This window comes from Antedon mediterranea, chromosome 6, assembly GCF_964355755.1.
Source record: "Antedon mediterranea chromosome 6, ecAntMedi1.1, whole genome shotgun sequence".
NCBI lineage: Eukaryota > Metazoa > Echinodermata > Crinoidea > Comatulida > Antedonidae > Antedon > Antedon mediterranea.
In genome coordinates, this window is record NC_092675.1 from 24,172,650 (window position 1) to 24,391,540 (window position 218,891).

General features: G+C 31.9%; 7 protein-coding genes and 3 long non-coding RNA genes across 11 annotated transcripts; all 10 read right to left on the bottom strand.

The window, feature by feature from the left end:
* Nucleotides 1-25,073: 25,073 nt before the first annotated feature.
* Nucleotides 25,074-26,351, bottom strand: LOC140052061 (uncharacterized). Its single transcript, XR_011845574.1, has 4 exons — nt 26,262-26,351; nt 25,537-25,878; nt 25,269-25,391; nt 25,074-25,100 (listed from the first exon to the last, which is right to left on the bottom strand). It is a non-coding gene; the product is annotated as an uncharacterized lncRNA (long non-coding RNA).
* A 3,376-nt stretch (nt 26,352-29,727) lies between these two features.
* On the bottom strand, nt 29,728-63,178 carry LOC140052515 (uncharacterized). Its single transcript, XM_072098124.1, has 49 exons — nt 63,097-63,178; nt 62,757-62,928; nt 62,298-62,665; nt 59,546-59,685; nt 59,065-59,230; nt 58,487-58,528; nt 58,240-58,290; nt 57,736-57,843; nt 57,011-57,352; nt 56,744-56,866; nt 56,404-56,575; nt 56,041-56,312; nt 55,661-55,800; nt 55,153-55,318; nt 51,699-52,040; nt 51,431-51,553; nt 51,092-51,263; nt 50,730-51,001; nt 50,356-50,495; nt 49,852-50,017; nt 47,894-47,935; nt 47,612-47,662; nt 46,049-46,156; nt 45,324-45,665; nt 45,056-45,178; nt 44,716-44,887; nt 44,353-44,624; nt 43,972-44,111; nt 43,493-43,658; nt 41,572-41,613; nt 41,325-41,375; nt 40,818-40,925; nt 40,093-40,434; nt 39,825-39,947; nt 39,485-39,656; nt 39,122-39,393; nt 38,741-38,880; nt 38,260-38,425; nt 36,339-36,380; nt 36,092-36,142; nt 35,585-35,692; nt 34,860-35,201; nt 34,592-34,714; nt 34,252-34,423; nt 33,889-34,160; nt 31,038-31,177; nt 30,558-30,723; nt 29,980-30,021; nt 29,728-29,783 (listed from the first exon to the last, which is right to left on the bottom strand). The coding sequence occupies exons 2-49, from the start codon at nt 62,840-62,842 to the stop codon at nt 29,728-29,730; spliced, it is 7,737 nt and encodes a 2,578-aa protein (XP_071954225.1). The 5' UTR covers nt 62,843-62,928; nt 63,097-63,178.
* Nucleotides 52,433-53,217, bottom strand: LOC140052063 (uncharacterized). Its single transcript, XR_011845576.1, has 3 exons — nt 53,175-53,217; nt 52,928-52,978; nt 52,433-52,531 (listed from the first exon to the last, which is right to left on the bottom strand). It is a non-coding gene; the product is annotated as an uncharacterized lncRNA (long non-coding RNA).
* A 307-nt stretch (nt 63,179-63,485) lies between the features above and the next one.
* LOC140052062 (uncharacterized) lies at nt 63,486-64,660 on the bottom strand. Its single transcript, XR_011845575.1, has 3 exons — nt 64,611-64,660; nt 64,106-64,213; nt 63,486-63,705 (listed from the first exon to the last, which is right to left on the bottom strand). It is a non-coding gene; the product is annotated as an uncharacterized lncRNA (long non-coding RNA).
* A 102-nt stretch (nt 64,661-64,762) lies between these two features.
* Nucleotides 64,763-73,126, bottom strand: LOC140052516 (serine protease 27-like). The gene is made up of 8 exons (XM_072098125.1): nt 73,048-73,126; nt 67,268-67,609; nt 67,026-67,151; nt 66,659-66,830; nt 66,296-66,567; nt 65,919-66,058; nt 65,415-65,580; nt 64,763-64,884 (listed from the first exon to the last, which is right to left on the bottom strand). The coding sequence occupies exons 1-8, from the start codon at nt 73,124-73,126 to the stop codon at nt 64,763-64,765; spliced, it is 1,419 nt and encodes a 472-aa protein (XP_071954226.1).
* Nucleotides 73,127-86,515: 13,389 nt separating this feature from the next.
* Nucleotides 86,516-144,727, bottom strand: LOC140052058 (uncharacterized). Of its 2 annotated transcripts, none has more exons than XM_072097443.1 (89): nt 144,601-144,727; nt 143,789-143,932; nt 142,536-142,868; nt 141,990-142,100; nt 141,476-141,653; nt 140,724-140,980; nt 140,053-140,195; nt 138,870-139,023; nt 138,664-138,768; nt 137,928-138,254; nt 136,661-137,002; nt 135,330-135,671; nt 134,469-134,810; nt 133,795-133,938; nt 132,816-133,145; nt 132,520-132,624; nt 131,722-132,063; nt 131,207-131,350; nt 130,101-130,427; nt 129,597-129,701; nt 128,512-128,850; nt 127,382-127,525; nt 126,357-126,689; nt 125,506-125,601; nt 125,297-125,410; nt 124,734-124,917; nt 124,175-124,431; nt 122,209-122,348; nt 121,705-121,852; nt 121,411-121,509; nt 121,025-121,138; nt 120,602-120,779; nt 120,023-120,279; nt 119,361-119,503; nt 119,021-119,183; nt 118,352-118,699; nt 118,023-118,127; nt 117,712-117,819; nt 116,810-117,142; nt 115,893-116,249; nt 115,259-115,366; nt 114,910-115,074; nt 114,086-114,269; nt 113,323-113,718; nt 112,073-113,133; nt 111,624-111,749; nt 110,982-111,155; nt 110,588-110,761; nt 110,351-110,479; nt 110,144-110,266; nt 109,498-109,658; nt 109,130-109,297; nt 108,529-108,720; nt 107,808-108,306; nt 107,273-107,458; nt 106,877-106,996; nt 106,496-106,692; nt 106,149-106,236; nt 105,441-105,650; nt 105,045-105,158; nt 104,263-104,523; nt 103,769-103,954; nt 103,241-103,425; nt 102,739-102,919; nt 102,391-102,531; nt 101,966-102,088; nt 101,676-101,798; nt 100,948-101,190; nt 100,744-100,866; nt 100,476-100,598; nt 99,310-99,432; nt 98,304-98,432; nt 97,614-97,736; nt 97,392-97,511; nt 96,661-96,816; nt 96,261-96,377; nt 95,267-95,515; nt 94,684-94,824; nt 94,216-94,338; nt 93,771-93,896; nt 93,362-93,474; nt 92,768-93,008; nt 91,668-92,621; nt 91,408-91,532; nt 90,965-91,187; nt 90,486-90,602; nt 89,527-89,774; nt 89,312-89,386; nt 86,516-88,676 (listed from the first exon to the last, which is right to left on the bottom strand). In XM_072097443.1, the coding sequence occupies exons 1-89, from the start codon at nt 144,677-144,679 to the stop codon at nt 88,596-88,598; spliced, it is 18,162 nt and encodes a 6,053-aa protein (XP_071953544.1). In that variant the 5' UTR covers nt 144,680-144,727; the 3' UTR covers nt 86,516-88,595. The 2 variants fall into 2 exon arrangements, with proteins under 2 accessions (XP_071953544.1, XP_071953543.1); XM_072097442.1 differs by having other exon boundaries at nt 112,031-113,133.
* Nucleotides 144,728-144,748: 21 nt separating this feature from the next.
* Nucleotides 144,749-173,034, bottom strand: LOC140052059 (MAM and LDL-receptor class A domain-containing protein 2-like; the record flags this gene model as incomplete). Its single annotated transcript, XM_072097444.1, has 23 exons — nt 172,895-173,034; nt 160,889-161,005; nt 159,995-160,138; nt 159,157-159,483; nt 158,580-158,693; nt 158,236-158,373; nt 153,952-154,290; nt 153,329-153,433; nt 152,747-153,091; nt 152,471-152,614; nt 151,966-152,295; nt 151,038-151,175; nt 150,656-150,796; nt 149,984-150,322; nt 149,271-149,375; nt 148,690-149,031; nt 147,661-147,804; nt 147,146-147,481; nt 146,840-146,977; nt 146,462-146,602; nt 145,823-146,161; nt 145,124-145,228; nt 144,749-144,948 (listed from the first exon to the last, which is right to left on the bottom strand). Coding segments are annotated over exons 1-23 (4,644 nt in total), but the record flags the coding sequence as incomplete, so codon positions are not given.
* A 2,851-nt stretch (nt 173,035-175,885) lies between these two features.
* Nucleotides 175,886-184,780, bottom strand: LOC140052060 (uncharacterized). The gene is made up of 7 exons (XM_072097445.1): nt 181,773-184,780; nt 181,242-181,369; nt 180,451-180,664; nt 179,628-179,744; nt 178,042-178,280; nt 177,700-177,774; nt 175,886-177,019 (listed from the first exon to the last, which is right to left on the bottom strand). Exons 1-7 carry the CDS (start codon nt 184,747-184,749, stop codon nt 176,951-176,953), a joined length of 3,819 nt encoding a protein of 1,272 aa, XP_071953546.1. The 5' UTR covers nt 184,750-184,780; the 3' UTR covers nt 175,886-176,950.
* A 46-nt stretch (nt 184,781-184,826) lies between these two features.
* On the bottom strand, nt 184,827-211,497 carry LOC140052517 (uncharacterized). Its single transcript, XM_072098126.1, has 44 exons — nt 211,205-211,497; nt 209,696-209,931; nt 209,204-209,434; nt 207,913-208,164; nt 207,278-207,394; nt 207,034-207,156; nt 206,605-206,781; nt 206,311-206,484; nt 205,774-205,896; nt 205,410-205,532; nt 204,395-204,549; nt 203,954-204,118; nt 203,433-203,624; nt 202,433-202,907; nt 201,904-202,080; nt 201,456-201,575; nt 200,716-200,903; nt 200,048-200,135; nt 199,519-199,704; nt 199,233-199,346; nt 198,545-198,805; nt 196,850-197,035; nt 195,661-195,845; nt 195,155-195,335; nt 194,681-194,821; nt 194,155-194,277; nt 193,834-193,956; nt 193,387-193,626; nt 192,156-192,278; nt 191,936-192,055; nt 191,529-191,651; nt 190,915-191,043; nt 190,473-190,595; nt 190,045-190,164; nt 189,245-189,400; nt 188,726-188,842; nt 188,112-188,357; nt 187,638-187,778; nt 187,179-187,301; nt 186,610-186,735; nt 185,996-186,108; nt 185,637-185,877; nt 184,870-185,261; nt 184,827-184,835 (listed from the first exon to the last, which is right to left on the bottom strand). The coding sequence occupies exons 1-44, from the start codon at nt 211,495-211,497 to the stop codon at nt 184,827-184,829; spliced, it is 7,551 nt and encodes a 2,516-aa protein (XP_071954227.1).
* Nucleotides 211,498-212,577: 1,080 nt separating this feature from the next.
* LOC140052518 (uncharacterized) lies at nt 212,578-213,498 on the bottom strand. Its single transcript, XM_072098127.1, has 3 exons — nt 213,491-213,498; nt 213,048-213,371; nt 212,578-212,905 (listed from the first exon to the last, which is right to left on the bottom strand). The coding sequence occupies exons 1-3, from the start codon at nt 213,496-213,498 to the stop codon at nt 212,578-212,580; spliced, it is 660 nt and encodes a 219-aa protein (XP_071954228.1).
* Nucleotides 213,499-218,891: the final 5,393 nt, after the last annotated feature.

Here is a 218,891-nt window from a genome sequence, read left to right on the forward strand (position 1 = left end):
AACTTAATGGGCAACGGTATTCATCAAGAGAACATGTACCTGCAACGACAAGAGCAGTGTGTACTTTAACACGAGTAATATTGTTTGAATGTTCAGTAAAGATAGAAAAAACATATTTTTAGTGACAGAAAAATTGTTTATGAACTGTATTTGTACCTTTTTCCCAAACACATAGGGAATTGTAGAACAAAATTACAAATAAACAATGATCCCCAACACAATATTATGCTATTATATTTATTTATATAAATGTTTGACACTACTACGATAGTAAAAGTATAAATAGAAATACTACAATTTGGAGGCTGTCGAGTGTAACGGAAGATAATTGTTACATTTTAAAATGTGTGTTTGTATTTTGCGGATAGTCCCACACCCCCCGTGACTTTCCGAAAGTGCATCATCAATAAATGTTTATGTCAATTTAAAAGCATTTAAAGTGTTTAGGTAATCCCTCATAAATAATTGCATGCCAAGGTAGTTAAACTTTAGCTTTTTATGATGCTATAATAATTATTGATTTATAAGATATCGGATCACTAATTCTAGTATGTATCTTATAGTATTTCATTGTGCGTATACAGTTAAATAATTTACTAACCGCAGATTTCCTCTGACTCATCAAATGCGTTCTCGCAGTCTTGGTAATGATCACAGACATAGCGCTCATCTAAACATTTATCTGGACACTGTCTATAACCAGGATTACACTCAGGGCCTAAATGCAAAACAAATTTGTTATAGAACAATATCGGAATATTTCATAGTTTAGCATATTAAATTGACTTGACTGAAAACCAAGAATCACAGTCAAAATCAGAGCCCAGCATGTATGTATGCTTTAATCGTTATGCATATAGTATGCGATTTTAGGAGTTTGTGTAGATGAACAAAACTTATGTTTTGATAATTGAATAGTATAAATTTTACTAAACATAAGCAGCACTTATAGATCTTTAAATAGTGTAATTAAACATTTTCACTATAATAATAATAATTTTAGATTACAATTAAAACTTACCATTGACGGTTATATAAAATGAACACACAGAAACAAGCCCATTACTGTCTGTGGCTGAATATGTTATGGTGTATGAACCTTCAGAAAAGGTATCACCTGACGTGTATGCAGTATCAGGAAGCTGTTCAATAGTAACTTCCCCGGCATTATCAACAGCTGTTGCATCGCTCCATGTTATAACTATTCCATCAACATTAATGTCCAGCATTTCTGTTACATCACTTGGGCAAGATATTTGAGGTGGTTCATCATCTGAAAAAAAAGCAACGAATTAATTGAGTACATATTAATGAATCCAGGCTAAAAGAAAATAGACATCGTTAGAAAGTGTTTCAAGAAATTGGATGCATTCTTGGGTAAAAAATGTACGTTACCGGCAGGCAAATGGTCATGTGTTTTGTTGCTAGAAGTGATGTGGTACTGAGTTGTGTTTACAAATCAGCTTTTCGATAATAGTAGTCATAGCGATCTTTAGATTGGATATTGTCAAATTGGAAAACAGTTCCATTAGCAAGAAAAAGTGTATACTGACTTGGGATTGTTTTAGAGGCTTTAGATTTCTCCACAAATGTTTTTAAAGATTTGAAATTATTTTAGAAAAAGTGGTAAAAAACGAAATAAATTAAAAAATGAAACGATAGAAAACGTGAATAAAAAATAAAATGATGAGCTGTTTAAGCACTAGTAAAATGTTAAATGTAGTTAGGAAAGCTTCCTTTGGAAGAAAGTTGGAATATGATTTTAAGACGAATAACATTTTAGTCTGAATCAGTGAAGACATTGATATATAAAAAGGTAATAAAAGAATGATCGGAATGGTCTCTTCTTCTCCACTATTGTTAGTTTAAACGCTTTGATCAGTGAGGTAATGAATAAGCCTATAATATAATAATAATATAAAGGGTACATTTAGCAGTTGAAAAAGTAAAAAAGTACAACATTTTCTCACCGTAAACTTGTACATAAAAACTGCACGTTGCTGTTTGTCCAATTTCATCTATAGCTGTTAATCCAACTACCTCAGTGCCGATGTAAAATTTGTCTCCGGAACTAAAATTTCCAGTAATCGATATCATGCCACTACCTCCAATAACCTCAGCATTCCATTCAACTATTGCATAATTGAATCCAGTTCCAGTAGGAATGTTGATATCATCAGGACAGTTGATAGAGTCAATTGGTGCTTTACAGTAAACAAAACAAATAAAAAATAAAACTATTAAAGAGGTAAACCAGACGCATATTATATTAACGCTCTGTACAATTCAGAAATCAAAAATCAAGAATTGGGTTGGAAACACAATTCTATTTTGAGATCGGAGAGGGCGGGTTTTCGACCTCTTTGATGGCAATAGGGCTATTTTTCTCTGAGCATCCCTGTTGTGCTTACTTAGAATTGGAAAATTATTGCTATATAACTTATATTTGCTTATGACTTTTATGTGCAGTTTTACATGGGTGAATGTTCATTTAGTAATTAAACTATTTAAGCCAGAACTTATGTTGTATGCGTCTTTATTTATTATTCTATGAGTTTGTTAATTGCCGCAGTCTCCGAGTAGCAAAATATACGATTGTTGTTATGTTTTAACATGATCTGAGCATGGAATCCGAAGTCAATGATTCACATCTAGTTAACTTGGGGTTACACCACATTCCTGGGGTTAGTCTTCCAACGAAAGCAGCAATGTGTTTATTAAACATTGTTATTATAGATAACCTAATTCGATTAGGATTATAATTTAAAATAAATTTAACAGTAACGATACGAATATAGTTTATTTTACTTACCATTGACAGTTATATCAAATGAACACGAAGCAACTAGTCCAGCACTGTCTGTGGCTATATAAACTATAGTAAATGAACCTTCAGAAAATGTATCACCTGAAGAGTACGGGTTATCAGGAAGCGGTTCAACATTTACTTCCCCAGCATTGTCGACAGCTGTTGCATCGTCCCATGTTATAACTATTTCAGTATAATTATTGCCCAGCATTTCTGTTATATCATTTGGGCAAGATATTTGAGGTGATTCATCATCTAAAAGTAAAAGAAGCGCATTCATTTTGTATATAAAGATAACGATAATAAGTGAACTAGATAAATAATGAGGTGAGGTAGTCCGTATAACTATTATACCACAGGCGGATTATATAAATATTTATATCGGTCTACTCGCAGGTGTACTAGAAATACATAATTATGAATCTTACCGTAAACTTGTACATGAAAACTACACGTTGCTGTTTGTCCAATTTCATCTATAGCTGTTAATCCAACTACCTCGGTGCCAATATAAAATCTGTCTCCGGAACTAAAATTTCCAGTAACCGATATCATGCCACTACCTCCAATAACCTCAGCATTCCATTCAACTGTTGCATAATTTAATCCAGTTCCAGTAGGAATGTTGATATCATCAGGACAGTTGATAAATTCAATTGGTGCTATAGAAAAACGATAATGCTAAGTAATCCTAGACGTTTAACTATCCAAGAAAAAATATTTCATTCTTTACAATGTTTATCTTGGATTAAGATCATGTTGCAAGGCACCTTTCAAATACAGAATGGTCTTTCATAAACTATACTGTAGTATGCTATACTTACATGGTGTTGTTATTGGTATTGTTGTCAATTCAAGGCATTCCAATACTAAACCAACTTCAAAACAACTATCATCGGGGCAACTGCCACCAATTTCTGGAAGTACAGTTTGTGTTACAATGGCACCTTTAGAACAAACAGCTGATACAACAACTTGTTCCCCAGATACCGCTGGTACACATATCCTACCGTTTATGTCTGTTCGTACTTCATTGACTCCAACCCTGTTACAAAGTAAATCAACATAAAGAGAATTGTAATGTTAATCGTATCATGTTTCTTGAACTTATTCCAATAATTACCATTATTGCAGTAATAAATAATAAATATCTTAAACAGAGCAACAGTAATGGCATAATATGTGGTTTAGTACACAGGTGTGAAATGTGTTGTTAGCAGAAGGTAAAAACAGGTATAATACAGTCAAGCGCCTAGTTCATTTAAGAAATTACATATTCACTTATACAAATATATGTTCTATTAAATAAAAACATTAAAGTTACATGTGAAAAAACAATTTCTAATCAAATAGAATAAATTTCAGGTAATTGTAAGTATTTCAAAAAGTTTTTAACTTTAAAATTGCACATGTTTGCGAATGACCATTTCAAAGCCAATTGGGTAAACACTTCTATTATATCTAATCAGCTTTAAAGATAACAACTATCACCAGCAACTCACGTTACATCTATGTTTGGAATTAATTCTGTACAATCATCATTAGCACAAGTAATAATCTGGATACATGCGTTAAACATAGGTGTGGTAATAGCTTCATCCGTTGTCGTTCCTACTGGAGGTGGACAGTTTAATACGAAACCAACTTCAACACAATTGCCGTCAGAGCAACTACCGGTAATTTCTGGTAGTATGGTTTGAGTTACAATATTACCACCAGAACAAACAACTGATAAAACAACTGGTACATCATATAAGGCTGGTATGCATACACTACCAGTGGAGTCGGTTACTGCTGTATTTTCTTCGTTACCGTCAATCCTGTAAAGATCACATAATAACATTATAAGGGTATAGTTTTATTATAACTTTAAACCTTTAAAATCAATACACAGTGATGAAATCTCAAGCATTTAAAATAGAATCAATAGTAGTAATAATAAATTACATCTTTCTTAAACGGCTTGACCAATTTAAAATTTAATACAAATTGATACAGACAATTATTTATTCTTGACGTTGCCATTATGTACGTTTTATATATAATGCAAACTTGTATTCAACGAACATCAACTTGCTATCTGGAGTTTTTCAAAATTGTTACTCACGTTATAACTTGGTTTGCAATTAATTCTGTACAATCATCATCGGCACAAGTAATAATCTGGAGACATGCGTTAAACATAGGTGTGGTAATAGCTGCATCCGTTGGTATTATTGTCGTTCCGACTGGAGGTGGACAGTTTAATACGAAACCAAATTCAACACAATTGCCGTCAGAACAACTACCAGTAATGTCTGGTAGTATGGTTTGAGTTAAAATATTACCATCAGAACAAACAACTGATAAATCAACTGGTACATCATATAAGACCGGTAGGCATACACTACCAGTGGAGTCAGTTACTTCTGTATTTTCTTCATTACCGTCAATCCTGTAAAGATCACATAATAACATTGTAATGGTATTGATGTAGTTCAATTATAACTTTAAAATATGAAAAGCAATACACAGTGATGAAATCTCAAGCATCTGAAATAGAATCAATAGTAGTAATGATAAATTACATTTCTTTCTTAAACGGCTTGACCTATTTAAAATTTAATACAAATTGATTCAGACAATTATTTCTTCTTGACGTTGCCATTATACACGTTTTATATATAATGCAAACTTTGTATTCAACGAACATCAACTTGCTATCTGAAGTTTTCCAACACTGTTACTCACGTTATAACTTGGTTTGAAATTAATTCTGTACAATCATCATTAGCACAAGTAATAATCTGGATACATGCGTTAAACATAGGTGTGGTAATAGTTTCATCCGTTGGTATTATTGTCGTTCCTACTGGAGGTATTATTGTCGTTCCTACTGGAGGTGGACAGTTTAATACGAAACCAACTTCAACACAATTGCCGTCAGAGCAACTACCAGTAATGTCTGGTAGTATGGTTTGAGTTACAATATTACCATCAGAACAAACAACTGATAAATCCACTGGTACATCATATAAGGCTGGTATGCATACACTACCAGTGGAGTCGGTTACTGCTGTATTTTCTTCGTTACCGTCAATCCTGTAAAGATCACATAATAACATTGTAATGGTATTGATGTAGTTCAATTATAACTTTAAAATATGAAAAGCAATACACAGTGATGAAATCTCAAGCATTGGAAATAGAATCAATAGTAGTAATGATAAATTACATTTCTTTCTTAAAACGGCTTGACCTATTTAAAATTTAATACAAATTGATTCAGACAATTATTTCGTCTTGACGTTGCCATTATACACGTTTTATATATAATGCAAACTTTGTATTCAACTAACATCAACTTGCTATCTGAAGTTTTCCAACACTGTTACTCACGTTATAACTTGGTTTGAAATTAATTCTGTACAATCATCATTAGCACAAGTAATAATCTTGATACATGCGTTAAACATAGGTGTGGTAATAGCTTCATCCGTTGGTGTTATTGTCGTTCCTACTGGAGGTGGACAGTTTAACATGAAACCAACTTCAACGCAATTGCCGTCAGAGCAACTACCGGTAATGTCCGGTAGTATGGTTTGAGTTAAAATATTACCATCAGAACAAACAACTGATAAATCAACTGGTACATCATATAAGACTGGTAGGCATACACTACCAGTGGAGTCAGTTACTTCTGTATTTTCTTCGTTACCGTCAATCCTGTAAAGATCACATAATAACATTGTAATGGTATTGATGTAGTTCAATTATAACTTTAAAATATGAAAAGCAATACACAGTGATGAAATCTCAAGCATTGGAAATAGAATCAATAGTAGTAATGATAAATTACATTTCTTTCTTAAAACGGCTTGACCTATTTAAAATTTAATACAAATTGATTCAGACAATTATTTCGTCTTGACGTTGCCATTATACACGTTTTATATATAATGCAAACTTTGTATTCAACTAACATCAACTTGCTATCTGAAGTTTTCCAACACTGTTACTCACGTTATAACTTGGTTTGAAATTAATTCTGTACAATCATCATTAGCACAAGTAATAATCTTGATACATGCGTTAAACATAGGTGTGGTAATAGCTTCATCCGTTGGTGTTATTGTCGTTCCTACTGGAGGTGGACAGTTTAACATGAAACCAACTTCAACGCAATTGCCGTCAGAGCAACTACCGGTAATGTCCGGTAGTATGGTTTGAGTTACAATATTACCACCAGAACAAACAACTGATAAAACAACTGGTACTTCATATAGGGCTGGTATGCATACACTACCAGAGGAGTCGGTTACTGCTGTATTTTCTTCGTTACCGTCAATCCTGTAAAGATCACATAATAACATTATAAGGGTATAGTTTTATTATAACTTTAAACATTGAAAATCAATACACAGTGATGAAATCTCAAGCATTTAAAATAGAATCAATAGTAGTAATAATAAATTACATCTTTCTTAAACGGCTTGACCAATTTGAAATTTAATACAAATTGATACAGACAATTATTTATTCTTGACGTTGCCATTATGTACGTTTTATATATAATGCAAACTTGTATTCAACGAACATCAACTTGCTATCTGGAGTTTTTCAAAATTGTTACTCACGTTATAACTTGGTTTGCAATTAATTCTGTACAATCATCATCGGCACAAGTAATAATCTGGAGACATGCGTTAAACATAGGTGTGGTAATAGCTGCATCCGTTGGTATTATTGTCGTTCCTACTGGAGGTGGACAGTTTAATACGAAACCGACTTCAACACAATTATTATCCAGACAACTTCCGTTATTAACCACTGTCACTGGTATTGATATAATATTACCATTTGCACACATTGCAAATATTTCTACTGATATTCCAATAGGTACCACCATACATGCATATCCCGTGTTATTTGTAATTTCTGATTGAACATTTCCTTCATAAGTTATTCTGAAATTGATTATTAAATTATATCAAATATGTACCTGTGCATGATCATGTTTGTACATATATTTGATCATTGGTTACGGTATAATGATTTACGTACTTTGGATACATCATGTGCATATATCTAATAAAGCAATATCTGTATCTCCTAAAATCTATACTTTTTAGCATCTATCTACTTTTTTCAAAGTATAGTAATTAGATTTACTTATCTATTTAAAAATTGTATTTTTGTTTCTTTATTTGATTTTTATTTCTCGAAATGTTGAAATAATATTTTTTTTATTATTATTTTTCCTATATCGAAATTTCGACATATTATTTGTGTTAATTTTTGCGAAAGTACCTATATTTCTATTCATGTGGCAGGATTAGGATTTGTACAGATTATTTAATTAACAACTTTAAGCTAGACAAATGAATATTAATATGAATTGTTAATAAATGCTATGTTGATATATATTGTAGGTTATTATAATCCACAAATAACATTTTGGAGTAAGGGTATGTGTACCTACGTTATGTTATAATTCGGCCATGCATTATTACAATCTTCATCTTTACATGTAAGCACGCTAAGACATCCATAATTTGTTTCACATGCTAACTCATCGGTGCTATCAACACAATCGACTTGTTTATCACATAGAGAAGTGTAGGGGATACATTCTCCACTTCCGCATAAGAAACCGTCGCAAGACTGGCATTCCGTAACAAAGCGCACCTGTGAACAGCTGTCTGAAGAGCATAATGCTGACTCATCTGACGTCTGTACCAATTGTGTTGATAGTAAACCATTTGAAGAACATTCCGTCGACACTATGATTTCTGACTCCGTTTTAGTTTGTAAACACACTTTTCCTAATGCGTCAGTTCTCTGTTCTATGTTATATAAATGTTCAGTTGCCACAGCACTAGAATAAAAAAACAACACTTCTGATTATTCACATGAAAATCAAAGAAATTGGTACAAAACTTGGCTCATTACAAAAATGACAAACTAAAACTTAATCATACCTCACAGAATGCAAAGGGGCAGGCTGTAAGCAGGATGGGTCAAGACACACCTGTATATCTATACAAGCTGACGAATCAATATCAACAGGCAAAGCACCTGACCAAAATGACAGGTGTGGGAGTACACCAACCCAGTATAGATCTCCATCTATGATTTCAATTAAACCATAATCAAACAGTTGCCATGAACCTTTCAAGAGAAAATACATAAATATCAGCATAAAACAACATAGAATACGGTTAGGATTAAAATTAATTAAATTAATTCCTAAAAGAATAACACGTGATTAAGAATTCTTCCAAGTACTAAAATGAGTCTTCAGAAAAATTTCATATATAATAAGTAAGTACAAGAAATATTGGCTTTTTGTTTGAAAAATACTTATATATTATATAGGAGCTGCAATTGAAAATATGAAATACGCAAAGTTTTGATTAAAAGAAAAAAAAAGATGTGTTTAAAGCAACTAAATATTTATTTTACCCAATATTCTCTCAAAATAGTAAGATGGAATTTCGTCGCCAACGGCTGCTGTATTTGGACCAATAGGTACAGATACTTCTATTGGTAGGGTTATGTCTATAATGTTGTTGGTGTCTCCATCAAATAATGTTATGTCAAACATTGTAATCAAATAAACAGGAATACCTAAATGAGTTTAATTAAAAACATAATGAATAACATATCAATTCATATGTCTACATATAATTCCAGTTGTTGCATGATCGCTTTACTTTATTGAACATAAACATCACACGTTTTCATATGACCAATCATTTAAACATTTTATTTAAACTGCTCGCAGTTATGCCGTAAAATAAGTATGTTTGGTGTAACAACGGTTGTTCATTTGTTATAATTCTAAAATGTTCATCAAATCAATTTAGCTAGTAGGCCTAGGCCTAATATATTTACATGGATCAATCAATTAATTAGATAGATTAATTACTTTAAAAGGAACAAACCTCTGGCATCTATTAATGCTGGTGCTGTTTCAAGTTTAAATGAATCTGTAAGATTTGGTAGATTTACTGCTATATCAACCGTAGAGCCGCTGAGACTACTCAAGCTGCCTGTAAGTCAAATGTAGGGTATGACATACAACATCATTATTTTGTAAAGTTCTATTGTAGAATTCGTTATTTACAACAGACATACATTTGATGGGTTAAAAACTTTGTAAAACATGTCAGTCAACATATAAAAAGGAAATTCAAATATCTTATGACAGGAGGTACTCTCTCTTCTTCTGAATTTGTTTACAAACCAGGAATATTGAGTTCTAAATATAATTATTTATACATTACAAGAGAATATTTATTGCATGGCACATTTATGATAACGCAAATGGACATCTAGTTTAACATGTTTAATATATAAATTACATTGAATTGTGTCATAGTACATACCCGGTGGAAATGAAATAAAAACGGTTTGTCCAGATGGAACAGTAATCGTGATCGTCTGTTCTGTATTCTGATCAACTTCAACTGTATCTAATATTGAAATTGCTACTAATTTGAATTCAATAAATATTATTGGATATGAGCAGTTAAGAGTTTTCCAAGACTTGCTTGTTTCCAAATAACCAGGTACTTGAAGAGAAATAACACCATCAGAATTCCCAGGTAGTAGAATGATATCGCTTGATCCTTCATCAATGATTCTAGTTACATTACCAGTGCGTTTAGTCACAGTAACAAATGGAGCAAGCTCAAACCAAGTCATGTTAAAAACATTCAAAATGGCTTGTGATGCTAAACAGAAAAAAAAAACCCCAAAAAATATGCATTATTTGCATGGCGAGATAAAGACAAAAATATTACTATAACATAATAATATAACATAATAATATAACATAATAGTCGTGGTGTACCGTGAAAATAAATGGGCTTTAAGAATAATGTAGTTCACAATATAATAATAATTATGAATAAAGTAGATACGTACACTAGATCGAATACATACTAAAAACTAGAGTGGTAGATCCAGCAACATCTGATCAGTTGGAGGTATCAACAAATTACAAAAACTAGAGGGTACTCCGAGAGTACAAACCTCCGCCTACTGTAAAATTCCCCTACATAAAAATGTCCCCGGAATACATATATATAATATGTAATGTAAATAGGCTAACTGCACACTACAAAGTTGTGGATGAGAGTTTGGTGTAATGGTTATGTATCCAGCCTCTCACAGTTGAGATCGCTGGTTCAAGTCCCGCTGAGGTTTTTTTTTTCTTAATTATTTTTTTTGTGGACCTTGATCTTTGACCCTGACTCTTCAACATTTAACTACAATTATATGATGAGTCATTGATCATTGTGGCTAAGTTTGGTGAGAATCGAATAAAAACTGTGGTCTCTAGGCAGTAAAATAGTTTTTTGTTAGTTGTGACCTATGTCCTTTCCCCTCAAATTCGAACTCGTCCAAGGTTTTGGGGAATAGATCATTGTGGCCAAAGTTGGTGAGAATCGAATAAAAACTGTTGCCTCCAGGCGGTTCACAGACACCCACACGGCCACCCACAAATACAGGGGTGAAAATATAACCTCCTTGGCGGAGGTAATAAGATAGCTTTAGTACAAAACTCTAATTATATAATACTAATAATAAAATAACATTATATTATATAACATACTTCCTTCCAATTTAAATGAACATGAAACAGGATGAGCTGAAATGGTTTGACAAACTATCTGCATATCAAATTCACTGTTATTCCGACAAAAGACAGGAGCTATATCTCCATTTATGCCATATGCTACAGGGCGTTCAAAACCATTGGCATTGTCACACTGAACATATACCGTAGCTGGACAGTAAGGAAATGTTGCATTGAAAGTACATTGTCTTTCATCTTCAGACAGACTGCAATGATCAATTCCATCGCAAAGATTTGAGAGTGGTATACATTCTCCATCTGAACAAGGAAATTCTCCATCAGGACAATCTAAAATGAAAAATAGTTATAAAGAGAAGATAAGAATTTTTATTATGAAAGCAAATACAGGCATCCTACTTCATAAGATTTTAATTTATATTATTTGCAGCACTATGAGTTGATGTGTTATTGATCGAATTCTAACGTTTCTGTAAAAATACATTCATAAGTTCTGAACTCATTATCATACATGTATTAGATGTTTTAAAAAGGTAGTATTAAAACACTAATGTTATTTAAAAAAAACTTGTCCAAAGAGTCTCGTAGCACTTAATTGCCAACAAAAAGTTGGTGGCGTTTTAGAAATCCAATCCATCTATATTTAAACGATTATAGTTTAATATCTTCCTATAAAACAAAAGTTGTGAATTAATGTTTCAACGTACTCAACAAACTATCTGTTTTTTAATAAATATCTTAACGATTTACTTACAGCAGTTAAATTCATCACTATTGTCAAAACAGTTTTGAACACCGTCACATCTCTGATCGTATATAATACATTCACCGCTTGCACATGTATACTGATCGGGTTGGCAAAAAAAACCTACAAAGCATTTAACTCAACATTTATTTATTTTATTCAACGGCATTCAACGAAATTGTATCATGAAATATAAAAAAAAATTCATTCCATTTCATTTCTCTATTGAAAGGAGTTGGGAAGGTAAATAGTAATAGCCGTAAAAAAAAAATAATTTACTGATTTATTTACTTAATTATGTTTTGCTTATAACTTCTTTTTCTTTCTTTATTTTTTTTATTTCCAAAAAATTCAAATAAATAAATAGAAATGAATGACTCAATATAATGTGTTTGTTGTTTAATGGCTGCTTCAATTGTTCAGGTGACGCTTATTCCAATAATTGTATTCATTTAATATTTTAACAAAAGCTCTTATTACATTTTAATTTGTAAATTAATTTACAAGAGACGGGTAGCAACTAAACAAACCTTACAAGAGTGGAGATAATTAACAAAATAAAAGTAGGTTGAACTATACTTAATTATGTTGTATTTTTATGCAACAATGTTACTTATGTAAATTGATTTTAAAAGACACAGTACTAATAGCAATAATAACGCTTTACAGAAGTTGAAATAAGAAATGATAACAAAATAAATAGCAAACTAACCCGATGAATAATCAGACGAGGATGAATAATCAGACGAGGATGAATCATCAGACGAGGATGAATAATCAGACGAGGATGAATAATCAGGCGAGGATGAATAATCAGACGACGATGAATAATCAGACGAGGATGAATCATCAGACGAGGATGAATCATCAGACGAGGATGAATCATCAGACGAGGATGAATAATCAGACGAGGATGAATAATCAGACGAGGATGAATAATCAGACGAGGATGAATAATCATACGAAGATGAATCATCAGACGAGGATGAATAATCAGACGAGGATGAATAATCAGACGAGGATGAATAATCAGACGCGGATGAATCATCAGACGCGGATGAATCATCAGACGAGGATGAATAATCAGAGGAGGATGAATAATCAGACGAGGATGAATCATCAGACGAGGATAAATAATAAGATGAGGATGAATAATCAGACGAGGATGAATCATCAGACGAGGATGAATCATCAGACGAGGATGAATCATCAGACGAGGATGAATAATCAGACGAGGATGAATCATCAGACGAGGATGAATAATCAGACGAGGATGAATAATCAGACGAGGATGAATAATCAGACGAGGATGAATAATCAGACGAGGATGAATAATCAGACGAGGATGAATAATCAGACGAGGATGAATAATCAGACGAGGATGAATAATCAGACGAAGATGAATCATCAGACGAGGATGAATAATCAGACGAGGATGAATAATCAGACGAGGATGAATCATCAGACGAGGATGAATCATCAGACGCGGATGAATCATCAGACGAGGATGAATAATCAGACGAGGATGAATCATCAGACGAGGATAAATAATCAGATGAGGATAAATAATCAGATGAGGATAAATAATCAGACGAGGATGAATCAGCAGACGAGGATGAATCAGCAGACGAGGATGAATCATCAGACGAGGATGAATAATCAGACGAGGATGAATAATCAGACGAGGATGAATAATCAGACGAGGATGAATAATCAGACGAGGATGAATCATCAGACGAGGATGAATCATCAGAGGAGGATGAATCATCAGACGAGGATGAATCATCAGACGAGGATGAATCATCAGACGAGGATGAATAATCAGACGAGGATGAATAATCAGACGAGGATGAATCATTAGACGAGGATGAATCATCAGACGAGGATGAATCATCAGACGAGGATGAATCATCAGACGAGGATGAATCATCAGACGAGGATGAATCATCAGACGAGGATGAATCATCAGACGAGGATGAATCATCAGACGAGAATGAATAATCAGACGAGGATGAATAATCAGACGAGGATGAATAATCAGACGAGGATGAATAATCAGACGAGGATGAATCATCAGACGAGGATGAATCATCAGACGAGGATGAATCATCAGACGAGGAGGAATCATCAGACGAGGATGAATAATCAGACGAAGATGAATCATCAGACGAGAATGAATCATCAGACGAGGATGAATAATCAGACGAGAATGAATCATCAGACGAGGATGAATAATCAGACGAGGATGAATCATCAGACGAGGATGAATCATCAGACGAGGATGAATAAACAGACGAGGATGAATCATCAGACGAGGATGAATAATCAGACGAGGATGAATAGTACTCTGAAGAAAAAAAAACATGAATTACGTATTGTAGTGCCTAGTCATTGGTCATTGCATAGGTTTTCTACACCACAGCCAATCACCTGGTCTATTCAAACTCGGTTGCTGTGTGCTGAGATAGTCAGCTTTACAGCGCATGAGAGTAGTAGAAAAATATTTGTTTGACAAGATACATCGTACATTTGATATCAGATTGTTACAAATCCGTATCTCTCATTTATCCACGAGCAAATATAAAAAAAGAATGTGGTTGTTTCAGAGAAATGCATTTATAAAGCAATTTTAAATAGTTATAAAAATTCATCACTATTGTCAAAACAGTTTTGAACACCGTCACATCTCTGATCGTATATGATACATTCACCGCTTGCACATGTATACTGATCGGGTCGGCAAAAAAAACCTACAAAGCATTTAACCCAACATTTATTTATGTTATTCATCGGCATTCAACGAAATTGTATCATGAAATATAAAAAAAAAATCATTCCATTTTATTTCTCTATTGAAAGGAGTTGGGAAGGTAAATAGTAATAGCCGTAAAAAAAAAACAATTTACTGTTTTATTTACTTAATTATGTTTTGCTTATAACTTCTTTTTCTTTCTTTATTTTCTTTATCTCCAAAAAATCAAATGAATAAATAGAAATGAATGACTCAATATAATGTGTTTGTTGTTTAATGGCTGCTTCAATTGTTCAGGTGACGCTTATTCCAGTAATTGTATTCATTGAATATTTTAACAAAAGCTCTTATTACATTTTAATTTGTAAATTAATTTACAAGAGACGGGTAGCAACTAAACAAACCTTACAAGAGTGGAGATAATTAACAAAATAAAAGTAGGTTGAACTATTACTTAATTATGTTGTATTTTTATGCAAAAATTATGAAACATTTTAGGTAATCCAAAATAATGTAATTAATTGATTTATACTTATATTTAAACGTTGTTTCAAAAGGTAAATAAAGAATAACTATAGTATATTTATCGTCTGTATTACCATTTTCTTAGGCTTGACTACAGTATGTCATCCAGTATGGAATAAAGAAAAAACTAAATAATGTCTCACCACATCCTTCTTCATCTGAATGGTTTTCGCAATCCGCATTACCATCACAGACCAGGCAGTTGGAAATGGCTTCATAATTTTCACTCAAACAGTTAAATATTTCTTAATGATTAAAAAAGTTACATTAGAATGCATATAACATAATCGTGATTAGGCTAAAATTGATTGACAGAACATTTAAAGAGACTTTGTAATTGATTGTTTGCAGTTCCATCTCATTAAAAATGCCGATTATAAAACAATAATAATAATAATAATTATCATAACATTTTTTTTTATAATACTACATACATACCTTCTCTATTTACCGCCCATATCCGAGCTGAAAATGAAGAACTTGATTGCGAACTGTATGTAATATAATGTAAGCCTAATTTATGTTGAGAAGATGCCACGCTTCGAGGAATAGAATTCGGATAATAAGTAACATTGTTATTATTTTGGTCTGGTGAAATATAAAGTGTGATGCTGCCAAAACTCAGTTGAAATTCAGTGAAGTATATAAATAAAATTTGGTCCTCGTTTGTAATTATTTCCCAATTACACTGTGCATAATCTGAGGACGTTGGATATCCGGGACTTTGTAACTCCATTACTCCATTTTCTTCTAAATAATACACACTTTCTGCACAATCTGGAATAAGAAATACTAAAATAAAACTAGGCGTAAATGAACATTTCAACATTATTCACAAGATGTAAAGTACTTTTTATCATGCGATAATAGAAGTGCACAACCTTGATAAACTGGGTAAATGTAAAACTTATAAATCGAAAAAGTCGTTAGAAATGGGATCCTCCGCTGGGTCGTGTGTAAATGTTACTTATGTAAATTGATTTTAAAAGACACAGTACTAATAACTCTAATAACGCTTTACACAAGTTGAAATAAGAAATGATAACAAAATAAATAGCAAACTAACCCGATGAATAATCAGACGACGATGAATAATCAGACGAGGATGAATAATCAGACGAGGATGAATAATCAGACGAGGATGAATAATCAGACGAGGATGAATAATCAGACGAGGATGAATAATCAGACGAGGATGAATAATCAGGCGAGGATGAATAATCAGACGACGATGAATAATCAGACGGGGATGAATAATCAGACGAGGATGAATAATCAGACGAGGATGAATATTCAGACGAGGATGAATCATCAGACGAGGATGAATCATCAGACGACGATGAAAAATCAGACGACGATGAATAATCAGACGAGGATGAATAATCAGACGAGGATGAATAATCAGACGAGGATGAATAATCAGACGAGGATGAATAATCAGACGATGATGAATAATCATACGAGGATGAATAGTACTCTAAAGGAAAACAAAAACATGAATTACGTATTGTAGTGCCTAGTCTTTGGCCCCTGCATAGGTTTTCTACACCACAGCCAATCACCTGGTCTATTCGAACTAAAACCGCGGTTACTGTTTGCCGAGATAGTCAGCTTTACAGCGCATGAGCAGTTAAGAACAACATTGTTTTGACAAGATACATTGTACATTTGATATCAGATTAATACAAATCCGTATCTCTCTATCTTTATCTACGATCAAATATATTTACTGAAAAATAATGTCGTTTTTTCAGAGAAATGTATTTATAAAGCAATTGATAGTTATAATAATTCATTTGTTTAACATTTATTCGTTTCTATCAATGGTAAAACAATACAATGAAAAAAGTAGTAGGCCTCATATAATAATAAAACAATACAACAATACCATTGATAGAGGATCTTGTAAGAATAGACAATTGAAAAAAAAATTAAAAAGAGAATACGTAACTAACCTGAATCAGATGTGTAAGGCCAATTGTCTTCATCTGTAAACAATACAATTATAGTTAGTTTTGGTGTTTGTTTACTTATTAACAATGGTAAATTTAGCCTACACATAAGATTCTCAAAGCAATAGAGGTCCAATGTTTCACATTTAAGAAATGTAAGTAAACAATGTAGGATATAAAAAATAGTGGTGTGAGTGGCCGTTATATGCCCAAAGAAAAGCAGTGATGGCTGCTGATTGTTACGTTCGTTCATATAGTTAATAGTAGAAAATGTAGTAAACATATATTATTTTCTGGCAATTCTGAAGAAGAAAACATTAAAATAATATTATACTTTATTGCAGGAGGCCTAAAAATAGAACAGAAAATGTTTAACTAAACAAAATGTCATGAAAACCTTTTGCTGACTGAATGACGAAATGTAGAAGATAATGAATCAACATTAGTATACAATCACAAGTGATATTTCATGACTAGGCATGCGATACATTCGACCCTGTCATATTATTTTTTATTGAACATCATTACAACGTGGAAAGAAATAACAAAAATTATGTTGTAAATGGATTGTATCCTTTTGTGAGAGTCATGAGTTGTATGGCACGGGCAATCTTTCAATTTGTTTACATAAATAAATGAGAAGGTGATTGTTCTGTTCTGTTCTACAAGTTTACCATTATTATTCTAAAGTAGCCTAGCTAGTAGTAATGAATAAAAGTACTGAAGGCTGCAGTTCTTATACAGTATTGTTATTATTTTATCAAACTATATCAACTCATCTCACCAACTACTGTATATGGTACTAACAAAAAGACAAAGACGTAGATAAAACATTCAACGTAACCGCTCCATACAAGGAAAAGGGAATACATTCTTAGAATATATATCAACAATAGATTTATATTACAGGAAAACGTTTTTAATATGAAATATATCATATAACAGTCTACTGTGTTTGTGACGTTATCCATATAAAATGACTTACCATCTATTTCAAATGTCAGAATAAAATTGATAAAATCAACAAACTGAGAAACTCTGGTGTATACACCTGGAAAGTTTGGTTCCGCACAACCATATCCCCAACTCGTGATTCCAACAAGATGCCATGTACTGCCATTTACGCACATCAAGGGACCACCACTATCACCCTGTACAAAATATGTATATATAATAATTATTTCCACACATTTTCGCACAGATACTGTATTTTCAATTTACAAGTATTATACGGTATTGCAATACATTCTATTTGTTAGTTAACGAACGTGTGTGTGAATATAATGCTTCGATTTTCGTATTTTTTTCAATTTGAATTCACTTATAAAGCATTTCCGATGTTGTAGATGAAAACGTAAATATGTATCTTACAAAAGATTATTGAGGATTGAGGAATGTCATTAACTGTTATTCATTGTTCACAGAGGTAAGAATTTATTTTGAAAAACGTTTATGAAAAACTGTGAATAAAACAAAAGCAAACATTTACTTGACAAGCGTCTTTGCCGCCCTCTGGATGACCAGCGCAGATCATGTTATCAGTGACCGTAGATCCACTTAGGTTTCTTCGACACTCTTCTATGTCTACCAATGGGACATTTGTATATTGTAGTATACTTGGTAGGGAACCTTTAAATTGCAATATTAAATAATATCAAATTTACACTAAGGCACAATAATATATTATTTGTTGTTTAAATACAGCAATATCAACATTGTTAGAATTAATAGACTTTAACAAAAGGCAAAAAGAATGTAGCGATAAATGCAACACTGATTGCAAATACTATTATCTAGTCTTTTAAAGTGTATTAAACTGTGATAACTAATCAAATTTAACTTATTTAAATAAATTACACAATTGTTACCATCGCCTGAAACGCCCCATCCTGCAACATAACACTGTGTTCCTGGTTCGAATTTTGTGTCGCTATAGCAAATCGGCTGTATGTTGTCATTGAATGTCAGTGGAGTAGCGAGTAAAATCAATGCAATATCACTGTCACTTGTATAGTCATTGTAATATGGATAGATAATTATCTCCTCAACATCTATACGTTCACCATCATTTAAGTCACGTTCACCATCATTTATGTCTCTTTCACCAGCAACAATACTGTATGCGTCAATGTTACGATTTCTAGAAATATAACAAAAGATACATATTTTAGTTTCTAAACACAAGTTTTTATTTTACTTTTTGTTAATTTATGATTCTGTAAATAACTTACATGCAGTGGGCAGCTGTTACAGCCCACTTTTCATTGATCAACGATGCACCACAAATATGTTGATTATTGTACTGCAAAGAAAGCATCCATGGCCATTCTCCTTGATCGGAATCCTCACCACCAATAATCCGTGGTGTATCTAAGTGACGCTCTCCACAAACAATATTTGGAGCTAAAATACAATACATTTATATTATTTGGAATAATTTAAATGTTCCTCCCAATTATGTTACGTTGTTGAATCTATGATGTAAAATATGTAATGAGGTAACCAAGCCATTTTTGTATTAATGTATTTTAAGGTATAGTTTTTATTTTTTAATATTTGTTTTTTACTCACGTTCCTGACATTTATGCCATTCATCAGTCCAATCACCACAATTATCAGATCCATCACAAACTGAAGAATTATCTAAGCATACACCGATGTGATTACCAGACAAACACAAATGTCCAGGACAATCTTCAAAGATACAATATATTTGTAATTAGTTATTAATTAAGATAATAATAATAATTGCTGGAACATAAAGTTATTCAACATGTTTATGAAAAGAATGCCTTTTAATCTGACTAATAATTGTTAGTTACTTATAATGTAAACATACCTATGTCAATAACATTTAGTAGTAATTCAAATCCTCTGTTAACCACTGAATAGTCAGTTTGAAATGTTATATTTATGTTGGTTTTAGCAAGGACACGGTTGTTATTATCTTGTCCAGTAAAATATTCAGTCACTGTATTGCCAATGAAGTCAACATAGGTGATTATTAAAAAGTCGCAACAGCTTTCCAGATCCAAGTCGGAAAAGGTTAGCAGAATTCCTGTATTCTGCGGACTTCTCACAATCCATTCGCAGTTGTGGTGATTATGATGGTCATCAGGGTAATTCGGAGAACTAATGTATACAACATCACTTGTGTTTAAATACACATTTCCACCACAATCTAGTAAATTAAATGATTCATAAAGTTATTATAAATTAAACATAATCATCTTAATAATTTTTCGTAGGACATTTCAAAATACCTTATTTTAGAATTATAACGTACTTTAAAAAAATACAAAATAACACAATGTATACTTATAGAAAATTAGAACGACGTAAAGTCTTTTGAATCATAACCCCTTTTTAGGTCTTATTAAAGGATGAGTGTACGTAAGTTTAATTTTTTATCTATAGACTATCATGGTTGTGGTCTCTCATAGAATAATTTAAAAGACAATTTTATCGTCATGTACACATTACAAATTAACAAAATGTATGTTAACAGACAAGTAAGGTAGAACAACATATCTGACTGTTACATCAGAACAGTTCATTTTAGTCCATTTTTTAGATTTTACCTGTACAGTTATTCTCATCTTCTCCTAAAAGACAATCTTCTTCTCCGTTACAAAATAATTCATAACTTATGCAATTACCATCGATTTCACAAACATGATCACATTGTACTTATAATAAAAAAAAATGTATGAACAGTTATAAATCATATGTAAATAATTAAAATGATTAAACTTATAAATATTATAATAAAATGGACTATATTCAAAAGAATAAATGAAAGTTGAGGAATATGGAATTTAAGCGATTGTATAATATCTTTGACATGGAATAAGGACGAAGGAAAGTAAAACATCCTAACTACGTGGACAAAGAAACATACCGAATAGAATTATTGAATGGAAGCCAAAGGACGGAAACTGAATGTACTCATACATACATCATGTAGGAGATCAGTTTGCTGCACATTCAAAGGGATAATTATTAAAGAACTAATTGTTTCCAAAATACCAGCAATTGCATTGGAATAAAACATTTCTGATAATAAACAATATAAATATTACTAACCTGATGAAAAGTACGAAGAAGAAGAAGAGTAGTACGAAGAAGAAAAGTAGTCTGAAAAAAGAACAGTTTGTAATTGTTATAAGAAATTAACCTGTGTATGAATTCTTATAAGTGGTGAAAGTGTTTAAAGTATATATTCTAGAATGTGCCAATTATAGGACAACAGGCTTACTATAAATCAATTGTTGAAATATACTACTATATAAATGTTTACATGGTCGATGTATAATGTAAATAGGGAACTTACCCGATGAGTAAGAATAAGATGTGTAAGGCCAATTATCTTCATCTGTAAAGAGTGCAATATAGTTAGTTTTATTTTAACATATTATAGTAAAGACCATCTCACTTTGTTTACTTACTTTGAATCCAATTTAGGCTACACATAAGATTATTTGGATAAACTCTGAAAGTTTTATAGTTGTGTCAAAAATGTAAATCATAGTTGCTTTTATTACTGTTCAATTATATTCATTAAAGTCGAATATCGGATTTCTAAAAATAATGATAGTTCAGTACGGTTTTGTTATTATTCATTACAATACACCCACTCGTATTCTCACTAACTATCCACGCAGAACTATAAAAAATTAGAAATATAAAACAGGACTTAGGTATAATGTTCTAATGAATCGCTCCATACAAGAAAAGCAATAATAAATCAATGGTGGCTGAAACATCTCCTGAAATAACTGTATCTTTATTTTTTACATTATACGGATTTAATATGGAAAATGGATATTATTTTATATTAAGGAGGTGTAATTATCAATTGTAATTATGAAGTTGTGAAATTACACACACACACTACTTTATCCTCACTAGAGGGTGAGCTCGCTTCGCTCGCTCCCCCTCTAGGAAGTGTAGACGATGGTTTTCGGAATGATAATGTTCTCCTTATACGTTTTCTGTCGGTTACCATTATTGAAAATGCTTGACATTCGTAAAACTAAACTACTTTGTTTCACAGTGTTTTAGATGATTAATAACATTTTAAAGTACAGTTTTTATTGTTTGGTAGGGCCCTTTGGGGAGGCGGAGGTCATTTGAGGGAGGTGCTTATTCGAGGGATATATGTTAAATTTTGTAGTTTTAATAATATGGTAACATATATAATCAAATGAAATCCTCTAATAGATATGAAAAGTGCTAAAAGAATAACAAATGCTTGGTAAATAGTAGATAACAGTGCGGCGAATTCTACTACAAATAGTACCGTATAATTGTGTTGTTATAAGTATGTGGTTGGACGTTTATTAGATAGTTGGGTTGGGTTGGGGGATTTTATTGGAGAGGCGTTTATTCAAATGAATACCATCCTATAAATTATTAATACATTATTTAATTTAATCATCTTTTGAAACTAACTTCCGTGACAGAGTGGGCCCAAGAAAGAAGACATTATGGTACGGCTTGCAACATGGGCAGACATCTCGGTCCTAACGGGACACAGGAAGATAGCCTACAGTTATTCCTGCAAGCTTACTCAATAAAACTCAGCTATCGGGATTTCACTCGAAAAATGTCTTATCATCAAATCTCCCTATGTACGGTAATTTTATAATACTATTCCGCACAATATATTCTGATTCTTTATGGCGTATATTTAATTTGATCTTTATTAATTTGCAGTATAATTCCTATTATTTAACTACTGTACCTTCACACACGCGCCGCGGTATGTTTTAAAATAAACAAAAAACTGAAATGGCTATGATTAATGGCCTATATCTGATTTTTTTTTCGTCTTCCAAAAAACTGAAATGGCTATGATTAATGGCCAAATATTCTGGTTTTTTTTTCGTCTTCCAAAGGAACACTGTATTGATTGATGGAAAGTGCCTGTTTCCAGTAACCTTTAGGGTCAAATCTATTATTTTAACTGCACCCTTGTGTATAAAAGAGAGAAAATATTTGAAAACAGGTTGTTGCAAGGTGAACTTATCTTAAACCCGGAATTACTTTGACCGGGAAGAATTGAAATTGAGATGAAAATCTAATGTTGAAATCATAAATTGTGTTAAAAAACTCTTTATAATATCTTCCTAAGATAGAAATATAGAACAATAGCGTCGCCGTGAACACTAATGTTATCAAGTCTACGTTTCGCGGTACATCTCAGATAGATAAGGTAGGTATCCAAGGCGGAGATTTGTACCGAAGTTTTTGCATTGTGCTCGCCTATGTCAGAATTAACCATAATTTATATATAGATGAAAATGACTTACCATCTATTTCAAATGTCAGAATAAAATTGATAAAATCAACAAACTGAGAAACTCTTGTGTATACACCTGGAAAGTTTGGTTCCGCACAACCATATCCCCAACTCGTGATTCCAACAAGATGCCATGTACTGCCATTTACGCACATCAAGGGACCACCACTATCACCCTGTACAAAATATGTATATATAATAATTATTTCCACACATTTTCGCACAGATACTGTATTTTCAATTTACAAGTATTATACGGTATTGCAATACATTCTATTTGTTAGTTAACGAACGTGTGTGTGAATATAATGCTTCGATTTTCGTATTTTTTTCAATTTGAATTCACTTATAAAGCATTTCCGATGTTGTAGATGAAAACGTAAATATGTATCTTACAAAAGATTATTGAAGATTGAGGAATGTCATTAACTGTTATTCATTGTTCACAGAGGTAAGAATTTATTTTGAAAAACGTTTATGAAAAACTGTGAATAAAACAAAAGCAAACATTTACTTGACAAGAGTCTTTGCCGCCCTCTGGATGACCAGCGCAGATCATGTTATCAGTGACCGTAGATCCACTTAGGTTTCTTCGACACTCTTCTATGTCTACCAATGGGACATTTGTATATTGTAGTATACTTGGTAGGGAACCTTTAAATTGCAATATTAAATAATATCAAATTTACACTAAGACACAATAATATATTATTTGTTGTTTAAATACAGCAATATCAACATTGTTAGAATTAATAAACTTTAACAAAAGGCAAAAAGAATGTAGCGATAAATGCAACACTGATTGCAAATACTATTATCTAGTCTTTTAAAGTGTATTAAACTGTGATAACTAATCAAAATTTAACTTATTTAAATAAATTACACAATTGTTACCATCGTCCGAAACGCCCCATCCTGCAACATAACACTGTGTTCCTGGTTCGAATTTTGTGTCGCTATAGCAAATCGGCTGTATGTTGTCATTGAATGTCAGCGGAGTAGCGAGTAAAATCAATGCAATATCACTGTCACTTGTATAGTCATTGTAATATGGATAGATAATTATCTCCTCAACATCTATACGTTCACCATCATTTAAGTCACGTTCACCATCATTTATGTCTCTTTCACCAGCAACAATACTGTATGCGTCAATGTTACGATTTCTAGAAATATAACAAAAGATACATATTTTAGTTTCTAAACACAAGTTTTTATTTTACTTTTTGTTAATTTATGATTCTGTAAATAACTTACATGCAGTGGGCAGCTGTTACAGCCCACTTTTCATTGATCAACGATGCACCACAAATATGTTGATTATTGTACTGCAAAGAAAGCATCCATGGCCATTTTCCTTGATCGGAATCCTCACCACCAATAATCCGTGGTGTATCTAAGTGACGCTCTCCACAAACAATATTTGGAGCTAAAATACAATACATTTATATTATTTGTAATAATTTAAATGTTCCTCCCAATTATGTTACGTTGTTGAATCTATGATGTAAAATATTTAATGAGGTAACCAAGCCATTTTTGTATTAATGTATTTGAAGGTATAGTTTTTATGTTTTAATATTTGTTTTTTACTCACGTTCCTGACATTTATGCCATTCATCAGTCCAATCACCACAATTATCAGATCCATCACAAACTGAAGAATTATCTAAGCATACACCGATGTGATTACCAGACAAACACAAATGTCCAGGACAATCTTCAAAGATGCAATATATTTGTAATTAGTTATTAATTAAGATAATAATAATAATTGCTGGAACATAAAGTTATTCAACATGTTTATGAAAAAAATGCTCTTTAATCTGACTAATAATTGTTAGTTACTTATAATGTAAACATACCTATGTCAATAACATTTAGTAGTAATTCAAATCCTCTGTTAACCACTGAATAGTCAGTTTGAAATGTTATATTTATGTTGGTTTTAGCAAGGACACGGTTGTTATTATCTTGTCCAGTAAAATATTCAGTCACTGTATTGCCAATGAAGTCAACATAGGTGATTATTAAAAAGTCGCAACAGCTTTCCAGATCCAAGTCGGAAAAGGTTAGCAGAATTCCTGTATTCTGCGGACTTCTCACAATCCATTCGCAGTTGTGGTGATTATGATGGTCATCAGGGTAATTCGGAGAACTAATGTATACAACATCACTTGTGTTTAAATACACATTTCCACCACAATCTAGCAAATTAAATGATTCATAAAGTTATTATAAATTAAACATAATCATCTTAATAATTTTTGGTAGGACATTTCAAAATACCTTATTTTAGAATTATAACGTACTTTATAAAAATACACAATAACACAATTAGAACGACGTAAAGTCTTTTGAATCATAACCCTTTGTTAGGTCTTATGAAAGGATGAGTGTACGTAAGTTTAATTTTGTATCTATAGACTGTCATGGTTGTCGTCTCCCATAGAATAATTTAAAAGACAATTATATCGTCATGTACACATTACAGATTAAAATAATGTATGTTAACAGACAAGTAAGGTAGAACAACATATCTGACTGTTACATCAGAACAGTTCATTTTAGTCCATTATTTAGATTTTACCTGTACAGTTATTCTCATCTTCTCCTAAAAGACAATCTTCTTCTCCGTTACAAAATAATTCATAACTTATGCAATTACCATCGATTTCACAAACATGATCACATTGTACTTATAATAAAAAAAATGTATGAACAGTTATAAATCATATGTAAATAATTACAATGATTAAACTTATAAATATTATAATAAAATGGACTATATTCAAAAGAATAAATGAAAGTTGAGTAATATGGAATTTAAGCGATTGTATAATATCTTTGACATGGAATATAGTCCAGTCCCTAAGGGGAGAAAAAGGGGTGGGATGTTACCAGACTGGATACAAATTTTTCAGTATAGCAGTTTGGTAGAGTATAGTGTGGAGATGCCAAAACAAAGTTACTGGAAATCTGATTTGACCTCTGTGACCTCTGACCTCAATTTTTATATTTTTCTATTATATAACTAAAAATCGCCATATCTTGACAACGCATGGACATTTTACATTTATTTTTTTTCCAAAATGCTTGGAAGATATATAATTATATTCGCTATAATTAAAAAAATTGTACAAAAATGGCCGCAAAGGCTTTATTTTTCAGTTTGACCTTTGACCTTGATTGCCTAATATCTCAATAACACGCAATCTCAGAGATTTGAGAATGGGCTCAAAATATTAAGAAAATAAATCTAATATTTAGTCTAATAGAAACTTTTTTCAAAAAATTACCATAAATTAAGCTTTTTTGACCCTTGACCTCTAATGTTTGAATATGTCAATATCTCGGTAACTATTTGTCCTAAAAAGTTCAGTTTGGTGTCAAATTGTTTAGAATATACACATTTATATTTGCTCTAACAAAATATTTTGTCAGAATTCAATTGGAAATGTCATTTTGAGCTATGACCCATCGTTTTTCATATATTTAGCAATTAATAATCTATAAAAAGAGATCGAGAGAGGGGATGGGGTTGGGGTGGATGGAGAGACACATATTTTTGTTACATGTTACACAAATGTTAAACTCTGTCTACACTATAACATTTTTATGCGACAAAAAAATGTGATGTGCCCATATATGGACACGATGAATGACATATCACTACCATATTTGGGCACATCACACCTTTTTTGTTAAACTAGTTTATAGTGTAGACAAACATGTAAAAAATATGTGTCTCTCCATCACCCCAACCACCTCCCCCTCTCTCGCTTTTCCAATGCTACTGCATGCATCTATACACATCAAAATGGCCGGAATTGTACTGGAAAGTGTTTAGCTACATTTGAAAATAAGTCCCAGAGGATGGGTGTATTGTAATGTTATCAGAATTATGGCAATTGTTTGTAATGGGAAAGTTTTAAAACTACATTTGAAATATTTGCTAATAATATCACATGCTATTAAAGATATACTTATTTTCCCCCTGACAAAAGTAATTTTGACAAATATTTTTGTTGAATATGCAATTTTAATGTCACACATAATAGTTTCACAAAAAATTGGATTGAAAAAAAATGATATAGTGCATACCCAAAAAAACTGTAATTCAAAGCAAAAAATAGGCTGGAAGTCAATGTGATTTTGGTTAAATTAACTGTTTATTTTGTCTTTAAAGTGATATTTACTCTATTTTTTAGATTAGCTCTTTGATTAAACACCTCTTCCAATGCAGTGAAGATCTTAAGTGTTGCCTTGTCTTACTAATCTTTCTTAACTTCTCTTTGAACGATCGTAATCAATATTTGTTGAGGTATAATATTTCCCTCTAATATGGTAATGCCTGTTTTATTGAGCCAAATGCTTTCTGATAATCTCTAAATCAAAGATTTGGTGATATTCATTTCTTTTTTATTTTAGTTGATTGACAAACTGTATAAGATGGTCCTACTGTATAAAGCCTTATATATTGGTTTATTTACTTCTAGTCGGTCTCTGATTTTGTTTTTTGATTACTTTTGTAAATTATTTGTGTACATGTGATAATGTTCGTTTGGTCGGTAATGGTTGATGTCAGTTTGTCATGTTTTTGTGGATTAAAGTATAATTATCATTGCTACTCTTAATTTCTTCTGGTTTCAAAGATTTTGTTGTATAGTGTTATGAGCTGGATGTGTTATTGCCTCATCAATCCAAGATGGTAATTTTGACTGCTCACTGGTTTGTTTTCCTTTTATATTCCACTACAGTATGTTCTTGAAAAGAAATCAGCTTTGTAATTAATTTGTCTTTGATCCTTTTCAGATTTCTAATATTTTAAACATATGTTTTTCTTTTCTTCGCTTTTTCCTCACTGTTTCAAACATTTTATTTTTTCAGCATACTTCAAGCAATTAATTGATACTTAGGTCATATGCTTTATGAGTATCAAATCGCATTGGTTAATTCTTCTTTTCTTTCTTTAAGATCCTGATTTTCTTTGTTTTTTTTAAATGTTATTTAACTTTTAAGTTTATCTAATTTTTTGTTGATATTAAGTGTTGCTCTTACGGTGTAGGCCTACCATGCGATGGAATTATATATTGAAATTAAATATTAAGTTTTAAGAAAATTGTAAAAGGCTAAATAGGATATTGAATGTAGTTCTGGTCCATTAAATCTATATTTTAGGTATATTATTATAAGTATGACACACGCACGCTTAACAGTATATCCTGGTCATACCTCAAACTGGCATTTCCAGTAAAAATATGATAACATCTTCTATTAGAGCTAATATAAATGTTTACATTTTGAACATTTTGACATCAAGTTGAACTTTTTATGACATTTGGTTACAGAGATACAGACATATTTAAACATTAAAGGTCAAAGGTCAGTAAATGACATTTCCTGTGGATTTGGAAGAACATGTTTAATTAGAGTATATATAAATATGTATGCTCTTAACAATTTGAAACAAATTTCAAGAAATTTTGATCAGTAGTTATTGAGATATAGTAAGCCGAGGTCAAAGGTCAAAACATTGAGAAATTACATTTCCGGTCGTTTTTTTGCAAAAAGTTCTATTAGAGCGAATATAAATATGTACCCTCTGATCTATTTGACACCAATATCATTTCAAATGTCAAATCCGTTGCGGAGTAATGGCTGTTTAAGATAGAAATATACAAATTGAGGTCAGAGGTCACAGAGGTCAAATCAGATTTCCAGTAACTTTGTTTTGGTATCTCCATATCATGTTCTATCAACATGCCAAAGGGCACACTTGTATCCACTATGGTAACATCATTTCCCCTTAGGGACTGGACTAATAAGGACGAAGGAAAGTAAAACATCCTAACTACGTGGACAAAGAAACATACCGAATAGAATTATTGAATGGAAGCCAAATGACGGAAACTGAATGTACTCATACATACATCATGTAGGAGATCAGTTTGCTGCACATTCAAAGGGATAATTATTAAAGAACTAATTGTTTCCAAAATACCAGCAATTGCATTGGAATAAAACATTTCTGATAATAAACGATATAAATATTACTAACCTGATGAAAAGTACGAAGAAGAAGAAGAGTAGTACGAAGAAGAAAAGTAGTCTGAAAAAAGAACAGTTTGTAATTGTTATAAGAAATTAACCTGTGTATGAATTCTTATAAGTGGTGAAAGTGTTTAAAGGATATATTCTAGAATGTGCCAATTATAGGACAACAGGCTTACTATAAATCAATTGTTGAAATATACTACTATATAAATGTTTACATGGTCGATGTATAATGTAAATAGGAAACTTACCAGATGAGTAAGAATAAGATGTGTAAGGCCAATTATCTTCATCTGTAAAGAGTGCAATGTAGTTAGTTTTATTTTAACATATTATAGTAAAGACCATCTCACTTTGTTTACTTACTTGAATCCAATTTAGGCTACACATAAGATTATTTGGATAAACTCTGAAAGTTTTATAGTTGTGTCAAAAATGTAAATCATAGTTGCTTTTATTACTGTTCAATTATATTCATTAAAGTCGAATATCGGATTTCTAAAAATAATGATAGTTCAGTACGGTTTTGTTATTATTCATTACAATAAACCCACTCGTATTCTCACTAACTATCCACGCAGAACTATAAAAAATTAGAAATATAAAACAGGACTTGGGTATAATGTTCTAATGAATCGCTCCATACAAGAAAAGCAATAATAAATCAATGGTGGCTGAAACATCTCCTGAAATAACTGTATCTTTATTTTTTACATTATACGGATTTAATATGGATATTATTTTATATTAAGGAGGTGTAATTATCAATTGTAATTATGAAGTTGTGAAATTACACACACACTACTTTATCCTCATGAAAATGACTTACCATCTATTTCAAATGTCAGAATGAAATTGATAAAATCAACAAACTGAGAAACTCTGGTGTATACACCGGGAAGGTTTGGTTCCGCACAACCATATCCCCAACTCGTGATTCCAACAAGATGCCATGTACTGCCATTTACGCACATCAAGGGACCACCACTATCACCCTGTACAAAATATATTTATAACATTTAATCTTATATTTCTATTTGCGAACATATATTGTAATATCCATTTGCAATTTTTATATATTGCATGTATGCGATGTGTTAACATATGTGAAAATAATTCTTCGAATTCGGATTTTTTTTTATTGGAATTCACTAAAATATCCCATTATTGGATTTTTGTAGCGGTAAAGGTAGATAGGCCTACTATATATTGTACAAGAAATTTACGAATGTGATCAGATATGACTTATTGTTTATAGATATTAGAAACTTTATGAAAAACTGTGAATTAAAAAACTGCAAACATTCACTTGACAAGAGTCTTTGCCGCCCTCTGGATGACCAGCGCAGATCATGTTATCAGTGACCGTAGATCCACTTAGGTTTCTTCGACACTCTTCTATGTCTACCAATGGGACATTTGTATATTGTAGTATACTTGGTAGGGAACCTTTAAAATGCAATATTAAATAATATCAAATTTACACTAAGGCACAATAATATATTATTTGTTGTTTAAATACAGCAATATCAACATTGTTATCAAATTCTTGCACATGTATTAAGTAACAGACTTAAAATGGTTATTAAATCAATAGTAAGTTCAGACCAAAAAGGTTATATAAAAGGCCGTTTCGCTGGTGAAAACATTCGGTTAATAGAAGACCTGCTTTATTATACAGAGTGTAATGATATCGAAGGGGCAATAATTACCGTAGATTTTAAGAAGGCTTTTGACTCTATTAGTAGAGATTTTATGTTCAATGTTCTAGAAAAGTTTAACTTTGGAATGTTCTTTTGTAACTGGGTAAAAGTATTATACAATAACGTTGAATGTGTCACAGTTAACAATGGTTGGGTTTCAAACAATTTTAAAATGGAAAGAGGTATTATACAAGGTTGTCCTCTATCTGCTCTGTTATTCATTTTAGTGGTTGAAGTAATGGCATCTAGAATAAGAAACAAAGATGACTATAAGGGTATTAAACTTCCAAATAATGAAATAGAAGCTAGAATAAGCCAATTAGCCGATGATACTGTTTTGTATGTTGGTAATGACAAAAGTATTAAGTCAGCAGTCAGTGTAATTGAACGTTTTTGTGAAGTATCTGGAATGACACTAAATAAAAAAAAAACCAATGCTTTTTGGATTGGTAAATGGAAGAACAGAATAGATAGACCTTTAGAATTAAATTGGGTAAAACACCCGATCAAAATTTTAGGCATATATGTAGGGTATAATACAGAAGAATGTACCAGAAAAAACTGGGATGTTAAATTAATAGAGCTAGAAAAGACTTTAAAACAATGGAATACTAGAAATCTCTCAATTTTTGGTAGAATAATAATCCTGAAAAGTCTTGCACTATCTAAATTAACATATGCTGCAAATATCACTGATGTTCCAAAATATGTATATACACAAGTTACAAATCTAATATATAATTTTATTTGGAACAATAAAAGGGAAAAGATAAAAAGAAAAACTCTAATTGGTGATGTTGAGATGGGAGGCATTAAAATGCCTGATTTTACTCTTCATGTTAACGCACTCATGTGTGGCTGGTTAAAAAGAATTATGAATGATGATGGTGCTAAATGGAAAAATATTCCAATGTATTATATTAAAAAAATATGTGATGTTAATGTTTTACTTAATATGTCATGTTATAACATTATTGATGTTAATTCTGATAAAATTCCACTGTTTTACAAAAATATGATAAAAGCCTACATAAATTATAACAGAATCTCTAAAAAAAAACCTGAAACTTATAACGATATAATGAATGAGCAACTGTGGGGAAACCACTACGTTAAACTTAAAAAAAACCCGCTTTTCTACAAGCATTGGATTGACAGTGGCATTATCAGTATTAAAGACATTGTTAATAAGAACACTTTTTTAACATCGAACGAAATACTGGTGAAACTACAATGTAAAACAAACTGGTTAAATGAGTATTTGTGCATTATTAAGGCAATACCAATTCAATGGAAACGTATTATTAAGGAGGTAGATATTTTCAATTGTGATGATAATGATGAAGTAGTTGGGACTAAGTATGAGATTAATACTACCAAACTAATATACTCATGGTTTGTGAAAGAATATTTCATTATTCCAATGTCACAACTAAAATGGGAAGAGTACTTCAATGATAACAACATTGATTGGAAAACTTCTTGGTTACGGAAAGTATGTAAAATGAAAGATAAGAAACTAGCACAATTCAATTATAAGATGTTACATAGAATACTGCCTACCAACAAACGGCTGTATCAGTGGAAAGTTAAGGAAACACAAACGTGTGACAAATGTGGAGAAATTGAAAATGAAAATCATTTGTTTTTTAGTTGTAGATTTATTCAGAAATATTGGAGGAAAATGCTTAGTATCTTTGTAAGTTTAAATCACAATAATATATCATTTAAACAATTAATACTAGGAACGGGAGATAAGCTAATAGATTATATTTACACTTTTGCAGCATTTACTATTTATAGAATAAAAATGTTATCTGCACTAAATAAGCCAGTGGGTAAATCTTTATGGAATTCATTTAAAAGCAATATGTTATATAACATTGAATGTGAAACATATAACAATAAAGAAACAAGTATAGAAAAATGGGTAGCTTTAAGAAATAAGATTATGATAATATAAATTCTAACTTGATACGATTAACCGAAAAGGAATTACAGTAATACGGGTTACTGGTGGTACTGAGCTATTATTGTTTTTTTTTATCATGTATATAAATATATTGTATAATCCGGGTTGTAAAATGAAAACAAACAAATGAAAATGTGTGAACTATTTTAAAACGGGATAGATGATAATGATGATCCTGTCAAGTGTATAACAAAATATAAGAAAATTAATGAAAAAAGGAGTAATACAGAATTCATATATGTAAAAATGTTACTTATGAACTGTAACGACATTTACAAGTTAAATAATACGATTTTATGTAATATGAGATAATATGAATGTGAATAAAAGTGGTGTTTGCGCCACAAAAGAGAAAAAAAAAAAAAAAGGAATGTAGTGATAAATGCAACCCTGATTGCAAATACTATTATCTAGTCTTTGAAAGTGTATTAAACTGTGATAACTAACCACATTTAACTTATTTAAATAAATTACACAATTGTTACCATCGCCTGAAACGCCCCATCCTGCAACATAACACTGTGTTCCTGGTTCGAATTTTGTGTCGCTATAGCAAATCGGCTGTATGTTGTCATTGAATGTCAGTGGAGTAGCGAGTAAAATCAATGCAATATCACTGTCACTTGTATAGTCATTGTAATATGGATAGATAATTATCTCCTCAACATCTATACGTTCACCATCATTTAAGTCACGTTCACCATCATTTATGTCTCTTTCACCAGCAACAATACTGTATGCGTCAATGTTACGATTTCTAGAAATATAACAAAAGATACATATTTTAGTTTCTAAACACAAGTTTTTATTTTACTTTTTGTTAATTTATGATTCTGTAAATAACTTACATGCAGTGGGCAGCTGTTACAGCCCACTTTTCATTGATCAACGATGCACCACAAATATGTTGATTATTGTACTGCAAAGAAACCATCCATGGCCATTCTCCTTGATCGGAATCCTCACCACCAATAATCCGTGGTGTATCTAAGTGACGCTCTCCACAAACAATATTTGGAGCTAAAATACAATACATTTATATTATTTGTAATAATTTAAATGTTCCTCCCAATTATGTTACGTTGTTGAATCTATGATGTAAAATATTTAATGAGGTAACCAAGCCATTTTTGTATTAATGTATTTTAAGGTATAGTTTTTATGTTTTAATATTTGTTTTTTACTCACGTTCCTGACATTTATGCCATTCATCAGTCCAATCACCACAATTATCAGATCCATCACAAACTGAAGAATTATCTAAGCATACACCGATGTGATTACCAGACAAACACAAATGTCCAGGACAATCTTCAAAGATACAATAAATTTGTAATTAGTTATTAATTAAGATAATAATAATAATTGCTGGAACATAAAGTTATTCAACATGTTTATGAAAAAAATGCTCTTTAATCTGACTAATAATTGTTAGTTACTTATAATGTAAACATACCTATGTCAATAACATTTAGTAGTAATTCAAATCCTCTGTTAACCACTGAATAGTCAGTTTGAAATGTTATATTTATGTTGGTTTTAGCAAGGACACGGTTGTTATTATCTTGTCCAGTAAAATATTCAGTCACTGTATTGCCAATGAAGTCAACATAGGTGATTATTAAAAAGTCGCAACAGCTTTCCAGATCCAAGTCGGAAAAGGTTAGCAGAATTCCTGTATTCTGCGGACTTCTCACAATCCATTCGCAGTTGTGGTGATTATGATGGTCATCAGGGTAATTTGGAGAACTAATGTATACAACATCACTTGTGTTTAAATACACATTTCCACCACAATCTAGTAAATTAAATGATTCATAAAGTTATTATAAATTAAACATAATCATCTTAATAATTTTTCGTAGGACATTTCAAAATACCTTATTCTAGAATTATAACGTACTTTATAAAAATACAAAATAACACAATTAGAACGACGGAAAGTCTTTTGAATCATAACCCTTTGTTAGGTCTTATGAAAGGATGAGTGTACGTAAGTTTAATCTTGTATCTATAGACTGTCATGGTTGTCGTCTCTCATAGAATAATTTAAAAGACAATTATATCGTCATGTACACATTACAGATTAAAATAATGTATGTTAACAGACAAGTAAGGTAGAACAACATATCTGACTGTTACATCAGAACAGTTCATTTTAGTCCATTATTTAGATTTTACCTGTACAGTTATTCTCATCTTCTCCTAAAAGACAATCTTCTTCTCCGTTACAAAATAATTCATAACTTATGCAATTACCATCGATTTCACAAACATGATCACATTGTACTTATAATAAAAAAAATGTATGAACAGTTATAAATTATATTTAAATAATTACAATGATTAAACTTATAAATATTATAATAAAATGACTATATTCAAAAGAATAAATGAAAGTAGAGGAATATGGAATTTAAGCGATTGTATAATATCTTTGACATGGAAACTATAAGGACGAAGGAAAGTAAAACATCCTAACTACGTGGACAAAGAAACATACCGAATAGAATTATTGAATGGAAGTCAAATGACGGAAACTGAATGTACTCATACATACATCATGTAGGAGATCAGTTTGCTGCACATTCAAAGGGATAATTATTAAAGAACTAATTGTTTCCAAAATACCAGCAATTGCATTGGAATTTAACATTTCTGATAATAAACGATATAAATATTACTAACCTGATGAAAAGTACGAAGAAGAAGAAGAGTAGTACGAAGAAGAAAAGTAGTCTGAAAAAAGAACAGTTTGTAATTGTTATAAGAAATTAACCTGTGTATGAATTCTTATAAGTGGTGAAAGTGTTTAAAGTATATATTCTAGAATGTGCCAATTATAGGACAACAGGCTTACTATAAATCAATTGTTGAAATACACTACTATATAAATGTTTACATGGTCGATGTATAATGTAAATAGGGAACTTACCCGATGAGTAAGAATAAGATGTGTAAGGCCAATTATCTTCATCTGTAAAGAGTGCAATGTAGTTAGTTTTATTTTAACATATTATAGTAAAGACCATCTCACTTTGTTTACTTACTTTGAATCCAATTTAGGCTACACATAAGATTATTTGGATAAACTCTGAAAATTTTATAGTTGTGTCAAAAATGTAAATCATAGTTGCTTTCATTACTGTTCAATTATATTCATTAAAGTCGAATATCGGATTTCTAAAAATAATGATAGTTCAGTACGGTTTTGTTATTATCCATTACAATACACCCACTCGTATTCTCACTAACTATCCACGCAGAACTATAAAAAATTAGAAATATAAAACAGGACTTAGGTATAATGTTCTAATGAATCGCTCAATACAAGAAAAACAATAATAAATGAATGGTGGCTGAAACATCTCCTGAAATAACTGTATCTTTATTTTTTACATTATACGGATTTAATATGGAAAATGGATATTATTTTATATTAAGGAGGTGTAATTATCAATTGTAATTATGAAGTTGTGAAATTACACACACACTACTTTATCCTCACTAGAGGGTGAGCTCGCTTCGCTCGCTCCCCCTCTAGGAAGTGTAGACGATGGTTTTCGGAATGATAATGTTCTCCTTATACGTTTTCTGTCGGTTACCATTATTGAAAATGCTTGACATTCGTAAAACTAAACTACTTTGTTTCACAGTGTTTTAGATGATTAATAACATTTTAAAGTACAGTTTTTATTGTTTGGTAGGGCCTTTTGGGGAGGCGGAGGTCATTTGAGGGAGGTGCTTATTCGAGGGATATATGTTAAATTTTGTAGTTTTAATAATATGGTAACATATATAATCAAATGAAATTCTCTAATAGATATGAAAAGTGCTAAAAGAATAACAAATGCTTGGTAAATAGTAGATAACAGTGCGGTGAATTCTACTACAAATAGTACCGTATAATTGTGTTGTTATAAGTATGTGGTTGGACGTTTATTAGATAGTTGGGTTGGGTTGGGGGATTTTGTTGGGGGATTTTATTGGAGAGGCGTTTATTCAAATGAATACCATCCTAATAATTATTAATACATTATTTAATTTAATCATCTTTTGAAACTAACTTCCGTGACAGAGTGGGCCCAAGAAAGAAGACATTATGGTACGGCTTGCAACATGGGCAGACATCTCGGTCCTAACGGGACACAGGAAGATAGCCTACAGTTATTCCTGCAAGCTTACTCAATAAAACTCACCTATCGGGATTTCACTCGAAAAATGTCTTATCATCAAATCTCCCTATGTAATTTTATAATACTATTCCGCACAATATATTCTGATTCTTTATGGCGTATATTTAATTTGATCTTTATTAATTTGCAGTATAATTCCTATTATTTAACTACTGTACCTTCACACACGCGCCGCGGTATGTTTTAAAATAAACAAAAAACTGAAATGGCTATGATTAATGGCCTATATCTGACGTCTTCCAAAGGGACACTGTATTGATTGATGGAAAGTGCCTGTTTCCAGTAACCTTTAGGGTCAAATCTATTATTTTAACTGCACCCTTGTGTATAAAAGAGAGAAAATATTTGAAAACAGGTTGTTGCAAGGTGAACTTATCTTAAACCCGGAAATTACTTTGACCGGGAAGAATTGAAATTGAGATGAAAATCTAATGTTGAAATCGTAAATTGTGTTAAAAAACTCTTTATAATATCTTCCTAAGATAGAAATATAGAACAATAGCGTCGCCGTGAACACTAATGTTATCAAATCTACGTTTCGCGGTACATCTCAGATAGATAAGGTAGGTATCCAAGGCGGAGATTTGTACCGAAGTTTTTGCATTGTGCTCGCCTATGTCAGAATTAACCATAATTTATATATAGATGAAAATGACTTACCATCTATTTCAAATGTCAGAATAAAATTGATAAAATCAACAAACTGAGAAACTCTGGTGTATACACCTGGAAAGTTTGGTTCCGCACAACCATATCCCCAACTCGTGATTCCAACAAGATGCCATGTACTGCCATTTACGCACATCAAGGGACCACCACTATCACCCTGTACAAAATATATTTATAAAATTTAATCTTATATTTATATTTGCGAACATATATTGTAATATCTATTTGCAATTTTTATATATTGCATGTATGCGATGTGTTAACATATGTGAAAATAATTCTTCGAATTCGGTTTTTTTTGTTATTGGAATTCATTAATATATCCGATTATTGGATTTTTGTAGAGGTAAAGGTAGATAGGCCTACTATATAATGTACAAGAAATTTATGAATGTGATCAGATGTGACTTATTGTTTATAGATATTAGAAACTTTATGAAAAACTGTGAATTAAAAAACTGCAAACATTCACTTGACAAGAGTCTTTGCCGCCCTCTGGATGACCAGCGCAGATCATGTTATCAGTGACCGTAGATCCACTTAGGTTTCTTCGACACTCTTCTATGTCTACCAATGGGACATTTGTATATTGTAGTATACTTGGTAGGGAACCTTTAAAATGCAATATTAAATAATATCAAATTTACACTAAGGCACAATAATATATTATTTTTGTTGTTTAAATACAGCAATATCAACATTGTTAGAATTAATAGACTTTAACAAAAGGTAAAAGGAATGTAGTGATAAATGCAACCCTGATTGCAAATACTATTATCTAGTCTTTGAAAGTGTATTAAACTGTGATAACTAACCAAATTTAACTTATTTAAATAAATTACACAATTGTTACCATCGCCTGAAACGCCCCATCCTGCAACATAACACTGTGTTCCTGGTTCGAATTTTGTGTCGCTATAGCAAATCGGCTGTATGTTGTCATTGAATGTCAGTGGAGTAGCGAGTAAAATCAATGCAATATCACTGTCACTTGTATAGTCATTGTAATATGGATAGATAATTATCTCCTCAACATCTATACGTTCACCATCATTTAAGTCACGTTCACCATCATTTATGTCTCTTTCACCAGCAACAATACTGTATGCGTCAATGTTACGATTTCTAGAAATATAACAAAAGATACATATTTTAGTTTCTAAACACAAGTTTTTATTTTACTTTTTGTTAATTTATGATTCTGTAAATAACTTACATGCAGTGGGCAGCTGTTACAGCCCACTTTTCATTGATCAACGATGCACCACAAATATGTTGATTATTGTACTGCAAAGAAACCATCCATGGCCATTCTCCTTGATCGGAATCCTCACCACCAATAATCCGTGGTGTATCTAAGTGACGCTCTCCACAAACAATATTTGGAGCTAAAATACAATACATTTATATTATTTGTAATAATTTAAATGTTCCTCCCAATTATGTTACGTTGTTGAATCTATGATGTAAAATATTTAATGAGGTAACCAAGCCATTTTTGTATTAATGTATTTTAAGGTATAGTTTTTATGTTTTAATATTTGTTTTTTACTCACGTTCCTGACATTTATGCCATTCATCAGTCCAATCACCACAATTATCAGATCCATCACAAACTGAAGAATTATCTAAGCATACACCGATGTGATTACCAGACAAACACAAATGTCCAGGACAATCTTCAAAGATACAATAAATTTGTAATTAGTTATTAATTAAGATAATAATAATAATTGCTGGAACATAAAGTTATTCAACATGTTTATGAAAAAAATGCTCTTTAATCTGACTAATAATTGTTAGTTACTTATAATGTAAACATACCTATGTCAATAACATTTAGTAGTAATTCAAATCCTCTGTTAACCACTGAATAGTCAGTTTGAAATGTTATATTTATGTTGGTTTTAGCAAGGACACGGTTGTTATTATCTTGTCCAGTAAAATATTCAGTCACTGTATTGCCAATGAAGTCAACATAGGTGATTATTAAAAAGTCGCAACAGCTTTCCAGATCCAAGTCGGAAAAGGTTAGCAGAATTCCTGTATTCTGCGGACTTCTCACAATCCATTCGCAGTTGTGGTGATTATGATGGTCATCAGGGTAATTTGGAGAACTAATGTATACAACATCACTTGTGTTTAAATACACATTTCCACCACAATCTAGTAAATTAAATGATTCATAAAGTTATTATAAATTAAACATAATCATCTTAATAATTTTTCGTAGGACATTTCAAAATACCTTATTCTAGAATTATAACGTACTTTATAAAAATACAAAATAACACAATTAGAACGACGGAAAGTCTTTTGAATCATAACCCTTTGTTAGGTCTTATGAAAGGATGAGTGTACGTAAGTTTAATCTTGTATCTATAGACTGTCATGGTTGTCGTCTCTCATAGAATAATTTAAAAGACAATTATATCGTCATGTACACATTACAGATTAAAATAATGTATGTTAACAGACAAGTAAGGTAGAACAACATATCTGACTGTTACATCAGAACAGTTCATTTTAGTCCATTATTTAGATTTTACCTGTACAGTTATTCTCATCTTCTCCTAAAAGACAATCTTCTTCTCCGTTACAAAATAATTCATAACTTATGCAATTACCATCGATTTCACAAACATGATCACATTGTACTTATAATAAAAAAAATGTATGAACAGTTATAAATTATATTTAAATAATTACAATGATTAAACTTATAAATATTATAATAAAATGACTATATTCAAAAGAATAAATGAAAGTAGAGGAATATGGAATTTAAGCGATTGTATAATATCTTTGACATGGAAACTATAAGGACGAAGGAAAGTAAAACATCCTAACTACGTGGACAAAGAAACATACCGAATAGAATTATTGAATGGAAGTCAAATGATGGAAACTGAATGTACTCATACATACATCATGTAGGAGATCAGTTTGCTGCACATTCAAAGGGATAATTATTAAAGAACTAATTGTTTCCAAAATACCAGCAATTGCATTGGAATTTAACATTTCTGATAATAAACGATATAAATATTACTAACCTGATGAAAAGTACGAAGAAGAAGAAGAGTAGTACGAAGAAGAAAAGTAGTCTGAAAAAAGAACAGTTTGTAATTGTTATAAGAAATTAACCTGTGTATGAATTCTTATAAGTGGTGAAAGTGTTTAAAGTATATATTCTAGAATGTGCCAATTATAGGACAACAGGCTTACTATAAATCAATTGTTGAAATACACTACTATATAAATGTTTACATGGTCGATGTATAATGTAAATAGGGAACTTACCCGATGAGTAAGAATAAGATGTGTAAGGCCAATTATCTTCATCTGTAAAGAGTGCAATGTAGTTAGTTTTATTTTAACATATTATAGTAAAGACCATCTCACTTTGTTTACTTACTTTGAATCCAATTTAGGCTACACATAAGATTATTTGGATAAACTCTGAAAATTTTATAGTTGTGTCAAAAATGTAAATCATAGTTGCTTTCATTACTGTTCAATTATATTCATTAAAGTCGAATATCGGATTTCTAAAAATAATGATAGTTCAGTACGGTTTTGTTATTATCCATTACAATACACCCACTCGTATTCTCACTAACTATCCACGCAGAACTATAAAAAATTAGAAATATAAAACAGGACTTAGGTATAATGTTCTAATGAATCGCTCCATACAAGAAAAACAATAATAAATGAATGGTGGCTGAAACATCTCCTGAAATAACTGTATCTTTATTTTTTACATTATACGGATTTAATATGGAAAATGGATATTATTTTATATTAAGGAGGTGTAATTATCAATTGTAATTATGAAGTTGTGAAATTACACACACACTACTTTATCCTCACTAGAGGGTGAGCTCGCTTCGCTCGCTCCCCCTCTAGGAAGTGTAGACGATGGTTTTCGGAATGATAATGTTCTCCTTATACGTTTTCTGTCGGTTACCATTATTGAAAATGCTTGACATTCGTAAAACTAAACTACTTTGTTTCACAGTGTTTTAGATGATTAATAACATTTTAAAGTACAGTTTTTATTGTTTGGTAGGGCCTTTTGGGGAGGCGGAGGTCATTTGAGGGAGGTGCTTATTCGAGGGATATATGTTAAATTTTGTAGTTTTAATAATATGGTAACATATATAATCAAATGAAATTCTCTAATAGATATGAAAAGTGCTAAAAGAATAACAAATGCTTGGTAAATAGTAGATAACAGTGCGGTGAATTCTACTACAAATAGTACCGTATAATTGTGTTGTTATAAGTATGTGGTTGGACGTTTATTAGATAGTTGGGTTGGGTTGGGGGATTTTGTTGGGGGATTTTATTGGAGAGGCGTTTATTCAAATGAATACCATCCTAATAATTATTAATACATTATTTAATTTAATCATCTTTTGAAACTAACTTCCGTGACAGAGTGGGCCCAAGAAAGAAGACATTATGGTACGGCTTGCAACATGGGCAGACATCTCGGTCCTAACGGGACACAGGAAGATAGCCTACAGTTATTCCTGCAAGCTTACTCAATAAAACTCACCTATCGGGATTTCACTCGAAAAATGTCTTATCATCAAATCTCCCTATGTAATTTTATAATACTATTCCGCACAATATATTCTGATTCTTTATGGCGTATATTTAATTTGATCTTTATTAATTTGCAGTATAATTCCTATTATTTAACTACTGTACCTTCACACACGCGCCGCGGTATGTTTTAAAATAAACAAAAAACTGAAATGGCTATGATTAATGGCCTATATCTGACGTCTTCCAAAGGGACACTGTATTGATTGATGGAAAGTGCCTGTTTCCAGTAACCTTTAGGGTCAAATCTATTATTTTAACTGCACCCTTGTGTATAAAAGAGAGAAAATATTTGAAAACAGGTTGTTGCAAGGTGAACTTATCTTAAACCCGGAAATTACTTTGACCGGGAAGAATTGAAATTGAGATGAAAATCTAATGTTGAAATCGTAAATTGTGTTAAAAAACTCTTTATAATATCTTCCTAAGATAGAAATATAGAACAATAGCGTCGCCGTGAACACTAATGTTATCAAATCTACGTTTCGCGGTACATCTCAGATAGATAAGGTAGGTATCCAAGGCGGAGATTTGTACCAAAGTTTTTGCATTGTGCTCGCCTATGTCAGAATTAACCATAATTTATATATAGATGAAAATGACTTACCATCTATTTCAAATGTCAGAATAAAATTGATAAAATCAACAAACTGAGAAACTCTGGTGTATACACCTGGAAAGTTCGGTTCCGCACAACCATATCCCCAACTCGTGATTCCAACAAGATGCCATGTACTGCCATTTACGCACATCAAGGGACCACCACTATCACCCTGTACAAAATATATTTATAAAATTTAATCTTATATTTATATTTGCGAACATATATTGTAATATCTATTTGCAATTTTTATATATTGCATGTATGCGATGTGTTAACATATGTGAAAATAATTCTTCGAATTCGGTTTTTTTTGTTATTGGAATTCATTAATATATCCGATTATTGGATTTTTGTAGAGGTAAAGGTAGATAGGCCTACTATATAATGTACAAGAAATTTACGAATGTGATCAGATGTGACTTATTGTTTATAGATTAGAAACTTTATGAAAAACTGTGAATTAAAAAACTGCAAACATTCACTTGACAAGAGTCTTTGCCGCCCTCTGGATGACCAGCGCAGATCATGTTATCAGTGACCGTAGATCCACTTAGGTTTCTTCGACACTCTTCTATGTCTACCAATGGGACATTTGTATATTGTAGTATACTTGGTAGGGAACCTTTAAAATGCAATATTAAATAATATCAAATTTACACTAAGGCACAATAATATATTATTTTTGTTGTTTAAATACAGCAATATCAACATTGTTAGAATTAATAGACTTTAACAAAAGGTAAAAGGAATGTAGTGATAAATGCAACCCTGATTGCAAATACTATTATCTAGTCTTTGAAAGTGTATTAAACTGTGATAACTAACCAAATTTAACTTATTTAAATAAATTACACAATTGTTACCATCGCCTGAAACGCCCCATCCTGCAACATAACACTGTGTTCCTGGTTCGAATTTTGTGTCGCTATAGCAAATCGGCTGTATGTTGTCATTGAATGTCAGTGGAGTAGCGAGTAAAATCAATGCAATATCACTGTCACTTGTATAGTCATTGTAATATGGATAGATAATTATCTCCTCAACATCTATACGTTCACCATCATTTAAGTCACGTTCACCATCATTTATGTCTCTTTCACCAGCAACAATACTGTATGCGTCAATGTTACGATTTCTAGAAATATAACAAAAGATACATATTTTAGTTTCTAAACACAAGTTTTTATTTTACTTTTTGTTAATTTATGATTCTGTAAATAACTTACATGCAGTGGGCAGCTGTTACAGCCCACTTTTCATTGATCAACGATGCACCACAAATATGTTGATTATTGTACTGCAAAGAAACCATCCATGGCCATTCTCCTTGATCGGAATCCTCACCACCAATAATCCGTGGTGTATCTAAGTGACGCTCTCCACAAACAATATTTGGAGCTAAAATACAATACATTTATATTATTTGTAATAATTTAAATGTTCCTCCCAATTATGTTACGTTGTTGAATCTATGATGTAAAATATTTAATGAGGTAACCAAGCCATTTTTGTATTAATGTATTTTAAGGTATAGTTTTTATGTTTTAATATTTGTTTTTTACTCACGTTCCTGACATTTATGCCATTCATCAGTCCAATCACCACAATTATCAGATCCATCACAAACTGAAGAATTATCTAAGCATACACCGATGTGATTACCAGACAAACACAAATGTCCAGGACAATCTTCAAAGATACAATATATTTGTAATTAGTTATTAATTAAGATAATAATAATAATTGCTGGAACATAAAGTTATTCAACATGTTTATGAAAAAAATGCTCTTTAATCTGACTAATAATTGTTAGTTACTTATAATGTAAACATACCTATGTCAATAACATTTAGTAGTAATTCAAATCCTCTGTTAACCACTGAATAGTCAGTTTGAAATGTTATATTTATGTTGGTTTTAGCAAGGACACGGTTGTTATTATCTTGTCCAGTAAAATATTCAGTCACTGTATTGCCAATGAAGTCAACATAGGTGATTATTAAAAAGTCGCAACAGCTTTCCAGATCCAAGTCGGAAAAGGTTAGCAGAATTCCTGTATTCTGCGGACTTCTCACAATCCATTCGCAGTTGTGGTGATTATGATGGTCATCAGGGTAATTCGGAGAACTAATGTATACAACATCACTTGTGTTTAAATACACATTTCCACCACAATCTAGCAAATTAAATGATTCATAAAGTTATTATAAATTAAACATAATCATCTTAATAATTTTTGGTAGGACATTTCAAAATACCTTATTTTCGAATTATAACGTACTTTATAAAAATACCCAATAACACAATTAGAACGACGTAAAGTCTTTTGAATCATATCCCTTTGTTAGGTCTTATGAAAGGATGAGTGTACGTAAGTTTAATTTTGTATCTATAGACTGTCATGGCTGTCGTCTCTCATAGAATAATTTAAAAGACAATTATATCGTCATGTACACATTACAGATTAAAATAATGTATGTTAACAGACAAGTAAGGTAGAACAACATATCTGACTGTTACATCAGAACAGTTCATTTTAGTCCATTATTTAGATTTTACCTGTACAGTTATTCTCATCTTCTCCTAAAAGACAATCTTCTTCTCCGTTACAAAATAATTCATAACTTATGCAATTACCATCGATTTCACAAACATGATCACATTGTACTTATAATAAAAAAAATGTATGAACAGTTATAAATCATATGTAAATAATTACAATGATTAAACTTATAAATATCTATATATAAATTTACGTAAGGGCAAAATTCGGTAAATCGCGCCTTACTTTTAGAATTTTTACTCGATGTTATATAAAGTTGGTTCGTACTTTCGGTACTGATTTTAACCACCTGATGTAACCCTGTTTACTAATTAAATTAAGTTAGATAATTAGTTATTGATGATTAAAACGAATTTAGGTTCAACGATTTGCCCCAAATAGGGGTGTTTTCCGATCGTTGTATACACTGTCTAATGGATGTCCATCTTGAAAAATACCCGCCACAAAAATGCGAGGAGGCTTCGCATTTTCCTATCTCCTCCTACGATAATTGTTTTTAATAGCTGAAAACTGGTTGAACGGCTCGAGTACAGTATCATAATGTTGAAGACAGGCCGATTTTCTTTAAAAAAATACTATTTTGATAGATTTAATATACGTTTATACAAATGTATTGATTTGCGATGAATGGAACATTCCAATCTCTGTGTCGTTCCACAAGTGTCTATTCCCTCAGGCGTCGTAAAGGAAAGTACTGTATACTCAACAGAAATTCGATCCATTTTTTTTTCAATCTGTGCTGCAGAGGTTGGATATAATTTTTTTTAAACGGATAATGAGCTATACTGAGTGATACTGATAGTTTCAACAAAGTACTACATCGCAATGTTTTACTGTGTTTAGTGGTATATTATTTGTAAAACATGAAAACAATTAATATTTTGTTACTAAATGGATAAATAATATATTTAAAAATTGTTCCTCTTTGCACCCATCCTCTTCCCCATCCCTCAACCCTAATGTTACATACAAAACACAAATTAAGTTTGTTTAAATTTGACTTAAACAATTGGTCTCATTTTGTGACAAGTTTCTCTTTCGGAAGTAATTCCCAGGGTGCTAATTTTAGTTGAGTACATAAATCAGTGTCTATTTATTTGTTCCTGTAAACGACATGTATTATTGTACGTACATTTGAAATCGTCAGTTTTTTAACGCGGAAATTATTATGTATTTGAGAACCATCTGTGGGCACGACCTAGATGGTACGCGAGCGAAGCGAGCGTACCATCTAGTTATAAGAAAATGGACTATATTCAAAAGAATAAATGAAAGTTGAGTAATATGGAATTTAAGCGATTGTATAATATCTTTGACATGGAATAAGGATGAAGGAAAGTAAAACATCCTAACTACGTGGACAAAGAAACATAACGAATAGAATTATTGAATGGAAGCCAAATGACGGAAACTGAATGTACTCATACATACATCATGTAGGAGATCAGTTTGCTGCACATTCAAAAAGATAATTATTAAAGAACTAATTGTTTCCAAAATACCAGCAATTGCATTGGAATAAAACATTTCTGATAATAAACGATATAAATATTACTAACCTGATGAAAAGTACGAAGAAGAAGAAGAGTAGTACGAAGAAGAAAAGTAGTCTGAAAAAAGAACAGTTTGTAATTGTTATAAGAAATTAACCTGTGTATGAATTCTTATAAGTGGTGAAAGTGTTTTTAAACACTTTCACCACTTATAAGAATTCCTTTAAAAAGTATATATTCTAGAATGTGCCAATTATAGGACAACAGGCTTACTATAAATCAATTGTTGAAGTATACTACTATATAAATGTTTACATGGTCGATGTATAATGTAAATAGGGAACTTACCCGATGAGTAAGAATAAGATGTGTAAGGCCAATTATCTTCATCTGTAAAGAGTGCAATGTAGTTAGTTTTATTTTAACATATCATAGTAAAGACCATCTCACTTTGTTTACTTACTTTGAATCCAATTTAGGCTACACATAAGATTATTTGGATAAACTCTGAAAGTTTTATAGTTGTGTCAAAAATGTAAATCATAGTTGCTTTTATTACTGTTCAATTATATTCATTAAAGTCGAATATCGGATTTCTAAAAATAATGATAGTTAAGTACGGTTTTGTTATTATTCATTACAATACACCCACTCGTATTCTCACTAACTATCCACGCAGAACTATAAAAAATTAGAAATATAAAACAGGACTTAGGTATAATGTTCTAATGAATCGCTCCATACAAGAAAAGCAATAATAAATTAATGGTGGCTGAAACATCTCCTGAAATAACTGTATCTTTATTTTTTACATTATACGGATTTAATATGGAAAATGGATATTATTTTATATTAAGGAGGTTTAATTATCAATTGTAATTATGAAGTTGTGAAATTACACACACACTACTTTATCCTCACTAGAGGGTGAGCTCGCTTCGCTCGCTCCCCCCTCTAGGAAGTGTAGACGATGGTTTTCGGAATGATAATGTTCTCCTTATACGTTTTCTGTCGGCTACCATTATTGAAAATGCTTGAAATTCGTAAAACTAAACTACTTTGTTTCAGTGTTTTAGATGATTAATAACATTTTAAAGTACAGTTTTTATTGTTTGGTAGGGCCCTTTGGGGAGGCGGAGGTCATTTGAGGGAGGTGCTTATTCGAGGGATATATGTTAAATTTTGTAGTTTTAATAATATGGTAACATTTATAATCAATAATAGATATGAAAAGTGCTAAAAGAATAACAAATGCTTGGTAAATAGTAGATAACAGTGCGGTGAATTCTACTACAAATAGTACCGTATAATTGTGTTGTTATAAGTATGTGGTTGGACGTTTATTAGATAGTTGGGTTGGGGGATTTTATTGGAGAGGCGTTTATTCAAATGAATACCATCCTAATAATTATTAATACATTATTTAATTTAATCATCTTTTGAAACTAACTTCCGTGACAGAGTGGGCCCAAGAAAGAAGACATTATGGTACGGCTTGCAACATGGGCAGACATCTCGGTCCTAACGGGACACAGGAAGATAGCCTACAGTTATTCCTGCAAGCTTACTCAATAAAACTCACCTATCGGGATTTCACTCGAAAAATGTCTTATCATCAAATCTCCCTATGTAATTTTATAATACTATTCCGCACAATATATTCTGATTCTTTATGGCGTTTATTTAATTTGATCTTTATTAATTTGCAGTATAATTCCTATTATTTAACTACTGTACCTTCACACACGCGCCGCGGTATGTTTTAAAATAAACAAAAAACTGAAATGGCTATGATTAATGGCCTATATCTGATTTTTTTTTCGTCTTCCAAAAAACTGAAATGGCTATGATTAATGGCCAAATATTCTGGTTTTTTTTTCGTCTTCCAAAGGAACACTGTATTGATTGATGGAGAGTGCCTGTTTCCAGTAACCTTTAGGGTCAAATCTATTATTTTAACTGCACCCTTGTGTATAAAAGAGAGAAAATATTTGAAAACAGGTTGTTGCAAGGTGAACTTATCTTAAACCCGGAAATTACTTTGACCGGGAAGAATTGAAATTGAGATGAAAATCTAATGTTGAAATCATAAATTGTGTTAAAAAACTCTTTATAATATCTTCCTAAGATAGAAATATAGAACAATAGCGTCGCCGTGAACACTAATGTTATCAAATCTACGTTTCGCGTTACATCTCAGATAGATAAGGTAGGTATCCAAGGCGGAGATTTGTATCGAAGTTTTTGCATTGTGCTCGCCTATGTCAGAATTAACCATAATTTATATATAGATGAAAATGACTTACCATCTATTTCAAATGTCAGAATAAAATTGATAAAATCAACAAACTGAGAAACTCTGGTGTATACACCTGGAAAGTTTGGTTCCGCACAACCATATCCCCAACTCGTGATTCCAACAAGATGCCATGTACTGCCATTTACGCACATCAAGGGACCACCACTATCACCCTGTACAAAATATGTATATATAATAATTATTTCCACACATTTTCGCACAGATACTGTATTTTCAATTTACAAGTATTATACGGTATTGCAATAAATTCTATTTGTTAGTTAACGAACGTGTGTGTGAATATAATGCTTCGATTTTTGTATTTTTTTCAATTTGAATTCACTTATAAAGCATTTCCGATGTTGTAGATGAAAACGTAAATATGTATCTTACAAAAGATTATTGAGGATTGAGGAATGTCATTAACTGTTATTCATTGTTCACAGAGGTAAGAATTTATTTTGAAAAACGTTTATGAAAAACTGTGAATAAAACAAAAGCAAACATTTACTTGACAAGCGTCTTTGCCGCCCTCTGGATGACCAGCGCAGATCATGTTATCAGTGACCGTAGATCCACTTAGGTTTCTTCGACACTCTTCTATGTCTACCAATGGGACATTTGTATATTGTAGTATACTTGGAAGGGAACCTTTAAAATGCAATATTAAATAATATTAAATTTACACTAAGACACAATAATATATTCTTTGTTGTTTAAATACAGCAATATCAACATTGTTAGAATTAATAGACTTTAACAAAAGGCAAAAAGAATGTAGCGATAAATGCAACACTGATTGCAAATACTATTATCTTTTAAAGTGTATTAAACTGTGATAACTAATCAAATTTAACTTATTTAAATAAATTACACAATTGTTACCATCGCCTGAAACGCCCCATCCTGCAACATAACACTGTGTTCCTGGTTCGAATTTTGTGTCGCTATAGCAAATCGGCTGTATGTTGTCATTGAATGTCAGTGGAGTAGCGAGTAAAATCAATGCAATATCACTGTCACTTGTATAGTCATTGTAATATGGATAGATAATTATCTCCTCAACATCTATACGTTCACCATCATTTAAGTCACGTTCACCATCATTTATGTCTCTTTCACCAGCAACAATACTGTATGCGTCAATGTTACGATTTCTAGAAATATAACAAAAGATACATATTTTAGTTTCTAAACACAAGTTTTTATTTTACTTTTGTTAATTTATGATTCTGTAAATAACTTACATGCAGTGGGCAGCTGTTACAGCCCACTTTTCATTGATCAACGATGCACCACAAATATGTTGATTATTGTACTGCAAAGAAAGCATCCATGGCCATTCTCCTTGATCGGAATCCTCACCACCAATAATCCGTGGTGTATCTAAGTGACGCTCTCCACAAACAATATTTGGAGCTAAAATACAATACATGTATATTATTTGTAATAATTTAAATGTTCCTCCCAATTATGTTACGTTGTTGAATTTATGATGTAAAATATTTAATGAGGTAACCAAGCCATTTTTGTATTAATGTATTTGAAGGTATAGTTTTTATGTTTTAATATTTGATTTTACTCACGTTCCTGACATTTATGCCATTCATCAGTCCAATCACCACAATTATCAGATCCATCACAAACTGAAGAATTATCTAAGCATACACCGATGTGATTACCAGACAAACACAAATGTCCAGGACAATCTTCAAAGATACAATATATTTGTAATTAGTTATTAATTAAGATAATAATAATAATTGCTGGAACAAAAAGTTATTCAACATGTTTATGAAAAGAATGCTCTTTAATCTGACTAATAATTGTTAGTTACTTATAATGTAAACATACCTATGTCAATAACATTTAGTAGTAATTCAAATCCTCTGTTAACCACTGAATAGTCAGTTTGAAATGTTATATTTATGTTGGTTTTAGCAAGGACACGGTTGTTATTATCTTGTCCAGTAAAATATTCAGTCACTGTATTGCCAATGAAGTCAACATAGGTGATTATTAAAAAGTCGCAACAGCTTTCAAGATCCAAGTCGGAAAAGGTTAGCAGAATTCCTGTATTCTGCGGACTTCTCACAATCCATTCGCAGTTGTGGTGATTATGATGATCATCAGGGTAATTCGGAGAACTAATGTATACAACATCACTTGTGTTTAAATACACATTTCCACCACAATCTAGCAAATTAAATGATTCATAAAGTTATTATAAATTAAACATAATCATCTTAATAATTTTTGGTAGGACATTTCAAAATACCTTATTTTAGAATTATAACGTACTTTATTAAAATACACAATAACACAATTAGAACGACGTAAAGTCTTTTGAATCATAACCCTTTGTTAGGTCTTATGAAAGGATGAGTGTACGTAAGTTTAATTTTGTATCTATAGACTGTCATGGTTGTCGTCTCTCATAGAATAATTTAAAAGACAATTATATCGTCATGTACACATTACAGATTAAAATAATGTATGTTAACAGACAAGTAAGGTAGAACAACATATCTGACTGTTACATCAGAACAGTTCATTTTAGTCCATTATTTAGATTTTACCTGTACAGTTATTCTCATCTTCTCCTAAAAGACAATCTTCTTCTCCGTTACAAAATAATTCATAACTTATGCAATTACCATCGATTTCACAAACATGATCACATTGTACTTATAATAAAAAAAATGTATGAACAGTTATAAATCATATGTAAATAATTACAATGATTAAACTTATAAATATTATAATAAAATGGACTATATTCAAAAGAATAAATGAAAGTTGAGTAATATGGAATTTAAGCGATTGTATAATATCTTTGACATGGAATAGGGACGAAGGAAAGTAAAACATCCTAACTACGTGGACAAAGAAACATACCGAATAGAATTATTGAATGGAAGCCAAATGACGGAAACTGAATGTACTCATACATACATCATGTAGGAGATCAGTTTGCTGCACATTCAAAGGGATAATTATTAAAGAACTAATTGTTTCCAAAATACCAGCAATTGCATTGGAATAAAACATTTCTGATAATAAACAATATAAATATTACTAACCTGATGAAAAGTACGAAGAAGAAGAAGAGTAGTACGAAGAAGAAAAGTAGTCTGAAAAAAGAACAGTTTGTAATTGTTATAAGAAATTAACCTGTGTATGAATTCTTATAAGTGGTGAAAGTGTTTAAAGTATATATTCTAGAATGTGCCAATTATAGGACAACAGGCTTACTATAAATCAATTGTTGAAATATACTACTATATAAATGTTTACATGGTCGATGTATAATGTAAATAGGGAACTTACCCGATGAGTAAGAATAAGATGTGTAAGGCCAATTATCTTCATCTGTAAAGAGTGCAATATAGTTAGTTTTATTTTAACATATTATAGTAAAGACCATCTCACTTTGTTTACTTACTTTGAATCCAATTTAGGCTACACATAAGATTATTTGGATAAACTCTGAAAGTTTTATAGTTGTGTCAAAAATGTAAATCATAGTTGCTTTTATTACTGTTCAATTATATTCATTAAAGTCGAATATCGGATTTCTAAAAATAATGATAGTTCAGTACGGTTTTGTTATTATTCATTACAATACACCCACTCGTATTCTCACTAACTATCCACGCAGAACTATAAAAAATTAGAAATATAAAACAGGACTTAGGTATAATGTTCTAATGAATCGCTCCATACAAGAAAAGCTATAATAAATCAATGGTGGCTGAAACATCTCCTGAAATAACTGTATCTTTATTTTTTACATTATACGGATTTAATATGGAAAATGGATATTATTTTATATTAAGGAGGTGTAATTATCAATTGTAATTATGAAGTTGTGAAATTACACACACACTACTTTATCCTCACTAGAGGGTGAGCTCGCTTCGCTCGCTCCCCCTCTAGGAAGTGTAGACGATGGTTTTCGGAATGATAATGTTCTCCTTATACGTTTTCTGTCGGTTACCATTATTGAAAATGCTTGACATTCGTAAAACTAAACTACTTTGTTTCACAGTGTTTTAGATGATTAATAACATTTTAAAGTACAGTTTTTATTGTTTGGTAGGGCCCTTTGGGGAGGCGGAGGTCATTTGAGGGAGGTGCTTATTCGAGGGATATATGTTAAATTTTGTAGTTTTAATAATATGGTAACATATATAATCAAATGAAATCCTCTAATAGATATGAAAAGTGCTAAAAGAATAACAAATGCTTGGTAAATAGTAGATAACAGTGCGGCGAATTCTACTACAAATAGTACCGTATAATTGTGTTGTTATAAGTATGTGGTTGGACGTTATTAGATAGTTGGGTTGGGTTGGGGGATTTTATTGGAGAGGCGTTTATTCAAATGAATACCATCCTATAAATTATTAATACATTATTTAATTTAATCATCTTTTGAAACTAACTTCCGTGACAGAGTGGGCCCAAGAAAGAAGACATTATGGTACGGCTTGCAACATGGGCAGACATCTCGGTCCTAACGGGACACAGGAAGATAGCCTACAGTTATTCCTGCAAGCTTACTCAATAAAACTCAGCTATCGGGATTTCACTCGAAAAATGTCTTATCATCAAATCTCCCTATGTACGGTAATTTTATAATACTATTCCGCACAATATATTCTGATTCTTTATGGCGTATATTTAATTTGATCTTTATTAATTTGCAGTATAATTCCTATTATTTAACTACTGTACCTTCACACACGCGCCGCGGTATGTTTTAAAATAAACAAAAAACTGAAATGGCTATGATTAATGGCCTATATCTGATTTTTTTTTCGTCTTCCAAAAAACTGAAATGGCTATGATTAATGGCCAAATATTCTGGTTTTTTTTTCGTCTTCCAAAGGAACACTGTATTGATTGATGGAAAGTGCCTGTTTCCAGTAACCTTTAGGGTCAAATCTATTATTTTAACTGCACCCTTGTGTATAAAAGAGAGAAAATATTTGAAAACAGGTTGTTGCAAGGTGAACTTATCTTAAACCCGGAATTACTTTGACCGGGAAGAATTGAAATTGAGATGAAAATCTAATGTTGAAATCATAAATTGTGTTAAAAAACTCTTTATAATATCTTCCTAAGATAGAAATATAGAACAATAGCGTCGCCGTGAACACTAATGTTATCAAGTCTACGTTTCGCGGTACATCTCAGATAGATAAGGTAGGTATCCAAGGCGGAGATTTGTACCGAAGTTTTTGCATTGTGCTCGCCTATGTCAGAATTAACCATAATTTATATATAGATGAAAATGACTTACCATCTATTTCAAATGTCAGAATAAAATTGATAAAATCAACAAACTGAGAAACTCTTGTGTATACACCTGGAAAGTTTGGTTCCGCACAACCATATCCCCAACTCGTGATTCCAACAAGATGCCATGTACTGCCATTTACGCACATCAAGGGACCACCACTATCACCCTGTACAAAATATGTATATATAATAATTATTTCCACACATTTTCGCACGCACAGATACTGTATTTTCAATTTACAAGTATTATACGGTATTGCAATACATTCTATTTGTTAGTTAACGAACGTGTGTGTGAATATAATGCTTCGATTTTCGTATTTTTTTCAATTTGAATTCACTTATAAAGCATTTCCGATGTTGTAGATGAAAACGTAAATATGTATCTTACAAAAGATTATTGAAGATTGAGGAATGTCATTAACTGTTATTCATTGTTCACAGAGGTAAGAATTTATTTTGAAAAACGTTTATGAAAAACTGTGAATAAAACAAAAGCAAACATTTACTTGACAAGAGTCTTTGCCGCCCTCTGGATGACCAGCGCAGATCATGTTATCAGTGACCGTAGATCCACTTAGGTTTCTTCGACACTCTTCTATGTCTACCAATGGGACATTTGTATATTGTAGTATACTTGGTAGGGAACCTTTAAATTGCAATATTAAATAATATCAAATTTACACTAAGACACAATAATATATTATTTGTTGTTTAAATACAGCAATATCAACATTGTTAGAATTAATAGACTTTAACAAAAGGCAAAAAGAATGTAGCGATAAATGCAACACTGATTGCAAATACTATTATCTAGTCTTTTAAAGTGTATTAAACTGTGATAACTAATCAAAATTTAACTTATTTAAATAAATTACACAATTGTTACCATCGTCCGAAACGCCCCATCCTGCAACATAACACTGTGTTCCTGGTTCGAATTTTGTGTCGCTATAGCAAATCGGCTGTATGTTGTCATTGAATGTCAGTGGAGTAGCGAGTAAAATCAATGCAATATCACTGTCACTTGTATAGTCATTGTAATATGGATAGATAATTATCTCCTCAACATCTATACGTTCACCATCATTTAAGTCACGTTCACCATCATTTATGTCTCTTTCACCAGCAACAATACTGTATGCGTCAATGTTACGATTTCTAGAAATATAACAAAAGATACATATTTTAGTTTCTAAACACAAGTTTTTATTTTACTTTTTGTTAATTTATGATTCTGTAAATAACTTACATGCAGTGGGCAGCTGTTACAGCCCACTTTTCATTGATCACCGATGCACCACAAATATGTTGATTATTGTACTGCAAAGAAACCATCCATGGCCATTCTCCTTGATCGGAATCCTCACCACCAATAATCCGTGGTGTATCTAAGTGACGCTCTCCACAAACAATATTTGGAGCTAAAATACAATACATTTATATTATTTGTAATAATTTAAATGTTCCTCCCAATTATGTTACGTTGTTGAATCTATGATGTAAAATATTTAATGAGGTAACCAAGCCATTTTTGTATTAATGTATTTTAAGGTATAGTTTTTATGTTTTAATATTTGTTTTTTACTCACGTTCCTGACATTTATGCCATTCATCAGTCCAATCACCACAATTATCAGATCCATCACAAACTGAAGAATTATCTAAGCATACACCGATGTGATTACCAGACAAACACAAATGTCCAGGACAATCTTCAAAGATACAATATATTTGTAATTAGTTATTATTAAGATAATAATAATAATTGCTGGAACATAAAGTTATTCAACATGTTTATGAAAAAAATGCTCTTTAATCTGACTAATAATTGTTAGTTACTTATAATGTAAACATACCTATGTCAATAACATTTAGTAGTAATTCAAATCCTCTGTTAACCACTGAATAGTCAGTTTGAAATGTTATATTTATGTTGGTTTTAGCTAGAACACGGTTGTTATTATCTTGTCCAGTAAAATATTCAGTCACTGTATTGCCAATGAAGTCAACATAGGTGATTATTAAAAAGTCGCAACAGCTTTCCAGATCCAAGTCGGAAAAGGTTAGCAGAATTCCTGTATTCTGCGGACTTCTCACAATCCATTCGCAGTTGTGGTGATTATGATGGTCATCAGGGTAATTCGGAGAACTAATGTATACAACATCACTTGTGTTTAAATACACATTTCCACCACAATCTAGCAAATTAAATGATTCATAAAGTTATTATAAATTAAACATAATCATCTTAATAATTTTTGGTAGGACATTTCAAAATACCTTATTTTAGAATTATAACGTACTTTATAAAAATACACAATAACACAATTAGAACGACGTAAAGTCTTTTGAATCATAACCCTTTGTTAGGTCTTATGAAAGGATGAGTGTACGTAAGTTTAATTTTGTATCTATAGACTGTCATGGTTGTCGTCTCTCATAGAATAATTTAAAAGACAATTATATCGTCATGTACACATTACAGATTAAAATAATGTATGTTAACAGACAAGTAAGGTAGAACAACATATCTGACTGTTACATCAGAACAGTTCATTTTAGTCCATTATTTAGATTTTACCTGTACAGTTATTCTCATCTTCTCCTAAAAGACAATCTTCTTCTCCGTTACAAAATAATTCATAACTTATGCAATTACCATCGATTTCACAAACATGATCACATTGTACTTATAATAAAAAAAATGTATGAACAGTTATAAATCATATGTAAATAATTACAATGATTAAACTTATAAATATTATAATAAAATGGACTATATTCAAAAGAATAAATGAAAGTTGAGTAATATGGAATTTAAGCGATTGTATAATATCTTTGACATGGAATAAGGACGAAGGAAAGTAAAACATCCTAACTACGTGGACAAAGAAACATACCGAATAGAATTATTGAATGGAAGCCAAATGACGGAAACTGAATGTACTCATACATACATCATGTAGGAGATCAGTTTGCTGCACATTCAAAGGGATAATTATTAAAGAACTAATTGTTTCCAAAATACCAGCAATTGCATTGGAATAAAACATTTCTGATAATAAACGATATAAATATTACTAACCTGATGAAAAGTACGAAGAAGAAGAAGAGTAGTACGAAGAAGAAAAGTAGTCTGAAAAAAGAACAGTTTGTAATTGTTATAAGAAATTAACCTGTGTATGAATTCTTATAAGTGGTGAAAGTGTTTAAAGGATATATTCTAGAATGTGCCAATTATAGGACAACAGGCTTACTATAAATCAATTGTTGAAATATACTACTATATAAATGTTTACATGGTCGATGTATAATGTAAATAGGGAACTTACCAGATGAGTAAGAATAAGATGTGTAAGGCCAATTATCTTCATCTGTAAAGAGTGCAATGTAGTTAGTTTTATTTTAACATATTATAGTAAAGACCATCTCACTTTGTTTACTTACTTGAATCCAATTTAGGCTACACATAAGATTATTTGGATAAACTCTGAAAGTTTTATAGTTGTGTCAAAAATGTAAATCATAGTTGCTTTTATTACTGTTCAATTATATTCATTAAAGTCGAATATCGGATTTCTAAAAATAATGATAGTTCAGTACGGTTTTGTTATTATTCATTACAATACACCCACTCGTATTCTCACTAACTATCCACGCAGAACTATAAAAAATTAGAAATATAAAACAGGACTTGGGTATAATGTTCTAATGAATCGCTCCATACAAGAAAAGCAATAATAAATCAATGGTGGCTGAAACATCTCCTGAAATAACTGTATCTTTATTTTTTACATTATACGGATTTAATATGGATATTATTTTATATTAAGGAGGTGTAATTATCAATTGTAATTATGAAGTTGTGAAATTACACACACACTACTTTATCCTCATGAAAATGACTTACCATCTATTTCAAATGTCAGAATGAAATTGATAAAATCAACAAACTGAGAAACTCTGGTGTATACACCGGGAAGGTTTGGTTCCGCACAACCATATCCCCAACTCGTGATTCCAACAAGATGCCATGTACTGCCATTTACGCACATCAAGGGACCACCACTATCACCCTGTACAAAATATATTTATAACATTTAATCTTATATTTCTATTTGCGAACATATATTGTAATATCCATTTGCAATTTTTATATATTGCATGTATGCGATGTGTTAACATATGTGAAAATAATTCTTCGAATTCGGATTTTTTTTTTATTGGAATTCATTAAAATATCCCATTATTGGATTTTTGTAGCGGTAAAGGTAGATAGGCCTACTATATAATGTACAAGAAATTTACGAATGTGATCAGATATGACTTATTGTTTATAGATATTAGAAACTTTATGAAAAACTGTGAATTAAAAAACTGCAAACATTCACTTGACAAGAGTCTTTGCCGCCCTCTGGATGACCAGCGCAGATCATGTTATCAGTGACCGTAGATCCACTTAGGTTTCTTCGACACTCTTCTATGTCTACCAATGGGACATTTGTATATTGTAGTATACTTGGTAGGGAACCTTTAAAATGCAATATTAAATAATATCAAATTTACACTAAGGCACAATAATATATTATTTGTTGTTTAAATACAGCAATATCAACATTGTTATCAAATTCTTGCACATGTATTAAGTAACAGACTTAAAATGGTTATTAAATCAATAGTAAGTTCAGACCAAAAAGGTTATATAAAAGGCCGTTTCGCTGGTGAAAACATTCGGTTAATAGAAGACCTGCTTTATTATACAGAGTGTAATGATATCGAAGGGGCAATAATTACCGTAGATTTTAAGAAGGCTTTTGACTCTATTAGTAGAGATTTTATGTTCAATGTTCTAGAAAAGTTTAACTTTGGAATGTTCTTTTGTAACTGGGTAAAAGTATTATACAATAACGTTGAATGTGTCACAGTTAACAATGGTTGGGTTTCAAACAATTTTAAAATGGAAAGAGGTATTAGACAAGGTTGTCCTCTATCTGCTCTGTTATTCATTTTAGTGGTTGAAGTAATGGCATCTAGAATAAGAAACAAAGATGACTATAAGGGTATTAAACTTCCAAATAATGAAATAGAAGCTAGAATAAGCCAATTAGCCGATGATACTGTTTTGTATGTTGGTAATGACAAAAGTATTAAGTCAGCAGTCAGTGTAATTGAACGTTTTTATGAAGTATCTGGAATGACACTAAATAAAAAAAAAAACCAATGCTTTTTGGATTGGTAAATGGAAGAACAGAATAGATAGACCTTTAGAATTAAATTGGGTAAAACACCCGATCAAAATTTTAGGCATATATGTAGGGTATAATACAGAAGAATGTACCAGAAAAAACTGGGATGTTAAATTAATAGAGCTAGAAAAGACTTTAAAACAATGGAATACTAGAAATCTCTCAATTTTTGGTAGAATAATAATCCTGAAAAGTCTTGCACTATCTAAATTAACATATGCTGCAAATATCACTGATGTTCCAAAATATGTATATACACAAGTTACAAATCTAATATATAATTTTATTTGGAACAATAAAAGGGAAAAGATAAAAAGAAAAACTCTAATTGGTGATGTTGAGATGGGAGGCATTAAAATGCCTGATTTTACTCTTCATGTTAACGCACTCATGTGTGGCTGGTTAAAAAGAATTATGAATGATGATGGTACTAAATGGAAAAATATTCCAATGTATTATATTAAAAAAATATGTGATGTTAATGTTTTACTTAATATGTCATGTTATAACATTGTTGATGTTAATTCTGATAAAATTCCACTGTTTTACAAAAATATGATAAAAGCCTACATAAATTATAACAGAATCTCTAAAAAAAAACCTGAAACTTATAACGATATAATGAATGAGCAACTGTGGGGAAACCACTACGTTAAACTTAAAAAAAAACCGCTTTTCTACAAGCATTGGATTGACAGTGGCATTATCAGTATTAAAGACATTGTTAATAAGAACACTTTTTTAACATCGAACGAAATACTGGTGAAACTACAATGTAAAACAAACTGGTTAAATGAGTATTTGTGCATTATTAAGGCAATACCAATTCAATGGAAACGTATTATTAAGGAGGTAGATATTTTCAATTGTGATGATAATGATGAAGTAGTTGGGACTAAGTATGAGATTAATACTACCAAACTAATATACTCATGGTTTGTGAAAGAATATTTCATTATTCCAATGTCACAACTAAAATGGGAAGAGTACTTCAATGATAACAACATTGATTGGAAAACTTCTTGGTTACGGAAAGTATGTAAAATGAAAGATAAGAAACTAGCACAATTCAATTATAAGATGTTACATAGAATACTGCCTACCAACAAACGGCTGTATCAGTGGAAAGTTAAGGAAACACAAACGTGTGACAAATGTGGAGAAATTGAAAATGAAAATCATTTGTTTTTTAGTTGTAGATTTATTCAGAAATATTGGAGGAAAATGCTTAGTATCTTTGTAAGTTTAAATCACAATAATATATCATTTAAACAATTAATACTAGGAACGGGAGATAAGCTAATAGATTATATTTACACTTTTGCAGCATTTACTATTTATAGAATAAAAATGTTATCTGCACTAAATAAGCCAGTGGGTAAATCTTTATGGAATTCATTTAAAAGCAATATGTTATATAACATTGAATGTGAAACATATAACAATAAAGAAACAAGTATAGAAAAATGGGTAGCTTTAAGAAATAAGATTATGATAATATAAATTCTAACTTGATACGATTAACCGAAAAGGAATTACAGTAATACGGGTTACTGGTGGTACTGAGCTATTATTGTTTTTTTTTTATCATGTATATAAATATATTGTATAATCCGGGTTGTAAAATGAAAACAAACAAATGAAAATGTGTGAACTATTTTAAAACGGGATAGATGATAATGATGATCCTGTCAAGTGTATAACAAAATATAAGAAAATTAATGAAAAAAGGAGTAATACAGAATTCATATATGTAAAAATGTTACTTATGAACTGTAACGACATTTACAAGTTAAATAATACGATTTTATGTAATATGAGATAATATGAATGTGAATAAAAGTGGTGTTTGCGACACAAAAGAGAAAAAAAAAAGGAATGTAGTGATAAATGCAACCCTGATTGCAAATACTATTATCTAGTCTTTGAAAGTGTATTAAACTGTGATAACTAACCAAATTTAACTTATTTAAATAAATTACACAATTGTTACCATCGCCTGAAACGCCCCATCCTGCAACATAACACTGTGTTCCTGGTTCGAATTTTGTGTCGCTATAGCAAATCGGCTGTATGTTGTCATTGAATGTCAGTGGAGTAGCGAGTAAAATCAATGCAATATCACTGTCACTTGTATAGTCATTGTAATATGGATAGATAATTATCTCCTCAACATCTATACGTTCACCATCATTTAAGTCACGTTCACCATCATTTATGTCTCTTTCACCAGCAACAATACTGTATGCGTCAATGTTACGATTTCTAGAAATATAACAAAAGATACATATTTTAGTTTCTAAACACAAGTTTTTATTTTACTTTTTGTTAATTTCTGATTCTGTAAATAACTTACATGCAGTGGGCAGCTGTTACAGCCCACTTTTCATTGATCAACGATGCACCACAAATATGTTGATTATTGTACTGCAAAGAAACCATCCATGGCCATTCTCCTTGATCGGAATCCTCACCACCAATAATCCGTGGTGTATCTAAGTGACGCTCTCCACAAACAATATTTGGAGCTAAAATACAATACATTTATATTATTTGTAATAATTTAAATGTTCCTCCCAATTATGTTACGTTGTTGAATCTATGATGTAAAATATTTAATGAGGTAACCAAGCCATTTTTGTATTAATGTATTTTAAGGTATAGTTTTTATGTTTTAATATTTGTTTTTTACTCACGTTCCTGACATTTATGCCATTCATCAGTCCAATCACCACAATTATCAGATCCATCACAAACTGAAGAATTATCTAAGCATACACCGATGTGATTACCAGACAAACACAAATGTCCAGGACAATCTTCAAAGATACAATATATTTGTAATTAGTTATTATTAAGATAATAATAATAATTGCTGGAACATAAAGTTATTCAACATGTTTATGAAAAAAATGCTCTTTAATCTGACTAATAATTGTTAGTTACTTATAATGTAAACATACCTATGTCAATAACATTTAGTAGTAATTCAAATCCTCTGTTAACCACTGAATAGTCAGTTTGAAATGTTATATTTATGTTTGTTTTAGCAAGGACACGGTTGTTATTATCTTGTCCAGTAAAATATTCAGTCACTGTATTGCCAATGAAGTCAACATAGGTGATTATTAAAAAGTCGCAACAGCTTTCCAGATCCAAGTCGGAAAAGGTTAGCAGAATTCCTGTATTCTGCGGACTTCTCACAATCCATTCGCAGTTGTGGTGATTATGATGGTCATCAGGGTAATTCGGAGAACTAATGTATACAACATCACTTGTGTTTAAATACACATTTCCACCACAATCTAGTAAATTAAATGATTCATAAAGTTATTATAAATTAAACATAATCATCTTAATAATTTTTGGTAGGACATTTCAAAATACCTTATTTTAGAATTATAACGTACTTTATAAAAATACAAAATAACACAATGTATACTTATAGAAAATTAGAACGACGTAAAGTCTTTTGAATCATAACCTCTTTTTAGGTCTTATTAAAGGATGAGTGTACGTAAGTTTAATTTTTTATCTATAGACTATCATGGTTGTGGTCTCTCATAGAATAATTTAAAAGACAATTTTATCGTCATGTACAAATTACAAATTAACAAAATGTATGTTAACAGACAAGTAAGGTAGAACAACATATCTGACTGTTACATCAGAACAGTTCATTTTAGTCCATTATTTAGATTTTACCTGTACAGTTATTCTCATCTTCTCCTAAAAGACAATCTTCTTCTCCGTTACAAAATAATTCATAACTTATGCAATTACCATCGATTTCACAAACATGATCACATTGTACTTATAATAAAAAAAAATGTATGAACAGTTATAAATCATATGTAAATAATTACAATGATTAAACTTATAAATATTATAATAAAATGGACTATATTCAAAAGAATAAATGAAAGTTGAGTAATATGGAATTTAAGCGATTGTATAATATCTTTGACATGGAATAAGGACGAAGGAAAGTAAAACATCCTAACTACGTGGACAAAGAAACATACCGAATAGAATTATTGAATGGAAGCCAAATGACGGAAACTGAATGTACTCATACATACATCATGTAGGAGATCAGTTTGCTGCACATTCAAACGGATAATTATTAAAGAACTAATTGTTTCCAAAATACCAGCAATTGCATTGGAATAAAACATTTCTGATAATAAACGATATAAATATTACTAACCTGATGAAAAGTACGAAGAAGAAGAAGAGTAGTACGAAGAAGAAAAGTAGTCTGAAAAAAGAACAGTTTGTAATTGTTATAAGAAATTAACCCGTGTATGAATTCTTATAAGTGGTGAAAGTGTTTAGAGTATATATTCTAGAATGTGCCAATTATAGGACAACAGGCTTACTATACATCAATTGTTGAAATATACTATTATATAAATGTTTAAATGGTCGATGTATATTGTAAATAGGGAACTTACCCGATGTGTAAGGCCAATTATCTTCATCTGTAAAGAGTGCAATATAGTTAGTTTTATTTTAACATATTATAGTAAAGACCATCTCACTTTGTCCAATTTAGGCTACACATAAGAATATTTGGATAAACTCTGAAAGTTTTATAGTTGTGTCAAAAATGTAAATCATAGTTGCTTTTATTACTGTTCAATTATATTCATTAAAGTCGAATATCGGATTTCTAAAAATAATGATAATTCAGTACGGTTTTGTTATTATTCATTACAATACACCCACTCGTATTCTCACTAACTATCCACGCAGAACTATAAAAAATTTGAAATATAAAACAGGACTTGGGTATAATGTTCTAATGAATCGCTCCATACAAGAAAAACAATAATAAATCAATGGTGGCTGAAACATCTCCTGAAATAACTGTATCTTTATTTTTTACATTATACGGATTTAATATGGAAAAATGGATATTATTTTATATTAAGGAGGTGTAATTATCAATTGTAATTATGAAGTTGTGAAATTACACACACACTAATTTATCCTCATTAAAATGACTTACCATCTATTTCAAATGTCAGAATAAAATTGATAAAATCAACAAACTGAGAAACTCTGGTGTATACACCTGGAAAGTTTGGTTCCGCACAACCATATCCCCAACTCGTGATTCCAACAAGATGCCATGTACTGCCATTTACGCACATCAAGGGACCACCACTATCACCCTGTACAAAATATGTATATATAATAATTCTTTCCACATATTTTCGCACAGATACTGTATTTTCCATTTACAAGTATTATACGGTATTGCAATAAATTCTATTTGTTAGTTAACGAACGTGTGTGTGAATATAATGCTTCGATTTTCGTATTTTTTTCAATTTGAATTCACTTATAAAGCATTTCCGATGTTGTAGATGAAAACGTAAATATGTATCTTACAAAAGATTATTGAGGATTGAGGAATGTCATTAACTGTTATTCATTGTTCATAGAGGTAAGAATTTATTTTTAAAAACGTTTATGAAAAACTGTGAATATAACAAAAGCAAACATTTACTTGACAAGAGTCTTTGCCGCCCTCTGGATGACCAGCGCAGATCATGTTATCAGTGACAGTAGATCCACTTAGGTTTCTTCGACACTCTTCTATGTCTACCAATGGGACATTTGTATATTGTAGTATACTTGGAAGGGAACCTTTAAAATTCAATATTAAATAATATCAAATTTACACTAAGACAATAATATATTATTTGTTGTTTAAATACAGCAATATCAACATTGTTAGAATTAATAGACTTTAACAAAAGGCAAAAGGAATGTAGTGATAAATGCAACACTGATTGCAAATACTATTATCTAGTCTTTTAAAGTGTATTAAACTGTGATAACTAATCAAATTTAACTTATATAAATAAATTACACAATTGTTACCATCGCCTGAAACGCCCCATCCTGCAACATAACACTGTGTTCCTGGTTCGAATTTTGTGTCGCTATAGCAAATCGGCTGTATGTTGTCATTGAATGTCAGTGGAGTAGCGAGTAAAATCAATGCAATATCACTGTCACTTGTATAGTCATTGTAATATGGATAGATAATTATCTCCTCAACATCTATACGTTCACCATCATTTAAGTCACGTTCACCATCATTTATGTCTCTTTCACCAGCAACAATACTGTATGCGTCAATGTTACGATTTCTAGAAATATAACAAAAGATACATAGTTTAGTTTCTAAACACAAGTTTTGTATTTACTTTTTGTTAATTTAAGATTCTGTAGATAACTTACATGCAGTGGGCAGCTGTTACAGCCCACTTTTCATTGATCACCGATGCACCACAAATATGTTGATTATTGTACTGCAAAGAAACCATCCATGGCCATTCTCCTTGATCGGAATCCTCACCACCAATAATCCGTGGTGTATCTAAGTGACGCTCTCCACATGTAATATTTGGTGCTGAAAAATACAATAAATTTAAATGTTTGTTTGCATTTAATTTTTAAAGTTAATTAATGGTATTACGCCCCACATTGTTATTCATTAAATCAAATAATACCAATAAGAATAAGTGATATATCATTAACATTTTAGACCTGCATTTTAGAGTTTTAGGTAAAACGTTTTATGTTTAATAAAGTTGTTTTAACTCACTTTCCAGACAGTCGGCGTGCCATTCATCAGTCCAATCACCACAATTGTCATATCCGTCACAAACTAAAGAACTATCTAAGCATACACCGATGTGATTACCAGACAAACACAAATGTCCAGGACAATCTTCAAAGTTAAAACATATTTTGTAATTACATTATAAATCAGAAAACAACCTGTTTAATAAAAGAATGCTCTTTAATCCGAATAATATTATTTAATTACTTATAATGTAAACATACCTATGTCAATAACATTTAGTTGTAATTCAAATCCTCTGTTAACCACTGAATAGTCAGTTTGAAATGTTATATTTATGTTGGTTTTAGCAAGGACACGGTTGTTATTATCTTGTCCAGTAAAATATTCAGTCACTGTATTGCCAATGAAGTCAACATAGGTGATTATTAAAAAGTCGCAACAGCTTTCCAGATCCAAGTCGGAAAAGGTTAGCAGAATTCCTGTATTCTGCGGACTTCTCACAATCCATTCGCAGTTGTGGTGATTATGATGGTCATCAGGGTAATTCGGAGAACTAATGTATACAACATCACTTGTGTTTAAATACACATTTCCACCACAACCTAGTAAATCAAAGAATTATAAAGTTATTATTATATATTTATAATGACATTTACATTTTAAATAATTATTTAAAAATATTTTAAGTGTCTCTTTAAAATTCGTATCGTAAAATGCAACATAAAATATGTATAATAAAAAAAAAACGTCATAGAACTATTGAAAAATCCTTTATGTCTTGTTCATTAAGAAAGGTTGTGTACGTAACTTTACGTATAATGCTTTATCGTCTGTAAATGGCATTATTACAGAATAAATTCCTAAGCACCTCAATTTACAATCAATTACACTGTAGATAATACATCATAACAATAATATAGGCTATTGTATTGTTAGGTCTAAATTTAAGAGTCAACTTTAATACTTCCTCCACCCTCTATTCACCAGTCTGTGTCTCCTTTGTTTTTATTTATTTTATTCCAGTCCACTCAGTCATCGCTTGTCTGCTTAATACTATCCGGGAAGACTCTGACTGTCTACTTTCTCCTAGTACTCTCACTTGCACTGATGGAGGGCTAGTGTTGCCTGAACGCTCTGCTATTTTGTTCTGGCTGTTTTACTTTATCGTTTTGATTTAGCATTTTGCTTATTTTATTTTGTATCTCCATTGAGACCCAGCCACTGATACCCAGCATTGTCATTTTTCAATAATTTGCCTACGGATTTATATATATATATATATTATTGTATTGCGTATCACTGTGTAAATTATATATTACTAGATGGTACGCTCGCTTCGCTCGCGCACCATCTAGGTCGTGCCCACAGATGGTTCTCGAATACATAATAATTTCAGCGTTAAAAAACTGGCGATTTCAAATGTACAATAATGCAGGACAATAATACATGTCGTTTACAGGAACGAATAAATAGACACTGTGATTCAACTCAAATTAGCACCCTGGGAATTACTTCCGAAAGAGAAACTTGTCACAAAATAAGACCAATTGTTTAAGTCAAATTTAAAAAAACTTAATTTGTGTTTTGTATGTAACCTTATGGTTGAGGGATGGGGAAGAGGATGGGTGCAAACAGAAACAATTTTTAAATATATTCTTTATCCATTTAGTAACGAAATATTAATTGTTTTCATGTTTTACAAATAATATACCACTAAACACAATAAAACATTACGATGTAATTACTATTATAATGTTAAACAATTTGTGAAAACCACCTCTATTCGGGGCAAATCATAAATTCGATTTAATCGTTAATAAATATTAAATTTTCTAACTCAACTTAATTAGTAGGCCTAATGGTTTTCAATTGTTTCTAGAGCCAATTCATTCTTAAGTTGGTTCCTACCCTACCCACCAAAGTTGTTGTTGATCCTTCGTACCACCGTAGGCCTATCCTCTACTGGCTTTACAACGCTACTCATGCCAGTGAGGGAAGGGTGATGATGTGGTGGTTCCCGGGGTGGTTTAACTGCAATAATAAAGATTTGTACATAATATACGGCGACTGAAAACGCTAGCTCATTATACGTTTAAAAAAATCTATATCCAACCTCTGCAGCACAGATTGAAAAAAAATGGATCGAATTTCTGTTATATTATAGTATACAGTACTTGCCTTTACGACGCCTGAGGGAATAGACTCTTGTGGAACAGAGATTGGAATGTTCCATTCATCGCAAATCAATACATTTGTATAAACCTATATTAAATGTATCAAAATAGCATTTTTTAAGGAAAATCGGCCTGTCTTCAACATTATGACGCTGTACTCTAGCTGTTCAACCGGTTTTCAGCTATTAAAAACAATTATCGTAGGAGGAGATAGGAAAATGCGAAGTGTCCTCGTATTATTGTATGCGGGTATTTTTAAAATTGACATCCATTAGACAGTGTATACCACGATCAGAAAACACCCCTATTTGGGGCAAATCGTTGAACCAAAATTCGTTTTAATCGTCAATAACTAATTACCGAACTCAATTTAATTAGTAAACAGGGTTACATCAGGTGGTTAAAATCAGTACCAAAAGTACGAACCAACTTTATATACCATCGAGTAAACATTCTAGAAATAACGCGTGATTTACCGAATTTTGCCCTTACGTAAATAGATATATAAATAATACTGTCAAATTATTGAAACAGTGCTCGTATTCGGAACATAATCTCATAACCTATATATAATTTACACAGTGCTACGAAGGACAATTGATTTATCGTTTCAAAAAATTAATTAAATAATTTTCAGTGTATCACCGGGCGGTTTGGAATTTATTTCTATGCCTGTTGTGTTTATATATATATAAAAGTATCTCTCGAGATCCCGCTTAGTGAATAAATATACTGAATTATAGATGAGGGCGTATCAATTTGATCTCTGGTGCGCGCGCGTACAACTGAGGACTAGTTGTGTTCCAACCGTCGTTATCCGATCGAGTTAAAGAACAATACCATGAAAGCCCCAGTGGTCTAATGGTTAGGGCAACTGCATATCAAGCAGACGGTCCGAGTTCGAGTCTCGGTTGGGGTGACTTTTTCTCATTCTCCCAGATTTCCTCATCTTTATCGTTTCAAAAATTAATTAAATAATTTTCAGTGTATCACCGGGCGGTTTGGAATTTATTTCTATGCCTGTTGTATATATATATATATATATATATATATATATATATATATATATATATTCAGGTTGAAATTTTCAGACCGTTTGGATAGAGTGCTCAATACCAAGGTAGAGCATAAATAAATAAAATAACAGCAGAAAACTTGGTTACTTCATTGTGTTAATCACTACAAATTTGTTTCGTACGACCAGCATGTAGCTGGCCGCACTCTTCATAGTCCAGTCAATCTAGTGATATTTAGAGGTAAACCCACCACAAATTGCAATAGTAACGAAACATTAATTTTTTCTCAATCTCAACAACTATATAGTGATTTTATTCCATAAATATTTTGGGGTAGGGGGTAACATTTATGCCCATAACTTGTGGTTTTATAATCCAATCTCAATAATCTTGATATCAATGTGTAGAATATATATTTTTTTCTATTATGCAATTTAAAAAAACAAAATACAACATTTATTTATATAACTAGAGGTCAAAAGGTTATTGAGCTTTTACAAAAACTCATTTTTTTCCTTAAAAAATTGATTAACTGTAATATTGTGCCATAATTGTATATGCATTTAATCAAAATATCTAAATAGCTTTAATTAGTACCAATGTGTAGAGTATATATATCCTACTAATAATATACATTAAAAAAATAATTAATACAACAGTTATACGTAACTAGAGGTCAAAAGGTCATTGACCTTTTACAAAAACTCAAATTTTCTTAAAATAGCGTAAAACTAAATTATGTTTATATACCGGTATATTATATTTTTATTTTGGAAGTATTTGGTGCAAATAATGTTTTTCTTGTACCTATTGTATCCTCATGAAATAGGAAAAATTATGCTAGCTAGAAGAAAATTGAAATTATATACACGGATGACTGTCGGAGCAAACAGGACAATAGTCATCTTTTCACATTTGTTGACGACACTGTCTTGCTGTCTCTCCTTCAAAATTCACAGTACGGTCATGGTTCCGCATTAGATGGTTTTATCCAATTTTGTGGAAACTCCTACTTGGAACTCAATGTGACCAAAACCAAGGAGATTATTGTAGATTTTAGGAAGGAGAAAGGACGCAGCCTTCTGGTATCCCCCACAAATGACGAACCAGCGATATTGTCCATTCCTTTAAATACCTAGGTACTATATTTGAGGACAATCTCCACTGGGAATTAAATACAGAGGCAATAGTAAAGAAAGGACACCAGAGACTTTATCTGTTAAGGAAGCTGAACCATTTTAATGTCGATAAAGTAATTCTCATGGTTTTTTATAATTCCTTTATTGAGAACGTTTTAACTTTTTTCCTTTATATGCTGGTTTTTTAGTCTTAGGGTCAAAGAGAGAAACTCACTACAAAGAATTGTTAACTTAAGTTCTAAATTAATAGGTTGTCAACTTTGTAGCTTATCTTCCTTCTGTGACATGCAAACTCTAGAAAAAAGTCGCGTGCTACAATGGATAGTGATACCGGACCGACAGACAGACAGACAGACAGACCGACCGACCGACATAGTGAACTATACTGACCGAAATTACTGAACATGTTTAAAAATGTTGAAATGTTTAAAAACATTTATATTTTTTTAATTTACACGTGCGTAGCCTGTCACTTTTGACGTGCTCGTATAACGTAATTTCGAGTTGAAAAGTAAGTCAAGAAAACATAAATCGGGCAAAAAGAGTGCGGAATAACATTTAACGCGCAGTGCGCGCGCAAAAATATGCGCACTCATGGCAATTTTGTAAACGCTTAAAATTGCCAGAAACGTACTCATATTTCATAGAAAATAAATTTTGAAAATTTTAAGCGCGCGTACGCATGCGTTACATGCGCTACGCACGTAATTGTATTGCCATATGATGATTTATGCCCTGAAATTTATGAGTACCAAATTTTATTTAATTGTGATTCATGGTTGTGAAGATATGATTACAAACGTTATTTCGTTAAATCGTGCGTAGACCGCGTAATTTTTTATTGCGCACCGTGAAAACATAACCACATCGATTCCTGGCCATAAGGAATATACTGTGAAAAATTGACCTAGCTAGATTAAACTGATATCAAGATAAGGTCAGAATGCGATAAAACGCATAGTGATACCAGACCGACAGACCGACCGACCGACCGACATAGTGAACTATAGAGTCGCTTCCACGCGACTAAAAATGTTAACCATGCCTTCTTCAGTGATTTCGAGCTCATGCCTCATGGGCGTCGCTTTCAATGCCCGGCATGTAGAACAAACTGGAAAAGAAATTCGTTTTTGCCAGTTGCCATCCGACTCTTAAATTCTTGAACTTTGACTCTTGTTATATTGTACTGTATATTGTGATATTTTGTAAGATCATTTTAATCCAGACCTTTTTATTTGAATTGCTCCGTGTGGGATGATATTGTTTTTTTTTTTCTCTTTTGTGGCGTTAACCACTATTTTATTCATTTCATTCTCAAATGATCAATACAATGATTTTACACTTCATCCAAATATATATTCCCTTGTTATTCTGTTCTGTTATTTTCTTGTACTTTCTTTTATCTTTAGTACGATTTGATCGAAACAATTCGGTCAAATATATATATATATATATATACTTTATACTTTTATATGTATTATCCACTTTTTTCATTATTTTCTTTTATTTTAACTATTCCTTTCTACAATAGGTCTATGTCTCTGTACAAAACACACAAGTGCATATATTCGAGTACATGATTGCACACATGCATACATACATACCCATGATATTGTTTAATCCTTCAAATAGAAAAGGACTCACAACTTATATGTCATCAGTATCACTTTCTTGTTCGGGTATTAGTACAGTGCAATGCCATTGCATTCACCACATGTAGTTCTAGTTACCTTGAATGCTTCAAGGAGATACTCAGGTTCTGGCTTTAAGTCTGTGTGTAGAGGAACCATGTTTCCATCATCTGATCTTCCATCCCCAATCCTCGGTACACATATCAACCCCACTCCATTGCTAAAAGATAACTTGAACTTGAACATGATGTTAAGTACCTTGGTTGTGGTACGATTATGAAATTGGCGATATGCGAGGTTGTACTTGTAGATGGGATGGAGTCAAAGGCATTCCACGTTGTCCAGGTAGTCCATTGTACAGACGCACTAAACCATTTTCTCTAGCAACCACAATATCATCCTTTGTAGCTTGTTTGCATCTGAAGACTAAAGCATAATGTCAGAAATAAGTGCAATGACCAGCTTTTTTTAGAGTCACTTGTTTTCCAATTTCGAAAACTCTGGATGTTGTGTCACCAGTATCGCATGAGCAAACAGAAGGTTATCACAGATGTCTCTCAAAAGTACTGTTTGAACCAGTTTGATCCAGCATCTCAGCTCCAGTCTAAAGAATATCACAAGATGTTTTAAATGCTTGACTGCAGAGGAGCACTAGTAGATCCGTGTCATCGGATAATGACAGATGTTTTCCTGTTTGCTGATTCAATGGTTTTTTGTACTATCCGAAAGAACATCTGCATCAGCAGCTGCATTCACTCATTGCCATGTTGTTCAAATACTAGTTACGAAGATTTATAAATTGTTGTTTGTTACAGAAAGTGATCCTATTTTGTGGAACATGTCACTGGTAAAATGTACAGGGACACTACCACCTGACCCGCCTTACCATGTGCGCCGTATTTGGTGGATGAGCCGCTTTCATAATTATCAAAGACTATGCAGAGCAATATTTTTTACAGATCTCTACACTATTCCATGGAATGCTGTGCAGTAGAGCACTACCATCTAAAATGTAGGCCTACTAGACATCATTCAGTGAGTTGGATGTATTAGACTATTCAGAAGAAGTTGTTTCCACATGGCATCATGTTGGTTTATTAGCTGAAAGTATTGTAAGTTGGTAGTTTAAAAAAGTGGTGGTGGATAACAAAGTCACCTCGAGTCTCCTCTGGAACTGTAGGATTGATGCACACATATGACTTTATTGCCAGGATCTTGAATACATTGCAAGACTTTCTGGCCAAAATATTCAATGCTTAATACCACATTGCTAATATTCCAAGTCACCTGCAGTAACTCCCGTGTCAATGGTATGAAGTCTCTGAGTCGTAACCAAATGTATTTTTCAATTGCCATTGTGTTCCTGACGTGTGGCCATAAGGTCTTATGTTGGCCGCTGCTGGAGTAACGCCCTGATACTATTACAAGGCATTACATACATTTCAGCGCAGATTTGGTCTGAATGTACGCATTCCTATATTCGCTTGTCAAACCTCTGGTTTTCTTTGAGGCTTCTCATAGAAACTTTCTCAATCACCAGGTCTGTTGACAATCCAGCCCAGATGGTCCGAACGTCATACAACATGGAGGTCATTGTCAAACTGCTGTTGAACATCTTTGTATTTCTACTGGTTAAAAAATACTTATACATCCCAATATAAATACTGTAACCATGGCAACACAAATGCCATATGGAAAAAATGGAATGTAGATCATCCAGAAGCAACAGGAACGGAGATGTCACTCGTCTGCATCTTGAACTGGTCATGTGTATCGCGTTGGACTGAAATGTTCACCCCAGGGTATCCCTGTGTGTATACCATTGTTGTTTACAGCGAAAACAACATTTTTAGCCAAAATTGACACATTATGTTGTGTTTTTCCGCAAAAATGACATTCTAAATAAAATGTTATGACTATAAGTTTGATATCACTGAATAGGAAATTTAATAAGCTTTCGGATGACATAAATCCCACTTGTATATAATGTATTTTAAATGGTTAAATATGTATATGTAATTAATGGGGCATATTAATTTTGACTTAAAATGACCTTTATTGACCTCTGACCCCTTGACCCAATGCTTGGATTTTCGGTGACTTTTAGTATGTCGTTCTACACATTATATAGAATTAAAAAATACTAGCTTTGTTACTATTGCAATTTGTGGTGGGTATATCATTAGATTGACTGGACTATCAGGTGAAATATAAAACATAAGTCTTATGTTTTATATTTCACCTGAAGAGTGCGGCCAGCTACATGCTGGTCGTACGAAACAAATTTGTAGTGATTAAAACAATGAAGTAACCAAGTTTTCTGCTGTTATTTTATTTATATATATATATATATATATATATATATATATATATATATATATATATATATATATATATATATATATAAAAATCAAGATCAAATAAGTTAAAACTGCCTCAATATAGATTTATTTTAACGACATGTTTCGGGCATAGCCCATCATCAGGTGAAAAGAATTGTAACAAAGGATAACATATATAAGTCACAAAATTACATAATAAAACAAATCAACCAATCAAAGATGTTAACAAACAAAAGGCATAGTTATAAAGGCACGCCTCCAAAAGCTATGGTGTACAAAGCAGGAATGGTTGCTTATAAAGCAGGAAATTTAAAACAAAGACAAAAGCTTCAAGTGTAAATAATTGTTAATATGTGAATGTCTCTGGCAAAATTAATGTTTAAAGGATCTAAATTGTACATTTATGCCGGTAGGGGCAAGAGTGCCAAGCTTTACAATTATTCTTTCTTCTATAATTCTACGAGATGTCTCAGAACCATTACATACTTTAACACCAGAAATAGTAATATCCGAAAGGGAATGCTCATTATTGTTGTTCAGTATGGTGCTCTTTAAGTAGAATAGATATAGATAAACTAGAGCGTCTCCAGCTCCAAATGGCACGTTATATCTTAAAAGCACCTCGAAATACACCTTGTGCCGCCTTATATGGAGAGCTTGGTTGGTCTCCAATTAACGAGATTCATAACGCTCTTCGTATGAAATACTTCCATAGAATTATAAAGATGGAAAATTATCGATGGCCAAAAATTATGTTTATTGGAATGCTACAACTTAATTGTGAATTTAAAGACTTAAGGTATAAGTTTCTATCTTGTATAAACGATATTCTCTTGAAGTGTAATTGTGAATCCAAAAATATTTTCACCACTCTCTCAAATTATAAAGAAGTCTACTTTCCAATTTCTGAAATCTTAAGAAAACTTAACTATATAATGATAGATGAATGGAGAATTGAATTACAAAATAAATCAAGTCTCCACATCTATGAAACATTAAAATCAAAACCTGGACTTGAAAATTACTTAATTGATAAAACTAATTTTGAAGGTGCTGCATTAAAATTTAAAGCTCGTTCAAATACTCTACCTTTGAATGATAGAACTGCAAATTGGAATATTGATAATAATAAAAAATGTAAATTGTGCGGTACAAATTCGGACGAAGACATCCATCATTTCATCCTTAATTGTCCAGCTTTAAATAATATACGTAACCAGGAATTATTTAATTTATATGTGGATATGTATAGAAATGGCAGCAAAGATATGTTTGATACTTTTTATACTTCTCCTGAAAATGACAAACTTAAATATATTTTGGGATACTCAGATAATTTAATTGATGAAGAGTGTGAAAATATTTTGGATAGTTTTTGTAAAAGATACCTAAAACAAGCATGGCAATTTCGAAATGATTCACTGAATTCCATGACTCAATAACTATGTTATCTACATTGCTACATTAAGTAAATTGAAAAAAAAGTGGGGGGGGGGGGGGAGGAGTTGGAGGTTTTTCGTAATAAGCTGTGTTTATCAGCTGATTTTATTTTATACACTTTTACTATATCTTGTTTTGTATTCATTGTGTAAAGTAATGATCTACTGTATGTATCGATGTAAATTGGGGGGGGGGGGGGTAGGATAGGGGTTGATAGTTGCTTTTGCCTTTTTTTACTTTTCTGTTAATTGTTATATTTTATATTGTGAAGGATGCACCTTTGTGCTAAGTGTGCCACCGATCTAAAGGTGTAATTCCAAATAAATAAATAAAATAAATAAATACAAAAATGGGTGGCTACAGGTAATCCGGGAGTCTTTAGTTTAATAGACCTTAAATGGTTGCTTTATAAGCAACCATTCCTGCTTTGTACACCATAGCTTTTGGAGGCGTGCCTTTATAACTATGCCTTTTGTTTGTTAACATCTTTGATTGGTTGATTTGTTTTATTATGTAATTTTGTGACTTATATATGTTATCCTTTGTTACAATTCTTTTCACCTGATGATGGGCTATGCCCGAAACATGTCGTTAAAATAAATCTATATTGAGGCAGTTTTAACTTATTTGATCTTGATTTTTTTCTATATCCTGCCTATGCAGCTCTTTGATTTATATATATATATATATATATATATATATATATATATATATATATATATATATATATATATATATTGCTAAACAGATACGATACTGCAGTATTAAAAATAGGAACTGGAGGCATGGAATAAATAAAAGAACTTGTATAAACAACGTCATGTGGATTTTGAATAATAGATTGATATTTGGCGAGAATTCCTCTCTTCCACTGACATTTCAAAGTGGTATAATATTACACCATAGAAGCATAAAATAAATAAAAACGCCCTGGAAACCAACAATAGGCCGACGATGCTTCAACTGCACTGTATAATAGTTCAAGCTGAAACGGATTACCTGGTCATACGCAACGCCAGATTTGGAACAATAAATTGCTAGTTTGTGCTAATACCTATTCAATCTTTAGGTAACCAGAGGATATAAATAGCATCACTGTTATCGTGAAAACGTAGGGTGACGTCAAGTAGGCCTACATTTTCACTTAATTCTTATTATTATTATTTAAACAAATAACCCAATATACAATGCATATGAGTGGCAATTCACTCATTATTTTAGAAACAATAATAATAATATTGTATATGTGTTTCATTATAACAAAGTAGAGCTCAGAACCAAAACCAAAACCAAGATGCTGCTGCTATGTTTTTTCTACCAACGTATATTAACAATTATACCATGTACTTTATGCAAATGATATAATTTGAATTGAGGCTGTTGTGTAGCATAGGTTAAATAACAATAGTCATAGACATAATAAATAATAAAATGTAATACAAAAATCAACAATCTTTTTAGCGGTAATATGATGTTTCCCCAACACACATACTTCCCTTTCGATCCGTGTATTAAATTATATAAGATATGATCGCTGAAGGTCAACCCTTTGTTCGTTTATACTTGGTATAACTTTGATAGGTCATTGTGGTTATTTAAGTAAACACAAATCAGAATAGAACAATTTTTTCACACTAAATTAAGAACAACCTAAAGGTTGTTCACGCACTATTTAGTATTACTGGTACAGCTTATGTAATGCCACTGTCATAGAATGTCACACCAGCACGTAATTCGATTAACCATAGATAAATAACAATAATAATTGCTTATATAGCGCTTTTCCAAGTTGATCAAAGCGCTAAATTACAATTTTTTATATAAGAATAGATATTTCAATGAATTAAAATGACATATAAGATGAAAATATGGAAGTCTCCGAAATTTAACTACTTGGGAAATAAATGATTGAATGTTTAGCCTCGATTCTATTATAATAATAATATAGATATTGATGTATTGTCTGTATGTAAATGTAAATTGAGCAATATATGTGATTTTTTTGGGGGGGGGGGGGATCTGAAAATATAAAAAATAAACTAACGCTTTTCTGTAACTTCACCATTGTTTATTTGTTTATCTGTCTGTTTGTTTGTTTGTCTGTTTGTTAGCAGGATTACTCAAAAAGTAGTTACAATAATTACCAAAATAAATGTGCAGACTAGATAGATATGTGGTCAAGGACCATTCCATTAAATTTTGGGACCATGGTCCCAATTCTGGACCACTTTTTAGTATACTTTTCAGACCTGCTAGTGTTAAAAGGTAGGACAGAATTTTTCACAAGCCGGCGAGCAGTCTTAAAGTAACAAATAAACTGAAATTGCATTTTCTCGAGAACTACTTGTCCAAAAAACTTCATTTTTGTACAAGAGGCAAGAATTTGTGATTTGTAATTTTAAAACATAATTTTATTTAATGTGCAACTTTTTTTATGCGAGTAGTTTAAAAAACCTATTTTCAAATTCGTTTGATTTTCGCGTTGCTGTGATTGTTAGTCAACTGAAGCTATTCAAACTCACATACACATGCTTGTAGTGAAATTAGCCTAAATCACAAACATCATTAAGACACACACAAATGTGTGTATATATATATATATATATATATATATATATATATATATATATATATATATATATATATATATATATATATATATATATATATATATATATATATAAACAAATCAAGCACAGAACATTAATTCTAAACCGCCCGGTGATATACTGAAATTTAATTAATTAATTTGAAACGATAAAGATGAGGAAATCTGAGTCGTTATCCAATCGAGTTCGAACAATACCATGAAAGCCCCAGTGGTCTAATGGTTAGGACATCTGCATATCAATCAGGCGGTCCGAGTTCGAGTCTAGGTTGGGGCGACTTTTTCTCATTCTCACAGATTTCCTCATCTTTATCGTTTCAAATTAATTAATTAAATTTCAGTATATCACCGGGCGGTTTAGAATTAATGTTTTTTGCCTATTGTGTTTATATATATAAAAGTATCTCTTCGGAGATCCCGTCTCGTGAATAAAAATACTGAAAGATGAGGGCGTATCAATTTGATCTCTGTTGCGCGTGCGTACAACTGAGGACTAGTGCTGTTCCGCCGTACCACGCCGAGAATGTTAAAGAGTCGTTATCCAATCGAGTTCGAACAATACCATGAAAGCCCCAGTGGTCTAATGGTTAGGACATCTGCATATCAATCAGGCGGTCCGGGTTCGAGTCTAGGTTGGGGCGACTTTTTCTCATTCTCACAGATTTCCTCATCTTTATCGTTTCAAATTAATTAATTAGATTTCAGTATATCACCGGGCGGTTTAGAATTAATGTTCTTTGCCTATTGTGTTTATATATATATATATATATATATATATATATAATTATTATCGCCCACTGAATTTGAGTTATGTCAGTATTCAGCTTATTAGACTTATAGCGATTTTGAGTAGAGAATATGACTATATGACTAATGGGTCAGATTTTTTGCACTACTCTGACGTAATTTCTACTTCATACTAATTACATTCGAATATATATATATATAAACACATCAACGATATATATATATATATATATCCAAAGGCAAATTACTGAAAAAAATGACAATGCTGTGGGTATCAGTGGCTGGATCTCAATGGAGATAAAAAAATAAAAAGCGAATAGCTAAATCAAAATGATAAAGTAAACAGCCAGAAAAGTTAGCAGAGCTTTCGGGCAACACTAGCCCTTCATCAGTGCAAGTGACATATATATATATATAGGCCTATATTTCCCGGAAAAATCTTATGTTGGAGAATTTTACAGTAGGCGGAGGTATGCACTCTTTGAGTGGCTTTCTAGTTAATTAATATGCTTCGTAATATAATTATTATCGCCCACTGAATTTGAGTTATGTCAGTATTCAGCTTATTAGACTTATAGCGATTTTGAGTAGAGAATATGACTATATGACTAATGGGTCAGATTTTTTGCACTACTCTGACGTAATTTCTACTTCATACTAATTACATTCGAAAAAAAATCGCAAGTCATTCTCGGGTGAGACTCGAACCCACGACCTCCAGATCACTAGCCTGGCGTTCATACTTCTAGACAACCGAGCTTGCGCTGGTGGCTAGTGGTTAGATTCGAGCCCAAGTAAGCAGTGGGTACTGCACCAACAGGGAATAAGACAGATAACATTTGCCATTAAAATAACGTAGGCACACATATTGCATTTAAAAGTCAGTCTAGTAGACGTACAAAGAGATTTTGTAACTCAAAAGTTGACTCCCATCCACTGTAAATTAGCCATAAGACCTGGTTGAAAAATACTAGGAAGGATGGCAATAAGACTGCGTGGAAAAAAACAGGTCATCCTACCACATAATATCGAAGCTTAGAACAGTTGGGCTCTAAAAAGAAGTTTGGAAACCTTACCGTTGCAATTGTCTTCGTCGCTGCAGTCAGTACAATCCCGTATTCCATCACAATGCCAACTGTACGGGATACATCTTCCATTCTCACATCGAAATTGATCATTTGAACATTCTGTAGAATCATCAATTTAAAATAAATTCAGCTCAGTATGTAGTACCACATTTTGTTTATTTTCCCAGGGGCACGTGAACAAAATACATGCACAAGAGCATGGAGCAGGTTAATAACAACGATAATTATTCATTGTAGGCTAATATTAAAGATCCAGGATTGTACAACATGTCTACAATTTTTTTCATAAAAAAGTTATCTATCAAAAGAAAAAAAAAATGTTTCTCAACGATACAAGCCTAACACGTTATTGTATTAACTTACATCTTACATGCTACACATCCAATCCTCTGTTTTGACCTCAAAAAGCAAACTTACAGAAAAGCGTTGACATAGAGAGATAATGACTTTCAAAAGGCATAAAGGGTACATGTAATGTTGAGATAAATGAAACAGTTATATTGGTAAAATTTACAGTATAGTCTAGAAGTTGCGCCTTGAGCACTCTTGAGTGGTATGTGCGCTATAAAAATCCTATTATTATTTATTAAGTTCACATATCCAAGGTACAGCTTATACTACACAACGTATTTTAATACGTTAAAACAACCTTACGTTTAAAGATGGTGTTCATGTAATATATAACAAAATACATCATGTGAGTAAAAACTAACAACTCAACCACAATTTGTCTATGTATACTATGTATTCATTTTATTGTGGTAGAAGAAATATTGAGAACAACTCATGATTATAAGTAATAGGAGTAATCATAAAGTAGTAATAAAACATTTTAAAAAACATATCGGTAAATTATACTGTACATTTTTAATTTCTAAAAGTACGGTAAGTCCTATTACGAATTGGAGAAAGATGTATGTTGATGATGGGCTTTGGTTGGGCCGCAACGGGGGATAGGTGTGGAAGATTTAAACTGAACAGCGGTGTAGATGGATGTAAGAACCGATATCGGTCCCAAATTGCAATATACATAATCACTCACCTTCAATCGCAGATTGTCCTTTAATATCCACCCAAAGGCAGGTGAAGATTAATCCAAGTAACAGATTGTTCATGATGTTATATAAAAATATATTTAATCATTGCTTTCATATAAAATAATGTATATATTAAGACGACTAAGACCAGGTATTTGCCTTGCTCTCAACACACTGTTCCTTCCCAACGAATTGCCCGGCTTAAGCATATATTGACGTTATGCCTAAATTCACATATACAATCATTTCTCAATTAGTACACAGTGATAACACATTTTCTATTAGGCATTCAATAATCCCAAAAATATACCATGCATTTGCATAAACCGTTCTAAATTTAAAAACAGGGTTACATTATCGTAAATTATATAATTATAAAGGGGTAATTGCCTATTGTTAAATTCTTGAATCAAAGGACAAGTGTAAATAAAATTGTATTGTCATAAAAATCATAGATTTTTCATTTGAGCTTTTTAGCTACGTCACATCAATGTCAAATTAAATTATTGCAGCACGGTACACTAATATTACGGGCAAAGACTGTTAAGAAGTTAGGATATTAGTATCGGGTATAATTATGCATTCAATAGTGTTTGGATACAACAGTGTGTCAAATAATAATAGAACACCACGGCTAATAAACTGTCAAAATAAATGGTGTACAAATCTTGTAATCGATCATTTTGACCACCGATATGCATTGGCACCTCTACAATAAGAATGTTTATAAGATACTATAAAACAGAATCATTTCAAATGAAAGTCGTTGTTGCATTTTCTGTTTTCGATTATCCTTATATACTTATATTCTGAGCGTGGTAGCTGGACCAAATAAATATTATTTCTTCATGCCGTTTGAATGCCGAGAATTGTCAATTTGACGACACAATTATTGTCATTACCTGTACATAGGCCTACACCTGATCAATATAGGCCTAGGCTATGTTCTAGCATTGCATAGTCATGTTGTCTTATAGGGATAATGATGCAAAATTAAAACCAAATTAAACATTATCTGTTAGAATTTTGTATTAATATTACAATAAAGAAAGAATTACGAAAATCTGAATTGTAGTTTTCGAAATATAGAGTCTAAAACATCGCCGAAAATGATCATTTTTAGCCACAAAAGAAGTAAAACAATTTGCGGCCTCAGTCGACAATTCTATTAACTACGTCATTTCTGGTTAAAATAATTTCATTACGCTTTTAAGTAATTTATTTTATATATCACCATTTGAAAAACAATAAAACATGTTATTAAATGTTTATATTAATATACAAAGTTGTTTACTTAAAAATGCATTGTACGCCAAAAACATGAAAAATTAAGTTATTAAATCAGACTTTGAATATGTTATTTTGTAGTTTTAATAAAGTTAATCACTTCCATAGAAAAAAAAATGAAAAAGAAATAATAATATTATTATTATAATAAATGGTTAAATTCAATCAAAAACACACTGGCTGGCAGTAAATTTGGCCACTTTTTTTGCTTTAAATTACAGTTTTTTCATATAAATACATTTTTTTTCGATCCAATTTTTGTTCAAAGTGGATAACTATTATGTTACATTAAAATGGCATATACAACACAAATTTAGTTAAGAATGATTTTTTCAGGGGGACAATACATCTTTAACGGAATTTAGACAAATTCATTGCTCTAAATTTTTGTAGTAACGATCAGAGAGCCCATGTGACTTCATTGTACACGTCACGCGCGATAGAAAACATTCCGCGCTGCGGGTGATTCGCATCCACCAATCACATCAAATCAGCCAGAATCCAAAATCATTCAACCGTGAGCCATGCCGATCAAGCTCAAATTTGATTGACTTACAATGAAATCATATCACAAAATTCTGTTTAAAAAATGAATGAATAAATACCTGGATATTTTTTATGGTATGTGTGCTTTTTCTTTAAAAAATTTGAATAATAAAGGCCTCATATCGAGAAAAACAGTTTTTTGCACTTATAATAAATATATCTTAGAGAAAACAAGGCCACCAGCCATTAAGTCGCGTGCTACAATGCATAGTGATACCGGACCGACAGACAGACCGACAGACAGACCACCGACAGACCGACAGACAGACAGACAGAGAGACCGACCGACCGACATAGTGAACTATACTGACCGAAATTACTGAACATGTTTAAAAATGTTGAAATGTTTAAAAACATTTATTTTTTTAAAATTTACACGTGCGTAGCCTGTCACTTTCGACGTGCTCGTATAACGTAATTTCGAGTTGAAAAGTAAGTCAAGAAAACAGAAATCGGGCAAAAAGAGTGCGCAATAACATTTAACGCGCAGTGCGCGCGCAAAAATATGCGCACTCATGGCAATTTTGTAAACGCTTAAAATTGCCTGAAATGTACTCTTATTTCATCGAAAATAAATTTTGAAAATGTTAAGCGCGCGTACGCATGCGTTACATGCGCTACGCACGTAATTGTATTGCCATATGATGATTTATGCCCTGAAATTTATGAGTACCAAATTTTATTTAATTGTGATTCATGGTTGTGAAGATATGATTACAAACGTGATTTCGTTAAATCGTGCGTAGACCGCGTAATTTTTTATTGCGCACCGTGAAAACATAACCACATTGATTCCTGGCCATAAGGAATATACTGTGAAAAATTGACCTAGCTAGATTAAACTGATATCAAGATAAGGTCAGAAAGCGATAAAACGCATAGTGATACCGGACCGACAGACAGACAGACAGACAGACCGACAGACAGACCGACAGACCGACAGACCGACAGACAGACAGACAGACCGACCGACATAGTGAACTATAGAGTCGCTTCCACGCGACTAAAAAGCATGCATAGCATGTGGAACTACATTATCTTGGCCTAGGAAGACAAACAAATCCCAGGTCATGAGAGGCTCAATTACTAAAACAAGGTTGAATAGGGTCGGGTCACCGGCGGACGTTCAAAGACGTTTGAGTAAACAATCTAGCGCGTACGGCGTACTATATTTTAACCACATTTGTTACGTGTTTGGTCAGAGAAACAATGCACTACCAAAATAGATCGCGTTGAGTCTTTAGGCAGCCTAGCTAGGCTTAGCAAATTTGTAGGCTTAGCTGGTAAATATCGGGAGCGTACGAACATCGTACGCTGCTTGACACTGTATAGTTATTTAATTAATTTTCTTTCTGATTTTGGCAGAATCCGTTCATACAGATTTGGGACAACCAGGTACTTCCGCTTAAAATTTAAATCTTCCATTTGTTGTGGCTTCAGGTAAAAAAGTCGGTGAATTACCGAAGAAAGACGAAAATATCAATCCGCACGCAATACTTGTTGGAATTTATAGCGGGCCGTTTAAATTAGAATCGACTTATTTTTTACATTTTTTACCATTTAAAGACGAAACAAGTTTTCTCAATAGGATCATATAGTATTTATTTTTATATTAAATGTAGTTTGTAACCTTAAATTATCTAACACATATAACAGATCTAAAAACGTAGGGAATTGGACTTACCGTAAATGCGGGTGGAATGTCATCCAGGTGCTTGTCGATATAAACAATGGCAAATGTCGAAAAACCGATTGAAAAAAATCACACACAGCGAAGCACATCAAAAGAAAAACTTGTTAAAAACACCAAACTATGTATACAAATTCAATTAAAAGGTCAAAAAATAGTATCTATACAGTCTCCCAACTAGACTTTCTCCGAGTCTGTGTTTCTTTTTCATGTTAGTCCATGGTCCAACAATCGGCGTTTACATTTTTATTAAACGTATGAAACGCCAAACGTACCAAATTCGAAACACAGCCTACGACTATATGCAGCAGACTGTTTCAAGAATAGATAATTTTCGCTAAAAATGAATTGAAAGAGAGACGATAAAGAAAATAATAAATTCAAGTAAAAACGCCTTTAAAACATCTCAATGAAATATGTCGTATTTCAGTACATAGTTATCAAGAACATGCATTTTGATTACAACATCCTATACATTTCCTATACTCATACATATCTCTCTCTCACACATAATTGTCACGATAATGGATGTGATACATAGATAACAGTTTAAAATAGTAGGAAAAGTGAACTACCACAGCAATCAATAATATTGTGAGCATGTATATGGAATTCAGTGTTATCAATACAGACAATGATAGTTAAATGTTGAAATGAAGAGAACATTGTATTAGAACATGATAACGGATTAATGGACATTGCGTGTGTTTTAATTTAAAACAAACATCGACACAAACATTCATTAACTCATGAAATGCAAGTGTTTCAGTAACATGGTTTTAATAAGTTCTGTTAGTATACAACATAATTATGAAAACGCGGCTGTGGGTATTAGTGACTGTTCTCAATGTGGTTACAAAATAAAATAAGCAAAAAGCTAAATCAAAACGATAATGAAATAGAGCTTTCTGGCAACACTAGCATACATATTAGTTATATTATATAGCGTATTTTAATTCGAGAATGACCCTTGTTCGAAACGGTATCATGAGATTGCCGTTTCGATGATCGTAATTGAATTCCTATTATAAAGACTGAGTAATCGTGTCCCCGTCATTTAGAAATGTAAACTCTATTGAAATCCCGAGGACTGTAATAATGACTGAATACATTTTCGTGAAGCAACTTTCCTTTTGTGATCGGTCAAACTCTTTCTTAAGCTGTACATATTTTCAACATCTTCGAAATTGAAGAGGTTTAAATCTCTCGACGAAGACTAGGCCTACTTAGTAATTATTATTAGGCTACTTTAAACTGTGGACTTATTTATTTAATTCTTCGTGTAAGTACTAATTATTAAGTACTAGACCTAATGCCTAGGTGACTATTTTATTGCCAAGGAAACATAAATGAGTATTTATTTGGTAAGGTAGGTTGATAAATCTATTTATAAATAATGTTATTTATGCACATGCAAGCAAAATCAGACATAAGTCGTATACATATATATATTTGTATAGACAGCCAAAAACAATAAAAAACTGAAAAATTACAATTTTTTTTACAGAAAACGATAGTTGAAACAATATGTATTTAAATTATCTTGGTGTTTTTCTATTTTGTGACACATAAATCCATACATTTTAACCTTTTGTGTCGGTGTAAATTATGTAAAATTTTCATAAAACCTATCTAATCATGTTTTATGCTTAAATTGAAAGTTTTTGCATAATAGAACAATAGTTAATGAACAAAGGTGTGAAGTTTCATTGAAATAAAACAATTATAATACCACTTTGCTAAGACGTAAACTTAAACGCCCTGTTTATTTTTACTTGGCATTTCCTGTTATGCCCATTTACTTTCCTTTACCAACATCTTTCTCAAAACACTGGCCAAAAACCAAAACTTTAGACTCTGTGATATCTCTAGGAGAAGACATGGTATCAAGATATTTTGTCAGTATATTAAATCTTGGATTATGCAGTTCAGCATTTTGTGAAATTTCAATTTTGAAAATTCAAAATTATGTCTGATTTCGCTTGTATGTGCCACAATATAAGAGGTAATGTCTTATGCTTTTCTGCATATGGTTTTTCATTTTTTATTTATTGTTACAATTTCTACCACATACAAAGCATACTGTACAGCCTACAAAATAACCTAAACATTATTTAACAATTAGTATCACATGGTCTACAGTCATATCTGAGTTTGAATATCTTGAATAATATAATTAATTTGTAGATAATTTTCCCGCATAAAATATAGAGTAAAAAAAGCTACTAATTTTACTGTAAACTATAGACTATAATGTATGGCACCCACTTAATTATATGCCAATTGATCATCTATGGTTAAAGTAGGCCTATTCTAACTGATCCACTGAATACGGACTTTCTGAAGGCATTTCATGTTGTGCCAGGGACATCCCTTGCTGAGATTATAGTGTATTGCACAAAAGCAATACAATTATAAGACTAAACAATACGCCATCAAATGTGATCAGACGTGTTCTTTTAGATCGGTTTAGGCATAGAGATATTATAGTGAAATACAATAATATATCTATGGTGATCCGAAATGAAAGGATGGAAACATTTTCGCACCCCCACTGATTATGGAGCTATATATAGCATGGTGTGATATTTGGAGTATTCTCTAGTGCGTTTGATATATTTTTGTAGTTGGTGAACAGTTTTGGTCGATATACAAACATGTACAACTTTCTTAACTATGCACATTTTTTATCGTGTTGTCTATGTATATTTATTTATGTACAAAACAAAATAAACTACAGACCAAGAGTGTTTAAACATTACCGAGTAACTATTTGAAATTACAGCAGTTAAAGTAAATCACCCACGGTAGTAGGCCTAAAAGCAAGTTAATCAGTTACTAGTCTATTTGTAGTTAATCCTATGGCGGCGGTCAATCCATCTTTCATCCTCTATATCCCGTGTATGTCGATTGTCGTATACATGCTGGTGAAAATAAAGAAATAAATCAAATTATTTTTTGTCATTAACTTGTATTTAAAGATGTATTGTCCCTTTGACTAATTCCAAAAAAATAAAAAATAAAAGATTTCGAAAAAAGGTGGGTCATTTTGAAGTATCATAATAGTTATTAACTATCACCAAAAAATTTTTCGAAAAAAAAAAATTTAACTGAAATACAGACGTTTTTTTGTTAAAAAAATTACTTTGACTTCCAGTCAAAGTTTTCAATCAAAACATATCCCATAATGAAACGCACTTGTTTGGCTACTCTGTATGCATAATCATAAAACTTCCTCATGATCTGTGTGAAAATACCTTCTTAACCGTGACGAGTTGTAAACAATCCTAATTTAGCATATGCAAAATGCGTACTCATGGTTTGAAATCTTTGTTTACTTTCGCTCATGACGATTTTCCAGATGAAATGTAATTAAACTAATTTACCTGTTAATTACGTAAACTTGTTGTTTTTGGCTCGAATTTTCGACTTAAAGTGAATAACTTTAATATTACTTTGATATGGCCACTTTAAATTTAGAATATTTTGACTTTAATTTTTTTGTGTTTCAAGGGACAATACATCTTTAAAAGATGTTTGGGATGTTTACAGTACTCACCATGTGTTCTTTTCCGCTGGCGACGTATGGCCGACGGAATTCAGTATGCGGGAGCGTTCTGTTATATCCAAATAACTGTGAAGAATGTGAATAAAGAAATAATACTATTTTATTAGAATGAAAACAGTACAATAGTGTATGTATAAAGTTCTGCTTTAAATATAATTTGAAAATAATAATAAAAATGCATATATCAATCCCATAAACAAACTTACATCGGATGGGGAGTTTAGCATATGTTGGCGTATATTTCGGGGGACGTCTGAGTTAGATGAAGTAGTAAGACTGTCACTATCCAGGTGTCCAAAATGATAAGGCATTGCATTACCATACATCATTGACTTCTTCAGATTTTGAATTCTTCTGTTGTACATAAACAATAGACCACCGACAATGCAGCATATTAATATTATAAAAACAAGGATTCCAACAGTCAACCCAATCACAAACACAGTTATGTCATCTGTAATTAATGAATATAGCTTACATTATCTTCAAAAGAGCAACAAGAAATATTATTTGATTAAAAATTAATTGTGGAATCAAATTTTCATCTAAGAACTACTAATTGTATACTGGTAATGTATAATATATTAGCACAGTCATGTTATAACGAAAACGATATAATGTCTCACAGTAAACACATACTACGTTTTATATTTGTATTATGGTTTGGAAAGCATGTCATTTAACCATTTCATTTCATTTATTTATTTCACTTTACAAATATATAAATATAAAGTGGAGGAGCCTAAAAGAAAACAAAGCTTGTGGTGAATAGGCTCCTCAAAACAAAACAAATAAAATATAAATAATATAACAACGATATTCACTTTAATATAGGCCTATCATTGGACCTACTCATAAATAGGCCTACTTAAAGATGTATTTTCCCTCAAAATGAGGAAAATTAAAGTTTAATTTTAAAAGAATTTAAATAGGCCATTTTGTAGTTTTAATTATGTTAATCACGTCCGTAGAAAAAAAAATTCACTTACAAAATAAACGGTTAAATTCAAAAGCCCGTCGACTTTCAGTCAATTTGACTATTTTTGCGTTAATTTACATTTTTCCAGAATATAATTGTTTCTTTAACCAATTTTTGATCAAAGTGCATAAATATTATGTGACATTAAATGGCATATTCAAATAAGCCTGAAATAGTATAACGTACCACTTTCATTTTGACATTTATCACCTTTGTAACCAGACGGACATTTGCAAATAGGAGGCTGTAAACTATCCGAACATGTCCCTCCATTAGAACAGTAATCGGAAGTACATAGTAACACTAAAAAAAAACACATTATTCTTAATTGACTCAACTTAATAACAATAATTACTAATTAATTACATTTACAAAAGTGGATAAAGCATCGTTTATCATTTTATCAGTTAAATTCACGTAACTATTTATATACTTATCCGTTTTAACATGTTTTATTAAATGAAACTTGTCCACGAATGTATCGTTATAGTAGGCCATATATTATTTATTCAATTATTATTGGATGAAAATTTAAAGTCAACCGAATTCAAAATTCAATAGTAAATCAGTTTAATAGAAAAAAAACATATAAAAAAAAAACAGATGAATACACATTATTATTAAAGAATTACTGTAATACTGTATGTTAAACTACTTTAACTTACTTTCTGTGACAGTTATAGATTCAGTATCAATACCAAATTCAGTACCCGGCAACTGATTATTATCAATTCCATTTATAAGAACATTTTGTATTTCTTCAGAAGATGTGGTGTCTTCTTGGTATACCAGGTCGGTATTGGCAATAATGCTGCCAGGCTCGAAACTTGAAACCGAGCATGTGCGACTGTTACGGGATATTGTACTTTGATCAACTATATTTGTTACCTATGAACAAGAAAATAAGAATTAGAATACTTCCGTGAATTAAGAGAGTACAATTTGACAATAATTTAGAACTTGAACAACACATTAAAAGAACTAATGAAAAGGACTGAAACGAAAAACTGATTCAGTTTATGAAATATCTAAAATAAATTGGATACTATAAAAACCAAATTCATACTTTAATAGATTACAAACTTTGTTTTAAAATGGTTACACTTACCGAATTACAAATTTGTTGTTCATACAACATGTAAAGTGCAGAATTTGGGTCACCTAAATCATCAACATATTCTGCATCTGAACTTCCGATACTGATAATGCGTATGGAAATAGAATATGTTGTACCTAAAAGAAATCAAAGATTTAAATATACAAAGTTATTTCTCAGGTAGCGAGAGTGATTTGTGTAGGATGTTATAATATGGTTGGTGGAGGTAAAATAAAACCTCATTGACGGAGGTAATACATATACACACAAACCTTCTGTGGCTGTAGTAGTTTCAATGTTTGCCGTAGTTTGCTGTCCTGGTGCTGTAGTTTCCACATTGGGTGCCGTAGTCTTGACTTCATCGGGTGCCGTAGTCTTGACTTCATCTGGTGCTGTAGTTTGCTGTCCTGGTGCTGTAGTTTCCACATCGGGTGCCGTAGTCTTGACTTCATCGGGTGCCGTAGTCTTGACTTCATCGGGTGCCGTAGTCTTGACTTCATCGGGTGCCGTAGTCTTGACTTCATCGGGTGCCGTAGTCTTGACTTCATCGGGTGCCGTAGTCTTGACTTCATCGGGTGCCGTAGTCTTGACTTCATCGGGTGCCGTAGTCTTGACTTCATCGGGTGCCGTAGTCTTGACTTCATCGGGTGCCGTAGTCTTGACTTCATCGGGTGCCGTAGTCTTGACTTCATCGGGTGCCGTAGTCTTCACTTCATCGGGTGCCGTAGTCTTCACTTCATCGGGTGCCGTAGTCTTGACTTCATCGGGTGCCGTAGTCTTGACTTCATCGGGTGCCGTAGTCTTCACTTCATCGGGTGCCGTAGTCTTCACTTCATCGGGTGCCGTAGTTTTCACTTCATCGGGTGGCGTAGTCTTCACTTCATCGGGTGCCGTAGTCTTCACTTCATCGGGTGCCGTAGTCTTCACTTCATCAGATGCAGTAGTCTTAACCTCATCAGATGCAGTAGTCTTAACCTCATCAGGTGCGGTAGTCTTCACTTCATCCGGTGCTGTAGTCTTCACTTCATCAGGTGCTGTAGTCTTTACTTCATCAGGTGCTGTAGTTGTTACTTCATCAGGTGCTGTAGTCTGTACTAGCGGTGCTGTAGTCTGTACTTCTGGAGGTGTGGTTTTTGCATCTGCTGTTGTAGTTGACTCTCCTGTCATGGTAGCATCTTGTGTTGTAGTCAATGTGGATTCAGTTGAAGGTTGAATTGTGGATACAACTGAAACGGAAAACAATATGATTGACATACAAATTAAATATAATATTATTAACTTGCATTATTTTTGTGTATATACACTAAATTAAATATTTTGTTTTCTGGAATTGAGGTCACTGCTAAGAACTACAACCTATTGGTAGACTTACAAGGCAACATTGCAATCAAAGATGCTGTATCTATAGAACTGTCAGGTGGTACTTGGCTATTATCCGCACCAGACAAACCTCCGTAGAATGCTGCAGCAATGTCGTAAGAGTCAAGGTCAGTTGATGCAGGAAGATCAAGTCTGAAAGTAACTTCTTGGAACAAAGATACTGCTCTGTACATATGTATGCTTACTTGCAATATTGAACTACTGATGTTTGACATCTCAAAAATAGCAAACACCTAGTAAAGATATAAAGTTGTCAAAGTTGTACAAAAAACTACATACAGATACAAAATTTGTAATACTATACGCATTCATTGAATTCAAACACACATATTTGATAAAAAATACGTATGGTCATCTGAGTTCCCGTGGACAAAAGGGCGCCGATCAGTTTTGAAAAAAAAATGTGTACACAAAAACAGTGTAGGCAGCATATATCCTATATCAACACAGTAGTGCAACAATTACAATCATTTGCTTAGTTGTTTTCAATAAGTATTTATTATACATAAATCAAATATATGAATTTTAAGGTTGTATGGTAATAAGCCATTTATTGAAGATTTTTAAAATAATACAAATCACTTACGTCAGCTGTGAGCTGGGTTTGTGTATCAATAGAATTCAGAATATTTGGCATTGCACTGACAATGACTCCTTTTATGTCCGTGAAATTGATTCCCAAATACAACGTTAATGATTCTTGAAAAATTAAATAATTTTACAGTTATGTACAATACATTTTAGACTACCAAAACCTACAATTTATAGTATTTGACCGTGCACATAGTTAAGCCATTGACCGTGTGCATAGATATGTGAAATCCCGTGCCGAACATAGATAGGCATGATTAATTACACAGTTCTTTAACAATTAATTTCTTTTTCAATCTGTTAAACTGTGAACACCCTGATGTTCCATATAAATATACATTATCATTCATAAATTTTAATAGTGAAACTATGTTTCTGTTATGCCTACAGATCAAGTAATTTACCTATACAGATCTCTTGCACTTCTACTAAATTTTCTTGGCAAACACATGTATAGTTCCCATCATAATTAACACACATTCTGTTTTCTTCAATGTCACATCGGTTAGAAGAAAGACATTCATTAACATCTGTCAATTGCAATAATTCGAGAAAAATGTTATTTAAAATATCAATAATGTGCATATAGATAGCGATTGTACCTGACTCAACACCGGATTAACTGTATTGTCATATTATGTCCAAACATATAAACATTAACGGCTCGAAGAACAATATTATTATTAATAAGAAACTATAGCACATTAACACTTTTATGGATACAAATTACGCCGCAATGGCGGACAAAGAGATGAAATTTTTGGTCTTGTATGGGATGTGCATGGAGCCTCATAGTCACAAACAAAATGACAGATGAAAAAAAAATCACAAAGTTGACATATTTAATACCTGAACATTGATTTCCATTGCCTTGATATCCGTCTATACAGGAACACTCAAATATTCCCGGAATATTCTGACATGTTGCCATGTTAGAGCAATTGTGAGTATTCAGCTCACACTCGTTAACATCTAGAATGAAAACAAAGTATAACACGATTTCAAAGAACAAAATATGTACTGGAAGACGACGTAATAATTTAGTGGTGATAATTATCTTTTTTTTAAGAATACAGTGCTAGATTTCTGAACAGGTTTCTAGTGACGACGTGACTTATGTTAAAAAGTATCAATAACCTGATCCTATGTGGAGATAATAACAGAACGTGTGTATGATTATACATCTAAGCGCATTGTTTGATTTACCGCAAACTGACTAAAATGGAAAAGAATATCAATTATAAGACGCTGGAGCGTTCTACCGCCTGAGGATGGAAGGATGCAACATCTCTTATTGCACTTGTAATTTGTACCTACCGTTACAATTTCCATCTGTTGCAATATCTCCACTACTAGCATATCCATCATTACACATGCACAAGAAAGATCCTTCCAAGTCCATGCACGATGCATTTTCATCACAGTTGTTAAGATCATCAGATACGCACTCATTAATATCTATTGTATTAACAAAAAGTAGTATCTTTTACGTTGTTTCTTTTTATACAGAGAAGCTTACTAGAGATTTTGTGCTGATGGCACTAGTTGCAATCTTTTATGCGTGCGTAATTATTGAATATTTAACAGTAAATAATTTCTGGTAATGTTGATAACATACAAAAACAGAACAAGAATATATTCTCAAAACGTAATATGCGTCATTACTCCTCTGAACTCTCAACACTGACCTATAAACCTTCCCAGTAGTACTTCCGGTAACGTTGATACCCCATGTTTGAATGCGTGTACAGTAATAAAAATAACTGCGTGATAACATCCAAAGTGGGGAATTTATCATTTTGTGTGCTAAATTAGATCCAAAATGTCAAATATAATCTTAAGAACATCATGCGGTCATTTTGATACCCTATCGTTTGTATTGTGTTAAAAATTAACTTACTATCACAAACAGTTCCGGTCCCATTGAATCCAGAATTACATACGCATGTAAATGATCCAGGTGTATCGGTACAGGTGGCTTTTGTGTGACAATCATTTGTGTTTTCTTCACATTCATTTATGTTGGTACAGTATGTTGATCCGTCTCCTCGGTATCCATCCTGGCAGGTACATGTGTATGCGCCAACTAAATCTGCGCAATCAGCGTTTTCAACACATGTATTGTTGTTCATATCACATTCATTAATATCTAATTGAACCAAAATAAAAAATCACTAAATATAGATAATTTAATTAGTAATTTAAATTTTATATGAACAGTTACGACGAGGGTTTAGACTATCATTATACGTGTGCTTTCTAAACGGGACTTTATTTTTCCCCACTCGGTGTTACAGTAGGTCTAAGGAAATGCCTTTTTGTTGCTTCGTTAAAATACAAATTCAAGTGAAGTTCAATCAAACCATCCAAAATTTATAACTTAGCCTTGGATCACAACAGTAATTAACATGATGTTGATAGGACTAGAGTTAAATACTTGGGTAGGTAATTATAAGTTTCGCCCCTTTTCCGTAAGACAGTATATTAAATTCTGAATTCATGAAGCCTGTTTTCCCATTAGCGAATATATTCTAGAGAATCAAACATTGCTGAATCATGTTTGGTTGCGCATTTTTCCACGTCACAAAAAGTAGATGAACATTAAACATTAACATTAATGCGCACTTACATTTTCGATTTGTGGCAAATGTAATAGTTGAAAGGTATGAACTGATAAATAATTTTTAAAATTTCTTTAGTGGACTTGGTTTAAGCTTCAATAATTAGTGGAGTGTTTATTTATTTCGTTGTTTTATGTCTGTATTTTGTCTGTGTAGATACAATTACATATGTATCAACTATGTCAGTCATACGCACGCAATCAAGCCTCGTTCTACCGATAATAAAAACAACTCTTATTTTATTTTATGTGTCATTTAAAATGTACATCTTACTTTGACAAGTTGCACCATCGCCAGAAAATCCAGAGTTGCAGGAACATGAATAATTACCAGGTGTATTGGTACAGGTGGCCATTGAATCACATGGCATAGCTGAACATTCATTATTATCTGCAGATACAATAATGAAACAAACATCCAAATAATAGTAGTAGTACTAATACGAAGAAGTGGTGCCAAAAACGGAAAAAAAGACAAACAAAAATATAAATAAGAAAGAGAAAAAACAAGAGAAAATGGAAAAAGAATAGAAAAAAAAAAATAAAAAGATAAAAAGAAGAAAAAAGAAAAAGACAAAGGAAAAAACAAATAAAAAAAAGAAAAAAGAAAAAGAAAAAATAGACAGACAGAAAAAAAACTGGGTAATTTTACAATTTCGCACAAATTGACTTACCAAAGCACATCATACCATTGCCTGTATATCCATCATTACAATGGCACATGTATGATCCATTATTATTGCTGCAGTACGCTGCATCATCACATCGGTCATACTCGCATGTTTCATTTCCAGAACAGTAAACACGAATATGTTCACATTCATTGATATCTATAAATAAACAAAATCATAATAGGTTATAGTTTTGCGGTACACTACGTATATACTGAAAAGAAGTGTTGAGTTTTTCGACGTTTCGATCAATATGCTTTGATCGACCTCAGGAGTTAGAATGCACTCTGTGCCGCAAATTTTATATCAAACATTTGATATCGCTATGCAAACCTTCAAACAATGTATTAGGCTTTAAATTCAAAAGTCATCAAACAGGTCTATATTTATAGTATAAATAATAATGTATTCGGTAATCTTTAATTAAATTCATTGATATTTTATAATACACATTAGTGTAATTGCCAATTCCGTTCTATTCAGAGTTATAAATTTACAAATGTATATATCATGCATAAATTTATATTAAAGTTAAGTGGAGCACAGTAATTTAGGTTTTTCATATTATTAAAGGATCTTGATTGCTGATTCTGCAACTTTTGCTGTTGCAACACATATAATAAAATTAAAGTATTGTTGTATCTAAGATGTTGTATCAGAATCAATACTTTGTAAAAGAATAACATTCTTACATGAATGATATATGAGAAAAACCATTTGATTTTATACTTTACCGGTACATTGTTCACCATTGCCGTTATATCCAGAGTTACAGGAACACATATGCGTACCAGGTATATTTAAACACATTGCATTGTCACTGCATGTACCAGGAATCTCACATTCATTTATATCTATAGAATATCAAAACATAAACATATAACAAAATTATTATTATAATTATGATCAAGTTGTGTTACGTGAATAATTAAACTCAATTGTTAAAATATGTGTACCTTCACAACTTCTTTTGTCGTCTGCCAGCTGATATCCAGAAATACAGGAACAATTGTAAGACCCTTCAGTGTCAGAGCAAGAACCAGAACACATGTGGTCTCCAGTCATACATTCATCAATATCTAAAAATACGATTAAACACAAAATATGCTGAAAGGTGATGGGGACACGGCAAGAAGTTATATGTCCTGAACAATAGGTATAAATACATCGGTTATGTCAGTAGATTCTTTTTAAAAAATGAAACATTATATTTATGACAATTATAATAATGTTTATTTTTTGTATTGGAGAATTATATATTGCATCAGTATTATGATGAATGCAGTGGAAGGTTCATCGCACGTTTTCTCTATTTAAAATTATTGTTGTACAATCAAACATTGGTAGAAATTCAATTCTGAATGTTAGATGGTAAAATTATATATTATATTATATAGTCTGGATCCACCACGAAGACATGTGCACACATTTTATTAATCCTTTATCGATAGTTAATCAGTCCAGTAGTTCATTTATTGTTTTTAGTTATGCAAACTTTGGTGGATAACTCCTTGTGTTCATTTTGTATTGAGAAGAATAAATATAATGTCTGCAATTACATCTATTATTAGTAAAAGTATCCAGAAAGTTAGATCATTAGGCTGTTCATAGAATTTACACTTATTCTTTTAAAAAAACAAACATACTTTGACAATGCGTTGTATTTCCTTCAGTTGCGTCATAACCTTGTTTACACAAACATTCAACATCATTTCCGTTCATTGAACAAAATGCATTCACACATGGGTCAGTATCACATTCGGCTCCTTGTTTAGCTGAAAATAATGATAATATAATAATTATGTGTAGGCTACTCATCGTTCCGATTAAAAATAATGATTGATACAATGAAATGTAACCAATGATTAGAAAAACTATATCAAGTAAAAAAAAAAATATATATATATATAAACACATTAGGCAATGAACTTTAATTCAAAACTGCCCGGTGATATACTGAAATTTAATTAATTAATTTGAAACGATAAAGATGAGGAAATCTGTGAGAATGAGACCCAACCGAGACTCGAACTCGGACCGCCTGCTTGATATGCAGATGTCCTAACCATTAGACCACTGGGGCTTTCATGGTATTGTTCAAACTCAATTGGATAGCGACTCTTTAACATTCTCGGCGTGCTACGGCGGAACAGCACTAGTCCTCAGTTGTACGCACACGCACCAGAGATCAAATTGATACGCCCTCATCTTTCAGTATTTGTATTCACGAGGCGGGATCTCCGAAGAGATACTTTTATATATATAAACACATTAGGCAATGAACTTTAATTCGAAACCGCCCGGTGATATACTGAAATTTAATTAATTAATTTGAAACGATAAAGATATATATATATATATATATATATATATATATATATATATATAATATGCATCATGGCAGGTAAATGTTGTTGGTAAATGTTACCTAAAGCGTTGTTCCCACTAGCGACGCAACACAAGGACGTAACGCAATGCAAGTGAATTGACCAATCACAAGCGATGGCTTATTCGCTTGTGATTGCTAACTGTCTATAACTTCGCTTGTAACTAATGCAAAATATATCGATTCCAAATAGGTTAGGTGAACTCAAATAGGATGTATCTACAGTAATTCTAGTATTTTACAAAAAATTAACTGGCGATACTTACGTTGACAAGATACACTATCGTTTGTTAATTCATAATTATCAGTGCAGTAACAAGAATATCCTCCTTCTGTATTATTACACATCTGTTGACATTCATGAATATCAAGTTCACATTCATTCAAATCTGAATATTAAACACAGTTAAGGCAACATTTAACAAGAGCAATTGATTACACTAGATGGTTCACGAATATATTTCGTCGCAAACAAACTGGAAATGTTCAAATTTACGCAAGGCTATGTGTACCGACATACATCTCAATGTTGGTGATGAAAGTGGTGGTGGATGTGGTTGCGCTGGCGGCACTGGTGCAGCTGTTGGTGGCGTTGGCGGTGACGGTGAAGATGGTGGTGATGATGGTGGTAGCGGCCTTGATGGCGTTAGTGGAAAAGATGATAGTAATGGCGGGTGCAAAGAGGTACATTTTTCAAATATATTATTTATTCACTCAGTAAAAACATTTATTTATTTTTATGTTTTATAATAATGTACAACTAAACACTGTAACACATTTGCGCTTTGATACTTTGTTGAAACTTTCACAGTCGATAAAAATAATGTGATGATGCACAAACGATGATGTACCCACACTCAAAGTAAAATCTGCACTTTAAATGGCGACCTAAAATGCTTTCTAGAACGTTTATACATTACTTTTAACTTTACGGAGCAATTCGTTGAACATGTTTTGTACTTGTCAATTACTAATTATCTAATGTAATATATCTTGCCTAGTGTTGTATCAAAATGTATGTGAACAGAAAAGTGGCCCCTTGATCCGCGTTCAAAATGTAAATATAAGTCTTTTGTGACAATTATCAATATACGTTGTTTTAATTTAGTAAAGATCTGGTTTTAAGTTTTTACTTTATCCTTTTAACAAACACACAAACAATATAACTATTGCAAAAAAAAAAAACACTACTTGGTAATAATGGAAGTGATAAAGTGTTTGCAGTCAATGTTTCCAGACAAAAGTTGAACAAATGTACATTATGTAAGGAAGTTTGCTTAGCTTTTCTAAATACCGACATTCTACTTTAGGCCTGACTGTTTTTAATGTACAATTCATAACATAGTCACATTAAGTTTCATCATTCACCGTATTATTAAACATTTTCACAATTCCAATCACTTTTAAGTATATTCAATTATAAATGATTTACCTTGACAGATCAGTCCATTCAGCATGTATCCAGAGTTGCATGTACACACATAGCTTCCTAGTGTATTTCCACAGTCTGCATTTGTGTCACATGGGCTAGTTTCTGCTAAACATTCGTTTACATCTAAAATAAAATGTTTTTTTTGAATTATTTTCACAAAACAAAAGTGCATTGTACTTTATAATAACCAGTAGTCCTATATTTAGTATGCTACGAAGTATTATACGAAGTATAAGCAAACACGTAGTGACATTTGTAATTTACATACCTTGGCATATACCATCTGTCAGTATGTAACCTTCTTTACATGGACATTCAAATCCGCCAATAGTATTAAAACACATAGCAGGGTTCGTGCAGTTGTGACTACCAGAAGTGCACTCATTAACGTCTAATTATAAAGAAAATGCATCGTATTTAATAAAATGAAATAATGATAAATGTAATCAAAACTATAAAAAAAAGTGCGTACCAATGCAAGTTGTGTCATCTCCTACATATCCAAGGGGACAGCTGCAGTCAAAGCTACCTGGTATATTTTGACAAACAAACCTAGTTGTCGGACAAGGATTGTTAGGACATTCGTCTATGTCTACGCAGAATGTTCCATTACCGGTCCAGCCCGAAGAGCAAGAGCACATATAAGACCCTTGGATGTTGGTGCAATCAGCTTGCATGTCACACGAATGAAGTGCACGAGCACATTCATCAATGTCTAAAGAAATGAATAATACAACAACTAATTATTATGATATTATCGCTTTGTCTGACTCGGTATTTGGAAGTGGAATTGAAATACCTTTTATTCATAATGTCTAAAATGTTCTTTAAAAAAGATTGCACACTAAAATAAAGTTGTGTTTATCAAAACATTCAAGTCAGTTATTCCTTTAAACAATATTTATTGTTTATTTTTCATAATTTGGCCCTTTTGGTTGCCGGTTTCTTTGTAATACTATTCATTTACTAACTTAATAGTGCATTCAAGATACTAACAAGTTTTATTGTCTTCTTGTTCAAAGTTTCACTGTCTTATGACATATAAATCTGTACCTTTACCAGTGTTACCTTGTTGCTGAAGCTGTACATTGTGAAGAGCCTCTGTAACAATATTATTTAAATAACAAAATATTTGGAAAGAGTGTGAGGAAAATTAGGTGACACCCTTTTTGCTATGTCCGAATTGTATATAACATGTACCTTGACAGGTTTTTCCATCTCCTTCGTAGCCATCAGCACATTGGCATATGTATGAACCTTCTGTATCCATACAGTCGGCCTCTTCGTCACAGGGGTAGTCAGTGTAACCGCATTCATTCTTGTCTTAATAATAATAAATTACATAAAAACAGTAATAATCGACATAGTCGGTAATAATATGCAAAGTAAAATATATTAGTAGATGATGATACAAATATCTGCTTCGAGACAACATTAATAACATTATTTTACATATTAGCACAATAATTTATCATAAATTAAAACCCTACTAGTGCATGTCTTTCCATCACCACTGTAACCTTCTGAGCATGTGCAGTTGAATGATCCTTCTGTATTTTCACAGGTTGCATAATCACTACAATCATCAATCATCATCGTACATTCGTCAATATCTGAAAAGAAATATATGTTTTCCTATAAATTATTCCAATAAAGTCAAACCCAATCAAAATTGTTAATATTAATTTAAAGATCTCTTTTTAAGAAACCATTAGGAAACGTTTCCATTTAAGTTTTTAATCAAATTGGTTTTATAAAAAGAAACGTATGAATTCATTTAGTAGGCCTATTATCAGATACACACACTTTGTCACTATAATAGTAATAATATACTAGTTATAAAACGCTATTGAAAAAGCAGCAAACACAATATTGCTTGTTTTATTTATATATTGAAACAAGCATATCAAATTACCACTGCAATTTTTTAGATCAGCATTCAATTCATATCCTTCTCTGCAGCTACACGTGTACGAGCCCAAAGTATTTGTACATTCCTGTTGGCAGAACGCTACACCGTCATCCCTGTCACGACCTTCAACGCATTCGTTGTAATCTAAAAGAAAACACATATTTGCAATAGTTTTACGTGAATCTGTTTCTGTTGCGTTTATAAGGTTTCTCTGTTTTAGTCATCACCATAGCGGCCCGCCGTCCTCGACTATTAGTAATTTACTATAATAATCAGTTCCTCCCATTTGACTATAGTAATATTAACCAGTTTGTTCAAACACGTTTGGTTATAAACATTGAAAACATTCACCATAACACTTGAATCCATTTCCAACTAAACCATTTGGACAAACTCCACATGAAACATTTGCTAACGGAGCTTCCTGATCAATGCATGAGACTCCTGGATAACAAGGCTCATCTAAACATCCATTGAAATCTTCACTACAATCGGTGCCCGTCCAAGCAGGTGGACAATCACATTCGGACACCTAAAACAAAATCAAAAGTGTAAGTGGCACAATAAAGTTGTGCAAAATATGTTATAGTGTTTACCATATACATAGATATATCCTTAATTAAATTACACCATTTGTTTTTTTTTCAATATCCTACTTTTACATGGGTGCAAATTAAACTTCATTTAGGAATAATAGAAATTTCTAAATATAAAATGTGTTTTGTGAAGCCGTCTAGGTTTACACACCAATTTTTTTTTTTATCAAAAACACTATGAGGTTGGTTTCACTTTTGGGAATCATCAACGAAATTATCAAAAATTACATTACTTGTTGTACATAAAATTTACTTACTGCGAAATGGTTGTTAACAAGATCAGATCCATCAACAAGAGCGTTGAAATTACAAACCCCACCATTAACACATTCACAAATAATAACTTCGAGTGGGAATGCAGTTGCCGCTCCTTTACTGTCTGTGGCAACCAATGTAACTTGAACTTGGTCAGTTGAACCAGGAGTCCATTTAAATAAACCATCTTTAAGATATATAAAATCATAAATTATATTTTTAAAAGATGTTAGTGATTGTATAATCTAATACCATCAGTGGTGAAAAAAAGATTATCTACTGATATCAGTTTTGGTAGATAACTACTTATTATAACACTGATGATATGAGACTACTTATTATCAGTGAAGGTAGAGACTTTCTAGCCATCATCAACCATATCATCATTGTGATTTTCATGCATGAACTGGTCTAAAAATATGTCATTAGAAAGGCTCTCTCGATTTGTTACATCCTGATCATTATGCCAACGTATTATACCAGACCCCACTAGTATATTCTTTTTCAAAGTGAAAATACGTTTTACTTACCAGCATCAATACCCGCACCTGGCACCGCATCTTGAAGTGAATAAGTTATCGTGTCATTCTCTGGGTCAGATGTAATAACCCTTAGAATATATTGACTTCCAACCATAACCAAAAAGCGGTTGGCTCCCGTAATTGAATCAACCGGAGAAATTGCAAGAACGCTTGTAATATTTGGTGGAAAGTTTGCTATATTGTGAACAAATGTAAACATGAGAAAAGAATCAACATATTGGAAACTATTTCGTTGATAAAAAAGTGCAACGTATCCTACTATTAATGATTTATGATTATTAAGCTAAATGAATGAACATTTTTCGTTTTAACGTTTATGTTTTTTAGCTATATGTAGTTGTGTGTCTTTACCAAGTTCTTCTGAGTTTTCATATTTTGTCGGTAAAAATATGCAACGCATCCGACTAATATTTATTTATAATAATTAATCAAAACGAATGAGACTATTGCATTTTAACGTTTATGATTGTGTGTGATCTTACCAAGTTCTTCTGCGTTTTCATTGTTGTTTGTATTTGTTTCTTTTGTATTCATACCAAATAAAATATCCTTTGTTGCTAGTACATCAAAAAGACACATACGATCATTACCACATGCAGCAATCGACTCATTGTAAAATTCTGTACCAGAATATTGTTCTACAAGATCTTCTAAGAACAATGGTACAAATGTTAGATTATTCAATGCTTCCCATGATTGACCATCAGTGTAACTGAAAAGTGAAGACTCCTCTGTAGTTCTCCCTGAAAAAAATGAGAGGAAACATAGGTTGAAATTATGTAATGAGTATAAAACTATACTTTAAATAATTGCTAATGATAATACTTCAATTCAATTTTCCAATTCATTTCACATTTATTCAATTAATGAAAACTTAAACAATGTAAACAATATAAACAAATAATGATTTCATTAATTTGGATCAGACTTAGAGGCCAAGGCCTGTCTCAGAAAAACATTATGAGGTTGGTTTCACTTTTGGGAATCATCAACGAAATTATCAAAAATTACATTACTTGTTGTACCTAAAATTTACTTACTGCGAAACGGTTGTTAACAAGATCAGATCCATCAACAAGAGCGTTGAAATTACAAACCCCACCATTAACACATTCACAAATTGATTAATGCATCAGTTATGATCGGCCAATGTATCACATTAGTGATGACGTATTTATACTGTATAGGAAAATTAATCTCTCATCCTATATCGCCACTGATTACCTTACATAGATTTAGCAAATATAATTAATACTGGCCTTACATGTATTTCCAAAATGAAAACCGTCACTATCTGTAACCAGTCCATCTTCTGGCACTGTCATCATACTATTATTTGGAAATGTAAGATCATCTGTTATATCATCATTCCAAACACCTGAGAAATAATGCAATAATAGATAATAAAGTTGAACATTTGTATTCCGACACGTTTCATCATAATATTTAGGCTTATTTAAAGCACGTTTTCTGTAATACTATTAACACACGCATCATTGTTAAAGACAAATATCGACACACAGAGTGGAAAAGGCTAAATTATCACAGTACATCTGAATTTCTATGAAATGATTAGTTGACACGATTATGGAAACAAAAAGATTACCAAAGCATGCAAGACATTACTTTCGATAAGAGGACATAGATTACATGCACCTACCATACAATCCCTTTGTTGCTCCTTTGTATTTTTCTGGAATAGAAAATACAGCCTCCAATACAGTACCAGTCAATGAAACGGAAATAGAAATGCCAGATAACCAAGATGCAATTATTCGATTTTCAGTTGAATTTCCAGTTGAATTTGCAGTTGAATTTCCAGAAGGAAGACTTATTATAAACCCAGTGTCAGATGGCGGTGTGTACGGACCTAAACATAATAATGTTACTTTAATAATTATCTTTTTTTTTTTATCTATTCACTGCCGTACATGAAAAACAAATAAAATAAAACCCAAAAAGTAACAGTATTACAAACGATGTGAAACTTGGAATGTAAATGTGGATTCACTTGAAATAACTGACGCTTACTTGACTGCTGCGGAAATTCATTTTGGGTTTGATGTGATTTCAGTTTAAGAAGCTATTGTTAGAAATTGTTAGGAATGCTTTAATATTATTTGTTTTGTTCTTGTTATTTGGGAAGATAAACTTCTTGAATAGTTCATTGCAGTACTATGCTTACGCTTACTAAATATATATCTGGTCTAGCACTAACTTTGTTTATTGATATTATTGTAAGTTTATACTAAAAGTTAAGAATGTAATATGTACACATACCAGTGTCTCTGTAAGATATGTATTATACGAAATCTTGGCTTCTCAATACATTATGCAACAAAAAATATAATGGGAAAATAGGTAATACCTTCATTGAGACTAGATTTATTTACTGCAATGCTTCCATTAACCAAAATATCAAAGTCAGTTGCATTGTCATTCAACGTCATTTGTACCTGTGTGTAAACGTATAGAAGATAAAGCAGCGCAATAGTAAATTTTTATTGAGTTCAGATATTGCAATAAATACACTACACTACAAACAAGTCTAGGTAAAATCAATCAGAAAGTAAAATATTATTCTTATTATTTCAATGGATAACTAACATTTTTATTATTATCTTTCACAAAAAAAAAGTGGTCCATAAACGTTATTGTGTATTGTAAACTATAAAATGAATCAGCTTAAAAGTAAAAAACGTAATGTTAACCTACCGTTGTTGGGCCTCCATTAGCTACAAATGCTGAAAATATTGTCGCCTGTACATCCTCCTCACTCTTAGGCTTTTGCATTCTACCTTGGAATATAAATTCACCATCGTTGACGGTGGCAAGAACAAATTCTCCAATACCGTTACAAGTATACTCAAGGCCATCAAGTGTACGGATGTGAGGATCACCAAACATCCAACCTATAACAAATAAATGAAATTATAACAATTTTTGTTTGTTTTTTTTTTCAAAATTATATTAGGTCATCGCATTATTAATCTAATCTATATTAGATAATTTAACTCTCAGTGGGATTTTATAATAACATTTTACTTTTATTACTTTCACCTTTTGTTGATAGTAATATACGATAATTGTAATTACCTGTGTTAGGAGGAAGATATCCACCACATGTTCCTTTAGGTCTAACTTCAGAATACAGGTTACAGTAGTACGGGTCATTAGACTTTTCACAACATACATAACGAGGAATCAAATCAAAATCTAAAAATAAAAGTTTTTAATAATAAATATTTAAGATGCTGAATGGACCTGAATCAATATGTAATCGTTTTGTGACATACATACTAATATACATTTTCTTTTAATTGGAATTATATACCACGTGCATTATACCCCTAAAATAATAACAATAACGAGAGTAATAGGATTAACAATGCGAGTTTATTTTCAATTGTTCATGTCTAAACTTGAGAACATGATCATCAGTAAATTTAATTTTCAATTAATGTTTGTTAATAAATTAAATAAAGTACTTACAAAACCAATAGATATAAGCCAAAAAATCAAAGAATGGCCCTTCAACAAATTGATACCTCTGAACAAAGCTGCTAGTGAATACGTTGTTTTCATATCCTTCAACAAGTGATCCATCTGCCCTATAACAACACATCATACCTGCTCCATACACTGACGACACCTGGGTTTGTAGGCAGAATGGAGTACCTAATGTGTAACAAATCATGCAATTGTAATCTAATTAATACCTAACAATTCCAATGGTCAGGTTTATAATATAGCGATAATATTTTTTAAATGTATAATATGATGTACGATTCGTTAGGCTGACGTAAGAACTCAAGTTGATAGTTGAAGATGCAGCTTTTAAATTCTGTCCTTGACTAGAAATTCTAACTCTGGTTTTTCGTCCTGATTATTTTTATATATCTATGTATGAATAATTTTACTGTATTGATATCTATTGAGAAATAAATAAACAAATTATTTGTGATTTCAATACAAATTGTTTTAAGGCGTTTTTAAATTTCCAAAAACGAATTTTAAATGTCCTTACCTGCAATGTCATTAATGTCATAAAGTAGTTCAGGAGAAAGTTCATTATTTCCATTATTGTTTGCATCTTCATTTCTGTTCCCATTTCCTCGTTGACCATTGCCAAACCCAAGATCATTTGACCCTTGGCCAAACGCACAAGGGCATGTTCCAAGACCTTCTGCCCAAAACAAGTTATCATATTCAAACTGCCTCCAATCCATGCAATATTGTCTATAATTGATAGTATATTCGTTGTTATCTTCAAGTCGAAAGAACCACTGCCCATTAAATTCCGTATTACTTGTTGATTCAGGCGTGTATCTTGAGTCCTCAGTTGGAAACATGCTGGCATTTAACTGAGCATTGTAATACTCTCCATATGCACCAACTCCGTATCCAATCACAACATTCTTCTGTGCAAGGACAGTGGGGTCCCATAGCATTCCACCTATCTTATAGTTGAAGATAGCAAAACTATAAACACCATCTGTGAGAAGAGCTGCTTGAAATGTCGCGGTCTGAAAAACACGATTATTCCAACTAGTATATATATATTTTATTTCATTATTTCATAACTTCGAGTAATGGCATTATTATAACATTATTTCATAATTACTTTTCAACATTACAAATGTAATTTAACTGAAACTATTACACACTAGACATTCTTTAATTACTTCAGTGTATCGATAATAAATATATTGAAAGTTATTGAATTACAGTGCATGTAGTTTACTTACATTTTCAGCATTGTTTACCACCGGATACTGTGGTACTCTGTCCCATGTGACTACAAGCATCCAAGTAGCATTAAATGAATAATCATTAGGAAGTGTATTTGTACCAAGAAATGTGTTGACACGAGATGATCCTTCAGACAACATTTCTTCCTCACGATCTGTTGCTGCAGAGCTAAAGCTTCGGCTATATACCTGTTAAAATACAAGTTATTATTACATTTGTATCTCTAATTTAAATTTTGAAAATAGAATAAAATAATTAAATACATTATTTGGTTTTTAAAAAATCATTAAAAATTAGACTAAAATCAGCTGTGACATAAATAAATAATATCAATGGAAAATCAATAAACTCCAAAAATTAACTAGAACATTAGATATTTTTTCCAACTCAAATTTATGTTGATACTCAATATATTTTGCTTAAAGAAATGTTATCCATCAATTACAAACTCTGATTATTGGAGTTAAGCATTTCCAATAAAAACTGTTACATTATGGTAGCCATACTGATTGGTGATGGTTTCATATCATGTTGTAGATATGATACCTAATATGTATCCGTAACATTTCTATTGATAAACACATTTAAATCACTTACACTGTAGAATACGTTTCCAATTCCACTGTTTGATAAATCAGAATCAGCCCAGAATGGTGCAATTACTTTATGTGTAAAGGTACTTCCAAGACCACCATCAGGAGGATTAGCGAATCCATATTTTTGTTCGTTTTCTCTAGACAGAGATATCACGCCATTTTCCGTAAACTATAACAGCAACAAAATGAAAAGTATTAAATAATTTATGTTAGTAAACTAGATGTAATACAACCACAAACATGTTGCCATATTTTGAACTTTACCTACTCCAAGGAAATTTTATAATATGGCAGGCCTATTGCAAAATGTAACATTGATAAAAGGTACAGATTTAAGTTTAATAAAAATATAGAGTGAATAACACTTACATACATACTGTAAAAGAAATCACCATAGAATGGAAAACCATTTGTAGGTCTAAAAGTTGGTGATATCTTTTCTGGCAATTCATCATCTCCTGATGGTAATACGTATTCGGCAGTAAGATTATAATCACCTTGGTCTAATCCCCACAAGAAGAAATAATCAGCTGAAATAAAAATATAAGTATTGACATAGTATAAATAAGTAGTATAAATAAGTACGGTAGTTTAAAGATATTGTTCCACTGTATTATTCAACTCCAAATCTATCGACTATGATATTATTGTAACAAGTGTTGTGTTGTTTCCATATTTTTAACACGACAATTTTAATGTACTTTTCATTTTTTTGTACGATAATAAAATATTCCCACGTACGTTAAAAAAAAACAATTAAAAGACCAACCTTAACATCGCCACCTATTTTTTGTTTTGCATTAGGCCTACAGCCAATACAACGAACTTTAATTTGTTTCAGATCATTTGTATGTATTATACAAGTAGAATCGTTGATAAAGAATATAATTAAGCTAGATCAGTTTCAGTTGCCTGATGATTTTTCTTATCGATAATCTGCCTCTAAACTATAATTTAGGCTTAGCTACATTAAGAATAAGCATATGAATGTGTTATATACAACAACGTATTATACCTTCACATGTAAATCCGTCACCAATGTAACCTTCCGTACATTCACATGTATAGCTTCCAGCAGTATTGACACAGCTACTTCCAACTTCTGCACAGTTGTTGTCTTGAAAACATTCATCCACGTCTTAGAAACAAGAATAAAAGTTCTTAAGAATATTTCATGACTTTAAATTAGGTAATAAATATATACAAAATATGATATATTTACCATCACATTGTAATCCATCGACATTTAGGGTATACCCACCAGGGCATTCACATTGGTAACTACCGTCTTCATTTATACAAGTTCCTATTGGATCACAGCTATGACTGCCTTGTGTACATTCATCAATATCTTAAAATAATTAGGAAAATGTTTTATAATTATCAAAATATTGAAACTCTAAGCTAGAAAGCCGTAACGATTATTCTAATAGTATAGCATTGAAATCATAAAACTTACCTCTACATCTACGAGGTAGGGGCCGACTGTACCTGCCGTCATCGCATGTTGACATTGTTGCACGACTTGGCAATAACTCATAACCAGTACGTTCACATGAAAACTCCACTACTTCACCATGCTCTGTAGATCCTGTTATATTAACTCCCTCAATATAAAGTGGGTCACAGTTAGCTGAAAGAAAATTATGTACGTTCAATTTGTATTGGTTGAAATTTGTATACACAAACCACTGTAGCATGGAATCCATTATATAGTAAACAAATATAATATTAGTAGAAATAAAGCAATTTATTTATCAACAATAACAAATCAGTGTAAATATTATCAAAGAAACACAGTGAACTAAAGCTACAAATGTCATTTTTTGTAAGAAACATATCATACCACTAACCAAAGCATTCTGGAAATTGAAATTCTCCATCGAGGCACTCACTAACTGATTCACCAACCAAAAAATATCCTTGTTGACAGGAATATGTCACGTTCTCTCCAGATGCAAAGTTATACTGATAACCGCCTACTATGACATTGTCTGGGATTATATTGTAAGACCATGTGCACAAACCTAAGATAAAGATTAATGCCAGTACATAATTGCACAATAACAATACAACAAATATTTGTACTTATTATTCTTATACTGTTTTTTTCCATAGAAAAGGAATAATACAAGAGATAATGTGAAAGAGGGAACTACTTAAATCATACAAGTTAACATAATTTGAACTTGGAATCACAGATTTTAATGTAAAATTTGTAGCAGGATATCATTTCCCTATTAATCTTAACATCAAACGGTATAAGGTTTATTTCCACGTTCATAAATCTAGGTTAATACCTTAAATATGCTAGTGATAAAAGAATGCTCCCTAAACCTTATTTCGATTTTTATTAAATGAATTGGCAATTACAATGTTGATTAGGAAAGGGTTGTTCAAAGTTCAAACATTAGTTTAATTGTGATCATATCATAATCTTGTATACATATTGTGTTGAGATGAATAGTTTATGAAGGTATAACTTAAAAACATACTTGAACAAAGTTCTGGATCTTCATCAAGATTGCCTGGGCAGTCGTTATAATAGTTATCACAAACGTAATTCTCTGGAATACATATTGAACTGGATGGGCAACGATATTCATCGGGACCACACGTAACTGCAACAACCAAGATTAGTTCATTATTTGCATTAACTAAAAGTGAATGTTTACTAACAACATATAATTTACATTTTAACTGCATTTGACCTTTTGGAGTGTGTTTACAAAACCGAAGAATTTGTACAAAACAATAAGTACAATAAATAATTATCCTAAACACGTAGGTTTTAATTTTACTTTTAACAATTACTAATACCAATAAACAAAAATGTTTATAAAATGTATCTTCTATACAATTTTGTTGACAATTATATTATATTAATATATAATAATATTACCTGGTTCAGTTGTTTCAAAAGTAGTTGACTCAGTTGTAGTACCTGGTTTAGTTGTTTCAAAAGTAGTTGACTCAGTTGTAGTAGCTGGTTTAGTTGTTTCAACAGTAGTTTGCTCAACAGCAGTAGTTGGTTCAGCGGTAGTAGTTGGTTTAGTTGTTTCAAAAGTAGTTGACTCAGCAGTAGTAGCTGGTTCAGTTGTTTCAACAGTAGTTGGCTCAACAGCAGTAGTTGGTTCAGCGGTAGTAGTTGGTTCAGTTGTTTCAACAGTAGTTGACTCATTTGTAGTAGCTGGTTTAGTTGTTTCAACAGTAGTTTGCTCAACAGCAGTAGTTGGTTCAGCGGTAGTAGTTGGTTTAGTTGTTTCAAAAGTAGTTGGCTCAGCAGTAGTAGTTGGTTTAGTTGTTTCAACAGTAGTTGGCTCAACAGCAGTAGTTGGTTCAGCGGTAGTAGTTGGTTTAGTTGTTTCAAAAGTAGTTGACTCAGTTGTAGTAGCTGGTTTAGTTGTTTCAACAGTAGTTGGCTCAACAGCAGTAGTTGGTTCAGCGGTAGTAGTTGGTTTAGTTGTTTCAAAAGTAGTTGACTCAGTTGTAGTAGCTGGTTTAGTTGTTTCAACAGTAGTTGGCTCAACAGCAGTAGTTGGTTCAGCAGTAGTAGTTGGTTCAGCAGTAGTAGTTGGTTCAGTTGTTTCAAAAGTAGTTGACTCAGCAGTAGTAGCTGGTTTAGTTGTTTCAACAGTAGTTGGCTCAACAGCAGTAGTTGGTTCAGCAGTAGTAGTTGGTTTAGTTGTTTCCACAGTAGTTGACTCAGCGGTAGAAGTTAGTTTAGTTGTGTTTGCTGTGGTAGTTTGTGTTTCTACAGTAGTTATACCAGTATTTGGTTGAGTTTCAATGGTAGTTGGTTTTACTGTACAGTTAATTACAATACGCATCTCATCGCAATTATTTTCCAAGCACGTGCCATATGTGGATGATGTCAGGTTGGTTGTAAAAAGGCTGTCCGAACAAATTGTTGAAACAGACACCGTTTCATTGACATATGCAGGTACACATACACTCCCATTACTGTTTGTATATACTGTAGATAATCCGGAATTATCATAAACTCTGTATAAAACAAAAATACTGCATAGTTAACTAAATAAAACAATAAATGAATATAATTTATAAACATACACTATAATCTAAAAATAAATCATATCTATCATATTGTTTGTTAGTATTGATTGGTGATGGTTCGAATTGTGTGTGTTGCTTTTATTGTATATATTACTGATTACAATATATTGTACTTACGTTATTTGATAGTTAGGTAATGTTGTAAGACACTCTTTGTCCATGCAGGCCTCAATAATTAAACAACCTCTGTCTAACATGCATTCTAATTCATCGCTACCATCACTACAATCAGCGTTACCGTCACACTGTGCATCCTCATCTATGCATTCACCATTTTCACATAAAAATCCTGTGCAAGTCTGACATCCTATGACAAATATGATATCTGTACAGTCATTTGACGAGCATTCTGCAGTCGTATTTGATGTTTGTATGGTATAAGATGCATTGTAATTTAGATATGAACATTCAGTTGAAACTTCTACCGTAGATCCAACACTGACCGTTATACAAACAAAACCTAATATATCTGTCTTTGCATTGGCATAAAAGCGGTGGTCTATACCAAAAACTCTGTAATAAAAAGAAACATGAAAGCAACTACAATAAAATACCTATTGGCGAATTTCTTTTGCTGTTGGATGGGTTTGGAAATAAAATAAAAATTTAAATAAAATAAAACAATAAAATAAGTATTGCTGTTACTACATTATTATTTTACCTTATTCAAACTTATTTTTATAAGAACAAAAGGATCACAAATAATAACTGTAACTACTACTATATTCCGTTATAACAATCTACAAAGATTATTGCCTAAAATAACTTAAAGACAATATTAACAGAAAGTCATTATAAGATTACATCTCAGATTCTGATTAAAAAATTGAAAATCATGTAAAAATCAATGAGGTATTAAAATATTAAAGTTAGTATTTACTCGACTGTTTGTAAAGGTATCGGTTGAGAACAGTTGACATCTTCGCATACTCTGACTGTTACACAGGTTGAATTTTCAATTAGAAAACCTCCTTGCCAAAATGACAAATGAGGAAATTCAGCAACCCAGTATAGTGCTTCATTACTTAAAACCACGTCTCCGTAACTATACGGTGACCATGCGCCTATTAAATGGTAAAGAAAATAAATGTAACATAACAATAACCCATAATGAATAATCTAGATCCAAGGGAATAAAAAATGAGTTGCAATGCCATTAAAAAAAATAATTAGGTTACACTACATATACAATACATCCAGCATTGGATTCCAAATTAACAACACTCAGAGTAATCGAACAGACCAAGGGTTAGTAATAAAAACTAATACACGATACAATTGCTTGTATAACATGAATGTACCGACAAGAGTACAGTTTGTGTGGGCTTTGAAAAAACCTGAAACAATTCAATTCATTTCAATTCAACGTAACCATTTATTTTCTTTCTTTCAATCAATAACAATAAAATAAGTGAATAAGGTATTACAAAAGTAAGTACGAGTTTTAAATAATACATTTCATGAATATAATACATAAACACAAGGTAAAGAACATTAATTCTAAACCTCCCGGTGATATACTGAAATTTTAATTAATTCATTTGAAACGATAAAGATGAGGAAATAAAATATATAGCCTATATAGACTATTTACACACATATATATATATATAAACAAATATGTTTTTCTTAACAAACAACGCAAACTGAGAATGTTACAAGTAACAATTGTTATTACATACACAATATCTTTCACAATATTACCTTTCCGTTTTTCAAAATACAAAGACTGAATTCTATCACCGGCTTTCACTGCATTAGATGTAATTGGTACTTTCACGGTTATCGGTTTAATAATAGCAATTACTTCGCCACTTTGAACGTCTGTTAATGTTAGTTCAATGATAACAACCGATGAAATAGAAATACCTAAATATAAGTTTTAAAAAGAGGAAATTTATTTATTAAATTAAATCGAATAAATTAAATAACACATTTATTTCTTAAATGAAAAAAAATATATATATTTTTATTATATATACAAAATATCATAATCCATTACATTTATATATTTCTTATTTTATCAATTTACTAATGCTAGAATGTTTCTTACCTCCAACATTTACCAACACTGGGATATTTTCGAATTGAGATGAGTCGGAAAGGTCTGGTACATTTACTGATATACTAATGTTTGTTCCATTAGGACTGTTAACGCTTCCTAAATATGACAAAAAATGAAAATTATTAGTTTGCTCCGTCTTATAGTAAGAGGGCCGGGCGAACAAAGGAGTAGGCTCACCGTACCGATGCAATGTAGGCCTACCGTAAGAAAACGATATTGAATTTTACAAACAATTGGTAACCAACAAGATACGCTACGTGTTTTTGCTGAACGTTAACTTGATATAGCTTTCTTAAAAAACAATTAAAATCTATAGTCTATATATTATTTTTAAACAAGAACTTCACAAAAAGATATTAAGATCAAAGCTACTAAATGTAGTAAATGCGGACTTGTGATGGGGAAACTAGGATTTAAGAATGAAATAAAATGTGGGTTGAAATTGTGTATTTTTGCAATACAAATAAATCTATCTCTACAATTCATAGTCTATCCAGAATTGAATATCCAACTTTCACTTTGTATTCATTCATTAAGTGAATATAACAATCATACTTATTTATTTGAGAGCAGTTAAATCAACATAATATAAATACATTTAAAATAGTTGTAAGTTATTTACCCGCTGGCAATTGAATGAAAACTGGTGATCCAGAAGCGGTTGTTACTATTATCTCTTGTGCTATCCCTTGGTCAACAAGTTTGATTGTTTGATCATTTTCTAACGGTATAAGTATAAATTCAATTGTAGGAAGATTAGAACTCATGCATTCGAGAGTTGACCATGCTTTACTCAGTTCTTGATACCCATGTACTCCTACATATATTACACCATTTGAATTTCCAGGAACATTAAACACATAATTTGAGCCTTCGTAAACAATAAATGATTTCCCGTCTCTGTGTTCCGTTGCTATGATAGTAAAATTAACTACACTTATCCAAGAAACTCCAGAAACACTAACGGTCGCAACAGATTCTAAGTGAAAACAGAATGAAAGGTGTCACTTAAGAATACATTGTAAATGGTCACTGCAAATAGTACATATTATATGAACATTCATTATTTGTTTTATATCACACCTACTGTTATGAAATAAACTTGTATTCAATTTATCCAACCTAACTCATTCACAAACTCTAGGCCGGAACTAGGTCATTTAAAAAGACTGCTATGGACGCAGAGTAGCATGTGCAGTTATAAACAGTGCGCACAATAAATTGGCTCTTCAGCAACCTAACGTGACAACAATTCTCAAAAAGGTTCACAAAAACCTCAATACAATTTAAAAATACATTGGTATTAGATTTTGTCCGTTAGGAAGAAGTAATACCAATCAACACACGTGCTGAGTATAATTAACCAATACATTTTTATGAATACACTGTTATGTGTGTTATAAAACAATATGTTTTGACTAGTTACAGTCAGTAATTGAATTAATCATGTTCTTTAGTAGGCCTATCGATTAGGCTTTGATAAAAAGATAAGCCATGCATATTTTGAAATAATTTATCGTTACATGATATTATTAATACCTGGATGCTCTAGTTCTAAACTGAATGAACACGAGGTTGAGTTCGTAGATACTGTTCGACACGTGACTGATTGAATGTCTGAATCCTTTTCAGACACATTGTTATTCCAGCAATATACTCGTGCATACTGTCCATCCTCTCCATATGCTACTGGACGTTGATATTTATTTAAATCATCACATGGTGCAGCCACTGATTCGGGGCAATACGGAATGAATGCATTGTTAACACAGTGATTTTCATCTTCTGCCCCATAACAATGAATGATATTATCACAAACATATGAAGATGGTATACATCCATCTGAACAAGGGAATTCTTCTTCTTTGCAATCTATTCACAAATTACAATAATATATTATGATATAGAAGAATTATTCATATCTGTTTAAGAATTAACACATAATGCTATTGTAATTATACATATATATGTAATATAATGGTGAATAATAAATATAACTAAGTCTAAAATCGTCGATACATTTCTATCTGTATAGCCTAAAAATAGATGAGTTTATAAAGAAAACTATATTTTTTTTAAAGAAATAAAGCAATGTATAGAATGTCAATATCAACGAAAGAATATCCATTTTCTTTGTATTCATATTGTTGACTACGAGAAAATCGTATACTTTCAATAGAAAAAAGTGATCAGATGCATTAAAATAACAGAAAATAGATGGATAATATATAATACAGAAGATTATTCAAGTCACTATAAAGACGGTCGAAGTTTTCCGGAACCATATGTACTCCCGTTTCCGTAAGCAAAATTAATCCTCAGATAGGATCGCGACATGTCACCCGTGATATAAGGAATGGGGTTCAGTGTGTATTGGTATGAATATGAATCGGCAAAAAAGAAACTCTTAATCAGATCAAGATATTCCTTAAGTGTTTTACCACAATTCGTTTCGTCACTGTCATCAATGCAATTCAAAACACCATTACATCTTTCCCAGAATGGAATGCATTCGCCACTGGTACAATTAAATTCGTTGAAATCACACACTGAAAAATAAAAAATAACATTATTAACAATTAATCCATTATTGTATAAATAATTCATGTTTATGAGTCAAAATATTGCCTTTTAAATTTAACGAGGCGGTAAAAGGACATTTTGATATAAATTTAAAAAAATATATTCTTCACATTCAACAAATACAACAGATAAACTATTGTTTTTATATTTTTTTATTAATAGACATTACCGCTGCAGTCTTGTTCATCTCGCTTATTATCGCAATCATAATTTCCATCACAGAACCAACATAATGGAACAGTTTGTTGGCTTTCACCCAAACAGCTGAATAATTCTAATTAAAGAAAAACGTTATACAAGTCAATTTTAAGTTACAACAAAATTAACTTTACTAATACTTTAAACATGAATTATACATGCAATGATTCAAGTATACATTATATGTATACACTTGGTATTTTGCATCCTCAATAATAATATGTAAACTTAATTTAAAAGTGAAGAACCATTGTTCAAAGGTGTGCATGATATTGTAACAGTTTAACACATTTAGCCTACCGTCTTTGTTAACTGCCCAAATACGAGCTTGAAAATTATCCTGTGGACTTGAAACGTTGCTACTAAATGAAATGCGTAATCGATTATTAACAGATGATAAACTCGGAGGGTGGATGCTATTAAAAATGAATACAGAGTCACTGCTGTTATCTGGAGACAAATCAATTGTAACTTTGGCACAACAATCTTCTAAGTGGAACTCGGTAAAATAGAGAAATACAACTTGACCATATCGCGCGATAATATCCCAAGAACACTGTCGATCGTACGGGTAAGGGTTTGGGAAAACAGGAATGAGGAATTCCAGTACTCCATTATATTCCAAAAAGTGTTCAGTTGCACCACATGCTACAATAACAATATTAGAAAAATAATCATTAGAAATATTATATTATATATATTATCATGTCAAAAATCATTAAAGAATATAGAAAATGTCAATAAACATAATATAAAAGATAGGCCTATAGCTAGATTATTTACATATATTGTGTAAATGGCACCTGGAATGGTTAATTGTATTGGTGTAAACCTAGGTCCACTATCAGAATACACTCTATAATACTAAATAAATGTGTATAAAAATAGTTATTAAAGTAGTTCACATGTTTTTACGCGGATTGTTTTAATGTAAAAATCGTTATAAATAAAACTGATGGCAATACTTACTATGTTGTTGTATTGTGTCTTTAATGAAATCTGTAAATCGTGACACTCTAGCATATACACCAGGTCTATTTGGTCGAGCACAACCTACTCCCCAGCTTACGACACCAACAAGATCCCATGTATCGTCCTCCGATCGGCACATCAAAGGGCCACCACTATCACCCTATCATAAGTAATGAGAAAAAAATAATTACAATAACAAAACATAATAAAATTCCATGAAATAGCGGTAATAATTAACGTTTCCGTAAAATGATAATAAATAATTAGAGTATACATTATATATCATAATATCAATATGTTAGCTGTTTTTAAGTTAAGGCAAACGATTTTAACTTACCTGGCATGAATCTACTCCACCTTCCAAATAACCAGCACACACCATGTTTTCCGTAATCGTGTTGTAACTGTCTAAAAGGTCACCACAGTCGTCATTGCTCAGTAGTTGAACAGTTGCATCTTGTAATTCATTTGAAGATGCCCCTTTTTTAGAACATAGATAATTAGTTCGTGAGTGTTTTTTGTTTTTGCTTTTTTTTTGTTATGAATTTATGATGATTGTGAACGTTAGCCAAAACACATACACTCACTTATCGTGACTATATTATGCGCCGAAACGGGTTTGTTCACTCGTGAATTATTTTCGCACTAAAATCGTACCAACGTCCAAGCTAACTAGTAGGTCTATATTATGTACTTTGATATTATTTGAATTAATTTTTACATGATTTGATATCTTCTAAAAGAAATGGAAGTTGAGCTCGATTGGCATTTACTTGCCCATTTCTCTCCTTTCTTTTTTGTCCATATCTCACTCTGTTATACAATATGTCTACTATATTTTCTTATGGATGCATTAACAAATCTCAGTTACTTAGTTACATATTGCTGTTTCAGTTCTATTTATTATATCTTTAAAAGACTAATAGTGAATATTTAGCTTAAAATAGATCAAACACTTCTTCTACGTCTAGAAACACATTTCCATCGTTCGTAACTCACCATATTCTGACAAATCACCCCATCCTGCTATTTTACAAAATGTACCCGGTGGATACTGCTTGTCACCATAACAGATTGGCTGAACAAATTGGTTAAATTCTATCGGTGAATCGAACTTAAGTAATGCGATGTCATTATCATAGTATGAACTATGATAATCTGGATGACCAATAGCAGAAACTTCCACACTAATTTTAAAAACTGATGACGATTCGTCCAATAATGTTATACCAGCCACTAAAGTATATATAGGACCACTGAAATATTGAAATTATGTATTATGTTTATTTCTCTTTTTAAAATTTCATTAATACAAAAAAAAAATATTCTGGGTCCTGAGAAGCACAATTATCCCAAATTCCTAATAATTATTGTAAATATTATACGAACTAAACAAAATTTCCTTTCATGATCAAAAGTGTCTAAAATATTTAATAAAGTAAAGTATACTAGACCAACACTATAACACGTTAACATAATGTGTAGTAAACACGCTACCGTAGAATGTTTAAACATTCCAATAAGAAATGAAGAAGAAGAAGATAATAAGGAATCACGTGACGATGTATGTCTACTTACAGGCAGTGAGCAGCAGTTATCGCCCATTGGTCGTTTATTATAGTTGCACCACAATTATGGCCGCCGTAATATGATAATGAACTTATCCATGGCCATTCTCTTGGAAGTGAATCTTGACCACCAACAATTCGAAGGAAGCTTTCTGTGTGTTGCTGGCGTCCACATTCAAAATTGGATGCTAACATAATTCAAATTTATTTGAAAAATTAATATAATAACTTTTAAATAAAAACGCTTGAATAAACTAGCTATAACCGTAATTAATTTAAACCATAGCTTGGTTTAGCTGGAGCATGATGGAACACTACTACGAACAAAATACGTCCTTCATTTACTTTTTTTCAAGGCATTGTTGACAACATACGCCATATTGATACTGCACAGTATTTATTGCGACCGGTTTATGAAAGCAAAATAACCTACAATCATAACAGCCAATCTCATCCCACCAATCACCACAGTCGTTATTTCCATCGCAGAATACAGAATCCCCGTTATGTAAACACAAACCGTTGCTACATCTTGTTGAGTTGCATTCTATAATCATAAAAGTGTGTACATTTAAAATAACTGTTATATATAATATGTGGTATGCGTCTAAAATGTTTGTTTGACTAAATTAGCTATAATGAACACTTCGTAGGACTACTTCATAAAACATAAAGGGTTCCGAATGACTCGATTGGTACCGATTTTAAGTATGGATCTATCAAATTCATAGATTTGTATTTGATCATTTTCTACTCTCTTCTGGGCAATAGGGAACTTTTGATTTACGACTAACGACCTTAAAATTAATAAAAGCATACCGCAAGAAGATGGTTCATCAGATAAATCTTTGCAATCTATTTTTCCATTACATACGTAATCTTCTGAAATTACATCACCATTTTCGCATACAAAATATTCTGTAAAAAAATATATCCCTTTTTGTAGACCATGTTCGATGCTGCGGCTGCAATTTATTTAACCTATAATTATTAAGTTAGCTTATAAAAATTAATAGTACCTGCAATACTATTTTACTGAACAAAAATAATGATAAAAATCATAAATAATTGTCAACTAATGACATTGAGAGATAAATGTTGAATTACTTTTACCTTCATTCACATATAAATCAATAAATTCTGCAAATCTGTCTACTCGTGTGTATCTTGCAAGTCGTTCAAATTCGCATGCATAGTCAGGTTCAATTAAAAGGCCAGCAATAAACCAGGTACTATCTTTTCTACACATCAATGGACCTGGCTATAAATATCAATTTAGTTCCATTAAAATTAATCAATTCTTTAAAAAGTCCTTGTTTGTTGTCAATGCATTGAATTAAAAATAAAGTGAATCTGGTTCACCAGCAAAACTGGTTCAGCCGGTTTTGCTGAATAATATATCCCGAATTTAAAACTCAAATTAATATTTTTTATCAATATTTTTATTTCAATTAGACATTGGTATCAATATACTGATAACACCAAAGATTGAACAATGTTGATTTAAGGCATTTACAGTCAAATACTAGGATGTACAAAAGAGATTTTAAAAATAGTATGAACAAATTGTATAGAAAAAAAATTACAATTTCTATGTATTTAATTAAAAAAACTCACTTGACAACGGTCACGTTCAAATTCTTCCTCATTTGCACAGAGTGTACTATTTGAAACATCTGAATTATACCAATAATTGTCACATACAGTTTGGTTTACAATTGACACCTTGATTTCTTGCATTATATCTGTTGTCGAACCTGAAAAATGTTAGTATATTGTCTTACTGTTAAATATATTTTTGAGTGTTAACATAGATATTTTTAGCATAAAGAACGACTTACGAAAGAAAGACAGAAGAATAATACAAAAAATATTTCTATTCTACAAAGGATCAGTTTATGGAATAATCTAAACATAAACAAAACTCACCCCCTAACCTAATTCAAATGATGGCTGACGGGACTAAGATAAACAATTTGGGATTAAAGCCTCTCACAATTAGATATAATTATTATTTTACAGAACTTCCAAATATGCATATAAGACGTTTTCTTATTGTATCTGTATGTTTATTGTACGTGTATTTATCAAAAATGTTCATACAATTAATAAAGTGAATGAGTGAGTGGTGGCCGAGCGGTTAAGTGAGTGAGTAGTGAGTGAGTGGTGAGTGAGTGGTGGCCGAGCGGTTAAGAAAGTGGAACCGTAATTACGTAGTCATAACATCGGCAAGGGTATAGCAATTATACAGCTATTTGTTTGCTATTATTTGCTATATTATTGCTGGATCAGTATAGCAATTACACAGCTATTTGTTTGCTATTAATTGGTATTATTGCTGTATCAGGTATAGCAACTATAGCAGCTATAGCTGAGGTTTCAGGCAAGTGACCAATGTGTCACAGTAGGATAGTGATAGAACAGCAATAGCAATTACACAGCTATTTGTTTGCTATTATTTGCTGTTATTGCTGTATCAGGTATAGCAATTACACAGCTATTTGTTTGCTATTATTTGCTATTTTTTGCAATTACACAGCTATTTGTTTGCTATTATTTGCTATTATTGCTGTATCAGGTATAGCAATTACACAGCTATTTGTTTGCTATTATTGCTGTATCAGGTATAGCAATTATACAGCTATTTGTTTGCTATTAGTTGTTATTTTTGCAATATACACAGCTATTTGTTTGTTATTAATTGCTATTATTGCTGTATCAGGTATAGAAATTATACAGCTATTTGTTTGCTATTATTTGCTATTATTGCTGTATCAGGTATAGCAATTACACAGCTATTTGTTTGCTAATTATTTGCTATTATTGCTGTATCAGGTATAGCAATTACACAGCTATTTGTTTGCTATTATTTGCTATTATTGCTGTATCAGGTATAGCAATTACACAGCTATTTGTTTGCTATTATTTGCTATTATTGTTGTATCAGGTATAGCAATTACACAGCTATTAATTTGCTATTATTTGCTATTATTGCTGTATCAGGTATAGCAATTACACAGCTATTTGTTTGTTATTATTTGCTATTATTGCTGTAAAAGGTATAGCAATTACACAGCTATTTGTTTGCTATTAATTGTTATTATTGCTGTATCATGTATAGCAATTACACAGCTATTTGTTTGCTATTAATTGCTATTATTGCTGTATCAGGTATAGCATTTACACAGCTATTTGTTTGCTATTTATTTATTTAGTGGGGTTCTGGTGGTAGTCTTCAGTGTACACATATGTATCTCATGTGCACATTAAAGAACCTAGTACATCTTTCGAGACGAGTAGGGGGTGAGTAGGGGGTGAGTAGGGGGTTACCCCGGTGTACTAGTCCACACAAACACAGCCAATGTCACACACAGCCACTGTGCAATTGGAACTGGACCATTTTATAGAGGTGGCACCTGTTGGTCCAGATTCTTCACTAACAGAGTTAGTGAGAAGTTAAAAAAAAAATAAACTGTTTATCAAGAAATAAAATTGAGATACTATAGTCAACATACATAACTCCGCTTATAATACATTTTCTATTTAGACAAGGTATAATGTGAACAGTATAATAATAACATACCACCGACGTAAACATTTCCCCATCCGGCACTCACACATTCAGTCCCAGCTTCAAATTCCTCGCCATAACATGCGGGTTGTATAAATGCACTATAATTCACTGGTCTTGCCAGCTGTACCAAAGCAATGTTATTGTTTGTTGTAGATGACGAACTATATTCTGGATGTGGATATATTTCAGCTATATCTATCTCTTCAAGAAACACCGTTTTCTCAAATCTATCGACCGCACCAAGTCTGACAGAATAGTAGCTATATCTGTAATTTAAATATAATAACAGTTCTAAATAAAATGCATTTTTTTAGTATGCGTACCATTAACTATTATATGATAATGCTGTTAAATAATTTAAATATATGGCTGGTATTTCAATCGTAAAATGAAGTGTGTGGTCAACAAACAGTTTTATAGTTTATACATTTTTTATAGATTATAGAAAAAGATTAATTTTGATTGTAATAGATCACATTAATAGGTTGTTAATCATTAAATATAAACCATCAGAATGACCATGAAGTGAGCACCGTAATTTAACAATGTTAAATATAATTATTCTTACACACAACTAGCTGAAGCCAAAACCCATGTTTCATTTATTAACACTCCTGTGCATTTATAGGAACCGTAATACTCAATTGCTACTATCCATGGCCACTTTCCCGGAGCTGCATACTTATCGCCAATAGGTTGATTATCTCCAGATCCAGATAACAATGGCTGTAATCCACATTCCTCATCATTATCTATCACATCAAAATGATTATCATTATTATTTTAATTGACTTCAATGGTTTTGCCTGTGAATTTATTTATTTATTTCAAAAATGTTTAACAAAGGTGGTACATCCAGCCGAGCTATTCATTAGAGATCCACAGAAAAATACGGTATGACAAGACAATGACTTATATATATATATAAATATAAAAAAGTTGACAGTTGAAATATTAAAATACCAATTAACTATATATAACAAATAATAAGATTTTTTTTAAAGGAATTTAAGATTAAATATAAATTAAAATTAATTAATTGAATGTTCAAATGTACACAATATTTCAATATCGGTAAACACAGATATGATAATGTAGCAGGTCATGCTAAACTTCAAATTTGAATCTTACCTTCCCAACAATCCAATTCATCTGACCAATCACCACAGCTGTTTATTCTATCACATCGACTGGTATTTGAAACACACACTTCGTTGTTACATATGTAATCATCACCAGTACAATCTGCATAAAAGAAACATGTATTACAATTTCTGTTTTATACATTTAAAGTAACAAAAATTATACTTTCTGTAAAATAAAAACTAAATCCCACATACTGCATGACTGTAGTTCATCTGAATAGTCTTGGCAATCCACATGTCCATCACACACGTTAGCCAATGATATTATCATACCATCACATATGAAATGCTCTATTAAGAAAAAACGGTGAAAACAATGGCTACAAAGCTGATGTTTAATTAAGTTAATTGTTTTACGTAATGCAAGTAGTAATAAAAACATTGTCACATCTGAAATTCTCTATTAAGAAAAACAAAACAAACGCTACTTAAACAAAAAATGCTTTCAAATATAATGTAATAATAATAACAGTGAAAGCGATAGATTGGTGGTGCAAATGACACGATAAAGCCAATTGATAAGTAGTAATGATTACAGTTTACTATAGCACTATAACAGGAGGCAGAGCTATCTAGATCAAAGGCTTTATCTGTAGTTGGGATGCGATCATTTCTCCCATCTCGTGATTATTTTACCTACTTTTAGCCAATTGGCTTTCTTGAATCAAAGAGCAGTTGACTAGGTTACACATACACATATTATCTCAACTGAGGTCACTTTGTCGAACTGCTGAAAAGGTGCTTATCTGTCTATCCACAGAGACAATGGATGAATAGAACCAGTAACCCTATACCGGGGTAAACCCCTAATATTCCAGTTCTGTAAAAGGCACACGAGCCAAATGTGTACGCTGGACCTAAAGTTTTAAGTACTTGTCTTAGAAGACTTGTTCTACAACCAGAACTTAGTCAAGAACCTGTGTCGATTTTAATATGGATATAGTTTGCCGCACCCTTGCCTTTACAGCATTCGCCCACCAGGTTCGATAAATCAGTTCTATTAAAATTAACATTATAAAATTAAAAAAACCCGTTTTATTACATACCGGTATCACTAATATAAATATCATCTATCGCAATATCTCCGGTATATGAACTTCCCGAAATTCCTTCGAATACGATGTAGTTGTTATAACCAGATTGTGAGAATTGTACTACACCAAGTCGCCATAAATTCCCTTGGTTACCATTTCTTGACCATAACAATTCTTCACTCAAGTAAGATTTTCTATAAACGTTGAGAGTTCTAATAGTACTTCCATACATATGGTAGTAAAAGGATAAAAATACATTTTGACTTGGTGGTAGCAATGGACTTCTAAGGCGAGCTGTCAATCCAGAACCAATGGGTGATGTTTCAATATAGACATAATAATCAGCTGTGTAAATAGAAATAAAAACAGTCACAACGGTGATTATACATTGTATGACTGTACAGATCGGTGCATTTTGCAGTAAAAATGTATATAAAAATAATTAGGAAAGTAATACTGTCTAGTCCTAAGCGAACTGACATTCCATAACGTATGGGCACTTATGATTCAGTTTACATAAGGCCTACGTAGTAATCGAAACAAATAGTTATATAGTAAAAAATAAATACAATTAAAATAATAACTAAACAAAAATTATTTACTGTTTTTGAGAAATTTCTATATTTATATGTTTTAGATACGAGTGTATTATTGCTGGCAATGGGTATAGTTTAGAATAATAAAACCATTCTCTTATAGCACAAATTATTTAAAATTCAGTACATTTTAGAATTTTCTATTTAAAAAAGATTTGAAACTTGAATTTATTTGATATACAGTCTTACTATTAAACCATTTTTATGTAGAAATACCGCTACCTGAAAATAAAGGTCTAACAGTATTGAATATTCTGTGACTTACATAGTTGCATAGACTTTGAACATACGATATTCAATTTGTTTTGTCCATCACGACAGTGGTAGAGCTTTAATTCTCATTAATTTAAACATCATTAAATGGCGTGTACACTGATCTTTTGAGAATGAATTCCAAACTTTAGATATATATTATGTTTATTCATAGTCCTACAAACCCACCTTCATATCCTGAATGACCGTTTGTCGGTCCAGTGTTAGATGATGGTGTAGAGCCAGCCCTCCGTGTCCAATCAAAATCATCATCATTTTCTTGAGTCCAACCATCAAAATCAGTCTGGAAATCTGTCTTTATATCAATGTTAACTGCAAAGAAGAAGTTATTTATTAATAAATGACGCAAACCAGTATTAGCAACATGATTAACCAATTCAATACTTATTATAACGTAGTCAAAAACACAGTTTTATTATTTTAACTTTGGGAGCGTTGACGTTTACATAATGTAAAAAGAAAGTTATTTACTTTGTAAATTGTTGTCAGTAGGCACATTATAGTGTGCATACTGTGCAATAGGAACATTTAAAATAACCTCCAACTTAATTATTTTTTTAAACTTCTAAAACTAATCCTTAAATATATTACAAGCCAAACAATACAGCTTGTTTATCTATCAAGACATATTATAAAGAGCCTACAGATAAAGACCTCTTTGATGGAGGTAATATATCTAAGTTCATATTATTGTGGATATATAGTGCTGCAATTTATTTAAAAGTTTGTTCCATATTTGTATGGCTCGGTATATTGTTTACTCTGACTCTACGCTGGCTTAAAACATGTTGTACTTTGACTAAATGTTCAATATGAGTGTAGACAATCTTCCAGTCAATAAATGTATACCACCATACTTTTCCCTGATGACATTTATAATTGTTGAGTTTTCATAGGTGATTTTATGTTGTAAAATCGGATTTTGATTTCTCTTTTGTTTAGTTAAGTTCTTTTTCTTGCAGTTCAATTTTATTATAAGAACTTGAAAAAGAATAATATGAAGTAAAATTAATATTAAAATTGTTGTAACATGTGGAAATATTGAATCATAACTTTCCTAAGAAACAAATTAGGTACGGATGAATACTTCACAATAATAAGTTAAGATCAATAAGTGTCATTTTTTATACTAAATATATGATCCGTTATGCAAAAAAAAAACAAGTGGTAGCAGCAGGCAGGCCTAGTTTAGCATAAAAAGCAGACGTGGTATTAAAGCCAAAATTAGATGTTGCAACATTGTCGTATGAATTATCTCTATGGTTATTATATTTACAAATATATTGTTTAATTACTACCTTGTGGATCAAGCGCTGTTACTGTTGCGTTAAATCCTTTATCCGTTATACTACCATCTGTAGTGAAATTTATCCACATTAGGTTGTTATAGGACACTACATCATAATAATATGTGCCTGTAAAATTAATTTCATAGCTATTTTCTGTAAAGCCAATTAACACAGCATCATAGGGCTGCAGTTGAAAGTCGGTGAACTCAAGGCGAATGACCATGTCCGATGTGGTGTTTACCATCCATAGACAACTTAAGGTGTTGTAGTAGTTATTCGGATAATTTGGAGACCAAAAAGAATATGAAACGTTTTTATCTTCAAGAGTTATTTGAGTAACATCACATTCTGTATAAATAACAAATAAATATATTCATTTTACTTTACCGAAATTACTATGTTGTGGTTTCTTCTTTCTTTAAAACAGAGTTGATATCAAAAACATAAAATATGGAGTAGTAGCAACCATGAACGACGTACGTACTTTTTGATTTGCACGTCCATTATGTCTACTTATATCGTAGAAAGTCATGTTTATGATTTCCGCATGCGCAAGTTTCGATTAAGACGTTAACTGCTAAATTTGAGAACATGTTTAGTAACATTTTGCCATTCTCTATTTCACTGAGATACGAGTACTAGACGCACATACGGGAAATTATTATTCTGTATTATATAACACCTAAATAAATTCCTATCATTTGATTGGACGATTGTGGGTCACATGGCGTGCAATAGTACGCACTATTAAACGATCGTTTAATATTAATTTTTTGTGTACAAAGAAAAAAATCTGTTAGCGTTTGGATTTATATTTTTTTTATTCTATTGCTTTTGAAATACAACAGCGCCACCTATTTTGTATTTTCGTCGTCAATGTTATTGTTATGACTGCGATGGAGTACATTTTTGGAGAGATATATATGTACTAATTTAGAACAAAAAGGCATTTAAATTAGAGAGACACATTTAACACAGTATATAATATCCCAGATACGCCCGCGTGCGGAATATAAAAGCAGTTTAATTTAAAGGAAGTCTCGCATTAATAAAAAGTGACTATGCATCTTTAAATCACAAACAAATCATCTTACCAATGACACAGTTTACTTCATCTTCACCGTTTGGACATTCACTGTTACCACTACAAACAAGCGATTCTTCTAAACATGTTCCATCTTGACAATAGAAGTCGCAATCTAAATAAAAAACTTTGCTGAATTATAGTTTATAAAAAGATCATTCACACTAAATAATAGAAATGCCGTGGAGTCGGTATAGAATAACATTAAATAACAACCATGTATAATAAACTTATAATAATGAAAGCAATTTCTATCAGTTACTTTTTTCATCTAGGTAATTTCCATTTTACGTCATCTAGTTTACGCTACATTATATCACATACCACATCTTCATGTTTTAACCGGTTGCTACCAAGGCTTCGAGAAATTAATAAATGTGTTTTGTTTACTATTACTTATGTTATATAGATACGCTTTCATTGTATGTTTTGTACATGATAATACATTTAATCTGAGTCTGAATCTGAATTATAAATTGGACAATTTTATTCACAGCCTTATTGATGTACCTACCTCCAATATAAATATTATCAATTGCAATATCCCCATAATAACCACCGGAAATGCCTTCGAATACGATGTAATTGCCTCGATCACCAGTGTGTCTAAATTTGACAACATCATTAAACCATGTATTTCCCTGGTTACCATATCTTGACCATAAAAGTGTGTCGCCCAAGCCTGATGTGCTGTAAACATTCAGAGTTCCAATAGTAATTCCGTACATGTGGTAGTAAAAGGATAATGTTAAATTTTGTTTTTGGGGTAGCGATGGACTTCTCAGGCGAGCTGCACTTCCATAACTGGTAGAAAATGTTTCAATATACACATAATAATCATCTGTGTGTGTGGAAAACAAACAAAATTCAATATTAATAGTATACAAATGATGAATGGTTAGGACTTAAGCTATCTGTCTACACTATCACACTAGTTTGACAAAACAAGTGTGATGTGCCCAAATATGGTAGTCATATACCCAAATAGTGATCATTATAATCGTGTCCATATATTGGCACATCTATTTTTTTAAACCATAAAGTTCGATAGTGTTGACAGAGATTTATGTTGAATATGGAGAAATAATAATAATGAGTTTTGTTACATGTCGTTAATCCTTCCAGCATATTATCAATACAATACATACAATACCAGCTTTCTGAGCTTTAGACACTTTAGATAGACACATTATTTAATGTCAACAAGTTTGGCTTTGGAATTACAATCCAAATTCAAATAAATTATTAATTGGTACAGACACAGAATCTGTTACAGAAACAAAATGGAGACAATAATGTCACTATCTGCTATTATATTTATATTACTCGTATACATAATGACAAATAATGAGAAGACATAATGTAAAGGCACCATACTTCACAAGATGAGATTATTGTTTTTAAAACTAAAGGTTGATTGGTTCCAATTAACGAAATACCACTTTTTAAGATAGCATGGACAAAAATTCCAGTACAACTGTTACGTTACAAATCATAGAAACGTATACTGTATGTACCATTTTAAAATTAGAAATTAGACACTACTAATAAAATTGTATTTTGTAGAAATATTTTGCTTAACAAAACTAAACTTTTATTTACATTACCCCATAAACTTACTAAAATACCCCGAGGGGCCGTTTGTCGGTCCAGTGTAATAGTTTGGTGTAGAGCCAGTCCTCCGTGTCCAATCAAAATTATCATCATATTCTTGATACCAACCATCAAAACCAGCTTGGAAATCGGTTGTTATATAATTGTTAACTGCAAAAAAAAAGTATTTTATTCATGAGTTCACTATAGAGCAAACACTGTATTAGCTACATGATTAACCAATATTAATTAAACATTTTGAATACGTTATAACGTAATAGTAACATATTCATCAATCACATACATTGAGAGCATACATTCAGTACCCATACAATAGGCATACTTCATGAGCGAATTCAGGTTATACTAAACCTGAAGCCAACCTGCTTTTTTAAAGATTTTATCAGGTAACAAACTGTTTCTTTATACATTTTTTGATCAAAGTGAATAACTTTAATATGACATGCCTTTTAAAAAAATGTTTAAAATAATTTTGTTTATGGGGAAGATAATATAATTATCTTTAACACTCAAAGGCTCACCTAATTGTCGATCAACTGCTGTTACTGTTGCATAAAATCCTGTATCCGTTATACTACCATCTGTAGTAAAATTTATCCACATTACGTTATCATATGACAATATATCGTAATAGTATGTGCCTGTAAAACTTGTTTCATAGCTATTTTCTGTAAAGCCAACACGCACAACATCATAGGCCTGAAGTTGAAAGTCGGTGAACTCAAGACGAATGATCATGTCCGACGTGGTGTTTACAATCCATTGACAATCTAATTTGTTGTAGTAATTATTCGGATAATTTGGAGACCAAAATGAATACGAAAGGTTTTTATTTTCAAGAGATATTTGAGTAACACCACATTCTGTAAAAACAAACAAAATTAATAAATGCATTTTACCGATATTGCCATGTTGTACTTAATGTTTTTTTAATGTTTTCTTCACTATGTTGACAAATATTGCATGATGTAATTTTATGATTTGCGCATGCGCAAGTCGATTAACACGCCAGCTGCCAACAACGTAAGATACGAGTAGACGTATGACCTCCCAACACTGCAAAAGTTTATTACTAATTCTTCGTGCGTAATAAATGCCTGTATGCAAAAATGTTATATAATTAATAGAGACTAATCCTCTCAGTTTCAAAACTTATATATGGTAAAAAAAGGAAACAAATTGTATATATGTACACAACCATTGATTGATTTTAGTACAAGCTATGCAAGTGTCCTATGCATGTAAAAAAATGTTCCAGAATATAACCAATCCAATGCATCTTTAAATCACCAACAAAAATAATTCAGATAGGATCTTACCAATGACGCAGTTTACTTCATCGTCACCATTTGGACATTCACTTTTACCATTACAAACAAGCGATTCATCTAAACATGTTCCATCATGACAATAGAAGTCGCAATCTAATTAAAAAGCAATACATAAATAATCTTAATTTCGGTTGAAATTAACCAATTACAGTTTTAACTGTGATATATAATGATTTTATGTTTAGTAAAATTACATATTATAGTTCTTCGAGCTGATCCGATTTCATTGTACAGTATGTTTTTAGATGTATATATAATTTAATTTGAATCTGAAAACTACCTACCCCCAATATAAATACTATCAATTGCAATATCTCCAGTATATGAACTTCCCGAAACGCCTTCGAATACAATGTAATTGTCTTCATCACCAGTGTGTCTAAATTTGATAATACCATTAAGCCAAAAATTTCCCTGGTTACCATATCTTGACCATAAAAGTGTGTCGCCCAAGTCCGATGTGCTGTAAACATTCAGAGTTCCAATAGTATTTCCGTACATGTGGTAGTAAAAGGATAATGTTAGATTTCGACTTGGTGGTAGCAATGGACTTCTTAGGCGAGCTGCCATTCCATAATTGGTATATGATGTTTCAATATAGACATAATAATCAGCTGTATATTTAGAAAACAAATAAAAAAAGTTAATATTAATAGTATACAAAATGATGAACATTTTTAAGTTAATGAAAAATAATAATTTCCATTTAGCATAATATAAATACATTATATACATACAATACCAGCTTTACTAGATTTACCAGAGCTTTAGTCACTTTAGATAGATGCTTTATCGTTAAATGTCTCAACAAGTTTGGCTTTGGAATTCCAATCCAAATAAATTAAATTGTTATATACAGACACAAAATGTGTTTTAGATACAAAATGGAATGTGGGATGAGATTAGGAAATCGGCTATTTTATTTATATTACTCGTATAAATAATGGAAAATAATATAATAAGTAATCCACAATGTAAAAGCAACGTACTGCACACGATGAGATTAGTTTAAGTGTTTTAAATCATAAAAAAAGGAAACATTTAAAAACTTATTTATTTAGTAGAAATGTTTTAAATACATGCAATGGTAGCAATATAATAATGGCAAATAATAAGTAATCCACAATGTAAAGGCACCGTGCTGCACAAGATTAGTTGAAGTGTTTTAAATCATAAAAAAAAGGAAGCATTTCAAAACTTATTTATTTAGTAGAAATATTTTAGCTCAACTAAACTTTTATTGACATTACCCGACAAACTTACAAAATTCCCCAGAAGGACCGTTTGTTGGTCCAGTGTTATATGATGGCGTAGAGCCAGACCTCCGTGACCAATCAAAATCATCACCCATTTCTTGATACCAACCATCAAAACCAGTTTGGAAATTTGTTGTTATATAAGTGTTAACTGCAAGAAAAAGTTATAGTTTATTCATGCGTTGCACTACTAGAGAAAACCAAGTATTAGCTAAATGATTAACCAAAAATGTTGTTATTTAATAACAACATTTCGCATACGTTATACCGTACTAGTAACACTTGTTTTAATTTTAAACCGTTAAAAGCGTTTCATCGATATTTAAAAGTAACTTAAGCATATAGTTTAACGTCGACTGGAAAACAACCATAAACTAATCCTTATGACATAATGTAATTCTTTAAAATAAATGAAAATGTCAGTGCTAAAGCGTGGATTTCAAAATTGGAAATATTACAAGTCATCAAACACATTTCTTAAGAGCATAGATTCAGTAACCATAAAAAGGCCTAATTCATAAGCAAATTATGGTTAAATTATTTTTACTTTAAATTATGATTTTTATAAGGAAAACAAACTTTTTTTTCGATCAAATTTTTGATCAAAATGAATAACATTTATGTGTCTTTAAAATGACCTATTTAACAAAAAAAATATAATACACCAACAGAACAGCTTACCTGATTGTAGATCAACTGCTGTTACTGTCGCATAGAATCCTCTATTCGTTAAACTATGATCTGTAGTAAAATTTATCCACATTACGTTATCGTAGGACAATATATCGTAATAGTATGTGCCTGTAAAACTGATTCCATAGCTATTTTCTGTAACGCCAATAAACAAAACATCATAGGGCTGAAGTTGAAAGTCGGTGAACTCAAGACGAATGACCATGTCCGATGTGGTATTTACAATCCATAGACAATCTAAATTGTTGAAGTAATTATTCGGATAATTTGGAGACCACAATGAATATGGAAGGTTTTCAGTTTCTAGAGATATTTGAGTAACATCACAAACTGTAAAAAAAACAAAAAAACAAATACATTATTACTATTATTGCCATGTTGCATATAATCTTTTACAAAAACAATTTAACTAGATTTGAACTCGTCACAAATTCTGGATGTGGACATAAAGATAATACTATATCCTAGATACGTCACGGGGCCGGAATATATAAGAACTCAACTGTTTCAATTCGAAATACGTCTAATTAAAACAAAAGTAACTATGCATCTTATCACAAGAAAACAGCATCTTATCACAAGAAAACAGGATCTTACCAATGACACAATTTAGTCCATTACCATTTGGATATCCATTGTTACCATTGCAAACATGCGATTTTTATATCTATTCGTGCTAGTATACTACTATTTATTTTTAAATATTTACCAATTGTTATACTCTCAACCCCGCTGTGGGTGTTGTATTTAAAAATAAAGGTGGGTGTTGTATTTAAAAATAAAGGTGGGTGTTGTATTTAAAAATAAAGGTACGTTTTGTTTAATAACAAGTTACAATCAACAACTTACCATATGGAACAACTGCTGTTACCGTTGCATAGAATCCTCTATATGCTATATTAAAATCTGTGGTGAACTTTATCCACATTACGTTGTTGTAGGACACTACATCATAATAATATGTGCCTGTAAAACTAATTTCATAGTTATTTTCTGTAAAGCCAATAAACAAAATGTCATCATAGGTCTGAAGTTGAAAGTCGATGATCTCAAGACGAATGACCATGTCCGATGTGGTGTTTACAATCCATAGACAATCTAAATTGTTGTAGTAATTATTCGGATAATTTGGAGACCAAAATGAATATGAACGGTTTTCATTTTCAAGAGATATTTGAGTAACATCACAAACTGTAAAAACAAAACATAACAAAATAAACAAATACATTTTTACTATTATTGTCATGTTGCATATAATCTTTTACTAAAACAATGTTAACTAGATTTGAACTCGTCATGAGTTAGTTATCCGCACGACAAACGCCACATGCACGCACGTTAAAAAATGCGCACAGAAAAAGATGATGATTTTATGACCTATAATAATAGGTAATTATTTGACATACAAAACTGCCATGAATCGTGCAGAAAATTGATATTTACTACAATCAATTAGCCAGTTTGAGCATGGTGAAAAAATGTTGTTCTTTGTTGCTGGACTAATCATTTACACACAAAAAAGCCACGGTCAATTGACTGTTTGTATATTATGGTGTGTGTGTATATATGAATAAAAAGTCAATTAGGCTTTAATTTAAATTATTTTTTCCACACATCATGCCTGTTTGTTTAATTTTCAACGTAATTTCTTAAAGACAGACATTCATGTATGATTTCAAAGACATTTCTGTAACTAACTTCATGGTTCGTAACTAATGTTTTTCTGGTAAAATTATTTAAAAATATAAAAACAAATTGTATTTTTTACATAAACATTGGTTGATCTTTATATCACAAATTCTTGATGTGACATAAAGATAATACTCTATCCTAGATATGTCACGCGGGCGGAATATATTATGTTTCAATTCGAAATAAGTCTAATTAAAAAAAGTAACTATGCATCTTTACATCACAAGAAAACAGGATCTTACCAATGACACAGTTTAGTCCATTACCATTTGGATATCCATTACCATTGCAAACATGCGATATTTCACAAATTTTAGTATCATATTTATATTTATTCGTGCTAGTATACTACTATTTATTTTTAAATATTTACCAATTGTTATACTCTCAACCCCGCTGTGGGTGTTGTATTTATAAATAAAGCTGGGTGTTGTATTTAAAAATAAAGGTACGTTTTGTTTAATAACAAGTTACAATCAACAACTTACCATATGGGACAACTGCAGTTACTGTTGCATTAAATCCTCTATATGCTAAATTATAATCTGTGGAGAACTTTATCCACATTACGTTGCCTTTGGACACTACATCATAATAATATGTGCCTGTAAAACTAATGTTATAGTTATTTTCTGTAAAGCCAATAAACAAAACGTCACTATTGGCCTGCAGTTGAAAGTCGGTGAACTCAAGACGAATGACCAAGTCCGATGTGGTGTTTACAATCCATTGACAGTCTAAATTGTTGTAGTAATTATTCGGATAATTTGGAGACCAAAATGAATATGAACGGTTTTCATTTTTAAGAGATATTTGGGTATCATCACAAACTGTAAGAAAAAAAACCAAAATAAAATACCTTTTTACTATTATTGCCATGTTGCATATCATCTGTTACTAAAAAAAAGGTTAACTAGATTTGAACTCGTCACTTTGACGAGTTAGTTATCCACACGACAAACGTACGTTAGAAAATGCCCACAGAAAAAGATTATGCCATTATGACCTGAAGAAAATAATAGGTAACATTTGACATACGCAAACTGCCATGAGTTGTGTAGAAAATTTATATTTACTCCAATTAATTCGTTATTTTGAGCATGGAGAAAAGTTGCTGTTCTTTGTTGCTGGACTAATCATTTGTACACACAAAAGCCACGATCGATTGACTGTATGTATATTATGATGTAAGGATATACACATCCAATAAAATTACAGTCAAATAAATTAAATATATTTCCACACGTCATGCCTTTTGTTTAATTTCCAACGTGATTAATTGATTTCTTAAAGACAGATATCAATGTATGATTTCAAATACATTTCTGTAACTAACTTCATGGTTGTCTCATGTATGGTAACAATTATAATAATAAAAAAAAAAACAAGTTGTATCTTGTACATAAACATTGATTGATCTTTATAGCACAAATTCTGGATGTTACATAAAAATAATGATATCCCATACGCCATTTGGGCGTCTTGTATAACAACAATTTAAATTCGAAATAAGTCTAATTTTTTTTCTTCTAAGTTCATCTTTAATCTCACCAATGTTTTCTCCATTACCATTTGGATATCCATTGATACCATTGCGAACATCCCATTATCCACAATTTTGTATCATATTTATTCATAGTATACTACTGTTTATTTTACAATATTTACATTATTATACTCTCAACCCCGCTTTGAGTGTTGTATTTAAAATAAAGGTACGATTTGTTGAATAACAAGTTACAATCAACAACTTACCGTATGGAACAACTGCTGTTAATGTTGCATTAAATCCTCTATATGTTACACTACCATCTGTGGTAAACTTTATCCACATTACGTTGCTTTTGGACACTACATCATAATAGTATGTGCTTGTAAACCTTATTTCATAGATATTTTCTGTAAATCCAATGGACAAATAATCAAAGCCACTTTCAAGTCGAAAATCAATGAAGTCAAGACGGATCATCGAGCCTGGTGTGGTACTAACCACCCATAAAGTATTCCAATTGTTGTAGTAGTTATTCGGATAATTTGGAGACCAAATTGACACTGAAGCATTCTCATCCCGAATAAATATATCTGTTCAAAAAAATATAAAATGAATATCGTTAGATCACAGTTTGTGTGAAGTAAACATTAATCTATCATAAATAATATGATATTATAAACTATGATAAAGATCACATTAATTGGGCAGTACAGTGAATGTGGGCCTAAGCAATATCATCGATGTCAGATCAATGTTACAAAGTAACGAAAGTGGAATCATGAAAGCAAACTATAATGTAGTAGCTAATAAGTAATTATACGTATAGCAAGCAAAAATGTTTATGTGCGAGCTTCAGTTGGAGAATCCGACACATAATTAACTTTTGAGTAAGTAGGTAATTTAAAGTAAGTTTTTATTTAATCTATCGTTTATAGTCATCTTTAAATGATATGCTAAAAAAATGAATGTTATTGAATAAAAAACATAATTTCGTTATACCAATGACACAGTTTAATTCGTCATCACCATTTGGACATTCCCTGTTACCATTGCAGACAAGAGAATCATCTAAACATGTTCCATCGCGGCAATAAAAGTCACAATCTAATAAAAATACAATCATTGTTAATGTGTATGATACGATTTACGTTAATACACCACCATCACGTTAATAAAAAAAAAAACATCTTTAAATAAATATTTACCTTGATTTACAACAGAATTAATGAATTCAATATAACTAGAAACTCTTGTGTATGCTGCAATTCCTTCACCACAAGGAATATAACCAAAACTTGTAACACCAGTGACGTACCAGACCATACCTTGTTGACACATTAATGGTCCACCACTGTCTCCCTATAAAAGCAGTAGATAAGTGTAACACTGAATAACACAACATTATAACTTCAATAAATACAATATTTAAACATTAAATTATATTATTATCATTATTTATTATTAACATGCTGAACTTGTTGAATGTTTACTGATATCGGTTTTGGCGATCAATTCATTAACACTAAATTAAATACGGTAATGTACAACGGAATTCATGAAAATTCTCTGTAATTCTTACCAATCAAACAACTATTTATCGATTCATCAATAATGTATTAAACTATGTACATATTCAGGGCCATGGACCTTGTATATTTATGAATAAATTCCCCGTACAAAGGGGACAGACATGCATGTCACCCGGAGCTCCAAAATAACTGGTAATTTAATTTTAAATTCATGCCGAAATTGTGTCTTTGTCTGTTTTTGGCCCAATTAAAAATAAAACGTTTCGGGTCTGACGTCACTTACAATAATGGCATAAAAAAATAAGGACATGCTATGAATTACGTAGAATTACACTGTGCTGGCATAACACGAACGACAAGGTAACAAGGAGCGTACAGCAACCAGAACACGCCATGGAATTTTCAAACGTTTCGGACGTTTGAGGACTATCTCCTCCTAAGCTGAACTATGCTCTCACACTATCCGAGCTGAAACGCATTTTTTTGCGACGACCGAAGCATATTTTGTGACAGGCGAAAAATGTCTTTACGACAGCAAGGAATTCTCGGTCATTTTCTCTCACAATCATGTCAAAAAGAGGTAATCGTTAACTAGACGATACCAGTCTATATAAATGTGCTACGGTGTATTATATGTTCATATAAAATTGATTATCTTTTAAGGAATTGAATACATAAACATATATTGTATCGGGGTGGTATCAGAATAATTCTTCCAAATCAGTATTTTATTATTGAGGATGAATGAGTTATCACAGAAAATAGATAATAAAAATGGAAAATAGAAACGTTACTGGATGTATTTTTATAACCGACATACACATTGAATAAAGATTTAACAATGATATCTAATACGTACATCACAAGGACCAATATTTCTTTCATCACGTACGCAGACTGTGCTGTTTAAAATCGGATATCCTGAATTAGTCCACATACTTGAACAAATTTCTTTGCTTATAATCGGAATATTTACTTCTTGTAATATGTTTGGTGAAGAGCCTGAAAGAATCAATACACACATTTATTATACTAAAAAAAAGACAAACTATGGTTTGTAAACGAAAAACCATACTTTTTTAACAAACCACAGTTTGTCTACAAGTTGTTTTTGATTTCGATTACAACGAGTCAGCTAGGTAGTAGGTAATATTAGTAGGCAGTCAGTCAGTATGGCAGTCAGTCAGTATGGCAGTCAGTCAGTATGGCAGTCAGTCAGTATGGCAGTCAGTCAGTATGGCAGTCAGTCAGTATTGCAGTCGACAATGAACACATTTTTCAATGAACTTTATTTTTTTAATATAATTTACGTTCTTTATTACTCACGTAATTATTATTAGTAGTATTATTAGTTCTCTGTCAACACTATCAAACTTTATGTGACAAAAATGCCATATATGGACATGATGATGTCATATCACTACCGTATTTTAGCATATCACTGTCACATTTGGGCATATCACACTTTTTTGTCCAACTAGTTTGATAGTGTAGACAGACTTTTAGTCTTACTAGATAACACTAACTTACCGCCATAATAATACAGACTTCCCCAGCCAGCAGCAACACAATTAGTTCCAGCTACAAAGTCCTTGCCATAACATGCCGGCTGTATAAATGCATTATAATTTACAGGTCTTGCTAGCCTTAACAGAGCGATATCATTCACCAATGGATATCTAGTATACTCCGGATGTGCATACTCCCCGACTACAGCAATCTCTTCATGAAACACTGATGATCCATACAAATCAATAGTGCCAAGTTTAACAGTATGTACTGAACCACTAAAAGAAAAACACAAACATGTTAGCTGGATTAACAGATCTAGTTTCTCAAAGGCATCGCTGTTTGTTATAATATCGAACAGTGCAAGTATATCTATATAGATAACTTTGAGAAGGACATGGAGGGATAATAACATTGTCGTTATTTTTTTCATAAAAACAACAGGAACTTTATTCATTTGTTTTGTTTCATTCGATTTGGCTAAGTCTACACTAGACAAAAATTGTATCAAACTATTCTTTATTTAAAAACTGGAGAATGTCATTTGGTCCATCTGGAAGATCCCATGACAATAAAGAATTTGATTTGATCACAAACAAAGTTCCACAAATTAGTTTTCTATTGTTAATAGAGGTTCGTCAACTGGAATACACACTTCGTAAACATTGGAAAAATATCCTTATCAAACACCAGATTTGAACTACAACATAGAACCTAACTATGAACTAATACAACTATAAAACTGTCCACAATTTGTTTTAATCTAAACTTACAGGCAATGTGCAGCTGTCATGACCCATGTATGATTCAGTAACGTTCCACCGCAAATATGAGAACCGTAACTTTGCAAAGAGACTATCCATGGCCACATTCCCGGATCTGCATTTTCACCGCCAATAATGCGACTTGACCCACCTATAAATGGCTGTGAACCACACTCTTCAAATGTTTCTGTTGAATCCAAATAATTAATTACTGTTTAATTACACTATAGGCCTAAACATTTTATTAAAAGAAAGTTATTTATTTAAAGAGAGAAATTATTATTCTAAATGAAAAAAATATGTTTCAAGAAAAATAAACCGAATTCTACTTGATATGCAGATTTGTATAAGACCACTGGAGATGTTATTGCATTGTGATTGTGATATTTCAGTTATTACGGAGATCGCTTAAGAATGTGACAACATATGCTGTAAAATGTTGTAACCGAGTAACTTTTAATTATGCAAGTGATACATACAAGTTATATATTGATACAGAATCAATTAAAACGAATGTACTAACCTTCCCAACAACCCTCTTCGTCTGAAAAATCACCGCAATCATCTACTCTATCACAGATACTGCTATTTGAAATGCACTTTCCATTATTACAACTAAATGAGTCAACGCAATCTGACAAAATACATGATATCATTATTAAAAACTCAAAAATAAGTTACTGTAAGTAAGGATAAATATTGGTACAGGGTCCTATGTCGTCTTCATTATAATTCGAGAAGAATATGGTTTGTCATGTAATTTTGTTTGTACTCCAATGAACCGATTTATTTTCTCCTTTAATTAAACTTGCTAGATTGATGTTATTTAGTTTTATTTTAGTATTCCATTTTTCACGTCCAGTTCACGTCCAGTTGCTGTTTTTATTAATTGTGTCAACACTTTTGTTTGAATTGAAAAAGAGATAATGTGGTTGCATGCCAATACATCATGACGATTTGCATGTTACTTATTCATACTATATGAAACACATGGTTGTATTCAGTTCAATTCAAAATACACACCAGTAGCTGCAATAAACTATCAATACATCTTAAAATTGTTACTTACCAAAAATATAAATATCATCGATTGCAATATCACCAGTGTTTGAAAATCCGGAAATTCCTTCGAATACGATGTAGTTGCCGCCATAACCAGTGTTTGAGAATTTTACTACACCATTACGCCATAAATTTCCCTGGTTACCATATCTTGACCATAACAGTTTTTCACCAAAATATGATGTGATGTATACTTTAAGTGTTCCGATGGTATTTCCGTACATATGATAGTAAAATGATAAGGTTAAATCTTGCCCGTGTGGTAGCAATGGACTTCTTAGGCGGGCTGACATATAACTGTATGTATAATATGATGATTCAATGTATACATAATAATCAGCTGTGTGTATGGAGAAATACAAAAAAAATAGGATTATTTAAACTTATTGTTTTCTTGGTTGTGATAAATTTATATTGATACAATACAACATGACAGTTTGTATAATTTAGTCACTAGTTCTTCTGTCCCAAATTCTATGGTTATAAGTTGCTCATTGGTAAGAACAGTGAACTTAGTCGAGCTTCCATTACATTATTTATGGGAGATGGTGTTTCTATATAAGCATAATAAACAACTGGGAGAGTCGCTTTCAAAAATTAAAGTCAAAACGTACGAACTCGTCTACTGAAAATAAAGAAACTAGAAGGTCAACTAGAATTGCTCATACACTAACAAGCTCGAAGTTATTATTTCTATCGTCAATTTAACGAACATATTAACTAACAATTATTTCATAATACTTCCCTTACGGCACGGTGTATTTTGCTCTAGAGAACCCAAGGTGGTCCCTTAAATGAATTCTATCACATGAGGTGAGAAAGAGAGAAATTATAAACATACTTCTACAATGGAGTTGGGTATAATTCACTATGTTTTAAAGTGGACTATTAAGCTAATCATTTGCAGGAGAATTTTAAAAAGTGTATTAGCTATTTCGAATTTATATTGTATTGTAATTGTTATTGCTGCTCATACGAAGCAGACAAAACCAAGCAACATGTACATAATGAGTATAAAAGAAAAGGCTTTTGTTATACTTGTCAACGTCAACATGTTTTACCATTTCTCTCTTCAAGGATTTTAGGCTTCAGGTTCAGCATCAATTTCTGATACCAAATTGATATTTTTGGCAGCGCCATGAGCAATAACTGTTGGAATGGCGCTATATAAATCGAACAAATGATTGATTGATTGATTTGAGAATGTAACTGTAACTTTAACTTTAAATTATATTCATTCACATAGCCTTATAAACGTACCTCCATACCCCGAATGACCATTGTTAGGGCCAGTGCCATATGTTGGTGTAGAACCATAAGTTCGTGTCCAATCAAAATTATCTTCATTTTCTTGAGTCCAACCTCCAAAATCATTTTGGAAATCTGTTTCTATTTCAACGTTAACTAATAAAAGTTAAGAAGAAGCATTAATAATTCAGCAAAGGAAGGCAATGAAATTGATTTTGCATTTACATCCAGTGAATTGGCTGAAATATATTGTTCAGTCACCATCAATTCCAACAGTAAATCAATTAAAATGAGGACAGTTTTACTGTTGTAATATTACATTATAAAATATTATATTGTGAGAACCAACAACTTCCGATTTTGACTTTGGATTGCCTTTGCTGTCTGTTATTAAACAGACTAAAATCATAACTTATTTATGTTATGCAAAGTAAAAGATGTTTTTTCTGAACGTGTATCATTAGCATTCATTCATCCAATACAGTTGAATTCAGAAAATTTGCAAAGTATTAATAGAAATAATTAACTGTTGTTCACACATTTTAATTTCCCTATTTCAAAAATAATGCGAATATTCTTATTGTTAAAATAAGTAAAACAGTTAAAAGTTGCGTATATTAATGTTATTACAAACTACAAACAAGACAAGCCAACAACAACCATTTTGAAAACAATAAGAAGTGTTTCTTCAATTATATTGTTTTCATTTTTTGTACGTATTTTAACGTTCTTTAATATAGGCCTAACGCTTTCGCGAACAATGTAAGAGATACATTACCATAACGTTGTAAAATTATTGAATTTGAATTAAAAAAGTAGTTTACCTTGTGGAACAACTGCTGTTATTGTTGCATTAAATCCTTTACGTGTTACACTACCATCTGTAGTGAAATTTATCCACATGACATTGCTGTAGGACAATACATCATAATAGTATGTGCCTGTAAAACTAATTTCTGTTATGTTGTTATTTTCTGAAACGCCTATATACAAAACGTCATCATAAGTCTGAAGTTGGAAGTCGGTGAACTCAAGACGAATGACCAAGTCCGAAGTGGTGTTTACTATCCATAGACAATCTAAATTGTTGTAGTAATTATTTGGATAATTTGGGGACCAAAGTGAATATAAAACGTTTGCATCTTCAAGATATATCTCATTAATTTCACATTCTGAAAAAAAAAGGAAAAACGAAATTATTGTGGTTGTGATTATGTTTACGCAAGCGAAATAAATGTTACAATATGAACAAACTAAACCAGATGTTGACGAATCGTACGAAAAAAAAAACTTTATTAAGACCTACATCATTAATACATTGGACATTAAGAAAAAGTTTCACCGTACCAATGACACAGTTTACTTCGTCTTCGCCATTTTTACATTCACTGTTACCGCTACAGACGAGAGACTCATCTAAACACAAACCGTCATTGCAATAAAAGTCACAATCTAATATTAAGACAAAATAAAAAAAATTCAACCAGATTTTCTTAAAGATTATTTGTAGGTGTGAAACTGTGGCATTATCTTGATTTGTGGCGACGAGAATCTGGTAAAAAAAATATGTAATTTTACTTTTCACAATTTATAAGTTACAATGCCGTACTTAAATTAATTTAAAACTCATCTTTTTCCATATATAGCCTAATGAAAAACGTAGTTATTATTGTAATATGTCGTTTGTGGTAAACAAAAAAAATATGTTTTTGACTTCTGACTTCTTTCTATTATTAAAAATTAATCCTTTACACATATTTCATCTTTTTTAGAAAAAGTAATAATTGCTTCTTAGTGATTTTTGTTTAATGGTGGTATGAAATGCATTACTGTATTATGTATTAACTTAAAAACGATCAGAGTGCATTCAGATTTAAGATATGTAGGGTTCTTGTATGTACAGTGGAGTAGAATGTATTCTATGTGTGATGATTAGGTTAAATATGAGCGCTATTTACCAAGTAGGTTTGTTGCTTTGCATGTGGTTCACATAAATATCGTTAAATAAAGCACACACAAAAACCAGTAATAAAATACATAGATTACCATTTGTTAAAGCCGTTACTGTTGCATGGAATCCTCTATATGTCACACTATAGTCCGTGTAGAAATGGATCCACAGTGTCGAGTTTTTGGAAATTATAGAATGAATGGATGAACCTGTGAAAGTATACTCATAACTATTTTCTTCAAACCCAACATACAGATAATCATATCCATACTCTAGTTGAAAGTCGTTAAATTGAAGAAGAATAACAAACTCTGATGAGGTGGACACGGTCCATTCGCAATCTAAACCGTTGTAATAATTATTTGGATAATTTGGAGATGTAAATGAATATGAAACATTTGCATCCTGAAGATAAATTTCAGTCATGTTACATTCTGAAACAAATTAAAAACATAGATTTTGTAAAAATGTTATCATTGAAAACGATTCATTATATAGCCCAATTAAATACGTTGTAAAAACTGTCGTGATAAATGAAGATGCCTTTGTAAAATATAAACACTACGACGTCCTTTTTACTTTCAAGGTTTTTCATTCATTTTGTGGATGTGACGTTGTACAAGTAGGCCACTATCTTCAGTTGTACTTATTTGACTTTTTTTTTATTCAATTATAATTAATATTATTATTTTAGTATACTGTAAGTAAGTTGATGATTAAGGGAAAAAACAAACCGTTTGATGGATAAGATGTAGGAAATGATGTTGCTCCACATCCATCTTCATCGTCACCATATAGGCAGTCATGTATACCATCGCAGATACGATTACTGCTTATACACACTCCAGTGTAAATGCAAAAATAATCACACGTGCCTAATTAAATGCAAATATTTATATATTCATTTATTCAATTATTCAATTATATATGTTAAAAATAATTAGAAAAACAAATCTATTGACAAATACAACTTCGTCGCTCATCGAAATAATAAGATTAAAACAGTTTTCTTACTGGTGGATGGCATATATCTCTTATTGTATCTGAATTGTATACTGTAACAATTTTATTTACATTGAGTATAATAATGTTATAAAATTAAAATAACAAACCGTTTGGATAGGATGTAGGAAATGGCGTTGCTCCGCATCTATTTTCGTCGTCTCCATTTGGACAATCATTTATACCATCACAAATACGACTACTACTTATACACAATCCAGTTAAATCGCATACATAATCACACAGGCCTAAATAAATATAATTAGATTAATCATAATTCATCTGTTATACCGGTTGAGGAAAAAAACTACTGAAATTCCAAAATTGTTGTTCATCAAGTTTGAAAAGAATCTGTTTTGTTTATGATGGGTGGCAGAGAGCGAATAGTATTCTTTGTCGATAGTTAAATTACATACCATTGGAACTAATATAGATATCATCAATCGCAATATCACCGGTAAATGAACTTCCTGAAATGCCTTCGAATACGATATAGTTGTCTCCATAACCAGTGTTCGATAATTGCACTACACCATAAAGCCATATATTTCCTTGGTTACCATATTTCGACCATACAAGTTCATCACCAAAGTTAGATTTTCTATAAACATTGAGTGTTCCAATAGTATTTCCGTACATATGATAGTAAAATGATAAGGTTATTCGTTGATTTTGTGGTAGCAATGGACTTCTTAGGCGAGCTGTCAATCCAGAACCGATTGGTGATGTTTCAATATAGACATAATAATCAGCTGTGTAAGTAGAAATAAACAAAAGTGATTATTTTACATTGTAAGTCTTTATATATCGGTAAATTGCGCAGTAAAAATATATACTAATTAAGAAGGTAACACTGTCTAGGCCTATGAAAGTAACGAATAAAAGTTAGTAAAAAACTTTAAACTACATTTTTACGTACTGTATAACGTACCTCCATAACCTGAATGACCATTTGTCGGTCCAGTGTTAAATGATGGCGTAGAGCCATACCTTCTTGTCCAATCAAAATTATCATCAAATTCTTGAATCCAACCATTTAAACCAGTCTGGAAATCAGTTTTTATATTAGCGATAACTAAAAACAAAATACGATTTTGATTATAAGCAAATACAAATCTAAACAGAGCAGCAAATATTAAATATTCAGCTCGGCGTCCATCGCAGAGTGTCTAAAGAAAACAAACCAGATAAGACAATCAGGAAAGTTGTGTAGGATTAATAATTAGTTGAAAATGTAATGTATTGTAAACGGATAGGCTCATCTGATTTAGTTTAAGATTTTCCGCGCGACAAAAGTGGGGACAATTGTTTTAATATAATGGTATTTAATATGGGTATTTTGTTTTCTTCTGTTAAGTTATTAGTATTATTTTACGCACCATTGTGCATTTTTATTGATCGTAACTAGAAATTTCTTAATTTCAAAGAATTAAGTTAAATTGAGCATTTGCAGATATTCGAAGTAGTAATTAGATGAAATAGTTGATTCTTACACTACAGTCACTAAATGTATCAAGCTAGATTAGGTGATTTCAAAATCTGTAATAATACTGTAGCATTATTGGCAAACTCTTCGTATTCTGTTATTTTATATTAATTTTCTCTTAATGAAACCCGGTGGCTAACTAAAAATTTCCAATTTTCTCGAAGTAAATGTTATTTAAAATTAAAGTGTTTTAAACGAATGTCTATCTCCGAACGCGCCTCAATATTTGTACGGCAATTCTTCGCCATTTTACCCGTCGAACAGTTAATTCCAATAGATCTATTTGCTTTTATAACGCACCTCAATGCATCTTTGTACATTTGATTGCAGTGCATTATTTTTCTCAAATTAAACTGTCAGATTTGTGTAAACATTGAGAATTTTTTTTTGACGCACTAGGCTCGAAATCAACATTTAACCTGTTATCTATAGCTGATACACGTTATTGCGTTTTGTTTGCAATCAACAACTTACGTTGTGGAACAACTGCTGTTACTGTTGCATTAAATCCTCTATATGTTACATTACCATCTGTAGTGAAATTGATCCACATTACGTTGTTATAGGACACTACATCATAATAATATGTGCCTGTAAAACTAATTTCATAGTTATTTTCTGTAAAGCCAATAAACAAAAGGTCATCATAGGGCTGCAGTTGAAAGTCGGTGAACTCAAGACGAATGACCATGTCTGATGTGGTGTTTATCATCCAAAGACAATCTAAATTGTTGTAGTATTTATTAGGATAATTTGGAGACCAAATTGAATATGAAACGTTCTCATCTTCAAGCGATATCTCAGTAACATCACAATCTGTAAAACAAAATGTATTAATTTTACATGAGAGTATATCAATCTGTCAAAGACCAATCGTAGTTCATGTACTGCTAAATCAGCGATTTAGGTAATAATTATAATCTACCGTACCAACAATTAATTTAACGACTCTAATATTGACGAAGGGGATTTTTATGTGGACAACATAAATAACAACGGAAAACTATATCAAATACAATTTCTGATAAAACCGGAAAGGTTAAAAATAATCATACCGATGACACAGTTTAACTCATCTTCGCCATTTGTACATTCGCTGTTACCGCTACAGACGAGAGACTCATCTAAACACAAACCATCATGGCAATAAAAGTCACAATCTAATATTAAGACCAAAATAAACAAATTAAACGAGATTTTCATTAAGATTATCTATGAAAATGCTACATTATCTAGATGCAAATATTATTTGTGGAGACAAGAACATGGTAAAAAATGTAATTGCCTTTCTCAGTTTATAACTTAGAATTTAGTTCTTACCAAAAAGAAAAAAAGATACCAACTCTTTGTATTTAAATTTCCGTATATAGCCTAAGATATAATAAATAATAAATAAAAAACCTAATTATTATTGTACCGTTTGTGGTAAACAACAAATACGTTCTGTTTTCTTTCCTTTTATAAAATGTAATCCTGAATTTATTTTTTTTATGAAAAACTAATTATTGTTGTGAAATGCGGTGATTTTCTTTTTAATGTGGTATGCCATGTAACATTAACGAGTGCATTCAAAGCTAAAAATATGAAAATATTTTCTTAATGTAATGTGGATTATTGTTGATAAAATGTAGTGAGAGTTAATGTGGACGTTTTTTACCTACGTGTGTTCAAGAACCTTTATTGTCTTGCTTGTGGTCATAACATAAAACATAACATAAATAGCAATTAAAAAAAAACAATAAAACCAGTAATAAAATACACAAATTACCTTTGGTTAAAGCCGTTACTGTTGCATGAAATCCTCTATCTGATATAATAGGATCCGTGTACAAACGTATCCACAGTGTCGAGTTTTTGGAAATTACAGAATGAATGGATGAACCTGTGAAAGTATAGTCATAACTATTTTCTTCAAACCCAACATACAGATAATCCCATCCATACTCTAGTTGAAAGTCGTTGAACTGAAGGAGAATGACAAACTCTGATGAGGTGGACACCGTCCATTCGCAATCTAAACCGTTGTAATAATTATTTGGATAATTTGGAGATGTAAATGAATATGAAACATTTGCATCCTGAAGATAAATTTCGGTTATGTTACATTCTGAAAAAAAATTAAAACATGATTTTTTAAATACATTTAAAAGTAAACATTTTATCACTAAAAAGATTCATTATACAGCCCAATAAATACTTTGTGTCACTGTCGTGGTCAATGAAGATGTATATTGTATATTATTTAAACACTACGACGTCCTTTTTATTTTGATACTGTATTTTTTTTCACATGGTTTTTCATTCATTTTGTGAATGTAACTTTGTAAAAGAAGGCTATTATCTTTAGTTGCACTTACGTACTTATTTGACTTTGTTCATTTAAAATTAATAGTATTGAATTATACATTAAGTAAATTGATGATTAAGGGAAAAAACAAACCGTTTGATGGATAAGATGTAGGAAATGGTGTTGCTCCACATCCATATTCATCGTCACCAAATAGGCAGTCATTTATACCATCGCAGACACGATTACTGCTTATACACACTCCAGTGTAAATGCAAAAATAATCACACGTGCCTAATAAATGTAAATATTTGTTTATTTAATTATATAATATGTTTAATTAGAAAAAAAAAACTATTGTTAATTACAACTTCTTTGCTGATGGGAATAATCAAATTAAATAGTGAAATTTTATTTTTTATTTTTTTTTTTAAATTTTTATCTCCTATATTTATCTCCTACTGTATCTGAATTGCATACTGTAACAGTTTTATTTACATTCAGTAAAATAATGTTTAAAATTAAAATAACAAACCGTTTGGATAGGATGTAGGAAATGGCGTTCCTCCGCATCTATTTTCGTCGTCTCCATTTTGACAATCATTTATACCATCACAGATGCGACTACTATTTACACACAATCCAGTTAAATCGCATACATAATCACACAGCCCTAAATAAATATAATTAGATTAATCATAATTATTCTACCGAAAAAGAAACTACTGACCAATACAACATTGTCGCTAATAATTATCCATAATCCAATTTCAAAAGAATCTGTTGTATTTATAATGGATAGCATACTGCACTACTTTGAGAAAAGGGTTTATCTACAAAATGCTACTTGGTAATTGCCCAAAACGCGATCTTGTTTTTAATTAAACAGTTCAAGTAGTATTTTACATTAATAAAAAAAAAATAGTTCACATATTTAAATTTTTTTATTTTGCGGGGTCAAATTGCAGATTCGAATTCGAATTATTTGTACTTGAAAATGGCGCGACATCCTTCGAAAACAGGGCACTTTTGCAGTTATTTTGTTTGTTTTTTTATCTAAGTTTACCAATATACTTAGTAACTATAGTTGAAATGAAGTGTAATTTAGATCAAGTAATTTGCTGAACAAGTTGTACAAATAAAAATTTATATGAAAGAAGCTTTTCTGCTGAGATCTGCCTCATTATATATTTCATCATACTGATTTTGTCAGATTATTTCTATGGGTGTTTGTAGATAAGCCCAATTATTAATAATACATTTTCATATTTTAGGATAAATGGTCAATTCAAGTGAGAGTATATAATCAAGAGTCAAATAAGACAAAAATCTCAATCTCGAAAAAAATGTAGTTAAACCAAATTAAGGCAGCATAGCTCGAAGAGTTAAATACCATTTTAATACAAATTACATATCTTCGACAATCTCAATAAAACATCAACTCTGTATTAAAAATCATATACCATTTGAACTAATATAGATATCATCAATCGCAATGTCACCGGTAAATGAACTTCCCGAAATGCCTTCGAATATGATGTAGCCATAACCAGTATTCGATAATTGCACTACACCATAAAGCCATACATTTCCTTGGTTACCATATCTCGACCATAAAAGTTCATCATTCCCGTTAGATTTTCTATAAACATTGAGTGTTCCAATAGTATCTCCGTACATATGATAGTAAAATGATAAGGTTAGATTTTGAATTTGTGGTAGCAATGGACTTCTTAGTCGAGCTGTCAATCCAGAACCGATTGGTGATGTTTCAATATAGACATAATAATCAGCTGTGTAAGTAGAAATAAACAAAAGTGATTATTTTACATTGTAATTCTTTATTTATTGGTAAATTTTGCAGTAAAAATATACACTAATTAAGAAGGTAACACTGTCTAGGCCTATGAAAGTAACGAATAAAAGTTAGTAAAAAACTTTAAACTACATTTTATACGTATAACGTACCTCCATATCCTGAATGACCATTTCTCGGTCCAGTGTTAGATGATGGCGTAGAGCCATACCTCCTTGTCCAATCAAAATTATCATCCAATTCTTGAGTCCAACTATTCAAACCAGTCTGGAAATCAGTTTTTATATTACCGATAGCTAAAGACAAAATGAGATTCTGATTATAAGCAAATCTAAGAAATCCAAATGTTTGCAATTTGTTGTTCGACGCACTAGGCTCAAAATCAGCATTTAACCTGTCATCAATAGTGTTTGCAATCAACAACTTACCTTGTGGAACAATTGCTGTTACTGTTGCATTAAATCCTCTATATGTTACACTACCATCTGTAGTGAAATTTATCCACATTACGTTGTTGTAGGACACTACATCATAATAATAATATGTGCCTGTTAAACTAATTTCATAGTTATTTTCTGTAAAGCCAATAAACAAAATGTCATCATAGGGCTGCAGTTGAAAGTCGGTGAACTCAAGACGAATAACCATGTCCGATGTGGTGTTTACAATCCATAGACAATCTAAATTGTTGTAGTAATTAAAAGGATAATTTGGAGACCACAATGAATATGAAACGTTCTCATCTTCAAGCGATATCTCAGTAACATCACAATCTGTAAAACAAATATATTCATTTTAGCTGAGAGTATTTAAATCTGTCAAAGTTCATTTATTGTTAAATCAGCGATTTATGTAATACTTATAATCTACCGTACCAACAATTAATTTAACGACCCTAGTATAGACAGCATCTGAAGAACGGAATTTTTATGTGGACAACATAAATAACAACTGAAAACTATATCAAATACAATTTCTGATAAAACCGGAAAGGTTAAAAATAATCATACCGATGACACAGTTTAACTCATCTTCGCCATTTGTACATTCGCTGTTACCGCTACAGACGAGAGACTCATCTAAACACAACCCGTCATGGCAATAAAAGTCACAATCTAATATTATTAGATAATAATATATATTATTAAAATAAATAAATTCAAAATATTAAAAACAATTCAACCAGATTTTCATGACAATTATATGTATGTGTGAAACTGGGGAATTATCTATAGATCAGGGAAAAGTGAAATTACAATTACAACAAATTATTATTTTCACTCTTCCCTACTAGATCATAATTATTATTGTAATTCTTCTTTGAACCTTTTTCTTTTTTTCTTTTCATACAAAGTAATCTTTTACATGTATTTTTTCCTTTAGAAAAAAGTACTGTTGTATGCGGTGATTGAAGTCCAGATGTTTGTTTAATATGGTGGTGGTATAATGTAAAATATGGAACATAAGTATTATCACACTGCATTCCAAGCTAAATGGAAGTAATTGGGAGTAATTTATTTTGTGGATGATAACTGGGTTTTATTTGCACGTTGTTGAAGGCTTATGTCATGTCTGTGGTCCACATAAAGATCATTTTAAAAGCGATAACATAAGTTAAGACACACACAATTACCATTTGTTAAAGCTGTTACTGTTGCATGGAATCCTCTATATGTCACACTAGAGTCCGTGTAGAAACGTATCCACAGTGTCGAGTTTTCGGAAATTATAGAATGAATGGTGGATGAACCTGTGAAAGTATACTCATAACTATTTTCTTCAAACCCAACATACAGATAATCCCATCCATACTCTAGTTGAAAGTCGTTGAACTGAAGGAGAATGACAAACTCTGATGAGGTGGACACTGTCCATTTGCAATTTAAATTGTTGTAGTAATTATTCGGATAATTTGGAGACGAAAATGAATATGAAACATTCGCATCCTCAAGATATATATTGGTTATGCATTCTGAAAAATATAACAAAAAATTAAAGAGTAAAGTAGTTATTATCCAGTGACAGTTTAAGTTTGGTCCTCCAGGTAAGTAAATATATATTTAATTATTTATAATAAGTGAGAGAAAAAAAAACTACTTCTTTCTTTCGTCAAATTGACAAATGAAATTAAACAAAGGGGCACAAAAAAGGAAAAGGCAATTGTGAAGTACTAATGTTTTAAATAGTTTGAAATAAGTATTTGTTTGTATTTTGTTTTAAATGAATTATTTATGATGGGTATTGCCTTTAGAGAAAAAAGAGTAGTGGGCCAATCAATGATTAACCCTTGACCCCACAGGTAACATGCAAGAGTTGAGAATTGGTTGAGTGTATTAAGTATATTGTTAGCGAAATGATAAGTAGTCTTTTAAAAGTAGTAGTGGAAGGCCTCTGAAATATTAATTTTATGATTTATGGTGTCAAATGCTTTTGACTAATCTAAAAAAATACCGATAGTATGGTGCTTATTTTCAAGTTATTTTTTCATATAAGTGGAGAAGTGCGAGATCTGTAGAATGTGATTTTCGAAAGCCATATTTATTGTTGTATTGAATATCATGTTTAATTTGTAAAAAAAAAGAAATTAGACGAGCATATATTTTCTAATATTTTTGAAAAACATGGAAGTAAAGCAATCGGTCTATAATTTGAAAATGTTGGCAACTTTTAGCGCATTAGGAAATTTCCCATATTTAAATGAAAGGTTAAAGATGTGACATAAGGTTTTAGAAATAAACGGAGAAATTTGTTTACCAACGTTAGAATGTATTTCATCTACACCAGGAATGTTATTATTTTTAGTCGCGTGGAAGCGACTCTATAGTTCACTATGTCGGTCTGTCTGTCTGTCTGTCTGTCTGTCTGTCGGTCTGTCTGTCTGTCGGTCTGTCTGTCGGTCTGTCTGTCTGTCTGTCTGTCGGTCCGGTATCACTATGCGTTTTATCGCTTTCTGACCTTATCTTGATATCAGTTTAATCTAGCTAGGTCAATTTTTCACAGTATATTCCTTATGGCCAGGAATCAATGTGGTTATGTTTTCACGGTGCGCAATAAAAAATTACGCGGTCTACGCACGATTTAACGAAATCACGTTTGTAATCATATCTTCACAACCATGAATCACAATTAAATAAAATTTGGTACTCATAAATTTTTCAGGGCATAAATCATCCTATGGCAATACAATTACGTGCGTAGCGCATGTAACGCATGCGTACGCGCGCTTAAAATTTTCAAAATTTATTTTCGATGAAATAAGAGTACATTTCAGGCAATTTTAAGCGTTTACAAAATTTCCATGAGTGCGCATATTTTTGCGCGCGAACTGCGCGTTAAATGTTATTGCGCACTCTTTTTGCCCGATTTCTGTTTTCTTGACTTACTTTTCAACTCGAAATTACGTTATACGAGCACGTCGAAAGTGACAGGCTACGCACGTGTAAATTAAAAAAATATAAATGTTTTTAAACATTTCAACATTTTTAAACATGTTCAGTAATTTCGGTCAGTATAGTTCACTATGTCGGTCGGTCGGTCTCTCTGTCTGTCTGTCTGTCGGTCTGTCGGTCTGTCTGTCGGTCCGGTATCACTATGCATTGTAGCACGCGACTTAATGGCTGTTGGCCTTGTTTAGCTTTTTGGTTGAATTATTTATGTCTCTTTCAGTGATTAGTAAAAGGAACATGGAGTGATTGTTGAGTTGGTTTAAATATGTTGAATGTGTTTGAATGAGATGAGTTAATTGATTGTGAAAGTGTATGGCCAGTATCAACAAAATATTTATTACATAGACCTACTCATATTCATTTTCAAGTTTTAAACAAATCAGCTTAGTCATTGTTGTTTTTTAACACTGATGACCAACCGACCGACAAAGTGAACTATAGAGTCGCTTCCACGCGACTAAAAACTGAGTAAAAGGGGTAAAAAGAAACAAATTAAAAAAGGAAAGGTAAGAAGATAAAAAAAGACAACATTTTAAAACAGAAAAAAAATACAAAAAGACTACAAAAAGGGGAAAAGAAACAGAAGAAAAAAAGAATAGAAAAAAGACCGAATAAATAGGTGAAAGAAAAACAAAAAATGTAAAAGACAATAAAAGAAAAAATAAAGAAAGACAGAATTTAATAAAAGAAAAAAGGAAAGAATTAATGTAAAAATAAAAATAATGAAAAGGAACAAGAAAAAGCAACAATGAGAAAAAAAAGGGAAAAAAAAAAGAAAGTAAAAAAGAAAGAAAGTAAAAAAGAAAAAAAAAAAGAAAGAAAAAAAGAAAGAAAAAAAAGAAAAAAAGAAAAAAAGAAAGAAAAAAAAGAAAAAAAAGAAAAAAAGAAAGAAAGAAAGAAAGAAAGAAAAAAGAAAGAAAAAAAGAAAAAAAGAAAGAAAGAAAAAAGAAAGAAAAAAAGAAAAAGAAAAAAAAAGAAAAAAAAAAGAAAAAACAGACAGAAAAGAAAAAAAGAAAAAACAGACAGAAAGACGGAAAGACGGAAAGACGGAAAGACGGAAAGACGGAAAGACGGAAAGACAGAAAGACAGAAAGACAGAAAAGGTAAAGGGGAAATTAAAGAAAAACTATTATTTTAAAAAAAGAAAGGAAAACGAGAAAAAGCAAAAATGAAATGTCACCACCAACGGCTAGAGTTTCTGGATACAGTAGAATGCAGCAAATGCTCAAATACTTAGTTAAAACCAGGAAGTCGCTTAAAAAAGTAAGACCCAGAAGCGAATTGAAAATCCATAATATGAAACAAACTGCAGTGTTCACGTATCTCAACAGAATTAAGCATAGTTTGATTCCAAACTTTCCTTTTGCAAAATCATGTGGCTTGTCATTGAAATTTGCCGAAACATGTTTTTAGTCGCGTGGAAGCGACTCTATAGTTCACTATGTCGGTCGGTTGGTCGGTCTGTCTGTCTGTCGGTCTGTCTGTCGGTCTGTCTGTCTGTCGGTCTGTCGGTCCGGTATCACTATGCGTTTTATCGCTTTCTGACCTTATCTTGATATCAGTTTAATCTAGCTAGGTCAATTTTTCACAGTATATTCCTTATGGCCAGGAATCAATGTGGTTATGTTTTCACGGTGCGCAATAAAAAATTACGCGGTCTACGCACGATTTAACGAAATCACGTTTGTAATCATATCTTCACAACCATGAATCACAATTAAATAAAATTTGGTACTCATAAATTTCAGGGCATAAATCATCATATGGCAATACAATTACGTGCGTAGCGCATGTAACGCATGCGTACGCGCGCTTAAAATTTTCAAAATTTATTTTCGATGAAATAAGAGTACGTTTCAGGCAATTTTAAGCGTTTACAAAATTGCCATGAGTGCGCATATTTTTGCGCGCGCACTGCGCGTTAAATGTTATTGCGCACTCTTTTTGCCCGATTTCTGTTTTCTTGACTTACTTTTCAACTCGAAATTACGTCAAAAGTGACAGGCTACGCACGTGTAAATTAAAAAAATATAAATGTTTTTAAACATTTCAACATTTTTAAACATGTTCACTAATTTCGGTCAGTATAGTTCACTATGTCGGTCGGTCTGTTTGTCTGTCTGTCTGTCTGTCGGTCTGTCGGTCTGTCGGTCTGTCTGTCGGTCTGTCGGTCTGTCTGTCGGTCCGGTATCACTATGCATTGTAGCACGCGACTTAATGGCTGTTGGCCTTGTTTTTAGTAACTTGGGTTACTGTATAATTATAGAATAGTAGCAATCTAAAATAAAAACTTTCTTGTAAGTACATTAAAGAGAATATTCATCACAATTATAGTTATGTATAATTATGTATGTGAATATTTTTACCATTCGATCACGGTCTACGTATCATGACAAAGACTGGAAAGAAATATTTGTAGAATATCATCATTATTTTTTTTTTTTTTAAATAGCAATTAAGAAAGCACAAACCGTTTGGATAAGATGTAGGAAACGGCGTTGTTCCACATCCAAATTCATCCTCACCAAATAGGCAATCATATATACCATCACAAGTGCGATTACTGCTTATACACCCTCCAGAAAAATCACAAACATAGTCACACGTCCCTAATTAAATGCAAAATTGATATATTTATTTATTCAATTACACATAGTCTAATAAAATTGCATGCATAATTGCATGACCCTAAAAATAGAGAGGTTATGGATACTGGGTTTGATTATTCTCTTAAATGGCAGCCATTCCGATGCAGATTAGGTACATTTTATTCAATCAGTACGTTCCACCTTGTGCGTACAGTATAAGTACTTACCATTCGCACAACCCTGTTCGTCTGACCAATCACCACAGTCATTAAATCCATCACATCGACTGTTGTTTGAAATGCACATTCCGTTAGGACAGCTAAAAGATTGAGTGGTACAATCTGCAAAAACACCATTAATGTGTATAATTATGCGATATTATGCATTTCTGAAAACATGCCGAGGTTGGGTTATACTTCTAGAAAACTTGCGTATTTTTTAATCAAAATCAAATCGTACTCTTAAATATGAGCCCACCTTTTGCAAACTGGCAAAAAAACATTTGAATTACTTCAAATAACTATTATTATTAATCCATGTATCTTGCTTATTGCAGCAAAAACGATTATGTGTGTTTTGATTGGAATTTTTATCATGTTTTTATTTCATTTTTTTTCGTAGGTAACGATCATCTCAATGTAAAAAACCCGTATTCGCGTGGTTCCAATCAGTAAACGACACATTCCAAATAAAATGCTCGATAGAAAGCTTTCTTACTAACCAAAGTTGTACACTTTTTAGTAATTTCATAATAACTAAAATAATAATATTAATAAAGTTGAATTTCAATGTTGTATTACATACCAACAATATAAATGTCATCAATTGCTATATCGCCAGTGTATGAACTTCCTGAAAGGCCTTCGAATACGATGTAGTTGTCTCCATAACCAGTGTGCGACAATTGTACTACAGCATTACGCCATATATTTCCTTGGTTACCATACCTTGACCATACAAGTTCATCACCAACGTTAGACTTTCTATAAACATTGAGTGTTCCAATAGTATTTCCGTACATATGGTAGTAAAATGCCAATGTTAAATTGTTACTCTGTGGTAGTAGTGAACTTCTTAGGCGAGCTGACTGCCCATATGCGGTATATGTTGTTTCGATATATACATAATAATCTGTAAAATGTAGAAATGAAAAAGAAGAGTGATTAAATTAAATTATATGGCTGTATAGCTCGTTAAATTTGTTTTTATATTGATTTTTTATAGTATAACATTTACTTTTAGCATTTTTAGGTGTGCATACATTCTATTTATTGTAGGCCTACTCTTTAGGTCATCCGTATTTAGTTGACTATGAAAGAAACGCAATGAGTTAACACTAGCTAACTTTGGTAGAAACCCCCCTAAAATTATATTTAGGTGCGTTCTAAGTGTTTCCATTTTAATAGGTATGGTTGGTTTTTTCAATATAAACATACTGTAATAAACTATGTATGTGGAAATAAACAAGAACACAATCAGTTAAATAGTTGCTTGTTATTGCATCGATTTAAGATGTTATTAATTATCGTTTAATCTTAGAGGGTTTTTTTGTGGCAAAACTTGGAAAATGGTAAAAAACAGAAAGATAAATTGGGAGACAAAAAAAGTTCGCCCAATGAAAACAAGATGATTATAAACATACCAGAATACCCCGAACGACCATTTGTTGGTCCAGTGTAAGATGATGGTGTAGAACCATATGTCAATGTCCAATCAAAATCATCACCACGTTCTTGAGTCCAACCATCCAAACCACTCTGGAAATCTGTTTTTATGTTAGCGTTAACTAACCAAAAAAGAATGTTTGTTGGAGAGTATCCCTTAATCAACACGAACATTGGCAACATAATTATAAATTAAAAATACAACGTTATACACATTTTCTTACTACACGTACGCATCCAGTTGCTCATAAGCAGTATATCATGCGCACTTACGCGACGTACTTTTCAACTAAAAATGTTGACTAACCGGTTTGAAGAATTTTAGATTCTTAAATAATGGCAGATTGCAATTTTTATGCAGTTTATTTTATCACATGTGTGTTTAATAGAGTAATAAAGTGTTTTTTTTCTACATTACAACATAACTTTAAACAACGACATATACTTCAGGCCTTTCTATCAAATGGAAATATAGTTTATACATTCCAAGATTTTCAGCTCATAACAAGTCTAAAATATAGTCAAATGCTTTGAAATTGCCATTATATATAACACAGAGAGTGGGCTAAACAACAGGGCCTAAATGACCATGTTCTACACCATTTCTATTTAGAATGTAATATACTTCTCATTATATAGAGTGAACATAACAATTATGAAGGTTCGTAGTCCTATCTATGTAACTATATTATTTAGAATGTATCATTGCAACAGCCTAAAATCACAAAGGCCATTGGAACTAAATGGGACTGATTTTCAAGGGAAAAAAGAGCGGTTGTTATTCTAAGCTACCTAATGATTACTTTTGACACAGCGGGTTTAGTTGTTCGTACCATGGTCTATACACTACACATAAGAACGTCACAACTTACCTGCACCATCGCAGTTAGCTTCATCACTACAATCAGCGCAATCACGATATCCATCACAATGCCATGTATAAGGAATACATCGGCCATCAGCACATTCGTATTCATAATATTTACAATCTGGGAAAAGAAGTTAAAACAAATATAGTTTACAAATGAATAGTGAATGTTTATGAGTGGAATGGTACAAACAATTTCATGAGGTGAATAAATGGTTAAATTTCCGCGAGGCGAAAATAGAATTTCATCGCTCACCTCATTCAAGAAATTATTTGTACCATCGCACTCATAAACATTCTTTATGTGTATACTATTCTATGGAGCCGTAGCCAGGATCCTGAGCTGTATAATTAACGAAAGAGCATCATGCTATGTTAAGGCAATGATGTCTGTAGTTATAATAGGAGCGGTCAAATGCACCATTGAAAAGCTTGTATCGGGTGATTGCATTCTCTAAATTGGGTCTTAGTTTGCGAATGATTTAATTGAAGCACCAACTGATAATTTGACAGACGTAAAAACGTTAATAGGAAATCATGTCCAACAATGTTGAAGATTAAATTTCAACGTTCATGCCAAATGGTTAAGATAGAGAATTGACGATTGAACCAAGGATAATTTATTTAGAATAATTCCTCCACGGTTACTGAACCGACATACAACAGACATCAACCGGTTTACGGATGAAAACCAGACTGAAGTGCATGCAGAAAAGTGACAGTTACATTGTTACATGAGTGGTTGATTGTTTCGTTAGACGAAACACTGCTTTTGCATCGGTTGTTTATTTTTTTTGTATATTTACTGCATATTATACAATCAATCAGACTTATAATAGCGAAGCTATTCTTTCACCATAAATGTAAAGTAAATGTTTGCATCGTCGGTTCTCTAGGTACTGTGCATAAACGTTTTTGGCTAGGATTAAGTTCCTTTGGATTTAACAATTAAATATGTAGAACAAAAATAATCGTAGCTATTGTAGTGTAAGCACCAGGCCCATGATAGGTTCATGATTTACATGGAGAAGCCGGTGTGTGGCTAACGCTAGAAAACTACAGTAGGCAAGGCTGTATTTCATTTACATTTTACTCTACTCTATCCATTTTATGGCCTTAATATTATATTAAATCATTCGATTTCTTCATTACTCTACCTACAAGCTTTTTTTTTACTTGGCAAAATAAATGTTTTCAAGTATAGTACTTTATTTGTTTGTTTGTTGGGACGATAGCGCCTACAATTTTTAAGTTATCATTCAGATATATATATACTTTAAGATCATGCCTATTGAAACTCAAGAAAATTGGTTTATTAATAATTTCACAAATAACATAAACGATATTCAGACCTACAAGTGTTAAAAGATAGGAGACAATTTTCAAAAGCCGATGAGCAGTCTTAATGTAAGAATGTAAACTATAATTGCATTTTATCGAGAACTAATTGTTCAAAAAACGATATAATTGTACGAGAGGCAACAGTTATAATTTTTGATTTGTAATTAAACAAGGCCAACAGCCATTAAGTCGCGTGCTACAATGCATAGTGATACCGGACCGACAGACCGACAGACAGACCGACAGACCGACAGACAGAGAGACCGACCGACCGACATAGTGAACTATACTGACCGAAATTACTGAACATGTTTAAAAATGTTGAAATGTTTAAAAACATTTATTTTTTTTAAATTTACACGTGCGTAGCCTGTCACTTTCGACGTGCTCGTATAACGTAATTTCGAGTTGAAAAGTAAGTCAAGAAAACAGAAATCGGGCAAAAAGAGTGCGCGATAACATTTAACGCGCAGTGCACGCGCAAAAATATGCGCACTCATGGCAATTTTGTAAACGCTTAAAATTGCCTGAAATGTACTCTTATTTCATCGAAAATAAATTTTGAAAATGTTAAGCGCGCGTACGCATGCGTTACATGCGCTACGCACGTAATTGTATTGCCATATGATGATTTATGCCCTGAAATTTATGAGTACCAAATTTTATTTAATTGTGATTCATAGTTGTGAAGATATGATTACAAACGTGATTTCGTTAAATCGTGCGTAGACCGCGTAATTTTTTATTGCGCACCGTGAAAACATAACCACATTGATTTCTGGCCATAAGGAATATACTGTGAAAAATTGACCTAGCTAGATTAAACTGATATCAAGATAAGGTCAGAAAGCGATAAAACGCATAGTGATACCGGACCGACAGACAGACCGACAGACCGACAGACCGACAGACCGACAGACAGACCGACCGACCGACATAGTGAACTATAGAGTCGCTTCCACGCGACTAAAAACACATTTGTTTTCAAATTCACCCGCTTGTATTTCGCGTAGTTGTTCTATATAACTATTGTTAGTTGGTAATTAGTTTTTAGTCGCGTGGAAGCGACTCTATAGTTCACTATGTCGGTCGGTCGGTCTGTCTGTCTGTCGGTCTGTCTGTCGGTCTGCTGTCTGTCGGTCCGGTATCACTATGCGTTTTATCGCTTTCTGACCTTACCTTGATATCAGTTTAATCTAACTAGGTCAATTTTTCACAGTATATTCCTTATGGCCAGGAATCAATGTGGTTATGGTTTCACGGTGCGCAATAAAAAATTACGCGGTCTACGCACGATTTAACGAAATCACGTTTGTAATCATATCTTCACAACCATGAATCACAATTAAATAAAATTTGGTACTCATAAATTTCAGAGCATAAATCATCATATGGCAATACATATACGTGCGTAGCGCATGTAACGCATGCGTACGCGCGCTTAACATTTTCAAAATTTATTTTCGATGAAATAAGAGTACATTTCAGGCAATTTTAAGCGTTTACAAAATTGCCATGAGTGCGCATATTTTTGCGCGCGCACTGCGCGTTAAATGTTATTGCGCACTCTTTTTGCCCGATTTCTGTTTTCTTGACTTACTTTTCAACTCGAAATTACGTTATACGAGCACGTCGAAAGTGACAGGCTACGCACGTGTAAATTAAAAAAAAATAAATGTTTTTAAACATTTCAACATTTTTAAACATGTTCAGTAATTTCGGTCAGTATAGTTCACTATGTCGGTCGGTCGGTCGGTCTCTCTGTCTGTCTGTCTGTCTGTCTGTCGGTCTGTCTGTCGGTCCGGTATCACTATGCATTGTAGCACGCGACTTAATGGCTGTTGGCCTTGTTTAATATCAGCATAATGTGTTTTCTTATTTCATACAGATTGAAATAGCGTAACAGGCAAATTGATTTTCAGGAAAATTGATATATTGGTCATGTCACAAAAGCTTACTTCCATACGATATGTATATTAAATTGCACACCCTCTGTATTCTTGTAACATGGACATATTATTTTTTGACATGGACCAACATAATTAGTCGACTCGCCGAGCGGTTAAGCTTACTCCATGGGTTAAATCAGCGACGCCACAAATTGGCACAGCTTCAAGACACTCCTCGACCATTGCCTTAGTCAATCTTGATTTTAGACAGGGAAAGGTCATTCTTGCAATACCAGAATTTGTTTGTATTAAGAATCATTAACCCCAGCAGGATTTGAATCATGTAAAACTAACACCTAAAGCAAAAAGATGTATCTTTCAACATGCTCTCAGTTGATGTGCTTTTCTTTAACATTCTTTTACCAGTTGTATTATGTTAATGCAAGAATTTTGTGTTTTAAAGTTTTATTTTATTTATTTAATTTTTTTCTTCATATTGATTTTAATTGCAATATAATATAAATTTTAAAATACCGTAGTACCTTGAATTGCTATAAGACCGATAACGTGTCACTACAAAAAAATATTGAATGAAGTTTAATTATATCCAAACAAGGCCATATATATGGCTGCATTCGCGTACTCAAGTTATAGTCTAGGCAACAAATCTGAAACAAATGAGCGGGAGTGAGAGGGAGTGGAATGTTGTTGTCAACATAGCCAGATATCCTAACTAATTCCTTCTGATCACTCTAGGCCCTGTTGACACTTAATTGTTTTGCCTTGTCTTAAAATTGGTGTCCATTTTGAAAAATAAAATGTGCATAAAATCGGATCTAAGTAAGGCACATGCGCGATCTTGGTGCCTAAACACATGTACTTCAAACAGGGAATTCATTAGACCCTGCTGACACTTTAGATTGAAATGTCGGCCATTTTTCAAAATGGCAACCAATTTCATATCAAATGTGCTTAAAATCGAAATATGGTAAATTCATGATCTTGGTGTCTAAACGCATGTACACATTTATAATAAATATGATTATGTCAAAAGACAATTGTATTTAGGACTAACTGGCTGCTAATTTTTTTAATGGCTGCCTAGATTTTCTAAAAGTGGAACTAATTAGGCTAGATAAATGATCTTGGTGGCTAAACTCGTGTTTTTTTTCAGGCAAGGAATCCATTAAATCTACAATAAATAAATTTAAATATAGTTTGTTTGATCAAGTAATTTTGTAAGTAAAATTTTATTTAGGATTAAATAGTTAAATGCACAGTAGCTAACATTTTTCAAAATGGTTACCTAAATAACTGTTCATGAAATCGAAAATCTGGAATTTGTTTCTCAAATTGGTAACGGTGTTAAGATGCCAATAATTTGTATCATAGATAATTCTCATTCAATCAATACATAAATATTAAGTGTAGTTTATGAATGCTAGGTATTTTTATATTTTTTCAAATACTTTGTCTGAAATACATTATAAGATACCAAAATCATGCATCTAGCTTATTTAGAATCCGTGTACATTTTTTAAAAGAAATAAGGCCATTTCAGAAAATAAAATAACTATTAGAATGTATTTATCATAGATCAAATGGATTCCATGCCAATGATCATTCGTCTAGTTTTATTAGTGTCACCCTTTTTGCACTTTTTATTCATTCATTCATTCTTTATTTAGCCTTTAAAATCGAAATACATTTAAAACAAAGTAACAAAAACAAGACAGGTGGAAATCTAAGGAGGCAAGGATAAGCACAAGCAATTAAAATCGCTGTAGCTCACAGGCTTGCTTATCCATCCTTAGACATCCAGTACATAAAGATAGATAAAATACACATTAATGATCCAAATATAAATAAAGTATAGCCTATTACTACAGTAGCAAATTATTCTTAATTTAGTCAAATTTTAATACCCAAGGAATTTAATATTTATAATGTTCTTTCAATTTCATAGCAAATATATTAGTATTTTCAAGAACTACAGGGTCCTTAATTTCATTTGGTAGATTTGAACCATAAGCGTGAAAACTCATTTATAGAGGAGTGTTTTAGTACGTCTGTACTGACATAGCGGTGTAGAACATCTGGGTATCGTGGATTTATATCCGTGTTTGATACAATAGAGCTGCATTCAATTTTGCCAGCCAAGCATTTTACTGTAAACAGTACTATGTTTTGTTTTCTTCTATTATCAAGAGTTGTCGTATTTAAACAATTTAATCTGTTCACATATGGAATTTCCTGTTTCTTCTGGTGTAGATAATGCGTGTTACTTTTCTGTGTACTCTTTCAATTTTTGAAGAAAGGATTTCCGTATAGGGGTTTTTTTTTGTTTTTTTTTTTCATTTCATTTTATTGCATATCAAAATCGCAGCCAATGGCTGAATTACATGATACTTACAAATATAAAAACATTTAAAACAGGCATAAAACAGTATATATAGTGCACATAGAAATCAAAGAACAAATAAAAGTGGAATCAAACATATTGCACAAGAAAAATACATAAAAATACAAATTTAGCTAAAATTTATCTACAAATTAAAAAATTTAATTAAATAAGGGAAATATGGAAATTGATTATTTATTTACAAGATTATGAAATTTGATAAAATTAGAAAATGTAAAAATTATGGAGTTATTAAGTAATTTACAGTAGTATTATATTTATTTGTACATATTCACATATTATGTTTAATTTATTTATACATCTTCAAAAAATGTCTTTAGTTTTACTGAGTTAAAGTCTATCTTTCATTAAGGAGGCGTGTAAGATAAAGCATAGGGCTATTATAGTATCGGTTTGTTTTACATAGGGGCTCAACAAATTCTTTTCTTTTCCTAAGTCTAACAGAAAGCTCAGGATTTCTAATAAACCAATCCTTGAATTTATTAGATGTAATCTGTAGCAAATTTACGACATATATTTTCGCGGCGTTCATCTAGTCGTTTAATATTCAAAATGTTAAGGGAAGTGTTGTAGTCTTGGTAATCTTTACCCAAAATTATCTTACATGCACGTTTTTGCATGGACTCTATGGCATTTGTCCGCGCAACAGTAAGACTAGAGTGCCATACTGGTATTGCATACTCGAAAATTTGTCTAACATATGTGGTGTAAACTTGGGCAAGGTCTTCAAAAGGAATCCCAAACTGTTTTAAAAGGCTAAGCATGTCTAGACGTCTTCCTCCATTACTAAGGATATGGTCAACCTGGACATAAAATTTTAAATCATCCTAGATGAAAACACCGAGTATTTTTGCATAGTTAACTAATTCACAGCCATTTATGTTGATAGGTGTCATATAGGGTGGCGACTTCATGAAACAAAATTTAAGTTGTTTGCATTTTGATGGGTTCAATTGAAATTTGTTCATGGTTGCCCATTCGACCAAATCATCAACATCATGTTGTAGTGTAGACGTTGCATTAGAGTTAACTACCTCGCCCAGTGAAAGATCATCAACGAACTTCCACTTTTCACAGATTGCTTCTTTCACAGCATCGTTGATGGCGGCACGGAATACAATTTCTCCAAGCTTAGTACCTTGTGGCACACCACAGGATAAGGTTTCCCAGTCTGAAAAAGTCGATTGGTACTTAGTCCATGGGATTTAGACTTTTAACTCACACAAATTGCAAGAAAAGGTTTTTTTGATGAAATGTGTTCTTTAGACCCTACTGAACACATTTATCAACGTTAGGACATTTTTCGACAACGGGAAGTAGCCTAATTTGCATAATTAAAAATGGCCGCCATTTTTAATAACGTACTCTGTATCTTGGAAACCGCTAGTCACAGATACTTAATTATGGTGTCAAAATCGTTATTCACTTTATTGAAAAAGTTTGTCCAAAAATCAATGGAAGTGCTATTTCTAACATTATTGACCTTTGACCTTAAATTCTCATATCTCAGCAACCACTAATCGGAGATATACAAATTAGGGCTTAAATTGTTCAGAAACTACACATTTATATCCAGTCTAATGTGATGTAGCATCCTTTCATACACCCATACTGGCTAGTGTCCATATTCGGTCCAATATCGTTTAAGAAAAGGTTGTATACAATTCCTTCTGCTACTTTGGCAAATTGTGAAGTCAAAGAAACTGGTCTTAGTTTATCTTGTTTAATCGGGCACTCTTTTGGAATAGGACACACTATGGCGTCTTTCCATTGCCGAGGTACACAAGATTGCCTAAAGGAAGCATTTACAATGTTTGTTAATGGGAAACTCAATTCACATGCAAACATTTCGATAATCTTGTTGGGCACATTATCAGGTCCAGCAGATTTTGAAACTTTAACTTTTTTTAGGTGGTAGAACATTTCCCATTCCTCCAGTTGGGGTGGATTTTCAGCTGGTAAGAAATTTGGAAGACTTTGACGCACCAAAAGTTTCTTACTTTGCGAGACCTTGGAGAAAGAAACATTGATATCTTGAGCTATAGCAAGATCATTGTTAGGGGCAATGTTGGGTATTTGAATAATAGGTGGGGGTTTTAGTTTATTTGCCATAAGCTGGATACCGTGTTGCCATTTCACTGGGTTAGTTGATTTGAGGCTTTTAAATCTTTCGTTATAGAAGTTAGACTTTGCACGTTTAATTTCAAGTTGGACACGGTTACGATAGAGTTTCAATTGATTAGACTTTTTCCTCATTAGCAAAACATTTTTTTCGTTTTAAAATAAGGTCTTTCACTACCCTATTCATCCAGGGCTTGTCACTTGAGTGAAGTCTAAATGATTTCAATGGAAAAAACTTGTTGATTTTAACATCTAAGATACTATAAAAAGCATTTGCTTTCTCTTGGAGATTAGACATGTTAACAACTTCGGTCCATGGGTACTGGGTGTAATCCATTCACCAAATTGCTGGATTGCATGGGCAGGCATCAACCGATTGGTCTTTTTCAAGGTTCTATGTATCTTGTGTTGGTAACATTTGGGCAACCAAACAACAACATTGTGATCGCTCAGACTAATTGATGATTGTATCACATGATTATTGTAGTATCTACTTAGGTTGGTTATTATTAAGTCCAAAATGGCATCATTCCTGGTTGGTTTATTTACAACTTGTTTGAGAGCGTGTGTCTTACAGATGGTATTAATTTTAGATCGGTTAAAGTCTCCTAGTATATAACTAGCATTAGGGTATTTCTGTTTTAACTTATCGAAAGATTCTGTAAGGTAGTTCATAATCTCATTCTTAGGACCATCAGGTGGAACATACACTCCACAAACAACAATGCCAGATATATCTCAGGGTAATCTTCTAGGGCGAATGTGAACCCAAACGCACTCGTATTCGCAGTTGGTATTTGGAACAGTGTCAATGATCCTGGAGTAAAATGAATCCTTAACGTATACCGCAACGCCTCCTCCACGTTTATGGGCTCGGTGGTAAGTATAAATTTGGTAGTTCTCAACAGCAATCGAGTCGTTACTTATTTGCTTTGTTTGCCAAGTTTCAGTAAGAACAGCAATATCAGACAAGTTAACATTAAGCAGTGACTGCAGTTCATCAGTACGGTACACAATAGACCTTGCATTACAAAGAAAAATGTTCGGAAAATCAACTTTAATGCTATGCATGTTTTGGTCAGGTCCCTGCTGCCGATGAAATTTCAAGGTATGTTGTGACTTCGTAGATTGACGTATCATTATCAATGTTCTAATTTTTCTTACTTTGTTACGGCCACCGCGACACCCTCTTGCTTTTGTTCGGACTACACCAAGTTTATTAGCCACACTAAAAGAATCTTTTGGTGGCTTAAAATCTAACCGGCAAAGATCAAGGAGTTTTTGTCTTGAATACCTCATGGTCATGTAAGCTAGGCTGGTAAACAAAAAAGGCTCCAGAGGCGATCTCTCAGTAGGCACAGGGGCACAGGCTACTTCCTTTGCTAGTCGAGACAAAACAATGTTGAATAGGCAGGCTAGCAAACAGGTTGAACAACTCTTACAAAAATTCAACAAATGTCTCAACATAACGAATAAAAAACAACTCTGTGCACAAAACATACAGATCCAAAAACTTTGACTCAGAAAAAGTTATAAAAAAAGGTAGAAATAACTTAGTAGAGAGACCAAAGTAAACAAACAGCTGCCACCCAGGCGCCCTCCCTTAGCCTTAGGTTCCATGAGCATAGTCCATATTCTAAAGTTGGGAGAACAAGTGTTGAATATAAGGCAAACAGGGCTTTAGTTGAACAAATGGCCTGCAACATGCCAAAGGAAACCCAGAAGTCTAGAAGCTTTGTTGACAATTTCATTCACATGTTTATTCCATTTCAGATCATAAATTATTGAAAGTCCAAGATATTTATAGAATGTAACTTTGGAGAGATCTTGATCACCGATGTTATATGTGGGTAACGCATTTTTCTTTTTCGCTGAACGCGTCATATGCATCACTTTTGATTTTTCTGCGTTGAAGTGAATATTATTCATAATGCTCTAATTGTATATGTTGTCAAGATCATGTTGTAGATTTATCTCATCACTAGTAGAGTAAATAGGCTTATACATAAGAGTGTCATCAGCGAAAAGTAGTGTTTTGGATTGAATACCTGTAGCAATGTCATTGATGAACAGGTTGAATAATAAGGGCCCCCAATACACTTCCCTGTGGTACTCCTCATGTTACATATGACCACGGCGATAGAGACCCTTTGAATATCACTCGCTGTTTCCTAAATAGATATAACATTTGTCAGCCATTTTGAAAAATAAAATGACTAACTAAATAACGTTATAATATTTATTATCTAATTAATTCCTTTTCTATTTAGAGTAGGCCTATAATGTTGAAATGTCTAAACAGAACTCCATATTATAGACAATAAACATGTTTACCATGTCACTATAGAGACAATAAGCTGCCATTCAACAATACAATAAACTGAAGTGTCAACAAGGCCTAAAGGATTCCTTGTGTGAAGTACATGTGTTTAGACACCAATATTGTGTATCTACCATATTTAGATCTGATTATATGCACATGTTATATAATATTCGCGGCCGCCATTTTAAAAAATGGCCGCCATTTTAAGGCAAGGAAAACAATGTCAACAGGGCTTAGAGTGATCAGAAGGGATTAATTAGGATATCTGACAGACTCTAACATTCCACTCCCCCTACATTGATTTCTAAGCATCTTTAAACATTTTTGTCCCAGACTATTAGTGTTTACCGACCAACCGACCGACATAATGAGCTGTAGAGTCGCGTTGTACGCGACTAAAAACATTCAATCGAGTTAAACGACTAAATGACCTTCACCCAGATGGTTAAAAACGGAATAAACTAACTTGGGAGCGGTAGTCGAGCATTATCTACCAAGCTACTTTAACTTGCACCAATGTGACAGCTGAAGCTTATCATTAGACCCTTAGAACAATGCCATTTATATACATTAACTCAGTAATAAAAGTAAATAAAATAACTAGATTTAATTCGTCACTATGACGAATTATAGGTTATATGCATTGATTTAAATAAAGATAATTGATTTTTAAAAGATATATTGATTGATTGATTTTCTCAGAATCTTTAATTATTTATAATATATGATAGGACCTTGCTAACGCGAACACCATAGCCGGTATCACAATCCGATCAAAGATCCATATGCGTATAATGTCATAAACCACATTTGTTGTTACATAATAATAAAGACATAAGTTAATTTTTATCTAGATTTCGTTATGTGTATAATCTATACACTAAGAAATAAATTTGAACAAACAATACGGATAATAAAAAAAAATCTTATTTCGTTTCCCAAGGTGAGACTCGATCTCGGTACCTTGAATGCCATAGACACGAGCACAGACCATCGAGCCATACACAACTGACTTAAAGTTGTAAAAAAATTCCTCCGTGTATTTACTATGCAGTAACCACTTTGGTGCAAATAGATTATCACATACCGAAATGAATTATAATTTTTTACTATGATGAAATCTTTAAAATGTAAACAAAGCATGCGTTATATGCGCTACGCACGTAATTGTATTGCCATATGATGAAATATGACCTGAAATTTATGAGTACCAAATTTTGTTTAAAAATGATTCATGCTTGTGAAGATATGATTACAAACGTGATTTCATTAAATCGCCCGTATACCACGTAATGTTTGATTGCGCACCGTGAAAACATAACCACATCGATTCCTGGCCATAAGGAATATACTCCGAAAAATTGACTTAGCTAGATGAAACTGATATCAAGATAATTCACGGACAAAATAGTGCTAAGGAAAGAATAAATAAACAAATAAAGATTTTGACAGAATCAAGAGGTTATATGCATTATAAATAAAGATTCTGACAGAATCAAGAGGTTATATGCATTAATGCATATAACCTAAATATGCCTGAAATAATTTAAAATTAAAATGCCATACAAAAAATAATAAATTTGCTAGCTGAGGAGAACATGGTCTAGACAGACATTAAAAAAACACTGTACAGTACAGACAGTAAATATTTTGTTTTAACGAGAGACGTTTCAGAAAGTATTGCGTCTTCTGAAAGCAATCTCCATCGAATATGGTGCTCTGTATAGCATCCCCTGGCACTATACAATAGCCTTTATTTTCAAAGACGTTATTTCACCACATTCAAGTTACTAATATAAGTTAGGTGATATGGCAGGACCTGTCAGCAGACACTACTGTACGACGTTTATTGTCGCTAAACATGATACGGTAGGGATATAGCCTGAAATAGGTTAATTAATTAATTTAACTTACATATATGTTCCGATTGTACAAATGACACCAATAAAAAGATGAGTGTACATCCCAACATAAAACAATTGCTCATACTGTCAATATAAGTTGCTTAACATCTCTTAAACGTTGATTAAATGTCTATACAATGTTGCTCAAAAGACGGCTGTTGGGTTTGTGGTTGACAAAATTTTGAAACAACCTGTTTGTTAGAACTAGGCCTACTTTCAATACACTATTATACAGTACATTGTTTATTAACAATAACAATATTTGAAGACTACTCAGCCGTAATCAAAAGACATGGTTATTTCCTCTTACAAAGAAATTAATATTGCAGCATTATTTAAGAACACTGAATATAGATCATTTTGAGTCTAAATCCATTATCAAAAATAAATATAAAACTATGGTCATTAATCAAATAATTAACAGAATGATTTTACCAAAATAGCAAAACATTATATTCGCTTCAGTTAATATTACATCTGTGCTTTCAGTTAATAACATCATTTATAGACTCATTGTAGTCGTATCCAAATTTGAATCTGAACAATGCGCCTCGATAGAGATTATTACTTGTGTAGGGACAAATACGGAGGAAAAACATGAAATTATTGACAGATAGATGGGTTATGAAAATTAAACGAAATGAGCCCGCGTCTGTCTCATTTAAACCGATTACAAATAAATGTTTTAGAGTTGTGTTTATTTTATAAGAAATGGCCCAATATCGAAAACTCGAAAATAAGCCCTTGGAACTTCCTCTTAAATAATCCCGTTCTAATTATCAAAACGGTATAAGATATAGTTAATAACTCTATTGCAATTTCACACCCTAGTCTGGATTATTTTATTCGTAATAATTCTGCAGGTACTACTAGGGTTACAGAACTAAGCAAGAACAATTATTAGGCATTAAGTAATTTTTGAAAGGAAAATAATTAATAACATTTTATTTTATTTTGTATGGGTACATTTTCAGATCATTGATTCATTTTATTGTTGGAGCAAGAGGTTGCCCTAACGTCAGGCATTGCTGTGTATGCAGAAAGGCTACAGTAGTAACTTCCCAAAATACAATACCTACAATTAAAAGTATATAAAAACAAATAATATATCTTTCCAGTGTTTAAACTTATGAATCATTCAAATTGTTGGTAAAATCCATTTGAAGAAACTTTATAATCCTGTTATGGGCGTATAACTGCATTATTGTTACAGTCACAATGCAAGTAAAATAAAAAGAGGATTACGAAATTCAATAATACAAACCACACTAGAAACATAACAATAAATGGTAGCATACATGTCCTTAAGCATTTCAATATTATTTCAATAGCTGCAATTGTTCTCTATTAAGATGTTGCACTTTTGGTCGAAATTTTATTTCCTTATCCTTTCTTTGCGATTCTATACATTCTGTATCTTTGAAATTTAAATTTAACTCGTTAGTGACCTTTTATTCTCTGTGCGTTTTACTAGGAATTTGTGGCTTTTTAATAAACGAACCAAGACGTCGTCTCTGTAACAATAAAGTAGAATTGACGTACATTGTGCAAGGTATGGCGACGTACCAGTTTGTACCTGGTATACATAGTTGTATAATGGTATGCATTATAGGCCTATATGTATAGGCCTACAAAAGCTTTATTGTGTTTGGTCAACAATCCATGGATGATCTTCAGCTAAAATGACATATACATTCTCTAACGTCGTCTCGTCAGCGGAGTTTTAGACAAATTGTCGAATTATGTTCCGTTATTAATAAAAATCTTCGATTCTCCAAATCAGATAAATTACTTTTAAAATGGTTTCCAATTATTATAGAATAAAATCCAACAGAAAATGCCGCGGTGTCAAATTTCAACAAGGTATGCTATATTGGAATAAGGTACAAACAAGGCCATACATGGCTGCAGTCGCGTGCTGAAGTTAGTGTTTACCGACCGACCAACTGGCCGACCGACCGACATAGTGAGCTGTAGAGACGCGTTACACGTGACTAAAAATAGCTTAGTAACATGATATTACAGCATTATTGTACTGTATAGCCAAAAACAAATCAACCAAGCATGCAATATACTTTATTATAACAACCATCTAGATGTTCTGGCGTGACAGGAGATGGTAAATGGTAGAGATTATCGAGTGCAGATATAACACTACTTTAACAATTAGCTATACAAACTCACAGCCAAGTTGGCATTGTTGATATTATCGTGAGTGGTACTGTATTTATTCATTTATAAATATTTTCATCATTTCAAATCATTGGAATTTACTATTATCATTGTAAATCGGCCTGACACAATAAAATATACACACATAGAACGTATATGTTACTTTCACATCTATCCTCACTGGTAACATGTTATATTCTTTTAACAATTTGGGCTTACAATGAGACACTGGTATCCCTAATATGTGACACTTTAGGAAATTCATAATCCTTCATTAAGACGGAACATCATATTATAGTTTAGATTTCAATAATTATTTTAGTTACCATTTCTGTGCCTACCTTTATACTCCTGAATCTCTGTGAAATTAGAGAGAGATTCGTCTTGGTTTATCTTTACCCGCACGACAACGAATTTGCCATACAAATAATACACAAAGACAGCATACTGGGTATGCCTGGGTAAATACAATAAGCGAAACCAGAAACAAAGGGTTAATTTACATATACAGGTTCCAGACGGAGTTTGTAGCAAGGACTGGAAAGTTGACTGCAGCCACGTGAGTAAAGCTTTAAGGTCAACACAGGTGTTCTACGGAGAAATAGATGAGCTAAATTCTCCTTTCGATCACTGATACTATCACGATAAAGACATTACACGAATCATCAAACACGGGAAAAAAAGATTACGGTTTACAGCAGCCACTCAGACATACATTGACAAGTTATTGAAGCGTGTTTACACCAGGTATGGTAGAATCATACCATATCAATCGTGTAAACACGCTTTAAATTAACTTGTATTTATTATCTGGTTGTGGAAGTATGGATTACGCAAGAGTAGGCCAGATCAGGGGTGATGATAAAAATAATACTCGTATGTTGTGTTGCTCGTTTTCGTGGGTAATGTTTGTGAGACATAGGGAATTTGCTGACGAAAATCATGATACGACTTGGCCAATGTAGATTGATTTTACTAATAAGTTACGGCAAACGCGCTCATCCAAGAACAAATCATCGCGGACAATATTATTTTACCCAGTCAAAGAAAATGCATAGACTTTGAAGAACTTCAACATTCTTTGCTACATTTAATAAGTCATGACTACTTCTTAAATCTGCGTATGTCCAGATATGCAATAATTATTACTATGGTATACCTTACTATTTGACGTAAGCTCGACGATTGATAAGGCATGAACCAATTTAAATCTTAGAGATGGCAATACCATTATTATAAGTATTAAATAAGTTCTATGAATTGAAAGGTGCAGTACGTAACTAATAATTATTTATGGTATTCAACATGATTAAGCATTTTATATTATTTTGAAATATTTTCATTATGCATTAACTTTAACTATAAATTCGTATCTCCGTATATTATAAAATGTAGTTACAATAGCCTGCCTACGTTTACAAATTGTCTATGTTATAGTAATTAATTAATCTGGGAATACATAATGTTAATGTTTATAATATAATAAATGTATAAATTTAATAATATTGACAGTTTTAACTGATATTGCCAGCAGAAGTCAATATTACTGAGTATATTAAATTAATCTGAGCATACATATTTTAATGTTTATAATACAATAAATGTATAAAATTAATAATTAATATTGACAGTTTTAACTGATATTGACAGCAGAAGTCAATATTACTGAGTATATTAAATTAATCTGAGTATACACATGTTAATGTTTGTAATCTAATAAATGTATATAATTGATAATATTGAAAGTTTTAACTGATATTGGCAGAAGTAAATATTACTAAATATTTTTAATCAATCTAACCATACACATTTTAATGTTTGTAATATAGGCCTAATAAATGTATAAAATGAATAATATTGACAGTTTTAACTGATATTGGCAGAAGTAAATATTCTATCTTGCGCTATTTTCAAGCCAACGCTCCTCATCGAATTCCATTCTACTTTGATTTTCATACACAGTCTATAAACAAAATGTAAAAATCAACTATGTTTAATAATACAAAATAATATTTACGAATGAGGGTACGTTTATTGTAAATACATACTAGAAAAATAACGCTTAAAAAACGACGTTTCGACTCCATTATGGGGTCATTATCAAGTCCAATGAATTAAATTTTTAAAAAACAACTAATTGAATAATGGGTCAAATAATATTTGTTATAAAAAAAGTATAATATGTATAAAAAGAGGAATACTACTAGAAAATATGTATGTAAAAATGTTAAATAGAAAAATATACATGATATTATACTGAAAATGTATTTAGAAAATAGGAAATAGAATAAGAAATAAAAGTGGGATTAACCCACGTAAGACAAAATATAAAAATTATTTTATTTGAGAAAGTTAAAACTAAAAATGTTGTGGTGCTATTGATAATTTGTAGGCCTAAATGTTGAGATAAATATATTATAGGCTAAGAGGCATCAATGATGCCAGTACTATACAATGCCTCTTATTAGGCCTATGTGTTTATACTGTAGAAGCTTAAAAATGGTAGGCTTACAGTTCGTTTATTGCCTGTGGATTTTTTTTTTCTCAAGGGACTATGAGAGTAAATTAAAGTCTCCCTTATCAACTTGGATTAAATTACCGACTTTATTCATGACATAAATTATTTGGAATACATTGACTTACCTGTTCTTCGTTTCCAGTTGCAACAAAGGGACGTTGGAATTCTGTGTGAGCCATTGATTGAATGTAGGCACCAAACTTTATTAAAATGAAAATAATACCAGTTTAAAAAAAAGGTAATATGATAACTATTATATTAAAAGTTTTGTAAAAACACAACAACATGAAGTAAAATTGACAATATTATTTTATGTTGTTCGGATCGATAACGAAGGCAAATAGCAATTGTTATTGCACAAAAAGAAATGAGTTGTAATCCCGGTTGTAATGTAATAGCAATTGTATTACATGAGTTACATAAGGCATGTTTACAACAGTAAATACTGGTGACAATGGTCTACTAACCCGAGCTGTACGTCGTTGGTTCTCAAACATATCAGAAAGCGATGAGTTTGAAACGCTGCTAGCATTGAAGTCTCTGGACAAGTATGGCATGCTGCGTTGACCAGGATATTGGTAACCATATAAACTTCTTTTAAGATTTGTTCTCCGTTTGTAGACAACAAAAGCCAATACCCAAAACAATACCATTACAAATAAAATCACTACAGCACACACACCGACTGTGATGAAAATATTTAAGCCTGCAAAATGAAATAGTACCATTTAAGCCAACGAATCTTCATCATTTTGTAAAGAATATAAATAAATAAATAATTTATTAACCTCAAATACATCAAACACTCCTTATAATATATCAGTACCAAATTGTTATCTCTCGGTAATTTATTCTATCTCAATAGTTAATGCTTATAATAATATATTATATAAGAAACCAATAAGCTATGATGATATTATTAATCAATCATTATGGGGTAATGCATTTATATGTATTGAAAAGAAGCCGTTATGTAACTGTAACTGCATTAGATCAAGGTTTTTAAAAATAAGTGATGTAATAAATAATGTGTTTAAGCCTGCGATAGAGATAAAAAGAGGGTTAAGTTGTTCAAAAAATTCGATTAGTGAATATTCTTGTATATTGAAAGCCATTCCACATGAATGGAAATGTATTTAATATCAACATGTGACAATTATGTAAATGATATACAATAACAATAATGTTAAAAAGAGGAAAAAAAAAATGCTAAGTTTATAAATAGATTAGCAAACATAAATTTGGTTAAATGATAATGTACGTATAAAACAAACAAAATATATGTAGCAAATATGTATAAGCACTAACATGTTTTGGAAATATATTAAAAGATGATATGTATCAAAATCATAACAGTTGTGGTAAATAATGATACTGGATTGAGAAATGAATACAAGAAAATCATGTATGTAAACATATTATAACAAAAATACAATGTTAGAAAAACTATGTATACATTACTATATTTATATGAAAAGTTACATGATGGAAATAAAGTGGGATGAACACACACAAGACAAACAAAAAAGAATATAAATAAATTGTGTACCGAAAATGTAGGGTTGAATAAGGAAAACGTAAAAATGATGACAAAGCTACCATTTTTCTGTAAAAATCTATATATTTTAGTTGTTTTAATTTGTATTGATATAGGCCTACAGGTATGTGCATAGAAGAAAATAAATTCTAGACTTTAATCTTATCTATTTATGAATTCACAAAAAAACAGATGGTATCACATCTTCATCTACAATTTTTATCTTAAAAGTAGGAAAGTATATATATAATATATATATATATATATATATATATATATATATATATATATATATATATATATTATATATATACTTTCCTATATATATATATATATATATATATATTGCCTAATGTGTTTATATATAATATATATATATATATATATATATATATATATATATATATATATATATATATATATATTATATATATATATATAATAATCATCATATTCCAAATGTGAACACTACTGAGTACTGGATGCAACATACTAAATGTTTTAGTTTCAACTTACCGTTATCTACATCCTGACACCTATCTCCACCATAACCTTGGCGACATGTACAGGTTGGAGGTTGCACATCGTCGTTGCAGATTCCTTCATTTTCACAGTATTCAGAGGTGCATAACTCTAAAATGTAGATTATTAAAATGCATACTTTCATAACTTATTTTAATAAGTTATGAAAGTCTGCATTTTAATAATTTAAAAAAGGGTTTCTGTACTAGACCCACTGATGTAGTAGATTGAGCTTGTCACAATGAATACCCGGCTAATATAGTAGCAAGGGGAATGTTTGCACAATTTAATGGAAAAATTAAAAATCCCTAATAGTCTCGGCTTATGTAGAACAAATACCAGTAAAGCAATTAGGGAAGAATGTGATTATATGTAATAGACAGGACAAGAACGGACGGAAAATCAACTGAATTACAACTACCTACTAATCAAATTGTCTAGTACAGTTTAATTAAAATAGTCAGCTGAAATGACTGATTAACCACTTTCCCGCTGTTCAGTACGTTTCTGATTGAAAAATAAATATACAATCTACAATAAGTATTTTCCCAAATGATTATATAAGCCGTTTAATACTGCAATAGTTTAATTTTGTTGTTACGCATATTTTACCTTGATTGGGTACTACGGTACATCCCATATTATAACATTTGATTTGACTAATATCTCGTAGTTTTAAACATAAGCGATGGAAGTGTACTACCATACAACTTTTCCGGGTTGTAAAAGAGCAACAAACCAAACTGTATGCCAATCTGTTTAACAACAAAATACATTTCGTGCTCAAAACACCAAACATCAGAAAAAATATGTTTACCTTTAACAGTTATGAAATCAACAAAAAACTGAGTAGTTGGTAGAGTTCCATTTTGTAGGATTGAATTTGTAAGGACAGTTTGTATTTCATCAGCAGTTGTTGTACCATCTCTAAATTCTATCTGCAGGTTGGTAATTATACTGCCTGGTTCAAAGCTTGCACGACAACTTTGAGTATCACTGAATATTCCACTTCCTTTCAATGTGTTCATCGCCTTCATTGAAAAAATACAAGATAGGAAATTACAGTAAAGTATATCATTAAAGAACATATAAAACTAGTTAAAAAAAAGAATCAATACTTGGTTTTATAATATTCATCCTCAATTGACGATTAGACCCATGGTAGCAAGTGTCTACTGTAAACGACCAGCATCCTACTCTCGAATAGTGCTTTGGGTTGTTTAAAGTATACATGAGCAAGTCAATAAAAATAAGTCTTTTTATTGTGTTTACCACAAGAAATATGGTCGAGGAGAACCTTGAACTTATGCTGAGTTTATTGTCTCCCTTTTGCGGCGCCCCTGACTTAACCTCTCTGCCCACTATTGCTATAATGACTATAAATTGTGATTTTTATTCATTACGTAACATTTTCTGTACACAACATTTTTGTTATTTTGGTCATGGTAATCAACTTTGTTTGTTTCTATTTTGAAACATATTTTTCAAAATATTTATTTGAGATGCGTTTACGGTATAACATTCCCTGTAAATACGATCTTACATTAGTTTCTTATTTGATTATCTGTAAAACATTTAAAACATAGTGTTATACTATTAATAACATACAAAGGAGCACAAAATTTGTTCATATTCTATGTAGAGTTCAGATTCACTGTCATCAAGGTCACTGTCATATATTGCTTCATTTTCTCCAATGTGTGTTATCGTTATAGATACCGAAAAACTTTCTGATCCTGAAATGAAATATTCGAAATAAAAAGTATTTATAGTAAATTAAATACTATAAATGATATAATGACACATTATAATACACAATTCACACTTTCCTACATACCTAGTACAGAGAACATATGGAAAGGGTACTACTTCATTAAAGATGCTATATTTTTTACATTTTGTAAACGTGGCAGGCCCATCTGGAATTCCTGCCAGACAGTCGGGACATGGATTCAGGTCGTGTAGGTCAAGCCGGGTCCGGGATTGGTATAGGAGATCGGGCCGAAATTTTTACTTGAAAAAAAGACACCTAATAATAGGCCGAGAGCTGTGTTGTGAAATAAACATAAACTAGAATAATTTAAATAAAAACTAATACTTTCGTATAGGGTATAATTATGTAAATAATAAAACAATTACCTATTTCAGCTAAGACTGTTGTTTCAGAATAAATTGTTGTTTCTTTAAGATCAGTTGCAGGCATTGCGGTAGCTACTGTTGTTGTTACATCAGTTACCTTTATGGTAGACATTACTTCTCCAGACTGGGTAGCAGTATTTTCTTTGAGAGTCGTTGGCTGGGGTGTTGTATCTCTCTCTGTTGCCATTTCTGCAAGAGATGTATGTTGCATTGTTGTAATTGTTTGCTGTTCTTCATCTTCGGTGACTGTTTCTTTCATAGTACTTTGTTCTATTGTTGTTGGGATTGTTGGCTGTTCTTCATCATCGGTGACTGTTTCTTTCATAGTACTTTGTTGCATTGTTGACATTGTTGGTTGTTCTTCATCTTCTGTCACTGTTTCTTTAATAGTACTGTGTTGCAATGTTGTTGCCATTGTTTGCTGTTCACCTGTGACTGTTTCTTCCATAGTAGTTTGTTGTATTGTTGTTGGCATTGTTGGCTGTTCTTCATCTTCGGTGACTGTTTCTTTCATAGTACTTTGTTGTAATGTTTTTGGCATTGTTGGCTGTTCTTCATCTTCCGTGACTGTTTCTTTGATAGTAGTTTGTTGTATTGTTGTTGACATTGTTTGCTGTTCTTCATCTTCGGTGACTGTTTCTTTCATAGTACTTTGTTGTATTGTTGTTGGCATTGTTGGCTGTTCTTCATCTTCAGTGACTGTTTCTTTCATAGTAGTTTGTTGTATTGTTGTTGACATTGTTGGCTGTTCTTCATCTTCAGTGACTGTTTCTTTCATAGTACTTTGTTGTATTGTTGTTGACATTGTTTGCTGTTCTTCATCATCGGTGACTGTTTCTTTGATAGTAGTTTGTTGTATTGTTGTTGACATTGTTTGCTGTTCTTCATCATCGGTGACTGTTTCTTTGATAGTAGTTTGTTGTATTGTTGTTGACATTGTTGGCTGTTCTTCATCTTCACTGACTGTTTCTTTCATAGTACTTTGTTGTATTGTTGTTGACATTGTTTGCTGTTCTTCATCATCGGTGACTGTTTCTTTGATAGTAGTTTGTTGTATTGTTGTTGACATTGTTTGCTGTTCTTCATCTTCGGTGACTGTTTCTTTCATAGTACTTTGTTGTATTGCTGTTGGCATTGTTGGCTGTTCTTCATCTTCAGTGACTGTTTCTTTCATAGTAGTCTGTTGTATTGTTGTTGACATTGTTTGCTGTTCTTCTTCACCTGTCACTGTTTCTGTCATAGTACTTTGTTGTATTGTTGTTGGCATTGTTGGCTGTTCTTCATCTTCAGTGACTGTTTCTTTCATAGTAGTTTGTTTTATTGTTGTTGCCATTGTTGGCTCTTCTTCATCTTCAGTGACTGTTTCTTTGATAGTACTTTGTTGTATTGTTGTTGGCATTGTTTGCTGTTCTTCATCTTCAGTGACTGTTTCTTTCATAGTAGTTTGTTGTATTGTTTTTGGCATTGTTGGCTGTTCTTCATCTTCCGTGACTGTTTCTTTCATAGTACTTTGTTGTATTGTTGTTGGCATTGTTTGCTGTTCTTCATCTTCAGTGACTGTTTCTTTCATAGTAGTTTGTTGTATTGTTGTTGACATTGTTTGCTGTTCTTCATCTTCGGTGACTGTTTCTTTCATAGTAGTTTGTTGTATTGTTGTTGGCATTGTTGGCTGTTCTTCATCTTCAGTGACTGTTTCTTTGATAGTACTTTGTTGTATTGTTGTTGACATTGTTTGCTGTTCTTCTTCACCTGTCACTGTTTCTTTGATAGTACTTTGTTGTATTGTTGTTGGCATTGTTGGCTCTTCTTCATCTTCAGTGACTGTTTCTTTGATAGTACTTTGTTGTATTGTTGTTGACATTGTTTGCTGTTCTTCATCTTCAGTTACTGTTTCTTTCATAGTACTTTGTTGTATTGTTGTTGGCATTGTTTGCTGTTCTTCATCATCGGTGACTGTTTCTTTGCTAGTAGTTTGTTGTATTGTTGTTGACATTGTTTGCTGTTCTTCATCTTCGGTGACTGTTTCTTTCATAGTACTTTGTTGTAATGTTGTTGGCATTGTTTGCTGTTCTTCATCTTCAGTGACTGTTTCTTTGATAGTACTTTGTTGTATTGTTGTTGGCATTGTTTGCTGTTCTTCATCTTCAGTGACTGTTTCTTTGATAGTACTTTGTTGTATTGTTGTTGGCATTGTTTGCTGTTCTTCATCATCGGTGACTGTTTCTTTGATAGTAGTTTGTTGTATTGTTGTTGACATTGTTGGCTCTTTTTCATCTTCAGTGACTGTTTCTTTGATAGTACTTTGTTGTATTGTTGTTGACATTGTTTGCTGTTCTTCATCTTCGGTAACTGTTTCTTTGATAGTAGTTTGTTGTATTGTTGTTGACATTGTTTGCTGTTCTTCATCATCGGTGACTGTTTCTTTCATAGTACTTTGTTGTATTGTTGGCTGTTCTTCATCTTCTGTGACTGTTTCTTTTATAGTACTTTGTTGTATTGTTGGCTGTTCTTCATCTTCTGTGACTGTTTCTTTCATAGTACTTTGTTGTATTGTTGGTTGTTCTTCATCTTCTGTGACTGTTTCTTTCATAGTACTTTGTTGTATTGTTGGCTGTTCTTCATCTTCTGTGACTGTTTCTTTGCTAGTAGTTTGTTGTAATGTTGTTGACATTGTTTGCTGTTCTTCATCATCGGTGACTGTTTCTTTGATAGTAGTTTGTTGTATTGTTGTTGACATTGTTTGCTGTTCTTCATCTTCAGTGACTGTTTCTTTGATAGTACTTTGTTGTATTGTTGTTGACATTGTTTGCTGTTCTTCATTTTCGGTGACTGTTTCTTTGATAGTAGTTTGTTGTATTGTTGTTGGCATTGTTTGCTCTTCTTCATCATCGGTGACTGTTTCTTTCATAGTTCTTTGTTGCAATGTTTTTGACATTGTTTGCTGCTCTTCATGGTCTGTCAATGTTTCTGCTGTCATAGTACTTTGTTGGAATGTTGATGCTATTGTTTGTTTGATAGTAGTTGTTGGTACTGTTTGTTGTTCTATATCTTCTGTCACTGTTTCTTTCATAGTAATTTCTTGTATTTTTGTTGGCACTGTTGGCTCTTCTTCATCATCGGTGACTGTTTCTTTCATAGTTCTTTGGTGCAATGTTGTTGACATTGTTTGCTGTTCTTCATCATCGGTGACTGTTTCTTTCATAGTTCTTTGTTGTAGTGTTGATAGCATTGTTCGTTGTTGTTTTTCATATGTGACTGTTTCAGTGATGGTACTTTGTTGCAATGTTGTTAACATTTTTTGTTTGTCCTCTTCATCTGTGACGGTTTCTCTTTGATCACCTACTGTACTCATTTCTTTAAAAGTAGATAGATCAGTTACTGTCGTCTGTTGGTTAAAATTAGTTGACTGTATCGTCGTCGCAGCTGAGGGTGGATTTGTTGATATTTCCGTATATGTAGGTAATTGTGTGATAGTTACCATATCTTGCTCTAAAAAATAAAATAATGTTGGTATGTTTTAGAATAGTAAAAATAATGCGTACGATAAGTTTGATATATTGTGAAATAACTAAATCTAGCAGTCTCTTAATGTATATTATTATAATAGTATTAAAGATAGTTTGTGATCGAGTGTAGTTACAATGTACAGTAATCATCTAAAACTGTAGGTCTAGCTCATAAAATGTACTTAGAAATCAAACATTTCGTGGAATTCTTTAAATCATTCTTTACTGTCTTGTAAACATTTCGGAGCTGATAAATATACAAGATGTAATAATGGTAATAATGTTAATATTTTTACAGGCATGAGCGTCTGCAACACTGTGCGTACATGGATGTATTCTGTAATACACAGATTCTTACCATGTGTAATGATTATCCAATATGTCCTATCAACATTGTTGTCTGGGGGCAGATGCATGTTATCTGAACCTGTTAATTCTCCAAAAAATGCTGTAACAATATCCGTTTGTTTAATGTTCGTTGATACAGGAAAATCGATTCTGAGAGTCACTTCAACATAGGGGTAAACCTGTCTGTGGTTTGCTACACTTACGTGCAGTATTGAATCACTAATGTTCGTCGATTTCATTAATTGATAAACCTAAATGAAATAGGAATTTAAAGAAGTATTAATATTGTGTGGTGTTTATTATGCAATGTGAACAATTAGATATATAATTTAACAATGTCTATATATTGAAATAATAGTAATAACATACATCTTCAGCTAGCATAGTTCGAGTTTCGTATGAATTCAAAACACCTGGATTAATGCTGGCGACCATACCCTTGATGTCCGTAAAGTTTACCACCAAGTCTATTGTCAATGCACCTAAAATATAATTATAACAATAAATATAGTATTTAATATCGTTATATATGCCTGGCTATTTTGATAAATGATCAGAATCATATCAGAGTCAAATGTAAATTGATAATTATTAGTTTAGAAATGTGTTTCTTTAAATCTTATCCCCATAATAAGATGAACAGCAATACCGACAAAGCTTACGAAAAGGTTGTGGATATATAATATATCCAATGGCTATTAAAAGTAAGATAGTTCGGGTGCAGTCAAACATTAAATTTAAACTTGAAATGCAATTCTTAACTTGCCTAGAAAGAAACAACAGTCAATACAACTTGTTATCAGAATGTTTGAGAATAAAGATGATTCATTGATTTATACAGTATGTGATACTATGCCACCATATTTGTCTACCCAATTGGATGCGAAAGCTCACTATCGCTGATTATGACAACATTATTTGGACGCGGGTACATAAAAAAAATACTGTAAATACAAAATGTGTATAATTCTTGACAAACTTACCGATACAAACATCATTTTCATTAACAAAGTTAATCATACATATACATGTATAATTTCCTTGAGTATTCTCGCATTTCTTGTTTTCATTTGAGTCACAGGGATTCTCAATCTCGCATTCATTTATGTCTGTATAAAATAAATAACAATTGCTGATTGGTTAATAATTTAAAACACTATAAGACACATAATTGCTCTATATAAAAAGAAAAATCTTCCAAATAATTTTCTTCAATCGTTTTTTTTTACAAACAAAATCTCAGGATTAAAATCATGCACTGATGAAGCGTGGTACCCGAAATTTATTTGTAAACCTGTCAAGTGACTGACATCATTTATCAGTAATTTGATTAAGATTGAAATAATAATAATATAAACAATTAATTTAGCAGTATTAACCTTTTAAAAATGAGAAGAAGCAAATCCAATGTTAACAAATTTTTTAAAATCATAAATACATAATAAGCGAAAACAAACCGTTATAGTATCAGTTCCTCGTTCGTAATTTTATGTTTTTGCCTGAAATAGTAAGAAAATAAACAAAAACGGTAGAACCATCAATTTAGCCATACCTGCACATTCAACTCCATTACCAGAATAACCATCGTTACAAGAACATTTGAATCCACTGACAACATTTTGGCAAGTTCCTTCATCCGAACAATTGTGTACATTAAGCTGACATTCATCAACATCTACAAATAAAACGGAGTAGAAGAGAAGTATGAAAAGATAAAAACAATTATAGTGACAATTGATCATTTACCTACCTGGTTCCCCGATCGTCTCTAATTACACAATTAGGCCTACTACTCTGAAAGTCTTTTTTGCGTAGAATTTTTTTATTATATTACCATGTTTATTAAATCATTAGGCCTACTACAATATTTATTAGGATTACAGCGGAGCATCACTTATACTATAATCAAAAATGTAAATTGTGCCAATTCCAAGAGAATGATCAAAAAAAAAATCAGAACAAATACATTTATAAAAGTGTTTTGCAAAGTAAAATATACCATCAAACATACCATCACAATTGCCAATTATTCCACTTCCTCCATTACTGCTAAAATAACCAGCATTGCAAACACATGCGTACGAGCCTTCTGAATCAATGCATAGCGCATTTGTATCGCAATTATCTTGGTTAAGCGTACATTCATCCACGTCTTTAAAAAAAAAGGAAATACTGTAGGTACATACATCGTTGATGTGGGATGGTAGACAAATCGATAGCAAATTAATCGTGTGAAACCGCCGCTTGAAAATCAATTTGTAAACACTTTCAAAATTAATTATATACAAGCGAACATTGTTACTTTAGGAACTTATGTTCTGTTATCTATTAATCATTTCATACATTAAAACGATATCTGTATAATAATTCGAAATTCCAAAACTATAACTGTCACAGCGGCAAAGAAGAAAAATGATGAGATACGGTAAACAAAGAAAGGAAAGAAAGAAATAGCAACAACGGTAGCCTTATGATATTTTCATACTTTCACATATCTGTCCAGTGCCATTAAATCCAGGATTGCACATGCATGAGAATGAACCAGGAGTATCAGTACAGGTTGCCTGTTGGTGACAGTCATTGGTGTTGTCTGTGCATTCATCTATGTTCGTGCAATTTTTCGATCCATCTCCACGGTAACCATCTACACACATACATTGGTAGGACCCTACTATGTTTGTACATTCAGCTTTTGTATGACAACTACTGTTCACATGACATTCGTTAATATCTGTACGAAAATAATATACATGTTATAACACAATAGTGATAATTCATTTGGTTTAAATATTGATTATCGGCGATTCTCGACTTAAAGATGGCTATAGTCCCCCAAAAAAATGAAAGATGAAGGCAGTTTTAATCAAGTTATTTACTTCCGTAGAAAGTCAAAGTAAACGGTTAAATTTTACAGGCAATTTAGACTATTTGGGCCTTAAAGTACTGCTTTTCCAATTTGTTTGGACAATTATGCAATACTGAAATGGTATATTTAGAAAAAGTGTATAGATATTTCCTTATTCATTGTACATTATGTTATGTTTGTGTTAAAACATGATATCGGAGTTTAGTTTAAAATGTTGCTTTTAAATGTCTCACCTTCACAAGTTTCGCCATCGCCAACAAATCCAGAGTTACATGTGCATGAATAATCACCAGGTGTATTGGTACAGGTGGCCATTGAATCACATGGCATGGTTGAACACTCATTTATATCTATAAATTAACATTTTTAAAAGGAGTATACAACATTACTGTAAATGAAAACATAATAGTTAATCTTACGTTTTCGTTATAAAAATAACGTTGAACTTGACAACTTCGAGTTAAAGGAAGAGGACTACATTAATATATTTTAGCATTAAAATTACTAATTTTCTTTCTTGCAATATGATATTATTATTATTATTTACTTAATAAACAAAATAATCCGTTTAAGCAGTTTAATTCTCTCGATGGTTATAGATATACATACGTTTTTTGGGAAGCACTTCCCATCATCAGTGTGAACTATATTATTATGTTATTTGTTTATAATGTGTGTTGCAGTAAGTAAAAATAACAGCCAGAATAAGTGCATGTAAAAGGAGAATAACCTATTTTAAGAACTATACTCACCAAAGCACATCATTCCATTTCCAGTATATCCGTCATTACAGTGGCACATGTAGGATCCATTATTATTGTCGCAGTACGCAGCATCATCACATCGCCCATACTCGCATGTTTCATTTCCAGTACAGTAAACACGAATATGTTCACATTCATCTACATCTATGGAATTAAAGCATAAACATAACTTGTATAAACTAGTGATTTTTTTTATAATAGCGGGAAGAAATCTATAATTTAAATATTGATAATTGGGGTAAATCTGTTGTCAGAAAGTTATTTTTGATGATAATGTAATGTTATTAAACCCCATGGTTTTCTTTTTCAGCCTGCAGTATTATGTCTGCTGAAAATTAGTTGTGTTCGTTTTGTTTTGAAGGATCAATGTGTGTTTTTACTTCTAGTTAAATACTCATACCACTTTAATGCTGATTTATGTAGCCTTCATGCTTCTATCGATGCTATGCTTATTATGTTTTGTATTGACCATTATATAATTCAGAATTGAAAAAAATGACCAAGACAATTCGTTGGAGGGATTAATATGAGTGTTTACATCAAGTTATTCCGATCCATGTAATGGTGTCTTTATCTATTACTCGTGCATCTTATGTTATTGCTAATATTTATGTAGCCTTCATGGTATCTAATAATATAGGCCTATATATGTATTGACCTGTATACGTATTGACCATTATGAAATCAATGTTAAAATTAAAATATAAAAATTGACCTTGATATCTTTACACATTGTTGTTATAAGTATGTAAAATAACTTGTTGCTTACTGTATAAAAAAATCATTACCTTCACATTGCTTTCCGTTTCCTAAATATCCTAAATTACATGAACATATGTACGTTCCAGGGGCATTTGCACACATTGCATTTTGGTCACATGAAGACGAAAAATCACATTCATTTATATCTGAAAAGGTAATTCAATAAGATAAGATAAAATAAGATAATAATAAGAATTATAAAGCGCACATACCCACAAAGTGCTCAAGGATCTTAAAGAAAATGAATGGAATTCTGCATAATATTGTGTAGTATTGTATGCATCATTAAGGGAAGTTATACACAACATCTAACTTGTATAAAAGTCAAACCCTTTGTAAATTATAAATTATAATAATTTACTAACTACACGCATACAATTCTACAAGGACGGATTCAATCGAATGAGAATTTGATTTTGTCTATTTATTATTAAGTAGGTAAGTACTAGCATACCTTCACAGTTTCTCAGATCTGCCGATAACGCATAACCGTCGCCACAAGAACAATTGTACGATCCATCCGTGTCAATGCAAACGTCACTACACATATGTGTAGTGTTAGTGCATTCATTTACATCTAAAAATAAATCACAGTAGTAGTAATGTAGTTGATAACCGTAATGTTTATTTTACCTTTACTTTTTTATATCCATATAAATACTGATGAATGCGTAACGGCTTGCAATGGACTTTCTAGACATGAATAATGGTGGTGTAATTTAATAGCTCAAGACAATAACACAAATTAAAGGCCAAAATAGCATTACCCGTAAATTGTTATTAAAATACAAACCATCATCATGTGTGAGAAGAGGAAAGATTGAAACTAAATACTGTATTTACTTTAATAATTATAAAATTAAACTGTAAATCTAAATATTAATCACGTTACATACTTAGACAATGCGTTGTATTCCCGTCAATCGCTTCATAGCCGGTCTTGCAGAGACACGATACATCATTTCCGTTCATTGAACAAAAGGCATTCACACATGGGTCGGTATTGCATTCTGCCCCTTGTATAGCTATGTGAAGGTAAGTCAAATATGTTACTTTATTTAAATATCATTCAACTAGTATAAACGTCATCCGAGCATAGGACAACATTTACCTAAGACATGATAACTATGTAAACAAATATTAGCAATCGATTGGGTCTATTCCTTACAAAGTAAAGTTAAGAATGTTATGATACAACTGTGCCTTCTCGAGTGAAAATAAGTCTCGATTTTCTCTTTTCTTTATTTAGAAATCACACACACACACACACACACGGCAATAATATGGTTTCATAGAACGTAATATTTCAGTTAAGCTTAACACAATGACTACTCCATTTAACACTTACGTCATCAACCGTGACATTTTAGTATAGGCCTATGGCCATAATTTATGTGCGCAAAACGAGTTTGTAGACCAATCGGGTTTGAAAATCAACCTGTAATGTCTATAAACATTCATTATTAATGTGTATATTAGTTGATAAACAGAAAAACAATCTGTAACTTACGTTGACAGGATACGCTATCATTGCGTAGTTCATAGTTGTTGTTACAATAACAACTATAATGTCCTACTGTGTTGTTACACATTTGATGGCAGTCGTTAATTCCAAGTTGGCATTCATCAATATCTGCAATTACATTACACAATATAATCTTACAAAATTGAATACATGTCCGTTTTAGACGAAATACAGAGAGACATGTATATACTATAGCTTGTTCAAAGTGTCCCAACTTTGTATGTTTTCAACAATTCAACAATCCCCACCTTTTTTAATGTATCGTGTATTATTTGACCACATACTAACTGATGAATGCCCACCAAGTTGGGTTGCGTTTGCGTGGATCACATAACCCGTTTATGACGAGTTCAAATCTACCTGTAATATTTCTATTATTTCTTTAGGCTTACCTTTACATTCATTTCCAACCAATGAGTAGCCAGACTGACAGGTGCACACGAAACTTCCAGGTGTATTGCTACAGTGTGCATTTATGCCACACGTGTTATTTGCCAAACATTCGTTTATGTCTAAACAAAACGTATACATTAAGTTATAAACTCGTACATTGTAAATTTTGTTAATCATATTACTGATTCTGTTATTTATTTAGAATTTGTATTACAATACCTGAACATTCCTCGTTATTTAACTCATAGCCAGGTTTACATGGACAATCAAATCCTCCATTTGTATTTGAGCACCTAGATGTTTCTAAACAGTCATGAGTGTTGCTAGAACATTCATCAACGTCTGTTGGAAAGACAATATCGTATCAAGGTATCCTTATTCATAAAATCAAATAATAAACAGCAATATAATCAATCTCATTTGCAGTAAAACACTGAAATGTGAACAAAGAGTATACAGCGCGAGCGGCGGAAGATAAGTCAAACTTCGAACTTGGTCTAGAAATCTGCACTAAGTCCCTCCCACAGCCTTGGAAACGTTTCCACGACTTCAGATGCATTGATGTTGCTGCCTTATGACATGGTGGAAAGAGGGGCGTATAATTCTGTGAACCCTAAACACAGTAGCTCGCATATCTTTAACTCTATTCAAACACGGAACGTTCCGACCAGCGTGGGATTCTAACCCCTGTAATTCGCGTTGTTAACACGACTGAACTAACCGGTCATCTTGTTTATAGGTTAAGGTTAATACAAGCTTCGTTTTCTCAAGATGAAGTTCATGAATATACATATATATGACGCCACATGAATCACGTAACATGAATCACGTATAAATAGACTATTGTCTAACCGTAACGGGTAATGCTCTGTTTTGATAACCACACCTCTAGCCCCGGTTCAAATCTCTAATGATTTTTTTTAATTATTTTTTTTATGGAAAATAAATATTGTTTTTATTTTATTTTGAAGAAAATATTTGTTTCAAAGGACAATTATATTACAATATATCTTGAATTAATATTAGTTATTTTAGAATATTTGAATTGGTAACATTTTATTATTACAAATTATTTATTTAAAACAGTACCATATAATTATTTACATGAAGAATTCATTAATCTAAAATAAGACGACAACAAAGAGGTTCTTTAAAATTACTTATCCGGCCATCAAGAAGAATACTTTTTGTACTTTTCGTAAGTTTTTTAAAATACGACTGTAAATCACTAAATATATTGGTATTGTATGACTCCAAACCACAGTTGTTGGTTCGAGAAGAAAGAAAGCACAGCTACGCATAAAGCAATGATCTTTGAACGTGTTTCAATAACGTTCTAGACATTTTTAATCACTTATTGAAACATGCAACATGTGCCGCAAACATTAATGTAATCAAGTAATTAAGTAAACTAAATATCTATACTTTAAGAATTATTAATTATAGTTACCAATGCATGTAGATCCATCTCCAACATAACCACTAGGACAACTACAAAAGTAACTTCCAGGTGTGTTTTCACAAATTGATCGATTACCACAAACACTAGCAAAGCATTCATTGATATCCTCGCAGAAAGATCCATTACCAGTCCAACCAGGCAAGCAAGAACATCTATAGGACCCTTGAGTGTTGATACAGTCTGCGAACATGTCGCAAGAATGAAGTTCACGAGTACATTCATTAATATCTGGTGAAATATGGAAATTACATTGTTAATATTGTGTTAATATTATCTAGTGTAAAAGAAAAATAATACGTGTTCTAGATTAAAACGATTTAGCCTAACCATCCCACTTATATAAATGTTATTTCTACAGTACCATGAAATGAGTAATACATTGGTATCGTAAAGATAAGCACTTTGTAAATATGCAAAAAACAAATGCGTGTATACCTTGACAGCCTTTTCCATCTCCTTCATATCCATTTACACATTGGCAAATATACGATCCACTAGTATCAGTACAGTCAGCATTTTCATCGCATGGATAATCAGCCATATTACATTCGTTTATATCTTAAAATACAAACATTAAACTCATTTTAATTATCTATTTATTTCTGAATCGACAAAAAAATAAACTTTAAACAATAAAATCAAATGGAGGTGGAAAGAAAGGGGGGAAAAGGCAGTAAATTTCCCTCAAAGTCTTTATTGTTTTAATATTTAAAAGGCTAATAGTAAATTTTCAGCAGAATCCACCACAGAACTTACTGTTGCATATCTGTCCATTGCCATTGTAACCTTCTGAGCATGTGCAGTTGAATGATCCTTCTGTATTTTCACAGGTTGCATACTCACTACAATCATCAGTCATCATCATGCACTCATCAATGTCTATGAAATATTAATAGTAAATTACAATCTATCTTATAAAACGAATAATCTGTCACGCTAGTACATGTATGCATTATTGTACTAACTGTCTCGTTTGACAAGATAGAATGAATGTTCCTTTTATTGTCCTGATTTATGTATACATATCATATATTTTTTAATCGATATATTGATGCCAAAACAGCTTGTTATTGTATGCTCTGGTTGTCTGTACAGAGCCGAAATATAAAAAACGCGCATTTTTCACCGATAAAATGGTTCACAAAAACAGAGGTTCAGTATTTGTTCATGCAGCTACTAAAAAAGTATTTGTCATATTAAACTAGTAAACTTACACTTACAGCAAATAATCTGAGCGTTTCAATTTATATGTTTAATATCAATATTATTTATGTAAGCTTACCATCGCAATTCTTTAGATCAACATTTAAAACATATCCTTCTCTGCAGCTGCAAGTGTATGAGCCCAAAGTATTGGTACATTCCTGTTGGCAGAACGGTACACCATCTTCTCTGTCATGACCTTCAGTACACTCATCAAAATCTGAATTACAGCAAGTAATATAATTTATGTTACAGGTTAAAAATAACTGATAAGACCTAATGATAAAATGTGTATGTTATTTAAGAGTTAAATATATTACACTGTATGAAGCGAATACATGTTAAAGATTCATTTATTTCAAAATACCTTACAAATACCTTAACAAATGAAACAAATCGTCGATATGAGTACATTAAAAAAAATTGTGTACTAAGAAATAGTTTAAAAATAATTAGTATAAACACGTATAAGCTAGACCAGAGGAAGAGTTACAATAACGTGGGTCATAAGGTCATTGGAATTATTTAATGATATTAGAGAGAAATTACGTACCGTAACATTTGAATCCATTTCCTATTAAATCACCAGGACATGTCGAACATGTAACATTTATTAAGGGTGCCATTTGATCGGTACATGTGACTCCAGGATAACAAGGGTTATCTAAACAGCCATCGTAATCTTCACTGCAATCAAACCCGGTCCATGCAGGAGTGCACTCACACTCGGACACCTAAAACGATAACGAAACGTATTAGAGTGGTACTTAGTGTGTATTATGTCACTACAGCCGTCGCTTTTTACCACAATAACTAAACTAATACCAACATTGAATGTTGAGCATCCACAATAATTCAGTTAAATCTTGCTTTTAACATTGATGATATTATTTTACATTATGAATGGTACTTGCAGCTGCTGCTGAAAGTATCTACATTTTGCTTTTTTCTCTTTTCAACAATACATGATCAAATTATGAACCCATCTTTAATACAAAATATCAACATAAAATAGATGTACTTTTATTTCAAAACAAAAAGAATAAACATGTAACTAACTGCAAAATGATTGTTCAGTAAATCTGATCTTTCAACGAGAGCATTAAAATTGCAAACCCCGCCATTCTCACAATTACATATAATGACATCTAGTGGGAAGGACGCCGCTGCTCCTTGATCATCCATTGCAACAAGTGTGATCTTAACCTGGTCAGTTGCAAGAGGGGTCCATGTGAAAACACCATCTTAAAAAGAAACAATCACAGTTAAACAAAACATGTAGAAGAATAACAATGTGTCGAGTCTCGAGGCGACTGCTCAGTTTTACCAAGTATTATATAACAATTTTTCCATCAGTTCATTTTATCATTATTAGTTTGCCATTTTCATAGAAATATTATAAATATGTTAATATGTCAATGGCTAACAACAATATCATTCAAGAGGTTGCAAATTCCGTGGTATTATGCAACGCATGTACACGCATTTAAAGTATGTACCCCCCTAAAACATATTATATATATTTTCTTAATATGCCATTTTAATTTTAATGTCAAGTAATAGTTATTCACTTTGACCAAAAAAATAATTTACCTGAAACAAAAATAATTTAAAGATGTATTGTCCCCTGAAAAAATAATTCTCAAAATGTTTGTTGTTGAATATTCCATTTTAATGTAACATAATAGTTATCGACTTTGATCAAAAATTGGATTCGAAAAAAAAATGTATTTACCTGACAAAATGTAATTTAAAGCAAAAAATGGTCAAATTGGCTGCCAGCCAATGGATTTTTTGTTGAATTTAACCATTTATTTTGTCCTTTTATTTACAAGTGAAAACATAATAATTTCTATGGAAGTTATTAACTTTATTAAAACTACAAAATAACATATTCAAAGTCTGATTTAATTAATCTTCATTTTTCATGTTTTTGGGTGACAATACATCTTTAAGGCCAAAAAAAAAAATTGTCTGTCAGGCAATGGTTTTTTGGTTCAATTAAATGTTTCTTTTGTCTTTTTATAAGTGAAATAATTAGTGAATAACTATTATTAAAACTGCATAATGGACTTTTGCAAAATATAATGGTGATGCTATGATTAACATAAAATGCCTTAAAATGGGATTGAATTGAATTATTTAATGTATAGAGTGTCAATATTTAATAACATTTTCAATAACTGATGTATAAAATTAATTTAGTTAGTTTCTCCATGGAGGTCCATGGTTTCTCGTAATTTTTTACCTGTATCAATACCAGCACCAGGAACAGAATCTTCAAGGGAGTACGTTACAGGACTGTCTTCTGGGTCTGTTGCAACAACTCTTAATATGTACTGAATGCCTACCATCGCCAACAGTTGGTTTGTACCATTCAAAGCATTAGGAGGAGAAATAGCAAGGACACTCGTAATGTTTGGTGGGAAGTTATCTTTAAATGAAAGACAAATGTAACTTTTTATTACTTGTAAAGTCTTAATACATAAACCAAAATTATTTGTTAGCAGTTTGAACAGTAAAAAGAGAGGACAAACATCTATACACAATACTTTAATACAGTGTCAGTTTAACCATTTTCATAATATTAGTGGTATTAGTAAGATATTATAGTGTAATGGTTAAAATTTCTTGCCAAAATAGGTTCGTATTCTTTGTTTCTACTTTTGTAAATATGCCACTTTAGGTGGTTGGAATTTGATATTTTATATCCGGATAAATAAAATAAATTGTTGAATTGTTTACCCCATTAGCCCAGGGGATTTTCTAAATGTTAGCTAAGCCTCCCTAGGATTTGTTCCTTTTCATGAAAAACCTAACCTACGTCCTTGGAATTTTGGTTTCATACACATATTCTTTTATTAAGTGTAATGACTGGGAACGAAATTGTAATACATCCAATGTAATTACAATAGTTACATGCCGTCGTTGTCATGACTAGAAGAAGAGATTTATGGGTGTTAATGTTGAGCTATTGTTTATGTATTATGTTTGTTATAACAAAACATGTTTGTATTGTTTCGGAAGACCTATCAACAATACGCATATATAACATAATTTATGAGCCCTTGGCTTAACACGAGTAGGTAAATGTATGGGCCCTTGGAGAATAAACTTACAACTGAGATAAGTATTGCAATACTTTGACAATTTGTAGATACGTAATAACCATTTTTGGTCGCCATTTGAATCGACATTTTCTTACTGTGAATGTGGTTACTGTTAGATATATAAACACATATACAAAGAACATTTATTACTGTGACTGTGGGTAGGCTCTACTGCTGGATATTTAAACACATAATATATAAATAAAAACTTTATTACTGACAACTGTTTCTCAACGTTTGTATTAATTAATAATAAACGTCGTAGTGTTGTATCGTTACATGTACTTTACTATTTCAATCTACTATAACAGGGACAGTTTTCAAAAAGTATTAAATCGAAAATGGTTTACTGTGTTTAGTGGTATATTATTTATAGGCCTATAAAACATTTAAAGCAATATTTCGTTACTGAGTGGATAAAGAATATATGTAAAAAGTGTTCTTCCCATCTTCTTTCCCATCCCTCAACTCTAATGTTATATACAAAACACAAATTGTTTTTTTTTTAAAGACAAGTTTCTCCTTCGGAAGTAGGCCTAATTCCCAGGGTGCTAATTTTAGTAGACTACATTAATCATCGTGTCTATTTATTCGTTTCTGAAAACGACAATGTATTTATAATCCTGCGGTACGTACATTTGAAATCGCCATTTTTTCCCCTCTGAAATTACTGTGTATAACATAATTTAAACAAATTTCTAATTTAAAGATTTTAGAAATAACAGTTACCATTAATATATCAGTGCGTAATTGTATGTGCAAGTGCATATTTTATATGGTATTTGATATATTTTTGTACACTGACGATGTAATTTGTAAACACTATTATTTACCCAATTCGTCTAAATTATTGTTGTTATTTTCATTGGTTGACTTTGTGATTTCACCAAAAGAAAGATCACTCGTAATTAGAGTGTCAAACAGACACGTTCTATCATTTCCACACATTTTCACTGCCTGGTCGTAGAAATCAGTTCCATTATGGTTCTGAACAAGATCTTCGAATAATGCAGGCTTAAAGGTGAGGTTATTTACAGAGTACCATGTTTCACCATCGACATAGGTAAACAATGATGTTTCGTTTGTTGTTCTCCCTAAAAAACAAATATGAAAAGTATTCTTTTTAGTATTTCTAATATTTGTTATAATATAGAGATTTTACAACAGAAGATGTCTTTATCTTTCTGATGATGTATATTAATTCATTTCTCGAAATTTGGTCTACTTCTTGCAAAGACTATGTAAACAAGTTAATTCTCCACATTCCTAAACACACGTTTAACTCCTGCTTCACTGTAAATGACATGTATTCACATACGGTACTTATGTTATATGTATTCTGTATGTCACTGCCCGTTTTTGTTTATTTCAGGTTTTCTATAGTGTAATTTTAATAAAATAATATTAACTAAAAGGTACAAGAAAGCTAAATTTGCGTACAAAGTTAGAAAGGGCATTTTTATTATTAATTGCGATCGGTATTTATTCTTATTTCTTGTTTGGATTTTTATTCATTCTTACATGTGCTTCCAAACTGTAAAGCATATATGTCTGTTACGGTTGTGTTTGGTTCAATAACAAGTGTTGTGCCGTTCGATAAAAGAAAGTCATCAGTAACGTTGTCATTCCAAACACCTACAAAATATGGTTAATTTCAAAATTGCAGTAACAAATTGTTGGATGGTAATTCAAATTATTATAGTATTATAATATAACTTGTTTTTGTGACGATATTGTTGTAAGTGTACTTCAGTATAATAATAATATTTATTTCTTCGAAACAAATAAAATACATTAGTAAGCCTACCGTATAAGCCATTTGTTTGTCCTTTGTAACTGTCAGGAATGGATGCAACTACGTCTATTGCTGTTTTCACTAACCCAATTGATAGAGAAATACCAGATGACCATGCGGCAACAACACGGTTATCAGTTGAATTACCAGAAGGAAGACTTATCGAGAAAGTGCTATCAGATTCTGAAACATACGGTTCTACAGAAAAAAAAAAATCATATAATACATATCATTAGGCCTATATCATAAAGTTCATTCTTGCTTATTGATAAGTTAAATTATGTTACCGGTATTAGTTTTGCTGGTCGAAAATATGATATATTTAATGGTAATATTTTTTCAAAATCTTTAGAACGCATCCAATTGGTTGTATTGTAAAGTATCTCCACAATATAGTAGGCTTATTATCTATTTATTATCATAATAAAATAATAGTCAATCTTTCAACTCCATAAAATATTCTCCTCGTACAATGCATAAACATTAATTATTTGCAGTATTGTCATCAAACATTTCATGAAGTAAAAATAATGTATATTACCAGTGCCTAAGTCTGTTTTATTAACAGCAATGCTACCATTTACAACAATTTCAAAATCACTAGCATTCGAATTTAATTTAAACTCCACCTGTAAATCAAGTAAAATATTATTACAAATAACTGTATAAATACAAACCACACAGTGGTATCTGGAATTTATTATAATGCAAAACTATGAAGATGAGGAATAGCCGCAGATGTGGTGTAGTTGAAATATTGATTCTATAACTCTAGTTTTACTCATTCTGATTTATTTATATCAAGCTATTTGTAAAAGTTTGAATTAAGTACTATTTTTTGATAATTTTATTAATTTCCAGTTGACTTTAAACTGGCATTAAGCTTGGTTCCCACTTGAACGTAACGCAAGGACGTAAACGCAACGCAAGCGTTTTAACCAATGACAAGCGAAGTTATATACAGTTAGCAATCACAAGCCAATAAGCCATCGCTTGTGATTAGTCAATTCACTTGATGGGTTTGTTTCTTGATGGGTTTGTTTCGAAACAAACCCATCCAATACGTCCTTGTGTTGCGTCGCTAGTGGGAACCACGCTTTACTGTTAGGCCTAAGTATTAGAACATAATTTTATACAAAACAATAGTTATATAATGTCAATAGCTTTATAAATGTTAGCTACGTAAAATCTATTAAAAATAATATTTACTTTAGTAAAACCAGCCTGAGCTGCAATTGCTGTAAAGACTGTAGCATCTACATCGTTCCTAAATTTCTGCATTCGTCCTTGTAACATGAATTCGTCGTTGACATTCAAAAGTAAAAATTCCCCCATTGCATTAAATGTATATTCAAGACCATCCAGCGTACGCATGTGCGGATCACCAAATACCCATCCTAAATACAATTTCATTGTTTCACTTATTATTAAGTGTTTTGCGTATTTTCCACTAGATTAAACCAATCATAAAAGTTTGTTTCGTCTTTATTATTTTGAAAAATATAATTATATAATTTACAAATAAAAACGAAACAAACTTGTATGATTATGATTATTATTTGATTATGATTATTAGTTTAAGATTAAGTTTTAGGTTGTAAGTAATAGTAAATAGTATTAGCCTATTCTGACTTGTTGTTCTAAATATTTTGTTAACGGACACAAAACTATCACCATGACTACATTTTGGGTTCGTTGGAAGAAAGAATGTGTCATTTCATTTCATTAGAATTAAAGTAGTTAGCCCTACATATTATGTTTAATAGTTAATTATACCTGTATGAAGTCAACATTGATAATTTTGTTTTTATTTATCTGTCAAGTTTGCCTATCCGTTTATCAATTATTTTGTTCATCTGTCTATTTGTCAGTCCGTGCATCAATCTCCATCCATAAGTCCAACCAATAGTCGGTCCGTCTGTCCGTCTATCTGTTTTTACAAGACTTACCGATATTTGGTGGTATGTATCCTTGGCAAGTACCTTTTGGTCTTACCTCCGCATACAAGTTACAATAGTAAGGATCATTTGATTCAGAACAGCAAACGTAGCGGGGAATCCAGTCCAAGTCTAAAATAAAGGTTTTTTAAAAATTATTGTTAACCACATACAAAGTGTAATATCGTGTGTAAATTAAATATCTACATTATAAGAAATGCCTACCGGTTTTTATTTTTACAAAAAAACTTGCTTGTTGCTATTTGTATCTAACACTTCTTTCCAAATATAGTTTTGTATTTTATTTATGTTTATGTACGGTTTGCTGTTAATTTTTGCGGTTTTAGAATCGATCTGATATTGTTATATGTAATATTTTAAATCTTTTTCTGTAAATGATCTTAACAGTAATTGAATATCACAAGCATATAATTCTACACCAGTTATATTACCGACTTACAGAAATGTAGAAAAAATAGAAAGAAATTGTTATCAACAAAATGATATCGTTCCACGAAACTACTTGAAAACACATTGCCTCCATATCCTTCAATGAGTGACCCATCTCCCCTGTAACAACATGTCATACCCGCTCCTGACCATGATGCAACTTGAGTCTGCAGACAAAAGGAGTTTCCTAAAACATAAATATATACTTATATTAGATTTATATTATATCTAAATAGAATAAGTAACTCTTCTATAGTGTGGTCAAGCAGAGACCACGTTTGTTGACGAGGAAATAGGTTGACGAAGAAATAGGTTGATAGACATGGGAAAGATCGATGTTACATTATGCTACATGTAGTTTTGCTTATTTATTTACGATCACTGTCACAATAGTAACACTAACAATAAAATGACCATTTTTCCCCCAACTGCCATCTTAATCGGTAATGATGATTCTTTAAAAGTTGTATTTTTGATGATTACACTGGTTATGATGACATTAAAGTTTTGAATTATAAAATGTACAAGTAATAACTCACCATCCGCGGCGTTAATGGCGTCTACCAGTTCTGGCGAAACAGAAGATGTTCGGGATGCCCGCCCGCGTCTACTATTTCCAAAAGATAAATCGTTGGAACTCTGTGTATGTACGCATGGACATACTCCAAATCCACTTAACCACCATAGGTTACTCGATTCTGTGTTTCTCCAATCCATACAATATTGCCTGTAATTGACCGTATCTTCGGTATTCATTTCCAATCTAAAGAACCATTGACCATTTAAGCCAGTATTACTCGTGGAATCTGGAGAATATCTTGAGTTAGCAGTTGGAAAATAATTTGAATCTAGCTGGACGTTGTTGTATTCTCCATTTACTCCTACTCCATAACCAATAATCACATTTTTCTTATCAAGAACATCTGGATTCCACTTCATGCCATTGATCTCATAATTAAATAATGTAAAACTATACACACCGTCTGTGATAAGTGCTGCTTGGAAGGTTGCCGTCTGTAAATATTAGAATGAACATGTGTGTTATGCATAATGGTTTACTATGCTATCAATTTTACTGTGGCGTGCAGAAGCAATTTCATTACCTCCTTTTCACACACCGCTCCACCCACTTTTTCTTCTGGAATATTCAGTAGTTAAATAAGACAAATCGAAAAAAAGAAGACATAGCAGCCCGAAGGCTCAAATACGAATTAAATTTATAATCACTCGAATATTAAGAGATTATAAATGCATGACATTCAATGGTAAAAATAATAAAATGTCGTAAGGAAGAAAGATAGATTAAAATTCAGCTGATGTGATCATATTTACCAAGTAAGAGATTTGATTATTCTGATAGTTTTGCATAATATATAGTGTTAGTTTGGTATTGTATTCAATTTATACTAATCGTCAGGAAATGGTAGAAGGTAGAAAATATAACCCGTACTCTTCAAGCGGTAAGTTACAACAACACACGCAATACTTTTGCTTCACCATTATTTTGCATGAACTAAAAAATATAGTGCAATGTATTACCTTCCCATCATTATTTTCTACCGGATATTGTGGTATTTTCTCCCATGTTACAACCAACATCCACTTGCCCATCCAATTATCGTCGAGATTCAGAATACCCAATTGACTTGAAAATTGCCTTGTGCGATTTGATGCTAATGCTAACATTTCTATGTCACGTTCACCTCCTGTGTCCATATTATTTTGGTACACCTAAATTTGGAAAACAACAGTTGTTGCATTTGACTAGTAAAAGTAAAATTTTAAATGTTGAATAGTAGTATTACACCGTTGTAAACTAAAATAGCTATTATAGTGCATGGTCTATGTCTATGTCTATGGTTTATTTTATTGGTTTTCATAATGTCTTATCATTTTCAAATCTGGTAGGTATTTATTTGACGAGAATAAGAGTGTGCTACTACAATATGCCTAGGCAGCCTATGACAGTGAATACCTTTATAAAAATAAGTAGGTTTAGTTGTTTTTCGATATGCTACTGATCAGAATAATGTAGGCATACCGTGCACAATTATACTTACGTTGTAATACACTTCACCAATGTCACCCGATAAATCGGAATCCGCCCAGAACGGAGCGATAACTTTAAACGGGTAGTTTCTGTAGAGACCATCGGTTGGTGGATTTGCCAGTCCATATTTTGGAGCATTTTCTTGAGACAAAACAATTGCTCCATTTTCAGTACACTACAGGTAGTTAGTACATAAAATAATTGAAAATTTAGTTTGTAATGGTTTTCGTTAAAGAAAACCTAGAACTATTGTTTATGGAATTGTTCTATGTGTGGTAATGTTTTCTAAAACAAAACAAAAACCTAAAACGAATTATTTGGGAGTACAATAATAACAGTGAGATTGTATTGACATATAATGAAAACAGTTCAAAATACTTAACTGACATAGGATAGAAAATCATAAATGTTGATTTGTGTACTCTCAGTATACACAGTAGAGGGTACTTACGTATATACTGTATATAAAATCGCCATGGAATGGAAATCCATTGGTAGGTTTAAAAGTCGGCGATACCTTCTCTGGTATATCATTGGAAGACAATTCATAAAGGGTATTTAGACTGTCGTCGCCTTGTTCGGTACCCCACGGGAAGAAGAAATCAACTGGAATATATAATACATTAATGTTATTTTATCGTTATTAATTCATCCAAATATTTTTCAAACATCGTATAATTATTGTTGTTTTAATCATGTTATCTATCAATTAAGAGATATGGCAATACTAAAATAAGGCAGGGAGAGCACATTTAGAAAGAAAAGCCAAACAAAATAGAAAGAATATCAAGAGCAATCAGGGAGTTTTAAATCCGTCAAAGAGTAAAAAGAGAAAAATTGTCGATAATAAAGGAGGCAACAGTCAATTAATAAATGTTCGATGCCCGAAGCATGCAGCATAACAGTTCGCCGTGACATCTAAAATCCTATTTAAAATGATTTGCTTTATACTATCGTATTACTGCAATAACGAGCTGTTTAGAGAAATACTCCCCCCTCTTCATAAGCCAGCTCGGTCTCTCAGAGTCAACCGCTTTCTCGAATTACCTCATTGTAAAACCAGCAGACTTAGGTCGTCTCCAGTTCCCACCATGGTTGATATAATTAATAGGCACCACTAGCTTTTTTTTCGTTAAGTCAATGGGCCTTGTTTGGTTCCTTGTTGTAATTTGGTACCCCAGTATTTTAAAGATATTTAATAAGTGAATGTTTTGAGGTTTTTTATTCATGTATGTTTTATAATTCATGGTACGATATTTAATTTTAATAGGATGGTTCTATTTTTATAGCAATTTTATCAAATTTTTATATTTTTGTAATGCAATTCATTTCAGTCCTTGACCGTCGTTTTGTAATTGGCTGTGTTTTTAATATACCGAATAAATAAAAAAAAAATAAATAAATAAATAAATTAAAAAAATGACCAAATCTAAAACATATTATTCGGGTAAAACGTAGTTCATTACCTTCACAATTATATCCATCTCCAAAGTAACCTTCACCACATTCACATGTGTAACTTCCGTCACTGTTGAAGCACATGGAACCAATTTCTGCACATTCGTTAATCAGAAGGCATTCGTTTATATCTTAAAATAGAAAATATAATAATGTTGCTCTATTTATAATATTAACGAAAAGGAAGAAAACGAAAAGTAAGAAAAAAGAATATTTGGTCTTTGTTTAGAAAGTATTACATATTATTAGGAGAAAATGAATAATATGTGAATGAGTGAGAGTAAACGAGAGAAAACATTAAAATTAAATGCAAAGTTAAATATTTAATTAAAATAAATGATAAAGATTTGTTAAATAAATATTACACTTTACCATTGCATTGTGTACCATTAACAACATATCCATCAGGACATTCACATCTGAAACCACCATCTTCGTTGATACAAGTTCCAATTTGATCACATGTATAAGGATTTTTTGTACACTCATCAATATCTTGAGCACGTAAACAATATTATTATAATTTATAAATTTGCAGAGTAATTAATACTATTTCTTTTTTACTTTACAGTTAGGGAGAAAATGGCAAATTCAGCCATCAACACATTTTAGATATCTCAATTATCTGGGAATGTTCAATTCACTACATGATTCTATTTCGGTTACTTTCTCTTGTGCCGTGTTAACCAATTCCATAATGTGTTCATTATTTGTATAGTTATCGAGGGAGACAAAGCTACACTGCAGTGATCACAGCGTTCACTTTAAACAGAAGTGTTGTCAAAACAATATAGATTAACTGATAACATTTCTAGAAAGTAGGAAACCTTTTTCCATTTTTCCCCTGACTGAAAATAGCCTGAGTTTAAATAAAATGTTACTAATTGACTTTATTGTCGGCATACATACCTCGACACCCACGAGGAGCAGGCTGATCATATATTCCATTGTTACAAGTTGTAGCGACAGCTGAAGTTGGAATAAGCTCATACCCGTCCATTTCACAAACAAATTGCAAGTTACTACCATGCGTATACGAACCAGTAATCTCAACACCATCAACCGAGAGTTGAGGACAATCAGCTGTTTCAACAAAAGCATGGTTAATTTCCAAAAACCAAAATATTTAGACGATTACACAATTAAAAGCCAGAATAGTTCTATTATGTCTATAATAGGTAACGTATGCCAATGTTATATTACCGTAACAACTAGGGAACTGAAACACACCGCCGATCAGACAAGGACTAACTGGCATACCAACTAAAGTATATCCGTTAAAACAGCTATATGTTATGTTTTCTCCAATTCCAAAATTACATTTCGTTCCTTCTATAATAACAGCCTCAGGTATTATTGAAATATCCCACTTGCAAAATCCTTTGATATAAAATACATAAAATTGTTATTTCTACTGTACAGAACATCACATAATCTTTCAAGGCATGTATATTTTCATTCTGTGTTTGTATTTTTAGCCTACTTTGATGGCTACAACATTATAACATAATGCATCGGTTGCTCATGTGGATAAATGATGATAAATGTACTCCGCCGAATAATAAATGGTTTATTTTGAAAAAGAATATTATGCAATAATATTAGATAAAATGAATTAGAAAAATACAAAACCTGAGCAAAACGACTCTTCTTCTTCGGCATTGTTATAGCAATCGAAATAGTTGTCACAAACATAACACTCTTGAATACATTTTGAACTGTTAGGACAACGGAACTCGGTTGAAAGGCAAGACCCTATAATTGTGTAACGAATTAGGAACACATGTTAGATATCTCAATTATCTGGGAATGTTCAACTCACTAAAGATAGCAGAGTATTGGGTTTTAAAACAAATATATGTAGTATTTAACATACCACAATTTTCTTCTGATTCATCAAACGCGTCTTGACAATCCGGTAAGCCATCACACTTGAATCTGTCTGCTATACACTTTTCTGGACAGCGGAAGAACCCCACGTTACAGGAAGCACCTGTTAGTAAAGAAGGCAGTGACAACAGTATTTACGTATACCATTTTAGTAAAAGAAAAGGCCTCACTTTTTTAGGCGAATTGCGGTTACAATTTATGCTAATGCCGCACTGTGATGTAATTTACCTTTACATGCATATCTCAAAATTAGATATATAACTGCCCTGTATATATACATGTTGAACTATTACTATACTGTACATTCATGCAAAACACCAATTTTTGGGGGTTATTTTATTCGTAAAAAGATTAATTACATTTGTTTCTAAATAATTATTTGTTTTTAGTCTTCAAGAAAACCATTGTACAAATCAAATTATTTTCACGTTATGATTTGGTGAATAAACGTATTTGTAGCTTGATAAAAGAGCTTATCTATAAAAACCTACTTTTGTTTAATTGACCCCTAAACGCGTTTATTTTTTCACTTTAAAAGTGTTTCAAATAATAAATGTCATCTTCATCATAAACATGTTGTGTGATATATGTTCAATTCAAGTGATATGTACCCTCACTTACCAGTTATTTCAATTGTAAAGGAACACACAGAAATCAGTCCTTCGTCATCAATTGCAACGTACATTAATGTATATTCGCCTTCTTCAAATGAATCTCCAGAGACATACATATTACTGGCGAAGGGTATGACAGTAACACCGCCAGCATTGTCTGTAGCGATTGCATCATTCCATGTAATAACAATGCTATTCGTGTTAATAGCCAGCATTGTATTAATATTACTTGGACATGTTATTCTTGGGGGTTCCATATCTAAAATAAAAATGATATATATTTATATTATTATGTACATTCTTTGTGATCTACGTAAAGATCATAATACACAAAAATCAAATAATAATTTTAACCGTTTATTAATTCATATTTTTGCTTTGATCAATATATAGAATATATAACAGCTGATTCTCGTATGGTGTTTTTTTTTTCTACCGAGCAAAACATCGTGCACTATCGTTGGTACTGGGCCATAATGGACCATCATTCCTACGTAACCCTAATCCTCTAAATAATTTCTCACATTATGAAAATAAATATACAACCAGTAAAATAAATAAGAACATGAATATCAATTAAACATACAGTTACTAAACTGTTCTTTTTTTTTTTCTCCTTTTCATTTCTCCAAAAAGAAAAAAACATGGAATGATGACGTAACAAATATGACTAGCAAATTGTGCAACTACATATTTACATATAAATACATATTTATACAGGATTACACAATCAGGTAAAAGAAAAACCTGTTTTATATTGTGGTCCTGTCAGCATCCACTACATAACAGTAGTCAACATCAACAAGTTCGGATGAGCTGAGGCGGCTAATTATAGTGAATGAATTAGATCTAATATCCATTTCAATAGTTTGTTTTTCAAAATACACTTACTAAACTGTGTACAATTTGGGACGCCATAGTTACATAGCTTAATAATGTAAATTGTGTTTAACATGTATTATTTTAAAAGGAAATACACTATGTATTTACTAAATATATAGGCCTGATGTCGTTGAATCACCATCTTAAACTTTCTTCATGGATCACCGGGTTTGACTAAAAACTAAGATTGCGTAAGCGCAGATTCGCAGTCACCGGTGATGATCAAATTTGCATAAGAAAGAAGGACCGACACAAAGTTGATACGTTGATTCCAACCAAAAGGAATAAACGGTCGATTCCTATCTCTTGGATTGTGTCAGATGTAATGCTATAATTCTTACAAACGAAACAGGTATAGAAAATGTAGGTTACCTGATAAATTCGTTAGTAAACATTTAACTATGAATAAAATATACCTGCGATGGTAATGTAGTAAACACAGGATGCATGTCGCCCCAAACTGTCTTGTGCTGTATATGACACGTTGTGTTGGCCGATTGGAAATTTAGTTTCTTCTGGAATAACATTTACATAAAAGTCACCATAAGCTCCACTGATAGTGGGCTCATCCAATTCAACAATTGCATAGTTTAACCCTACTCCAGTTGGAAGCGTGACGTCTGCTGGACATTCAATGACAAGTAGCACTAGTAATTTAAAATCAAACATAATGTATTATTATTATTTATATTTTTATTATTATTATTGTTAATTATAAAGTAAAATTTTAACCTAAACATGACCAATTTCAAATATATTTGAGGGTAAAATAATTGAAATACTGATTAACTTCTAATTAAATGAGATAGTCACAACTTACACAGGTAAATACAAATATAAAATCTTATTTACAAATTATAGAAATGGTTACTGAAGAATTAACTGTAATAACATATGAAGGTACTTACAAGGGGAATTTGTTGTCGGAACAGCTACAGTGGATGAACTAATACATTCGAGTAAAACGTCAAAACAATCATTTTCAGAACAGCTACCAGGTGAACTAATCGTAACAGTTTTACTAATTAGCGTATCATCAAAGCAAACTGCTGATACATTCACAGTCTCGCCAACAGGAACCTCAGCACAAATACGTCCCTTGTCATTTGTCATGTACATGGTCACAGAGTCAGATTTCGAAATACTAAAGTAAAATTGTAGGCACGTTTAATACAGTAATCTAATCAACTTTAATAATCAGTATTATAAAAATAGAAATAGTGCGTTGGGGAGGTGTAACTTGTTAATTTGCTTGCCTTCCAATCCCAAGGTATAAGGTTCAATCCGGACATAGTGAAAGTGTTGTAACTCACGACTCTCTATATTAAGCCTTAAAATGAGACTTAGTTTATAAGCACAATACATTATAAAATAGTTTATCCATCTTGTAACTGCCAAGTTGCTCGCTGTTGGATGCGTATTAAATAAAAAAAAAACTACAAATTAAAAACCGGTAAAAAATATAAGTAATACATAAGAACACTTGAAATTTTCTAGTATCTCTAATTATTGTGCATTGTAAGCTGTAAATTGGAGGACAATACAAGAGAGACACACAAAATGCCATAGATTCTTGTCATTTCATTGGATGATCGTACAGTACATTGAACTCCTGCGTTATCATGATTTCGTTCGTTATAATGAGAGTAAAGTTTGGTTACTAGAGTACGTGTTTTCGTGAATTTCGTTATACGTGCGTGGTTTATAACTACAAAGCGAGCAACCACGCAGGACAAGAGACGGTTGGCTGATCGCATTCGAAAATCAACCAGACGTGTCCGCCGTCTATAAGTGTTCTGGTAGGCCTACCCATCTATATGATTTGGGCATTGGCCAGTCAGTCGTTAAAATTAGTATTAAACAAAATTGTTTTATATTCGTGTAATAGAACAAATAATTTCATTCGGTGAAAATGTCTTATATTCACCTAATGGAATTATTTGTATGGCTACCATTCCACTCATGGAAATTGACTATTTAAAAAAAATATCAGATCATAATAGCTAGCAATGACAACACATCAATATAAAATACCAATACGGTAACGCATCGCGAACAGACCGATCAACGACACACTATGAAAAGCATATATAAACGTTCTGCCACCAGAGATTGTTTATTTTTGCTATTAACTGTTCTACTCCGCGTCCGAAAATGGAGCGCTGACTTTTTGAATGGTCAAGCTGTCCGACATGATTAAAAAAGTATTAGGCCTAATTGAAAACAAAATAGAACAGTAAGTTTTGAATTCTTGAAGAGCTTGAAAATATCTCATACAATGAAGCAGTCAATCATTAAAAGCATGAAATACAGTCATGCCGAACACACAACAATTACAAACTGTCGAAGATGAACATTACAATTTAAGCGAAAAATGACAATAGAAAAAGATAACATAATAAACTAAAATGTCTTACGATATATTATGTCTTTCAATAGGAATATTACACTGGTCGTCACCACAAGTTTGAATATGAACACATCCCATTGCATACGGTGTAGTAAATGATTCTGGTAATTGTGTTGTTTGTTCCCGACATTGGAGAATAAGAGCAACTTCGCTACAAGTTCCTACAACACAATCACCGGTGGTTTCCGGAATGACTGTTGCATTAGCAATTGGTCCATCCTCACATAACGCAGAAATAGTAATTAATTCACCGACCGTAGCAGCAACACATACAGTACCGTTAACATTAGTGGTATGCATTTCAATTATTCCTGATGACTTCTCCAACACGCTAAAACAAAACAGGTAAACAAACAATAGTAAATGTAATAGAAAATAATATCATAAATGAAAATACGGCATCAATACTTAATTTCTATCAATTATGGAAGAATAACTTTGATTTGTTACCGAAACATATTATTTAAAACTTACGTTATGTTTGTAAAAATAACTGGTTCAAGACACTGGTCGTCAGCACAAGTTTGAATATGAACACATCCCATTGCATACGGTGTTGTAAATGTTTCTGGTAATTGTGTTGTTTGTTCCCGACATTGGAGAATAAGAGCAACTTCGTTACAAGTTCCTACGACACAATCACCGGTGGTTTCCGGAGTGACTGTTGCATTGGCAATTGATCCATCTTCACATAACGCAGAAACAGTAATTGATTCACCGACCGTAGCAGCAACACATACAGTACCGTTAACATTAGTGGTATGCATTTCAATTATTCCTGATGAATTCTCCAACACGCTAAAACAAAACAGGTAAACAAACAATAGTAAATTTAACAGAAAATAATATCATCAATAAACATACAGCCTCAATACTTAATTTCCATAAAATATTGTAGAATAACTTTGATTTGTAATCAAACATATTATTTAAAACTTACGTTATGTTTGTAAAAATAACTGGTTCAAGACATTGGTCATCACCACAAGTTTGAATATGAACACATCCCATTGCATACGGTGTAGTAAATGATTCTGGTAATTGTGTTGTTTGTTCCCGACATTGGAGAATAAGAGCAACTTCACTACAAGTTCCTACCACACAATCACCGGTGGTTTCCGGAATGACTGATGCATTAGGAATTGAGCCGTCCTCACATAACGCAGAAATAGTAATTGATTCACCGACCGTAGCAGCAACACATACAGTACCGTTAACATTAGTGGTATGCATTTCAATTATTCCTGATGACTTCTCAGACACGCTAAAACAAAAAGTAAAGAAAATAATATCATCAATGAAAATACGGCATCAATACTTAATTTCTATCAATTATGGAAGAATAACTTTGATTTGTTACCGAAACATATTATTTAAAACTTACGTTATGTTTGTAAAAATAACTGGTTCAAGACACTGGTGGTCAGCACAAATTTGAATATGAACACAACCCATTGCATACGGTGTAGTAAATGTTTCTGGTAATTGTGTTGTTTGTTCCCGACATTGGAGAATAAGAGCAACTTCGCTACAAGTTCCTACTTGACAATCACCGGTGGTTTCCGGAGTGACTGTTGCATTGGCAAATGATCCATCTTCACATAACGCAGAAACAGTAATTGATTCACCGACCGTAGCAGCAACACATACAGTACCGTTAACATTAGTGGAATGCATTTCAATTATTCCTGATGACTTCTCCAACACGCTAAAACAAAACAGGTAAACAAACAATAGTAAATTTAACAGAAAATAATATCATCAATGAACATACAGCCTCAATACTTAATTTCCATAATATTTGGGAGAATAACTTTGATTTGTAACCAAACATATTATTTAAAACTTACGTTATGTTTGTAAAAATAACTGGTTCAAGACATTGGTCATCACCACAAGTTTGAATATGAACACATCCCATTGCATACGGTGTAGTAAATGATTCTGGTAATTGTGTTGTTTGTTCCCGACATTGGAGAATAAGAGCAACTTCGCTACAAGTTCCTACCACACACTCACCGGTGGTTTCCGGAATGACAGTTGCATTAGCAATTGAGCCATCCTCACATAATGCAGAAATAGTAATTAATTCACCGACCGTAGCAGCAACACATACAGTACCGTTAACATTAGTGGTATGCATTTCAATTATTCCTGATGACTTCTCCAACACGCTAAAACAAAACAGGTAAACAAACAATAGTAAATGTAATAGAAAATAATATCATCAATGAAAATACGGCATCAATACTAAATTTCTATAAATTATGGAAGAATAACTTTGATTTGTTACCGAAACATATTATTTAAAACGTACGTTATGTTTGTAAAAATAACTGGTTCAAGACACTGGTCGTCAGCACAAGTTTGAATATGAACACAACCCATTGCATACGGTGTAGTAAATGTTTCTGGTAATTGTGTTGTTTGTTCCCGACATTGGAGAATAAGAGCAACTTCGCTACAAGTTCCCAACACACAATCACCGGTGGTTTCCGGAATGACTGTTGCATTAGCAATTGAGCCATCCTCACATAACGCAGAAATAGTAATTGATTCACCGACCGTAGCAGCAACACATACAGTACCGTTAACATTAGTGGTGTGCATTTCAATTATTCCTGATGACTTCTCCAACACGCTAAAACAAAACAGGTAAACAAACAATAGTAAATTTAACAGAAAATAATATCATCAATGAACATACAGCCTCAATACTTAATTTCCATAAAATATGGGAGAATGACTTTGATTTGTAACCGAACATATTATTTAAAACTTACGTTATGTTGGTAAAAATAACTGGTTCGAGACATTCGTCATCACCACAAGTTTGAATATGAACACATCCCATTGCATACGGTGTAGTAAATGTTTCTGGTAATTGTGTTGTTTGTTCCCGACATTGGAGAATAAGAGCAACTTCGCTACAAGTTCCTACTTGACAATCACCGGTGGTTTCCGGAGTGACTGTTTCATTGGCAATTGATCCATCTTCACATAACGCAGAAACAGTAATTGATTCACCGACCGTAACAGCAACACATACAGTACCGTTAACATTAGTGGTATGCATTTCAATTATTCCTGATGACTTCTCCAACACGCTAAAACAAAACAGGTAAACAAACAATAGTAAATTTAACAGAAAATAATATCATCAATGAACATACAGCCTCAATACTTAATTTCCATAAAATATGGGAGAATAACTTTGATATGTAACCAAACATAGTATCTAAAACTTACGTTATGTTTGTAAAAATAACTGGTTCAAGACATTGGTCATCACCACAAGTTTGAATATGAACACATCCCATTGCATACGGTGTAGTAAATGATTCTGGTAATTGTGTTGTTTGTTCCCGACATTGGAGAATAAGAGCAACTTCGCTACAAGTTCCTACAACACAATTACCGGTGGTTTCCGGAGTGACTGTTGCATTGGCAATTGATCCGTCTTCACATAACGCAGAAACAGTAATTGATTCACCGACCGTAGCAGCAACACATAAAGTACCGTTAACATTAGTGGTATGCATTTCAATTATTCCTGATGACTCCAACACGCTAAAACAAAACAGGTAAACAAACAATAGTAAATTTAACAGAAAATAATATCATCAATGAACATACAGCCTCAATACTTAATTTCCATAAAATATGGGAGAATAACTTTGATTTGTAACCAAACATATTATTTAAAACTTACGTTATGTTTGTAAAAATAACTGGTTCAAGACACTGGTCGTCAGCACAAGTTTGAATATGAACACAACCCATTGCATACGGTGTAGTAAATATTTCTGGTAATTGTGTTGTTTGTTCCCGACATTGGAGAATAAGAGCAACTTCGCTACAAGTTCCTACAACACAATCACCGGTGGTTTCCGGAGTGACTGTTGCATTGGCAATTGATCCATCTTCACATAACGCAGAAACAGTAATTGATTCACCGACCGTAGCAGCAACACATACAGTACCGTTAACATTAGTGGTATGCATTTCAATTATTCCTGATGACTTCTCCAACACGCTAAAACAAAACAGGTAAAGAAACAATAGTAAATTTAACAGAAAATAATATCATCAATGAACATACAGCCTCAATACTTAATTTCCATAAAATATGGGAGAATAACTTTGATTTGTAACCAAACATAGTATTTAAAACTTACGTTATGTTTGTAAAAATAACTGGTTCAAGATATTGGTCATCACCACAAGTTTGAATATGAACACATCCCATTGCATACGGTGTAGTAAATGATTCTGGTAATTGTGTTGTTTGTTCCCGACATTGGAGAATAAGAGCAACTTCGCTACAAGTTCCTACAACACAATCACCGGTGGTTTCCGGAATGACTGTTGCATTAGCAATTGAGCCATCCTCACATAACGCAGAAATAGTAATTGATTCACCGACCGTAGCAGCAAAACATACAGTACCGTTAACATTAGTGGTATGCATTTCAATTATTCCTGATGACTTCTCCAACACGCTAAAACAAAACAGGTAAACAAACAATAGTAAATATAACAGAAAATAATATCATCAATGAACATACAGCCTCAATACTTCATTTCCATGAAATATGAAAGAATAACTTTGGTTTGTAACCGAAACATGTTATTTAAAACTTACGTTATGTTTGAAATAATAACTGGTTCAAGACACTGGTCGTCAGCACAAGTTTGAATATGAACACAACCCATTGCATACGGTGTAGTAAATATTTCTGGTAATTGTGTTGTTTGTTCCCGACATTGGAGAATAAGAGCAACTTCGCTACAAGTTCCTACAACACAATCACCGGTGGTTTCCAGAGTGACTGTTGCATTGGCAATTGATCCATCTTCACATAACGCAGAAACAGTAATTGATTCACCGACCGTAGCAGCAATACATACAGTACCGTTAACATTAGTGGTATGCATTTCAATTATTCCTGATGACTTCTCCAACACGCTAAAACAAAACAGGTAAACAAACAATAGTAAATTTAACAGAAAATAATATCATCAATGAACATACAGCCTCAATACTTAATTTCCATAAAATATGGGAGAATAACTTTGATTTGTAACCAAACATATTATTTAAAACTTACGTTATGTTTGTAAAAATAACTGGTTCAAGACACTGGTCGTCAGCACAAGTTTGAATATGAACACAACCCATTGCATACGGTGTAGTAAATATTTCTGGTAATTGTGTTGTTTGTTCCCGACATTGGAGAATAAGAGCAACTTCGCTACAAGTTTCTACAACACAATCACCGGTGGTTTCCGGAGTGACTGTTGCATTGGCAATTGATCCATCTTCACATAACGCAGAAACAGTAATTGATTCACCGACCGTAGCAGCAACACATACAGTACCGTTAACATTAGTGGTATGCATTTCAATTATTCCTGATGACTTCTCCAACACGCTAAAACAAAACAGGTAAAGAAACAATAGTAAATTTAACAGAAAATAATATCATCAATGAACATACAGCCTCAATACTTAATTTCCATAAAATATGGGAGAATAACTTTGATTTGTAACCAAACATAGTATTTAAAACTTACGTTATGTTTGTAAAAATAACTGGTTCAAGATATTGGTCATCACCACAAGTTTGAATATGAACACATCCCATTGCATACGGTGTAGTAAATGATTCTGGTAATTGTGTTGTTTGTTCCCGACATTGGAGAATAAGAGCAACTTCGCTACAAGTTCCTACAACACAATCACCGGTGGTTTCCGGAATGACTGTTGCATTAGCAATTGAGCCATCCTCACATAACGCAGAAATAGTAATTGATTCACCGACCGTAGCAGCAAAACATACAGTACCGTTAACATTAGTGGTATGCATTTCAATTATTCCTGATGACTTCTCCAACACGCTAAAACAAAACAGGTAAACAAACAATAGTAAATATAACAGAAAATAATATCATCAATGAACATACAGCCTCAATACTTCATTTCCATGAAATATGAAAGAATAACTTTGGTTTGTAACCGAAACATGTTATTTAAAACTTACGTTATGTTTGAAATAATAACTGGTTCAAGACACTGGTCGTCAGCACAAGTTTGAATATGAACACAACCCATTGCATACGGTGTAGTAAATATTTCTGGTAATTGTGTTGTTTGTTCCCGACATTGGAGAATAAGAGCAACTTCGCTACAAGTTCCTACAACACAATCACCGGTGGTTTCCGGAGTGACTGTTGCATTGGCAATTGATCCATCTTCACATAACGCAGAAACAGTAATTGATTCACCGACCGTAGCAGCAATACATACAGTACCGTTAACATTAGTGGTATGCATTTCAATTATTCCTGATGACTTCTCCAACACGCTAAAACAAAACAGGTAAAGAAACAATAGTAAATTTAACAGAAAATAATATCATCAATGAACATACAGCCTCAATATTTAATTTCTATCAATTATGGAAGAATAACTTTGATTTGTTACCGAAACATATTATTTAAAACTTACGTTATGTTTGTATAAATAACTGGTTCAAGACACTGGTCGTCAGCACAAGTTTGAATATGAACACAACCCATTGCATACGGTGTAGTAAATGTTTCTGGTAATTGTGTTGTTTGTTCCCGACATTGGAGAATAAGAGCAACTTCGCTACAAGTTCCTACTTGACAATCACCGGTAGTTTCCGGAGTTACTGTTGCATTGGCAATTGAGCCATCCTCACATAACGCAGAAATAGTAATTGATTCACCGACCGTAGCTGCAACACATACAGTACCGTTAACATTAGTGGTATGCATTTCGATTATTCCTGATGACTTCTCCAACACGCTAAAACAAAACAGGTAAACAAACAATAGTAAATGTAATACAAAATAATATCATCAATGAACATACAGCCTCAATACTTAATTTCCATAAAATATGGGAGAATAACTTTGATTTGTAACCAAACATATTATTTAAAACTTACGTTATGTTTGTAAAAATAACTGGTTCAAGACATTGGTCATCACCACAAGTTTGAATATGAACACATCCCATTGCATACGGTGTAGTAAATGATTCTGGTAATTGTGTTGTTTGTTCCCGACATTGGAGAATAAGAGCAACTTCGCTACAAGTTCCTACCACACAATCACCGGTAGTTTCCGGAATGACTGTTGCATTAGCAATTGAGCCATCCTCACATAACGCAGAAATAGTAATTGATTCACCGACCGTAGCAGCAACACATATAGTACTGTTAACATTAGTGGTATGCATATCAATTATTCCTGATGACTTCTCCAACACGCTAAAACAAAACAGGTAAACAAACAATAGTAAATTTAACAGAAAATAATATCAATGAACATACGGCATCAATACTTAATTCCCATAAAATATGGGAGAATAACTTTGGTTTATTATTTAAAACTTACCTTATGTTTGTAAAAATAACTGGTTCAAGACACTGGTCGTCAGCACAAGTTTGAATATGAACACAACCCATTACATACGGTGTAGTAAATATTTCTGGTAATTGTGTTGTTTGTTCCCGACATTGGAGAATAAGAGCAACTTCGCTACAAGTTCCTACTTGACAATCACCGGTGGTTTTTGGAGTTACTGTTGCATTGGCAATTGATCCATCTTCACATAACGCAGAAACAGTAATTGATTCACCGACCGTAGCAGCAACACATAC

What these genes read in the sequence shown, in the direction of transcription:
- LOC140052516 (XM_072098125.1), bottom strand. Translation starts at nt 73,126, where the DNA reads ATGGTTCCTCTACACACAGACTTAAAGCCAGAACCTGAGTATCTCCTT. An exon ending in GGTAACTAGAACTACATGTG is followed by an intron (nt 67,610 to 73,047) that starts GTGAATGCAATG and finishes TTGATTTACTAG; the next exon opens with GTTGTGGTGGAAATGTGTAT. An exon ending in GCACGCCGACTGTCTGGAAA is followed by an intron (nt 66,831 to 67,025) that starts GTGAGTTAAAAC and finishes TGTATTTTTCAG; the next exon opens with CACCAAATATTACATGTGGA.
- LOC140052518 (XM_072098127.1), bottom strand. An exon ending in GTTATTTTTACAAACATAAC is followed by an intron (nt 212,906 to 213,047) that starts GTAAGTTTTAAA and finishes GTTTTGTTTTAG; the next exon opens with CGTGTTGGAGAAGTCATCAG.
- LOC140052060 (XM_072097445.1), bottom strand. Translation starts at nt 184,749, where the DNA reads ATGACAGCAGAAACATTGACAGACCATGAAGAGCAGCAAACAATGTCA. An exon ending in AACAGTCTTAGCTGAAATAG is followed by an intron (nt 181,370 to 181,772) that starts GTAATTGTTTTA and finishes ATTTCATTTCAG; the next exon opens with GATCAGAAAGTTTTTCGGTA. An exon ending in GTGTCAGGATGTAGATAACG is followed by an intron (nt 178,281 to 179,627) that starts GTAAGTTGAAAC and finishes TTCATTTTGCAG; the next exon opens with GCTTAAATATTTTCATCACA.
- LOC140052515 (XM_072098124.1), bottom strand. Translation starts at nt 62,842, where the DNA reads ATGGTTTCTTTGCAGTACAATAATCAACATATTTGTGGTGCATCGTTG. An exon ending in GTAACAGCTGCCCACTGCAT is followed by an intron (nt 62,666 to 62,756) that starts GTAAGTTATTTA and finishes TTATATTTCTAG; the next exon opens with AAATCGTAACATTGACGCAT. An exon ending in ATGGGGCGTTTCAGGCGATG is followed by an intron (nt 38,881 to 39,121) that starts GTAACAATTGTG and finishes TGCATTTTAAAG; the next exon opens with GTTCCCTACCAAGTATACTA.
- LOC140052517 (XM_072098126.1), bottom strand. Translation starts at nt 211,497, where the DNA reads ATGCATACCACTAATGTTAACGGTACTGTATGTGTTGCTGCTACGGTC. An exon ending in CGCCATTAACGCCGCGGATG is followed by an intron (nt 202,081 to 202,432) that starts GTGAGTTATTAC and finishes TTTATGTTTTAG; the next exon opens with GAAACTCCTTTTGTCTGCAG. An exon ending in CACTGGACAGATATGTGAAA is followed by an intron (nt 187,779 to 188,111) that starts GTATGAAAATAT and finishes TTTTTTTTAAAG; the next exon opens with ACGTGGATGAATGTACGCTT.
- LOC140052058 (XM_072097442.1), bottom strand. Translation starts at nt 144,679, where the DNA reads ATGTGGATAAATTTCACTACAGATGGTAGTGTAACACGTAAAGGATTT. An exon ending in CGGTCATTCAGGATATGAAG is followed by an intron (nt 126,690 to 127,381) that starts GTGGGTTTGTAG and finishes CTATTTACACAG; the next exon opens with CTGATTATTATGTCTATATT. An exon ending in TGATCTAAAAAATTGCAGTG is followed by an intron (nt 102,089 to 102,390) that starts GTAATTTGATAT and finishes ATTTCTTTTCAG; the next exon opens with ATATTGACGAATGTACGATG.